At 38.9% G+C, this 225204-nt stretch overlaps 5 protein-coding genes, 1 long non-coding RNA gene, 3 other non-coding genes and 1 pseudogene across 17 annotated transcripts; 5 read left to right on the forward strand and 5 right to left on the reverse strand.

Annotated features, from left to right (window-relative positions):
• Nucleotides 1-5808: 5808 nt before the first annotated feature.
• On the reverse strand, nucleotides 5809-10640 carry LOC134474425 (uncharacterized). The gene is made up of 2 exons (XR_010045297.1): nucleotides 10346-10640; nucleotides 5809-6120 (listed from the first exon to the last, which is right to left on the reverse strand). It is a non-coding gene; the product is annotated as an uncharacterized LOC134474425 (long non-coding RNA).
• A 458-nt stretch (nucleotides 10641-11098) lies between these two features.
• Nucleotides 11099-131428, forward strand: Smurf2 (SMAD specific E3 ubiquitin protein ligase 2). 2 transcript variants are annotated; one of them, XM_063242427.1, is made up of 19 exons: nucleotides 11099-11233; nucleotides 59015-59053; nucleotides 72424-72532; nucleotides 76751-76884; nucleotides 79275-79340; nucleotides 83499-83583; nucleotides 86055-86138; nucleotides 88379-88581; nucleotides 91542-91626; nucleotides 96615-96773; nucleotides 110730-110925; nucleotides 112724-112827; nucleotides 116466-116580; nucleotides 119181-119359; nucleotides 121242-121379; nucleotides 124039-124159; nucleotides 126278-126479; nucleotides 127766-127841; nucleotides 128140-131428. In XM_063242427.1, exons 1-19 carry the CDS (start codon nucleotides 11182-11184, stop codon nucleotides 128237-128239), a joined length of 2247 nt encoding a protein of 748 aa, XP_063098497.1. In that variant the 5' UTR covers nucleotides 11099-11181; the 3' UTR covers nucleotides 128240-131428. The 2 variants fall into 2 exon arrangements, with proteins under 2 accessions (XP_063098497.1, XP_063098498.1); XM_063242428.1 differs by lacking the exon at nucleotides 59015-59053 and having other exon boundaries at nucleotides 11103-11233.
• LOC111755656 (U6 spliceosomal RNA) lies at nucleotides 82666-82769 on the forward strand. Its single transcript, XR_002790210.1, has one exon. It is a non-coding gene; the product is annotated as a U6 spliceosomal RNA (small nuclear RNA).
• Nucleotides 96780-110702, forward strand: LOC134474424 (transcription factor BTF3-like; annotated as a pseudogene).
• On the reverse strand, nucleotides 113404-113540 carry LOC111755660 (small nucleolar RNA SNORA2/SNORA34 family). Its single transcript, XR_002790214.1, has one exon. It is a non-coding gene; the product is annotated as a small nucleolar RNA SNORA2/SNORA34 family (small nucleolar RNA).
• Nucleotides 131429-133221: 1793 nt separating the features above from the next.
• Nucleotides 133222-159439, reverse strand: Cep95 (centrosomal protein 95). 2 transcript variants are annotated; one of them, XM_003465933.5, is made up of 20 exons: nucleotides 159227-159439; nucleotides 157525-157653; nucleotides 155702-155809; nucleotides 152519-152629; nucleotides 149793-149898; nucleotides 149123-149238; nucleotides 146732-146863; nucleotides 145486-145679; nucleotides 142644-142756; nucleotides 142340-142472; nucleotides 141524-141674; nucleotides 140524-140663; nucleotides 139443-139535; nucleotides 138238-138367; nucleotides 137290-137459; nucleotides 137119-137193; nucleotides 136049-136201; nucleotides 134172-134318; nucleotides 133817-133888; nucleotides 133222-133543 (listed from the first exon to the last, which is right to left on the reverse strand). In XM_003465933.5, exons 1-20 carry the CDS (start codon nucleotides 159243-159245, stop codon nucleotides 133367-133369), a joined length of 2469 nt encoding a protein of 822 aa, XP_003465981.1. In that variant the 5' UTR covers nucleotides 159246-159439; the 3' UTR covers nucleotides 133222-133366. The 2 variants fall into 2 exon arrangements, with proteins under 2 accessions (XP_003465981.1, XP_013003846.1); XM_013148392.3 differs by lacking the exon at nucleotides 146732-146863.
• A 73-nt stretch (nucleotides 159440-159512) lies between these two features.
• Nucleotides 159513-166676, forward strand: Ddx5 (DEAD-box helicase 5). 2 transcript variants are annotated; one of them, XM_063242429.1, is made up of 14 exons: nucleotides 159513-159531; nucleotides 160119-160305; nucleotides 161460-161625; nucleotides 161910-162006; nucleotides 162089-162222; nucleotides 162348-162413; nucleotides 162712-162853; nucleotides 162939-163099; nucleotides 163172-163344; nucleotides 163764-163874; nucleotides 164073-164134; nucleotides 164213-164272; nucleotides 165527-165751; nucleotides 165971-166676. In XM_063242429.1, exons 2-14 carry the CDS (start codon nucleotides 160262-160264, stop codon nucleotides 166372-166374), a joined length of 1845 nt encoding a protein of 614 aa, XP_063098499.1. In that variant the 5' UTR covers nucleotides 159513-159531; nucleotides 160119-160261; the 3' UTR covers nucleotides 166375-166676. The 2 variants fall into 2 exon arrangements, with proteins under 2 accessions (XP_063098499.1, XP_003465980.1); XM_003465932.5 differs by lacking the exon at nucleotides 159513-159531 and having other exon boundaries at nucleotides 160078-160305.
• A 3029-nt stretch (nucleotides 166677-169705) lies between these two features.
• On the forward strand, nucleotides 169706-191526 carry Polg2 (DNA polymerase gamma 2, accessory subunit). 3 transcript variants are annotated; one of them, XR_010045296.1, is made up of 9 exons: nucleotides 169706-170362; nucleotides 180221-180347; nucleotides 180462-180567; nucleotides 181761-181934; nucleotides 185486-185626; nucleotides 185732-185812; nucleotides 188743-188843; nucleotides 188985-189406; nucleotides 190795-191000. XR_010045296.1 is itself a non-coding variant. In XM_063242430.1 (8 exons), exons 1-8 carry the CDS (start codon nucleotides 169804-169806, stop codon nucleotides 190958-190960), a joined length of 1455 nt encoding a protein of 484 aa, XP_063098500.1. In that variant the 5' UTR covers nucleotides 169708-169803; the 3' UTR covers nucleotides 190961-191526. The 3 variants fall into 3 exon arrangements, 2 of the variants coding, with proteins under 2 accessions (XP_063098501.1, XP_063098500.1); XM_063242430.1 differs by lacking the exon at nucleotides 188985-189406 and having other exon boundaries at nucleotides 169708-170362; nucleotides 190795-191526; XM_063242431.1 differs by lacking the exons at nucleotides 185486-185626; nucleotides 185732-185812; nucleotides 188985-189406 and having other exon boundaries at nucleotides 190795-191526.
• On the reverse strand, nucleotides 173316-173445 carry LOC111755668 (small Cajal body-specific RNA 14). The gene has a single exon (XR_002790221.1). It is a non-coding gene; the product is annotated as a small Cajal body-specific RNA 14 (non-coding RNA).
• A 137-nt stretch (nucleotides 191527-191663) lies between the features above and the next one.
• Milr1 (mast cell immunoglobulin like receptor 1) lies at nucleotides 191664-222440 on the reverse strand. 4 transcript variants are annotated; one of them, XM_063242432.1, is made up of 8 exons: nucleotides 222277-222440; nucleotides 222124-222168; nucleotides 215990-216259; nucleotides 207642-207752; nucleotides 206491-206580; nucleotides 204634-204696; nucleotides 193627-193727; nucleotides 191664-192406 (listed from the first exon to the last, which is right to left on the reverse strand). In XM_063242432.1, exons 1-7 carry the CDS (start codon nucleotides 222425-222427, stop codon nucleotides 193633-193635), a joined length of 825 nt encoding a protein of 274 aa, XP_063098502.1. In that variant the 5' UTR covers nucleotides 222428-222440; the 3' UTR covers nucleotides 191664-192406; nucleotides 193627-193632. The 4 variants fall into 4 exon arrangements, with proteins under 4 accessions (XP_063098502.1, XP_063098503.1, XP_013003842.2 ...); XM_063242433.1 differs by lacking the exon at nucleotides 204634-204696; XM_013148388.2 differs by lacking the exons at nucleotides 191664-192406; nucleotides 193627-193727 and adding an exon at nucleotides 203941-204249.
• Nucleotides 222441-225204: the final 2764 nt, after the last annotated feature.

The following is a 225204-nucleotide window of genomic DNA, read 5'->3' on the forward strand; positions in this document are numbered from 1 at the left end:
AAGGGCAAGAAGCAAACAAGTTATATGATCTAAGCATGTGCAATATGACTTTCTTTGTTCTTTATTTCAATAAAAGCTGCATGCCTATGTTGGCTGGGTGACAGCCATTTTGCTGACCCTTGATGTGTGCGACCCTTTATTTTTGCTTACAGAACCCCTACACCTACCAGAGCCCTCAGAGTAGGGTTTGAGGTCTTTCTTGGACACTGTAGCCACATGACTAGGCCTGAATCCAGTCTCTTTCCAGCTTTGTGACCTTGGTAAGTCACTTTCCCCCGTCTGAATTTTTATTCTCATCTGTAAATCATGGAAGTTTGTGATCATTTGTATGATCGCCGTTCCTGACCCCGATAGACCCCTGATTCAGTCAGGCAACCTCTGCATAACCAAGATGAGGAGGTGGCTCCTGACTATCTCAACTAATCTCAGAAATTCCAATCCCTGTTTAATGCGTATTTTAAGAGGGAGCCTATGGAGAGCTTCTGCTGAAGGAAACATGAGTTGTTTCTACTGAAAATGTCTTCACTTCTAGGAAAAATCGCTGTGTCTATTTTGAAGATTAATTTGGAAGACGGGGATTTAGCTCAGCAGCATAAACGCTGCCTGGCAAACACAAGGTCATGAGTTCTATCCCCAATACAAAAAAAAAAAAAAAAATTAATTTGGATATGAGACTTAGAACAGTAGCTGCCATCTTGTGGCTGAGGAGAAAGCCCTAAGGAAGGCAGAGTCCTGGGACTGAAGGAACCTAGGTCCTTAATAAATCACTGAACCACTGAAACTCCAATCATCGAATCAACTCTGTCTCAAAACCGCTTGTTAACCTGGATGAGACGCAGCACATGCTTACACGCTCAGCACTCTAGGAGGCTGAGGCAGGAGGCTGCAAGTTCAAGCCCTGTCTGGAAAATGTATCAATTTAGTCAGACTCTGTCTCAAAAAAAAAAAAAAGCAAAAAAGCTTGGAACATAGCTCATAGTAAAGGCCTTGAGTTCAATTCAAGGACTACAAACAATCAAAAATAAACAAAAAACTGCTTTTTATATGAAATGACACTGTTTAAGCCTGAGCTATGTTTTCTGTTCTTGTTAAATCAAGCATCTTAAATGATATCTCCCTCAGTACCACATTTAGTATAGAGTACGTCTTCAATAAACATTATAACTATATTTGAGTCTTCGTTTCAACTATTAAATGGTTTAGGATTTCACAGATGTTGGAAAAAATGGTTTACAGAATCCTTCCTGGATTTGACACTGCTCTTTTTTATTTATGATTCTGGTTCTGGAGCAGGTCTTTTTTTTTTTTTTTTTTTTTTTTTTTATCTTTTTCCTTTTTATCGGTACTGGGGACTGAACTCACGACTGTCTGCTTGCAAGGCAGGCGCTTATGCTACTGAGCTAAATCGCCCTGGAGCAGGTCTTGACACTATGCTCAGTGAGCCAAATTGAGCCCCCTGCCTTTTTTGTAAATAAAGCTTTATTAGAACACAGCTACGCTTATCCATTCATAGCTGCTTTTGCACTAAAACACGGAAGGTGAGTAGTTGCAGTGGAAGTCTTATGACCTCAAGTCTAAAATATTTACTATCTGGCCCTTTGCAGAAGAAGTTGCCAACCTTGCTTGTTTGGGAGCCAGTGCTTCACCTCCTCAGGGAAGATGCGCGTGAGACCACTTCACAGTGCAGACCGCACTTTCACCAGGTAGATTTTGCTTCATTTGGTGAATTAGTTAGGTCTCTCTTATGGACAAATGGCTGATCCAGACCAGGTGGTAGTTTTAGGAATGGCTGGTTACAGCGCCTTGTACAGCTTAATAAAAATAGGATTTCACTCTCTCTACCTCATGATTCTTTTTTCTCTGTGTTGACTCCCATCTCATTGTTGGCCAGTGAGGGCTGCAATGTGTCTCAGCATGTCTGTCCTTCCCAGTCGTGTCCAGAATGAAGGAGACTTTTTTTTTGTTGAGACAGGGTTTTATTTATTTATTTATTCATTGTGGGTTTTTTGAGACACTGTAGTTTAGGGTGGCCTGAACTCACTGGGTAGCCCAGGCTGGTCTCAAACTCACAATGATCCTCCTGCCTCAGCCTCCTAAGTACTGGGGTTACAGGCATGTAGCATCATGCCTGGCACAAGGAGATAAAAATCTTTGTTTCAACATTTTCCATAAAACTGGAGCATCTCTGTGAGCGATAACATCAATCCTGAAAGTCACCGTAGGAAGCAGTGGATAATTCTCTTACCCTTTGTAGAGTACCTAAAAAAGGTTCAGAAAATGGACATTAATACTGTGTCCTTTTTGGCTGTCTTCCACTAGGTTACAATCTCCAGGGAACAGTGCTCAGTACCTATTATATTCTTAGTAATTATAATTTTGGATGATGAATGTAGAAGTCTATTTAATGATTCAGACTGCGATTATTCCTTATGCATATTTTTTTGCTTTTTAAAAATTGACATACTTATAAACATTTTTCTTTGTCACTAAAGAAATGAAATATGAAGATTGTACAGAAAGGATGCATGCCAAGTTCATGATGTTTTTTCCCTTTGGGGGTAGGGGAGGGAGGGTACTTTGCATGTTTTTTAAATATAAAAATATCTGGTGAAAAAAATAAAGTCTTTGGGAACACAATTTTCCATGGTTGCATAATAGTTTATCATATGACTATATCAATTATATTTGAACCAATCTCCTTTTGTACATTTAAATTGCTTTCAATTTGTTGTTCTTATAAATAGTATTAGGATGAATAACTGCATATGTCTTTCTGCACACCTCTGAATATTTCCTTAGGACAGTTTCCTAGGAATGGAATTATAAGGTATAATTTGTGTTTTGATATTTATTTGTAAATTCCTTCCCAGTAAGGTTAAAATAATTTCAGTAGGTAAGATTTTAAGTCCACAATAACAAGTTACAAAAAAGGAACTGAGCTATAAAAACGGCCACTGATGGTTTAATACCAAAAACAACTATTGAAAAATTCTATTCTAGTCCTCCAACCCCATCACGAGCTGGGGTCTCACGATGTTGCTCAGGTGTCAAACTCCTAGGTTCAAGTGTTTTTCCTTTGTGAGCCACTGAACAGCTGGGACCGAAGCATGAGCCATTATGCCTGGCAGCTTCTGTTTCCTGCATGTGTTTCTGTAACTAAAAGACGGTTCTTGTTGCATAAATACCTCCATGGTTATAGTATCAACTTACCCAGGAAATAGGTACATTTAATCATCTTTCTCTGTCATCATCATTTGGCAAATACCAAATGATGTTGCTTGCTTATGATCTTGAAATTCAGAGTCAGTTCTTAATAAACAGCAGGGAAACTTAGCTTGTGACTCAGCTCTTGACGTTTTCTTACATGTGGAGGGGTGTAAGTGAACGTGACACCCCTTAGAGCTTAGTTTCCTTGGAGTCCAGCTGCTCACCTGGTATTTACTTTCTCTTTTGTTCCTCCATACCCTCGGTCTAATTGGACAAGGGTATGGAGGAAACTCCCTGGCTGGAGGCACTGCCACCGTTCCAGCCTTGCTGAAGAGGAGGTCTGAAGCTTTGGTCGGACACTTTGGAGGTGCCATCTTAAGACCTTAATAACAAAGAGGCTGCATTTCAATAACAAAGAAGCTGTATTTCAATATGCACACTATGGGCAACAGATGCCTGTTTTTTAAAATGTCAGAAAATAGCATATCTTTCTTAAGCCAGAGAAGGTGAACCTGGTAGATGATCTCTAGTGAGTCTCCCATCCAGTGATCTATCATTAACCAAAATGACATGTCTCAAGTAATATATTAACAGACACATTCACTCTAAAATATAATTTGTTAATCAACCACATAGTCCATTGCATTAGGTAAAAGACTCATGTTAGATGCTTTCCTGTTCAGGCAGGGCAGACAGACTGGAAAGAAAATGCCTTCTTTGGAGATGAGAGATGAAACCGTGTGGTGGGAACCTGAAAAATGAGAGCCTTGGATCCTTGGCACAGGCAGAGCAGGGGAGAAGGAGGAAATGAGGCTGAAGAGACAGGCAGGGGCCTGGTAATGCCAGGAATGCCACCCAAAGCGGTTTGGACTGGATCATAAAGGCCATGAGCAGCCATTGAGGATTTTAAGCAATGGTTTGACATTGACCCTTGGGCTCAGGAGTCATGTTGATCTCATTCTGGCCCAAATTCTCTGCATTACCCATAAAGACAGCATCATACAAATATTTCCACATCTCCTCCCATCCCGCCCTTAGAGAATCATGTTGTAGCTACTACAGTTTGTATTTTGAAGATGATTGGAGATGACTTTTTTTGAGCCTGCTCATGTAGTCCAGTTGTCCGAAGTGGTTGCAGTGGAGCGATACCCGCTCCCTTCCCCCGGGGGCCGGGACTGCTACCTCATCCTGAAAAGATGTGTTGCTTCATGATATCAGCTTACGGCAAAACATGCACAGATAACTTTTCAAACATTTAATTGTAATACTTTCATGCTTAAATCACCAAATTGGCTTTGGAAAATATGCAATCTCTTCAAATTACATTCTTTTTAAACTCAGAATTCACAGTATAACTGGCCAGTTTGTATACTTAAGGAATTTGAAAATGGGTGCATAAAAAAATGGCCTGGAGTTACTTGACTTTCCATTTTGTTGAAAGGCAACATATTGTAAATGCAACAAAAAAAATGAGGCAGTTGTGTAATGTACCTTATCACCTGTTTTGTATATGATAAGGCATAGAGGGGACTTAGAGTTCGGATTCATTTCCCAGGGCTCCCCAGACTAATTACTCCAATGCTGTCTATATGGCATTTTCTTTCTTTCTTTCTTTCTTTCTTTCTTTCTTTCTTTCTTTCTTTCTTTCTTTCTTTCTTCTTCTCTCTCTCTCTCTCTCTCTCTCTCTCTCTCTCTCTCTCTCTCTTTCTTTCTTTGACAGGATCTTTCCACGTAGTTCAGTCTGGCCTTGAATGCACTATGTAGCCTATCTGGCCTTGAACTCACAGCAATCCTCTTGCCTCAGCTTCCTAAGTTCTGGGATTACAAGCATGTGCCACCATGTTCTGCCTTCTTTTTAAAAATTTATCACTCAGTTGGGTGTTGTGATGCGTGATTGCAATTTGACATTCTAGCAGGCTGAGGTGAGAGGATTTCAAGTTCAAATCATGCCCAGGGAATTTTGGGAGACCTTGTCTCAAAATTAAAATTAAGACCCATCCTAGTGGCCTCATCTTGATCCTATCTAAAAATTTCCTATTTCCAAATAAGGTTACCTTTAGGTACCCAATGGTTAGGTCTTGAACACATCTTTTGAGGAAGCAGCATAGCATGAGTCTACCTATAACAGAGGTCATTGTAGCCCACCTCTCTATTGGATTCGTGAATTTGTGGTACAAGATTTATCCAGTTTTAATACCTAAGTACAGAACATGATGGTTCACTTAAGCAAAACCAGGTAGGTCTAAGATGATACAGGCACAGCTCGATGCTGGACAGAGTGCGGAGACCACTGCTGGGGAATCTAGCGATGCACATTTATGGGGTCTGAGTGACTGGCCACCACCTCTAGATCACTGCTTCCTAGCAGATATAAAACGCAACTCACATTTGTTACTTTGATGTTTTAGTAGCTATGTTAAAAAAATGAAAATAGTAAAATTAACCCAAGTATTTTATTCAACCCAATATATCAAAAATATTGTATCAACATGTCATAAAAATAAAAATATTAATAAGCTATTTTGCTTTGTTTACTATGCTAAGTCTTCAAAATTCCTTTTTTTCTGGCATAACTGGGGATTGAATGAAGAGAGTGCTAAATTACATTCTCAGCTCTTTATTTTTTAAATTTCAAGACAGGATCTCAATAAATTGCTCAGATTGGCTTTGAACTTGATTTCCTCCTGCCATAGCCTCCTGAGTAGCTGGGATTACAGCTAGCTGTTACCATGCTGGGATTCGATGTGTTTTACACTCATAGCATTGCATCAACTGCACAGGATTTTCAGTTTACAATAGCCACGTGTATTAGATTGCTGGAGATTCTAGAAGTGCTGTCCATGAGCAATAGGATGCAGTTCCAGGGAGGAAGATTGGCAGGAGCAACACGGACATTCAAAGGGCAGGGGAGGCCTGAAGGAGAAAGAGGTTGTGAGTCAAGTATATATAGATATAAGAACGGAGCTCACCAGGGCTTCCTTCACGGGTTCCCTCAGAGCTGACTACCAGAGTGCACTGGGCCAGCGCAGGGCAGGGGACCATCAGTCACCCTGCGTGCCTGAGGGTGAGAAAACCTGTCCTCTCAGTTTTTCCTCCATATGCTTTGTCAATCTCTTTCCACAGACTTACGTCTTCTATTTACGTAATTGAAAGGCCTTATTATGACTTTAAAACAGCTTCCTCAGCTGCTAACTCTCTGGCCTCTCTACTTGGCTCCCCATGGCAAGCTCAGCACTGGGCATCCTCATCTTATGCTCCAAGGGGAGGAAGGCCGCGTCTTGCTTAGCTACCCACCTTCAGTTGGTCTGGTTCAAAAATGGGTCTTTGACTGGTCCCAGGCAAGGCAATGGTTCTCAAAATGAGCTCTGCACCAGCAGCACTAGAGATAGAATGCAGATTCATGGGCCCCATCCCATCTAAAGGAATCAGAACATCCAGGGATAGAATCCAGGACATTGTCAGAGCATGGGCCAGGACAGCTTTCCTCAGAGAGGATGTGTGTAGGGCGAGAGGCGAGTGGCATCGCGGGGGGCAGGTGTGGACAGACACAGGAAGGAGATGCGATCTCGGCTTTGATCCCTGGAAACCAGGTGTGCTAGGAGGTAGGGTGGGTGGTGAGGAGGGTATGAAGTTAGAAAAGTGGCACAAAGAACAGCTCGGAATGTGACTTAACCCTAAACCCTGCCAGAACAAGGCTGCTCTGATGAGTTTCTGAATCTGCCTATCCCAGCTCCTAAAACTCTCAGGAGCTGGCACAGGCAAAAGCAGGGAAGAAAATGAGTGGGTTCAGGAGGAAGAGAGTGAGGTTGACAGCAGTCACTCCTCAGTGGCTTCTTTATCAGTTATGAGCTCATTTGGAGGAAACCAGACCTAACGTTATTTAAATGATGACATTTTAAAAGATGAAGAAACATAAGCGTTTTAAGCAGTGGTATAAACTGGTGAGTGCCTTATTTTTCCACGGTATACATACAGTATTAAATTATAAATTTGTACTACAAAAGTAGCTTCGCAGGAGTGCCATTATTAACATACCCTTAACTCAGACAGATTTTTTATTAATGGACACAATTACTTTCTATGTAAAAAAAATTAATGTCTGGAGCAGAAGAAGTACTAACTACAGATGGTAGGCATTTTCTTGCAAAGTCATATCAAATTTAACATTAGCCTGGAAAACAGAAATATGTTTTAAACAAAAGATTTTAAACATTCTCAAAACCATGTGTAGATTTTCACCTATGGTCTAGGATAGCATCATAAAGAATGCCACTTCAAGTAATTATTAAAGTATATTAATGAAAAAATAAAAATTTTGCTCAAAATACTATTTAATGTGTTACTGTTAACACTGGAAGGTCCTATTACATGACATTTATAGGAAAAGAATGATTTTATTGGTATGAAATAAGTGGTAAATAAGAAGTTTAAGAAAATGATTCGGTAAAAGGCGTACCATTCAACTGAGGACAAATTAGGAGTCATAAGGGAATAAAAAGACTTTCTGCAGTTCTCATAACCATGTGTAACCAAGGTACACACAGACAAATTTACTTTGAGTGGATTTCTATTTTAGGAAGAAAGCAGAGAATGAACTCCCTAAGAACTGTCATTTGTCTTTTTTTCTCAAAAATATATTTCAGAGGGAGGCCATGATACAGAAATGTTGTAAATCCAATGCTGAACATTAATGAAAATCCAGCTTTCCTCAACAGTATAATTCTGAAGAGGATAGCAGGCTCAAAATGGCATCCTGATGAACAGCAGCTTGGGAACTTTCTAGAAGCTAGGAACTTGCAGCCCCTGTGTCATGAGACACAGTGAGTTGCATTTAACAGGCTCTCCAGGTGATTTTGATGCATACTGAAGTTCCAGAGCCACTGGGATAGTAGTTGCCAACTTGGTGTAGGCCAGAGTCCCCTCTGAGGCTTTTATAAATACTCCTCAGCCCGACTGCAGGAAATTCTGATTCAATAGGCCTGGGAAGCAGTTAGAAACTGTATTGTCAATGCAAGATGATCTTGGGAGCCATTGATTAAAAAACACCAATAATTAAATTCAGTCTAAGTTAATAAGTCCTTCTCTCTCTTTTTCTTGTCTTTCCTTCTCTTCTACTATGTTGACCTCTAATTATTATTATATTTCATCTCAATATCTTTAAAGTATAGTATATGGAATGTATATGGAATGAGCTAAAAAAGTTGGATGAATCAACAACAAATCTTATAGTAATATTTTGCTGCGAAGAGAAAGGCCATTATTTTCAACTTCAGTGCTATTTTCCTTTTTTGGAAGATTTTTATACTTGCATGCATATACCTGATTTATATGATTCTTGAGCCAGGCCTACTAGTGGCAGCCTATAATCTCAGCGCTCAGGAAGCTGAGGCAGGAAGATCATTGTGAGTTCAAGGCCTGTCTGAACCAGCCTGTCTCAAAAAGCTAACCGCCCCCCAAAACAACAGCAAAACCTCCACAAACTTTTAGTTTTGTAATTTTTAAAAATTCAGATTGATTTAATATTTAATAAAAATAAAATTACAATATTAAATAAAGTACATATTAAATAATGCTTGAGGGTAAGAGAAGCAATAATAAAACAAAAATCTTTGTACCCAGATTTTAAAAAAATTATTACCAATACAGTGAGCGGTTTTAAAGCACAGCATTATTCTTATCTGAATCTTTGTTTTAAACAATAGGATTTCCACTTACACAGAGGCAAGCCTAAACAGAGTCCTCCTCTGCACATTATTATGCCCGTATCCGTTTTCCTGCACCATCACTTCATATTTCAATGCAGTGTTTTCAACTGCACAACAGGCAGTGCTCTTCCGCAAGTTGCCATCACCACCTGAAACTCTAACTCCTATTACTTAATTGAAGCTACAATTATGCCAGTGGGTGGCTGGGAACAATGTGTGCGCGGTAGAATAAGGCAAGTGGGTACGTCTACATCAGTTTGCTAAGCTTATTGTCATTATTCTGCCTCTTAGCAGCTACTGTGCAAATTGTTTAGTGCATCTTCAGGTCTACTGTAATGGAAGCGTTTCTAAAGCACCCCGTTCGGGCTTTGCACACAGCAGGCAGTCAGTGTATGTTGAGTGAATTTCTAGCACGCTTCCTTCAATTTTTGTCTGACTTCTAGGATTTACATACTTTAAGAATCTCTTTAATTTTAGTATATGTGCTGCCTAAGCGAGCACGGGAATCATTTTAATTGTAGGGCTTTATTGAGACTGCCGAAATGTTCTTTTAGGTAACTTCATCGAGAGAAGGAAGAGATTTTACCGATAAATTAAAAGCAATGACCTATAGTGCGTAAGGTCAAAACACTTTAGACTTTACTAAACATTTATAATTGCATTAATGTCACAGTGGCCATAAACAAAATTCATAAAGTGCACGTTTGCTGTATACACACAACTCTTATCGTACTTTTAAATTCTGCATTATCTATAAACCTCCATAAATGGTAGCCACAATTGCCATTTAAATGGCTGCACAAAAATCTATGCAATTAAAAAAGTGCACGCACATGTGTGCATGTGTGTTGGAAACACCTGCAATCCCAGCACTTAGGAAGCTGAAGCAGAAGGATGTCTGAGAATCTGAGGCCAAACTGGGCTATATTGTCACCGAACTACATAGCGAGACCTTATCTCAAAAAAATAGAACAAAACACCATGCGGTTGGTATGAATAACTCATTATAATTAATCAATAGCTTGTTCCCGTCTTTGATATTAACTTAACTTTGCAAAGCACATATTCTGTATTATTGACAGAACACAACCCTAGCAGGGCAATTACAGGGTCGAAAAGTAAGTTACAACTTATTTTTATGTTATCTTTTCCTTCTGACATAATGAAGTAAAGTACGTTATGAAAACCTTTCCACACGGTGCTCTCCAAGGTTTTATTAACAATTATATGGTATTAGTATCATCTCTCTACCCTTGCTCTACAGCTGGAAAAAGAGCCCGAGCAGGCAGGTAACCTGATCTCATCCACCAGGTGAGTCCTGGAAGGAAGAGACAAGGAGCTAACAGCTTTAAGGATTTGCTGGAACTCTCGGTGTGGGACCAGCGTCCCTTCCCTCCCCAAGACGCTAAATTCGAGGAGGGCAGCGGACTCACGTTAGCGCCTCCACGCGCCTCCTAGCGCTCGCTCTCGCCTCTTGGAGCGCCCCGCACAAAGTACGCGTCTAACAAAGGCAATCGGCCCAGCACGGACACTGCCTCTCCCGGAGGCGGCCGGACACTACGCCCTCCTGTGCCAGTCGAGCCTCCTCGTCGCCGCCTGCCCCCTCCCCAAGCTCTGCTCGCCGCCCTGGGCAGCAGTCCGCGGAGTCCCCGCGCACCGCGCAGGCCTCCCTCCGGCTCCCCTCCGGCCTCCCTCCCGCGCCTCGCGCACCCGGCGCGCGCCCGCCGGCCCCGCCCCCGTCCCCTCCCCTCCCGTCTCCTCCCTCCTCCCCCCGGAGCCGACGAGTGGCGGCTGCGGCCCCAGGACCCGGTTCCCTCAGAGAAGAGGGCGGGTGGAGGAGGAAGCGGCCGAGCCCTGAGTCCTGCTCCGGCGCGAGCACCGCCCGCCTCAGCCGACCGGCGCCGTCGGCTCCGGGGGCCTCGCCGAGCCGAGAGGAGGAGAAGGCCGCGGCGGCCGCGAGGAGGAGGCGGCGAGGCGCGGGCGGAGGCGGCGCGGCCGGCCGCGGCTGCCGCTTTGTTGTGCGGCTGGGGCTGAGGAAGGAGAAGAGGGAGGAGGGGGGAGCTCGGCGTCCCGCTCCCTCCGCGGCTCATGGCGACGACGCTCGGCACATCCGGGACCCTCCGGCCGTGGCGGCCGCGACGCCGGCTGCTCGGGCCGCAGCCCCGGCCACTGTGGTGACTCCGCCGCGCCTCGCCGTCGCCGCCGCCCCGCCCGCCGGCTCGGAGCCCCGCCGCTGCCGCCGCCGCCGCCGCCTCCCGCCGCCGGGGACATGTCTAACCCCGGAGGCCGGCGGAACGGGCCCGTCAAGCTGCGCCTGACAGGTGAGGGGTCGCCGGGGGAGGGCGGCCGGCGGTGGGTGCCGGTGGCCTTGGGAGGGGCCAGGGTCGCGATCAATGGTGCGGTGCGGGGCGGGCGTGGGAAGGCCTAGTTTTGGGAGAGTCGCTGGGAAACCGGTCGGCGGGTTTGGAAATTCTTAAAAAAGCCAGTGGTGGCGGGGGTGGGGTGGGGGTGGGGGAGTGGAAGGCTGCACCCGCCTGAGTCGCCGGCGGACTTGAGGTCGCCAGGTCTCGGCCGGCCAGGGAGTCCGACGCTTTTTCCAGAGGCCACGGGGTGCCCAGGTGGGGTCGTGAAGGGGATTATTGAATCCGGTTTCTGACTGCGCGCAGTAAACACTCATTAAAGATGGAGTGCTTAACGGGAGGCTGTGTGTGTATGTGTGTGTGCTTTCCCAGGTTGTTAACTTGGACTCCCAGTTATGCTCGCGTGCAAAACCTTCACTCTGTGTTGCCAGCCACTGTGGTCGGTGCCATACACCTTAGGCACCCGTCTAAGGAGGAAAGGAAGGAGACTGAGGTTGACTTTTCCGGTGTGTCTGCCTGATCTCACGACTCGGGCTCGTGGTACACTCTGTGTTTTGGAAGTGTTTGATTGCAGGGTAGCATGTTTTGGGTTCCTCGTAGGCAGCAGGACTTGTGGCTCAAGTCTCTAAACTAGCTGTAGCGCTCCACCCACCCTCCCCCGTCTGCCTCTGGATACATTTCTAGGTCTGTGTTCATACAAACTTTCTAGCAAAGTTTCATTCTCTCTTCTCACCTCTCCCCTTTTCTAAAAGGAAAAGAATGTCCAAAGGGATTTACTAGATAGACAGGACTCTTACAAAGTGTTTGATTCCAGGTGCATGAAATCTTCAATGCCACAGGTACGTTTTGCCTGCCATTTTTGGTAATTTATAGGCATGTCCCTGCGATTTTAAAAAATACTTGCTTTGAAAAGTGTAATTGAAATCAGTGCGGTTATACTAGTTTCATCATTTACCATTAAGAAATTGGCCATTCGGGTGTGTGGTAAGATGTTTTTCCTTAGAAGATTTGTGTGTGTGTGTGTGTGTGTGTGTGTGTATGTATGTATGCAAGAGTGTAAGAATAAATGGTAATTATGTTTGCCCACACTAGACTGAGATTTATATGGACTAATTTTGTAGTTGAATACTTGTGTGTCACATCCGAGGCTACTAGCAGAATGTTCTACATAAAAACTTTCAATGAATTTAGTATTTGAGAATTTAGTGTGAATGCGTGTTGGCTGCAATAAAAAAAAATTACTTTTAAGACAGTTTTACACTCCTTGGGGAAAATTGCAAATAATCATTAACTATGTTGTTCTTAATGGAAAATCTGGATTGAGGATGCTTGTTTTATCTCTTTCATTTTCCTTATTTTGAGCAAATTAGTGAAAACCATTTTAAGGGGTCTTTGTTGCTTTCGTTTATCTATTGCTGTTCTTATCTAGAATCAGTTTTGTATCAGTAGTCACAGAAAGAACTTGTGATCTTCGGTGTGCAGAAACCATCAGAAAAAGGCGGTTGCCATTTATTTCCTTCTAGATTACATACGGAAAAGATGAAGGGGGAAACAGGGATTTTAATTTTCTGCAGATAAAATGAATTTTGAGGTTTTTAGTGTGATTCAGTAGATCTTAAAGTATTTATCTGTGGTTTCTATACTACATATGATTCATTATTAAGATTAATGAGTGAAGTTTGTTGAGAGGAAAGAGTATACTTGTTGGGGGAGGGAACACAGGAATAACAATATAATTTTGTATATTTAGATTTGCCTGGAGAATTTTAAATACCCTGTGTTCCCCTTAATTGTAAAAACAGTTTGAAGTATTCTCGATTTCTAAAATCCATTGGGAATTTTGCCTCTGAATAGTTTTAAAGTTTGGCAGATACTAAAAACATTGCCCTCCCTTTTGAGTTACATATGGGTGGAATCTTCACTGTTTTGCCAGGAAAGTTAACTTGTATTTTTTCATTTTTGTTCATCATTTACAAATTAGATGGTATAGATTTTAACAAATAGATCTCAAGAACTGGATTCAATTAGCAGCTTTTTAGGACATAAACATTAAAGGGTAAGATGGAAAAGATTGTTTTGACTGACTGGATAAATGACAGGGCTGTGTTTGATGTGAGTCCAGGAATTGGTCTGGAGCTGGTGCCCAACTTCTCAGTCCATCTCGAGAAGCCAAATAAAATATTTAACCTAGGCCTCATTTTGTTTTTTAAAAAAAGTCGATTCTTTGTTAAGACCTTAAGAAATGTTTGGCATACCTTAGACTAAGTGTTTAACAAGTTCATTTAAATCTGGGTTATCTAATAGAGGAAAAATCACTTTAAAAAAAGGCAGATACTACAGTGAATTTTATTTAGTTTACAATACACTTGAGCTTTACGATGTTTTAAAATTATTGTTCTTTGCTTAAATGCCATACTAGTATTTTAAATTTATAGTGTGATTTTGATTCTAAGGGGCTGTGTAAACTGCAGTTACTCAATTATATCCTTAATGTAAGATTGTCCATTTGCTCAAAGGTGTTAATTCTTGCATGGTGATATACACAGGAACTGAAAGATAGGAAGTTTTGAGCCCACAATAGAATTAGTTTTCCATATATTGTATCGAAACCCACAATCAATTAATGAACTATGTTATTTGTTAATGCTAAGAAGATAGGGCTAACTTAATAGCAAATTTGAGATTGTTTAGGCCATTCATGTTTAAAATCTGATTATTCCACCAGGCTATTATTTCTTGTTCTTTATGACACATTAACACTTGATCATTAAAATGGGCTATATGGTATTGTTATCTTCAACTAGTATTTTTAGAGCAAATTGGGTTATGCAGTGTGTGATTTGTATGGTATTTTTTATATGTTATTGACTTAATGCAGTAAGAAATGGTTTAAATAGAAAATACTCTTCATATTTGATTACATAAAAATAGGATAACTAGCTGGCTGTGATGGTGCTGTGCATACCTGTAATCCTGGCCTTTAGGGAGGCAGAGGCTAGCCAGACCCTGTTTCAAAAAACCAACCAACCAAGCAACAACATCAACAAATATGGGGTAATTTTTAATACTGTTGTTGTTTTTGAAAACCAAGGCTAGAAAAACCAGTTTAGCGTAATTTCCAATATATAAAATTCTTAGATACAGAGAATTAATAGCTTTCTTCACTAGAACACTTATTTCAGACCTTTTTGTAAATTCAGTGTTTTTGTTTGCTTCTCCTCATGTTATTTAATTTATAAAATCCTTGGCAGTAAAGGGGTCAGCTTGATATATAATTTAAGGAAAATTTTCCTTTTTTTTTAATTGGTACCAGGGATCGAACTCAGGACTGCCTGCTTGCAAGGCAGGCGCTTATGCCGCTGAGCTAAATCTCCAGCCCCCTAATTTAAGGAAAATTAATTTCAAAATCTCACCTTAAATATGCTGATAATCTTAATGTAGATTCATTGTATATTTTGTTGATACAAGGCTTTAAAAATTATAACTTGGTTGCATCTTGTAGTTCATGTATGATTCATTTATTATAATTACATTATTGTATAATCATAATAAAGTATATATGTACCTATATACCATAATGACTTCTTGTAGGGGTGTAAGTAATTGATTTGAACCTTCCCGAGTTCATTTTCTTTAATTCTGAAGAGAAGTCAGTATGGCTTAGTTTCTTTCTTTTCTCTCACATTCTTTCACTAGTCTAACCCTCTTCAGACAGGCAGTATAACATGCCTAAGTATAGCACAGTTTTCTTGGTAAGTAAGTGTGTATATTTCCCTGTGTGAATGTATATTTTAATCATAGCTTCTCATTTTTTCCTGTTGGTTGAGCGCTGTTGTAACATACTAGTATCTTATTTAGGATATACTTTAGTGTATTTAGTATGTAGGTAAATTTTCAAGGTAAAATGAAGGATTGTACTTAAGGCATGTAAGATTTTTATTTTAGCCTTTTTTTTTCTTTTTAAAGAGCAGAAAATATTTATTGGAGGAAAGAAAAAGTTCTAAGACAGAAGGATCCCAGTGAGTTGCCTTATTTTAGCCACTTTTGATGTGATTCTTCTAAAGATGTGATATGTCCTACTCTTTAATTTTTATTGTTTTATTTTTTGAGACAGGGTCTCCTTATGTAGATTAGGTTGGTCTTGATTTAACTATATAGTTTAGGCTGAGGTCAAGGTGATCCTCTTGCCTCAGCCTCCCCAGTGCTGGGATTACAGGCTTGTGCCACCACACCTGGCCTTTGACCTACCTTGAAGTAGAACATACTTAACAGAATGTAATGTTTTATGTATGATTCTATGATTATATTATTTCAATACTTGGTGTAAGGCTATCATTATGGTTTGTAGAAAAAATTAACAGACATTGCTAACTGATGTTTTGTTGGTTAACTTTGTTCTAATTTTTTTCTCTCTTGCTCTAATTTTTGTTTACTGTTATGTTTATATTTAAGAATGCTAGGCCCTATAATTAGCATTGTAGCATACTTTTTTGTTTTGGGGGGACTGTATCAGGTCTTTTCATCTTTTTATTTTGAGACAGAGTCTCCTGTCTCAGCCTTTGGAGTATCGGTGGAGGGCCACCATGTCCACCGTTATGTTTCTTTACAGCCAACATGCATTAAGGGCCAGACATTGTCAAGTTCACAGCACTTTTAGTTCTCACAGTAGCTGTATGAAACAGGAGGTTAAGTACATGTCAGAATCTAAGTTGTCTGTTTTGAAAACTTGTTACAAAATGAATTAGAAGTTGTGTGAAGACATATATTACATTCCTTTGAAATCACCCTCACCCCTTGCTATCCTTGCTCACTTTAACTCAAGGATTACTCTTACTCTTTTTTCTAAAAAAAAGTCTGAATTGATCGCTCCTTTGTGAGTTCGTTTTTTTGAAACAGGGTCTTGCTATGTAGCTCTTCTGGTAATCCCTAGCCTCCCTAGTGCTGGGATTATAGATATACACCACTGTGGCTCTCCTTTGTGACTTTTCTCTGGTATCAGACCTAACTCACTAACAGGAATTTATTGTAAATAAGTGTGTTGTGAACACCATGAAGGCAAGATCCTTGTGTCAATGTGGATTTTGGCATTTTATTGAATGAGTACTGCACAGCTGTTCTGTGTAGTTTTGTATGTGTTACAGCTAATGTGTTGAGTTTGAATGGTAAGAGGTGATTCTGTAGATAGGAATCAACCTACTTGGGACCTTGCTATGTAGATTGCTAAAAAGTTTTGAGTTTTAAAAAAGTTGATGGAAATCATTGAAGTAGTTAAAGCTTTGATATACTTACTTGCTAATTAAAAAATGTGTATGGGCAATGTGAAAGACTAGAATAGAATCTATGAGGATTAATTTTAGGACAAGCAGTTAAGAGGATTTAATAGTGACTGTCTAAATTTTGTTATTACAAATAATTGCTGTAAACATTTTGGTGTAGCTGACTTTGATTTTTTAAGAGATAGTTTTAAAAGATTTTCTTAGAAATGGTGCTGTTGAGTTTAAGCTTTTTTTTTTTTTAAGGCTTTTGATTTAGTTTTCCTTAGGCTACTTCCTGAAGAGTTAGGTTAGGACAACAATGAGTATGTGTTTTTTGTTTTGTTTTGTTTTTTACTATTCTATTATGAGCATGGGCTTGCTTGTGTTTTGAGACAGGCTCTTGATACATAGTTTGTGCTGGCCTTAAACTCAGTATGTAGCCCAGGTTGACATCGGGTTTGTGATGATTCTCCTGCCTCAGCCTCCCAAGTGCTAAGATTACAGGGGTGCACCATTTATGCCTGGTCCTGTTTAATTTTTTTTTGATCCTGCTTATACTTTGAAGTTTTTTGTATAATCCCATGTGATATTTAAGCTTGTATATCTAATTTATTTTACTTAACATTGTGGTCTCAAGATGAATCCATTTTCCCATAAAGGCCTCAAGTTTATTCTTTTTCATGGTGGATTAGCATTCCATTGTTTATAAGTAACACATTTTTCTTTATCTATTCTCTGTGGGCATATACACTACTTCTAAGATTTAACTGTTGAGTTGTGCTGCTGTAAACAAGTGTATGCATGTATCATTGTAGTATGACTTTACCTCTTCAGAAAATGTCTAGGTGGGTGGAATGGAATTTCTAGTTTTAGTTTTTTGAAGAATTTTCACACTGCTTTAGAAGGGAAATATCTGGGTCACCTGGAATTTGTAGTTTAGTGTTTTGCAGAATTTCTATCCTGATTTCCATAGTGGTTGTACTAGTTTACATTCCCACCAACAATGTAGAAGGCCCTCTTCTGCACCTCACAAGCATGTATTATTAGTTGGTTTCTGGATGATAGCCATTCTTTCTAGAGTAGGACAGAAACTCAGTGTTGTTTTAATTTGCATTTTGCTAATGGCCAGAGTTGTTGAATGTTTTTTCTGGTATTTATTGGCCATTTGTGCATTTTCTGAGAAAACTGTTCATTGCATTGCCCATTTTTAGCTTGGGTCTTTTATTTTCAGATATCTAATATTTCTGAGTCCTTTTTATATTTTAGGTATTAGTTCTTTGTCCAGTGAGTACATGGGAAAATGTTTTTGTCAACCCATAGGTTTTCTCTTCACTCCATTGTTTCCTTTGCTATGGAGAAGCTTTTTAATTTGATATAAACCCATTTGTTGGTTCTTGCTGTTTCTTGTACAATTGGAATTCTGTTCAGAAAGTCCTTGCCAGTGCCTGTGTCTTCAAGGATTTTACCTGTTTGATCTTCCAGAAGATTGTTTCTGTTCTAGTATTTAGATCTTTATTTCATTTTGATTTTAGTTTAATACATGCAAGACGTATGTCTAGATTCAATCTTCTCCTTGTGCATAGCCAGTTTTCTCAGTGCTATGTGTTAAAAGAGGCTATTTTTCCTTGAGCATATGCTTTTGGTCCCTTTGTCAAAGATCAGATAGATGGCTGAATGTGCCTGGTTGTTTTTACATCCTTTATTCTGTTCCATTGATCTACATACCTGTTTTTGTGCCAGTTCCATTCTGTTTTTATTGCTGTAGATTTGTAATATAACTTTGAATTCTGGGATTGTGGTGCCTGCTACTTTCCCCTTGCTGCCCAGGATTGCTTTTGCTATTCGGGGTCTCTTCTGGTTTTATGCGAATTTTAGGATTGTTTTCTCTTTCTGTGAGACATAGTCTTGGTATTTTGATTGGGATTCTATTAAATCTATATGTCAGTTTTGGAGAATGGTTATTTTGACATTATTGGTTTGTACCTATCCAGAACAGGGAATATCTTTCTATTTTCTGGTGTTCTCTTTGATTTTTTTTTTTTTAAAGACCACTATGGTTTTTGTTATAGAGGTCTTTCACTTCATTATTAGACTAATTCCTAACCATTTTAACTTTTCTTGAAGCTGTTGTAAATGATATTGTTTACCTAATTATTTTTTACTTCAAATTTTAATTTTTATTGAAAGTATATGTTTATAGTATGTAATGCTTACATTCATTGTGGGGAATTGGTACATGAACATAACGTATTCCACTACTTTTTACATTTCTTCTCCCCTTTCCCTCCCTCTGCCTCTTGGGTGGATGGGTTAATCATTGGAGTGTAGGAATGCTATTGATTTTTGGGTGTTGATTTTGTGTCCTGTAAACAAATTTTGATGGTTCCATGTAGGTAGGAATTAGTACATAGATGATTACACAGAGGGTATTTCTTTCTTCCCAGAGAATTTCCTTTTGCCCTATTCAGTCTACTTACTCTCATCCCCAGGCCTTGTCAACCACCAGTATGCTTTCTGTCACCATCATTTTGTGTAAATGAAATTGTAAAACTTCTGTTCTGAGTTAAGCTTCTTTTACTTAATGTAATGCTTGTGAGATTCATCTATGTGGCAAAACCATATATATATTTTTTAATTCCTGAGGACTATTTAATTGTACAGTTGTATCCCACGTTGTTTATCCATTCACAAATACCCACAGACATTTGCTGTTTCTAGTTTTTAGCTGATATGAATGAAATGCTACAAGTGTTTGAGTAGATACTTCACTTTGTACATGTTTTTCTTTTCCTTGGGTTGATTAGGGGGCTTGTTGGATCATATATAGCTATGTATATGTTTGTAGTTTGTAAGTAATATGCTTAAAAATTTCAAAGTTGTACCATTTTGCATTTCTAAGAGCAACATGAGTTTCAGTTGCTGCTTGTCATAGTCAGTGTATGATATATTAATTGGTGTGTATAGGCATTTTGTTATATTTTACTTTTTTACAGTGTTAAGCATCTTTTCTTGGGCTTATATATATAATTCTTTGTGCATAGCTGTTTAAATGTTTGGCTTACAGTTTTAATACTGGATTTTTTTTCTTACTAAGATTTTTTTTTTTTTTTTTGGTCTTTTTCTTTTTTATCACTACCGGGGATCGAACTCATGACCACACAGTTGCAAGGCAAGGCGCTTATGCCGCTGAGCTAAATCCCCAGCCCTCTTACTAAGATTTGAAAATTCTTTAATCTGGATACAATTCCATTTTCAGATAGGTATTTTACAGTATTTTCTCCTAGTTTGTTCCCTCGCCCTGTGATGTCTCAAAGAGAAGTTATGAATGTTGAAGTCTTGTTTATCAATTTTTTCTTTTGTGGTTCTTGCTTTTTGAATCCCAAGAAGTTCTTCCCTACCCTTTACGGTATTGAATATTAAACCCAGGACCTTGAGCATGCTAAATACTGAGCAAGTTCTCTACTATAGGGCTATATAGTATTGCCAGTCCTATTTGTTTTGAATTTTGAGACAGAGTGCAGCTAAATTGCCTAAGATGGCTTGAAATTTGGAATCATCCTGCCTCAACCTGCAAGTAGCTGGCGTTACAGGCTATAGTGCCTGGCTCAGAAATGTTTGCTACTTATGGTTCTAAAGGTTTTCTTCTGCATTATTTGTAATTTTAGCTTGTACATTTAAGTTTATGATTATTTTCAAGCTAGTTTTTTAATATGATGTGAAAAATAAAGGTTGAAGATTTTTAAAAGAATGGTAATTCTATTTTCCCAGCGCTGTTTGTTGAAAGTACTTTTGTTTCCTTCATTGAATTGTCTTAGCACTGTGGTTGGACAAATTTACAATATACATATACTTCTATTTTGGAACTCCATTCTTCTTCTTTCACCTATAATTCTATCTTTTATAAATTTATTTTTTATAATACTACGTTGTCTTGATTACTGTAGTTTTAAAATAAAAGCTGGCACACACTTGTCCCAGCATTCAGGAGGCTGAGGCAGGAGGATCCCTGCAAGTTCAAGGCCAGCCTGAACTACATAGGGAAAATCTGTCTTAAAAAAAAAAAAAAGGTCTTCTGATTTCAAAAATAAATTAAGGCTGAACATGGTGTTGCATCCTTATAATCTCAGCACTAGGAAGGCAGAGGCAGGAGCATTTCTGGGAGTTCAAGGTGAGCCCGGGCTAATAGTGACTTTGAGGCCAGCCTGGGTTACAGTGAGTTTGAGGACAGCCTGAACTGTAGTTTGAGATCTTGTCTCAAAAAAATAAAAAATAAATTAAAAGTGTTTCATAAACAATAAGCATACTTGAATCTGATTAAGTATCTTGTAAATACTTTAGAGCTATTCAGTTACTCAACCAACATCTATATGTTGTTTTTGATCTGTACCAGGTATTGATAATCTTTATTGTGTGATAGAATATAAATGGAAATACAAGAAAGCAGAGTAAGCCTAGGTTGGGCTCTGTATTTTTCTTTTCATAATTTGTTATTGAACTTATAATTTTTATGATTTTTTTCATCTATTACTGAAGAAAATGGATTGCAACAAGGTCAATTTAATGAAGTTTGCTTATTTACTAGCTGTCAGCTCCTTCAAATCAGTTTTAGAAGAAGGGATGATGTAAAGAAAAACTATATCTGGACCATTATACATTGTATATACATATATCAAAATATGACAGTCTCCCATAAATATGTATCATTATTAAGTGTTCATTTTATGATGTTTGTCTTTTTTGGGGGGAGGGTACCCAGGATTGAATTCATGACCACATGCTTGCCAGGCAGGTGCTTATACCGCTGAGCTAAATCCCCGGCTATGTGTTAATTTTAAAAGAATAAATATTGAAAATGTGACCATAAAGAAGATATAATTATTGTGTTAAATGTGGTTTGGAGTATTTATTGGTTTTGTTTATTTTTTTTTCCACAAGAGAAAGAAAAAAATACATTAAAATTTAAGCAGATTATTTTGATCCCTGCATTCTTGAGAACTGTAGCAAAGCAGAAATAACATTAGATTATATGTTATAAAATATACTTGGTAATTTTATGGGAGGCAGTTGGGATGGTTTGGAAAGAGTATAGATTTTTGAGTCAGAAATTTGAGTTCAGATCCTAGTTATGCCACTTATAAACTTTGCCTTTGAGAAATCACTTATTTTCTCTGTGCCTCTGCCTTTAGTTATAAGTGTAATGTGAAACGACAGTGCTATTTATATTAGGAATCTACCAGACAAATGTACTAATGTGTGAAAATACTGCTTTAAGTGTAAGCTTATGTAAATATGCTTTGTCATTTGACAAAGGATTATATTTTAAATGTCAGGCAGTTGTATCTTTTATAGAAGCAGGTACAACTTTAATGATCAATATAGATATTGCCTTAAAGGATGTATGTGTTTTAAAATAGGCATACATTTTTTGTATATGTTGGAGTACCACTGTATCTTGCAATGTTCATATAGCTATGTTACATTTATCTTCAATGTACTGAATATTTAAACAATTAACTATATGTCTGTTCTCAAATTTGTGGTGAGAAGTAGAACTTTGGAGAATAGTTTGGATGGCTCAGGATTTGAGAGGTGGAGGCTGAGAATGGGATAATTATTTGGATAAAGTCTTTATGATTTGATGTCTTTGTAGCATTCTATTACTTTAAAAAATAATTTGTAGTTTTGTCTATTTCCAGTAGATGGGGGTGTTTCCACACAGGTAGTTAAGTGCCAAGCACCAGTAAAGCCTGTAAAATTGAAACCCAAAGTCTGTGTACTTTTTTTTTTTTTGTCTTTTTCATTTTTATCGGTACCAGGGATCGAACTCACAACCGCCTGCTTGCAAGGCAGGTGCTTATGCTGCTAAGCTAAATCTCCAGCCCCTAAAGTCTGTGTACTTTGAAACGAATGAACTTGAAGAATTAGACACTGGGAAAGATGACTCCAGCTTCTGATGAAAATCCATACCTTAATATGAGCTTTCGTATATACATTTTAAATGCTATGTGTACAAAAAATCCTTTTCTTAGAATTGCAGACATCAGTCATTGTTAAAAATTTTTCCTTTCCTTTTCTTTCTTTTTTTTTTTTTTCTGTTCTGTTCTGTACTATTCTTTTCTTTTTTGAGACAAGGTCTTGCTGTGTAGCCCAGGCTGACCTGAAACATGAGGTAATCCTCTTGCTTCAGCTTCTTAAGTGCTAGGATTACAGGCGTGTACCATCATGCCCAGCAAGTTCTTTTATTTTTGTATGATTTTTTCAGTTTTTATTCCTTTGTAAGTACTGTACATATTTATAGTACATACTGATTACATTTCTCGTGGGAAGTTGGTACATATACATAACATGTTTTCATTCCCTTCTATCCTCTCTCCCTACTTGCTCTTTGTCCCCCTCAATTAGAAAATACCTACCTTCCTATTAAATTTTATTTTATTTTACTTTATTTTATTTTTTGGTACCAAGGATCAAACTCACAACCTTGCGCTTGCCAGGCAGGTGCTTGTGCCATTGAGCTATATCCCTGGCCCACCTGTCTTTTATTTTGATTTATATTTATATTTTTGGTTTTCATATAAGAAAAACCATGTGTTATTTAATCTTGTGTGTCTGATTTATTTCACTTAACATTATGGCCTCAAGATGCATCCATTCCCTACAAAAGACTCAAGTCTATCCCCCTTTATTGTGGAGTAATGCTGCATTGTGTGTAAATATGATATTTTCTTTGTAATGGGTATTTAGTCTGCTTCCATGATTTAGCTGTTAAGAGTCATGCTGCTGTAAACAAGGGTGTGCATATATCTGGTGTCTTTAAGTCTTTAGGGAAGGTATCTCCAAGAGGAATAGCGGAGTGGAATGGAATTTTTAGTTTTAGTTTTTTGAGAAATCACTACACTAGTGGTTGTACTAGTTTACATTCCTGTCAATGATGTCAAACACCCCTTACCCCAGCATTTGTTATTATTCAGTTTCTTGATGATGGTCATTCTTTCTGGAGTAAGATAGAATCTCAGTGTTTTGTTTTATATTTATGTATTTATTTATTTTTGGTCTTTTTTTTGAGACAGGGTCTCGCTGTGCAGTTAAGGCTGGCTTTGAGCTCACTGTGTAGCCCAGGCTGGCCTCGAACTTGCAAAGATCCTCCTGCCTCAGCCTTCTGCATGCTGGGATTACAGGCGTGAGCCACCACACCCAGCTAGAATCTCAGTGTTTTAATTTGCATTTTTTAATAGCTAGTATTGTTGAACATTTGTTTAGGTATTTATTGGCCATTTCTATTTTTTCTGAGAAGTTTCAGTTGACCATTTTTTGATTGGGTCTTTTATTTTTGAGTTCTTTATATACTGTACATATTAGTTCTCTATCTGAGGAATAACTGGCAAAATATTCTTATATGATCTTATATCATCAGTCTTTTTTATTTTAAATGAATAAAACAACAACAGAACAAAACAAAACAATGGGAAGGATATTGGCAAAAACAAGATAGTAGAAAATCCACAATAATTACTGTATTGCATATTGTTATCCTTCAAATAGATGTTTAAACTACTGGCTTTAGGTCTGCAAATTCAGTCAAAGGATAGCAGCATTAAGTTCTTTCTTACTTCAATTGCTGTTGTCTCAGCTGGTTGCCTGGGGTGAGGTGGGGGGGGATGGGATGTCTTTTCTCTCTGCCCTCAAATAGGCTGGCCCAGGTGCATGGGACAATGCTTTCTGGGTACCTCCTCCTGACCACCTGATCTCTGTGTTGCACAGGAAGGTTATGCTGCTCCCTTGTTGACTCCTGGTCCTCATCAGTCTTTTAAGGATCTTTCTTTTTCCGTGGAAAACAACATTAGTTGGTCGGATTGGGAACTTTGTAAAGGGGAACAAAAAGTCTTCTAAATTTTAAAATGACTAGGTATGGTGGCACATACCTGCAATATCAGTATTCCACCAGCTGAGGCATGAGGATTGCCTAAGTTCGAGCCCAGTTTGGGCTACATATTAAGTTCAAAATCAGCCTGAACAACATAGTGAGAATCCATCTCTAAACAAAGAATAACTACAAAAAATTTCAAAAAAGTTTAGTGGTGTTTGATATATACAGAATATCATATCTGACATAGTTCCTGGTATATAGCACATCCTTGATATATATTATGAGTTAAAGAATGATAAAGTGAAAAAGGCTTTCTTGGTCCTCAGGACCTCATTTGGAATAATCATATCAGGGGCTGGATATTTAGCTCAGCGGCATAAGCACCTCACTGGCAAATGCAAGGTCATGAGTTCGATCCCTGGTACAAAAAAAAAAAAAAATTAAAAAAAAGAAAGAATAATATCTATCTTTGTCATGTCATTATTGAATTAACCAACATGTAATTTTAGTAATTTTGACAAGATTAAAGTATAAAAATATAGAACTAGCCAGGTATGATAGTGCATGCCTGTAATCCTAACACCCTGGAGGCTGAGGCAGGAGGATCTTTGCAAGTTTGAGGCCAGCCTGTACTACATAGCGAGACTCCATCTCAAAAGAAAGAAAGATGATTGAAGAGTTCTTTTGTTAGTATTTGAATTGATGAGTAGAGCTGTATTGTATGCTCTGTATATTGTGTTTCTTAATAATACAGAGATCAAGCTGATACTGGAAGCAAACTTTAGAGTATCACTTAAGAAAAATTCATATATAGAAATAGTTCACCAATACTAAGAAGACTGTTTAATTTAAAAATATTTTATTAGTATGTATTTATTACACATAGTGCTTCCACTTACCGTTTGTTCTTAATATGTAGTATATCTTAATTCTTTATTCCCTATTCCTCTCCCTTCCCTCAAACTCTGTTTCCTCTTCCCATTTATAGAAGCTTTGTTTCCATTTTTCCTTCCATTCTTTGTTTTTGTTTTTTTTTTTTTAAAAAGGACTGGAGAGCACCCGCGGGTTTCGAACCACGGGACCAATCGGCCCAGGGCCCGGGCGGTTGGGAAGCCAGACTCGAAGGAACCGCTGGGCTAAAGCCAGCCCCCATTCTTTGTTTTTTATAATCCCTTTTGCCTTTCTCCTTCCCCTCCTTTTTTTACCATCTTATCTATTATTATTCCCCTGCCCATTTGAACATGTTGCTACTATTTAGGAAGACAATTTAATATATGTTTTAGAGCTCTGAGATTTTAATGTTCCATTTGGATTTAATTCCATTTGGACCTTGTTTTTATAGGTATTCTGAACCAGTAAAAGTGAAATGAGTACCTTTTAGTTGATGAAAAAAATTTTTTAAATCTCAAAGAAATAGATTTTTGAGAGAAGTTGGTCTTGTCATCTTTTTAAAAATGAGAATAGATGTGTCAAAAATTGTAATAAATTTAAATTCTTATATATTTTAGTTATGTATTTCCTAGTTTTACTTTTGTTTCTGTTTTATTTTAACTCACTTAGGTAGGAAAACAGTCTTTGTTACTTTAAAGTGGGGGTAAGCTTGCAAGCATAAAGTCCTGAGTTCAATTTCTGGTCAGAAAAAAAAAAAGAAATGAGATTAAGAGTACTAACGAAGATGGCAGTGCTACAATCAGTTGAGCAGTTGGGGCAGACTTGGGTCTGTGTGAGATTTGCATCCACTTAATGCCAGCACTTGCCTGGCAGTCAGGTTGTCAAGGACTTCAACAAGAAATTCTGTGTGGAGCTGCAGAAGAATGTGAGCCTTGACTTCCCATTCCAACATGCAAGTGTTCTCATGTTCAGCCCAAGCTTTGAGCCTGCTACAGTTTTGGCTGAAAGAAAAATGTCTCTTTGAACAGTTTCAATGATCAGGTTACAAGAACCCTGGAAAATGTCTTCAGTGGCAAAACCTGAAGTTTCCCCCGAGGATTAAGGCCAAATCCCCGAACTTGGACTCAGGTGGACAGTACAATGTGGGAAGGTATATTCTCCTATTCCTTAGAAAGTTTTTGCTGTAAAATGCTGCCTCAGGATGTTCTTATCCTTGTTTACCCTCTATCCCTTATTGTGCAATTCACTGAAGCAAAGGAGTTTAATATAAAAATAAAACATTATTCTTTCTCATAAAAAATGGTATTAATAGCTGGGTGTGGTAGTATGTATCTATAATTTGAGCTACTTGAGATTGAGGCAAGAAGATCACAAATTCAAAACCAGCCTCGGCAGTTTAGCAAGACCCTGTCTTTTTGAATAGAATATTGGACTGTATAAAGGGGCCTGGGAATGGTAGTTCAGTGGTAGAGTGCTTGTCTAATATGCACTAGGCCACCCCAGCACTGTACGTGAAGGGACACTGAGGTGTAGACTCTGGGATATTTTGAAGAGCTTAGAACACTAATCTTGCTTTCAGAGAGAGAGCCTGTATTGTAAACAGACAGATATGCAATGACTTGACTGATAAAATAACTAAATAGTGCTAGATTTAGTGGAATGTGCAGTGAAGGCGAAATGAATGAAAGGCCTTGTATATTTTCAAGAGGGTTCAGGTTCCAACCTCTAAAATTGACAAGTCTTTCATATTTTCCACCTTCCCCTTTATAAAAGAAAGATATGTGGCTTAGCTATCCTAAATAGCGCAGCCTGTGGTGAGAGGCTTTCTAGGCCCCAAAGAGACAAATTAGAATGAATACAGGTGAGGTCGTTGAGAAGCCAGTGGTTCCAGTAATGGGGATAGCTTTTCACAGGCCAGCCAGCTTCTGGTCCTAAATTTTCAACAAAATTGAAGGAGTTAGTCAAACTGTTAGCTGATCCTTAAAAGTAATTTTCATAACAAATAAAGACTTCAGCCAAGTGTGGTGGTGTACGGTTAATCACAGCAGCCCAGGAGGCTGTGGTAGAAGGACCGTGAATTTCAGTCCTGCGTGGGTTACTTGGTGATTTAGCAAGACTGTCTCAAAATAAAAATATTTTTAAAAGGACTGGAAATATAGCTTAATAAAGAGACTCTGGCCAGAGTTCAACCCCCAGTACCTCCTCCCCAATATCAAATAAATGTGAGTATTTTCAAAAAGTTAAAAATGTTTTTTAGATTTTTGTAATTTTTTTGCATGTATAACCAAAGAAGTAAAATAATTTAATGGTATTATAGTTAACAAAACTTTCATTTCCATCTGCTTATTTATGTAGCTAAATTTAGTACTACATAAAAATGAAAATTAGGAATAGAATTTATGCTATATGCTGACACATTCCAGTGATAAGTAATAATTCACAGATATATAAAGTAATTAAAAATAAGAAATTTTACATGTCTCATTAAAGAGATGGATTTCCAATTCTTCTTTTCTCCCATTCCCTTTTGAATAATTGGTTCCAATCAAGATTCAGTAGGGGCTCTGGGATTTAGCTCAATGACATAAGTGCCTGCCTGGCAAGCACAAGGTCCAGAGTTTGATGCCCTCCATACACCTTCCCCCCAAAAGAAAGATCTAGTAGAAGCCTATACACTGTATCTGGTTTTGAGGATTTTAAATCCCTCCTCCTCTTTCAGCTCCTAAGTTGCCCCCAACTTCTGTTTTACTTGTGCTTGAGCCCAGGTCTTCACCTTGACCTACATTCACTATTGACCTCTTTTTATTATTTTATTTTGACATAGGGTCTTGCTGATGCTAAGGTCTGGGTTCAAACTCAAGATCCTCTTACCTAGCCTCTCAGAATGCTGAGATTACAATTGTGGGTCATCATACCTAGCTGTCTTGAATCTCTTTTAATTACAGGAATCATCTTTGATTTTTCTTCATTATTTTTTTCAAATTTATTTCTCACAGATACTACATCTGTTTATATGTATTAAAACTATGATTCTATTCTAGTACTCTAGCCTTGCTATCATATTGTTATGTTTCATCACTTTTTTTGATTTTGAAAGTAGTAAAATTAAAAAAAAGAGTGATGAAACATAACAATATGATATACAGTGCTCAGTAGATTTTTGTTAAATGAATAAACATTTTTAAAAGGGTCAGTAAGAAGTAAAATTTAAAAGATTCTTAGTGGTGATTCTTAGGTCCAAAGAGTAAATACAATAATTTTTGCTTTGTTTGACAGTTTTGATGCTTCTGCAGTAAAGGCCTCTCTACTCATTTTGGTTCAAGAGCAGCCAGGGATTAATTTAGGCCATAATAAATAGGTACTATATTTAAAAGGATTATAATGCACAGGTTTGAATTGGCTGCTCAGTGTCCCTGGAAAGTGTGTTTATCTCCTTTGTTTTGCTATAGGAGAATCTTGGTGTTGAAAAATAATTTGTAGAAGTTATAAGGTCAATTATATTGTCTCTAGGAAGAATGTATCTTCTTTATTATAAGTTATTACATATCGGTTTTCAAGTCTCCTAAATATTCAAACTTGGAAAACTCATCCTTATTGCTAACCAAATTCTTCCCCCTAATTTGAACAATTATCATATATTTACTTGATAAATGCTTTTAGTATTGTTGCATTAAAAAATAAGAATAAAATTTGAACTCCCTGTTCCCGTAAATTTTATCTTGTGGTTTCTGTGGATCAAGAGTTTGGGAGGGGTCTTGGACACTTTTGACTCAGGGCATGTCATCTGTTTATTTAGATGGTGGATGGAGCTGGAATAACTGGGGGCTGGCATGTGGTCACCGCATGGACTAGGTTATTGTACTTCATTGTGGTTGTGTTGTTAGGACGGCTAAAGCAGGAGTTGGTGCCAGTGCGGCACCAACAGAATGCTTCTGACTTAGTCTACATTTTGTTGATTATAAGCAACTAAGTTATAAACTTTTGTAGATTCAGGACAAGGGGAGGATATAGATCACATTTTTGATGGAAGAAGTGTCAAAGAATCTCCAGCCATTTCAACAGTTGTCACTGGTGACAGTGGCAGTTGTTGCTGCTGTTAGTTTTTCATTTTTATTTGATTTATTGTTTTATTTTTTCTATATAGTTCACATTAGCCTCAAACTGAGTATATGGCCCAGGCAGGCCTCAAACTTGAGGCAATCTTTCTGCCTTAGCCTCGTGAGTGCTGGGATTATAGCTGTGTACTATCACACTCAACTACTTTTTGATTTTTAGCTTGGATAGTATATATTCTTTGGTGTGCTAATCCAATATATAACATTTTCTAGCTTTTGTTTATTTAATGTTCTGCCTTTGAAGTTTCTAGGAGTTTTACAACAGATTACTTTAAAAAATCACAGAAATTTTCAACAACCTCTAGGAGAAATTAAAATCCAAAATCACTTTAGTAAAGGATTAAAAAGATATTCAGTGGAAGCTGGGAAGGTGGTGTACTCCAGTAATCCCAGCACTTGGGAAGCTGAGGCAGGAGGATTGTCGTAAGTTCAAGATCAGCCTGAACTACATAGTGAAGTCAAGACCAGCCTAAACTACATAGCAAGACCTTATCTCTAAAAGACAAAAAAAAAAAAAACAAAAAAAAAAAACCCAAAAAAACGAAAAACAAAGCTCAATTGGAAACGAATTAACTGGCAAAAAGAAGACAGACACTGTCTGAATAAAATAACATGTAAATATGTGAATTGAATGCTTTGATTCTCTTGGATGATTTTTATATTGGAAAAAATAGATGATTCAGGGTTAAGAACTAAAAACATGGACTTCCGGGAGAACATGGTGGACAGATAACAGCAGCTATGGAGGCTCTCTGAGATAGCCAGCTTAGAATCCAGGAATGATGTGGTGTGAGGAGTCCTAAGCAAGGGGAGATATACCCTGCCAACCCAAAACGAACTAAGCTGAGAGAAACCAAATGCAATCTTGATGCTATAACAGGAACAGATAAAATCTCAGCGTAGAAGCTGGAACCTGCACCTCTGGAAGCTGCAATTTAAATTTCCTGCTGCAGCTGTTGCATCCCAATCAGCATAGCAGGGAGAGAGACGCGTGAAATCTCTGAGAGTGGGAATTGGCGAACCAAATGGAGTTGAGAGTGGGACTGGCAGGGAGCCCTGCATCGACCTGCAGTGAGTGAGAGGAACAGGAACCCTTTCATAGACTAGGAGGCTCCAACAGAGGACATTCTGGGACCGAACAGATTAGCTGGAACAGGATGCTGCAGTGACTTTAGTTGCATATTCCCCTCTCAAGCAGGATTGGTGGGGAGCGCTTGGCCTGGTGACGCTGCAGACTAAGATCCAGTAGGCTAGCCCAAACCAGGTCCCGGCGCCTGGCAGTGCACCCTAACAGTGGAGCCTTCACTAGGTTGATCTGGAGGGATGGGCCCAGCAGAGGCTGCCCAGGTCTGTGTCTCCCTAGTACACTGCAGTGGGTGGGAACACCTAGCCGGCAGATTCAAACAAACTGTAACAGACAAAGAGAAAAAAAAACTGGGCCTCCTATATACGCTTGTATGGAAGGAACAAAAAGTATGGGAAGAGGGAGCAATAAGAAAAGGTCCTCAGTCCTCAATCCTGAGAACACTCATCCAGGAAAGGAAATGCAAAAGAGAATGAAGACAGAAAACATGCAATATCAGACATGGCACCTATAGACATAAAGTGGTATCTCCGGAGCCTCATAGACAAGTTCACAGATGAAGTATTTAATGAAATAAAGCAAGAAATAAGTAGACTAGTTAGAGAAATGCTAAGCACTGCCCAAGAAAAAACAGATGGTGGAATGGAAAAACTGAAAAAAAGGGGAGAATTGTTTGATAAAATAGAGAAAACATAGAATACGTGAAGCAGGTTCAAAGAGATTACCAGGAAACAAAACCTCTATTGAAAGCTGACATAACAGCTTGAAAGAAACTAAGGATAGGTTATCTGAACTGGAGGACAGATTTGTAAGGCGGGAGCATGAAATGAAAAACTTTTTAAAAATAACAAGAAAAAAACCAGCAATAATACAAAAACTAGATGATGATAAGAGGATCCATAACTTAAGAACATAAAAGAAGTAGGGACACAAATGAACTACAAAAGCTATTTAGAGAAATAATCCAGGAGAATTTCCCTAATTTAGCAAAAGGTAAAGATACTCAGATGTATGAGGCATACAGGACCCCAGCCACCTACAACCCAAACAGAGCTACACCCAGGCATATAATAATCAAAATTCCAGAAATCCAATATAAGAACAGAATATTACAAGCCGTCAGAGACAAGAAACAGATCACTTACAAGGGAACACCCATCAAAATTACAGCAGACTTCTTGGCACAACCATCAAATCATGAAGAGCATGGGGGGAAATAATTCAAGCTTTGAAAGATAATAACCTCCAGCCAAGATTGATATATCCTGCACAACTGTCCCTAGAAGTTGATAGAAAAACAAGGTGCTTCCAGGATAAAGAGGAACTAGGGCAATTTGCAACCACCAATTCAACTCTACAGAGATTACTGCAGGATATTCTAAAAAAGAAAAATACCAAGATTCCAGGAACAGTGGCAGAGAGGCCACAATGAATGGAGCAGAAAGTGAAATGAAGAAGAAAAACTGACAACTAATGACAAAAAAAGAGCTCAACAGAAATGAGGCAGAGAAGGTTGGATGGTAGGAACAGCTATTTTAGAGAAAACAAGACATCATAATAGCTAGTGCTGATTTAATATCATCTTGTTTTGAAGTCCCATCAAGCTTTTGTTCTTCTGTCTCCATCGGTCTTAACATGTTGTATCTCTTTTTTTTTGTCTTTTTCATTTTTATTGGTACCAGGTATCGAACTCACAACCGCCTGCTTGCAAGGCAGGTGCTTATGCTGCTGAGCTAAATCCCCAGCCCCCACATGTTGTATCTTATTGGATTTTATTATATGTGATAATATAAACAAAAACTTTTATAGACAAGGAGATTATACAGAAACCATTGTTCATTTTCTGTTAGTTGATTCTAAATACCCTGTAATACTGTCATTCTCTTGAACGGTTTTACATTGTCTTGATATGTTTGATGCTACAGTATACGAAGTTATACTCCAAAGATTTCAAGGAAAGAGACACTATGGTAACTACTTTTATGTCAGGATTATCTTGTGGTAAAACACTATTTTGCTTAAATGGTTATGTTTTGACCTGCGCTGTTTTGTTGTTATGCCCTCTTTTATCTCAATCTCCTTTTTTTATTATTTACTTTTTCATTTTTATACTTTTAATTAAGGGAAAAATATAAAAATAGCAGGATATATTATAGTAACCCACTTTGATTTCCTGTTAACTGGATTTGAAGCCCTGTATTGCTCTCACCATCTTGTTTTGACTGATTTTCCTCTATTCTGTTTTGCTTGATAGTACCAAGTTCGAAAGTATAGGCAACTATGAAGACAGTAAGATTCATTATGATGCCCATTCTGGTTGACTATTATCTTCTTTTGAAGTCCTCTAATGTCTCCAATGTTTTGGTTTTATTGGTTTTGTTCTTTACTGTTTTGTTCAATTTTATTATAACTGATGATATAGGCAGTTCTTTTTAAGATAGCAAGAGGCATTATTGTAACCATTGTTGATCACCTTGTATTTTGTTTTTACATTATGTATTATATGTCCATCCTTTTTGATTTGATTGACTCTGTACTGTTATGTCACATTTGGTTTTACTCTCTTCAAAAAAAAGTAGTAAGAACAGTAGAAAGTGCTCTAAAGGATATAACTGCATGTATATTTAAGTGTATAAGATAGGTAACCATATTACTGAGTTTTATTGGATCATTGAACAGAACTGTTTGCAGTCTCACAGTTTGAATGTCCACTCTATCTGCTTTAATTTTGTAACTTGAACAACTATTTCTAAGATGACAATATGTAATCTATTAACTAGTGATTTCCTATTGTTTATTTTTTCTGAAATTCTGTATAAGTTGTACCCTTTCTCTGCTTTTTTTTTTCTTCTTAAATAAAATTAAAAACAAAAAACAAAAAACAAAAAAACGTGGCCAGATATAGTAGTGTGTGCCAGTAATTCCAGCATTCAAGAGTTTGAGGCAGGAGGATGGCTGAGAGTTCAAGGCCAGTTTGGATTACATAGCTAAGACCTTGCCTCAAAACAAAACAAACAAAAGAAAATAAACTTCAAAAAATGGTAATGCTGCCCTATAAAGTTTGCATTGTATTGTAACTATCAACAGCATCATACATTTTTTAAAAAAAATTTAAAAACTACGCAGATTTTTTACTCTGTGATGTAACCCTCTAGTGACTTCTATTATATTTTGAATGAGTAGATACCAATAGGAGCCCATGTAATCTTGTGCCAGTTGACTGGTTGTTCATACTGATTTCCTTGTAATTTCTTATGAAGGTCAATTTCTCTTCTTACAACTTTTCTTTCTCAGGGAGCTTCTTTTTCTCTTGTTGCTGCTTTGTGTTCCACAATTTAATAGTCTACTCAAAGTACCCAGTTGCTCTATTTAAAGTAGTCTCTAGAGTCATTATCTCCACCTAGATGTCCTGTTAACTTCAGAGGACATATTAACAGTTTACTTTCATATTCTTTTGTTTACCTGCTTATTGTCTTCTTAAAAAATAAACTTTAAATTTAAGATTTACAAATTGTGCAGAGTGTTTCTGTATTTCCAGTATTGTTTCTCTATTGTTAACTAACCTTAAGTTAGTATGATATGGGGTTGGGGATTTAGCTCAGTGTCTGGCAAGTGTGATGTTGTGAGTTTGATCCCCAGAACCACCAAAAAAAACCACACAAAAATTAGTATGATATATTTGTAACAATCAGTGAGCCAGTGTTGGTGTATTATTAACTGAAGTGTATATTTAGGTTTGTAATTATTTTTTTCATTTTTTGCTGCTTGTCTTTTATCCCTCCTAGATTGAGTCCCTACAAGGCAGAGAGTACCTGTTTCTCATTCACCTGGCATATTAATACAAACAAAGTATTAAGGACATGGTGTAACTTCTTCCTCATTTTAGGTGAAACAGTTGCTTACGGAGATCTATGTGTCTTCCCCAAATCCTTTGCCTGGTTCATGATAGAGTTGGTACTGGAAACCACATCTTACGATGTCCAGTTTGCTATATACAGAGGTGGTTTACTGTGAAAATAATGAGGCTTAATTTTTAGGACCCAGTCTGAACACCTGGGAAGCACCGTAGTAACATGTTTATGTGAGCATTTTTATAATGTTTTAGTGGTATGAGTACATGTACAAAAAGAGTAAAATTTGTGGGTATGTAATTTAAGACTTTTCATCAAATTGAACATTCCTACATAACCAGCATGTAGATCAAGAAACAAAACATTGCCAAATGTGATCACATGTTATTGAAGAGTTTGCAAATGTAAGTTATCTAAAACTATAGTCAGCTAGAATTGCTGTCTTTTTTTGCAACTTTTGTAATACTTTACTGTTATACTTCTTGTTCTGGGTGGCAAGAGGGATTTCTAGGATCTAGGTATGGAGAAATTGGCTTGGGGAATACACTTAGTTGGGTTTTAGCAGATTGTTTCTGTAGTTCTTAGGTTCTCATCCTACTGCATCTATCACCTGAAGTTTTTGATAAGTACAGGAAAAACAATGTTTGATACCAAAAACCAGTTTGAGGAGAGTTATTCCAGCTCTTAAAGCTTTCTGTAGGAGACTTGTTAAGTGTTTTCCTAAGTTTGACCACAGTCCTGTAAGTTTATATAACATGACAGATAATGGCCCTTTGTGCAAAGAAAGTTCTAAGCTGTCATTAACAACAAAAATATGTTAAACTATACTAGAATAAGGACTAATTATTTTTTTTTGTTATCTCTATAGAAAATGACATTATAAAGCTCAAGAGAAAATGATACTGGTATAAAGATAGATATATAGATCAATAGACTAGAATTGAGAGTCTAAAAGGAAACCTGTACATTAGTGGTCAGTTGATTTTTGACAAGTTCAATAGGGCAAGATTAGTCTTTTCAACAAGTGATGTTGAAATAACTGACTATTGTCATGCAAAAAAAAAAAGAAATTGGACTCATACCTTGTACCATGTACAAAATTAACTCAAAGGAAACAAAAGACCCTGAAAGGCAGTCATTTCTAAAATACATTACCAATCGATTCCCAGTATCAAAAAAATTAATAAATAAAATAAAATACATTACCAAAAGCAAAAGCAACAAAGAGGACTTCATCAAAATTAAAAACTTTTGGGTCCCAGAGGATACCATAAAAAAAGTGAAAAAAGTTTTCAGAATGGAGGAAAATGTTTACAAATCATGTGTCTGATAAATATCTAGTATATGGAAGACTAAAGCAGTTATAGCTCAACAATAGAAGGACAAATCTAATTTTAAAATGGGCATAGCTGGATGTGGTGCTGAGGCAGGAAGATTGCTGCCAGTTAAGGGCCAGTCTGGGCTATGTAATGAGTTCAAGGACAGCCTGAACTACATAAGTAAGACCTGTATCTTAAAAAAAAAGAGGATTTGAATAGCCATTTCCCTAAAGAAGATGTTAGTGGCCAGTTAACACATGAAAAGATGCCAACTATCATCAATCTCTAAGGTAGTGCAAATCAAAATCACAAAATTACCTCACACCCACTAGAAAATCTATAATAAAAAATGAATGTGGGTGTGATGGGTGCATTGCCTGTAATTCCAACACTCTGAAAGGCCTAGGCAACTATCGACCTAGTGGAGACCCTGCTTCAAGGAGGAAAAAAGATGTTGGGAAGGCTGGGAATGTTGGTTTAATCCCCAGTACTGAAAAGGGAGAATATGAGCATTCTTATGAACGTTAGAGAGCCCTTCTACATTGTTGGTGGGAATGTAAAATGATTGAGTCACAGTAATAAACAGTTGGGTAGTTCCTCAAAAAGTTAAATGTAGAGCTAATTATATAACTGAGAATTCTGTTCCCAGGTATTAAAGATATGTTTACACTTGCATGATGTAGCTTTATTAACAGCTGAAATAATGTAATGAAAACAATTGATGAATGGATGAACAAAAATTGTGGCATATCTAAATAATGGAATATTATTCAGTTATAACAAGGTTAAAGTACTGGTAAACTCTACAGCATGGTGAGCGTCAGAAACATGTTGATTTAAAGATTTGGCACATTCAGGATTGGGGATTTAGCTTAGTGATTCAAGTGCTTGAGTGGTAAGCGTGAAGTTGAGGTTGAGGTTGAGTTCGAGCCCTGGTACCAGGAAAAAAACCCCCAGATTTGGAACATTCATTGAGACAGAAAGATTTGTAGTTACCAAGGAACAGGAGGAGGGAGAGTGATTATTAATATGTATAGAATTTCTTTTTGGGGTGATGGAAGTGTTCTGGAGTTAGTGGTGATGATTCTACAGCCTTGTGAATATAATAAAAACCACTGAATTTTGGTTTCAAATAGTAGATTTTATGTTGTATAACTTATTTCAGTAAAACAAATGACAAACGGCATAATAAACATACTGTTATTTTTCTGGACTTTATAATATTTGTGGTATTTGTCAACTTGTTAAGATTTATTTTCTCATTCTGAAAGTAAATATAGAGTCTGTTACCATGTTCTGTGTTCTTATTGAAGTAGATCCTCTAAAATCCTGTAAACCCATCTTTACAAAACCTGCTTGTACCCAAAATATATTAGCACCAGATAAAAATCATTCAAGAATTTTGTCTTCTTTGTAAATGTGTGATATTAAGAAAATGTGTTTATTTCTGCTTTTTCCCAGAACCCCATTCAGTCAGTTAAAATTAGCACAAATTTATAAGAGCAGAGCAAGGTGGCCCATCTTTTAGTCCCAATTATTTGGGAGGCTTGGAAATAAGGATCACTTGAGTTCAGGTGTTTAATACTAACTCGGACAACATAGATTACTTTTTCCTCCACCCTTGCAGTAAGTTAAAATCTTAATCATCTGGAGAAACTGTCTCCAGATAGGCAGGGTTACCTAGCACTGTGGAAATGGGAGAGAAATGTCTGCCTGAAAATGAGAGAACTGGGTACATCATCTTGTGCTGCTCTCAGCTCCAGGAACACTGGCAGCCATTTATATCTTTGATGTTGTACGAACAAGTCTGTTATGCAAAATATTGGACAACTGCAGAAAAGACACTGAATTTTGAAGTGTGTCAGTGAAACAGCCAGGTCACTTTGCCAGACATTCTGTAATGAAGATCATCAGTTGCCAAGTGGAAAAGGAAGGGTCTTAACCATTCAGATATCGAACTTTTCACTTTCACATTAAGAGCTAGAAATAGCACCAGCTTCTCAGAATTGCCAAGAGTGAGAAAATGGTAGAATAGTGCTTTCATAATCCTGAGGGACAGTGCTGTTTAGCTTAGAATGCAATCATATCTTGAATAAGTGTAAAAGCATTTTTGGAGCATGCCATATCTCCAAAAATTATTTCTACACATGTCTTCTAGGAAGCTATAGAAGGGATATTTTCGGAAAAATGAAGGCACATGTTATGAATGAGGAGTACAAAAATATTTGTATCCTTTTCTGTAAAGGGAAGGAAGAGGGAAGTCCTGGAATAATAAACCTAAAGAGCAGATTGCCCAGGTTGGAAGCTAGAATTCTATGAAAAGTCCTGTGTATTTTTTTCTTCTGAGAGGGTCTGTATTAGGATTCTTGTTTGCAAATGACCGAACCCAAAATGTGAAAATGTATTGTGAGTAATAAACATTTTATTTCATTTAATCAACATTTTTAGTGTTTGACATTTCTGTTTATTTGTTTTGTGATGCTGGGAACTTGACCTGAGGGCCTCACAAATGCCAAGCAAACTTTCTACCAATGAGATACAACCTCAGCCTTTTTTATTTGAGATGAAGTCTCAATAATTTGCCCAGGCTGGTGTTGAACTTGAGATCTTCCTGCTTTGGCTTCCAAAGTGGTGGGATTATAGGCATGGGCAACTGGCCTTGGCTTGCGACTTGTTCCAGAGGTGTGACTGATGTGAAATAATAATCAAGTTGTAACCCACTTTTATGTCATTTGTGTATGATTTTAAATGTTTTTAAAAAATGAGTAAGAGGGGCTGGGGATTTAGCTCAGTGGCATAAGCGCCTTGCCTTGCAAGTGTGTGTGGTCGTGAGTTTGATCCCCGGTACTGATAAAAAGACAAAAAAAAAATGAATAAGATAATATATAGGCATATATAGTATGTACATATTACATATGTTTATATATGGCTAATTTAGCTTGTTCAAAAGACTTTACAGTAATAAGATTAATTTGTCTGTGGCCCCAGATGAATTCAGTTACCACTTTCTTCTCTTACACTGTAAATGGCTAGCTGCTTAAGTAGAAGATGCTCTGTTTTTTGCCTACCTTATTCATTTGGTCTCCTGGTAAACTTTATCCTACTTTTACTTTTGGGAACCTCTTCTGTCCTACCCTCAACCCACGTAATCCTAGTGGTCTAAGTCCACCTGTTCTAATCTCCAAGTGCAGAGGGCAAGTACGGGGAAGAAAAGGAACACCTGAGGTTATTTTGTACACTGATTTAAGTGATAGTCTAAGAGAGTAGTGGAGAACCTGTGGCACGTGTGCTCCATCATCTGTATCACTGAAAGTTCTAAATTTAGTTTCACCATCACTGGTCTGAGGAGTCTGAATTTTATCTAATATTTAGTCAGGAGTTATTATAACATTTCCAAGCAAGAGAGGAACCTGGGATTTATAATTGAAAATTCTCTTGACCTATCACTTCCTTTCTAGTCTTACTGGTTCCACAAAAACTCAGTCCTTTTGACATCAGGCTCAGATTGTCACTATATTTAACAAACAAATGGTTTCTCTACTTGAAATCCTTTCTCTTGCAGCTCGTTCTGGACATCATTACTAGATTTTTTTTTTTTACCTCTACTTTGGTGATGTCTTCTCCCTGACTGGAAACTTGTAGTAGCTCCCTATTGTTCATAGCATCAGATTCATGCTCTGTATCTGTTTAAGCCTTACCTTTTTAAACTTTCTTTAGCTTCAGTTCTATCACATATTAACTGTTTCTTTTCATCTCTCAGATCTTACCAGTTCTATCTTTTAATTTAACTTATCTTTTTTCTGGGTTGTCCTTTTCCTAATTTCTGCTGTTTTAATTTACTTTAGTTGTTTTGGGACAAAATATCTGACATCCACAAGCTAAAGTAGGAGAGGTTTATTTTAGCTCACAGTTTATTGAGATTTTAGTCTTTAATTGGCTGAATGCAAAGCAGAGGAGCATGGCAGAGGAAAAAGAGTCCATGGCAGGGCAGGCAAAAAGCAGCAGAGCAGTGAGCCTTCTTTCCCTTTATATTCCATCTAGACTATAAACCTATCGGTTGGTGCTGCTCACACCCAGGGCAGGACTTCCCTCTTCAGCACTCACAACTACACTAAACCAATTAGTGGGCTAATCCAGTTAATTACTCACCCATGATCCAGTATGACATACGCATGTTCCAGCCTTCTCCCAAAAGCTGCACCTGTCAGCTCATAAGGCTTTAGGGAGGACGTCTAGATATAAGCCATAGCATGCTGGTTCAATATTCCTGTCCTTAGAGTGCAAATTATACCTCCCTTGTTACAAGATAATTTGAGGTCTTTCCTCTGAAATCTCAGAAAAATTTCTTGTACTGGTCACATAATGCTGTCTGTTGTGCTTAACTGCTTTGCTGGAAAAATGTTAATCATGTTTTATTTTCCACACACAGTACCTTTATATAATTGTGTGCTTGATAAATATTTGTTCTGTTAATTTCAGTTTCTTATTTTGAACTACCTCTTGTGCTGACTGTGTTTTGGTAATTCAGTTTAGCACTGATTGTTTAACATTAATTAGTTTTAGCTTTTGGTTTTTAGTTACTGTTTTCTTAGTAAGCTACAAAATTTTCAAGGGCAAGAGATGTGTCAAATACATAGTTCTAGAATCCCTCTAGAATGTATACATAATAATTTTAGCTTTTAAAAATGGTGCTGAGATGCTCCTGTATAGTATTACATATTTGGATTATGTATTTTATTACCATGAAAAATTTTGAAACCTTTTTCAATTTGAAACCAATTCTTAATCCTAAAAACGTACACATTTGTATAAAAAAGGAATAAACACACATGGAATTCCTAGAGTATTAGATTGGGCTATAAATGAGGAAACAAGTCCAAATAGGTTACTATTTTTTTCGTATAAATACACAAAATGATGTCCCTTTCCTTTATGAGATGGGGTGTTTTTCTGTTTCCCAGGCTGGCCCTGAACACCTGAGCCCAAGCAGTTTTCCTGCTTCAGTCTCCCCAGAAGGTGGGACTACTGATGAGAGCCAGTATTTGGCTTAATGTGAGAGATTCCTAATGTAATCATGAAACTTTGCACTTTTTTTTTTTTTTGGCTGCTTATCTATATTCTTAAGTTACTGCTAAGTAAAATTTAGTATTGAGAGTTGTTTAGTGCTTGAAGCCTCAAAATTGTAGGGATAAGAATTTAACTGATAGTTGCTGGGTATTTAGCTTAGCGGCAAGAACTTAACTCATATATTCTTAAAACCTCTAATTAATTGAAGATATGAAAGCATGTTATATGCATAGTAAACCAATGGAATTAATGGAGTTCTAGAATTTAAACTTGGAACAAAGTGAATGTGATACACTTGATGATTATTCTTGTGATATATGGTAAATATATGCTAAGGGATTTATGTAAGTTGACATATTTTTACCCACCTAATAAAAACTTTTCACCAGGGATGGAATGGTACTAGAGTAGGTACAGTTAGTGAAAAGAAAGTTTGTTTTCTCTGCTTCTGTTTTTATATTTCACTTTTTTTTTTGAAGTTTTTAAGAGAGTTGAACCAACTCTTTTAAGTATCTAGAAATAGAGCAATTGGTCAAGATTCTTTTTTTACAGTAATAAATACATAGGTGTATTATTATGTATGTACTACATATTATATGTGTGTGGGTTTTAATTTTGGTAGAGCTGGAGATTGAACCCAGGACCTCTTGTGTGGTAAGCAAATGCTCTGCTACTCACACCATTAGCCTCACATGTGTGTTGTCAAATTTTAAGAAATTCTTTACTTAGATCTTAGATTAATCTTCAAAGAGGAACAGTGAAGTATGTGACTACAGATATCATCATTGGAAAACACTAATCTTAGAGGAGTTTAATAGTTTGTTGAAAGGCTCCTAGCTAGATAAGTGTTGGAGGAGTTGGAATTTGAACCTAGACATGTTTTACTTCCATCTCTTAAAGTGTGTCTTCCACTTAGGTCCCTTGTTTGGTCTCTTAGGTCCTAAATTGTTTAGGTCCCTCTTACTGTGTCTTCCTAAATTGTTTAGGTCCCTTGACAGAGGCCTTTGAATATTTGTTTTTTGGTTTTGTTTTTCTCTTAAATTGTTACTTTTTGTGTTATTTTCCCCTTCAGCTAAAACAATAGTTTCTAATTTCTTTTAGATTTAGGTTTTAGGTCAAGTACATGTTTTGAATTAAAAGAACCCCTGCCTTCCAAGTCTCTTTCTCATAGCTACCTGTGTAAGACAATTGGAAAGTCATTTGATTTAATCAGCAGGTTCCTTGGGAGAGCTGAAGTCTCCCAATCTTGGAGCATAATCAGTTTTGTTTTGTTTTTGAGACAATGTCTTTGTTTTGTTTTGAAACAGGGTCTTGCTATATAGGCTGGCCTGGACTCACTGGGTAGCCCAGGCTGGCCTCAAACTCACAGTGATCTTCCTGCATCAGCCTCTCCTGTGCTTGGATTACAGATGTGCACCATCATGTCTGATCATAGTTATTAACCACATGGTATGGATTACATAGGACACTTCATCAAATCTAGCTTTAGACATCTGCACTAATAGAGAAATTTGTGATTCATGTGCTAAGTTGAAACAATGATTAAAAACTTTGCCTTTTTCTCACATGTTAAGGGAAGCTTAGAGTAACTTTTGTTAATAGATGATAAGCAATAAAGTGCTGATCTTCTCTAATCTTTAATACCCTTTTTGTAAAGTGAGAATAATATTTAGAGAATTTATTGAGCTGATCTGTATGGTACTTTACACAGTGCCTGAGAAGTAGTAAACAATCAATAAACGTGTTATGTAGATACTTCTTATGTAATAAAATGTGAATGAATTTAAGGGCAGAAGTAGAATTTAGGATGTTTTCGGGTTTTTTTGTTTTGTTTCATGGTTATTTACTTATTTTTTGAGGAAGGTGGTTAATTGCACTTTGTGCTTTAAAAGTAGATCGTAGTAGCTAGGCTGGTTTTCAAAAACTGGTCAAGATATGTTCCTTATCTGTCAGTTAGGTTGTTTTTCTGGGCTCTGGAAATTTTTCTTATCAAGTACACTTTTTCCTCTCTTTCAGAAATTAAATATTTATGTCTCTCATCTTTAAGAATCCTAAATTAGTCCCATTTCCTTAACTGATGCATTCAGTTTTTCAATTCAGACTTTTTTTTTTTTTTTTGGTCTTTTTGAGACAAGGTCTCACTATGCAGTTCAGGCTGGCCTTGCACTCACTTTGTACCCCAGGCTAGCCTTGAACTCGCAATGATCCTCCTACCTCAGCCTCCCGAGTGCTGACATTACAGGCGTGAGCCACCACACCCAGCTTCAAATCAGATTTTTAGAAAAGAGTAGTCTACTCATTTGCATCTATATTTTCACCTTTCATTTATGCACCAACTTGGGCTTTCCACAGTACTCTCATGAAATTGCTCTTCCTGAAGGTGTGTGGGTACAGTAAGTGATAAAACTAACGAGAGACTTTTCTGGCTTACCTATCTTTGCCTCACTATTTCATTTGACTTCTAGTTACTTTTTAGGGACACCTATGAGCTGACTGAGTGTTGGTGAAAGCAGGGTCCTGAGGTATTTGTTGTTAAGCTCTCCCCAATCACACACAAAAAAGCCTTTAGCAAAGTCTTTTAAGGAGTTTGTTCTTATCATCATTAGTTTAGCTAATGAGACAAACTGGCCTGGATTTCTAGAACATTTATGAAACCTGTCTGCTAAGTTTTAAAACTGGATGTCTCATCATTTGTGTTTTCTCCTACCACAACTGTAGGTGTCCTAGAGCTTTTAAATATACAGTTGTTGGAGGCCAAGGCAGAAGGATTGCTGCAAGTTTGAGGCCAGCCTGGGCTACAACATGAATTCAAGACCAGCCTGAACATAATGAAACTCTGTCTCAAAAGAAAAAAGAAAAGGAATATATATATATATATATATATATATATATATATATATATATAGTTAGGTTTGACAGTATTAACAGAAGGTCTCTTTCTCTTACTTTACTACTGACACCTAACCTGTTGCACTAGTTTGGGTGTAGTGGCAGGAACTAGCTTCATGTGTTTGGCAGGTAAGCCCTGTGCACATGTGCAGAGTAACTGACTCCTTTTCTTTTGTGGCATTTGATTCAAGCAGGATTGTATATTTTTAGAAATTTCCAAATGGCTGATAATCTTTCAAATGAAATGATTTTCTACTTGGTAGCAAAAAAGACTTTGGAACCCTCTTATGAAAAATATAACAATCTCTTTTAGGATTTTCACTAACCATTTTATCTATATTAACTTTGTGCTTGACCTCCTAGGGCCAGAGAAAGGTGATTATTTCTCCAGTTATCTCAGATGACTAATTTTCCATTGTCCCCTTGGAATACCATTCTGTTCACTGAGGTGATATTGTTTACAGCTAATCGTTATATTGAGAGAGTATATCCGATTTAAACTGTATGTTATTAAAATGCAAGTAGTTTTATATCTTTTAGTTGACACTTGCCTAAAATGTTAAATAGCTCCTTTCAAATATTTTTTGTTACTAGTTTTTGTGATTCCCTTGGTTTTCTTTCAAACTCAAATAACACTTAGGGTTGTCTTTGTAAATTTTCTTGTATCTTGTTGTAGGCCAACAGGCTAGATCATAGATAAACATTTTTGTTTTAATCAGTTCACCAAATTAATTTTTTATAGACTTCAGGTCATAGTTTTTCCCTCAAGGGACACTTCCTTAGTGTGTGTTCTAGGTTATTCTGTATTTCTAGACTTTTTTCGGTTTTAGAAAGTTAATTTACCATTTTATTACCATGATTGAATTTTCCTGGCTTTTGTTTTCTCGATTCTGATTTTCGGTCTTCTTTGTTATGTTATTCTTAAAATTCTGTTAACATATTGTTCTTTTTTTGGCATTAATTTATCTGGCATTTTCTGTAGCCTTTCTGTTATAGTGTTACTGAAAAGTTATCTTCATGATTTTGTCCTTGGACATCAGTCTGTCTTTACAAGATTCTTTCCCAAGATGTCATTTGATTCTTTTAGAAATTTCATCTCTTCAGAAACTTGTGGCTTATGCTGCACTAGATGTCCCTAAATCTAGCATAGTGACAGTTGCTTTAACTTGGTTTCAGAGTTTATATATACTCTTTACAGTTTATAATCATATTTTGGGAAGAGGTGAAGTTATTATAACAGAACTAGGGAAGCTATATAGGGAAGCTATATAGCAGAATATAGGGAAGCTATTTTCTGTGGATTTTACTGTGAGTAAATTGTAAAATATAGAATGTAGTCAAAAGAGTTGTTATGGTGATATGTAGTGTCTCTCTCTCTTTGTCTCTCATAATATATAGAATATTTAAAATTGTAAGCCAGGCATCATGGCACATGCCTGCAATCCCAGCACTCAGGAGGCTGAGACTAGAGGATCATTGCAAGTTTGAGACCAGCCTGGGCTACGATATGAGCTTAAGGCCAGCCTGAACTGCATAGTGAGACTGTGTCTTAAAGACCAAAAATAAATAAATAAAAAATTACACATTTTAAACATACAAAATATACTGTAAATTATGTAAGTAAAATTGTTTTAAAATACAGTAGGAGACTAAAAATTTTTAAATTTTTGGTATTAGGAATTAAACTCAGGATCTTTTGCTTGCTAGACAGGCACTGTGCCACTGAACTATATCCCTGGCAAAATTTAGGTTTTGAAGCAAGAGATTTAAATTTGAATCTTTTTCCACTTCTTAGTTTTGAGTCTGTTTTCTTATGAATGAAACTATGTTCACATCATCAGATTGTTGTGAGACAGCATAGTTTGTATGAAAGATGATGCCTAGAACATAGTAAGCCTTTTGTCTGTATGGTAGCTAATTTTTTTGTTTCCTCCTTAAGAAATAGACCTCTTAGACCAGTGGTGGTGAACCTATGGCACACATGCTGCAGCAGGCTGTTTGTGTTATTGAAAACTCTAAAAGTTTGCCATCACTGTCTTAAACCATTAAAGTACTGATAATCTAACATACTGACATCATTATCCTTACCACAAAGGAATATTTATTGGGTATCTGATAGTGTCAGGCACTGCAGTAGAAAGGATGTTTAGACATTGATTGTGTTTTTGAGATGAGGTAGTTTAAATGTGGCATTTCACTACACTTTGGTAATTGCTATGGTAGATATAAAACAGGATCCTCAGAATATTAGGAAAGGAAAACAATATGATCAGGTCAATAGAGGTCTGAGTAGATGTTTAGGATCACTTACTTGGTTATTTTGTTGTTGTTTGTTTGTTTTTTGTTCTTATTTTTATTTTTTGAGGCAGGGTCTCACTGATATAGTTCAAACTGTCCTTGAACTCACTATGTTGACCAGCCTGTCCTTGAACTCAGCAGTCCTCCTGCCTCAACCTCCCAGGTGCTGAAATTTTAAGTGTACATCACCAAGTTGGGCTCATGTGTCTGTTTTCTAAACTCTGATGCCAGAGAAATGCATACATAAAATGCCAAGCCTACTGAGGACCTAAAGTTTTGTTAGCAGTATGTTTAGATACCTAGGCCTGCCAGAACTTCACAGACTTATAGAGTACAAGTTTACCTAAAAGGAGGTCCAAGATAGTTCTAAAACAGTAGGCTGGGATTCTAATACAGAACAAGTATCATTGGTAAAAGCTAAAGAAAAGACATGTTTCTTCAGGCAATCACAGAAGCCTTTCTTAAGAAAGCAGACAGGATCAAAATCCAAATTTGCAAGCAAAATCATTCATAATTAGATTTGAGAAACTCAACAAGATTTTGGTATAAACTGTGAGGCAGAGCACTCAAGGCTCAGCCCTCTTTTAACAAATTTAAGACTAGAATTGGTAGGTTAATGATAAGTACACCAGTGGATCAGCTAATAGGTTATTTAGATGAATTACAACACAGTATTGTCAAAAAACTCTAAAACAATAACCTTAAAAACCCTGTGTCCCTTCAAATTAAGCAATTTACTCATTCCTCCTATAGTAAATCGATAAAGAATTCAAGTCCTAGAAAAATGTCTCTTAAAAAGTGGGGACATCCCAGTACTGTAATATGGTTCATTTGATGGGATCTTGGAATAGATAAAGATATTAGGTAAAAACTCAAAATCTGTTTAAAACATGAACTTTAGTAATAATTATTAATATTGGTTTACTAATTGTGACATGTGTTATACAAATGTAGGATGTTAGTAATAGAATAACTAGGGTTGGAGAATATAAGAATACTATATATACTATGCCAGTTTTCTATAAGTGTAAAAGTACTTTAAAAGTGTTTATTAAATTTGGTAATTCCTTGCTAAACCAGGAAGTATTTAATTTAAATTATAGGGTTTTGTTTGTTTGTTTTGCTTTTTGAGATAGGGTCGCACTCTGTAATTCAGGCCGGTTTTAAACTCATTATGTAGCCAGGGATAGCTTTGAACTCACAGTGATTCTCTTGCCTCAGCCTCCCCTGGGCAGGCTGTGATTATAGGTGTGACTACTACACCCAGCAATTATAGTGCTTTTTATACTAGGTATATTTTTGTTTCATGTTCTAGTGAGCTGCATTTACAAATGGAAACCACTTGGCAAAACTAGGTATTTTGGGGACTTTGCTTCATTAGTAGATTATCAGGTACAATATTTGAAAGACTGTAGTTTTTGGAGTCTGGAAGTAGGCTGAACATTTGGAAACTTATCCTTATTTACAGTATTGTAGAAGCAAGCCTAATACAATTGGAGAATATTATGCAGTGACATACATTTCTGTTGTATGTAAGAGAGAAGGCTCAATGAGATCAATAATTAAGAAGAGACTCCCGGTGGGGTGTGGTGGCATGTACCTGAGCACTAGGGAAGCTGAGACAGGAGGATCATGTTGAATTGGAGACCAGCCTGGACTACAAAGCAAATTCAAGGCTAGCTGTACTGCATGCTTGAAAAAGACTGACCCTCCCCCAACCAAAAAAAAAAAATAATAATTTTATTTGTTTATTTGCTTTTTTTTTTTTTTGTCTTTTTCATTTTTATCGGTACCAAGGATCGAACTCATGACCGCCTGCTTGCAAGGCAGGTGCTTATGCCGCTGAGCTAAATCCCCAGCCCCACAAAAATAATTTTTTAAAAAAGGACTCTCGCAAGGTATTTGGGCCCCTAAGGTAGAGTACTTACAAATAGTTGAGGAAGCTGTTCTTCTATGAACATAATAGGACAGGGGACTAGGAAAGTGAGCTTCATTTATTATTTTCCTTTTAGTTTGCTCATCCTTATGCCTTGTCAGTGATTTTCCTAGGTTTTTCATTGATTCAACAAATATTTGAGTGCATGTTATGCTTAATAGTATATAATAAACTGTAGGAGCTACAAAAAGGTCACAACCTTTTTGTAGAAATTTACAGCTTCATGTGCCAAAGGAAAAGACAAGCCGTCACGTGTATGAGAAATACAAGCAAAATAAGAAGAGGAATACAAAACAAATTGAATTAAATGACTTTGGAGGTTCATGGGATGGGGAAAATCAAAATCAGACTGTGAAAAAAAAGTCAGAAAAGGTGTCACAAGGAGTTGATGTGGGTAAGATTTTGAAGGTCAGTAGTAATGGCATTTGAGGGGAGGAATGTTGTAGGTAAAGATAAAGATAGAAATATCCTGGACTTATTTTGGGGGAATCAAGATGAGATTGTCCAGTCCAAAGGCCACTGAAAGAGCTGAAAGTTTTAACACATTTTGAGTGAGAGATCTAAAGGAAAAAGAATTTGCTTTTTTACTTGACTCATTTACTAGGTGACAGGTTGAGGTGGGCCAAAACTCTTTACTTGTAGCTTCTTTTTCCATAATTTTTAAAACAACCCACAAGCTTGTAGGGATCAAGGCAAGATGTGTGGAGGATTTTGGCACATTATTATAAATGTGTCATTATATATATATATGTTATATAACTTGACATATTATAAAATGTTTTAGGGAAATGAAAATAGGCAGAGATATGTGATACTTAATACATTATGGCCACTGCTTTAGAATCAGGATGTTTAAGTAGAGGAAAAGAGACATTTGTTTTTTGGATGGCTAGAAACATGCCGTTGACAGACCTAGAGAGTCATAAGGAAAAAGAGCTGGTTTACTAGGGAAACAGATGAATTCCATTTAGAATAAATAGAATTTGAAGTGCTAGTGAAAAAAAGAGTCAGAAAAAGAAGAGTATTGTTGTAAGCAGTTGAAATGTGACTTAGAGATTGAGAAAGAAGTGAGGCTAGATGTGCCAAATGAGATTCACTTGTCAACATTTACTGAAAACTTATTCAGCACATAAGCTTTGCTATGCAGGGAATGTGGCCCCCTAAAATTCATATTTTGAAGTTTAATTCTATGTCTCATAAAGTATTTGGAGATGGAGCCTTTGGGAAGTATGTAATTAGATCTTGTGAGTGGAACACTCATAAATAGGATTGGTGCCCCTATAAGAACAAAATGAGAGGTGATTTCCTTCTCTACCATGCAAGGATATTGTAAGAAGGTATCTGTGTGCAATCAAGGAAGAAAGTTCTCATTAGACATTAAATCTGTTGACACCTGATCTGGACTTTTCAGCCTTTAAAATGTGAGAAATGTTTGTTCTTTAAGTTATCCATTTTGTAGTATTTGTTTTGACAGCAGGTTCTAAGACAAATTTTGTCAGATTATGAGAAGACTAATTTTTTGCTCTTGTTTAAGGTATTTATAAGCTGGTAAATGAATTTCATTAGAAATATCAGAGGGAGAATAATAATAATAGCCGATACTTATTAAGTACTTGCTGTGTACTAGCTATGCTTCTAATTGTTTTAATGTTTCAGCTTGTTTAATCTTTAAAACAACACGATGAGGTGGCTCTTACTAGCCTTACTTTACCTTCATTTTCAGGTAAGATCTCTGAGGCAAAGTGATACTACGTAGTTTGCAGGATCCTAAGTTAATAAATGGTAGCATCAGATTCAAACACAGGCTTTCTTTTTTTTTTTTTTTTTGTCTTTTTCGGTTTTATCGGTACCAGGGATCGAACTCAGGACTGCCTGCTTCAAGGCAGGCGCTTATGCCGCTGAGCTAAATCCCCAGCCCCAACATAGGCTTTCTGATTTTTTTTTTTTTTTTTTTGTCTTTTTCTTTTTCTTTTTTATTGGTACCGGGGATCGAACTCACGACCTCCTGCTTGCAAGGCAGGTGCTTATGCCGCTGAGCTAAATCCTCAGCCCCGGCTTTCTGATTCTTCAGTGTTTCAGCCTTACATGATGCTTGTAGCTTTTACTAGCCAGGTGTAGTAGCATGTATCTGTGATTACAGCTACTTGGGAGGCTGGGGATGATTAAAATAATTGTGACCTTGTTTCAAAAAACAAAACCCCAGTATATACCACTAAAAATAACAACAACGAAACAAAACTGGGCAGGGTGACACCCACCTGTAATTCTAGCTTTCTGGTAGGCTGAGGCAAGTTTAAGCCTAGGCTGGATAACTTAGTGAATTAGCAAGACCCTGTCACAAAAATAATAAGGAATTGGGGATGCCCATCAACATAAAGGGCATGAGTTCAATCCCTAGTACCTCTGCAAAATCAGTCAACCAACCATAACCAATCAATCAAGCTGCAGATAAAACTCAGTGGTAGTAGATGTTCAATCCCCAGTACTATCAGAACAGAAAGAGAAACTTGGTTAGATGTGCCTAGAAAGTGATATAGATCCTTACCTACATGTAGAATAGTGCTTAGGTTTCATTGCAAGTATGATAAAGTCTCCTTCTACTTACATTCTGATGAAGAAAGTGAATTATCATGTGGTTTTTTGGTATACTCTGTCAATTTATTGGTTAGCCATAAACTATGAGTGGACCTCTTAGAATCAAGGTATTCAGTAATTTTTTTCTGTAAATCTGTATAAGTTGTACCCTTTCTCTGCTTTTTTTTCCTCCTTAAATAAAATTTAAAAAAAAAATGGGCCTGAGAATGTAGCTTGTGTAGAGTACCTCAACGTCTGAACATTTTGTATCTTTAACATGGGAACTTATACTGGAACTTGATTATGATGCCTGTTAAAAGAAGCATTAGTTTAAAATTATAGTATGCCTAACACAATAAGGCAAAAGTTACAATCATAACTAGAATAAACAATATCTGTATTATATTAAAGTAAATCATTGTTTTTGTATTGAAAAAGTTAAACTTGATTTTAAAAAAATTGTTTTGATATACACCTATAATTCCAATACTCTGGGAGGCTGAGACAGGATGATCACAAATTCAACCCCAGCCTGAGAAACTTGACAACTTAGTGAGGCTGCATCTCAAAATAAAACAAGAGTTGGGGATGTAACTCAGTTTGAAGGCCATGCTTCTGTCCCTAGTGAGGGCAAGGGGTTGTTTGATATGTGTAGTCATTTTTAATTTAAATGAGAAGCAAATTTGCCTTTGGTGAAATGCTTATGTGCTAATGTTGTTATTATTTTAGTAAGAATATTTATCTCACCCTGGAAAAACTGTATCGTTTAGTACACCACCTTGTGTACTAACTAAATTAACTACCTGCCAGGTACTAAGTTGCCTTAACCTAAGTAGGATCCTGTAACAAGGATAATCTAGTATGAGAGTGTATGTTTAGTTCTGGAATTAGGATACTTAAGTTGAAGTCTTTATCACTTACAGTTTATTTTTTAGTAACTCTTTATACCTGAACCTCAGTTTCTTATCTCTAAAATTTAGATAATTATACTATTTACTTGACTATGTTGATGTTCCCTTGAACGTAGTCTTTTATATTATACAGCATCTTTATGTTCTCTAGTAAAATTACATTTTATTAAATGTACATTTTAAATGGAGCTTTTACTTTGGCAGCATAAGAAATACTTCCTCGTCAATAAATATTTTTACATGATTTTTGATGTCTGTAATATTGCTATGTGCTGTTTGTCAGGAGCAGTTTCATTATTCACAAATGATTGTAGCTGATATTTTTACTCATTACAGTCATGTGAAACAACTCTTAAATGTGAATCTTTGTGTAGTACTATTTTAAGCAACAATAAATAAAACAAAATTATACTATATACAAGTTTTCTATAGAAATTAGATTTTCATTTTGGGAATTGAGGTAGAGGTGGTTTCTTAGAGCAGAAATATCTAATCTGCTATTTATGTCAGCAATCAAAATGGTACACATTAGTAGCTATTTTTACATCACTGGGCCATCTACTTGAAATTTGTATAGAAATGATACCCTGGACTTCAGTTTTACTTAAGTTCAAAGAAATGCAGAGAAGTTTACTCTGTTCAGAAATAGTCTACACAGCTAGGAATTTAGCTCAGTGGCACAGTGTCTGCCTGGCAAGCACGAAGTCATGAGTTTGATTCCCGGTACCAAAAAAAGAAAAAAAAAAAAAAAAAAAAGAAGAAGAAGAAGAAGAAAGAAAAATAGTTTGCACAATTTTTGAGTTGTAGGAAAACTTTATAGTGTGTGTGTGTGTGTGTGTGTGTGTGTGTGTGTGTGAGTGTAGGGCAAAGGAAGTCCCCCACCCCATTTTCTCTCAAGCAGTCTCATTCTATTCAGCAGTATATAGTTGGAATGCAGCTTCAGTCTTGAGGAGGAAGGGAAATTTTTGGCAAAAACATACTGAGCAGTTGAGATCTTTATTCACATGAAACGTAGGCAGCCATTCACTGTGATTACAACTCAGTAAGAAAACAGCATTCTGTTGTTAAAGCTGAGATTTACTCTATTATTACATGCCATGTTACATGTAGATTGTATTTTCCAACTAAAATTACGGATTTAACTGAAAATGGTAATATTTATTGCCAGTTGTACTTCTGCAAATAGTTTTGTTCATTTGCTTCATTAATTGAAATATACTCAAAGATATTTTTGTAAAATTTAAAACATTTTTTGAGAGAAACAAAAGGCTTTTGGGCACAATATTTGAATTATACTTGACCTGAGAGCTCAGAGGAAAAAGGGCCATGTGTTATTTATTAATTGACTGATTGCAAAGAAAGTCTTTCAGTGTAGCCTAGGTTGGCCTGGAATTTACAAATCCTCATTCTTCAGCATCCTAAGTGCTGGGATTGCAGATGCATACCAGCATGCCCAGTATATCAGTTAGGGTTAACTAGAGGAACACAATATGTATATTAAAAAGGATTTATAAGGTAGGTGTACAGTGGCCACCTGCAGGTGTGGAAGAATACAAAAGGGTGTCTGCGTGCTGGAGATCTGAAGGATCCAGTCACGGTAGCCTGGACCTTACTGTAGAATTCTGTGAGTTGGTATCAGGAAGCCAAAGGATTTATCTTGGAAGGCTGAGGAGTTTGCACTGGAAGCCTGGAGACAGACTTCAGAAGGTGATGATGAGGAGTGGACCTCCTCTGAAGAAGTAGAGGCGAGACTTTCTTCTTCTTTCCCTTTTGGTTCTACCCAGGCTACAAGCCAGTTGGTTGGTGCTACCCCTACCCAGGGTGAGTCTTCCTCTTCAGTAAGTCAGTCATCCGATATACCTAGAACTGTACTAAACCAGTCTGCTGGGTGTTTCTCATTCAGTTTGACACTACAATTAACTATCACACCCTGTTCTATTTATCTTTGTACCTGCAGAATGTACACCTGACATGAAATGAGGGCTCAGAAACTGTTAAATGAAAGAATGAATAATGCGGGAGGTGGTCCTTTCACCTTAGTTTATTTTAATGATCTCTAATCATGTCAGACCATTTTTCTCCAGAAGAGACAAATAGAAGAACTAGAACAAGCTAGTTTTGGGAGTATAAACATAATGAGAAATGCTTCGAAGGAATTTGGGAAGGATTGTAATATGATAAAGGTACAGTACTAAATTTAACCATGTTTGAAACACCATATCTGAGACATATTTTAAATAAAGAGAAATGGCAGAATTTATTGATTATATGAGAATTGATAATTTATCTATTGTATAAGAAGCCTCTTTTAAGTGAAATTAGATTATTTTGGAGTCTGTTTCATTCATTCATCAAATACTGATTGAGAGCCCACCAGATGCCGGGTACAATGTGTGGTTGTTACTGGGGATACAGAGAGATGAGAGAGACATGTTTGACTGTCTGGAGCTACCTCCATAGTTATAAGCAACATTGCAGACTTAAGCAATTATGATAATACGTGATAAGGACTTTTTGATAAATACAGGCTTCTGTGAAAATACAAGTGGGGAGTGGTTGAGGGAAACACTCAAATGCTTCCTTCCCTTTAAAAAAAAATCTTATTGGTATGCTTTAATACACATAATGATCATATTCATCATAGGGAATTTGAACCTATATGTAATATATCTTGATTCTTTTTTTCCCCATTCCTCTTTTCTTTCAATATTTCATCTCCTCTTTATTTATAAAAGCTTTGTTTCCATTTTTTCCTTCTATTTTGTTTCCTTTCTCCTTCCTTTCCTTCCTTACCCCGTTGTTCCACTTCCCATTTGAACATTTATTTCCTAATTCCCAATATCTGTCATCCATTTTCAGTTTCTTATACAAGAGAAACAATGTGATATTTAACATTTGTGTCCAATTTATTTCATTTAAAAATAATGGTCTCAAAGTGTGTCCATTGACCTAGAATGATTCAGATTTATGCTTCTTTATGGCAGAGTAGTACTGCATTATATATGAAAACTACATCTTATGCATTCACCTTTTGATGGGCATTTGGGTTCTTTCTAAGATTTAGCTATTACAAATTGTGCTGCTATAGACACAGATGTGCATATATCACTGTAGTGTAACCCTTTTAACTCTTTTGAGAAGATTCCAAGAAAGCGAATAGCTGAGTCAAATGGAACCTCTAGTTTTAGTTTTTTGAGGAATCTCCACACTGATTTCCACAGTAGTTGTATAGTCTACATTCCCACCAGCAGTTGAAAAGAGTTCTTTTTTTCTCATGGACCCACCAGCATTTGTTGCTGATTTCTTTTTTTTTTTTTTCGTCAGTCAGATTTTATTGGTACATTTTTGATATGCATAATGACCATATTTATCAGAGAGACTTTGTACCTGTACAGGATGTAACTTGATTCTTTTTTTTCCCATTCTTCTACTTGTCCTTCAGTCCCTCCCCATTTACAAAACCTTTATTTCCATTTTTTCCTTCTTTTCATACTTTTTTAAACTTGTCTTTTTAATGATAGCTATCCTTCCCAAATTCCTTCAAAGCATTTCTCATTATGTTTATACTCCCAAAACTAGCTTGTTCTAGTTCTTCTATTTGTCTCTTCTGGAGAAAAATGATCTGACATGATTAGAGATCATTAAAATAAACTAAGGTGAAAGGACCACCTCCCGCATTATTGAGTGAGGTTGAACCTCAATGTTCTGATTTGCATTTCTTGAATGACCAGTGATGTTGAACATTTTTCATGTATTTATTTGCCACTTGCTCTCTCTCTTTCTCTCATTTGAGACAGTCTGACTGTGTAGTTCGGGCTGGCCTTGAACTTACTATGGAGCTCAGACTGGCCTTGAATTTGTGGAAATCCCCCTGCTTCAGCCTCTTTTTTTTTTTTTTTGGTCTTTTTCCTTTTTATCGGTACCAGGGATCGAACTCACAACTGCCTGCTTGCAAGGCAGGCGCTTATGCCGCTGAGCTAAATCCCCAGCCCCTGCTTCAGCCTCTTGAGTGCTGGGATTATAGGCGTGTATCATCATGGCCTGCTGCCATTTGTAATTCATTTCAGATGCCCATTTTTAGATTTGAAGCATCTGGTTTTTTTGAGTTCTTTGTATATTCTCAATATTAGTCCTTTGCTTGAGAAGTAGCTGGTAAAGATTTTTTTTTCCAATCTTGTGGGTTGTTTCTTCACTTTGCTGGTAGTGTTTTTTTTTTTTTTTTTTTTTTTTTTGCTGTGCAGCTTCTTTCCCTTTTGAGACTTAACAGATAAATGGATGAAGAAGCCTGGAGAAGAATGTTTGAGTTTGTGGTCATGTGAGAGAAAGAGAGTGAGTATCTTTGAGAAAGTTTAGTATGGCTGGATCTTAGACTTAGGGGCTTGGAGTAGAGTTGTAGTGGTGAAAAATGAGGTTGGAGAGGTAAGCAGGGCTTGCAGGGCATTAAAACCAATATTCATTTGAGCCAGATGGGAGAAATCTGGGTATTGTAGTAGGCACTTGTAAATCCAGCACTTGGAAGGCTGTGGCAGAAGACCTGGAATTTGAGGTCAGTCGGGCTACATAGAGAGAACTCATCTCAAAAAACCTAAACAACTAAACAAAAAAGAATGAGGACAAAAGAATGGATGGGACATACCCACCCCCAATGCTTTTTTTTTTTTTTTTTTTTGAGAGGCTGGAAACCAAGGCCTTTGCACTGAGCTACATCGGCAATTTTTTATTGCTAAATCACTTAAATTCCCAGAAAAAACTCCAGCCTGTGGTCTTTTAGCCTAAGCCTCCAGGAGCACTGAGATTACAGACTATAACAAAATAATAGATTGCAGGTATATGAAACCATACCCTCCCATTTTTGTTTTTTGTTTTTGCACTGGGATTTGAACTCGGGACTTTATGCTTGTTTGGCACCTTTCTTGAATATAAGGATATAATCAGATTTTTAGAAAGCTCACTCTGGTGGGGCTGGGGATTTGGCTCAGCGGCATAAGTGCCTGCCTTGCAAGCAGGCAGTCGTGAGTTCGATCCCTGGTACCGATAAAAACGAAAAAGATAAAAAAAAAAAAAAAAGAAAGCTCACTCTGGGTCCATTGTGGCAAGCTGGGGTTGTATGTGTGGGGGTGAGGTTTGAAGCTGGGAACTAATAAGGAAACTGTTGTAATAATCTTGACAGTAATTTATAGTGCCCTGACCTAATGGGTGGTGGCACTAGTAGTGGAGAGAAGGGGACTGAAGTACGTTTTCACAGATAGACTTGGTAGTTTAAAGATCGAAGTAGGGCAGGGTTAGTGAAGGTTGCTATGAAGTTTCTGGTTTGGACAGTAGAGTGGAAAGCAGGCCCTTTAATTAAAATAAACTGGAAAAAACAAGTTGGGGGGCAAAGAGAATATGGTGATTACATTTTGGAAGTATACTTAATTTTGTGGGCATGGATTTTAGCAGGGAATTAAGAGTTAGATTTTATAGACTTACGTATCAGAACAATGCAGAGAGCACTTACGAGAAAGTACTCCTTAAAATTTATATTTTGAGAGCAAGAGTTTCGTGAATACATTACACTATAGACTCTCAGGAAAGATGTATTTTCTTTCCAGAAAAATATACATGCTGATAGCAATTTACAAACAATTCCAGAGTTTACAAAAATGTGTAAACCTTAAGTTATAGACTGAAACAAGAGAACCTAGGGCGAAAAATCCTCAAGAGCCTCAGCTTTTATAGATGTAGGATAAGAAGATTTGGCAAAGAAGACATGGAATGAGCTTTACACCCTATGAATGTGCCGTTAAACAGATCCATTGGGTATCTTTATAATGATGTCACTAGGGCTTTGGCAAAGCAGAATAGGGGCTGTGGTGGATTGAGAAACTAATAGGAAGTAAAGAAGTGGAGTTGGAAAGTACTGTTGACAGTTCTTTAAGGAGTTTAATTATGTAAAAGAAGAGTTAATGGGGGGGGAGTTGGCTTAGGATTTGAGTAGGTTTAAATATAAGGTGTTAAAAGACAAGGTAAAGGAATATATATGGTGGCTTTTAAGGTCCCTCACCATGCAGTTGGTGAGATTCGAAATCCAGAACACAGATAGAAGAATCTTAGACAGGAGAGCAGATACTGTAAGTAGGAAAAAAAAAAATTCTATCTCTTTGAAGTTGGATGTGAAATCATTTTACATCATGAATGATAGAATGGATAGTGATTTAAAGATTGTTACTTCATTATTACTGAAAATTATTACTTGGATCTAGGTGTGTTATATGTAGTTTTTTTGTTTGTTTGTTTTATTTTTTTGCCTTAAGACAGGGTCTCGTTATGCAGGTTAGGCTGAACTCACTATGTAGCCAAGGCTGGCCTTTAACTCACAGTGATCCTCCTGCCTCAGCTTCCTGAGTGCTAGGATTACAGGTGTGCGCCACCATGGCCAGTTGTATTGATCTTGAATAGTCAGTTTATATGATGATAAAAGTGAGAGGAGGAGTTTTTGTAAATCCAGTTTATGATTTGGTATTATTTATTGTGGTCCTAGTTTACATGTTGAATTTTTTTGTGTTTAAAAACAAAACTGTATCTTAATACTTGGACCAAGAGGACTCAGACTAGTATAATAAGTCAGCATTCCTTTGTGATATCTGTCTTCTGAAGAATTTTTTATTTGAACTTCTAAAGTGATTAATTATATCTAGATATATTCCCAATTTTATGTTAAATGAGTTTTTATTACACTGTATTTCCAATCATTGTAAATAAATCATTAAAACCGAGAAATAGGTAGAAGTTGGGCAGATGTTACATTTATTACTTTATAGATCTTATTATATATAAAAATGTATCTTTACCTTCACTTACCAGTTTATGATTCTATGTAAATCATAATTTTATTTATTTATTTATTTATTTATTTATTTATTTTTGTGTCAGGAATCAAACTCAGGACCATACGCTTGCCAGGCAGGCTATTATATTTCTGGCCCACATAAGTTGTAATTTTAGAAATGAAATGTGTTTACTTCAAAATGTATCTTACTTTTTTGTTGGTCCTGGGGATTGAACTCATCATGTAGCGCTTGCCAGGCAGGCACTTATGCCACTGAGCTAAATCCCAGCCACTAAAATGTATCTTTTTAAAATGGGAAATTTAGTGGATTTGTTTAGTATATTCACAGATTGTGCATACATCCATGTAAGTAATAACGTAGTGCAACATAACTCAAATTTGGGTTTTAAAGGACAAAGTGATAGATCTTTTTTACCAGTGAGCTAATGATTTAAGGGAAGGTATTGTATCTATAGTTTCTGTGGCATTTAGAAAACAGAATACTTTTTAAAAAAAATCTCATGTATATCAGGAAAACTTTACCTTATTTTTTTCTTTCTTTTCAGTATAATATTATCTTGACCCTAAAACAGAAACCTGAATTTACATATCCTCTCCTCAGAATCATTAGAATTTATATAGATTTATATATTTTTGCTGTCAGCCTTTACTGGTAATCATTGCTAAATTTGCCATCACTGATGTTCAGCTGTCTTTTGTTTGCTGGTTTGTCTTTAGTTAAAGCTTATGATCATATTTCATACCTTGCTGTATAGTTAGGACTTAATTATCCATGCTGTTTTCAGTGGTTTAAAATGAAGCAATGATATCTTACCATTTTATTTTAATTTTTCCCATGTATTTTTTTGTTTTACAGTACTCTGTGCAAAAAACTTGGTGAAAAAGGATTTTTTCCGTAAGTAAATTAACTTTAAATATAAACCTTGTCTTTCCTGTGTAGATTGTTTTTGGACAACATTTGTAGAATTGTCAGGTTTAGGGATTTCTAAATTCAGAAATATATTGTTATTTTTGTGAATACTTTGGTTCAGGTCCTTTGGCTATTACATTTTTCCGAGGGATTTTTTGGCCTTAGCCTCTTTCCCTTTATTTGTCAGTCCTATCTATTTACATCAATGTGTGTGTGTATGCAGCTAAATAAATGCAGACACATATAATGCATATGGAAGTTGTACATACTGTTAGATTTCTAGAAAAGATTTAAGAAAATATTTCACAGATATCATTTTTAAAGCATTTTATATGACATTTTATTATTATATTCAGGATTCATTGAAAGGTAGAAAAGCCACTGAAGTCATTTAAACTTTGTGCACTTGTAGGAAAGAAATCTCTGCCACATTTGATTGTAAGTGCACTTGTGTCTCAAATTCCAGAGCAGATGCTTGATAATAGTATCTGTCTTATCAGTTGATTGTGAAATTTTTTTGTGGCTTTATTTAGGCTTAAATTTTGTGAAACACAGTTGGAAAGTACCAGGTGTGTTGAAAATCTTGACCTTAATACTTAGCTTTAAATTATTAAAAATTGCATAATTTTTATTAAAAACTTTTCAGCCAGCAAATTTTATATGTAAAATAGTTAAACTTAGAAATGGAGCTTATTTTAAAATTCAGATCCTACCATGCAGCAAAAGGCCTGTTGCTTTGTGATTTAGTTTGACAATTTTCAAGCATTTGATTAAAAGAAATAATAAGCTCTTGATGTTTTAAAATCATACTTAATTTGTTGCTTTGAAATTTTATTACTTCTCCTCTTCCTAGAATAGAACCTGAATTAAAGTTTAAAAAATAATCTTATAAAATTATAAATTATTAGATTATTTCTGTGCTTATGCGCGAAGACTGTTAAAGAGGATAATTTGAAACATAGGAAGAAAATTGCAAGTATTCTTCAGTGTATGTACTGTGTGTCCTCTACCCCCACAAATAATGTTATCACAATAGGAGAGAACCCAGTGGCCATAGAGCTGCCCATCTCTCTCTGCTGCCACCAATTTATATTATCTTTCATGGTGCTGCATAAATACCCTGTCACTAATAACCAAGGGGTACTTTTCCTTCATCTTTTATAAGGTTCATCTGCAGTCAGATTTATCCTAGTGGAACTGTAAATTGGTTGGTAGATAAGAGTAGATTGGCTAATGACAAGGATAAAGGTAGAGAAATAGAAGTCTAACAGTGACTTTGGTATCTTCCAAGGTACCTGCTTGTGGTTTTGAAGATAAGATCTTCAGCTTTGTTTCTCAATCTTTGACTAATTCTTTTCCTTTCTCTAGAATTTTAAGACACAGCTTGTCCAATAAAATATTCAGATATCTTGTCTTAGTTTTCCTAGAGGAATCTTACATTAATTCTTTGTAAGTCTCTGAATTTTTCTGTCCTTAAATTGTAGGTGAAAGAAGGAAATCGTTTCACTTTTTCATTGATGTAGACAGTGAAAATTGCTAAAAAAAAATGTTAGGAGTATAAGTTGGCATTAGGGATAAGAAGATTGGGGGAAATTGCAATTATCTTTAAAACTCAAAAGTGGCAGATACCTGCTGGCCTGGAAGGAAGCAGCAAAGCCAATCCTCAGGCATTCGGAAGGAAGTAGTGAGCCAGGGATAGAAGTATGTCACAGGTTCACGCTGGCCACTGATCCCTGTTGTAGTGGATTCATATCTATATTTCCAGATGTTTTGGACTTAATCATACGTTGAGATTTGACACATTAATTTTAGAGAAATATAATAGTTTCTACGCTTTGAGTATGTGTTTATTGATTAGAGTATAGTATACTAATAGTAAGTTGTTAACTTTTGACTTGTGATTTAGTTTAAATTATATGAGAAAAGTAAATTTTAATGTGGAACATTACTATAGGATGATGAAATAAATATGTATTTATTTCATTACAGAAAAAAATTCTGCCATGTGTTGTCTTTTGGTAATTCATATGTGAGATAATAACTGTTCCAGGATATTATCCTTGCTGAGGAAAGTTTCATTGACTTATATTTTGAAACTATTTTCAAGCCTGGTAGCTTTAAAAAAACAAGTCACTCCTCCTTATCCCCCAAATTTCAGCAGGGAAATGGTCAATCATGAAACAGTAGGTTAAAAATTTTATAATGAGCATCCAATGTGTAGATTCTCTGTTAATTTTTGTCACATACTATAAATTTATTTAATCATTATCATTGTTTTCTGTAAAGATTGTTTGCAGTAGTATCAAAATTTTTCTCTCTTTATTAGCAACATTAAAAAGAAAAGATTTATGCGTAGGTGTAGCTGTACATACCTGTAATCCCAGCAGGCTGAGAAGTCTGAGGCAGTAGGTTCTGTGCAATTTTTTGAGCTTACTGTGCAATTAGTGATTTAGTGAAACTGTGTTAAAGTAAAAAAAAAAAAAATTAAGGTCAGTGTATATAGCTCAGTGTGATGGCCTTGGGTTCAATCTCCAACCCCCCTTGCTCTCCCCACACAAAGATTTATTTTATTTTATTTTAGTACTGGGGATTGAACTCATGACCTCACGCTTGCCAGGCAGATGCTTATACTGCTGAGCTAAATCCCCAGCCCACAAAGATTTATTTAAGACAATGTATTAAAAGTATTTTATAGGGGCTGGGGATTTAGCTCAGCGGCATAAGCGCCTGCCTTAAAAGCAGGCGGTTGTGAGTTTGATTCCCGGTACCGATAAAAATGAAAAAGACCAAAAAAAAAAAAATATTTTATAGAGGTGAGATCAGTTAGTCAATCAATATAAGTCAGTTGAATTTTTTCACCGTCCAATCCCAAATAAAGCTTTATTCTCTTTGGAAAGTAATTCAATTTTAAGTTCAAATTTTTATTTCAATATTACTTGCAGCTAAGTACATTTGTATAATAAGGAAGTTTTGTGTTTTTTTTTTTTTTTTTTTAAACTGGGAATTGAACTCAGGACTCATGCTTGCCAGACAGGTGCTGTACTGCTGAGCTGTACCGCTGGCAGATGAGGTATTTGAGCTAAGATACTCATCTGACTTTTAAGTGATAGGAAGAATTGAGAAATTTTTAAAATACAAAAAGCAGACACTTTGTATTTACCACTAGAGGTCTCACTCACTTTAGAAAACGCCATAATTTTTCACATTAGAGTAATTTGGATTTTAAATTTTTTGTGGACTAGCATAAGCAGTTTAAGTTGCACCCCAGGTTTTTTTTTTTTTTTTTTTTTTTTTTTTTTTTTTTTGTTGTTGTTAAGATACAGAGATTGGGGCTGGAAATTTAGCTCAGCAGCATAAGTACCTGCCTTGCAAGCAGGCAGTCATGAGTTTGATGCCCTGTACCGATTAAAAAAAAAAAAAAAAAGATACAGAGATGATATGTTGGTTTGTTGTTATTTAACAGAAGAAAAATAGGAAATGGGTACTTAAACTTAGAAAAGTTTAAGTTTCCAGTAGAAACTGGATGAAGGATTTGGAAGACACTCCTGGAGGTTTGTATGAAAAGTTTTCTTTTTTTTGGTCTTTTTCCTTTTTATCGGTACCGGGGATCGAACTCACGACTGCCTGCTTGCAAAGCAGGTGTTTATGCCGCTGAGCTAAACCTCCAGCCCCATGAAAAGTTTTCTTAAGCCTTAATTTTTTTCTTTCTTGTAATACTGGGGATTGACCTCAGGGCCTTTGCATCAGACCATGTCCCCAGCATGGCTTTTTATTTTTCTTTCTTTCTTTCTTTTTTTTTTTTTTTTTTTTTGAGAAAGGGACTAAGTTGCCCTGGGTGGCTCAAACTTGTGATCCTCTTTTCTCAAGTCTCCCACACTACTGGGGCTGCAGGTTTGCCTCAGAATGCCTGGGTAATCCATAACTTTTTTTTTTTTGGTACCAGGAATCGAACTCATAACCTCACGCTTGCCAGACAGGTGCAGTAATCCATAGTTATTTACCTAGTTGAATAATATTCAAAGGGGAAACTAGAAATGTGGTTTTTGTTTTTGCTTAATTCATACATTTATGTATTTCTTTAGATGTAAAGTCAAGAGAACAATACAGAATAGATTCTTTTCAGGAGAAAATACTTTCAATGTTATTAAAGGAAGAATTAAAAAAAAAAAAAACCAGTAACTCTTCCATTAAGCATATTTACAGATTCTTAGGAGTTATTGAAATAATATGAATAGCACTAAACTTCAAGAACAGTACAGTTAAGTAGATTTGATATGCTAACATTAATTTTCTTTAAAGTTTATTAACTAAAATGTCTTATTTAGTTGAAGAAAGAATCATGGACTTGAGGAATTGTATAAGCAGTGTCTGGCTGTTCTTGAATCTTGGTAAATTAACATCTTGACTTCTAGCACCTAAGTTGCCATTTTTGTTTCCTTAGTGTTTTTTGACTCACTTTCTGGAGTTTCGTATGTTTTGTCAGAAGGACCACTATAGCCACACACGTCTGTAATCCTAGCACTTGGGAGGCTGAGACAGAAGGATTGTTGCAAATTCAAGGCAAGCCTGAACTACATAGAGAAGCAATGTCTCAAAATAAAATGTCTCAAAATAAAACTAAACAAACAAGAAAGATCACTATTGCTTTAGGCAGGAAAAAAACTATTGTGTCACCTTTGGCACTTTTTTTTTTTTATTAAACTTTTCAGAGTGGCATTTCCTTTTTCATGTGGGTTCCCTAATTCTCATCCTACTCTTGGATTGTGTTTTTGTTGCTTTTCTCTTTGGTGAGACAAATAACTGATACCCAAACTTAAAGGAGGAAAGTTTTTTTTTTTTTTCCCAGTTCACAGGTTGTAGAGGTTTAAGTTCATGATTGGCTGGCTCCAAGACAAGGTGGCATGGCAGAGGAGAAGCAGTTCATGGCAGGCAGGAGGTGGCAAACTATGAGCAACAAGTGACAATTACTACACTAACCCTCTTTCTGTCCTTTATATTTTATCAAGGTTAGCTACCCCTAGTATGGGTAGCATTCACACTGAGAGTGGGGCATCTTTAATCCTAGCCAAAACTACACCAAACCAGTTAACAGACTGATTTAGTAATCACTCACCCTTAACCCCAGCATCACATATTCTAGATTCAGCTACCTCTAAAAAAGCCTCATCTATGATCACATGAGACTTTGTGGAGGACATCCAGACTCAAGATGTAACAGTGACAGTTTTAATAGTGTTTTTCCATGCTGCTAGCCTTTTCTTTTCCTAGTCTACCTTAAATACCACTAATAGAAAAACATGGCTATAAATATAGCTCAAGAACCTGTAATGGCTCCCTGAGATTTACATAATCATTCCAAACCTATTTTCTGAACTTCTAAGCCCCTTTTTTTTTATTTTAAAGAGATTAAGACAAAGCAGGACATAACAAAGCAGATCAGAACAGAACAATGTAAGCAGCACAGAATTTCACTAGAAGACAACCCGTAATTAACAGTAACTACCACAATGTCTCTTTCTTTGAAATAGTTGAGTATAACTTCATATACAATAGTATCAAACATAACAAAATAGTATAAAAACATTCAAGAGAATGAGAGTATTACAGGGCATTCAGAACCAAATAACAGAAAACAAACAATGGCTACTATATTATCTCATTTTCCTTAGAAAATTTGTTTATACTTTTGCATGTAATACAGTCCAATAAGGTACAACATGATAGAGCCAATGGAAACAGAAGAGCAAAAGCATGGTAGGACTTCAGAGTAAGATGATATATCAGTACTGGCTATTATAATGACTTGTTTCCCTCAAATTAGCTGTTCATACCATCACAGTTAATAAAATCAAACAAACAAGGACAAACCCATTACAACTAATTAATGTGATTATTATAAGGTTTCAAACAATGTAATGGGGAATCGTGATTACCATAAACTCTTATGTATTCTTACTATTTCTTACACTATGGAGACTGTATGGTATTTACACATGTGAGTTTGATTTATTTCACTTATGATTATGGTCTCAAGTTGCACCCATTTATTAGTAAATATCTCAATGTGATCATTCTTTATAGCTGAGTAGTACTCCATTGTATAAAAATACTACAACTTTTTTTATCCATTCCTCAGTTGATGGACACTTATGTTGTTTCCAAGATCTGGCGATTACAAATTGTGCTGCTATAAACATGGGTGCAGATATATCACTGTGGTATGATATTTTCAGTTCTTCTGGGAATATGCCCAGAAGTAGAAAGCTGGGTCGAATGAGACCTCCAATCTGAGCTTTTTGAGGAATCTCCAGACTGACCTCCACAGTTGTTGCACCAGTCTACACTCCCACCAACAGTGCAGAAGAGTTCCTTTTTCCTCACAACCTCTCCAGCATTTGTTGTCGGTAGTTTTCTTGATGCTGGCCATTCTTTCTGGAGTGAGATGGAATCTCATTGTTGTTTTAATTTGCATTTCTCTAATGACTAACGATGATAACATTTTTTCATGTATTTATTTGCCATTTGTATTTCTTCATCTGAGAACTGTGTATTCATCTCAGATGCCTGTTTTTGGATTGGGTCTTTGAATTTTGGGGCTCTGATTTTTTTTTTTAATTCTTTATATGTTTTAGACAGAAGACCTTTGTCTGAGGAACAGCTCACTAAGATTTTTTCCCAGTTTGTGGGTTTTCTTTTCACTATGCTGAGATTTATTTCGACATGCAGAAACTTTTTAATAAGATGTGATCCCAGCTATTGATTCTGGGAAGTAGTTCCCATGCTGTTTGATTCTTCTGTTCATGAATTCTCTACCTACCCCAAAGTCTTCAAGATGTTTACCTACTTTGTCTTCCAACAGATTTAGTGTTTCTGTTTTAATATTCAGATCTTTGATCCATTTAGATTTTAGTTTAGTATATAGTGATAGGCATGGGTCTAGTTTTAGTTTTCGACATATGGAGAGCCAGTTTTTCCAGCACCATTTATTAAAGAGACTGTCATTTTTCCAGTGAACATGTTTGGCCCCTTTATCAAAGATAAGGTGGTTAAAAAAAAGATAAAGTGGTTGAGTGTGTTGGTAGTTGCTTGTATCTTTCTAGTCTATTCAATTGACCTTCAGATCTGTTTTTATTCCAGTACCATGTTGATTTTATTACAGTAGCTTTGTAGTATAATTTCAAGTTAGGGATTGTGATGTCTTGCCTTTGCTGCCTAGAATTGTCTTTGCTATTCTAGGTCTCTTCTGGTTCCAGATGAATTTTAGGAGTGATTTCTCTAGGTCCATGAGGTATATTGATGATATTTTCATTGGGATTGCATTGAATCTGTTTAACAGTTTTGGGAGAATGGCCATTTTCACAATATTTATTCTCCCTATCCATGAACGAGGGATGTCTTTCTATTTTCTGAGATTATCTTCGATTTCTTTTTTCAAAGTATTATAGTTTTCCCTGTATAGATCTTTCACTTCTTTCGTGAGATTAATTCCTAAGTATTTCATTTTTTTGGATGCTAGTATGACGAGTGTGGCTTCTCTTATGTCTCTGTAATTTTGTTGTTAGTGTATAGAAATGCTATTGATTTTTGAGCATTGATTTTGTATCCAGCTACATTGCTGAATTTATTTATTATATCAATGGAATTTTGGGGGTCTTCTATGTAGAGTAACATGTCATCTGCAAATAATGGTAATTTAACTTCCTTTTTTTCCCTATCTTTAACCCTTTCATTTCTCTCTTGTCTAATTGCTCTGGCTAGTACTTCCAGTACTATATTGAATAAGAGTGGTGCCTGATTTTAAGGTAAAGGCCTTCAGTTTTTTGGCCATTTAATATGATGCTGGCTGTTGGTTTGTCATAGATGGCCTTTATCATATTGAGGAAAAAGACCATCTATTCCAATTTTTTGTAAGGTTCTTATGAATGAGTGTTGGACCTTATCAAAAGCTTTTTCTGTATCTATAGAAATGATCATGTGATTCTTACTTTTGGCTTTATTGATAACGGTGGATTACATATTGATTTACGTATGTTGAACCATCCTTGCATGCCTGGGATGAATCCCACTTGGTTGTGGTATATAATCTTGTCAATGATTTGCTGCATCCTGTTTGCCAATATTTTATTGAGGATTTTTGCATCTGTGTTCATTAGGGAGACTGGCCTGTAGTTTTCTTTTTTAGTTGGGTCTTTCTCAGGTTTTGGTACTAGAGTTATATTTGCTTCCAGGAATGACTTAGGAAGGATTGCTTCCCTTTCGATTTGATTGAAGAGTTTGAGGAGTGTCAGCATTAAGTCTTCTTTGTATTTCTTGTAAAATTCTGCAGTGAATCCGTCTGGGCCTGGGCTCTTCTTTGTAGGTAAGGACTTAATTACATTTTCAATTTCATTAATAGAAATTGGGTTATTCAGCAGTATTACATCTTCTTGACCCAGCTTTGGTACTTCATATGTTTCTAGGAATCTGTCCATTTCTTCTGTGTTATTGAACCTATGGGAGTAGAGGTTTTTGAAATAGGCATTGATGATCTTCTGTATTTCCATAGAATCTGTAGTGATTTTGCCTTTTTTGTTCCTTATTGCATGAATTTGAGCTTTTTCTTTCCTTTTTTTAAAATTAGGTTGGCTAGGGGCTTATCAATTTTATTTATTCTTTCAAAGAACCAACTCTTTGATTCATTGATTCTTTGGACTGTTTTCTTAGTCTCTATTGCATTAATTTCTGCTCTGACTTTTATAACTTCCTGTCTTCTTTTGGCTTTGGACTTGACTTGCTCTTCTTTTTCTAGATGTTTGAGGTGTAGCATCAGGTTATTTATATTTGTTCTGTTTTCCTGATGTGGGAACTCAGTGCAATGAATTTTCCTCTGAGGACTGCTTTCATTGCATCCCACAAATTCTGGTAAGTTATATTTGTATTTTCATTTGCTTGTAGGTATTGTTTAATTTCTTCTTTAATTTCCTCTGTGACCCACTGATTGCTCAAGAGTGTATTATTCAATTTCCATGTGTTTGTGGGGTTTTTCTAGTTATTTTTATCATTAATTTCTAGTTTCATGGTGCTATGATCTGATAACATGCATGGGATAATTTCAGCTCTTTTGCATTTATTTAAATATGTTCTGTGGGTTAGTATGTGGTCTGTTTTAGAGAATGTCCCATGTACTGCTGAGAAGAATGTGTATTCTGTTGTTGTTGGATGGAACACTGTATATGTCTATCAAGTCCATTTGTTCACAAGTGTGATTCAGTTCTGTTATTTCCTTGCTGATTTTCTGTCTGGTTGATCTGTCCCTTGGTGTCAATGGTGTGTTAAGGTCTCCTTGGTGTGTTAAGGTCTCCTTTTATAATTGTGGTATTGTTTATTGGATTTTTCATTTCTATTAATACTTGTTTTGTATAACTGGGTGCTCTGGAATTTGGTGCATATATATTTAAGATTGTTATCTCTTCCTCTTGAAGTGTTCCTCCAGTATGTAATGACCTTCTTTATCTCTTCTGATCATTCTTGGTTTGAAGTTCACACTGTCTGCAAACAGAATAGCTACCCCCGCTTTTTTGGGGGTTCCTGTTACATGTAGTATTGCTTTTCATCCTTTGACTTTCAGTCTGTGAGTTTCCTTTTGGGTTAGATGGGTTTCTTGTAGACAGCATATGGTTGGATGTTGTTTCTCGATCCATTCTGCCAATCTATTTCTTTTAATTGGTGAATTGAAACCATTTACATTAATGGTTGTAACTGTTATATATTGGTGTATTGTTGACATGTTATCTTTTTGCTGTTGCATCTTTGTCTTTCCATTCTGACTTGTTTAGTGGTTTTTTCCTGTGTGTATCTAAACTGTCTTTCAGTATTCTTTCCAGGGTTGGCTTGGTGATCGTGAAGTTCTTTAGCTGTTCTTTGTCATGGAAGTATCTTATTTCTCCATCCATTTTGAAGGACAGTTTTTCAGGGTACATCAGTCTAGGTTGGAAATCATTTTCCTTTAGGATCTGAAATACTTCATTCCATGCTCTTCTTGACTTCATTGTTTGTGCTGAGAAGTCTGCTGTGATTCTGATAGGCTTTCCTTTATAGGTGATCTGTCTCTTCTCTCTAACAGCTTTTAATATTCTATTTTTATATTGGCTTTCTGAGATGGCAATTATTATATGTCTGGGTGTGGTTTTGTTTTGGTTATGGCTATTTGGAGTTCTATATGCTTCAGTAATCCTAATGTCAGTTTCCATTCTCATGTTTGGGAAATTTTCAGCTATTATTTCTGTGAATAGCCTCTTGATATCATTTATGTTGTCCCCTTCTTTTTCATTTATCTCTATCGATCTTATGTTGTTTTTCTTTGAGTCATCTTGCAGCTGTTGGATTGTTATTTCCTGATTCCTTGTTATTTTTAAGAGATCTTTCCTTTCCTGTTCACTAGCTGCAATCTTGTCTTTGAGATCTGAAATTCTACGTTCAGTTTCGTTGAGGCGGTTTTGACAACTTTCAGTGGAATTTTTGATTTCTTGTATATCTCTTTGAATCTGCTTTATGTATCCTGTTTGTTTCTTATATTGCTCATTCAGGGATTCTATCTTTTTGTTTTGTTCCTTTAATTTTTAAACTGTGTCTCCTTTTGATGTGTTCAGCATCTCTAATTATTTTTATCATTTCTTCTTTTACCTGGAAGATTATTTCTAGTTTGAATTCCTTTAAAGCTTCTCAAAGTTGCTTCTTTATTTCAGTTACTGTTATTTCAGGTATTTCAGGCATATGGTATGTATTTTCTTCTATGTACATGGCTGCTAGGTTTTCTTGGGATGGGCTGGATGTTTGAGATTGCATTTTTGTTGTTTGTTTTGTCATTTTCCTACATTTCTGTGTTTTAAGTGTTGTTCCCACGCTTGCCCTGGGCGTGTTGGAAATTGTCTCCTATGTCCTGGACTCCTGGGACTCCTCTGGTAGCGCAACTCCCTCCTTGGGCAGCGAGGCTGCCAGATTAAAAGAAGGTTACCAGGGGAGGTTCAGGCAGGCCTAACGCCTCCTCAAGCTGCGCAGCTCCCGGTTCCTGCAGCAAAGCTTCCTGGACCGAAAGAAGGCCACCAGGAGCGGTCCAGGCAGGCCCAAATCCTGCTCAGCCCAATCTAGTGTGGCAGCAAGCGGAGCGGGTCCGCAACCACCCAGAGCAAGGATATCAAACTCTCGCGGGGATCGGATATTGTGTAGGCATCCACCTCCTCTGTGGTAAAGCTCCCCAGGCTGAAAGATGGTCACCTGCGCAGCCTAGATAGGCCCAAAAAGTGCAGTTCCCTCCCCAGATGGCAGCAGTGGTGGTGGCGCTCCCCAAACTGAGAGATGGTCGCCGGCAAGGCCTGAGCAGGCCTCTGCAGAAGCCTTTTTTTTTTTTTAAACTGCTTTTTTTAGGTATCAGGAATCAAACTCAGGACCCTGAGCTTGCCAGAGAGAGGCACTTATACTGCTAAGCTATATCCATAGCCCTTCTAAGCCTCTTTTACTAGGTCAGTCCTATCTGTCTAGCAATATTTAATTTTATACCTTATCACAAACAGTTTGGTTAGTTTCTTTAGTGCCCTCCAAATATCCTTGTTTCCGTGGTCGTCTTCTTATTGTTAGGAAAGTCTTCTTTACCTGTTTGTCTTGTAAAGTCCAAATGAGTCCCATCATACTTAAACCCTTACAGTTCAAAATGTTCTTGTAGTTTTCATAGCTCATCTATTTACTGCTGAAGTACACAGTGTGTAAATGGGATATGTACAGCATAGTTGTTGAGAACATGAAGTCTAGAAGTAGCCAGTGTATGCTTGATTTTAAAATCTAAACTTTAGAATCTTGCTGTAACACTTGATAGTGTATAATCTTAGGCTAATTAATCCTTTTGTATATAAGTTTTCTTATTAGTAAATTAGGGCTGACACCTATTTTGATGCTACCCTATAAGGTTATTGTGAGGATTAAACATGTATGTAAAGCATGTGGAGTAGCACTCTACATAGTGTTTTAAGTGTTTAACTGTTTCAGTATAGCCAAGCATTGTATAGTCTGTCCCTCCCTGCGTATAATCTCCACAATTAGACAGTGTCTTAGTTACTTCCCTTGCCACTGGGATAAAATACCTAAAATCTGCAATTTAGAGGAGAATTTACTTTTGCTCATAGTTACAGTCCCTAGTTTGCTGGCTGTAAAGCAGAAATGGTACAGTGGGAAGTTCTGGTAAAGAAAAGCTTCTCATGTCATGGTGACGAAGAAGGAGAGAGAGAAAAGGGAAGAACCAAAATAGGAGATAAACTCTTGCAGGTCACCCTCCCCAGTGACTGCTAGGTTCCACCTCCTAACAGCAAGTCAGCTGTGAACGTATCAGTGGACTGATCAATTCATGAGTATAGAGCCTCCATGATCCAGTCATTTTCCAAACACATGAGGCTTTTGGGGGGCAATCCAGACCTAGACCAAAACAAATAGTCTTTTATAGCAGAATATTACATTTTTGGTTGAATCTCTCATCACTCATGCAGGTTACTCCAAAAAACTTGTTGGCTGGTTTGATTTCTCTGTAGTCTATGCTTGTTGCTGTTATCTATTTTTAAATTTTTATTTTTAGTGTATGTTTGTAGTACATAGTGGTTGTATTCATCATTGGGAGTTGGTACATCTGCATAATACATAGTCCATATGTCTGTGTGAAAACATATTTAGGAAGCCAAATGTGATGGTGCACACCTGTAATTCCAGTATTTGGGAGTCTGAGGCAGGATAATTGTCAAGAATTTGAGGTTAGCCTGGAGTACACAGTGACTCTTAAGGCCAGCCTCAGCTACATAGTGAGAACCTGTCCCAGAAAAACAAAACCAAGCAAACAAACCACTTTAAATGAGAATCAAGGGAGCCATTTGGCAAGAGAGAGTCATGAATGCTGTGTTTATCTTTCTGAGGTGTTAGGTATGGTAACAATCCTTAGAAATTTCTGCAGTGTGATATTACCTTTAAACTGAGAATATTTTGAGGCAGGAAAAACAGGAACAATATTTTTCTGGTATTTAATGTGGAAGTAAGTTGAAGTTTTGTTATTGTTGTTTTTTGTTTTTGTTTTTGCAAGGGTCTTGCTGTGTAGTTCAGGCTGGCCTGGGCTCACTGTGATCTTCCTGCCTCAGCCTCCTAAGGGATAGGATTACAGGTGTGCATGTGGAAGTAACTGATAATCTGGTTTAAAACAGACTACTTTTCATTTAAGTTTAGCTTTTTAAAAAGTAAAAAGTGGAATAATTCTTTTAGTAGATGGTAATCTTTATGTAACAGATCTACGTTATATGTCAAAATATTCATTAACTAAAAAAAGAAAATCTCCTTTTCTTTTGCAGGACTTCCTGATCCATTTGCTAAGGTGGTGGTTGATGGATCTGGACAGTGCCATTCTACAGATACTGTGAAGAATACACTTGATCCAAAATGGAATCAGCATTATGACTTGTAGGTTTAAGTGATTAATTTGAGATCAAACACAGAATTAATATCATTTGATATAATCTCTAAAAAGAATCTCAGAAAATTATCTGAATTTTATCTGTGGTATAATTTTGCCTTTATAGGAGGGGTATAAAACCTAGTGGAAAGGTATTTGGCATGTTGATCCCTGGTTTTAGAAGACTCACATTATAGAGCAGTCCTCCCTTTCCAGTGAAAGAAAAGTTAATTCACTTTAGGTTAGTTACTAGCATAAAAGTACCAATCAATTGCTACTATGTAGATGACTTCTTTCTTTATATTTTAATTGGTAGTATATGACTTCTTTATAAGTTTGACTTTATTCAGGTGTTTCTTCTGTTTATAGATATCTTGCTTATTTTTATCACCTCAGTCATTTCTTGTTTTTAGTTTTAGATGTTTTAAAGTTTCCTACTTGAGAAGATGATTCAGCTTTTAAAATTAGTACCCCTACCTGCTCCTGCCCCTACTTGCTCCCAGCCCTTTAATATAAATGAACTTTTTAGTTAAATCATTGTTCCATGTTTATCTGATTATGAAAGTAGTCAGAGATATTGATTACATGGTCCACAGGAACTACTTTTTCCTTGACAACTGTTGTTTCTCAAGTTACACCTGCCATTTGTTTGGTTTTCTATTTATCTCATTAATTCCCAGCTCTTACGGAACCGTATGTTGTTTTGTTAGGAATTCCATAGGCTTTTTCTTCATGGAAACACCCCTCCTGAAGACTGTTTTCTTGCTTCAGTTTGGCTTGATGGTTCTCTTACAACCTACTTTGTAGTCTTCCTGGGAATTTATCATTAGGTTAGGAACTTTCTTTGTCTATCAATGATAGCTACTATTGCTTCTCCTGTTGCTGTTGCATTTTCCTATAAAGTTTATCTTCCATTGTCATTTGAGAAAAAGTAAAAAGATGGAAAACACTTTTTGAGATCTTATCTAAATATATGCTTTGTATTCTTGCTTAACAGATAGTTTAAATAAAGACCTTAAGATGAAACATCACTTTCTCCCCAAATTTTTAATATGTTACTTTATTATCTTCTACGTCTACATAAGCATCAGTAGAAATACACACTGAGAGTGTTGGCACATGCCTGTAATTGCTGTACTTTGAGAGGCCTACGGAGGGAGGGAGATCTAAAGTTTGAGCCCAGCAGCTTAGTAACTTAATGAAATGGTATTTCAAAATAAAAAATATAGAAGAGGCTAGAATGTAGTTCGGTATGGAGGCCCTGGATTCACCCCCCACCTCACCCCGTACTGGAAAAAAAAAGTCTGAGCCACAAGTTGGAGTGTATCTTTAATTTAAAACTTTTCACTTGCCATATTTTAAAAACATAAAAAAGAAACAGGTGAAATTAAGCATAATCTAAACTAGTATCGCTAAAATAATGTCAGTTCAGCATGTAACCTAAATAAAATACTTATTCTTTCATTGTATACTAAGTCTTTGAAATCAGGGTTATTTTATACTTAGAGCTCACCATCATGTAGACTAATACTTAATACTTAATGGTTTTGTGTGGCTGATGGCTGCCATAGGTTTACAATGTTGCTGATGGCAGTTATGGTCTTTCATGATTGTTTTTCAGATGGACTATTTTAGGGTACTCTGTGCCTTGCTAAATCTTTTCTTTTCAAAATTATAGCCATCCTACTAGTTATGAATTGGTACCTTATCATGGTTTTGATTTATATTTTTCTAAAGCCTAATGATGTTGAACATTTTTGTGTACTTGTTGTGTACATGTTTGTGTACTTTATTTTATAGTTGATATTATTTGGACTTTTTCTCTTGCGTATTTCCTAGATGGTAGAGAAAAGATCAGGGAAATACTCTGGAAATACACATTTTGTAAAATCTTCACTTTAAATTAACGAAAGCTACAAGATTTAATAATTATATTTTAGCTAAAAGTTTTGAGTGTGTGTCTGTGTGTGTGTGTCTATGTCTCTGTCTGTCTTTCTGTCTGTCTTCCTTCCTTCCTTTCTTTTTTTGAGGAAAGATTTCACCATGTAGTTAGGCTGGCCTTGAACTCACTGTATAGTCTGACCTTGTTCTCACAGCAGTCCTGCTGGGATTATAGGCATTTGGCCCTTCACCTGGCTATATATATATTTTTTTTCCTATGTAATAATACTGTATTCTCCTGTAGAGGTAGCCTTACGATGCAATATCCTGAAGTTTGTTTATAAATCATGTTTGTCGATGAAGTTGAAATTTTTAATAAAGCCTAACTAGGACCCTCTTAAAAAGATTATACCTTTTTCTTTTATGGTGGTATGTGTATTATGTTACATGAAGTTTTCTTAAAATGAGAGGAGATACTTTTCTAGGTGTAAGAAATGATATTTCTGATTAATTCCTGACCCAAGAGTGTTTGTAGGGAATGTTTGAACATTCACACTTAAGTAATACAACACAATAATTTCTAGTAATTCACAAATTATTTTTCAGAAGGTCTGTAATCAGCAAGTGTTTATAGTGCAGTTTAAGATACAGCTTCCCACATTAAGATAGAGCTTTTCACATTATCAAAAATCTGATGGTACTCTGCAGTAAACAGATGGAGTTGTTTGAGCCAGTGATGGGCTGCCATGAGGACTTGAGAATCAATATTTCAGTGTATCTATGAACTAGGCATGTTAGTTGGGAAACTGATTTAATGTGATTTACAGATCCTACTTGTTTAACAACTGTTCAGGTTTACAACCATGGTATGCTGTTCAGATTACAACCTACCACTTGGACTTACGACCCTTCTTTTTTTTCTGTACAGTTTTGTACATCATGTATATAGAGCCTCAAGGTCTTGTTTTGACAGTACACTTTGTTTATACACTACCGTGATTTTTGGGTATTGCACTATACAGTCCTGTAGTTTTCTGTCATGTTCCACATGACAGTAGTACATGTAAGAGTTACGCAGATGAAAGCTCATCATGTTGGGAGTTTCCTTTGACTATTTCTTTGTTCTCAATATTGTAATGTACATATTATATACGATTCCTCATTTAGTGACCAATGCATTTAATGACCTAGCTGTAGAACTGCAGCTCAGTTGTTAAACAAGAAGTGTCTGTATTTATTTTTTCTCATGTTTGTTTGAAGTGATTTGCCTGTTTAATACTTGATCCTAGTTCAGGAATTAATAGCATGTGGTAGTCACATACCAAGGTACATCTGGTAGGTGTAATTGAAAATTGGTATATATATTCTGAATGCTATTTTTAATTCAGTTCTTTTTTGTTAGTAAGCAATAAGAACCCAATTCAAATTGGCTTAATTTAACAAAAAGAATGTTCCAATTTATATAATTATAAAAACTTAGAGATAACCATTCTTCAAGTACAGGTGTCAGGGACTCTTGAGCCCCTTCCATGATCCTTATTTAAAAGTTTTAATCTTCACTTAAGTGGCTTAGGCTTTTATATATATTAGGTGTATTTTTGTGATATTTCTCTTTTGTTGAACGACACTTTTAGGATCAAGGTTGCTGGACCAAAAATTTGACCTCTTAGAGTCATTAAATAGAGTTAGGGTCCATTGATACAATTATGTTACTTATGCTTATCCATGGGTTGATGCCATGTTAACAATTGGCAGGCGTGTGCACAGACAAATACAGTAACGCTTTCCCCTGCTCTGCTTGTCTGCAGGCAGTGAAGTGAAATCTGCAAGAGTCCTTCTCGCTCAAGGCCTGCATGCAGGAAAGAAGCAGGGGAAAAGCGTTACAAACAGCTTTTGTTCTACAGCATTAAAAAATATAACAGGTAGGTCAGATTTTTGGTCTGTCAGCCTTGACAATGCCCCTTGCAAGTGAACTAAGTCTTCTCTGAAGTAGAGGTCATGTTATTGAAATGTACTTAAAAATATGACCATAATAAAAGTTCTTTTAGGATTTTTTTTCTTAAAAAGAAGTAATCATTATAAACTCCCTTAGCGCTACTAAATACTAGCTACAGAAAGAGCTTTTTTTTAACTAACAAGAACTTTTGTTCAGCATGTGATATTAAAAATCATTTTTAGGTATTTTAAAACTTCTAAAAATTTAAGTTCAGTCATGTGGATTGATTGAACTAAAGATATATTTTGTATATTCTAGCTGTACTCTGAAAAATATTCATGACTTTAAAATATATAAAAAGAAAAACTTTAGACTATTAAGTTATTTATGCAGTTATTTTGGTTTGTAGGTATATTGGAAAGTCTGATTCAGTTACAATCAGTGTATGGAATCACAAGAAGATCCACAAAAAACAAGGTGCTGGATTTCTTGGTTGTGTTCGTCTTCTTTCCAATGCCATCAACCGCCTCAAAGACACTGGTTGTGAGTAGATACTAGAGCTTTTGAAATTTAAAAAAAAAAAAAAATTCTCTTTTTTTATGTTGTTATTTTAATTGTTCTTATGATTTTTATTATATTTATATGGTAGGGATCCAGAAACTTCGTATATATCTCTGAAATATTGGTAAAATTCCTGGTCTGTCCGTATTTTGTATAGATTTTGTTTTCAGATAGTCTCACTATGCAGTGCAGGCTGACTTTGAACTCACTATGTAACCTAAGCTGGCCTCAAACTCATGGCTGTCCTCCTGTCGTAGCCTCCTGAGTGCTGGGATTAAAGGCATACGCCACCATCCTGGCAATTTTATGCACTTTTGAAAAGGGTATTACATTTTAAGTATGTGGAACCTAGAGCTGATCAAAGTTTATACTTAGCTTTTAATAAATTAATAAATATTAAGAAGTGATTGACAGAAGGTTGAGAAGAAAGGTGTTCAAGTAAACACGCCTTTTAAAATTTCTTAGTACCGTTTTCTGGTTGTGATGGATCTGTGAAATGGCGGTGAATTTTTATTTAGGTGATTGGAATATTGAAGGTGTCAGTTAAAGGAGAATTGTTAGTAGATAATAATGGTAGAAAACTGCTGTGACAAAATTTTAAAGTTGATTATAAGATAGTTATCAGCTACTAAATATACCTGAATTTATCACTGACCTGTTCCTTTAGAAGATAGAACAGGATCAAAACAATCAAAGAAATTTCCACAATGAATTGGCAAACTGACTTAACATTTGTGTAATTTGTATAACTAAGTGGCAAAGAGACCTTTTGGGTGTCTTTCTACTGAATCGTACATAGATACATAGATGGAAAAATTTTTTTCTTTGGCAACAGATTTTTTGTTGTTTATATAGAATTTTTATTACAAGAAACATTGTCATTGTCATGGAATTGTAGTCCAGATGCCTTTGCTAATAATCAGACTTTAAGTATAATAAATTTAGCATTGAATGCTAGATGTATCGAGATGGTCCCTTTTAATGTAGTATAATACCACATCCCCGATATATAAGTATTGACCTGTTATGTAGAAGGTAGAGAACCAAACTAGAAATTCTCATTCAGACAAACTTAAAGCCATCTGAAAAATTCTTGTATTTGTAGGTTAACAGGGTGATGACCAATAGGAGAGGGATGTTGGGATTGGAAAAGGTTTGCATATAAACCATACTGTTGTGTTACCTAATCTAGCAGGCAAACTTAAAATTTATAGATCAAATTTCTGACATTACAGACGAAGATGGTCTCCTTGTTTTATGGATTTATAATTAAGACAGGTGTGATACACCTGTAAAAGAATTTAGCTAAGCAGAATTAACATACTGTGGGTAACATTATTCCTTACTATAACTTTGAGGGCCAACCCAGTGTTATATTTACAGGTGAGGCATCTGAGAGGATAATTGAATTGTGCTGGGTGTGGTGGTGTGTGGTTCTAATCCCAGCTACTTGGGAGGCTAAAACTGGGGAATCGAAAGTTTGAGGCCAGCCAATACAACTTAGTGGCAGTTTGTCTTAAATACATAAAAGGGGCTGGGGATGTAGTTCAGAGGGTGAGTAGTTGCCTAGCATCCACAAGGTCTTGTTTCAGTTTCCAATACCACCACCAAAAAAGTTTTTCTTAAATAACTAATGGATGATTATTTAGTTTGTTTCTTAAGATTTATTTTATGTGTGTTTGGGGGGGGAGTTGGAATGATTAGATAAAAGTAGTAAGAATGACAGCAACTAATATTTATTGAACACTTACGTGTCAGGCACTATGATGAGAGTTTTATGTTACAGTATTATCTGATTTAATCTTTAAAAAAATGCAAAGTGTAGGGTCGGGGATTTAACTCGGCCACATAAACGCCTGCCTGACAAGTGCAAGGTCGTGAGTTCAATCCCAACTACCAAAAAAACCAAACCAAAACAAAACAAAAACAAGGTAGGTTCTATGGTTACATATAACGGAACTAAGGTTGAGGTATAAATTGCTTCAGACCAACAATCATTGGGACGACAGTGGTCTGAAATCCTCAAAGAGACAATAACTGCCTTTTGGCAGTATAACACACCAGTGGTATATATGGTATATAAAATTTGGGGCCAGGGATTTAGCTCAGTGGTATAAGCACTTGCCTGGCAAGTGTGAGGATATGAATTTGATCCCCAGTACCAAAAAATAAAGTAAAATTTGAATTTATCAGAACTTGTTAAGACAATTAAGTGCAAATTTATATAGAGTAAGAGAATTTTAAACTTTCATTTTATGATTAGTTCTTTATCAGTTTGATGTATAACAGGAATTTACTTGTACTAATAGATGTTAGAATTTCTGATACCAGCTACTTTTTTAATTTTTTGTTTTATTGTTGATTTGAAATAGATCAGCGGTTGGATCTATGCAAACTTGGGCCAAATGACAATGATACAGTTAGAGGACAGATAGTAGGTAAGTGTGAAATTTAAAATTAGTAAATTTTGGCCTCACTCAGACTGATCTATAATTTAAGTACCCTTTAAATCAAAATATAACAACTACAGCTACATTGGCATAAATTAAATGTGAGTCAAGATGCTATAAACAATGGATCTAGGATACAGGTTAATGTAATTGAAAAACCATACACACACACACACACACACACACACACACACACACACACACACACGACAGCTCCAAGTAAAGGACTGTTGATCTTTCAGGAAGAAATCTTTTCAAAGTATTTAAATATAATACAGCACTAAGATTTTGTAAATCGTATTAAAGTTTCCTGAAGATAATCCTCAAACTAGTTTTTGAGTAAACATAATTCTGTTGAACTTTCTGTGTAACGTTTAGTGCCTGATAGTTTTACAATTCTATGCCAGTTAAAAAAAGAATAAGCGATGGTAGTGTAAGACCTTACTGTAAAAGTGAGAAATTGTTAGCTTCTTTGTATGGCATTCAGGGGACTAATAGAATATCTGAAATTGACAGATCAAAATGTTTAGTACAAAATTTCTTGAGATTTGTCTTAAAAACTGATTAAGATTTGATTATAATGCATTATGATGCATAGTGTGGTAGGACACAAAGGAAGATACTTTGGAGGCTTTTTTTTTTGTTACTGGAGATCGAACTCAAGACCTCACGCTTGCCAGGCAGGTGCTATGCTGCTGAGCTATGCCCCAGCCTCAGGGCTTCTTAAAGAAGAAAAATTTATTTGGAATCTTACCTTGTGGTAGAGCAGAATTTATTTTTTTAGTGTGTTAGTTTTTGGTCTTTTTGAGGCAGGGTTTCATTATATTATTCAGGTGGTCTTGAACTCACTTTGTAGCCCAGGCTGACCTCAAACTCACAATGATCTTCCTGCCTCAGCCTCCCATGTGCTTGGATTACAGGTGTGTGCCACCATGCCCAACTGATAGAGTGGAATTTAGACTAAAATGATTTCATTTTGAGTCTTTCAAGTTTTAGTTCCTTGAAGAACTGCATTTCTTACAAGGCGAAGAATTGGGTTCATAGTTGAGTAACTGGCAGAATAGCCACTAGCAAAGCCCTATTTTCATCGAGCCAGGAAAGCATCTGCAATATAGAATTACTGATAATTTCTGTCATTCTTTGAGAAGAGGGCATAAAACATTGTAAAAATAAATCATGGCATGTAAGCTTTTTACATGTAGTTGTTTTTGTTGTGTTTGATTTGGTATGTTATATAATGCTTGCCAATTAATGTCTAGGATTAACAAAATAGTTCTCTTAGGTAGAAATTTTTATTTATAAAATAACAAATCTTATTGGACATTAAAAGTATATTTACTAGAGTACATAATATACAGATGTATTATTTTTAAATATATGTGTGTATATTTAATTTAACATGAATATGGAACTTGTGAGAATATGGGTCTTATAATAGGATCATTAATATGGGAGAAGGAGGCTAAACTCAAAACCTGTCATGTGTTTTGTCATTCCAAGATGAAATGAGTTCAGTTCTTGGAGAATTGAACCTCTGTAAATAACTGTAACTTCATGTACAAAATATCTTTTTGGAAACTGGAAGAAAACATTAAAACAAAAAATACCACTTTTTTTTTTAACCCATATTTCTCACTATGCAAAAAATACCACTTTTTAATATTTCTATATACACGTATATTTCTATTTTAATTACAGTGAACATAAAATTTTAATTTTGCTTTTTTCACATAATGATGAATTATAGCTTAGTTATTGAATTTTTATTTTGTTATAACATTGAAACTTACAAGCTTGTTATAACATTGAAACTTACAAGCTATATTTTATCTTTTTTAAAGAATCCTTCCTTTAAAAATATTTTTTCCAAATTGAGATGTTTGATTCAAGGAATACAAACCCTTCTCTTATATTTAAAACCATTGAATTCTTCTTGCTCTTGTAAAGTTTTTTAAAAATATCGTTTGCTTTTATAGTCTAATTGTAGACAGAAAACCTAAAAAGTACTCACAACATATCATTGTAATCATCTTCATGTATATATTTGCTGTGTATTTTTAAAAAAACATACTATGGGGGCTGGGGATTTAGCTTAGCAGCATAAGCACCTGCCTTGCAAGCAGGCGGTCCTGGGTTCGATCCCTGGTACCGATAAAAAAAAAAAAAAAAATACCATGCAAAATTTTAGTAGCCTATTTTAATCTGCCGTTATGTCTTTTTTGTACATGGATATATATTTATAGCATTTTTGATATTGTATAGCAGTATATAATAATGTCATCAGTCTTATTGGATATTTAGTTTCTCATGTTTAAATATTATAAGCAGTGGCTCTAGTAATGTTTCTAAAGTTCATTTTATATACGAGAATTAGATCATTTAGGAACACATAAAAATTGCCTAGATGTTTTATAATACAGCAAACCCATGAAATTCTTTAGCTTTGAACTTTAATACTATTTCATACATAGCTAATAAGAAAATAGTGTTTCACTGTGATTCTATTTCAGTAAACATTTCTCTTTTTTGTCTATATGAAAACTTTAAGTAGTTGTTCCTAAAACATATTGTTTACATTCACCAAGGTGTGTTAGTGTTGTCTAAATGAAACTTAATACATAAGAGATCTGTGAACTTGTGATTTTTTTTTTAGATTTTTACAGAGCAGTTATGAGACCATTCTTTGAGTGAAAAAGTCCAACATACTTTTTTATGTGCTAATTTAGTAATTCTTTAAGAAGTTAGGGTAATAGTGGCAGTTGTAATCCTAGCACTCTTAATTTCAATTTTGAGTCTAGCCTTGGCAATTTAGTGAGACCCTATCTCAAAATTTAAAAAAATATATAATGCTGGGAATGTAGCCCAGTGCTCGGACCTTGGATTCAGTCCTTAGTGCTAGGTGTGTGTGTGTGAGGGGAATAATCCTAGAGCCGTAAGGAAGGACTTAAGGGATATAATTTAACCTGACTTCCTCATTATTCAGTTGTGATTGTCAGCCTTAAGAGCATTAAGTGTTTTATTCAATATTATAATGCTAACTAATGTAGTTGGCAGAGTCAACTCTATAGTTTGTATCTCCTGTCTCCAGTTTATAATAGTAATTTTATACTACTTTTAAAAATCATGGAATCCAAGGCTGGGGATTTAGCTTAGTGGTGTAAGTGCCTGCCTAGCAAGCATGAGGTCGTGAGTTCCATCCCCAGCACCAAAAAATAAATAAATAAATAAATCATGGAATCCAAGGATTACCCTATTATCAGAATCCAAATGTATTTTTTTTAGAGATACTGAGTTTACCAAGAATTGAAATTCTGCTCACTTCAACTGCACGTATGCTGAAATTGGAATGATACAGAAAAGCTTAGCATGGTCCTTGTGCAAGCTAACATGCAAATTTGTGAAGCATTCCATATGTTTTTGAGTTGTTTGTAGGAAAATGGGTAAACCTTAAGACCATAATGTTAAGTGAAATAAATCAGACACACAAGTTTAAATACACATGATTTCTATTGTGTGAGAAACCCAAAAGCAAAATAAAAGGTAGATAATAGAAATAGGCAAATAGATCTTATGCAAATGAGAAATGGTAAAGAGATAAGGGAAAGGAAAAGATAAGAAAAAAGAATTAGTATGTGTTATATAGATGAGGAATGTAGTCAGTATGTACTGCAAACAGGTACTGATAAAAATAAAAACTAAAAGAAAAAAGAAATCAATGTAAATTTTAAAAACTCATCAGTGCATGAATATACCCTTAATGTGCCACTTTTGGGGTGGGGGGTTACGGGGAATCGAACTCATGACCTCGCGCTTGCCAGGCAGACGCTTATGCTGCTGAGCTAAATACCCGGCCCATGCCACTTCTTGAATGCAATAGCAGCCTTGCATTGCCCCATTATGAGAGTTAAAGAGAAAGTAGACTTTGTTCTGTGAATATGGCAGATGGTAGAAAACTTAAGGTTCTGGTAATCACTCCTAAAGAAAAAAAAAAAAAATCTATGGGAAAAGAACGTATAGATTTTATTAGAAACCAAAGATTTATTCTAAACTATTAAAATAAGTCAGATATCTTCTAAAATTAGATACTTTAGATTATAGTAGTTCTTTTTAACTCTGAATTTTAGTAATATTTCTGTTGTTTGATAGTAAGTCTTCAGTCCAGAGACCGAATAGGCACAGGAGGACAAGTTGTGGACTGCAGTCGTTTGTTTGATAATGATTTACCAGACGGGTAAGCTAACATGATTAAAATGGTTAAAGAAATAAATAGATAATAGTCTTTATATAGTAAGAAATAAACTGAAACTTATTATATACATTAGAAATTTGGTATGATCAGTTCTAGAATGTAGGTTTTCTTTCTACTTGTAAAGTTAGAAGAAATATATTACTATACATTTACAAAATAAATATGAATTATATGTATTAAATTTGAATTTTTAAGAGTTTTGACCACAAAAAAGTTTTGACAAGGAAGCACGTGAAATTTCTTGCCAAATACAACTTTTCTCCGAATACTGTCTATTTAAAAGAAAAACTTTTTGGCTTGGTTAATTACTCAAAACAGGGCACGCACATACATACACACACACACACACACACACATACACACACACGGAATTTGAAACATTCTATTTAGAGGGGTAGGAAAGAGAATTTGAGTAATACTAATTATAATAACATTTATTGAGTACATATGTGTCAGATGCTACTGTAAGTACTTTATATTATTTAATTCTTATAGCATCTTAGAAGGTAGTATATAACACATGACTCTGGAATTTGGCCACCTGAGTTCCAACCCTTACTTTTTTGTTTACTGGCTTTATGGCATTAATTTACTTAACTTTTGAAGTTTTATAACAAAGTTTATATTACAAAGAGTGATTAGTGAAAATCCATACTCTCATAAATTGTTGAGAGGATTTAGTTAAATCATTTACATAAAAGCACTTCAGTGTCTTGCACATGGTGTTTAATAATTACTATCATTTTTGTTGTTATTATTATGGTTACTGTCACTTTATAAATTAAAAACTGGGACTTAGTAAAGTAACCTTCCTAAGAGTATGTAGCAAATGGTATAACTTGAATACAAGCCTAATTGATGATTCCCAAGCTCTTTATCATTAATCTTTATCTTTGATACTAATTCTGATACCTTTTTTTTAACCTTCTAAATATTTTTAGTTCAATAAGGTATAGTTTACATGTGGTAAATCCATTTAAATTGTTTGATTTTTAACTCAAATTATTTTTGATACCAAATTTTATATCCAAGCTATGATATTTGCTCCTTTTGTTTCAGCTTTTAAAAATTGTTATGAATAACTGTGTTTATAGATGACTTTAGATTTTTGAGGTCTGTCAACTCTTGTGAATGTGAGGTAGATTATGATAGTTTTGAAGGGGGTTAGGATGAAATATTGAGAGAGTATAGTAATATAAGAACTGTTATTCTGGGGCTGGGGATTTAGCTCAGCGGCATAAGCACCTGCCTTGCAAGCAGGCAGTCGTGAGTTCGATCCCCGGTACCGATAAAAAAGAAAAAGACAAAAAAAACAAACAAACAAAAAAAAAAAACCCAGAGTTAAAGAACTATTATTCTATATTTGTCCATCATTACTTTTACTTTATTGTAACAACAGGCACAAGGGGAGCTCACATCTCTTTATTTTTTGTGTTTTAATGTCCCCAAAACTCTTTACCAGTATGTTGGTAGAAATATTAATTTTGCCATATGTCCAGTTATTTGCTTATTTCAGTATATAAATTATAATAAAGAGTTGAGGGGAAAGTGGCATTCTTGATTTTTAAAAAATTAATTTGGGTAGTTTATTGGTTGGCTTTCCCTCTGTTGGAACATATTGCCTCACACTCATAACTTAAGAAAGGAGAAGTTTATTGTGGCTTCCAGTTTCAGAGGTTTCTGTCCATCATCAGTTGTCTCCAAGGCAGATATATCATGGTGGGAAAGTATGATGAAGGAGAGCTGTGCAATTCATGGTGGCTGGGAAGCAGAGTGAGTTGGAAAGAGCTGGAGAGAAAGGAGCCTGGGATCAGATCTATTTCCCAAAGGCCTTGCCTTTTCCAAGTGGGCTCTGCCTTCTAATAGCCCAGCCAACTAAGAACTCATCTGTGGGTAATCTATTGGTAAATTTCATACCCTGATGATTCAGTCACCTCTCTGGGAGTATCTTGATGCAGTCAAATAGACAATTATGATTAACTAGCATAGGTAGGCTAAATGTTTTTAAAAGTTTTCCTAGTGAAATGTAATTTTCAAAAAGTCATGGATGTGAAAAAAAGTCATGGATGTTTTTTAGACAACCTGTATTTCAGTTCTTAGTCTTCTGCATACTGATTCTAAAACCTAATTAATTTCGAGTAAATATATTTTTTAGAAAGACATTTTCATAAAATTATAAAAAAAATTAGTATAATTTCAGTGATATTTATATTACCAGAAACTTCTTGGAGTCTTGACTGATGGAAAATATTTGTCGCACCTTAGTGTGGATAGTTCAGAAACTCCAGACTTACATAAAATGTGCAGTTCTAAAATAAGTTGGAAAAAACTCTATTTAGTTTTCTTGATTTGAGTAGCAGATATCTTCCTGGCTTAGTGATAGCACTGAAAATATTTTATGTCCCATCTTCCTGTTAATACCCACTAAAACCTTTTAAATATTTTTATTTAAGCTGGGAAGAACGGAGAACTGCCTCTGGAAGAATTCAGTATCTAAATCACATAACAAGAACTACACAATGGGAACGCCCAACAAGGTAAGAATATACAGTATTTTCCATGGTCTGTGCTAGTCACCTGTTTGAAGTTCCCATTTATCTCTCAGCTTTTTCAAAGTTTTTCCCCTTGGTTTATATTATTATAGATTACTAGATGCTATTTTTATTTTTGTTATGTTTTAAAAATTTTATTTATTTTTTTGAGACAGTGTTGTGCTATGCAGGGTGGACTTAAACTCAACTGTTTAGCACAGGCTGGCTTCAAACTTACAGTGATCCTCCTGCCTCAGCTTCCCAAGCACTGAGATTACAGGTGTGCACCACCATGTCTGGTTAGGTGCTATTACTATTATTTTTTAAAGTTACTATATGAACAAAGATTGTCGGATAGATCACCTTATTGGATGTTTAGTGCAAACTGCCAAAGGTTTTATAAAAGATTTACTGAACAATTTATTGGATCTGAACCTAAGTGAATGTACACTTTGTCAGTATTTAAATGGGGCCCAAATTCTTCTGTCTCAATTTCCACATGTATTAAATGTTGATTGTTATGGATGTTTAAAAGTGAATTCTTGGGCTGGGAATTTAGCTCAGTGACTTAAGCACCTGTGTGGCAAGTGCAGGGTAGTGAATTCGATCCCTGGGACCAAAAAAACAACAAAACAAAACAAAACAAAACAAAATCAAGACGTAGGCTTTACCTTTTCTTTCAGAAGACCTACAGTAGACCAAAAATTTTCTTCATTAGACAAACTAGGATCTCTCTGTTATTTATTTAGTAAATTTTAATTGAGCTATTTGTACATTTGTGTTATGTGATATGAATATTTATAGTAGTGAATAAACTAGGCAGGTTCTATTCTTTGAGTACATAATCAAGGGTAGGGAGAAGATGGAGAAAAATAAAGAAACAGGAAAAATGTCAGCAATAAATTCTGTGCTGGGAAACTGAGTCAATGAACAGATGCACTTTGATTTAATGATTGGGAATATGTCTAGTAAACCATTATCAACTTAAAGTGCTATAAGCCAAGAATTCTTTTAATATGCTTGTAACCAAACATAGCTTAGCAACATGTTAGCATTCTGTGCTGTGGTGAACACATGGCTTACTGGAAGTTGCAACTTGCTGCCATTGCCCAGCATTTTGATAGTATCAATGTGTATGTATCACTTGCTAGTCTGGGAAACAGTATAAATTTGAATGCTGATGGCTTTTGCATTACTGTTAAGTCCAAGAAACTATTTCTATTTAGGTATTTATTTATTTGTGGTGCTGAGAATTGAACCCCAGACCTTCACCCCTAGCTGTTCTCTGTAGTTAATCTCAGTCTTCTTTATTTTTTATTTTGACACAGGGTTTTGCTGTGTTCCAAATTGTTCAGGCTAGGTTTGAATTTAAGTTCTGCCTGCCTCAGTCTCCAACAGTGCTAGGTTTCCAGACATATGCCCCCATCATTGGCAAAGTAAAAAAAATTTAAACCTTTATGAATAGGGGAATCTTTGCACTATCAAATGACTGGATTGGAAAGGCCTTTTAGAAGGCCTTGTTTATGTAAACTGTCATTTGAATAACAAAAGAGAGCTAGGACTAGGGAGAATAAGAGAAAAGAGTATTCTGTGGAATGGAGAGGTACTGTCCTTAGGAACTAAAGATAGCTGACTTTGGGAAGTGTAAGAAACAAGAAGAAATCAGTGTGACAGAAGCCAAATCATAGGAAATCAGGTACAAGACGTAGGCTATACCAAGGTTCAGTAATGATTTGTAAGCCAGTACTCAAATTACAAATGTACTCAGATTTTATATAAAATATAATCAAAGTCATCAGATTCAGTGACTCACAACTGGTCTCTCAGCTACTTTTGAGGTTGAGGCAGAAGAATTTTAAAGTTCAGGTTCATCCAGGGCAACTTTAGTGAGACCTTGTTTCATAATAAACTAAGAAGAGCTTAGTTGTATAGAGCTTAGGGGTAGCATATTCACCTAGCAAGCATGAAGCTTTGGATTCAATTCTCAGTACCACCAAAAACACAACAAAATACAGACATCTCTGTGTGTATCTAAAATCAGTTAAATACATCAGTGAGGTGCTTACCTTGAGTTTCTTTGGTGCCTAGAAACTTTAGGCTTGCTTTTAATAGAGTTCTTGAAATCATTATATTTGTATGAGTCAATCCATTTTCTTGTAACTGATTATTACTGTAGTATGTATTATCTAGTGAACTCCTTTTGATATCTAAATTGATAACATTTTTTTCTTATTGCTTTTCAATAGACCAGCATCTGAATATTCTAGTCCTGGCAGACCTCTTAGCTGCTTTGTTGATGAGAACACTCCAATTAGTGGAACAAATGGTGCAACATGTGGACAGTCTTCAGATCCCAGACTGGCAGAAAGGAGAGTCAGGTCACAGCGACATAGAAATTACATGAGCAGGACACACTTACATACTCCTCCAGATCTACCAGAGGGCTATGGTATGATAACTAGCTAAAATAGAGCATGGCTTACTAATTTCAGCTTGTTAAAAAACAATCAGAACATCAATTTGAAAAAAGTTTTTAATCTGAGTTTAAGGATTCTATCTTGGGCCAGGAATATAGCTCAGTGGCACAGCACCTTCCTGGCAAGCATGAGGTCCTGAGTTTGATTCCTGGTACCAAAAAAAAAAAAAAGATTCTATCTGAAAATAAGAGTAAATATTAAAAAACCATGTGTTAAGAGTTTGTAGTTAGATGTTCCCCCAAAGCCTTGTGTGCTCATAGGTGGGGCTTTTTGGAGCTGGCTGGATCCAGGGTGCGTAGCATAAATTAGTCTACTGACTAATATAGCATAGTTCTGTGTGTAGATAATAAGAAGGCCTACTTTGGGAATAGGTAGCACTACCCCCAAGGTTTGTAGCCTAGATGATAAAAGGGAAAGGAAGGCTTGCTGCTGCTTGCTGCTACCTCCTGCCTGCTGTGCCATGAACAGTTTCTCCTCTGGGATGGCCCTCTCCCTTGCCACTCTGCCTGGGAACTAGCTGACGACTGAAACCTCTACAAACTGTGAGCTGAAATAAACCTTTTCTCCTTTTAACTTGTGGATGTAGAATATTTTGTCCCAACAATGAAAAACTAAGACACTTCCCAACTTTGAAAAGTCTTTGAGGTGGTAGAAGACTATGTAACCAACAATTCCTCATTGGGTTAGTCGTTAACCTCAGATTTCTTTCTCTTTTAACATGAAATATGATGAATTTGTAATCACAGCACTTGGTGTAGGGTAAGGCAGGAGGATTCCTATGAGCATGGTTTGTGTGTGCTTGTAATCCCAGCACTTGGGAAGCTAAGATAGGCAGATTGTTGTGAGTTCAAGACCAGTGAGGGCTACAAAGTAAGCTCAGGGCCAGCCTGAATTGCATAGTAAGACTCTTATCTCAAAAAGACAAAAAAAAGAGAGAGAGAGAGAAAAGAAAAAAAATATGAATACCTTATTACAAAGGTATGTAAGAAGTATATGAAATGAAGTGAGTCTACTGTACAAATAGGCTTTACATAAAAGTAAGGTGATATAGATAAGGGTAACTTGAAGTCAGATCTGCAGTGTAGCAATTGATGGTATTCATTTTATTTGTATTGTCTGTAATTTTGAATTGTCTGAGTGACTAGATTGTAAATTTAGTAGCTTCTGTATTTGTATAAAATGATTGTAGTCTTAATTTTCTAGAAATGTAGAGTTCCATGTGGCATATGGTATAAATCCTCTATCTGAATACAGAACTTTCTAAATTAATCTCCACTTGGGAGCACTCATATATTATACATTTGATTGTCTGCTAAAGTTGACCAAGTTGTTTATAGTCCTTGCCCTCTTACACTGACTGCAGATGAAACTGTTTTGGGCTAATAGTGACACCTAATGGCCAACATTGGGAAACACGATTTAAATTTTATCATATTTTACTCTAGAATATTTTAAAAATCTAATCATGTAAACAAATGATTCTAATTTTATATGTAAACATTTTAGCTCTTTAATTTGCACATGGTTTGCCCAGTGATTAGAGTGAGTCATACAAACTTTGAGTCTCATTCTGATTGTGCTATATTATACTGAGCTGATTATTTAGCTTCATTTTTAAATTTTTTGTTCGTTTGTTTATTTGAAGGGTGCACCCAGGGCCGTGCACATGCTAGGCAAGTGAAATACTTGAGGTACATCCCCAATCCTTATCTTCCGTAAAATGAGAGAAATAGAAGTGCCATCTGTGTAGGTTGGTTTGCAATTAGAAGTGATAGAAATTTCTTAAGAAGTACCTGATACTGTGGCATAGACAACAGTCAGTAAAATTCAGCCCTTTCATTGCCCATTTTCAGACCTTAAAATAAAGTGTCTTCTGCTATTTCTCTTTGATACTATAAGCAAACTATTTCTGAGTAGAAATGGTTATACTTTTATTGTGTTTGTACAATTGAAATTTTAAAAAAATTTGTACAATTAACACAGAAATGAAGTAGATAGATAAGGCTGAAATTTTTGCAACTCTCATCTATAATGGATTTTAGACATTTTATGTTTATAATTTTTGTTTGAAGTTTAATTTTATTGATTTTTGTTATGGGGTCTATTAATGAATATTAACAGTTGTTTTATTTTCTTATATATTAAAATTTTTATTAGAGTCTGTTTGGAAACTGATTCTGTTTCTTAAGACAAAGACCAAAAGAAAAAAAAAAAACATTGAAGGAACTCTTTCTCTTCACTCTGGCTTCCCTACTCTTCCCAAGGACTTGGCACTCGCTTCACTTTTGACTTTTTCCCCCTAAGTGTATACTTTTTTTTTTCTTTTTTTTCAACGTGCACTCTTTAATATTTATCCAGCTTCTTTACAGTTTGGTTATTTTCCCATCTATACCGGTTTATGACTACGTGATATATTCCTTATATGTCATCTTTTTTTGTAGTTAATCTGAGCTCAAAAGTAGCTTTAAAGGAATATCTGTCAAAAAGAGAGAAAACAATCATTATCAGCTTCCAAACCCTTTGAAGCTCCTGAAAGCCTCTTCTGAGTCCCCCCAAAGTTGGCCAGCTACTTCTTCTGAGCCTTCCATTGGTCCCTTCAGGCTCTGTGTTGAAGAAGAATAAAAGATCATTTCTTTTGTTTTTGTGATAATTGATACTGTGAAAATTTTTTCTGTTTTTCCATTGCAACATGTTTACTTTTTGGGCACATCATTAGTTTAGCTTTTAGATAGCTGACCTGTAATCCTCTTCACTATTTTTGAAATTGATGTCAGGGGACAAAACAAATGATTTTTATAGTCATTTTTCATAATGAAAACAGATTGGTAATTTGGAGATTTTCTCAGTTAGTGTATCATCCTAGTGTATATAACTTTCCTTGAATGTAGACATTCTGAATTTAATTTTAATATTAGTTTTCATTATTTTACAGAACAGAGAACAACACAACAAGGTCAGGTATATTTCTTACATACTCAGACTGGTGTGAGCACGTGGCATGATCCAAGAGTGCCTAGGTAAGAATATATTTTTAAGTATTCTTCATACCATTGTCCATTTTACCTGAAATTTATTTTTTATATAACTGTTGTCTGCTTTAATATGGTCTACAATTTTAGAAATGTAAAAAATGTTACTTAACCAACTTTAAAAAATTGCACAGTATATACCAGTGATGGCAAACCTTTTAGAGCTTTTAATTCTACAAACAGCCTGCTGTACCCACATGTGCCATATGTTTACTACCATTCAGGTACTACAAGTATACCTCAGACTAGTTGAGCTTGTAAGAATAGGCTTATAAAATACTGAAGCACACATCTAACTTACAAGGTTTATGTTCTTCGGCTATATCATTTAACTACTCATATAAGGAAAAAAGATTGGATTATGATAAGCCATCTCAGGAACATTTTCCAATTTGAATTAGAAGAACTGCAGTTTCCAACTCTCTTTTCAAAAGCTAATATTAATGCAATGCAAAGCAGAATGTCTAAGGTTGGGTATGGTGGCTCATGCCTATAATCCAGCACTCTGGAGAATGAGGCAGGGTTGGGGATCACCATGAGTTTGAGGCCAATCTAGGCTACAAAATGAGTTCAAGGCCAGCCTATACTGCATGGTGAGATCCTTTCTCAAAACCAAAAAATAAAACAAAAAACCCACAATAAAACACTCAGAAAACAAAATGTCTAAGCAACAAACTAAGGCAATTTGTTACAAAAATTAACCCACTTATTATAGGCTACAAATGTCTCAAATAGTAGAGTTTGTACTTCTTCATTTCTTCAGCCTTCTATTAGCAAACCTGACTGATGGCAAAAGTAATTGCGTAGCTACCACTGGTTTGCAGGAACCACAGTGCCAGATCCCCACAGCCCATCTCTTTTATCTTGGTCTTGCCACAGAAGGAGCAGGTGTACTGATTTCAAGTTTGTTGACCATTTTGCAGAGGAAGACAAAGCATCTACTTTATTTTCTCTGATTTTGATCTTATTGATATATTTAGTTATATGACTGAAACCTAGACCATGCCCAGAAAAATGTTGTAATTTTTTAAACCTATATAATTTCTAAACTTAGAGTATATTGTTACAGTTTTTCCATTTAATTATTATTGGTAGTTTTATTCATTTTAATGTAATACATATAGATATTAACAAATATTAAAAAGTGCTTTTTACTTCTGTGAAAAATACAAAACAAAACTTCCTAACAAAATAATTAGAGAATAATAATAGTAATACACTGGGTGCCATAATCCTAAAAGAATGACTCAGATGGGCTGGGGATTTAGCTCAGTGGCATAAGCACCTGCCTTGCAAGCAGGCGGTCGTGAGTTCCATCCCTAGTACTGATAAAAATAAAAAGAAAAAAAACCAAAAAGAATGACTCAGATGTTGCTCAGGGTACAAGTCATAGACCAAAAAAGAAACAAACCACTTTTCTCATTGCTTAGACAAAATACTTGGCACCTGAAGTTAAAAGAGGAGTAATAGTCCATGGCAAAGCAGGGTAGATAGCAAGCAGGTGAGCTTCAAGTGACCAGCAATAAGCAACAACTAACCGGGCATAGTGGTGCACAGCTGTAATCCCAGTATTTAGGAGGCTGAGGCAGGTGGATCGCTGCAAGTTCAAAGCCAGCCTGAGCTACAAAGTTAGTTCAAGGCCAGTTTGAACTGCATAGTAAGACCCTGTCTCAAAAAGACAAAAAAAAGCAACAACCTTTTCTTTCCTTTTTATTTTATCCAGGCTAAGGCATGTAGCACTTATACCCTTAATCCTAGTATCTCACTGTGAGTCAGTTTTAGCCTCTCATCCTGGATCTCAGCAGCACACACCCTAGATCCAGTCACTTTCAAAAATCCCCACCTATGACACCATGAGACTTTGGGGGGACATCTAGATACAAACCATAATATTGACATCTATTTTGAATTACTTTATGAAGTAATGCTGTGTATTCTTTTCTTAGTCTTTCTAAGCCCCAAATTACCTTAAAAATTTGTATATTTATCTTTATGTTGGAGCATCATGTAGCAAATATTCTTTTTGTATGGAGGATCTTTTATCAAAGGATAATATATTTAGATTCTAATAAGATATGACTAAAGACATTTATAAAATAGTATAAATTAAACATTTTACAATAATTTCAGTTTACTTGCTTTGTTTTCTTTCTTTTTTTAAATTTTATTTATTTTTTTAAACAGGGTTTCACTATGCAGTTCAGGCTGGCCTTGAACTCATGGTGATCCTCCTACCTCAGATTCAGAAGTGCTGGCATTACAGACCTGCACCACCACACTCAGCACAATAATTTTAAAGACATCCAACGGGTTTAGATTTCTCTGAGAAATCCTGCCACCTTGTTATTCATTCTATTGCATACTGACTACAGTTTTGAAATGTAGGTTTGTGTAACATTTTATGGCTTCATAATGTTCAATTTTTCTTTTTTGGTACTGGGGATCGTGGAACTCACCACCTCGCGCTTGCCAGGCAGGCATTTATGCCTCTGAGCTAAATCCCTGGCCCATTTTTCTTTAATCAGTTCCCTCTTGGACATGAAAGTATTTCCAGTGTTTTGCTCTTTTAAGTGCTTTAGAGCTCTCTTATGTATGCTGATTTATAAAATCTGAAAACAATATAAAATTCTGCATTCTAGCAATATAATTTTTTTAAAAAAACAAGGTCTCAGCCAGGCGTGGTGGCTTATGCCTGTAATCTCAGTACTCTGGAGGCTGAGGCCAGAGGATTGTTGTGAGTTTGAGACCTGCCTGGGCTACAGAGTGAGCTCAAGGCCAGCCTGAACTGTAGAGACCCTGTCTCAAAAAAAAGAAAGATAAAGTCTCACTATGTAGGTCTGGCTGGCCTGGAACTCACATTGACCCTCCTGTGTTAGCCCCTCAAATGTTAAAATTTCAAGTGTGCAGCACCACGCATGGGAAATTATTCATTGTTTTATTTCAGTCCTTATTTTTTACTTATGAAAGTTTCATTTAAACTGGGCATACTGGCACACACCTGTAATCCCAGCACTTGAGAGGCTGAATCTAGAGGATCATTACGAGTTTGAGGCCAGCCTAGGCTACATAATGAGTTCATGATCACCCTGAACTACACAGTGAGACCCTGTTTCAAGAAAGAAATAAATAAAATAAAAGTTCCATTTAAGAAAATCTACCTGTTTAATTTTTTTATTGATAGTTTTTTTTTTGTAATTGTACCTTTTTATCTTTTTAAATACTATATATCATTGGTATTCTCTCTTTTTTCTAGCAGTAGTTGGGGATCTGATTCTATGGCTTATTGTTACCCTGACTGTCACAATGGTCTTCCTTTCTGAAATGTTTGGTGATGTTAGGTTGTGAGTTATTATTTGATCTTCATTAGTTGGGGTTCTTTGGACCTAAAGTGAGGATTTAGGAAGTTTTTCTAGAATCACTTTATCTATCCCATTAAGTTCTTAGCTTAGTGAGGACATTCTGGGTTTCCTTTCCAAAGAAAGTTCAAGGTTCCCAGTTTGCTGTTGACCCTCTCCCCACTTGCTGCTCAAGCTGTTTTTTGTTGTTGCTCTTCCTCCTCATCTTCTCCCTCTTCATTGTGACTTGTAAGAAGAGGTTATGTTAAGGAAAATGTCTGGTATAGTTTTTAAAATGTTATTTTGAAAAATTAGATATATAGCTTTTCTCTCCTTTTCTCCCTCTCTTTTGGATAAAAAGAGGACCACAAAAGGTAATATTTTACTGTCTAGATGCTTGGTTTGCTTGGTCAATTTCATAGTGTCATTTTTTTCAGTTTACAAATGGTCTCAGAAGTATGAAGTGTTCATTTAGGACTGGAAACAACCCGAATGTATTTTATCATTGTATGAGGCCTCCGTGGGGTCTCTGAAGGCAGTGATTTAACTTAGTGGATGATGGCAGCAATTGGAACACTTTGAAATCTTCATTCTGGTATATTTTGTTCTAACAGTGTTGAGAATAAAAATTTGCAGTCCTACTGCTGGTTAAAGAACAAAAGGAAGCAGTATTTAGGTCAGGGCATGGGGCAAGGGTAAGGGCAAGTTTCCATACCTTCTTTATACCCTCTTCCCAGTATATCAGTGTGCTCAACAGTTTATAAGCTTCTTAGGTCGTTCCTTAAGCCCTTGTAAGTCCTTGTGTGTATAATAGTACTTCATTTATAATATGATAACAAGTTTTCAGTTCATTAAAAAAATTTGTTTCAAATTTCAGCAAGTAAATCATAGAGCATTCTTTCTTTCTTAGGTTTTTGTTTTTGCTTTTTGTTTTCCTTTTGAGAGAAGATCTTATAAGCTGTCCAGGCTGGGCTTGAAGTTGGGATCTTCCTGCCTTACCTCCATAGTGCTTGAATTACAAGTGTGCACTACCAAGCCTACCCTTCCTAGATGCCTTAAACAGATTCTTCATTTACTAACTATGTGTTTGAAAATTCAAAATGAAGAAGTTATTCTTTAAAAAATATGTTGTAATTATTTCTAGGATCATAATTTCAGTAACATTTCCAATTTGCTTTGTTGAAAGGCTTAAAATTACCCATGAAATAGACGTTTGTTTACACAGGTTTTTATGATACAGTAAAGAAAGAAATAATTGAAGAGTAATTTTAGAAAACATTTAATTCCTTATATCACTAACGTTTGTAACACAATATTTTCTGTCAGATATTGAAGTATAGTTTATGTTGGCAAATGTTACTGCTTTTGTATTAATTTAAAATCTGTATTACATTAAAACCTAGGAATTTACTTACTAAAAATGTGGGCTATGTGATAATTTCTTCTGAGCCATTTATGGGTTGGGTTTTGAATATTTGAGTTTGTTAAACCATTGGGAATTAAAGATTCCAGCGAAACATCTCAAGTTTCTGAAACAATACATTTTCTCAGACTTCATGGAATTGTTCTGTGTCATTTACACTTGCTTGGCTCAGCAGGCCCAGCAATGAGGTATTTTTTATTTTATATTTGTTTTTGCAGGGATCTTAGCAACATCAATTGTGAAGAGCTTGGTCCTTTGCCTCCTGGATGGGAGATCCGTAATACAGCAACAGGCAGAGTTTATTTCGTTGACCATAACAACAGAACAACACAGTTTACAGATCCTCGGCTCTCTGCTAACTTGCATTTAGTTTTAAAGTAAGTTTTTAAACAGTACATGTTAAAATGCTAATCTAACAACAGAAAATTTGATAGGTGCTTTTTGTTGTAAATGTGAAAGAATATCTGCTCTTATAATTCAACTTACAATTTACTTTCAGTGATCAAATTTTATGTAAGAACTATGGCACATTTTACTCTGACCTGAATATTTTAATTCTGTACTTGAGTAGGAACCTGTCCTAAATGGTATTAGAATGCAAATGATATGTATTAAGAATGCTCAAATATTGTCTGGTAAGTGCAAGGTCATGAGTTTGATCCCTGGTACCAAAAAAACAAAACAAAAAGAAAACATGCTCAAATATGAGGGGCTTTTTTAGGGCAATAAATTCATTGGAGTTAAGGCTAATTTGGTGTTGCCATTCCTCTTGGTGGCTAACATTTCAGTAGCACTGTTTGAAGGTATTCTCTGTATGTTACATATATTAACAATCTTCAGAAATACTGTTTCATCCTCAGTGATATAGTTACTGCAATTTTACAAAGAAGGAAACTATAGAAATTGACTTTCTGTAAGTCAGGAAGTGGCTGCATCTTGATTCAAATCCGGACTGCTTGGCTTTAATCTGCTGTTGGCCACTGTACTGAGCATTGTGTGTACATTTTTTGCATCCTTTGCTTTTCTTTTCTCTCTAAATGCCTACTTTTTTCCTGACTTCATTAGTTACTGGCATTGCCTTCTAGGAAGGGAACAAGAGAGAAAGGAAATTTCATTACCAAGAAAATGGCAGAGTGTCTTTTTCAACAGTTTTGGCAAAAACACATAACACTGAGGTAACAACAAGGTCATAGGCTTGGGAATCTGGTAAACAAGGGCTGGTGGTGCAGCTCAGTGGCAGAGGACTTGTTTAAAATGTTCAAGGTTCTGGGTTTGATACTTGTACCATACCAAAAAAAAAAAAAAAAAAAAAAAAAAAAAGCAAAGCAAGGTTTTACATGACTCCAGAATAACTTACTCTAGCATTTCTCAGTAAGTGGCATTACCTGCTCTGCTAGCCTCAGCCATTAATAGTCAAAAGCAAAGTACCTCTATAATGTCCATTAAAATACTAAAACAAAACTAATTTTTATAATGCATTTTAAGATGGCTTTGGAAAATATCCCTGTTTCACTAACCTTTTTGGAAATAGATTAAATAGAGGAAAACAGTTAAGAGATAGCTAATAGTTTCAAATAACAGAAGAAAACATTTAGAATACCTATTTTTGGTTTCTTCTTTGAATGTATATTATCCTGGCTGTCCCATTGTGTTACTAGACTTGCTTTATTGTGAGAGATTCTAAAACCTTGGTTTACAAATGAGATTTACAAGCATTTGAAGTCTTCCAAAAAGTAAGTGTTTGAAGAAGCAGAGTATGATCTCTTTTTGTGCAGCAGGATGCATTGTTAAGGTAGCAATGTAAGTGTACTCCACAATTTACCTTTTGGGTAATATTGCTCTGGGGCACTTTCTAGTGGCAGGATTGCAACATCATAAAAATCTTTTTATCTTCAACCTTAAAACACAAGGGCAGCTTTTCTAAAGTAACTCTATGCTAGCAGTATGTGAATTCCTCGTTTCAGAACCTTGCCAATACTTGGTATTATTGGACTTTAAAAATTATTTTGCAGTCTGATCTATTTTTAGTGATATCTTGTTGTAACTTTAATTTGACATTATTAATATATTTGGATATCTTTTCATAGGTTTGTTGACCATTCAAACTTTTTTGTGAAGGTACTCTGTGCTTTTTGATTTTCTCATTATCTTGATTGAGATTAAAGAGATTTTCATTGGTGTGTTGCCCAGTTGTCCATTCTTATGAATTGTTTATATCTTTTGCTCACTTTTATGATATATTCTTTAAATTTTAAATTTCGACCAGTAATGAACTTTCTGTATCTTATTTATTTATTTATTTATTTATTTATTTATTTATGGTAACAGGGTCTTTCTATGTAGTCTAGAATGGCCTTGAATTCACTATTTGTCCTAGGCTGGCCTTGACTTTATGGTGATTCTCCTGCTTCAGCCTCCTGAGTGCTGAGATTACAGGTGTGAGGCACCATGCCTGGCTAAATTTTATTTTAAAGAGAATAAAACCAAGCAAAGTAAAATAGAGTAAAACCAATTGAAACAAACCAGTGTAAATGATACAGGACTTCAAAACAATAGGTGAACACCACTATACTGGAGTGTAATGAATTTTAAATATGTTTACAGTTTTGTCCTTTATAGTAAAATCTAATCTATCCCGGCTAAGAATGCCTATAATCCCAGCATTTGGAAGTCTAAGGCAAGAAGATTGTTGAGGTCAGCCTGAACTATATATGTCAGAAACAAATAGACAAACCCAAAACAATATCAACAACAAAAAACCAAATCTAATCCATCTGAGCTTCACTATTTTTAAAAAAATTATTTATTTGTTTTGAGTCAGGGTCTTGCTATGCAGTTCAGGCTGGCTTTGAGCTTACTTTGTAGTCTAGGCTGGTCTCGAACTCCCAAAGATCCTCCTGCCTCAGCCTCCTGAGTGTTGGGATTACAGGTGTGAGGCACCATGCCTGGCTAAATTTTATTTTAAAGAGAATAAAACCAAGCAAAGTAAAATAGAGTAAAGCCAATTGAAACAAACCAGTGTAAGTGATACAGGACTTCAGAACAATAGGAAATCAATAATGGTTACCGTAATGCCTCTTGTTGTCTTCAAAACAGCTGCAGATACCTCCAGACATAGTCAAAATCAAAACAGAACAGAATAGAACCAACAAAAACAAAACAATGAATGCAATAAAGGACTTCAAAATAAGACAAGAGTAAATCCAAAGTGGCTACCGTAATATATCTTGCTATCTTTGAAATAGCCAATCATGCCATCGGATATAACAAAAGAAAACAGAATAAAACCCAATCCAATAAAACAGTAAAAACAATACAGGACTTCAAAACAAGATAACAGGGAATTAACAATGACTATCACCTTCAGAAGGAGATCCCCTACAGATGCCACACTGCATACCATTATTCTCTGACTAGATGATCAGACCACCAGCCCTAAACCTACAAAGTCAGTGGAACAGCAAAACATCTCAAGCATCAAGTTGCATTTCACCTCAATAGCTATCATAATAGCCTTTGCTTCCCCATATTAGCTGGTTGCTTACAGGGTGGGGGATGGCTTGGCTCTTGTTTCCCAGCCCATGGCCACAAGGGGCTGGTGTCTGGCTCTTATCCCAGTGGTGGTTGCCCACACATGGCCCTGGTTTACAGGGAGGGCTTGCTTCTTGGTGACTTCATCTCCCACAGTCCACAAATAGTGCTGACTCACAGGGAAAGGCTAGGGTCTGGCTGTCCGCCTGGTGGTGGAAACAGCCCATGCATGGCACTGGTTTGCAGGGAGGGCTTGCTTCTTGGTGAATTCTTGTTCTCTTCCCCTGCAATCTGCTCATGGCGCTGACTCACAGGTATAGGCTGGGATCTGGCTGTCCCCCTGGCGGCAGCAGCCTGCTCATGGCGCTGGTTCACAGGGAGGGCTTGCTTCTTGGTGAATTTTGTCGTCGTCCTGTCTTGTCCCCCGTTGTGTATAGTCTCTCCCGCCCGTGAATGGTGCTGACTCATGGGAAAAGGTGGGGTTCTGGCTGTGTTTTCACCCCCACCCCTTGCAGCAGTCTGGGCTTTACTTCTGTTTAAGAATTTGAGTGGTACATGGGGCAACTAACTGGAGTTTGGGAAAATGTTAAGATGTTGAGGCTCTCTACAGAAGGGTTTTTATTTTTCTATCATAATTGTTACTTTCCTCCTTCCCACACTAGAATGAATTACTTAAGAGGACCCATATCCTGTATTTTTCCTTCTTTAATATATAAACCTTTTAACACTTTCAATGATACCAACAGGATGCTGGAACACATGTGCCAGAGTTCCCCACCACTGGTCTAGAACATATCTAAGGACTTGGCAAATGAGTCATAGTAATAAAGAGCCAGAATGACTCTTTCAGAGGTCAGGTAAAGGTCTGAGAGGTGGTTGTCCTTTATTTATCTCCTGCCTTCAGGATCATTTCTTTGGGTAATAGAAATTTGGCATGGTGGTATTAGTGGAACACTTTAGTAGCACAGTATCTTGGTTTCTTTTTCTCATTGTTGAAACAAAATACCTGACACCCAAGATTTAGCTTATAGCTTGTGAAGGTTTCATTTCATAATCAGCTGGCTCAAAGGCAGAGTGGCACATGACAGAGGGCAATAGTTCATGGTGGCAGAAAACAGCACAAGCAGCAAAAGTAAAAGGGGAGGAGTATAGAGACAAGAGTCTGTAAGTCATTCACAAACTCTAGAAGCCTGCTCTCCATTGACTACATGAGGCTTTAGAAGGACAGCCAGACTCAAATCATAACATTCCGCCCCTGGCCTCCCAAAGACTCGTGCACATCCTTTATATAAAAGATGTTTAGTCCATCTCCAAGAGTTGCCAAAATCCTGCCAGTTTCAGCATTGCTGTAAGGCCTAAGTCCAAAGTCTCCTATGAGATTTAAAGCAAACTCTTAGCTGTGAGTCCCTGTACAAACAAAAAGATAATTAAACATTCAATGGCACAATGTATAAATAATCCAGCATTCAATGACACAATATATAAATTTCCATTTCAAAAGGTACAAACAGATACAAAGGATTGGGACCAAAGTCCAGCAGGGCAAACACTAAATCCTGTAGTTCCATGTGGAACATCCAACGCAATCTGTGGCAAATTTTGAGCTCCAGAAAGGCTTTTGTGGCTCTGCCCCATGACACTTTTGGTGGTTGTAGTTCCCATGGCTTTCGTCTTAGGCTGGCTTTGCTCCCTCCTTGCAGGTTTCCTTAAGTTCCTTAAGTGATCCATGCTTCTGGCTTTTTTAGACTTCTGGGTTCTCTATTGTGCCTTTGGCTTCACACTTACAGCTGCACATATTGCCCTCACAGGGACACACTGCCTGAGCTTTCAGACAGTCTGAAATTGGAGTGGAAGGCTTTTTAACCTCAGAACTCTTGTTATTCTGTACATACCTAAAACTAGCACCATGTGAATGATGCTGAGGTCTTCTGCCAGTTGGAGTAGTAGCCAGGCTTTCCTCTCACTTGACCGTAGGGGTCGAGTGTGGCTGCCACTACATGAAGCTCTGCGACTTTCTTTGCAAAGCAAAGTTTTTCACTTTTGCAGATTGGAGGCTGTAAAGCATCAGCACTCATGCTGCTTGTGATGCCATAAGGCCATCTTTTGTATTCTCCGATTCCTGCTCAACAGTAGAGATCTCAGCTCTATCTTTGCAGTCCACAGCTTTATTGGAGCTTTTTTCCAGTCGAGACTCACTGTGTTTCAAATCATCCTGCTGTGTAGGCTCTTTGCTGTTTTTTTTTGAACTGAGGATCAAATTCACAACCTTGCACTTGCCAGGCAGGCTAAATCCCCAGCCTTCTGGGCTCTTTGCTCTTGACTCACAACATAAATCTGGCTAAAAGTCCCAACAATAGCCATGCCACTGCCTTAACATTAGATTGCCTTGAAATTTCTTCTGCCAGACTTTACTTCACTGCCCTTAGTCTCCGGCAAAGCCTCTGGACACAAGCAAAATGCAGACAAACTTTCTGCCAAGCCATAACACACATCATCTGGAGTCCTTTTGGAAACTAATATAGTACTTCTTCCTGCAGAAACCTCTTGAGCTTGGTCTTTATCAGCAGGATTTCTATTAGCCTTCTGGTCTCCTGAGCTCTGACCAGAATCTCCAATATAGAACAACCTAAGATGTTTCAGTGCCAGTCTTTTCAGGCAACATTTCTGAGCCTTTCCAAACTCTTCCCACAAGCCATTCCCAAAGGCTCTTGAACTACATGGTCAGGTACAGTCATAGCAACAACTCCACGGGTACCAAATTCTGTATTGGTTACTTTGCTCTTGTTACTGAGGCAAAATACGTGATGCCCAAAATGAAGGAAAGAAAGGTTTATTTAGTTTACAATGTTTTGGAGGTTTTAGTTCATACTCAACTGACTCCCAAGCAAGGTGATATGGCTGAGGGTTAATCATTCATGGCAGCCACAAACAACAAGAGTGAAAAGGGCAAGAGGGGAAGACACTCCTTTCCTTCCCTTTCTTATATCCTATGCCAGCTACCCACCCGTGGGCGGGTGCAGCACTCACAGCGCCAATCCCAGTGCTACACAGCAAACCAGTCACAAATGCTACACTTAGCTGCTTTTGAAAGGTCCCCCACCCCGTGAGTGCATGAGGCTTTGGGGGTACATTTAAACACAACCATTAAATAACTGAATGAAAGTTAGTGTTCAAAGGAGGAACTACAGATGGGATAATTAGAAATGTTTTTTTACCTTCTTCATTTGTTGGAGTAAATGACAAGTAATTTAAAGAACACTAGACTGCTCCTCTTACAATTATTTTTCAATTGTTTGTTACATTAATATATACAGTACATCCTATATGTATTATTTGTTAGCTTACGTTAATACAGACAGTACATCTTTTCCCTACTAGACAATTTTCATTTGAAAATATATTTTCATATTGTTTTACACCTCTTTTCAGTATCTGAATTGTAAATTATGTGCTATGAAAAGCTTAATTATTTGTGTTTTTGTTTGTTTCTTTCTTTTAGGCAGAATTTCAGAAATTCTGTCAACATCTTTACATCTTTAGTAAAGTTTGTAGCCTGATAAATATTCACTCAGGTTTAATATTCATCTGTTATTAGGCAAAATATGTAAAAATTATTCACAACAGGATTTCCATCAAAAATTAGAAGTGATAAAGGAGTAATTTTCATTCAGATACTTAAAATGAAAGTGAATTCATTACAGTGAGACACAAAAAATAATTTTAACCTCTAATTGCAATTTTAAAAAAGACATTCATGCTGGGCATGGCAATGCATGCCTGTAATCCCAGCACTTGGGAGGCTAACACAGGAGGATTGCTGTGAGTTTGAGCCCAGCCTGGGCTACAAAGTGAGTTCAAGACCCAACCTGAAGTACATAGTGAAACTCTGTTTAAAAAAAAAAAAAAAATCAAAACTCCAAAAACAAACCAAAAAAAAGGAAAAAATGAAAAAATTAAAGATATTCATAAGGCACTAATTTTAAAATTTCACTGTTGGTATATTAATCTTTATCTCAGGATATGTTAGCTAGAAATTTTGTTTCTCAATGTTTTATTTCTATTACTTTAAAACTTGGAGTGTGTTTTAATTGGGTATCCAAGCAGTTTGGAATCTGTCTGTGAATGATAAAATACATTGTTACCTTATCTAATATAGTTTATATATCTGTACATGTTTTTATTTTATTATTTATTTATTTTTTGCTCTATGGATACTTTTTTCAAAAAAAGTGGAACACAGTTGATAGTATTAATGGCCAGTTTGAATTGATGAAATTAGTTTAACCCATACTCCAAATTTTAGAGAGCCATGATATGTGGATTATATTATTAGAACCTTCACAAATTAGATATTTAGAAAAGGAGAAAATATGATTTATAATCTCATATAGCTGTTACCCATTAGAATCAGAAAAAGTCTGGTGGGGCAAGTTACATTTTAGAGAGGAATCTTATATTTAAGAACTAATAAATTTTTTGTTACTGCTTTACTACTGGGAATTGGACCCACAACTGTAGACATACTCCACTATCACTCTACCTATGAGCTACATCCCCAAACCAAGAATTATTATTTGAGAGGAAGTAATAAGAGAATTTACTCTTCTCAGAGAAATGTATACTAGGCCTGTTATATCTAAAACATAAATGAGGACATCCAATTTGATTTAAATATTTTCTTATATAGATACTTTAATCTTCCTTAGCCTTTAGCTTCCAAATCCCTCCTGCAGTATTATTGGTATTCTTTTCAGAGGAATAATTTTTAATGACCTGAAGATCGTGCTGTTCCTTTGAGACCTGAACCTACAGTCTGTCAGTGATAAGGCACAGTGTTTTGAAATATTGCAAAACCTCATTAGGATTCAATAAATAATATGGCCATGGAAACATTCTCATAAATAATTTGTAGTTTGATTTTTGTTTTGGTCGCTTGAAAAACATACTTTATAGATTTTTTTAATACTATTAGTAGAAGTTAAAGTAATTATTTATTCTGCTTGTCATACTGCTGTCTCATGTCACCTGTATTTTAGTCCTAGGCTATCTGTCTCTCACCAGTGAGAAAAGTGGAACATCAGACAGTTACAGAGGTACTTATAAAGTGTAGGAACTGAGATTTGAACCCAGGCACTTTAATTAGAAAGTTTTTTCTCTCTTCTCTTGTTTTATTCTTTTAACCTTAAGATTTTCCTTCTTTTTACTGGCAGTGCCTAAAGGTATTCTGCCTTATACCCTTAAAGGAAGATTAAAAAAAAAAAAAAAAAAGAAAGAAAAAGAAAAAAAGATGGCATTAGGCCAAGGGCTTTGCAATTCAAATCTTTTTCTACTTGTCAGGATCACTTATTTCAAGAAAATCATTTGATTGCTTTATAAGATCTGGACATTGTCAAAGGCCTAAGTGGAGAACAGGTTGGCACCCTCACTGTTTCCTGGCCAGAGCTGACATTAAGCTCTTACATAACTACTCCTGTGTTCTAGCATAGATGAAGAGATAGGTTGATTTATTGGGATAGTTGGATTTGTTTTTATGTGTATCAGAAATAATAGTATCAGAATGGCTGAATTCCAGAGTTTTTACTGTTTTGGTTTTATCTTTCAGTTTTTTGTTTTTTTGGTTTTTTTCTTTAATGGAAGCAAAGTTTTATTAAAGGTAGGGCAAGAAACAAGCTCTGCAGAGCAAGTTTGGACCAAGTAAAGATAGGAAAAGAAGTGTACCCTACTGTTGAGGTTGATCACCATGAAAGAGTGAACACAGCATATAGTGGCCTATCCTTTAACTATAAACCTTCTTTTCCATTTGCAGGTTTTTGTTTTTTGTTTTTTTGTTTGGTTTAGTTTCCTTTGTTTTTGAGACAGGGTCTCACTGTGTAGCCCAGGCTGGCCTTGAACTCATAATGATCCTCCAGCCTTAGCCTCCCAAGTGCTGGGATTACAGGTGTGTGCCCTCATATCAGGTATCCATTTGCAGGTCCTACACAGTATTACATTCAAGGCTTTGTGAGTGAGCTAGATGTTCCCTGGATTTTTAAAGAATCAGTGTTACTGAAAATAATTAACCTCCAATAAATTATAAATATTTTAAGTATGCAGTTTAATTTTGACATATACCCAAAAAACCATCACCATAGTGATAAAAACTAGCATTCCTACCACCCTAGAAGATCTTGTGCTCTTTTTATAATTTCTCTGCTATCCTTTGCTGTGTAGTCACTTTCCTGTTGCTGAAACAGAATACCTACCATTTGCAACTTAAGAAACAGAACTTAATTTGGCTCACACTTTCCAGTGAATTCAGTCCATCAGCTGGCTCCAAGGCAGAAATGGCATAACAGAAAGGCCTGGGAGAGCACCACTGCTCATCTGATGGCAGAGGAAGCAGAGAAGGGAAAAAAACGGAAATAAGAATACCTGCCACCCTACCAGGTCATGCCATCCCTGGATCACCTCTTCCCACTGTGACCCATCTCCGCACAGCATAGTGAGCTCTGAACTGATCAGTTGACTTATCTCCTTCATTATCCAGTCATCTTTCAAAAGCCCCACTTCTGAACATGAGACTTGGTTGGGGAACATTTAGTTTTCCAGTACTGCTGTAATAAAATAGCACAAATGGAAATGGCAAGAGAAATTCATTCTCTCCAGGTCTGTAGGCTACGAATCCAGACTGACACAATTAGCTGGATTGGTTCCTTCTGGAATTGCTAAGGGAGAAGGGAGAATTTGTTCATGCCCTTCTTTGACCTTGTGGTTTCTCCTAACCTATTCTGGTGATGGTCCTTGGCTTATTGACTGTCACTCCTGTTTTTATCTTCTGTCATCTCATAACCATCCTGTTCTGTTCTGGGTTGGGGTGTGTGTGTGTGTGTGTGTGTGTGTGTGTGTGTGTGTGTGTTGGTGGTACTATACTGAAATTAAATCCAGGGTCTTTGCACTGAGCCACATCCCAGCCTTTTTTTATTTTGAAAAAAGTTCCTTTTAACTTGCCGAGGCGTGGCTCAACCTTGTGTTTCTCTTGCCTCAGCCTGTTAGCATGCTGGGATTACAGTGACTTGTGCCACTATGACCAGTTCCTATATCTTTCCTGTGTGTTTGTATCTAAATTCCCCTTCTTTTATAAGGACACCAGTTACTGGATTTGTCGCAGCATCCCAGTGCAGTATGGCTTGATTAAATCTACAATTAAGCTCCCACCCAGTTTCTAAGGATTAGGACTTTACTATATCTTTTTGGTGGATGCAAGTATCCTCTAAACACACTGTTCTCAGTCAGTCACTAAGCTACTTTCCGGCACCGTGTATTATTTTGAATTTTAGATAAATGAGATCATGTAGTATATGTTCTTTTTTATTTGGTCTCTGTTTCCCATATAACTTTGAGATTTGTCTTTGTTACTGCACGTATAATTTGATTTTGTTGCTGGTGGTATTACATTGTATAGATACATTCTACAGTATTCTACAGTTTATCCATTTACCTATTGATAGCTATTTGGGGTTTTCCCCCCAATGGCTATGACAGATAACTCTTAAAAACATTTATGTGTAAATCTTCATATGGACATATGCTGTATCAGTTGAGTAAATAACTACGTAAGAACAGAGTGGCTGAATCTGTAGGTAGATTTATGTACAACTTTTAAATAATATGTCAAGTTGCCTTTCAAAGTATATCATGGTATAGTCCCAGAAATAGTTGCTTGATAGTCTCGCTAACACTTGATATGATTAAATTGATTCATTTTGGACATCCTTTTAAGGTATACAGTGGTATCTCATTCTGGTTTTAATGTGTTTTTCTATAATGATGAATAATGCTGGGCATTTTTCATGTTTTTATTTTCCTTCTGTGTATATCATCTTTGGTGAAATCATTGTGCTGCCTATCCCATAGCTATTCAGTTGTTTATTGTTGAGCTTGGTCACGATATATCAGATACATACTTGCCAGAGGTTTTTTTTCATAACTTCTCTCAATTTTCTTGTATCTTTTGAAAAGTAGAATTAAAAAAAAAATTGACAAGAGTTTAATTCATCCGTTTTCATGGATTGTACTTTCTTATTTTAAAGAGAATAAAACAAAACAAAATAGTAAAGCAAATTAGAACAAACAATGCAGGCAGTACAGGACTTCAAAACAAGACAACAGGAAATCAACAAGGGCTATCACAGTGTCTGTCATTTTCTCTAAAATAGCTGTCCATACCATCACTCACAATAAAATCAAACACATAACAAAACAAATCAAAACAAAAGAATGGAAGCATTATAGGACCTCAAAACAAAATAATAGGAAATGAACAACATAATATATCCCAGTTATCTTCAAAATAGCTGCCTATACTATCAGACACTGTAAAAATCTAACAAAACAAGACAGAATAGCTCTAGCTGCTATCTTGTGTCCCCTTGTGTGTGTACCTAATCTCAGCTGGTCTTCCAGAGACCCCCTGAGCATCAAACTAGTCCCCTGTGCTGCCCCATATTCATTCTGACAAGCTGAAAGAAACGATCATAAATCAAGAAAAACTTGCCAAACTGTAGGCACAAGTGTACATTTGTGGGAAAGGAACTGCTTGCAGAAAGAAGGTAGTTCATAGAACAGCCACAGCAAATGATAAAAAAACTTCAGTTTTCATTAAACAAGTTGAGGGGAAACAGTATCTCTGGTATTGAAGAGATGAATATGTTTACAAACCAAGGAACAGTTAACCACTTCAACAACCCAGAAGTTCAGGCATCTCTGGCAGCAAACACTTTCACTATTAAGACCATGGTGAGACAAAACAGCTGACAGAAATGCTACCTAGCATTTTGGACCAGCTTGGTACAAGCAGTCTGACTAGTTTAAGAAGACTAGATGAAGTTCTGCCCAAACAACCTGTGGATGGAAAAGCACCACTTGCTACTGGAAAGGATGATAATGATGAAGTTCCAGATCTTTTGGAGAATTTCGATGAGGCTTCTAAGAACAAGGCAAACTGAACTGAGCTTCTGAAAATGGTAAAACTTGGAAGAAGTTACTAGGAGCTGCTATATTATATTGTGACTTTTTAAAAATTGTTTTTGTTTATGGGTCTGATAAAATCTAGTTCTCTAATATTTTTTAAGCCCAGCCCCCTTGGACACTGCAGCTCTCTTACAGTTTTTGCTTATATAAAATTTTTTTGTGGCAGCCAGTTTAGCTGAAGAAGCCTGGAAATAAAATTTGAAACAGAGATTTATAAAAAAAAGAGAATAAAACCAAACCTAACAAAATTATAAAAAAGATATAAGAATTCAAAACAAGATAATAAGAAATTAACAGTGGGTTACCACCTTCCCTTTTAAGGCATTTCCTCCCCTATCACTTTCATAATATCTATTGTATTTCTCTTCGTTTTTTGGCGGGGGGGGGGGCAGTATTAGGGATTCAGCTCAGGGCTTCATACCTCTAGCTCCCTAAATTTATTTTAAGGAAGACTGTATAATTATTTATGGAGTACTTTTATTTATATAATATCCTATTTCATAATATTTGGAAGAGTAGTTAATATTAATTGGCGTTGACAAAAATGCTGTATTTTCTCTGTATAGTTATATTTTAAATATAAAATTTGGCTTGTACTTAAGCTTCGCTATGTGTAATGCAGACTTGGGTGATCTATTTAGAGAAATGAAAGTTATTTTCAGTATTTAATCATTGTTCTTTTACCTTTAGGTTCAGTTGTCTTGTCTATTCTTTGTAAAATGAATTTTAAATTTTAACTTTGAGGGGCTGGGGATTTAACTCAGTGGCATAATCACCTGCTTTGGAAGCAGGTGATCGTGAGTTCAATCCCCAGTACCAATAAAAAGTTAAAAAACATTTTTTTAACTTTGACACAGTGACTATATATATAGACCAGATATCAGTAACAAATCATCTAAAATTTTATTTCCCGATACCTTATTATAACTGACTACACCATGCTTCAAAAATCTTAGATGCAATTTATGACATTTTATGCCAGGAAAATAAAAATATATCTTTGCCAAGTGCCCTTTAAAAATTATTATATTTATGATATCTTTGAGGGATTATTTTCATTTTGTGGTAAACTATATATGTATGCATTTAAAAGTCACATTACCACAACAGTGAATGAACTTAATGCCACTGAAGCATACACTTAGAAATGGTTTCAGTCTTAAATTTTACTTTTATGCACACAGAATAGTCATTTTATGAAGCACTTAGACATGCTTATAAAGTACTTATTTCTCTATGCCAGTAACTTAACATATGAGCTTCTCTGTTCTTTATGACCTTGATTATAGTAGGTAGAGAAGGAGGGGCTCTGCAAAGCTTCTAGTTTGAGCTCCTGTTTGGTTCTTCCAGCAAGACAAACTAGAAAGCAAGCAATGTTTGGCATATGCCTCAATTTTTAAATGGATGATGGAACAATATAGGGGAAAATGGAAACGGTATTTGAAAAATTTGTTCTCAGCAATTGTATGAAGCTTTACCCAATACTGGGAATGTAATGCAGTGAGAGAGTGATTGCTTACCATGTACAAAGTACTGGGTTCAATCCCCAGTACCACAGAAAGAAAGGGGAAAAACCCTCCATTATCCAGTTCCATCAGTTCATATAGATTCTGGAAAAAGCAGACTTTAGAGTTAGCTTGTTATTGCCAGAATGTCAGGCTGACTTTATGTCCTAATTAGACATGGAAAATGATACAGCTAGATTTACTTTACAGTCTGATGCTATTTTAATGTGTGATTGCAGTCTTCTGTGTTTAAAATACTTTCCTAATAACTGTTTTGTGTACTTCTAGTCGGCAGAATCAGTTGAAAGACCAACAGCAACAACAGGTGGTGTCATTATGCCCAGATGATACGGAGTGCCTGACAGTACCAAGATACAAGCGAGACCTGGTTCAAAAACTAAAAATCCTGCGGCAAGAACTTTCCCAACAACAGCCTCAGGCTGGTCACTGCCGTATTGAAGTTTCTAGGGAAGAGATTTTTGAGGTAAACTTCCAAGTCTTGTTTTAAAGTAGAGGAAAGTTAAATTTAATGTTTTAGTCTCTTTTTCCAAGAATACTTTTTTGAGACTCATATTTCTTTAGAGTGGCGGCTTTTCATTAATTTCTATTTTGATTGTGGGGAATAAGGCAATAATACTAGAAAGATTTTATATGTACAGTAAGCACTTAAATGGACTGATGAGTGCCAGATGTTCTGATGCAGTTTGACTTCTGCACTGCAAAAACTTGTTAGCCACGACCTTACTTTTTAATTCTTTTGAATTTTAGCTCATCAGATAGAAAGGGACTTTTAAATAGAAGTTATTTTGTCTGATTGCTATTGAACTGCTTTCCTTAATTTGTTGAAAATCTTTATTGCTGGTGTATAATTTTTATTTTTGAATGAAGCCTAATACCAGCTTCAAAGTTCTTGTGTAATAAGTGATAGAGATCAAAGGTAGGATTTTCCTACTCATTAAAGGATTCCTCAACATGAGATGTTGGGGATCTGATAATCGTTTTCCTAAAGGATAAACTTTTTTTCCTTTCAGAGTTTTTTTTTTTTATTTACCAGTATGAGGGATTGAACTCATAACTGTGCACTTGCAAGGCAGGTGCTTATGCCACTGAGCTAAATCCCCAGCTCCATCTCTCAGAGTATTTCTGACCTTCTTGATAGTTAATCATTTGGCAAAGGCAGCAGTGGCCTTGGGGATTTTTAGGGGGCCAGTGCTGGGAGCTGATTAGAGGCAGTAGTGGGGGTCATGGGATAGTGGTTTGGGCAAGAGCTTGAAGAAAGCAGGTAGTGAGGTGAAGCTATCTTGGGTTTCAGTAGGAGCATCTGCTGCAGTGTGGCCAAGGCAGCCTGAGGAGCTTTTTACCAGCCAGGGCCCAGCCAAATGTGCGGCACACAAGCTGGTGCCAGTGTGCCTCAGGCACTTACACTGTCACTTGTTGGATCCCTTGAGGGTGATATATCCTTCTGTACTAGTGCTGCCACCCAGGATGTCTCTGCTTAGCCCACAGCCCCTCAAGGAAACAGTATCAGGAATTTTCAGTGTATCCCCTGACCATGAAATGGGCTGAAAGTAGAGCCCAGAGGGCTAGCACTTGCCTGACGTGTGTAGAATGGTAGGTTTCTTCGGTGGTCTACTAACATATAAATAAATCAGTACATACATACATAAATAAAATATGAATGAATGGATGAGGGTTGGTAGATGGGGCTAGTGGGCCGTGGAAATCTGTGTGTCGCTATGATCAGCCCATTGCAAGGAGCTGGGTCAGCAGGCCACTGAAGCAGAGTATGAAAAAAAGGGTCAATCATTTATGCTTTAAAATATAAAAAAATTCTCCGTGTAATGAAGATTATGTTAATGATTACTTACATTTTGTGGAACTTTGTTTTTCTTGTATTTATTTTTACTGATGCCTATAACCTAAAATTAGGTCAGCCAACTTTTAGGAATTAGCTACTTCTACCAAATTCTGTTATTATTGGTAGAACCATTGCTGTGGTTCATAGAACTAAAACACAGTTTTTTTTTTCTTTATTCTTTTTTTTTTAACCTAGTATGCTTTTAATATATTTATCAAGTCAATTGCTTGAAGTAGGATTAAGCTATGTTCTTTTAGGTTTTTAAAGTTCTACAAGCTTTAAAGTATTGGAAATTTACTGATTTGTTGAATACATTTTACTTTATTTAAACTATATTTCAGGGGCAGGATGAGAAGGGTAGCTTAAATAAAAGGTTAAAAACAACCTAATGATGATGGTACTCAATATTTACATTTTTTTTTAGGAGTCATACCGACAAGTCATGAAAATGAGACCAAAAGATCTCTGGAAGCGATTAATGATAAAATTTCGTGGAGAAGAAGGCCTTGACTATGGAGGGGTTGCTAGGTAAAATCCTATCACTTAATGACATAGATCTTTGTCCTTATAAATGTAAGATACTTTCTGTGGTACAACTTTGTCATTGATACTTACTTTCTAATATAATAATCCCTAATATTTGTGGTACAGGGAAAATTTTAATAGATATATTAATGATGAGATTAGGATAGTACTATTACCAGAAGAGTTATTTAGTGCTCCCTAGTAGTTTATATAACCCAGTGAGACTCTGAAATCTAGTTGCAACCAACTCTTCACCTGCTGTTAGTAGGACTTTTAGGCCCTTCCTTCATTGCCCTCCTTCAACACGTTATTTTCTCTGCTTTGCATTGTCAGGAACAATCTTGAGACTTTCTGTAATACTGTTTTCCCTTTGCTTCCAGTGTCCTATATTTTTTTTGCTAACAATGTATTATTAACCTATTTAATCCATAATATCAAAACATCATTAAAAAAATTTTCCTTGAGAAATATCCAGAATTGAGATTAGAACTATATCTCGTAAGTTCTAGACCAGTGTATTTTATTTTGTTTTCACAAAAGTGATTAGATTATCTTTTTTTTTTTTTTTTTTTTGCTTCAAGCTTTTTCTTTCTAATGAATTGACCATTTCACCGCGCAAGTTCTGAAATGGCCAACAGACCATAGAAAGACATCTCTTTAGGCTCCTGCTTGAAACCAACAGTGTCAGGAAGCTGCCGGCCTTGATTCAGGGCCAGAGATTATCTTTTATATTTTAAAAATTATAATGAATTTAGCAAGTTGGTGATGGCAACACTAATTATTGTGAGGTTTACAAAGCATGGATGTACATTGGAAATCAAGAAGTAATTTGAAACATACCAGACAATGCAAGCTGACCTAAGTGTCCAAATCCCATGGAAACTGTGACGTAATATGGTATGTTTTAGGATTTATTTAGTGAAGATGATGAAATAGGTAATGAAATTTTCTTTTCTTTCTTTCTTTCTTTCTTTCTTTCTTTCTTTCTTTCTTTCTTTCTTTCTCTTTCTTTTCTTTTCTTTTCTTTTCTTTTCTTTTCTTTTCTTTTCTTTTCTTTTCTTTTCTTTTCTTTCTTTTCTTTCTTTTTTTGTTACCCCGGATCGAACTCGCAACCTCATGGTTGGCAGGCGAGTGCTTATGCTGCTGAGTTAAATCCCCAACCCCGAAATTTTCTTATTAAAACAATACCAGTAAATTACTCCTGTGTCCAAAATAAATTAAAGCTATATTATATATCTGTATAAAGTAGTGTAGACTAGGATAGTCAGTTGAAATGATGTGGATCTTTTGAAATAAAACCATAGTCTTTGAGACATTCTTTTCCTGTGTAGTCCAGGCTGGCTTGAACTCACTATGTAGCCTAGACTGATGCAGCGATCTATCTGCCTCAGCCTCCAGAGTGCTGGGACTAGAGGGATGCACCACTGTGCCTGGCTTTCCTTCACTTTGTGCATTACAAATTCATTTAGCATTTAAAGTAATAAATTGCTGGGTTACAGCATCTCCTTGAGTAGCTGAACTTCCATGGGGTATGATCAAAATATACAGTGGATGTTTGTATTTTTAAAAAATTTATTACAATAAAATGTGTATTATTGTTAATCCCTCTCAGAATACTCCTGCTGCTTTTTGAGGGGGTGTAGTATATCAGGAATCAAACTCAGGACCTTGCACTTGGCAGGCAGGTACTATTCCACTCAGCTATATTCTCGGCCCAGTCCTGTTGCTTTGAACATGCTTATTCCATGGGGTTTGTTGTTGCTGTTGTTGTTTGTTTTTGTACTGGGACTCGAATGCAGTAGGTTGTACTCACCAGGCAAGTGCTGTGCCACTGAGCTAAACCCCTGGCTTGAAGCAGTTCTGAAACGCCCCTTTCCTGAATGTGATAAAAAATACAATGACTGCTGCTGCCCGAGCGCCACCCAGTGGGCAGCTCATAAACACATTACATGGTGTCGTTGGCCACTTCACTCACAATGTGACCTCTGGCTCTTCCTCAAAGTCAAAATGACCATGAAAAGACTGTGAATTGATTGAAAGCATCAGGACAGCCATAGTAAAACAATGAAAAACATTCAGGGAAGAGGGCTTCTAGAGCTGCTTCTGAAAGTGCTGAGGATGATGGAATAAATATGGTTGAAACGGGGAGTATTTTGAGGGGGGTTAGTAGCAGTGTGTCTTCACTGTAATACATATTAATTGATTGAGACAGAATCTTGCTAGGTAGCTCAGGCTCACCTTGAACTTGTAGTGATCCTCTTGCCTCATCTTCCTGAACACTGGATTACAGGCATTTGGTACAATGTCTTGTCTTCTAATACTTTTTTTTATTAGTGCATGTTTAGAGTATATAATGTTTACATTCCTTGTGGAAAGATGGTGCATGTGCATAATATGCTCTAATTTCTTTTTAAAATCCCCTTTCCCTTCCCTCCTCCATCTACTTTTGATCCCTTTTTTTTGCATTTAGAATATATAATAATTACATTTCCTGTGTTGAGTTGATGCATGTATGTACCACATCTTAATTCCTTTTTCGTCTCCTTCCCCCTCCATCTCTTGATCCTTCTGCTTTGAGAAAAATTTGTCTCTAGTATCTCTTACTTTGCTCTTTTTTTAAAAAGTTTGAATTTCTCATATAAGAGAAATGATGCAATATTTAATCTGTGTGTCTGCTTTATTTCACTTAATATTATGGTCTCAAAGTACACATGTTTTCCTGCAAATGACTCAAGTTTATGTTTTTTTATGGCAGCATAGTACTCTTTAATTTTACCCTGATTCTAAACCTAGACAAAGATCCAATCAAGAAAAAGAACTGCAGAACAGTACCTTTAATGAGCATAAATGCAGAAATCCTCTAAAAGATACTGGCAAACAGAATGCAGTGAATCATGAAAAAGATCTTATAACCAAATAGGCTTCATCCTAGGTATGTAAGAATGGTTCAACATACACAAATCAATAAATGTAATACATTCATAAACTGAAGCAAGGACAAAAATCACATGTTCATCTCAATAGATGCAGCAAAAGCCTTTGACAAAATCCAGCATCCTTTCATGATAGAAACACTGAAGAAAATAGATACAGTATGTTATCTCAATATGATAAAAGCCACTTATGACAAATTACTATAACATATTTTAAAAATTTAAACATTTACTGCATTTTTCAGTCACACTTCATAGATACTTATGTATTGTCTGAGACTAACATGTAATGTAGTGCTTGCCCAAAGTTGAGTGAGCAGTGACTTCAGTATAATAAATCCAGTTTTCATTTACTGTTTAGGCATGGTCAGTTTTTTTCAGTATGATCTTATGTAACTATAGTTAGTGCTTTATTTTGCTTACTAATTTTTAAAAATTATTTGTGAAAGTGAATTAATGGCATATCTTAATAAAAATGTATTGATGACCAGGCCTGGTGATACAGGCCTATAATTCCAGCACTCTGGAGGGCTGAGGTAAGAGGATGGCAAGTTCAAGCCCAGAGTGGGCAACTTAGTGAGACCTGGTGTCTAAATAAAAAAATGCACTGGGGATGTAGTTCAGTGCAAAGGTCCTAGGTTCAATGCACAGTACAATCAAAAAAAGAAAAAATTAACAGAAGATTCTTTTTCACATTTTGTTTTCTAGGGAATGGTTGTATCTCCTGTCACATGAAATGCTGAATCCTTACTATGGCCTATTCCAGTACTCCAGAGATGATATCTACACATTACAGATCAATCCTGATTCTGCTGTTAATCCAGTATGATTTTTAATTATTATGATGTGGTTACATTGGGATTGCAGTGCTTTTCATCTTTAAATGCAATGTAGTTCAATACATAAGAATTACTTACCCCATCATAGTTATATCCTTTGACTCAGCAATTCTTCTAGAAAAATTGCTCAAATAAATGATTATAGATTTGTTCAATAATTTGGGTGCAGGAATATCTGTTATTGATAGCAACCTCAATTGAAAACAACACAGTTGTTCACAAGTTTGAGGATTGATTAAATTATAAGACAGAATAATGTAATTAATTAAAAACAGATTCTGGAATTATTATTATTATTATTTTTATTTTTTTGGTGCTGGGGATCAAACTCATGACCTCGAGCTTGCCAGGCAGGCGCTTGCACCGCTGAGCTAAATCCCTGGCCCTGATTCTGGAATTAATTAAAAAGACATTGAATCATTTCATAGTCTCATTATTTATTAACTTTGTGTGCATGGGCAGGTTCATTGATTTAAGCTTCAATTTTTTCTTTGCTTTTTTTGAGACAGAGTCTCACTATATAACTCAGAATGGCTTTGAACTCACTGGGTATCTCAGGCTGGCCTTGAACTCACAGTGATCTTCCTATCTCAGTCTCTTTGAGTGCTGGGGTTATAGGCGTGCACCACCACACCTAGCTAAGGCTCAGGTTTTTTTTATTGCTAATAATATTAAATACAGTTCTTGTCTCAGAGAGGCGTTGTGAGAGTTTAGTGGTACCGTGAGTACCTTGAATATTTAGCAGAGTGCTATGTTTTATTGATCCTTTTATACATTAGTAAGCACTTATAAAAAATCAACAGTAAAAAGTCAATAGTAAATTGTTAACTTGTTTGTATTGAATCTGTTATGTTTTCATACAAGGGCCTATGACACAGCCACTGCAATAATAATGTAGGTTAAAGATGGTGTTCATGATATGTTAAATGTAAATAAGGCAATACAATAATATGACATGGCTATGTGTGGTAACGCACACTTGTAATCCTAGCACTTGGGAGGCTGAGGCAGCAGGATTGCTGTGAATTCAAGGCCAGTCTGGATCACATAGTGAGACTCTGTCTGATAAATACATATAAATGTGAACATTTTTATTTTTTGGTTTTTAAGACAGGGACCCATTATATAGTTCAGGCTGGCCTTGAACTCACTCTATAGCCCACATTGGCCTCAAACTTACAGTGATCCTTCTGCCTCAGCCTCCTGAGTGTTCAAATTACACATGTGTATCACCACACCTGTCCATAAGTGTGAACATTGAAAGGCTGTACTGTATGATACAATGGTTATCTCTAGATATTAGACAATGAGTGATTCTAAAGTTTTTTTGTTTGTCCATATACTATCTAAATATTTTGTAGTGAACATGTTGCTTTAAACAAAACTTTTTTTTAAGATCAAAAGGAATTAAAGATGAGTTTAAAAGTTACTTTTTAAAAAAAATTAGGTCATTTTTTTGAGCTTACTTTTTTGGGGGGTGGGTTTTTTTTTTAAGAGTAGGAAAGTTGGGGCTGGTTATTTAGCTCAGCAGCATACACGCCTGCCTGGCAACTGCAAGATCATGAGTTTGATTCCCAGTACCAAAAAAAAAAAAAAAAAAAAAAAAGAGTAGGAAAGTTTATTGGGGAATAGGAATAGAGACAGGAGGGGTCCCAAACAGGTTGCCCAAAAGTTACTTATTAAATATAGAAGTGAAATTTTAGAATACAAACCTTCAGCTAGCAAAAAAAAAAAAAAAACAAAGTATATACAAACATGATAGAAGGGTTAGATTCATTGCAGAAATTCTTGATTAAATGATAATTTGTAGATGAAGTTCTTGGTGAGCCCACTATTGCTACTGTAGGCATCACCAGCTTATGTGTATTCTCATCTGCCAGGCCATGTAGAGGGTTTTACCACCTGCTTCTCACAGACTCTTGAGGATTGTTATCTTCATTTTATCACATGTGAATAAATAGCAGAGGCTAATTAATTTGACCATATATGCAAAGCCAGTGATGACAGTCACAACTAATCCAAATCTGACATCAAATATGTGCTCTTAAATCATTAGTGGTTTGAGATTCAGTTTCTAGTTATATCAAGGAAGCAGGGATGTTTAGGATTGAAAGCGGTTTTTCCCTGGCAAAGACCTCAAATGGGAGACAGAAAAGCAGTGGGGTTTGAGGTGATTTTATCAACCTGCAGTTTGACTGTTAATTGGGTGTGCTTTCCTAAAAGATGCATTTTATGGAGTACCTTTAACCTTTGAAGGGCATTAACATGTTATTTTATAGTGATATAGAAAATCTTTTTTTTTTTTTTTTTTTTTGTACCAGGAATTGAACTCAGGGCCAGGCAGGGGCTTTTGCTGTTGAGCTACACCTCTGGCCCCTATATAGAGAATCTTGAACATACTACATAGAAACACTCCCTAAGGATTATTGTGCTTTGATATATAACCTCTTCCATTTAAATAGTTGTAGAGTAAAAATCTGATGCTTATTAAAAAATCTTGGTGTTGCTTGAATATTTGTTTTTTATTAAAAACTTTCAGATAGTCTCTAACTTGAGTATTTATATAAACTTTTTTCAATTTCAGGAACATTTATCATATTTCCACTTTGTTGGACGAATAATGGGAATGGCTGTGTTTCATGGACATTACATTGATGGCGGTTTTACATTGCCTTTTTATAAACAATTGCTTGGAAAGTCAATTACTTTGGATGACATGGAATTAGTTGATCCAGACCTTCATAATAGTTTGGTGTGGATACTGTATGTACTGTGTTGAGTCTTTTGTCTGTTTATTATTCTGTAGTTAGAATGTGAGTTTTATAAAAAAATGTTTCAGAAGGGATGCATTTTACCTTAAAAATTTTTAAATATGCACAGAACATAGTAAGTTTGATTATGTGTGATAGGACCACATAAGATTTTGTTTCCCCTTTTTACTGCTCTTCTGTACATTTTGAAATTCTAAAATTCCTTAAAGTTACTATTATCAGTTTTTCATTTTTGCTTGTTTTTCAGACAGGATCTCACTGTGTAGTTTAAGATGACCTTAAATTCACTTTGTGTGGCCTAGTCTGACCTTGAACTCACAGGGACCCCCCTACATCAGCCTTCCAAGTGCTAGGATTATAGGTGTGCTCCCTGGCTTTGAGTATTATTAATTTAAAAAGGGAAAAAAATTCTAGTACACATAGAGCATCTCTTATGTGAAATTCTTTGGACTACAAGTATTTCAGATTTTATATTCTTTCAGATTTTGTAATATTTATGTTGAGATCTTGAGACATGGACCCGAAACTAAACAAAATTCATTTATTTCATATATCTTATGCATGTATATAGTTTATGGATAATTCTATAAAATAGTTTTAGTACCCCTGTGTTTTGATTTCAGCTTGTCACATGTGGTCAGTTTTGGAATTTTCTACTTGTAGTATCATGTTGCCCTTAAAATAGTTTTGGATTTTCAGGTTAGGGATGCTCAACCTGTGTATGTTTTTTTTTTTTTTTTTTTAACCTGCGTGTGTTTTATAAAGTGCTGTGTCACAGCAGACGTGGTATGTTCAAGGCCAGCCTGAGCTACATAGCAAGACCCTGTCTCCAAAAACAAACAAACAAAAAAGCACTGTGTATAACATTTGTGTGATACAAGTTTCCATCTAACCCATTCTGTATTACAATACCAGATTCCTGGTGCCATTGATTTTTATTTTTATTTTTATTTTTTTGGTGGGGAAGGGGTGCAGTACTACTGAGCTACTTCCCAGACCTTTTTTATTTATTTTTTGAGACAAGATCTTGCTAAATTGCCTGGTAGGATTTGGATTTGGACTTGACCTTGAACTCGAGTACCTGTCTCAGCCTTCTTTAGTGCTGGGATTACAGATATGAGTCACTACATCTGGCTGTCACTGATTTTTAGTGAAACAGTAACTCTATTTAAAGTTATTACTGGGACAGGGATATAGCTTAGTGACACAGATGCCTAGCAAGTGCAAGGTCATGAGTTCAATTCCCAGTGGCAAAAAAAAAAGGAGTAATGCTGAGCATGGTGGCACACACCTGTAATCCTAGCACTAAGGAAGCTGAGGCAGGAGGATCACTGTGAGTTCAAAATCAGCCTGGGTTACAAAGTGAACTCGAGGCCAGCCTAACATGCGTAGCAAGACCCTGTCTCTAAAAGACCAATACATGAATAAAAAATAAAATTATTACTAATTTTGCTTGGGAAGCTATATTGACAATACTGTACTTATTCTTACAAAATACTTTCTCACTGGGGGTACTCAAGTATATGCTTAATTGAGGGTGCTTGGGTTCAGAAGGGCCTGGTAACTGAATGCCTGTCACAGATGAAACCTTTCTAGATTATGGCTAACAAAAGTCTAGCCTTTGAGTAAGGCTCTGTCTTGTTACTTGGAAAATAAAATATTAACCTGTGTTTATGTTCAAGCCCTTTGACTTTTCTGTCCAAGAAAAGATGGGCTGGTAGGATAAAAACTAGGAAGAGGAATCTGACCTGATATTTGTCATTATTAACTACCTTAGCTTTGTTTGTCTCCCCAGTTAATATGCTTACAGGATCTGTGTTGTAGGTTTCCCAGTTATGTGTCTTTTTCTGTTTTTTTTTTTTTTTTTTGTCTAGTGAAAATGATATTACAGGTGTTTTGGACCATACCTTCTGTGTTGAACATAATGCATATGGTGAAATTATTCAGCATGAACTTAAACCTAATGGCAAAAGTATCCCTGTTACTGAGGAAAATAAAAAAGAATATGTCAGGTAAACATTTCTGTGTTCTCAAGGTTGAGAATATTTTTAATGTTCTAGGATATCAGTGTGGAAAAAAATTTAAGTAGTAGTTTTAGTGATTGCTACAAAATATGCCTCCACAGAATTTAGTGACTTAAAAATAACTACTGTTTTATTAATTTTCACAATTTTAGAGGTCAGTAATTTGGCTTAAAACACAGGGACACTGCTGTTGCATGTGATGTTAGCTAGGCCTGAGTGAAAATGACTCAGAACTCTGAAGGCAGAGGCTCACATCACACATTGGGTCACTCTGGGAACTCATTCTCACTGGGCCCCTCGGTTTTCCCTGTGTGCTGTCCTCCTCCCCACAGCCTCACTCCCAGCAAGGTAGGCTTATGGGGTGACCGGCTTCCCAGAACACAGAAGCAGAAGCTGCCAGAACTTTTGAAGGTCTAATTCTGATACTGGCTAACATGACTTCTGATACTGGCTGTATTGTTTTGGTTGAAATGAGTCCCACGCTGGCTCAGGTTGATGAGAAAAGGAGAGGCTATGCGAAGGTAGAAGATATAGGTAGAGCACTGCTGGGTGGAAGGGGCAGTACATGAGGACTCCGTGCTGTATCACTAGCGCTTTGCCTGTTTATAAATGATGCATTGTGATTTTAAGGGTTAAAGTTAAAAAATGTTCTTCAGGTTTTATAAAACACAAATTGAGGAATTTTGATATGTGAATTGTAAGTATAAATTATGGTAGTTACATTTACAAGTTTGAACTTTACTATGTGTATACGGAAACATGTGTACTGTGCTATCATTTTGTATCAATTATGTATCTAAATCTTACTAGCTAAATCTTCCTAGTTTCAAAATGGTCAGTTTCACACTGATGATGGAAGTGAACATTGTTGTAGGTTTTTGAGAAGCAGTTCAGTAACAACTACCAAAATAAACATGCACGTGACCTTCAACTGGCAGCCCTGTTTTTTAGGACTTTACATATAAGTAAAGAAATACGAATATGGATGTTCAACTGAATGTTACTTGTAAAAAATTACCTACCAAAATGTTTTAGAGTAACATGATTTAATACATGCATTCAGTAGAATATGTGGTGTTTAAAAGAAAGACTGCATAAGCTGTCAAATATAAAAAGCAAGTCCTAGACAAATTATGTAGGAACATAGTTCTATGGAAGATGTTCTGGAAGGCTGAGTACAAATTCAGTGTTTGCCTAGGATAGTGGTGGTGAACCTATGGCACGCGTGCCTCAGCAGGCTGTTAGTATCACTGGAAAACTCCCAAGAGGTTTGCCATCACTGGCCTAAGAAGAGGAAGCAGAGGTGGTGACTTGGGAAAAGAGTCATGGGGAGCAAGAGAATGGACGTTCTGGTTTCATTTTGTCTTCGCAGTTAAGTTTGATTTTTCTTCACATATACAACAAGGGTGTATTGCATTTCTAGTTAGAAATATGAGTGACTGGGGAAGGGCTGGGGGGAGCAGTACCTGCCTGGCAAGCCTGTGGTCTTGAGTTTGATTCCTGATACCTCCTCCAAAAAGTGACTGGGAAGCTCCCCAGTCTCAGCAGTGTGTCACTCAGTCCCTGAGTGTGTCACTCAGGCAGTTTGTGACTGCCTGAATTCCTGCATCTACTTTCTCCAAGTCTCATGCAGGTGTAAGACACAGTGCTAATCCTTGGCCAGCTGCACAATGCCAACTTCAGTGTATGTGCTGCCGAAGTGAGTACCGCACAAGGACAACAGTTACGCAGTTTTGTTGTCTCTTAAAACTGACATTGAAAAAAAAAAAAAAACTGACAATGCAGAGGTCCTCCATAGAGTGTAAAGTTAAGCAATTTATTTATTAAATTAGAGGACTTTTTCCAAGTTTGGAAAAGGAAATGTTGATAACAAATTTGACAAATAAGTAGTTCTGGGATGCATGAATTGAAAGTTTCCTGGGAAGATAGGTAAACAAAAGCAAATGGTAAGTTCCAGTCAAAGCACAAGTTATATAATACATACAGGTTAGTGTGTACTTATTGTTGGTAAAACAACGTCTTTCAGAGTTTATATGGTCTCAAGGGAATCGTATTTATTCGAAGAATGCTCTTTTTCTTCTCATGTTGGATATGAGTATTCTCTACCTCCTCTTCTCAGTAGTCATCCCTCAAATATATCTAAAACATGCAACACATTTCCATGATACTTTCTTCAAGGAAATCCAGAGAAATGACCTTTTTTTTTTTTGGTGGCACTGGGGATCAAACTCACGATGTCACACTTGCCAGGCAGAAAATGACCATTTTTGATTGAATAGGTTCTTCTGGTTATTTAGAAGACAATTTTTGTCAAGATTTTTAGTGAGCTACATTTTGAGGCCACAGGGATTTTAACCTCTGAACCATCAAAGCTCTAGATTTCCACTTGACTAGGAGTTTCTCTAATTTGAAGTTATTTTGATAGTGCTTTTATTGGTAGAGGGTACTACTTTTTATGTCCATTGAACTTCTTCACAGCTTAGGATCTATTTATCCTCATTAGTTTGAGGGTTTAAAAAAATTTTTTTTAAGAATATAGACTAAACTCTTGATGCTTGTATAATGTGATGTTCCTACAGTAGAAATTTTAATATTTGCCAAACCTGCATGTATATAATCATATGCAAATCCTGTTCAATATTTACAGACTGTATGTGAACTGGAGATTTTTACGAGGCATTGAGGCTCAATTCCTGGCCTTGCAGAAAGGATTTAATGAAGTAATTCCACAGCATCTGTTGAAGACATTTGATGAGAAGGAGTTAGAGGTCAGTGCATTAGTGTTGTGACATCATGTAGTGCAACAGGAAAGACTGAAAATTACTTTGCTTAGTTTTAGAGGAAAGTTGTATTTCTAATGCTTTCAAAACTTTATGGTACAGTTCCATGGGAATTCATACTCAAAAGAAAAGTGTTTAGCATTTCATTCTTTGGCATTTCTGTAAGCAATTTCTCTATTGTGAATTTTTAAATTTTTTTTTTTCTTTTTTGTGACAGGGTCTCACTGTGTAATCTAGGCTAGCCTTTAACTTGCTATGTAGCCTGGGCTGGCCTTTGATTCACAATCCTACTGCCTTAACTTCCCAAGTGCTGGGTTTACAAGCATGTGCTACCACACTGGCCTTAGAGTGAAAACTCTTATAGCTCCTTATTGTCTTCATTTAAACAGATTTTATGTCTTACATGTAAATTTTTTGTGTTTTTTCTTTCTCTCTCTCTTTTTTTTTTTTTGTACCAGGGATCGAACTCATAACCTTTTGTTTACCAGGCAGGCACTTTGCCGCTGAGCTGTATCCCCAGCCTCTCCAATGTTTTTTTTATTTCTTGATTTAGTGGTTGTTAATTTATTTAAATCAAAACTTCAGTTGATCTTCACTGTATTGAAATTTGTTTGATAAAGGCTTCGGCTCAATTGGGTTTGTTTGCACTAAGCTTTGTTAGAAAACATTTGGTAGACAAGATCATGGAATAAGTAAAACACTGAAGGTAAACTGAATAATACCTTAGTTACCCCTTTGGAAATATTCATGTACTAGCAGGTGTACTCAACAATTCACAAGTATTTGCTTCCGTTAAAACTAATTAAAACATGATTCTATTTCTGTTAAAATTACTTAAAACATGATTTTAACGCATTTCATTGTCTTTTCTAACTAAATGTGTTAACAGACATGATAGCAAATAAATACAGAAGATTGGTTTGACCGGGTAGTATCCCTCCTTCTGTTTATGTTGAACTGTTGCTAGGACGTGATCAGGAGGAGGAGGCTGGTATGCACCAGTGACATGCTGAGGTATAGGACCTTCCCACTGAAGGCGGGGTTTGTCTTATAATTGCCACTCTGATGAAAAAAAGAATTGAGGAGGAAATCTTAAAGCATCTGTAAACCTTTTAGGCCATCCTGTTACCGGTTCAGAGTGACTTAAATTTAGTGATCTGTTAGACGTCTATATAGTAACTTCGTTGGAGATTTCATCCAGTAGGAATAGGGTTTATTGTTTGGTTTTTACTGTTAATGAAATCATTAAATTGTTCAGAAAAGTGTATAGCCCTTAATGTTATACTACATTAATAGGATTCTATAAAAGTAGGATCTGTGAGTTATTGTTTTATACTATACACTATCATAATTCACTGTAAAAACATGATAGATTAGCATTATGTTAGTCTTTGACCCTAAGAGATGTTGATATTAACAGTATCAAAATGACTTTGCTATAGCTCATCTATACTGACCTTGCATCTGTATTAATGTGTCATGTATTACATATATATTTTAAGATTAGTAAACATTGTATTAATCACATATTCAGCATACATATTTCTTAAGGTGCTGTGCACTGTGAGTCCCTTTAATGGGATGTATGCAGTAAAGTAGATCTGTCTGCCAAGCTACAGCTGAGGATTCTTGGCAAAGCAGAACTCAATCGCTCCAACTCACAAAGCTGATAGTGTTGAAGCCAAAAAAATATACCCCTCTGAGGAGGTATATATAAATCACATTTACTTTTGGGGTCTCAGTTTCTATTTTTTTAAATTTTAGAATTTTTTTTTTTTGAAATTAGGAATTTTCTCAATGCTTTAATCCTATTGAGTCCACCACAGTGGTGGTTCTCAGACCCTGGGAGGGGAATCTGCAGTGAGCAGGTACCTTTGGAGGTCTTTAGAAAAAAGGCTTGTCACCAAGATTCTCACAGAACTAAGAGTCTCTGGGCAGAGGACTTGGTGTGCATATTTTGAAAAGCTTTCCAGATGATTCCCATGTGCACCTTTGATTAAGAATACCAAATGAGGATTAACATGACAAATCTAAAATTCCATTTTGAGGAATGTTTGGCATGGCTTTGGTTTCTGCTGGCTCATCACTTGTACAATATGTTACTAGCTCATTATTTGTGGACTTGGAAAGATAGACGTCAATGACTGGAAAGTAAACACCCGGTTAAAACACTGTACACCAGACAGCAACGTCGTCAAGTGGTTCTGGAAAGCTGTGGAGTTTTTTGATGAAGAGCGGCGAGCACGATTGCTACAGTTTGTGACAGGATCATCTAGGGTGCCTCTGCAGGGCTTCAAAGCACTACAAGGTACAAACCCGGAGAGACAGACAAGCACAGTGGTATTGGATATTCTGGGGGAGGGGTAGGTGGCACTGTTTGGTTTACATGGTATTTTACAAACCGTTTGCTTATAAATAGATTCTCTTTTAACTCTGTTTCTTGTCTGTAACTCTCATGTCATGATACTTTCTTCTCCTTCCCTCTCTTATTACCCCCAAGAGCCTTTTCTGCAGGGTTCTCTGTAATTGTAGCAAGTGCTGCATGTTAGACTGACTGTATGATTCTCTGCCTTTCATTCTGGCCACGGTGCTTTTAATTGTGTTGCACATTTCCATAGGAGAGATCGTCTGCTTCCATGTTCACATCCCAGCCTGTCAAAACATTTACCCACCTGATTGCCTTTTACAAGAAAGAGGCAGCATGATTTATGGAGGCCATCTATTTAGCCAGAGCACTTTAATTATTGCATGGCATCAGACCATTGATTTACAATCATGTTTCATTTTTAACAGTTGTTTTCAGTGGAATAAGCTGCTTAATTTTTGGATGAGTCATTGTTATGGCTGATGGTTGTCATGCTTCCCTGGGTGGCAGCTGCTTCCTTTACCTCTCAAGTGCTCCATTTTTAAAGTTACTGCTGTTGGTACTGAGGGAGGAAACACAAATCAAGACTGGTACATAATTCATCAGTGCCACAGCTGTGCATATGCTCAGAGTGCACTGGCAAAGCCTACTTTGTGCTTGCCTTCCTTATTTGGGGAGCTAGAAGTTGTAGTTATCCTCTATGTCCAGTACTAATCTTTCTTTTGGCTCCGTTTGAGTCATGACATCTAAGTATGCATTAAGTTGTTATCTTTCTGAGTGTGTGCATATTCAATATGGTTGATTGTTTTTCTTCTGTCTTTTGGGATATTGATCTTCTATAAAACAGAAGTTGGCAAAAGCATCTCAACCCTGAACTTTTTCTTAAACTAAAATGCTAACATAATTAAGTCAGCTAGCCTTATCCAAGGTCAGTTCCAGCTTTTAAAACCCAGATTCTGGGGCTGGGGGTTTAGCTCAGCGGCATAAGCACCTGCTTTGAAAGCAGGCAGTCGTGATCCCTGGTACCGATAAAAAGGAAAAAGACCAAAAAAAATAAATAAATAAAAAACCCCAGATTCTTTTTGTGCTGTCCTGAGGAAAAGCACGTATGGATTTACCACATTTCCCCACCCCGAGACCTTGTGGCTTATGTACCAGTTCTACTCTGAAATTGTGGAGATGAAGCCGTGTGCGTGCAGTGATCTGACCCACATGTCCCTCCTACGCAGGTGCTGCAGGCCCACGGCTCTTCACCATACACCAGATTGACGCCTCCACTAACAACCTGCCCAAAGCCCACACGTGGTAAGTGATTTCTGTAGCTATTCCCACCATCCCATGTAGGTGTTAGTTCCAAACGAATATGACTTCTCATTTATTTCCTTACTAGTAGAAGCATCTTTAGGAGGAATAAGCAACTCAAAAAAAGTGATATAAAATTATTCAGAAATTAGTAGGAAAACACCAGAGGTAATTAATTTTAAAGCAATACAATATTTTAACTTTCTGTGTGACACAAAGAATATGGCTGTGTTACTATACACTTGGTAGGCCAATTTATTTTTTTGAATGGTCTATATAAAGTCTATTTGCTTATTCACAGCTTCAATCGAATAGACATTCCGCCCTATGAAAGCTATGAAAAGCTCTATGAAAAGCTGCTAACAGCCATTGAAGAAACATGTGGATTTGCTGTGGAATGAGGAATTTCAAGGACTTACCCAGGACTCTTATTTATACCCCGACCGACAGCCTCCCTTCAGCAGTTTCAAAGAGTGCTGAAATACAGGAAAACACCCTCTCTCCCTCCTTTTTTAAAGTTTTAGGACACTGTGAGGGGAAAGGACGATTTTGAAATTCCTTTTCAAGGAAAAAAAGGTCTTTATGCTTTGCCATGAGGACACATTCAGCTGCTATTTAAAATTAGTATCTTGAACCTAAAGAATGCTGACTTTTCCTGCATCTCCAGAGTTAGGCAGTATTCTACACTTAAAGACTACTACTATTTTTATAAAAAGTAATCTATTCAAATTGCTTCACAGATTTCAAGTCTTTCACACATCAAGACAACTTCAGCAGTCGGTACAAGTTACATTTCATTTTGATTGAGTACATGATTTTGAATAGCTCCTGTACTTGCTCTTTGTAAAAAAGAATAAAGTTATTTTGAATTATTCTAACTTTATAAACAGTTGGCTAAAAGAATCATTATCTTTACAAGATTAAGCCATTTACATGTTTGTTTTTTCTATAGCAGAACATTGTATTTTGCAGTATGCCTAAGTGGGTTGTTTTTATATTTTTCAAGCACAATTTCCCTGGAAATACAGCTATTATTATTTTGGTTATTAACTTCCTAATACACCATTTAGTCTAAACTTAGTAGTTTGCTACCATAAGATGTGTTCAGAGGTTCCCTGTTTTTAAGATGACTTTTTAAAAAACAATGTTTTTATCTTAAATCAGTATGATCAGGTATTTTGGATTTACTTTTTATCTTAAATGGAAATACTGCATTTTTATAGCTTCTGAGAGCATGTGGATGGGGTGGGGTTTTCATTCTTTTGCTGGGTCAGCTGGTCTTTACTATATATACTATTCCTAAACCAAAGTCTCTAATACGTGCACCTAATTTATATTTTAATTACATTAAGTTTCTATCAAGTAAACCATGCTGAAGCTTTGTTTAGTTGCTCATAATTTTAATCAGCTAAAATTGTGAAAACGAAAATTTTTGCTCTGAAGATTATTTTGCAAGCTTAGAAAACCCTGTTGTTATCTCACAAGATGAACTGGAACTAGTACTGGGGGTGGTGGGCAGGGAATGTGATTACTAAAGAAAGTGATTCTACTCCCATGACACAAGTCACTTTAAAGTGGAAGAATTAACTTTGGAAGGGAGGGAATCGCAGTTCCCTCAGTGCAGAAGATCTACATCTGATTTCCTAATGTTCAGATTGAGTTTTCAAGGTGAGTGGCAACCAAAACTCTGCCTGAGAGATTGGAAGAAATTACCATGGATTTTAAAGTTCAACCATCAAAAGAGAATGCACTGTTCTTTTTTTTTTAACATATTCATGTGAAATAAGAATAGCAAATTTTAAAGATAAACCTTGAAATTTTGTAGCTTAATTACCAAGTGAATAGTCTGTTGTGTTCTGTTTCAATGATGGAGTGGGTTTTAGTCTGTGTTCTTGAAGCCAAAGCGTTCCTCGTAAGTACCTGAGGAGTGAGTACTGGTTTAAGAGAAGAGGTACAAAGAAAAGATCTAGTTGCCATTTGAGCAGGAGCCTTTAACTGTTGTCCCCATTCACTTGACCAAGAGCAGCTCCAATTTTTTTCTCTTTTTTTGGAATTTTAAGTAACCTTTCATGGGCTGGGGTCAGGTGGGCAGGGGTACAGCCAGAATAAATGGAGATTGTGCTGCTTTAAAAAAACATTGAGAACAACTTGTGTAGTTTGCAGGTATTTGAATGTAGTTCATTTGGCCAAATTTGACTCCTATAAGCAAGCTAGTCCTAATCTTTACTGTGCAGTGGTAATGTCCTTATGCCAACCTTTTCTTCTCATTTTGTTTTTCCTACTGCATTCTTAGAAATATTAAAGAACATTTTAAAGTATACAGAAATGGATTCTATGCTATTTAATTATTAGTAATTTTCAGCTTTTTGATAGTACCTTATTTGTTGCAGATCCATCTCTTTATATTAAAGCACTAGTGCAATTTGTAATTGTGCCTACTCTTAAAAACCTTTCAGTAAAAAGTGCAAGATGAACACTTTAGAGAAATCATAACTGACAGGGATGCAGTAGTTAAATGCTACTATTAGTTTTTATGTACAGTATAAAGCTGGCAGATATCATCACTTTTTTGAGTGCCTTTTACCTTTGAAATAATAACTTAATGGAGCTTTAAAAGCAAGAAATCATCCTGTATAACTGTATGCTATTACCAACATGATACATCAAAACATGGTTTAGATTTCAGTTTCACAATTACATTATCTGATTACTTCCAAATAGGTGCTAAGCAAAACAAACCCCCCAGTGTCATTGAACCGTGGATTTGCACCTCGTGTTTAATGTGAATATTTATTTCCACATGTCCCTCTCAACTGCGTTTTTTCTTATCCTTCCTGTTTTAGGTATGTGATATCTTCCCATGCTGTTGCCTTTCCATAATGAATGGTTATGAGCGTGATTTCTTTGTAGGGCTCATATGCAGTACAGAAATGAGTTTTGATTCAGAGGGCCTTATTTTTTGGTGTAAAGTTTTTAAATAGTACTGTGTATAGTGTACATTTTTTTTGCACATAGTTTGTTGCCCTAAATGGGTTTATTTTTTTATGTCTTTTTCCCCTTGTATTTACAGTTCGGAGCACAAGTTTCTTTTAAATGCAATGTAATTTGCTTTGTTTTACAACACTAAACTTGCTTTCAACTTCTGGTGCATTGGACTGACTGCACTAGTGAGTTAGATGGTTCTGGCCACTGTCAGTTTGGTAGAGCAGCTTTTTTGTTTCTGTCTTTAAGCTGCGGCTTGTAGTCAACGGGTGCCATTTGTGGTATTTAACATTCTTATGTTAGGATGGTGATTGTACCAAATGCTGAGTTGTTTTATTTCTAGATGTAATTAGTTCACTTTATGTAATATTCTTCCTTCTCTCAAACTGACTTTAAAAACAAAGTTTTATCATTTTCATTGTATTTGTATTTATTACAGAGTGTTTTAGCTTTGATGTTCTTTGTATTTTCACTAAGTTGTTACATGAGCTTTATCAATAACATCTGTATAAATGGTTTTTAAGAATTAACTATGTATGTGCCCATGCAGAAGTTGAGCAATAAAAGAATGCTGTTTGCACTGTCACAGCATCAAAGTTTTTACAGAACACTGAGTTTGTAATGGGTTATTTTTGGGGGGGAAAAAAAAGTATTAACTAGGGGCTGGGGATTTAGCTCAGCGGCATAAGCGCCTGCCTTGCAAGCAGGCAGTCGTGAGTTCGATCCCTGGTACCGATAAAAACGAAAAAGACCAAAAAAAAAAAAAAAAAAAAAAAGTATTAACTGGTCCTGTAGTGAAAATTTCAAGAATACATCACCTCTTTAATTGATGACTTTTGTCCCATTAGAGATTCAGAGAGCTTAGGAACCTTTCTGTTTCTAGCTTGAGCAGGAAGGTGCCTATCTCCTGCAACTTGTTAAGTTGCCAGTGCCTGTTGCAAGCTGTGTAAAAGAAGATGGCATTTCGGAAGTGTCTGGGTTTAGTAGGAAAGAGTGATGTGTTCCAAAAGCAGTCTATAACCAGCTGTGTTAGGGATCTGAGAGTAGAGTTATAGTAGGGGGTCTCACATTTGCCATGCCTGCCTTGACGCTTAGCAGCTAAATCCTCAACATGAAAAGGAGAAATCAGTTATAATTTCCCTAGAAGCTACAGACTTTAAGTTTTATTCATAACTCTGCAACTAGGAAACAGGATAGAAGAGACAATTATATAGGTTAACACTCTTAGCAAACTAGACAGGCCAGATTTTAAATTTAAATTTACCTAACTCAAAAGACATTTGCCCTAAACATGACCAACAAACACGTATTTCTCCTGTGTCCCAGGCTCTGTACTGGCTGCTAGGTATAGAACTTTGATGGCCGTTAGAAAACTGAAGCTATCAAACTAATGCTTCTAGCATGTATCTTGGCAAATGCCAAGCCCAAACTTGGGTACTCAAAACTCAGGGTGCGTGTGGCCATCAGGAAGGGATCACCCCACTTCAGCAAGTCTCAGAATCGCAAACCCAACAGCTGGTTTTACTTGGGAGGCTCATGCAGAAAGATCAGAAATTCCAGGCAACTTAGCTTCTATGTTAAAAAAAGAGTGCTGGAGGTATGTAACTCAGGGTTAGAGCAGTTGCCTAGCATGTGCAACATCATGGATTCCATCTCCAGTTGCACACGTGCACGTACACAGAGTTTTGCTTCAGGAGTAAGGAGTAGGGGACCTTTGCCAGCCAGGTACCCAGTCTTCTGTCAGCTGTCAACGTAAGAGGGCATCACTTGGACCGTAACAGTCAATCCAGTTGCCTACTCCTCTGCAGGACAGTATGACCTCTCACGTCGAGGCCTCTTTAGGCCTCTCATCATCTGTAACCTCCTTCCTGTGCTCCTCTCTGCATGCTGTTCTGTGAGTCCCCACCAGCTGGCCTGCTGTGGTACTGTCTGTCCCTGCCCTTGATCGGCAAGGTCCCCATATCCTTAGCAGCTCTGAAGCTCACTTGATTCCTGGCCTTCACCTGAGTGGGTTTTCTGCTCTCATCCCCCTGCTACCATGGAAGGGGCTGGTGTACTCTTGCCCACTTTCCAATCCCAATTGCTATTTTGACATGCAAACCTTTAGCCTCTCCTTGGTGCTGTCTTCTGTTACATTGCAGAAGCCAAAGTACATAAATGTTTCCCATCTTTCAATCATGTGAGGAACCTGCACATATAATGCATAGTCAAAGTCCAACCCTAAGGTCACCTCTAATAACTAGCCCAGGTTTCTAGCTTTTCTTCAATTAATGAGGTCTTTCTGGGGTCTGGGGCTTGCGCTGGCTGCTCAAGCAAGACTTGTTAATTGCTTTATCACAAATATGACTAAGGATGTGTGCTTTTATTTCCTTTTTCCAGGTTTTAAGTTATAAATTCAAAACACCTTAAGAAAAGTTTTTATTTTAAAAATTGTTAAGTATCCAAATGAATACACAGATAATGCATTTCAAAATTACTCTTCTGGTTTAGAATGTTTACTGGCTCAATTCTACTCTGTCCAGAAAATTCACCTGTCAAGTCAGGCCTCATGGGAAGGGACTGTTACTGTACTGAAAGGAAGCCAGCTGTAGCCGAGCTCTGAAGCGCTCGACTTCCAACTCCCGGAAGAAAGCATCATCGTCATTCTGCGTTATCATGCACTGTAGCTGTTGAATCTCCTTCTCCATCTTAGATCTCAGTTCTCTCTTCACCTTATGCAATGTCTGAAAGAGAACTCATGTCATCCTGCTATTCACAACATTTATCTTAGGCCCTCATCTATTTTTATTTCCTCTCTACTTTTCAGCTTATTAAGCTCCTGCAGTCATTTATATAATTTAAAAGTAGCTCTTACAGAGACCAGAATAGATAGTTAAACCTGGATAAATGTCTTATAGATGGATTTTCTTACTAGTTGTTTCTCCATCCCCTTAAAAGTTATAATACAGCTGTTTTCAAGTTCCTAAAAATGCAAACAATTTCTATCGTCTTATTACCTGGGCCTGGGCTTTCTCTCTGGCTTTGAGTTCCTGACGTTCCTGTGATATGGCTTCTGCCAGCAATGAAAACTGTTTATAGGGAAGAAGAAAATACATTTAATGCTTACAGTGAAAATATAAAAATGTTCATATTTACTGTTCTTAGGCTTAAAATCTTTATCTTACTGGACACAGAGCAATATGGATGTATTCCGTGGCTAAGTACTCACTTGAAAATGGGATCACGCTAGCCTGTATGAGGTGCAAAGCCCCAAGTTAACATGGGGAGGTTTAGTATCAGTGAACTAAGCAGACTCTGAACACAGGTGGTCAGGACCAAGCACACTGTAAACAATAGAGAGTAATAGCCCACCTGGTCCTTATAGTAGTTCTCCATTGAGTCCAGTTCATTCTGGTGCTGTCGTTTTTCTTCATCTCGCTTTTCTTTGGCATAGTTTCTTAGGTCCCGTAATCTTTGCTTCTGAATTTGTAAGCCTTCTTCAAACAGTTGCTTAAATATCTGTCAGTTATATAATCACAAAGATGAATATATGCTGAACTACTACTACAGAATATAATTTTGTTAACTAGAGGTATACACTGATATTTCACAAAGATTTTTAAAAGTGAGTTTATCCAAATAGTCATATATGATATAATTACGCATTTTAGAATATATATCTCAGGCAGTGCATGGTGGCATATGCCTAATCCCAGTACTTGGGAGGCTCATGTGGGAGGACTGCAGGTGCAAACCCAGCCTGAGCAACTTGGTGAAACCTTGTCTCAAAACACCTGAGATGTACCTCTGCAACCTATTAAGATCAATCTTTAGTACTCCCCACCCGCAAAAAATCTTCAGCAGGTGTTAGTGTATTCACAGTTGTGCTGCTGTCACTATTTTCAGAACATATTCCTCACCCCACAAAGCAACTCCAGTAGCAGTCATTCTCTGTTCTCCGCCCCCCCTTCATTCCTAGTACCACTCATCTATTTTCTGCTTCTGTGGAGTTGCCTGTTCTGCACACTTCTTTCACATAACGCATTTTCAAGGTGGACCTACATTTTATTACCAAATAATATTTTACTGTATGAACATACATTTTTGTTCATCAGCTGAGTTATGGGGATTGTGTCCCCTTTTTAGTAGTTACAAATAATGTTGGTATGAACATTTGTATACAGATTTTTGTGTATGATACATACACAGTATCTAAAGAGTAAAATCACCGGCTTTTTGATAACCTTTTAGGAATTGCCAGATCATTTTCCAAAGCACTCATGCCACTTTACAACTCTACCAGCCCCACAGGAAGATTCCAAATTCTCCCCATACTCAAACTTACCTTTATTTTAGACATCTTGGTGCGTGCGAATAATATTCTTTCTGTAACAACTAGTGGTGTTTAGCGTCTTCTCATGTATTGCAAAGATTCTTTACTACCTCCAGAAAAGAATTCTTAAGTAATGATGTGTATGAGGCAAGTATCCCGAGCAGAAACAAATGCATAAACAAGAGCATAACCAAAGATGTGGTGGTGAGCATGTGGGTAGCCACAGTACTGCAAAGTGCTCAGAGACCTTGGCTATGTCCACTTGTCCTTTCTTTACTAATTTTTTTTGGTACCAGAGATCAAACTCGCAACCCTGTGCTTGCAAGGCAGGCACTTATGCCACTGAGCTAACTCCCTGACCCTCTTCCATAATTCTTGACAGAAGATGGTTCTCATAGCCATGCTTACGCTTAGGCAACACTTTGCCTTTCAAGAGCCTTAGTAGTGTCTTCCTCTAGAAATACTGTATTTTAGAGTACTTAGTAAAATTAACTATATGATTATTTTACCACAAAAGTTTATTCATAGTTTAGGATCCCTGCAGAATAGCTCATAGTATAGCTACCCTAATGTTATTCCTGATCTTAGGTGTAATCCTATCTCATATAATCATGCCTTAATTTGCTGTTTTTATTGTGCACTCCCAAATCCTGAAACAGTTGTCCTGAAGAAAGAACTGTGAGTGAGGGGTCAGAGGGAATTAAGGTTTCACATGAAGGCAAGGTCTGTGGAGACTAAAATGGTGAGGACACACAGTAGGATAATGAAGTATAACGAGTACAGACAGACTCTCATGGCCAGCATTTTAGGATCTATGTTTGGATTCTGGATGCAAACTGAGATCAGTCAGAGTGGTTCCTGAAAGGTAATGGACAAAATTCATTGTAACTGGGCTAGGTAGAAAGGCCGTACTTACCATTTCTTCCCGAGTCCTCATTCTCATCATTTTTGCACGCAACTGAACTCTATAATCATCATAATATTTTCGGGCCCGAACGATTTGCTGACGATTTTCTTTTATCTTTGATTGGGTCAACCTTTGTCTATGAATGCGGTCCTTGAAGTCTTGCTAGGCAAAGGAAGGGGAAACGGGACATAAGGAGAAGAGGAAAACATAGCCCCATGTTTATCCTTATCTCCCTCCTACTCCCTATTAAAGTATCTTCAAGTAGCGAGCCAGCCACACACAATCAGGGGCCTCCTGCCTGACTGAGTGTAAGAACATCAGCCTCTAGAATCCTTTCAGTTTCAGCTCCATCACCTCTGTCTAAAGAGCAGCATGACAAACTCCTGACACTATAAAAGCGGTCCACACCCTGAGCACTCCTGCTCTGAGGGCCTCTGTTCCCCACTCTAGCAGGGGTCATGAGCTCCACCCAGTACCAGGAGTTCAAGGTCAGCCTGAATTACACAGTGAGACCCTGTCTTAAAAAAAGAACTTATCTCTACTTGCTTACTAATGAAAGGTTTAAGTTTTTTACTTTGGCACATTCTCCAACCTCTGTCCTCTCCCTTCACTATTATTTATAAGGAAAAATGTTGTGCTAAGTACAATGTCCAACCTAAATAATAATGGTAAACTATCTCAGTTCTACACTTGGAACCTGGGAAGACAGGAGGTGGCAAAAAATACTAAGCTACAACCACCCCACACCTAAAAAAGAGGTTGTGAAGATACAGATGGAACTGGATCCCAATATCAATTGCAGCCTTTCCTTATCATGGTAAGACCCAAGGCAAGTTACTCAACATTCTGAAGCCTTCCATTTTTCATTTTATAGAGACCATGTTCTGTAATTTCTCACTACAGAAATTAAATGAAACTGGATATAAAGTACTATCACTTCCATCCCATCAATTTTCAGTAAAGCCCCAGATGCTTCCTTTGGTGAGGGTCGGAAGTCTGTTACCCAGCTGTGTAAGATCAAGGAAATGAATGTAACTTGTAAGTTCAAAATTACAGTTTTCAACTTGCTCCGAACTTACCAGTCTCTTGTTATGTTCATATTCTTTCTTGACAAGGGCAGTAAGGAGGTCATGCCTTCTCAGCGCTTCATCTATCTTCAAGAGCAACACAAGGCAAGTAGGTGAATGTTATTCAAGGAAGCCTCCTCTTTCTGGTTTATAATCTTACACTTCAAACTAACAGTAACTTACTTCATCCCGGAGTTTCTTCTTGGATCGATTTTCTCTAAATGCATCTTTTTTGAGCTGTTCAATGTGTGCAATTTGCTGTTTCCACATTTTGCTTAGTGTTGGACCAGAGACATAGAGAAATGGAAACTGCTCCAGCATCAGGGGCAGGAGACTGTGTTCATTTACTTTCACTGCAAGGAAAAACAAGACACTTTTGATGTGACATACATGCCGACAAACACTCTGCCCCACCTTCCTGATATACCAAAGCTTATCCAAGTTATGCAGCGCTGATGCTGAAAAAGCATTCTAAGTGCTTATTAGAGCACTTAGAACGTTTCTTCTTCTTTGATGGGGGCATGCCAAGCACCAGTACGAATGAAGATAATTCAACAGCTTGGATCACATTTGGTCCTGAGAATTGCACCGTAACTGCTCAGCCACCACAGGGCTTGTGACAGATGCTTCATGTAGATTAATGAAGGCTTCTCAGTCCTTCCAGTAGGCATGTGCTTAGCTCTAATGGGATGTAGTTGGGAAGCCAGAGGTCTGTGGGGATAGCTGGAAGCCTAGCATTTCATATGACCTTTCTTCTGTGTAACAAGACCTTAATACTCACTGGCATCAACTCTCAATGTTACAAGCCAAACAGAACATCTACTTGCCTTGGAGCACTCTCTGCATTCTCCCAATTCCTTACGAGGAGGAGGGCAACCCGCGTGAACAAAGGCTCAAGCTGGAGCAGCAAACAGTAACCCTGGCATTCTGATGCCAACATTCAAGCCTCTCTAAGGTGTCTCCTTATTTAACAGTTTTAACTCTCTACGGAAAACCACCATATGACTTTTAAATAAGGAACTTTCTGCTACTAACTGGTAGATGTTAGATTTTAGTGCTGTGTCCTTGGAATGTAGCATATACTTTCAAAGGATGCCAGTTTTCCACAAAGTACAACTTTGTGGTTCTTACTTGGAGCTGCTTTATTTGGCTTCACAAGGCCACCACTTGGACTCTGAGTTGCAGCTTTTCTGGAGGAACTCTTCCAGGGCTGAATGTGTTTTGGAGTTCCTTTATGAACAGCTTCTCTGTGTAATTTTTCCTTAGAAGCACATATAAAACAATACAAATAAGAGAGATGTCTAACAATTCTTTTTCTCATCTTAAATATCACATACTGATAAAAATAGCTAATCCTTATGAAAATCACTGTACTTCAAATTTCTAAAATCTGGCTAACATTCATCTATTCATTTTTGGCCCCTAGCATTCCCTGGAATTTGAAAAACCTCTGGATCTTTGTCCAGTTTCAGTCACCACAGTCCCACACACTTAAGTACAACCACTGTTAATGTTCTGATGTGCTTGTTTCCTTGACAGCTTTTCTCACATAGAATCACAAAATTCTCAAGCAACTACATAGTATGCTTAGATATTACTAAACCAGTTTTGCTTATTAACATTTTAAAATAAGCCTTTCCCTGGGCTTTCACTTGGTTTCTGTAAGCCATTATTTTGAAAACAATGAAAACTTATACTTTGGTTTTGTTGTAACCAGGTATAGAACACTTGGGATTCTGTCTTCTCCTATTCCCTTTTGATTTTGCTTTTTTTTTTTGTTTTGTTTTTTTGATCTGGGCTTTGAACCCAGAGTCTTACACTAATCCTCAACCTTTTTTTTTCAAGATAGGGTCTCGTGACATAGTTCAGACTCCCACTGAACTTACTATGTAATCCAGGATGGCCTTGAACGCACTATGCAGCCCAAATTGGTCTTGGACTTGCTGCAATCCTCCTGCCTCAGCCTTCTAAGTGTGCCTGGCTTTCTCTACTCCTTTTGAACTTTGTCAGCACAGACATTTTTTTATTTTCTTATTAAAAACAAAAACAAAAACACTGGTTTACTGCTAGCCAGCAGAAACCCCGAAAAACCAACGGACGTTTTAGAAAAAAGCAGAAACACTAGTTTTCTTTGGTACCATGTTTGTCTGGTATTTTGGCATCTTGAATACTCTATGAATGAAAGAAAATTCTACATGAGAAAATGAATTTCTGACTTTTCCTAAACAGCTAGTGTTTAAAACCCTGTGGTCCTTTTTTTCTCCCACAAAGATCATCTTGGTATCTTCCACTGGATTGAGCTAATGGTATCTATTACAGTGGCGACTTTTACCCACTGTTTCCTCCTCCTCCTCATTTATCCCATGAGGTCGAATATTCTCTTGGACTTTATTTCTTCTTAGTTCCCTTTCAAATGCTTCAGTTAATGCCTAGAGAGAAAAGGTCATAAATGTTTTAGTTATTAAAAACATGTACAAGTGAACATGAAGGAAAAATCATCACCTAGGATCCTGTCACCTCTAAGGTATTAAAACTCACTCTTTTATTAAAAAAAAAGAATTCTTTTTAGCTCTGAATGAAATACACAAATTTAACTGTAAAATTGGGATGTAAAATGAAACTTTACATTATGTAGTTTTTGTTCTCACAGGTTTTGTAATTATTTTCATACTCCCAAGTGGAAATCACATGCCTAGTTACATACTGAATACAACTATTCTAAGACATCTATCTGAAGTAACTTCTGTTTTCACCATTACAAATACTACTACATTACAAAACCATTATAAAGCATCTGGCTTGGTGGTGCACACCTGTAATCCCAGAGCTTGGGAGGCTGAGGCAGGACTGCTGCAAGTTCGAGGCCAGCCTGGACTTCAAAATGAGTTCCAAGGCCAGCCTGAACTACATAGTAAAACCTTGTCTCAAAAAAGACTTTTTAAAAAATTTATAAAATCTGCAGCAAACAATGAAGTATTGTGAATTCACACAATATTTCAAAAGCCCTGTCCCATAGCAGAAACTTTTCTTTGGTAATCATACCAGTCTTCTTGCAGGAATGCAGACCTCTCTGTTGTAATGAACCCTTTCTTATCTCCTATTTCCAGTGGCCCTCACATTTATTCCATCTTAAAATCTCTGAAAGTCTCTCTAAAATACCAACCCACAGTAATCTCATTTTTTCTTAATCCACTGAAACAGTAAACAATCTGACCAGGTTATTCTCTTGAGAATTTCATGAGTATAATTTTATGCTCCCTGAGAGGAGGATAAACCATAAGACACAATTGTCATCCACTCAACTCAAGCATATTAAATGCATTTTACGCTTTTAATCAGCAGCATGCCAAATGGCATTTGGTTGAGAGGAAATGGAACTGGCTACTGCCCAGTGGTAGTCAAGAGATAGAGAAATACCTTTGCTTGGAACTGGCGGATGTCTCTTTCTTTTTGCTTGTGCTGTCTTTTTCTCTCTCTCTGGAACTGTTTGTGTTTGTTAACTGGAGATGGAGACAGCGAATGTGACCTGAAATGTGGCTTTCTGTGCACAGAATGTCCTACAAACAGAAAAAACATTTATCACTAGTTCCCAACAGCCAGGAACATCAAGTTGGAAATCAAACAATTGATTTCCAAAGAGAAATGATGAATGAATGTGCAAAGTATAATCTCCTATAACTCATTTGTATTTCAATCATACAAAAAAGAGATATGCACATAAGTGTGCACTTTCTTAAGTAAGTACTTAGCATGTATATTCAACTTTGGATTGAACTGAACTTGTAGAAGGCTTCCATGCATAAAGTCCTATGGAAAGTACTCTTGGAGTGGGGATAGTAAGCAAGAAAAAGTAAATTCTAGGTCCTAAGGAGATGTAAGTACATATACATGCCTTATAAATACAAGGCAACATACTTACAAGTAACTACATTTGCTGTGGTTATGTTCTGTCTATGCAGTCTAGATTCTTCCCTAATGGGTAAATATACCAATCAGGGTGGCCGGGGATATAGCTCAATGGCACAAGCACCTGCCTGGCAAGTGCAAGGTTGTGCGTTCAATTAAAAAAAAAAATCATATACACACACACAACAGTGAGGTACAGTGAATTAACTGGATCTTTATGTATCAACCTAAACAGATTTTCAAAATAGTGTTAACAGAAAAAAAACAAGTTGCAGAAAAGTATATGCAACATTTCTGTAACTTCAAGTCATAAAACATTATAGTACTATCTTTGGATAAGTAATGTATACTATAAGTTATTAGAATATAAAAACAATGATAAGAGGAAACAATACCAACTTTGGTATTTTTGCTTCCCTTTATGTACTTCCGAAATGTTTAAAATGACCATTAAAAGCACATGGGATTGCAGTTTCTGCAGACACCCCACTCCAGACCTCTTAAGTAGTACCTGGCCTTAGCTTCTTTGGCCCACGCTCCATGATGCTGTCACTGTGCTGAGAAAGTATCTCCTCCTCATCACCGCTGTTCTTTTTCTTTCCAGTGTCTTCTTTATGGTCTATCTTTCCTTTAATTTGATGACCCAGGGCACTTTTTAACATCTATTGAGAAAATTCTTTTCAACATCTTTCATTAATTACAGCAAATGTAAGTTGGGAGAAGAGAGCAGATCTTTAAAATGTTCCCTCTTATAGTCACTAGTTTTTTAGATGTTTATGATATTTAGCTTTTTAAAGGGTGAAAATTAGTGCTGGAAACTGAGTCCTCTTATATGATCTTCCATGAATCAGAAGGGTTTAATATATTCATTCAATGTTACTCCATTATATTTTGTGAGAATCAATGATCAGGGTCTTTTTGGTTTTGTTTCTTGGTACTGGGGATTGAACTTACAACTTCGCCCTTGCCAAGCAGGAGCTTATGCCACTGAGCTAAACTCCTGGCCCCTCAATGATCAGTTTTATACCAGATTCATCTTTAATGACAAAGAGAAACTATACAGATTTGACTAATTTTACATAATCATCCATATTAAATGATCTAGTTTTCATCACAACTGATAAATGGATATATCTGTGCTATAGTTCATTGTATCATAAAGGCTGAGAGATCATGATTCATGTCCTACCTGCTTGACTTCTGGAACATTTTCATAGTAACTAATATATAACTCATTTTTCACTACCTATGCTTATCTTCTACTTAGAGCTCTGAAATTGGCTGTTGATCACAGCAATCTCAATATATATTAAAAAACAAGACTTGCCCAGTCTAGTTCAGACAGCCGTTGAGATAGTTTCTCTGACACCACATGTAGTTCTTGTTCTGTTAAACTCTTTCTTGGTCTCTGGGAGAAAAGTGGTGAGTCCCATGATGAGGCTGCAGCTCTGTTTTCATTTCTACAAAAGTGATCATGTGGCATTTAAATAGCCAGATATATATTACAGTAATAACCGTAATACATACTTTAATAAGTATTTCATACTAGTTTCTACAGGTAAATTTCCATAGTCTACCCTTTACTTTTTAAATTCCTTTGTAAACAGACTATAAGTCTGCAGTAATGTTACCTTTTTCCTTTTGGAAGCTTCCTTGTCCTAGGGCTGAGAACTTGAGCTGGACATATTTTTTGGTCACTTTCTTTAGGCACCATCGAACTTAAAATAATTGTATCATCCGAGTCCTGTTAACAACAGAAAGTCCATTTAGAAGCCTACAAAAAAAGACACATAAGTCCTTTCTGAGGGTAGAGAAGAAAGGATCTGTGACAAAAAGCTAGGTCCTTCAATTTCCATGTGACAGCTTATTTGTCGAAATATATTGACATTCAAATGACTAGAACAGTGTCTATCAGATTCTGCTAAAAAAAAAAAGGCTCAGAATGCCATTTTAATAGAAAGGCAGGTGAGGGGCCCTCAAACATGAAATTTCAGGGATTATGTCCCATAGAAGTACTAAACAGACCTGACCCTGCTTAGCTTCTGAGATCAGACAAGAGTCAGCATGATCAGGGTAGTGTGGCCACAGACTTCCAGGGCTATCCCAAGTGGAAAGTATTCAAGTTACCTCTTGTACCAACAAAGCAAAAGCAATTATTCAAACCTAAAACACTTTGAACATGAAACCTCTCAAAATATGATTATAAATGCTTGACATTTTCAGGGTTTTGCTTTGTTTTGTTTGAGACAGGGTCTCACTGTGTACTGCAGGCTAGCCTTTAACTTGCTTATGTAGCCCAGGTTGGCCTCAAACTCACAGCAATCCTCCTGCCTCAGCCTCCTAAATGCTGGAATTACAAGTGTGTGCAGTTTACAGTTTATTTCATATATTAAATTACAGTTTATTTCATTTACTTTTCTTTTCTTTTCTTTTTTTTTTTTTTTTTTTTTTTTTTGAGACAGTGTAGTTTAGGCTGTTCATGTGTTCACTATATAGTCCAGGCTGGCCCTGAACTCATGATCCTCCTGCTTCTGCCTTCAAGTGCTGAGATTACAGGCATGCATCACCAGGCCTGGCAGTAATTTACTTCTTAACCTTACAGGGAATCTTTTTTTTCATTTTGGTGCTGAAGATTGTACCAAGGTCCCTAGCATGCTCAGCACATTCTTGCTCACTGAGCTATACGCCCAAACCCAAGAAGAAATCTTTTAGAAAATATTTCTTGTGTGTAAAAGAAAACAAAAAGAAAAATTTTTTTGTGGCAAAGAAATATTTACTGTTTAATGACATTTTCAATTTCACTTCGATTTCTTCTACTGAAAACTTCACAGTAAACAGCATTATAATTGCATTATTAATATCTTTTTAAATGAAGTATGTGTCCAGCTTGATTACTTCAAGACTGATATTCTCATTCACTTCCACTTAGGTGAATAAACAGAATTATTACCAACAACTCAGAAACCCTCCTGTCCCTCCCATGCTTCCTGAAAAGGCAGTAATTATCCTATAGCCATTTTTCCTTTTTATTGATTTAGCCTCCTATCTGAATACATGCACAGATTGTTTAAAATGGTCATCTAATATTAATGATGCCTGCTTCATTTCTTGCTTTTTCTGCATTGTTTGAACTTTTCCTGTTTCATGTGTATTCCAGACTGACCTCGAAATTCTAGCAACCCCACTGCTGTAACTTATCCCCTCTCCCCTTCTTCTCCCCCTCACTTTTCACCCTCCTTCCCTTCCTCCCTTTCTCCCCCCACCCAACCGTGTTTTCTTTCTTTTTGCAGTATTATGGATTGAATGCAGGGCCTTCACAATTATCTACACTGCCAGTTGAGTGAGGCCTTTGCTGCCCACTAGGTTTGTGATCCTCTTGCCTCAGCCTCCCAGAGTGCTGGGATTATAGGTGTGTGTTACCATACCTGGTAAATTCTCTTATTTTTTTCTGGCAAATTCTTTAATGATGAAAATCATTATTTATCAATTTACCCTGGCATACAACTGCCTATTCTTTCTAGAAAGATACCGATAGGATAACTATATAGAATGGAATTTTTTTCCCCCAAAGAAAAAGTCAAAATTGTTCAAGATATTAACAGTGATTCATGCTGGATAATGGAGTATCAATATATGGTATTTTCTTTTTTATGCATTCTGGTATTTTTAAATTACTTAACTAGAGACACACAAAATGATTCTGATGTCAGAATGCCTGAATTCAAATCCTTTCTCTTCAATTACTGTATAATCTTGGGTAAGCTACTAATTTCTCTCATCAGCTTTCCCATGGAAAATATAGTACCTATTCCAGAAATGTTTTGAGAAATAAATTATTCAATGCAGTTGTCTTGTGCTCTGAGTGAATGATTTAGAGATGACAATGTGCAATACATGTACCACTATTGCCCCGACTGACGTGTTTTGAAATTTTGTTTTTTCTTCTCTTTGAATTAAAATGGCTTTTGAAAAAAAGAATGTATTCAATACCCATGAAGTACCTAAATCTGTGCCTGACAAAAAAGGAACATTCCATATGTGCTGTGTCACATTTCCTTTTTATTATTAATTTTTTTTACTTTTCAGTTTTTATTTTTTAATCAGTGCATGTCTGCAGTGCATAATGACTGCATTCTTTGTGGGGAGCTGGTACATAACACATCTTAAGTTTTTTTTTATCCTCTTCCTATCCTTTCTGCCCTCTCCATATGCCGGTCTCCCTAGTCCCGACATTCATCTTGTCCCTCTCTTCCCAGATAAACAGAGTAAGAATATGCAGGTATAAACAACATGCAGTGGTAAGTTTGAAGTACAATGTTATTCCATTTCCTGATAGTGAAGTATGCTTGACTATTTTAACCCTAGCAGAGATCTCTTTAATAATACAGGCTTCTGTGGATGTAACTCAGTGTGGTATAGCACATGCTAAGTATGTGAGCTTCTACCCAATTGCAAGCAAGCTAGTCCACTTACCACGGGAAATGCTGTGTGCTCTTCAGCTGAGTTCACCGCAGGGGAGAAGTGACTGGAACGCAGGTACTCTCTTCCTATGGGGCAGGGTGCTCGAGGCTCCGAAGGGTGGTAGGGTGGATGTAAAGGAATAGCTGCGCGGATAGGTTCCCCGAGCCTTCTAGCACTTGGAACCACACTCACAGGCGGGATTTCCACTGGTAAGACAAATTACAGTGAACCTTATGAAAGGGTAAGAAATAAATCATTTTGCATGTAATATACCTAGACAAACATATTCACACACTAACTACAGCCTACAAAAGATAATTAAAGTGAGCCAAAAAAGTAGAAATCTAATTAAATCAGGATGAATGTAATTTTTTTCTTTTTAAGACAGGTTCTCACTATGTAGCTCAGGCTGGGCTCCAATTAACAATGCAGTGATTCTCCTGCCTCAGTCTCCCAAGCACAGCATAATGCCTGGCAGGATATAACCTTAATATTATTATAAAACTATTCTTTGAATGTTTAAAAATAATGAAAACTTGGAAGTAGGCTCACAGCTTGAAGACTGTCTATGTAAATTATAGTTCATTCACATGTTAGAAAACTAGTCAGTAACAATGATTGTCTGTGACAATCCTATATGGGAGTCACGGAGAAGAACCAAGCAATGTGACCTGAGCATAGTGGCACACACCTGCAATCCCAGCTACTTATGAGGTTAAGTTAGGAGGATCCCAAGTTCAAGGCCAGCCTGGGAAATTTAACAAGACTTTTCCTTAAAATAAAAGGGTTGGGGATGAACCTTGCATGATGTAACCCCAGCACTCTGGGGGGCTAAGGCAAAAGAATCGCAAGTTTGAGTCTAGCCAATCAACTTAGCGAAAGAGACTCTGTCTCAAAAAGTAACATGAAATAAATAAAATTTTAAAAACTTTTTTAAAAAAGGAATAGTATTTTGTCAGTTAATGGGCAGCAACTGATGTAAAAATGTATCATGCATTGTCTTTAAAAGAAAAAATAAAGTCTCTGAGAGAAGACTTCAGACAATAAAATAGTGGATGCAAAAATATGTGATCAAAAACCATCTGAAACGAAAATCCGAGCTCATAATTAAAGGCAGAACCTTTACAAATAAAATCATACAAAAATAAAAAAGAATGACAAAGTACAGGGCAACAGAAGTAAAAATACAATACCAAAGCATAAACTATTGTTCCCAGTCCAGCAGCACTCTAAAGAACCAATAACCCCTACAACTCACTGTCTTCAACCAAGGATGCTGCATTCTTGGACAGGAAAAGAGATGAGGGGGACGCCAGCATGTCCTCACATGGTTTACAACTTGCTGAAGCTAAAGTTTTTTTAGACTGTGGATCAACAGGACTTTGGGCACCTATGAAAGAAGGTATTAAAGGTAAATTCTTAAACTGTCAAAATAGTTCACTACTGTACTAAAAGCCAAGAGGAATAACAATGTTGAAAGGAGAATGTTAATTCAACTGCTTTAATGTCAATTATTTTTGATGATTAGTATCATGTGGCCACCTTTGTGTATAAAGAGACAGTTAAGCTGGATATAGTGGCATACAGTTGTAATCCCAGCATTCAGGAAGCTCAGGCAAGAGATTGCTGCAAGTTTGAGGCCAGCCTGGGCTACACACCAAGTTTAAGACCAGTTTGAACTATATAGCATCACCCTGTCTCAAACAAACAAATACCACCCCCAAAAACCTGAAGAGATACCTGAGTTAGGTGGTACAGACAGTACCATAATCAAGGAGTTATAATCCAGAAACTGAAGCCTAAACTAGATGCCTGTGAATGTATATGTCAATTATCTGCTATCTCACTCTAAATATAAAAGGAAATTTCTAGAAGCCCTTTTACCACATCAAACCCAAACACCATCTCAAGGTATCTGTCAGACTTTTCTCCTTTGCCCTAACTGCAGTAGAGACAATTCCTCTCACCCTTTGTATCTGAAACAAGTATAGGCTGAGTACCTCCTAGCCAAAATGCTTGCAACCAGAAGTGTTTTTGGAATGTGGAATATTTGCATACACATGCGCTATCACAGGGATGGAAGCCATGATGGAAGCCAACTCGTTTATAGTTCATGTACACTTACACGAGCCTGAAAGTAATTTTCCACAGGACTTTTAGTGTGCCTGCATTTTGACTGTGACCTGTCATATTTGGTCAGTATGTGACTTTCCATTTGTGATGTCAAAAAGTTTTGGATTTTGGAGTATTTCAGATTTTTAGAGTAGAAATGCTCAACTCAGTTTATTTTTCTTCTACTTTTTGAAAAATTTATCTTTATCTTGGTATCACAGAACTCATTTCTGCAATCACTGTCCCTCCCATCCTAACAACCTATTCAACTACCTTCAAAAAGCTTTTTGTTCATCTATAACCAAGGTGATAAGCTTGCTAGGCAGGCACTAACGTCTGCCTCTATCCCTTTTTATTGTGAGGCAGAGTCTCACTAAATTGATCAGGTTGGTCTCAAACCTGAGATCCTCCTGCCTCAGCCTCCCAAGTAGCTGGGATTGTAGATAACATGCTACTATATCTGGCCATCAAATATTCTTATACTAACTACACCTGACTGATCATTCTGTTACATTGCCTATGCCAATGGGAAGCACATACATTGACCTAGTGTCTGACCTTCAGACTTAGACTCTTAGAACATAATTCCTTGGAATGTGTCATTTACTCCTTGGAATCAGATTATCAATGCTGACAGGCACTTCAGATATGGCTAAGTTCAAGTCTCACACTGGGGCTCTGAAAAGGTTAAGACCCTATTCAAAGTCACAGGTTCAGTAGCAGAGCCTGGAAAGAGACAAAAGGCCATTTCTCATTCCCAGTTTAGGGTACTTAAGACCACACTAACATTCTTGTCCTTTTAGTCCAAAATAATTATTTTGGTGTGGATTTTTGCTGTTTGGAAAGGTAATTTTAATTACCGTATTTATCAGCAGCCCTCACAAGTAGACTGTAAACTCCACAAAGTCAGGGATTTCTCTGTTTTGTTTCCCGCCCTTATCACCACTACACAGCAGACAGAAGGCCCTGAATACTGAGCAACATCCATACTTTGCCAGGAACTCTTAAGTTTCCGTAACAAACTATAAGTTATCTTCTAATGTGTAGATGGAGAAAGCCACACAGCATAAACACAGCATCACAGCCTGAAGCACATGGGAGAAGCTGAAAACTAAGAGTGGGTTTTCCAGGAACAGGAAGGAAAGGTACCCACTGTGATACCAGAGAAGAACACGGCAGCCCAAGCGGGCAGGACAGCGAGGGTCACAGCTGGAGAAGGGGGAATGGGGGAAAGATGCTCAGACCTATCGTGTGGAAGGAGCAGATTGCTTGAAATGCGGCTGGCTACTGCCACTGAAATGATGAAGAAAGTGAGCCAACTAGTTTGGGAAAATACAATTAAGGAGTACTCTGGCTGAGCACGGTAGTGCACGCCAGTAACGCTAGCACTCTGGGAGGCTGAGATGAGGATCACAAGTTCAAGCCGAGCCTGGTTACATTAGCAAGACCCTGTCTCAAACTAACTCTATGAATTATAGTTGTATGCTAAATTATAACTGATTTTTTGATAACTGTTATTTAAAGTTTAAGTACTTACTGTTACTTCTTAGAGAAAAGGTGTGTGCTGTGTCTCCAAGTCGAATCAGTTCACCAGTGGATTCTGTTTCATCTTCATCCCAAGAGGGGCCCAAAGCCTCAGATGAGAAAGAGCACCTGAAAGAGGTCTCTCACTTAGGGACCAGCCTGACCACAGAAGGTCCTTCCATCGAGGGCCCAGCAAGCTGCTCCAAACATCTGCTCTGCAAATCACACTGCTCATTGGTAGGTGCAGAAAATCTGAATGACTGGGTCTGGGGATGTAGCTCAGTGCTGGAGAGCTTGCCTAGCATGCTCGAGACCCTGAGTTCCATCCCTTGCACCACAAAAAATAAAAAAGAAAAAGAAGAGTCTCCCTTTTGTTTATCACTTCCTTTGCTTCTCTGACTCATTTTGACTGGTACTGGAAAGGCACAAACAATTGTGTGTATTGTGTGTATGAAGTGTCAACGGTCAAAAAAGACAGACTACATAGAGCACAGCAAACACTGATATATCAAGGGTATTGCAATCTCAGTAGGGTGTTAATTCTATATTAAATATCCTTGAATTGTTCACTTCTGTTCTTTATTTTTTTAAAACATTTTGTTACTTTTTTTTCTTTTTTATATTACATTTTTTAAAACTTCTTAAAGTGTAGTTTGATGAAATTCAGAAATATTGCCAACTACCTCTCAAAAGAAACTCTCTTCCATGATGATTTGGATTCCTTAGGACTTTCTGCCTCTTCCAAAGGTCCTCCTCCATGGGATTCTTTAAAATACTGTTCGGTCTCACCTATTTAGAAACAGATGAAGAACAACACCGAAACGCTTTAGTTAATGCAGTACCACTCTTTTGGTATACGAGTAGGCTGAAAAGGTGAGGCAATGAAGTCCCCACCCATCACAGTATATGAGGCTCTCCTAACAGTGAACTTAGAAGGTAATGAGTTACTCAAGTCCACAAAGAAACCACATGCATGCTGCTCACGATCAGTGTCTACCGTTGTACACAACATTTCATTTTTATAGGAGGTGTTCAGTTCATTAAGATGGCAGAAAAACATGATCGCACCAACTTTAAGATCCAGGACAGTCGTGTCTTAGGTGAAGAGTCAGGCCATATCAAGACTTAGATGAAGTTTTCCTAAGACCAGCAACTTTCTGTGCAGCCCAATAGTTAAGGAACACACACACTTGCCAGTGGCAGAATTCGCTAGGGCAGTGACTTTAGGAGATATGTGGGTGAAACCTCCAAAGATTCAAATTTACCTCTCTGGTAATTCCTATGCTCATTTCTACATATTCCCTGTCCAAATACACAGCCTCATTTTTTCCTATTTCTGTATTCACCATGAAATATTTTATTATATTTTTTGTGTTTCGGAAACAGGGTCTCACTAGCGTCCAGGCTGACCTCAGTGATCCTCCTGCCTTAGTCCCCCAAGTGCTGGGATTATAGGCATGCCCCACCATGCCTGTGTTTCCCACTGGCATTTTGAATAATCATGTCAGCTTTTGGGGTGCAGCCAAGTAAGTGTATCTTGGACCTGCACAAGTGAGAACCAGACCTTAGAAAATACGGTCCAGCTCGTGTGTTATCACAGAAAGAGGCCCATCTAAACAACTCTCGCCTTGCACAGATCAGGCCATCACCTACCCCGACTTCCTCCAGCCTTCGCTCCCACCAGACATGTGAAAGTGTCCCTCAGTCCAGTCCTCTCTCTACCCACTTCCCAGTTACAGGCAGGGCATTATTATTCAGCCCCTCCCTGCAGACTGCACCTATACAGTAAAATCCACTATTATCTTTACACCTCAATTTAATCTCCATCTCTATTTTGAGGTAATTTTCTACCTCTCACCTTGTTGCTAAAAAGACAAAGGGACAGGGGCAAAAAAGGCCCAAGGTACCCAAATGCCTCCTGGTGCCCTGGACTGGGTAGGTGCCACATGCCACTCCCCCTCTGTTTTCTGCTCTAATCCCTCTGTTTTGTTTTATTGGATGTGTTTATATCTGTCTCCCTAGCTTGAGGACAAGCTTTTCTGTGAACACTAACATGTCACACAGCTTTGAATCCTCCTAAAGTACCCAGACTGGCACTGCACTAAAAATTTTCTGAAATAAAAATATGAAATTTCCAGTGTGGTACATTTCTCAATGTTCCCTTTCAGTTTTTAAATCTTTTTAGCAGCAACTGAATAAAGGTAGGGAATTATCTAACTAAAGACTAAGATTAACTTCAAATGTTATAATTATGGTATAAATCTATCACTAAAGGGAAAAGTACGAAGGTGGAGCTTCCCCAAAATTTTTTCGTAACTTGTATTAGAATTTATGTTAATTACCGTTACTGCTGGAAACAATTTTTTTTTTTATAATTCTGCATCATAAAAACAAATAGAACTGGGTGTGGTGGCTCACTCCTGTAATCCCAATACTTGGGAGGCTGAAGCAGGAGGATCACTGAGAGTTCAAAATCAGCCTGGGCTACATAGCGAGTTGAAGGCCAGCCTAAACTACACAGTAAGACCCTGTCTCAAAATACTCCCCCAGTTATATATTATTCAATCATTATTCATTATTTACATAATCTGTTTAAATATAGGTTCTTTTTGGGCAAGGATAAAATAACAATGCAACAAATACTTTTAAGGACCTTTATTTGGCAATATTTCCCTGATAAATTCCTAAATAAAGGATTTATGTATCAAAGTTAATAAATAGTGCTTAAGCACTGCTGATTTATACAGTGATTTAGTGATTTATGATTCAGTTTAATTTAGTTTATTTATATAGTGATTTATGATTTAGTTTAAATAACCATAATCATTTTGGATAAAAATAAGATAATAGTGATCTAAAGAAAACAAATATTTCTCAGTACAAACTTTTACCGTTTGGGGAACTGGATTACTCGGAGGAAAATTAAAAATATTCACAAAATACCAGGACAAACAAAGGACAAAGATGTTCCTTCTGTGGATGCCTCAATATTACTCAAGTTTAAAATGTAAAATGGTATTTCTAACAGTTTTGGAATAATAAATTTCATGCAATAGTTGGATAATAAATGATTCAGGCAAAAATTTAGCTTTCTACAAAAAATTACTTTTAAAGTAACTTGTACGCAACATTCTAAATAACAAAGGACTTGATCACAGTCTAGGGTATAGTTTGCAACCATCTGAAACAGAAACCGGATATCGTCCTAGCCCATGGACTATTCAAGTTGCTGGGACAAAACAATTGGAAATTTGTAATGAAGTTTATGAGGTATATTGTATCAGTGATACAATACAAGAAACAAACAAATTTCCCCTTTTTGTGTGGTATTGGAGATAACAGCCCAGAGCCTTAAGCTAAACAAGCACTCCACCACTGAGCTATACCCCAGCCCCGCCATTACACTTACTTTTCTCATAAGATGCTTCACTAATGTGTTCTGTAAGATATTCCAGCAACCCATCAAATATTTCTAGGAGATTCTTGATAGATTCTTTATCTCCTTTCACTATATTTTCTCCTGAATATAGAACACACAATGTTAAAAAAATTTAATCTACACACCTGAAAGCCTCATGATCTTGAACTAGATGTAACATTTTCAATAATACAGGTAATACAAAGGCCAAATAATATTATAAATACCTGCTTAATTATATCTGAAAAACAACAAAGATAGCATATTTCATTTTTTTTTATTTTTGTCTTTTTCATTTTTATCGGTACCAGGGATCGAATTCACGACTGCCTGCTTGCAAGCAGGCGCTTATGCCGCTGAGCTAAATCCCCAGCCCCAGCATATTTCATTCTTTAAGAAGCAAAATAACTGGATTGACTGGACTTAAGAAAACATCCTCTAATGAGAATCATACCAAAATATAAAATGGTAGAGTTTGCTAAACTGGTAAAAAACGGCAGAAGGCAGCCAGGCAGGTGGCACACACCTACAATCCCAGCATTCAAGGGACTGAGGCAGGAAGGTGACTGTGAGTTAGAGGCCAGCCTGGGCTATACAGTAAGACCCTATCTCAAAAAACAAATGAACAAAAGCAGAAGAAAGCACTTTCAGATCCTAATACCTACTTCTAGAATGTTTGTTCAAAAGATGGTAACAGAAAATTGGAATTACAAAACAAAAACTTCCTGGGATAATTTCACCAGTAATTCTTGGTTCTTTTTCCTGTATTTGTTAACCTCTGTTCACCTGTGTGAATCAAAACCATCTGTCTGATCAAAACATCATCTGTGAAAATTGAGTCCTAGCATTGCAAAACAAAACTCTCATCAAAGGCCCCTACTTTAAAATTTCTATAGATAAAACGTCTTTTATTCTTCCTCCATTCTCAGTCTCTACAGCATTATCTACTAATACTTCCACTTAGTACTCAGAAGTTAACCTTTAAATCTAGGCATGGTGGCACACACCTGCATTACCAGCACTCAGGAGGCTTGCCCCACATTCAAACCCAGCCTGGACTACAAGGTGAGACTCTTTTGTTTCAAAAATAGCTAACTCAATTTTAAAAATAAAATAAGTGACAGTAAGAAGTTAATCTTTAAATAGTCCCTTATCCCAGTACCTACCCCACAATACATTGAAATGAGTAAAAATGGGCTTTTAAATAAGGGATTTTAGGGCTGAGGGTTTAGCTCAGTGATAAAGTGCCTGCCTGGCAAACACAAGGTCATGAGTTTGATCCCTGGTACCCTCCAAAAAGCAGGGTGGGGGTGGGGGTGGGAGTGGGGGTATGGTGTAGGAGACCACTACAAAGCGGCTCTGAGCAGGATTTAAATTCTACTAATTGGCTTTCTATGTTTATCTATGTCCTAGGCCTCAGCCCCTTGCCTGGTGGCGGGAGTTGATTCATAGTAAGTGAAACTCTATGAATCACTGGTCTTGGCTGAGGCTTGTTTGTGGCCTGTGAGACCAGAGATACCTCAAAGGGCATGATAAGGCCACAGCTGTGGACACTCGGCTCAAATATCAGTTAAGTGGATAGACTGCACTGCAGGAATTGCTCCTGCTGTCTCACTTCTACCATAGCTTCATCATAAGAAGGTTCTACTGAGTTGACTTGATTCATTATTTGGAGACTTCCTTGAAGTGACTTCCAAGGTCCTGCTCATTGCCTGCACTTTTCTCAGTTTCTCTGCCCTTTGTGTTAGACCTAATAAAAGTGGGCAGTCCAGAGAAGTCTTTGTCTTAGCCCTCAGCTAAAGGGTTTTGACTCTCCTGGAGCCCTAAAATCATATCACTTGTCTCATTTTATTTAAGCCTCGTCATACACTCATTTGGCAGATTGGGGATCTAGGTCAGGATCCTATGGGGGGGACTTCAACATCAGCTATGGATGGAATTCAACTCTTGCAGTGTGTTGGTTCTCCTTTGGGATGTCATGGATGGCATAAGTATGAGTTTAAACCAGTATGGAGGAGGCAGAGTAGGAATTCCATTTTTTGAATGAGTAGGAAATTTTGAGCCAGGCACAGTGGCACACACCTCTATTCCCAGCATTCTGGAGGCTGAGGCAAGAGGATCAAGGCCTACCTAGACTACACAGTGAGTCCACACCAGCCTGAATTACATAGCATAACCTTGTGTAAAACGAAACAGTAAAAAATGTTATTGAGGGAGAGACGGCCTCTGAAAGAGACTGGAGGGATCCCAGAAAATGGGTTGCCACTGGAATTGGGTATGTGAGAATATCTAGCCGTGATACAAACAAACCTAAACCAGAAATTCGATGTTTTACATTACTACAAGAAACAGCAGTTTAACGGGTTTATTTCCTGCTTAACATAATGAACCAGAAATCTTGTTTTCAAGCCATGTGTTTTCCTGGCTTTGTAAGTATATCCCAAGGGCAAACTCAACACCTTTGAGTCTCCAAGCTGGGAAACACAATTTGCCACCCCAGCAACTACAACTGCCAGCCAGAATGCAGTACTTCACATATAGGAGAAGCTGCTTTAAACCCAATACAACAGGTGAAAAGCTGCTTTGCAGTCTACTAGAGATAAGCAGTTTTGTAACTTTTCATTCAATAGTGTGATTTTTCAGGAGCAGATATGTATGCTTACAAAGTTTGCTACAATTATTTAAAAAACACGAATACCAGAAAGTGCCCTATTCAAGTGATTAAGCAATCTCAAATTGGTAAAACAAATAAAATACATGGAAACTCAGATTTTTCCTCAAAATAAACTATTTCCACTTTGAAGTGAAGTCAAAATACAACAAAGTATTCTTGCTAAATTGTGTTCTTATCAATACCAAATTAAGAGATGTAAATAGTCTATCCTAATTAACACTCATCTTCTTTTAACTACTGTCAAAAACAAATCAACAGGGGCCTAGGATTTAGCTCAGCAGCAAAAGATAAATAAAATGAAATAATTCTTTCATTAACTTGAAATAATTTAAAGGAACAATTCTTACCTTTTACTAGCTGGAAATACAAGGATTTATAGAAATACTTAGTTTTTCTATTCCATGAGCTCACACATTTGGTTAATTAAACACTGTCTAAAATTCTACCCGACAATATTTTACTAAAGTGCATAATTATCTAGCGCTTATACATATACTAACCTGTTATGTGAGATAAGCTGACCTGCAGGTAATCCAAGGCCAATGAATCAATCACTGCTTGTACATTGTGGGCATCATCTTCTTGACTCTTGGGAACAGCTATGAGATCTTGGGAGAAAAGCTGCATTAGTCTGCATCAACAAGGTTCCAAGTTTTCATCTATCTGTCTCTGACCAAGCTTTGAGTAATCTCATCTCCCATAAAAGTAAGCTCTGCACAAACACAATAGGCTACAGCACAGGTAAGTTAATAAAGCCTTCATTCTATACAGTAGAATCTTTACTGGTTGAATATCTGACTGAACTTTTTTTTTTTTGATACCAGGGAACTCATGACCTAGCACTTGCTTGGCAGGCACTTATGCTGCTGAGCTACACCAAGGCCCTTAAACTGACTTTTCAATACTGAGCATCTGTTGTTAACTATTTGTTACACCTACACTATGAACGTGCTGTACATAAGTACCCTGTAAAGATAGAGGTTCAAAATTCAAATAAATGCTAATAGTCTAAAAGGAAAAACAAGACATGAATTGAGACTTTAATCCATAACTGTATGCTGCTTTCCTTGAAAGAAAAAAATTTATAAGCAGGTGTTCAAAGTGGGTGTTTTGTTGTTGTTTTAAAGACAGGGTCTCATTATGTAGCTCAAGCCACCCTGGAACTTGCTATGTAGCCCTGGCTGGTCTCAAACTCACAATCACTTTCCATGAAGGCCAACACAAGATGGGCTCTTATATATCTGACTACAAGCATCTACTGGGGAAAAAAACCTATTGGAAATAATTAGTATTAAAAGTTTTAAAAGTCAGTATGCACCAGAATGTGACAGGACCAAGTCAAATTTGGTACTGAGTAAGATGAACCTTTGAAAGAGTTAAGATTAGATCACAGATACCAGGTAGCGCCCATCCCTTATTTTATGAACTAATAATGGAAATATTACAATACGCTAATAGTGGAAAAAGTATACAGGTCCTATATTACTATATTTAGTGTATAGTGTATAGGTTATAAAAAAAACCTATACAGAGACGGAAGCAGCAAAGGAATCTATGGATAAGGATGCTGAGATATTTAACCAAGAACACAGCAAAAGGATGAGATATCTCTGAAAGAAATTCACAAATCACAAATTCACAAGATAGTAAGACCTTGGTGTGGTGCTGCACAACATCATCCCAAATACTTGGAGGATGAGGCATGAGGATTGCTTCAAGTCCAGGCCAGCCCATGCTACATAGTGAGTTCATGACCAGCTTTGAACCAGATTATACAATGAGACCCTCTCTCACCACCTCTCCAAAGATATGACAAGTTTAACTGTTTTCTTAATAATAATTAATAATTATAGAAAAACATCAGTTCTTACCTGTAATAATAATATAACCCAACAAATTCCAAGTTCCACTCAACTGCAGAACCTTTAAATATGTATTTACAGGAATGAGGTACCTTTCCCAAGACATTGGACAAAATTAAATTAAATGACTGCTAGGCATGGTGGCACATGCCTGTAATCCCAGCACTCGGGATGAGGCGGGAAGATCCTTTCGAGTTTGAGGCCAGCCTGTGCTATAAAGTTAGTTAAAGGTCAACCTGAACTGCATAGTGCATATTGTCTCAAACAGACCATAAATAAATAAATAAACAACTAAACTGATTTGATCAAGGTTAGTATTATGTGTGGGTCCCATAAAGTATCGTAAGATAATGAATGCTGTATTTGAACAGAAATAAAATGCAGGTATTAAAAATAAAACGTTATAAATACTAAAGGAATTAACTGGCCTAGGATAGAAACAGTTACTTCAGTATCCTTACCTGGTACCTTTTCTCCCAAAATGGATTGATAAAGTGCAATAAAAACATTAGCATCACAATCTTCAAGTTCATGTATCCTCAGATGTATGTGACATTTACAAAGCAGGTTACTGGCAACAGTTACCCAATCTGTTGGGGGAAAAAAATCAGTCTTCAGAAGCACTAGAAAAGTCATGCACACATTTTAAAAACCAACAACCACATACAAGGATAGACACTAAACTTGATGCAAGATAAAGGAACTTGTTACAGAATTTTAAATACCCTTCTAGGCAACATTTTTTAAAAATGTATTTAATTTCTTGGGATGATCTTCAAAGTGCTATAGTTTCATTGTATAAAATCCAATTTTACTGTTACAAACTAAAGCCTTATTTATCAGTAATTTTTATTTTATAAGCCTTTAGCATTTTTAATTAAAATGTACTTGAAAGTAAATGGAAATATTTTATCATAAACTAGACAGTTTGTAAATATTCTTAGGTTATTAGAAACTAACAGAGTCGGCTTCAAATTCCCAATAGTATTACTCATGTTTTTACTCAATTATTTTGTATAAGCCAAGATCTCTCTAGCGACCAAATAGGTGACTTTAGGTGGTGAAGATCTGGAATAACACCAGAACTTACGCATTTATTAGTTATTTTATTTTTAAAAAATTACATTTGGGGGCTGGGGATTTAGCTCAGCGGCATAAGCGCCTGCCTTGAAAGCACGCAGTCGTGAGTTCGATCCCCGGTACCGATAAAAAAGAAAAAGACCAAAAAAAAAAAATTACACGACGTATACGAAAGGAAATAAACATAAAGACAACCTTAAGCTCAGAACTAGCGCATCAACAGTGCTGAAATTTCCTGTGTAATGCACCGCCTTCTGCCTTTCCCCATATATAGTGCTAGAATTACCAAGGTTGCTAGTTTGTTGACTAAAGATAAATGACAAAGTTTGTAACATTTATCTCCTAAAATGACTAGTTATAAAAAGGGAAAGCAGTTTAGCATTAGATCCATCTCCAGTATGTTAAGGGCATCCAAAAAAATAGTATGCTAGGGACATGTCTTGGAAACAAATGAGTCTGTGTTTCTTACACGCACACCATCCCCTCTCCTCAAGCCCATTGCTCAAAGCTGACCAATCCAAAACAAGTTTTTGGACGCCTACCAGGAAAAACGGATGAAAGCGTCCCAGACAACCAAATCAGTTCGCTTTTCACAAATCGTTTTAGACAAAGACTGTAACCCCAGTGGGCATTAAGGCCAAAAAGTACCACTATGTTACTCTGATAGGGACATCAACATTATTTTAAAAGCACTGTCTTTAAAGATCAATACAAATGTAGCTTCGGCTTCAGTTCCCAAAGTAAGAGCAGAGAGCACCAATGATGGTGGTTAAACAAAGCACGCAAATCCAGGTTCTGGGAAGAGCCTTCTGACTGATCTTCAACAGCCAGGGTGTGGGTGCCCTACAAGCCTCGCTGTAGGACCCCTCATACCCCCTGTCGCCGTCTTACAGCCTCAAAAGCGGGGGGGGGGGGGGACATTGAGGCTAAGCCTAAGATCCTACAGAACCTGCGACTTGCGATAGCGTGTCTGACAGTCAGGAGCCTCGGCAGTAGCAGACCCAAATGAAAGTGGGCCCGAGGCATCCGGAAGGTGGAGTATTACGAGTCCGACACACACCAGGATTCTGAGCCGAGACTCACCAGTCTCCGAGCTGGCCATATCTCGGAGGCAAGTTGCCGCCAGCCTCCGCAAACAGCGCGCGAGCTACGGAGTCCCGGAAAGGCCCTTCCGCAAACCCTGCGCGGGCGGGAGAAGGCACAAACCAGTAGGAGGAGTAAAGGGGGGGGGAAGGACGTTAAAACGGCTTCTCGCCGCTGATTGGTCATCAGAGAAGCACTTCCTTTCGCAGCACGTGCTTAGGTGGCAGTTTGCGGGCCCTGAACACCATTCCTCGAGGGCAAGATCTCGCTAGAGGTTTCTCCAGTCAACGAGTTGGACCGTCTAGGTAACCCCGTAGCGCCGATGGTCTCCCTGGGGCATTAGTTCGGCCACTTCCGGTGAACTGTGTCGTGATGTATTCCTCCGCCGACGCCAAATGAGGAAATAGTGCGGTCCTCTCACCTGGTGAGGACGGTCACGTGACAATGCCAGGCTCCGCCTTAAAGACTTATTTGGTTATGGGCGTGGGGGCTCCGTAGACGTAAACATCTCCGAAGTGGGGAGAGAGGGTTGGCTTGTATTGGTCATTTAATCGCCTGACTTTGGCCTGGAAAAGGGCTAAGTCCCTCACTTGAGATGTGGGAGGACTAGGAAAAGGTGAAGTCAAGAGAGTGGAATGAGGCGTCACAGTGGTAGATGAACCCAAGCGGGAAGGGATGGGGAAACGGACGTCTGAGGAAACAAGCACGGAGGGAGGGACGAGAAGATGGCGGATCCGTAACGCCGGCGGGCGTTGCGGCCTCTGCGCAGGGGGCGGGGCGATTAGGGCGTAGAGCGGCTCCCAGCATTCTTAGCGGCGGAGGAGGCGGCCCAGGCTATAAAACCGGCTGCCGGCAGCTAGTCGGCACCTCATTCATTTCTGCCGGTCTCTAGGTTTGTAGCTCCGGCTCTTGTCATCGAGGTCCCTCCGCCGCTACCGCCCCCACAAGGCTTCGCCGACGCCGAAGCCGCTTCCAGCGACTCGTCGCACCCATTTCTCTTAACTTCGTTCCCCGCCAACCGCAACCATTGACGCCATGTCGAGTTACTCGAGCGACCGGGACCGCGGCCGGGATCGAGGGTGAGTGGGAGCCCTCCTGTCAGGCCTGACGAGGTGGGGGGATGGGATGGCGGGTGGGGAGTCGCCTTGGGAAGTCGGTCTTTTCTGCCTCTTCTACAGCCTCTCTATAGGCGGAAGTTTTTGCGCCATTTTGATAGGTTAAAAAGCCGCCAGGGAGATGTGCCGTTTGAATCTCGCTTTGTGTTCGGGAGTGGGGGCCCGGGAGCCATCGGGCCTCGGCCGCTCGGCAGCTGTTGTGGGAACCCGAGTGTCTGTCGGGGGGAGGGCGGCGCGGCGCCGTGAGGCGGGCGGAGGAGCCGCCGTTGGGTGCCGTGCGGGGGGAGGTGTGTGGAGGACCCGGGAAAGGTACGGAGGAGTCGCCTCCGAGGCCTTCGGTGCGGCCGCGGGGTGGCCGGCGCCAGCGGGATCGGCCGTGGGCTGAGCCGCGGATACAAAATGCCGGCCTCGGACATGGCGGCGGCGCCTTTGTTACCCCGCCCGGCGGAGGAGCTCAAAATGGCAGCGTCGAGAAAATGTGGCGCAGAGAGAAATGCGAGACAAAGGGGGAAGCGCCGCCCCAGCGGGAACGCCGCCCGGCCGGCTCCGCCCGGGTCGGGACTCCTCCCCCGGTAGTCGCCTGCTCCTCCTTCTCTTTTTTCCTGTCGTTATATAATTTCGCTACCTTGATCGCGAGCGCTAACGCGTGGATTCCCCTAACGCGATTCGCCCGCGCGAGCGCGCTGCTGAATGCCCCCCTGCTCCTGGTGCTCTCCGTGCCTGTGCTGTCCCGTTATCCGTGAGCTCCTTTTGCTTGAAAACAGTCGTAAAAATAACACCGCTGTTAAGCTCCTCCCTTCTTGTTCTTGTGGGCACGTAATTCCTAAGCTCCTGGAGAAGACTAGATAGAATAGTAAGGTGTTAATCTTTCCTATTCCTAAGATTTAAAGAGGAGGCAGTTTTCCAGCCTGATAAATGCCAGGTTTGTTGTTTGGCCCAAATGGTGTGTACTTGGGATGCAAGGAACAGTATATATGTTGCCAGCTGACAGAATGATTGTCATTAAAGACACAGGTTGTATACCTCCAGAAATCTATTTTAACTGGTGCTGAGAGATGGTAAGTGTGAGTACAAACACAAGTAGAGATGTTTGGAAAATGTAATTTTTTTAATTTCAGCTTTGGGGCACCTCGATTTGGAGGAAGTAGAGCAGGTCCACTGTCTGGAAAGAAGTTTGGAAATCCTGGGGAGAAACTAGTAAAAAAGAAGTGGAATCTTGATGAGCTTCCCAAATTTGAGAAGAACTTTTACCAAGAACACCCAGATTTGGCTAGGCGCACAGCAGTGAGTAATTTCATGCGGCTTCATCGGGCAATAACTTAGTGATGGCTTTTAATAGGATATGTCAGTGACTGTATTGGCACAGTTAAATTTTTCTAACTTGGAAGAATGGCTGTAAATTTTCTGCTTGAGCGTAGTAGAATTTTGTGGATTTTAAGATACATGATTTTTGTATATGGATATAGTTAAAAGTAACTTGCTTTAAAGGAGTAAGCTATGGGCTTGTTAGCTGCATAGTTAGGAAAGATTGTCATACTTACAAAAATTACTGTTAATTTGTTTTGCAGCAAGAGGTGGAGACCTATAGAAGAAGCAAAGAAATTACAGTTCGAGGTCACAATTGTCCAAAACCAGTTCTAAATTTCTATGAAGCAAACTTCCCTGGTGAGTGCTTGTTTATTATTCTGGTCCCTTCTTCAATTTTTATCTTTGCATTACTAAGGTGGTATGGTATTCCTGATTGCAGCAAACGTCATGGATGTGATTGCAAGGCAGAACTTCACTGAACCAACTGCTATTCAAGCTCAGGGATGGCCAGTTGCTCTAAGTGGATTGGATATGGTTGGAGTAGCCCAGACTGGATCTGGGAAGACATTGTCTGTAAGTTTCAGTGGAATTACATTGCTAATTGTTTTTAGTTGCCAGGTGATAAATGTTAACATGAAATGGAAATAAAAACAAACTGATTTGTTTAGGATGATTTGTCCCTCTTTTCCACTCAATAGTATTTGCTGCCTGCCATCGTCCACATCAATCATCAGCCATTCCTAGAGAGAGGTGATGGACCTATTGTAAGTATATTGTTTCAAGTTTTATGGTTAGGATACTGCAGGGTCTTGTAGAACACATAGCAAAACTTATAGTAATTTGTAATTTTTGTTTCTGTGATGCTTATATAGAGAGGTTATTCTTACCTTGTGTAGCTGGAGCTACTTTAGTATTGGATGGCGTAGGAAGGATGTACCAGTTCAGACTAGTAATTTAAAGTTAGTCCACCTGGGTTCAATCTACACCCCCACCACCAATGTTCATACAAGAAGCAAAACCAGTATCTAATTCTGTGCTAAAAGCTGCTTCTCTTTACTTTAGTGTTTGGTGCTGGCACCAACTCGAGAATTGGCCCAGCAAGTGCAGCAGGTAGCTGCTGAATACTGTAGAGCTTGTCGCTTGAAGTCTACTTGCATCTATGGTGGTGCTCCCAAGGGACCACAGATACGTGATTTGGAGAGAGGTATGTGTGTAAGACTACAAGGCCTGTCACTGATAGCGATACATGTTCTAGGCACTGTAGTTAACATATTTACATTTATTTGAAGGTGTGGAGATCTGTATTGCAACACCTGGGAGACTGATTGACTTTTTAGAATGTGGAAAAACCAATCTGAGAAGAACAACCTATCTTGTCCTTGATGAAGCAGATAGAATGCTTGATATGGGCTTTGAACCTCAAATAAGGAAGATTGTGGATCAGATAAGAGTAAGTGCCTTTATATTCTTTTCAAGTTCATTTTTATTTCTGGCTATAGTCTAACCCCTCTCTATCTTTTAGCCTGATAGGCAAACCCTAATGTGGAGTGCAACTTGGCCAAAAGAAGTGCGACAGCTTGCTGAAGATTTCCTAAAAGACTATATTCATATTAACATTGGTGCACTGGAACTAAGCGCAAACCACAACATTCTTCAGATTGTGGATGTATGTCATGACGTAGAAAAGGATGAAAAGTAAGTATAGGTCTAGCAGCTTTTTAAGAATATTATTTGTATTAAGTGGAAGTTACTTGTTTCATAGGTTGTATTTACTGTAAGTTGCTTGGAATAATAAGAATACATACATTTTAAATTATCTTAGTTGGGTGAGGTGGCACAGGCCTGCAATCCCAGCATGCTAGGAGACTGAGGCTGGAAGATCACAAGTCACACAGGTTAGCAAGACTGTCTCAGATGGACTGGAGATGTACCTTCAGTTAGCCTAAGTTCAGTGCCTAGAACTATGAATGAAGTGAATGCATTTCAATCCATGAAAGAAGAATTTCCTGCCATGTTTTGAATGGTGGGAAGCAAGATAAAAGCGTGAATCAGACTATAATGTGCAACCAAAACTGCACTTCTCTTAAAATTTACAATTTTTCTTAAATCTTCAGGCTTATTCGTCTAATGGAAGAGATCATGAGTGAGAAGGAGAACAAAACCATTGTGTTTGTTGAAACAAAAAGAAGATGTGATGAGCTTACCAGAAAGATGAGGAGAGATGGGTATGTAGACTTAGTCTATTCAAACAGTTTGGAAAAGGGCAAACAAACTTGAGATCAGAAGCAGTAGTTACGGGTTTCACTGATGGGGATTGTGATAGTATAAGTAAAACTTCCTGGATGAAATTGAGATCTGTGATTAAAATAAAGAGATCTGATAGTCTGTCTCAGGTTTAAAATATTAATCTTAAAATCTTTTAGGTGGCCTGCCATGGGTATCCATGGTGACAAGAGTCAACAGGAGCGTGACTGGGTTCTAAATGGTAAGTATCACAAAATAAAAACGTCGTTATTCATTCGGATTTTTACTCAGGTTAATGGTCATGTATCTTTGTTTGTAGAATTCAAACACGGAAAAGCTCCTATTCTGATTGCTACAGATGTGGCCTCCAGAGGGCTAGGTTAGTACAAACTCGCATTCATGGCTTGGTTTCCCAGAAGATCTCCATATAGTTTTTTAAAGAAAGTTTATTGCTTTCTTTAACCTCTGCATTTTTTCTAAGTTTTTTTCGCATAAAGGTGCAGTCTTTGTGGCAAGGCCTAGGCATGACAATCGGAGGACTCGAGGGGGATGGAGGACTAGTGATCGGCTGGCTGCTTCCAGTCGATTAGAGAGGTGAAAAGCTGAACGTGTGCCAGTAATCTTCAAAGGGCAGAACATACCACCTCTGCCCCATAAACTGTTCTCTCCGGGGGAGGGGAAATGGAAGTTACCCTCACAGTTCACTGCCGTGGTATTTCTTCTGTCCCATGCTTTGCATGATTGCCATGGTACAGCATTGTTTCAAACTGTTCACTGTGATCTGTGGGTCTTTGAGTTTCAGTGAGTTTGCTGAAATGTCGAAGAAATATTTCCAAACTTCAATGTTCAATGAAATTTTTGTTCAAGTTTGAAATGGAGAGAGCAGCTTTAAAAGGTACTAAGCCTTTTACAAATTGGTGAGTACTGGCACATGAGACCTAGAGCAGGAGCAACTTCTCACACTTAAGTCAGTGGGAAAAGCAGTGCTTTGAAAGTTCCTCCCTCAGCCTACACAGTAGTCGTCATGTCGAGACCTGCCAGAGAGAGACACATTCTCAAGTGAATCCTGGCTTCTTGGAAGCGCTTGCCTAGACGAGACACTGCATAAAAACAACTTTTGGGGGACAGGTATGTTTTTCTTGCAGCTGCGGTTTTAAGGTCTTGGCAAGACAAGCAGTGTGGCCAGAATTTTGAACTACTGATGAGTATGTGATACAAAGGACCTTGTACATTAAACGGTCCTCAAAATGAGCACGTGAAGAGGTTGCTGTGAAACTTTTAAGTGGCCCTACTGCGCAGAAGCATTCAGATGTCACTTGATGATCTGTAAAAGGGACTTGTTCATTTGGGAATCTTCTAGGGATAAAATACACATTCCTTTCGGCAAGCTTCCATTACTGGGTGGGTAATGACAACACAGATAACGTGCTTTTTCTCCCCACCCCCTTTTTATTTTTTTCTTTTTTCAACTTAAATGGTATTCCTACAGGGAATGGATAACCATTTTAACTGTATTTTTTGCAGCCCGTACCTTCTTGGGAATACAATTGTCTAACTTTTTATTTTTGGTCTGGCTGTTGTGGTGTGCAAAACTCTGTACATTGCTATTTTGCCACACTGCAACACCTTACAGATGTGGAAGATGTGAAATTTGTCATCAATTATGACTACCCTAACTCCTCAGAGGATTATATTCATCGAATTGGAAGAACTGCTCGCAGTACCAAAACAGGCACAGCATACACTTTCTTTACACCTAATAACATAAAGCAAGTGAGCGACCTTATCTCTGTGCTTCGTGAAGCTAATCAAGCAATTAATCCCAAGTTGCTTCAGTTGGTCGAAGACAGAGGTTCAGGTAAGATTAGGCTTTGATAAGAAAAGTGATGGTTTTGCAGTTGCAGCATTGCCTGCAAATCATTTTAAATAGCATTGGAGAGTGAGTAGAATCTTCAGAAGTGTGAATTTGAGAATAAAAATGGTTCAGACCAAGTATGAGTATAACTGTTTTTTTGTTAGTAATGATTTAATCACTAGCCATAGGTTTAATCAGTTTGCAATATTTCTCTTTTAACAGGTCGTTCCAGGGGTAGAGGAGGCATGAAGGATGACCGGCGGGACAGATACTCTGCAGGCAAAAGGGGTGGATTTAATACCTTTAGAGACAGGGAAAATTATGACAGAGGTTACTCTAGTCTACTTAAGAGAGATTTTGGGGCAAAAACTCAGAATGGTGTTTACAGTGCTGCAAATTACACCAATGGGAGCTTTGGGAGTAATTTTGTGTCTGCTGGTATACAGACCAGTTTTAGGACCGGTAATCCAACAGGGACTTACCAGAATGGTTATGATAGCACTCAGCAATATGGAAGTAATGTTGCAAATATGCACAATGGTATGAATCAACAGGCATATGCATATCCTGCTACTGCAGCTGCACCTATGATTGGCTATCCAATGCCTACAGGATATTCTCAATAAGACTTTAGAAGTATATGTAAATGTCTGTTTTTCATAATTGCTCTTTATATTGTGTGTTATCAGACAAGATAGTTATTTAAGAAACATGGGAAATGCAGAAATGACTGCAGTGCAGCAGTAATTATGGTGCACTTTTTCGCTATTTAAGTTGGATATTTCTCTACATTCCTGAAACAATTTTTAGGTTTTTTTTGTACTAGACAATGCAGACAGTGTTTTCACAAAAGTAACTGTACAGTGATTTGAAATACAATAAATGAAGGCAATGCATGGCCTTCCAATAAAAGATATTTGAAGACTGACTTAGTGGAAATTGTACTTTATTTTACATATATGATGTCTGTAAAACTTTGCTTAGATGGTACGGTTTTTTGTTTTATTTCACTTTTTTTTTAATCATAAAGTGACTGCCATTCTTGGGGATGGGATATTAAGGCCCTTTCAAAAAATTTCCATTTTGCAAGAATTGAAAGTGATCTGAGTAAATTTCTCTTCAGGCCAAATTGCATAAAAGCTTTATCGGTTGCTTTCAACAGGGAAGTTCATTTAATAGCCAGCCTATTTTCTTATAACTACTAAGATAATAGGGAATAATTGTGTAGAGTGAGAACAATGTAGGTGACTGTTCCTTTTCAAAAATCTTTTGGAGTACAAAAGAGCTTCAAACAGCTTTTTCAGAAGATTATACTTAGAGCCGTACTGTGGATTACCAGATGAACAAAGCTGAAACACTTTTGATTTAATCCACAAGCTAAGTTTGAGTCTATGAACTGAATTTGCACAATGTCTATAGTGCAGGTTAGAGAGTCTAGTCTTCACAGACTTCTGAGGTTCTTGGCTAGTCACACTGGGAGTTATGAATGTCTTTATAATAATTGAGGGAATTCTAGAGGTCTAAAAACTGGAAGGTCTATCATACTCTTACCAAGGGAGAAAAACCTTATCAAAATGGTTGATCAGGAAGTAGTAACCAAAAGCACAGTAAGTACAGTACAGGTCTTCATGTTAGGTTCATTACTAGAAAGATGGGAATTGTTTTAAGTTTAACTTCTTTGGCTCACCAGCCTCTGTAATTTATTTCAGCTGTGGCTAAAAAGTAGGCCTGAATGTCTTCCCAAGGAGGCTGGTGTGTGTTACCAGGAAAGTGGGTCTAATGAGGCTCCATTTAAATGGGTAACCTTAAGGCTTTGATTGGTGTTAATGCTTTACCTCTGAAATGTGAAACTGCAGGGGTGGGGAGTGGAGTTTCTAATACTATTAACATTGAAAACTGATTCAGACCATCCTGAACTGTTCTCAATGGCATATGGTTAGTCATTTCATGATTTTTAACGTAGAAAATGCTTTTAGGGTAGGTTGAAGCTTTTATTACATATTTTACTGTTTAATGTCAACATGGGCCTTCTAATTTGTAAACATGGAAATGATTGTGGGCTGTGGGGTGAACAAACCACTTACCTATTTAACTGAAGTTTTAAAATACAGTCCACTTTTTAGCATGTGTGTTTTGTCCAGCCTGTGGTTGTCTTTAATAAATGTGATTTTTCTCCCACTCTCTCTTTTATTTATTTGTGTAGAGACCTCTTCCTGTTAACAGTATTAAACACTTGGTATACTAGCTTTGCACTAGATTACAGCAGTGCCCCTTTCTGCTCCTGCCCGTGTTGCATGTCATTTGATATTTACTGAGCGTATCTTACACCTTATTTTAACTACATTAACGCAAACTGCACAGTTACAAACTGTCCCGCCTTTGAAGTCTAGGGAAGCTTGTATGTTGTGCCGGGCCTTTTAAAGTTCCCATAACCCCATTAAGGGCAGATGTAATGTGGGGATCAGCATGAAGCATCTTGCTCACTTCACTTTTCCATTCAAGTACTTGTGTTTACATAGAGAGTATAAAATTGTGGAGCCTGCCAGGAAAAGTCTTACCATAAGTTTCACTGTATGATCTGATAAGCCTAGGAAAGTGTCCTCTGGTACAAGTTGCGGGAGACAACTCCAGTGACTTCCCCTTGAATGTAAAACAGTTACTGTACCTCTGATCACTTGGAGACATTTCATTACACTGATTCATAGCTGGCTATGGTATTTCCTCGCTCCAATTGGCTCTTAAGTACTGTCAATAAGGACGTCCCACCGAATGTTAGAGCCAATAGCTTATAGCTCTGGGAATGTCAGCTGGGTAGGAGCCTCAAAGTGAAGAGGCTGTGATTCCCCAGGGTACAAGAGTGTATATAAAACTGAAGCAACAGCCTCGCAGAACAATTTAGTTACCTTATTTAGATGATGTGAATTGATGCTTCTGCATACCTTTATCCCTTGCAATTCACAGAGATGCTTTCTCCCACCTGGATGGCCAGCTTAAGTTACAGAATTCCCACCATCCTGTCACTCATCCCTGAGCCACCCTCCTTCACAAGATAAATTCTGGGTGAGGCCTAGGATCAAAGCCTTTATCCTCATGTCCATGGGGATTGGAGTTAGGACTCCTTGGATGTCCTTAATTTAGAACATGTCTTGGTGTCTTTACTCTCGCCATGGGTTGCATTGGTGGTATTAGATTGGAATTAACTTGCTGGGATTCCAATAACGTCTCAAGAGAGATTACAAATAAAACTTTTTTAGGTTGTGAGGAAAACTAGGAAAATTACACTTGGATGACTGAACTCAGTATATGGGGTCACAACAGAAGTTGCATAAACATAGGTTCCTTTCCACTACTGAGGGGTTTTAAACATCCCCAAGGTCTGTGTTGGCAGAGGACGGTCCTGGAATCACAGTAGGTGTAAAGGGCTGCATTAGGGTCGCTTGCCCAGTTGCACCCAAGGGATTGAGAAGAACTCATCTGGGAATAGGCCTTTGGCAGCAAGCATCTATCTGAAAAATTAGAACCAAATTTCGTTTTCGTTAGATCCCTAAAACTAGAAAGTTGCGTTTAAATGGTGGTTTGGATCCCTGCGTGAGTAACCTAGCAAGATTCAAAAGCCTGGAGATGTAGCTCACTGCATGGTCCTGAACAGAATGAGTGGTTATTTGGAGAACAGTATTTTCAGTTTGGAAGTAAGAACAGCAGCTACAGTGCTTTTGCAAAGTTCTGTAGTATACAGCCCGATAAGAATCGGCAGCTGGAGGGCGGTGGGTAGGAGGATGGCGCAAGGTTTGGTCGGCCAACTGTGAATCTTAAAAACAAGCAAACAAAAAAATGCCATCGATAACGGCGTGGGCCCACCATGATCTACCACGATCCACCGTAGCTGCCGCTATAAATCAGCGGTGGAAGCTGCCAGGACGCAGTCACCCGCTTCCGGGGCGGAGCCAGCTGAGCGCGCACTCTCTTCCGTCGCGCCTGCGCCGTGAACTCTTGTCGGCGCTAAGGTTGTGGTGGTTTTTTGGACTAGGTATGATGCGTTTTTGCTGCTGAAAGAGATGCGCTCTGGTGCAGCAGTCAGGGCTTGTCACAAAGTCTGCAGGCGTCTGTTGTCTGGGTTTGAGGGTCGAGTAGATGGAGGACAGCCTGAGCGGTTGACGGAAAGGAGTAAGTCCCTCGGAGGACACCTGACGCCCCACACGGAGCATCCCCCGGAGAGCGAGCAGATAGAAATCCCGGAGTCCGCAGAGGGCGGCGAGGCGTTGTTAGAGGTCTGTCAGAGAAGGCATTTTCTTAACGGAACGAAACACGTTAGCCGAGATTCTCTTCTGCGGGGGTGCCACCACGGCTTTGGACCTCTAGGCGTAGAGTTGCGGAAGAACCTGGCCGCAGAATGGTGGTCCTCCGTGGTCGTGTGCAGAGAGCAGGTCTTCCCGGTGGACGCCCTGCACCACGACCCACGACCCTCGCTTCTGGGGGACGGGGCCTTCAGGTTAGTTTCTGCAGAAGCCCTACGCGAGATCTTGCAAGACAAAGAGCTGAGTAAAGAGCGGCTAGTAGCATTTCTTGAGAACTTACTAAAAACTTCTGGGAAACTACGGGAGACTCTTCTTCATGGTATGATTCTTCGCAGTTTCATGCTTCAAAACAGGTTTGGGGTGGAAAGCAGATTCGCCAAGTTTGGGGATTGCAACTGGCCCTCCTTAAATCCCAAGCAAAGGAAGTTGCGCGTTTCTCTTTTGTTTGTTTGTTTGTTCTGGTACCAGGGATCAAACTCACAACCTCACACTTGCCAGGGAGGCGCTTATACCACTGACCTAAAAATCCCCTGCCCGTTTCGCATTTGAAGTCGTGTTTTTTTTTAACGAAAAAAGGATAAAAACAATGATACAGAGTCTCAAAAAAAATTAGTTAATATATTGCGTATTATCTTCAAAGTAGTTGTTCAGATTACAAGACATAGGCGTGAAAAAAATGATCAGTCGAACAATGAAAATACAAACTTTTTGATGAACAGATTAGTTATCTATCTTGCATATATATAGATAATCTTTTCTTCTTTTTTTCCTTTCTTCTATCCCAGTTCTTTTTGAGCAGTTTGTTTGCCTTTCATTTTTACAATATCTATTGTACTTTTTTTTTTGTACCACGAATCAGACTCACAACCTCATGCTTGTTAGGTAGGCACTGTGCCACTGAGCGGATCTTGTTTACTCTTTCAGTTTTTTATGCTATGGAGACAATATGTTATTTACACATGCAAGACTGATTCACTTGACTTATGAATATGGTTGCAAGTTGCATCCATTTCCCTATAAAAGCCTCAAGTTTATCTTTCCTTATAACTGAGTAATAAAGTTGTTTCTTAATTATACCTGTCTGCCATGTCTGTGTAGCAGCCAGGGATGCTTGGTCTCATACATGTTTAAAAATACATATATATATATCTTTTTTATCCATTTTGTGGTTGATGGGCATTTGGGCTGTTTCCAAGATCTAAGTATTACAAATTGTGCCGCTGTACACACGTATGCACATGTATCACTGTGGTATGATGTTTTTGATTCTTCTGGGAAAATACCCAGAAGGGGAATAGCTGGAACCTCCAATTATAGTTTTTTAAGGAATCTTCACACTGATTTCCACAGTGGTTGCACCAGTCAACACTCCAACAGTGGAGAAATGTTCCCGTTTCCCCACAGCCTTACCAGCATTTGTTATTGGTTGATTTCTTGATAGCCATTCTTTGTAAAGTGAAAAGGAATCTCAGTGTTGTTTTAATTTGCATTTCTCCAATGACCAGTGAAACTGAACTTTTTTTATATGTTCACTTGCCATTTGTATTTCATCTGAGAAGTGCATATTCATCTCAGATGCCCATTTTTGGATTAAGTTTCTGAATTCTTTATATGTTCTAGATATAAGTCCTTTGTCTGAGGGACAGTTGGCTAACATTTTTTCCTACTGTACAGGTTTTCTTTTCACATCATAGGTGATTTCTTTGGATGTACAAAAACCTTTTAATAGATGAAATCTCAGTTGTTGACTCTTTGAAGTATTCCTTATGCAGTTTGCATTTTGCCTACCCCTGTGTCTTGAAGATTTCTACCTACCTTGTCTTCCAGGGTATTTAGTGTTTCTGTTTTAATATTTAGATCTTTGATCCATTTTGACTTTAGTTTAGTGCATGGTGTTAGATGTGGGTCTAGTTTTAGTTTTCAGCATGTGGAAAGCCAGTTTTTCCAGCACCATTTATTAAAAAGATTATCTTTCTTCCCCTGAGCATGTTTGTGCCCTTCATCAAAGATAAGGCAGCTGAGTGTCTTTGTCGATGTGTCTGCATTTTGTAATCTATTCCATTGATCCTCAGGTCTGTTTTTATGCCCCTACCATGCTGATTTCATCACAGTATCTTTGTAGTATAATTTCAAGTCAGGAGTTGTAATGCCTCCTGCCTTGCCTTTGTAGCCCAGCATTGCCTTTACTATTCTATTCTCTTCTGTTTCCAAATAAATTTTAGGGATGTTTTCTCTACATCTGTGAGGTATGCTGATGATATTTTGATTAGAATTGCATTAAATCTGTATAACAGTTTTGGGAGTATGGCCATTTTCACAGTGTTGGTTCTTCCTATCCAAGAGCAAGGGATATCTTTCCATTTTCTGATATCATACCCTCTTCAATCTTCTTTTTCAGACTACTATAGTTTTCAGTATATAGATCTTTTACATCCTTTGTTAGATTGATTCCTAAGTATCTCTTTTTTTGGATGGTATTTTGAAAGATGTTATTTCCGTAATTTCTCTCTCAGTGAGTTTGTTGTTTGTGTACAGGAATGCTGTCGATTTTTTTTAATGCTGATTTATTTTTTTGTCTTTTTCCTTTTTGTTGGTACCAGGGATCGAACTCACGACTGCCTGCTTGCAAGGCAGGCGCTTATGCCGCTGAGCTAAATCCCCAGCCCCTATGCTGTTGATTTTTGATTGTTGACTTTGTATCCAACTATGCTACTGAATTTGTGAAGTGGGTTTTTGTGTGTGTGTGTGTGTGTGTGTGTGTGTGTGTGTGGTCAGTTTTTTAACAGCACTCATCTTTTTTTTAATTTTAATTTTTTATTAGTGCATATTTGTTCTACAAGTTAATGGGTTTCATTTTTGCAATTCATACATTACATAATATTCTTTAATCATTTTCATAGCCTTCTTGCCCTGCCCTCCTTCCTAGTTTCACTTATTTGATTGTTTTGTCTTGTTTCCTGACAGGATCCTGCTCTGTTGTTTAGCAGGCCTTGAAATCAGGAAATAGCTGAAGCCGGCTTCAAACTTGCTGTAATCCTCCTGACTCAGCCTCCCACGTGCACCACCACACACCCAGCTTAGTTCACATTTTTGACAGGTTTAATGCATATAGCATAATTTGATCACATCCATCTCCTCATCAACCCACCCTTACACCACCCCCTTCTTCCTGTCCTCTTATCTAATAATGATCCCCATTCTACTTTCTTGTTGTCTTTTAGACTTGCACATAGGAAGAATATGAGACATTTGTTTTTTTTGTTTTTTTTTAAAGTGTATGGAGCCATCGCACAAAAAATCTGATAACTCTATAGACTCTGTCAGCAGGAACCATGTTTTGATGTGACTATCTGTGGTTACACTGTACAACTGACAAATGTAATCATTACCAGGAACAGTCACAGAAGACATTTGTTTTTCTGAGTTTGGCTTATTTTGCTGTATGTGATGATCTTAACAGCTATCTTTTTCTCTGAAAATGGCAGTTTCATTATCTATGGCTGAATAATATCCATTGTGTGTAGGTATATACATTTTCTTTTTGAATTCATCTCTCTATGGGCACCTGGGGTAGTGCATATTCAGTTATTATGAATGGTGCCACGTAAACATGGGTATGCAGGTGTCCCTGTGGTGTGCTGACTTTAATTCCTTTGAGTATATACCAAGATGTGCTATAACTGGATCACGTGGTAGCTTGGTTTTTAGTTGTGTTTTTTGTTTGTTTGTTTGGTTCAGTTTGGCTTTTTGAGAAAGGGCCTCAGTGTTCAGGCTGACCTGGAACTCACTGTGTGTCCTTGACCGGTCTCACCACAGTAGTCCTCCCAAGTCCTAGAATTACAGGCATACACCAGCACATCCAGCTGTGTTTTTAGTTTTATAAGGAACCTCCATAATGATTGCCATTATGTAGCTGTGCAGATTTACATTCCCCCACCAGTGTAGAAGAGCTCCCTCATTCCTTGCCAACATTAATTGTTTTTTGTATTCTTGATGATAGCCACTCTGACTGGGGTGAGATAGACTCTCAGTATAGTTTTGATTTGCATATCCCTAATGGCTAAAGATGCTGACCATTTTTGTGTATACAGGTATTGACTGTTTATACTTCTCTTAAGTTCTGTTCAATGCATTGATTGGGCTATCTGAGTTTCTGGTGTTGTGTTTCTTAAGTTCGTTATATACTCTAGATATTAATCCTATATCAAAAGAGTAGCTTCAGTAGAAGATTTTCTCCTATGTTTTGGGCTCTTTGTTCACTGTTTACCTTGCTGTGCAGAAACTTTTTAATTTGATGTAGTCCCATTTGCTGATTCTTGCTAGTATTTCCTGTACTGGTGGAGTCCTACTGAGGAACTGTGCCTATGCCTGTGACTGTGTTTCCCCGATATATTCTTCAGGCAGCTTCAAAGTCTTAGGTTGTTTATACCTAGGCTTTTGATCCATTTTGAATTTATTTTGTACAGGAAGAGAGATAAGGCTATAGTTTCAGTCTTCTGCAAATGGATATCCATGTCAAGTTTTTCAGCGCCATTTGCTTGGTTTGGTTTGATTTGGTTTGGTTTTTAGTTCCAGCTGTCCTTGAACTCACTGTGTGACCTTGGCTGGCCTCAAACTCAGTGATCCTCCTGCCTCAACTTCCTGAGTGGTAGGATTACAGGCATGAGCCACCACACCAGACTGTATAGTTCAGAAGGGCCTGGAATTCACTCCTGCCTCAGCCTCCTAAGTGCTTGGATTACAGATATGCACCCGACGCCCAACACCATTTGTTATTTTTGGCTTCCTTGTCCAGAATGAGATGGCTGTAATTTGCATGGATTTGTATAGGATCATATCATCTGTAAACAAAGATAATTTGTCTTCCTTTCCTATTTGTGTCCCTTTTATTCCTTTCTGATTCCTATTTGCTCTAGCTAGAAGTTTCAAGGACTACATTGAATATAGTGAGACTGGACAGCCTTTTCTTTTGGTGGGGTGGGGAGGTAGGTACCAGGATTTGAACTCAGGAACTCGATATTTGCTAGGCAGATATTATGCTGCCAAGCTAAATCTGTGGCTCTGGACATCTTTTTTTTGTTCCTGAAACACTGCTCATCTTGGAAAACTTCCGTCCTTACCAGTTTCATACTATGGAATAGTTTTAAATACTCTAAATATCCATGATTGTGAAAATTGGTAACTATAGTATTCTTCTAAACATTTCCTTAATAAAATAAAACAAACTAAAACAAGCTGGTGGTAAGTGTAATAATTTTGTAGTACTTTATTTCATTATGGCTTTACTGTGGAGGTACTGAATTACTGCTCATTTATCATGTCCTCACGCAAATCAGTCCTCTCCAGTCTCCGTTAGATGAAATCTAACATTATGTGATTTGCAGACTTAGGAAATTAGACTTAGTTTTCTTAGACATCCACTCATTGAAGCATCTGTTTTATGTGCCAGATGTTTTCTTGCCTTTAGGAAAGTTACATCCACTTACTTGCCAAGTCCTTTGACTTTGGTATGTTTAACTTAGAGTTACCCAATTTGCTTCTTTTTTCTTTTCCTAGTGCCTATCCGGTATCTGAACATTTTGACAGCTTCTGTTTCTGAATAGCTTTAAAAACATTTTAAAAAAATTTTTTTAGCCATTCTGTTTCCAGATGTAGCTCCTGCCGTATTCTCTTTCTTTCTTCTGTCTGTGACTAATTACACTTTAGGTCTTTTCTTTGTTTTGTCATCAACTTACTTGACTACATTAATCATGTTTTAAAGGCCATGCCTAATAACTCATGTATATCTGTTTCTAGTAGCTATCTTCCTCTGGACTTTTGGTCATTTGGGCTTTTCTTCTGACATGCTAGATAATTTATGTATAAAATATGAAGCTTTTGCTTCAATTTGTATGTCCAACTTGTAGACCACACGTTGGATATACCTACTGTCTTAGTTACTTTTTACTCGTTGCTGAGACGAAATACCCAAGTTGGGAAAGGAAAGGTTTATTTCTTACAGTTTTGGAGGTTTCAGTCCACACTCAGTTGGCTCCAAGGCAGGCGGGCATGGCTGGGCCACAGTTCATGGCAGCTGCAAACAGCAAGCAGGAACCAGCAAAGAGCAAGACACACCTTCTTCCTGCCATTACATCACATCCTGGCTCCACCCCTTTGTGGGTGGAGCACTGACACCATGAATCCAAGCACTAGACAATGAGCCAATCACAAATGCACAATGTAAACTCATGAGGCCTGGGGGACGCAGACATAAACCATGACACCTACTTTTTAATTTTTTTTTGAAATGGGAATCGAACTCGGGAACTTGTACTTGCCAGGCAGGTGTTGTGCTGCTGAGCTTTATGTCCAGTCCACTACACCTCATTTTTAAAGTAGTGATTTCTTCTTTCTAGGACTTTTCTTCATGCAGGCAGCTATATTGGGGGCATATTTCCTTCACAGTGAGGGCTACGTTGGTTAGAGGCTTCATTCTTTCCACTTCCCCTCTGTCTTCCTTAAGAATCACCTTCTAAGTGTCCCAGTGAAAACCTAGGGTACTTACCAGGGCCACTTCTCTGGGTGGGCCAGGTAGTACACTCTTTGTAAATCTTAGTCTCGGGGTACAACAGGAGGCTGTGCTCAGTTCTCAGCGTCTCAGCTCTTCCACTTGAGAATTTGGAAATTGTCACTGATGTTGAGTTCACCTTTCTTCTTTCCCTATGCTCTAGATAGTGGACCCTCAAGTTTCTTGCTGCCTGAGAACCTCTTCTTTCTTACGCAGATATTTAGATTTTTCTTATTATTGACAGCCTAGTATACTAAATCAGAGAGCACAATGCCACCATCTGTTGGGATGTAGTCTAACTGCGTGAAAGACAACAGACACTTAGCAGGGAACAGCAGGGAATTGAGACAGGGTCTTACTATGTAGTTTAGCCTGGCCTTTTAACTCAGTTGTGTAGTCAGGATCTCATGGTGATCCTCCTGCTTCAGCCTACCATGTGGTAGGATGACAGACATGTGCCACCATCTTCGGCTCAACAGAGACATTTTGAACTTTTCTTTGTTCTCAGTAGGAATGTTGGAATTATAATTGAAAGAGTTTTGGCCCAGACAGAACACTAGCCGGTGAAGCCTTAGAGGCGGAACCAAGAAGTTCCTATCTCCCCCACCCCTAGGAATTTACCTATGGCGCCAAAGACCAATGGGCTACCCGTGCATCCCTGATGCCTCCCCTTAGGTTCCACCCCAAACCGAGGTTACTTATATATCCCCTCCATGCCATGTATCCGCCAGAGAGAAAGCCGTACTTCAGTGGTTCGGGGTGGTTTGGTTTTCTCTCTCCAAGTTCTTAGAATAAAGGCCTCTTTTGTTTTATACTTCTCATCTTTTGGATGTAATCTTATCAATAATTTTGAACCTGTTTTATGTATATTGTAGGAACAATAGGCTAACCTTATTAGAACCAGGGTTTTCACTGTAAAAGAGATTTTAAAAATATAAAAGGAAAGGATAAGTTAATGCCAAATGTGACTAGTAATACCAGTATGAATTGATTTTTTTTTTTTTTTTGGGTCTTTTTTTGAGACAGGGTCTCACTATGCAGTTCAGACTGGCCTTAAGCTCACTTTGTAGCCCAAACTGGTTTTGAACTCGCAAAGATCCTCCTCGCTTGACCTCCTGTGCTGGGATTACAGGCATACACCACCACGCTCAGCTGAGTTTTTGTTTTTGTTTTTTTTACAGGGGGATCAAACTCATGACCTCTCACTTAGATGCTGAGCTAAACCTCCAGTCCTTGGATTTATGATTTTAAAAAATACATATTTCCTACCTATCTCCAGTGAAAGGGCATAGAGGTATTGACATTCAATAACAGTGAGCATACCTATGTCCCAGAACTTGCTTCTTAAAATGAACCATTGCTTGGATGTCTTAGTTACTTTTCTCATTATTGAGAGGAGGAGGAGGAGTTTATTGTAGCTCACAGTTTGTAGCTGGATGGCTCTAAGGCAGAGTGCCTTGGCAGAACAGCACAGCGGAGGAGAAACTGTTCACTGGCAGGCAGGAAGTAGCAAACAGCAGCTGTCCTCTCTCTGTCCCTTATCAGGCTACACGCCCTTAAGGTAAGTAGCAGCCACACCCAGGGAGGGCCTTCCCATTACCCACACCCAGAACTAGGCCAAAGGAATCAACAGATTAATCTAGTAAAAGCAACACCCCCTGCTCCTAGCATTATACACTTAACCCCAGGGTCACACACACCTAGACCCAGCCACCTCTGAAAAGCCCCACCCATGACCACGTGAGGCCTTAGGGGGACATCTGGACATAAGCTATACATTAGAGAAGTGCTATTTCCAGGGCCATGATAAGGAAAGCATAAGGTGAGTCAAACAATGTTGCTAGGAAGCAACGAATTGCTTGAGGACTAGTGAGTCATGTCAAACAGATGCTGGTTTGAAGAGTGCTGCCACTGGCTAAATTTGGCACAAACTGAGTATTAAAGTAAATATTGGGCCAGGGATATAGCTTCTGAGGCAGGAGGATCACCATGAGTTTGAGGCCAGTTTGGGCTACGTAGCAAGACCCTGAGTAAGATAAAATATTTTAAAAAACAAGTAATTGGGGCCAGAGATACAGCTCAACAGCACAAGTGCCTGCCTGGCAAGTGTGAGGTTGTGAGTTCGATCCCTGGTACCAAAACATAAATAATAGAGTCTGGAATAGTAGAGAAGAAGAAGCAGAGAAAACTTATGTTTTTATAGAAGCTGTGCAGTAAATACAGAAGAAAACAGATTCAGAAATTCATTGTTTTAGTTTATAACCTCAATACAATTGATTCAAGCAAGGATCATCAAAAATGAATTCTAAATCATTGGGTGAAAGATTATGAAAAGCAATATACTGATGAGTAGAAATTTACAAGGTTTAATCGAAATATATGGTAAATGTTTAAATTTTTAAAAGATTACAGTAAAAGACACATTGCCATTAGTCCCTTCAAAATGTTTCTCCTTGTCACTTTTCAAAGCAATTCTGAAAGTCCTCTTTTATGAGTGTCTTTACAGGAGTGATTAAAAATAACAGTGGTACTACCAGGTAAAAACAGACTGGTAAACATTATGGTTGGTCATCCATTTTATTCACCAGAGCTGGTACCCTGTGACTTCTGGGTCTTTCAGAGTCAAAATGAAAGGCAAACATTTTTTTTTTTTACTCTATTTTTTTTTTGTCTTTTTCCTTTTTATCGGTACCGGGGATCGAACCCACGACTGCCTGCTTGCAAGGCAGGCGCTTATGCCGCTGAGCTAAATCCCCAGCCCCAAGGCAAACATTTTTAATTGATTGAGAACATAAGTGCAACAGCAAAAACAGCATAACTACTTTTACTGCCTTAACCAAATGATCCATTTGATTTTGTCTATAATATAATGGTTCCTCTTACTATGATTTAGTAAGATACAGATATTCACAGTGTATTCCTGCTGTGAGTAATTAGTTCACATTGTAAGGTAAGTCCCACGTGTGAGATGATTTATCACTAGCCTGGACTTAAATCAAAACTCATTGTCACTGGAAGCAACGTTGAGGGGAAAGAGTCAGGGGAAATAATCTCAGTTATTGAAGAGATCTAATCAAAATGGGTATAAATTTTAATCAGAAAGAGAAAGGCAAAAAGTGGTATTTTGATTGACAGTTGGAAGCATTAAGTATCCTGTTAGATGACACAGTGGGATGGGGCTAACTTTATGGTACAGTGAAGGTAGACAGAGAATATTTTTGTTTTTAGGAGATGCACACTGAAGTGTGTGGGAGCCAACAGGAAAACATGGCAAATGTTGATAATTGATGAATTGTGGTGAAGGATATACAAGAGTCTTTTGTACTACTCTCTTGGCTTTCATATAGGTTTGAAAATCTTCAAACGAAAAAGAGGGGCTTAGGGATACAGCTCAGCAGCACAGCGCCTGCCTGGCAAGCATGAGGTCCTGAGTTCAGTTTCTGAACAGATAAAAAAAAAAAAAAGTTGTGGAGAAGCTACCTTAAATTATATGTAATTAAGATAACGTTACTAGTCATGGTACTTTACTGCTATGTTAACATTGTTAGGCTGTTGGTTTGTCCATCGGCTGACACAGATGGTTTTAGTTTGTGGAAGGGGTTTGACTGTGCTTGATGTGCCTTTTCACAGGTGCCCTGGAACACTATGTTAGTGGCCTGGACCTGGTAAACAAGAAGCTGCCTTATGGCCTTGCTCAGATAGGAGTGTGTTTTCATCCTGTTCCTGGCACCAATGAGCTCCCCAGTGGTGTTAAAAGGTATAAAATGTGGCAAACACCCTGGCTTTGTATTTACAGAGGTAACAACCAGACCTTTTAGCGTAGATTTTATAGCTTCAGATATGCTAACTGAAATGTTTCTGCTGTCTAAAGAATTGGTGAGAAGACGGAAGCCTCGTTGGTGTGGTTTACTTCTTCGAGGACCTCAAGCCAGTGGCTTGATTTCTGGTTGCATCATCGGCTGCTGTGGTGGAGAAAGGTAGCCTAATGAATTTAGTAGTTAACACACAAGTTTTCTTAATGTGTCCAAGGTAATGCTCTTGTATTATAAATGAAATCTGACTTGATACAGCTATGTCATATTTGTAAAGATACAGCTGTAGTAAATCAACAAATACAAGTTAAAAACGTCATAATGATTTTCATTGTTCCAAGCAACAGGCCTACTTTAGTGAAGACATTTGTTGTACCCAGATGCTTTTGTTCATAAGCCTTTATGTTCAAGGTAGAGTTCTTTTTTTTTTTTTTTTGTCTTTTTCGGTTTTTTTAATCGGTACCAGGGATCGAACTCACGACTGCCTGCTTGCAAGGCAGGCGCTTATGCCGCTGAGCTAAATCCCCAGCCCCCAAGGTAGAGTTCTAACCCCTCACCAGGCATTTTGGCTCATGCAAAGTTTGACCATTGCCCACTCTAACAACTTCAGATGTTGGTTCCTCCCTCCGTGAGCTCTCCATTTTAGTCAAAATGGTTGATTTAAAATCAAGCTTTAGTAAGTATATACTTATAAGAGCTAAAGTAAGCATTTTTGTACTGGTGTCCTATCTTTTTCCAAGTCTTTTTTTTTTTTTTTTTTTTTGTAGTACTGGGAATTAAACCCAAGGCCTTTGCACTGGTGAGTATTTCCAGACCAGTTTAAAAAATTTTTGAGACCCACTCTTGCTAAGTTGCCCAGGCTGGTGCCAAATTTGTTGTCTTCCTGCCTCAGCCTCCCTGAGTGCTGGGATTGCAGCCTTGTGCCACCACACTGCTTTCCAACTCTTAAAAAATCCCCAAACTCACAGGCTGGGGATTTAGCTCAGCAGCATAAGCGCCTGCCTTGCAAGCAGGTGGTCGTCAGTTCAAGCCCCAATACTGATAAAAAAAAAAAAAAAGAAAGAAAGATACCATGTTTACCCTATTTAGTTCATGATTAACTTCCCCTCTTATCAATGGCCACAAAAAGATTAGATGGCATCAATAGTTTTTTTAATAGTTTCTTAAGACAAAAACCAATATGTTTAATAGAATACTCATACATAATTAAATTTCACAGCTTTTATTTGACACTTGACTAGTTGCAATCAGTTGCTGGCTAAACAGTCTTAACAGCTTCAATTCTTAGAAATGATTACAAGATTTGAGGTAAGTTAGTGTTTATTTTAATGAGTTTTAAGACAAATTTTCTTTTCCAGTTTGCCATGAGTCCATCTAACTTCAGCAGTAGTGATTGTCAGGATGAAGAAGGACGAAAAGGGAACAGACTTTACTACAGTTTTCCCTGGGGAAAGGAGCCAATAGAAGTGATTTGGAATCTGGGTGACAAAGAACTCTTACACATGCATCCTGGAGATGTGTCTAAACTACACGTATGTTTTACTTTGAGCTTCTCTGTGTTGTTTATGTGTTCATGTCTGAACTAGTTCACAATAATTACAGGCATGGAGTCCTGTGACCCCGTAATACCTTGATATGTCTCTTTCAGGTGACACAGTACAGTCATCAAAGCCAGGAGATTAACAGTAATCCTCTTTTACTATTCGGTCCACAGTGCCCTTCAGATTTAACTGATTACCCAGTAATGCCCTTTGTAAGTCTGATACCCAATCAGTATCACATATTTCGTGCATCGTGATTTCATTACTCTCCGTCACGTGAACAGTTCCTACTCCTCCACGATCTTGATACCTGTGACAAGTGCAGGCTTGTTACTTTGTAGGACGTCTCTTGTCAAGGATTGGTTCTTCCTCCTTGTGCTTCTGTATTTTTCTAGGAACAATAGAGAAGCAGTTCCACCCTCATCCCAGTGCATCATTAGAAATTACAGGTATCAGTGCCTTCTTGAAAATGTTGACACTGATGTCTGTGCTTTGCTTTTCAAGTTTTGTTTTTGTACCAGAGATCAAACTCACAACCTTACATTTGCCAAGCAGGCGCTGATGCCACTGAGCTAAATCCCCTGCCCCAATACTGACTATTTGGTAACACAGTGTCTATTAGGCTTCTCTGATATAAAGCTGATTAAGACATCTTTTGTGGGCAGATACTTTAAAAGACTATGCACATAACCTCTTTGTCACCAGATTTTAATTTCCAGCTGGGGACTCCAGTGATGATTCTTGCCCAAATGAATTATTGCATTTGTGCTTTGTTTTGGTTTTTCAGTAATACTATCATTCCTTCTAGATTTATTGGTTAGCACTATGCTACCAGGTAGGGATTTCCCTTCTTCCCCATTTATTTTTTATGTTGCTATGGACTCTCAGATTTCTATTTTTTTCATAGGATTATAATCTGTTACTGTAATTATCTATTTTGATATTCAAATTGTCCTAAACTTGGCCAGTATCCTTTTCAATACGTTCTTTATTCTCTGTACTAGTAATTCAGTAATTTGTTTTACACACACATACATGTGCACAGAGGTAAATCGCCTAGCCCTTACCCTGACCTGCATCCCCAGCCTTCTTTTTTGAGGCAGGATCTTACTAATCACCCAGGCAGGTCTTGAACTTGCAGTCTACCTGCTTCAGCTCCTAGAGTGCAGGAATTACAGACCTACATCACCACCACTTCTTACTTTTTATAAGAATAAACGGTTAAAAGATCATTTAATATTTTCTTGACCTAGGCGTAGAGCCATCCATTTCTGCAAGGACCCTTGGTTCCTACTAAAGGAAACTTTATTCATACACTGCAGTTGGCTGTGAAGTGTACTCTTTTAACCAGCTAGTGCTGTTTCTAGGCCCTCTCACGGACACAACTATGAAATGCTATACATGTCTACAAATAGTTACACAGACTTTTATTTTGGTTGTGTTGATACTAGGCATTGAACCTACATGTGATAGGGTGTTACTTTGTAGTTCTAACTGGCCTTAAACTCACTATGTAGCCCAAAATGGCCTTTATCTTGCACTGATCCTCCTGCCTCAGCCTCTGAGCACTGAGATTACTGGTGTGTAACTGGCTTTTTTTTTTTTTTTTTTTTTTTTTGAGACAAGGTCTTGCTAAATTGCCCAGGCTGGGCTTGAATTTGTAGTCCCTCTGCCTCAGTTTCCCTGAGTACTGGCATTGCAAGTGTCAGCCACCATGCCTAGCTGCTTTTCATTTCTTGTATACAGCCAATGTCCCTGTCATGCTTTGGCAAAGATAGCCCCGATACACCAGTCGTCCTAGCCTCACACTGTGGATGGAGGCTTTTGGCCCAGGGGAAAGAAAGAAGAGAGGCCAGTTTGGAAACTTCCTCCTGGACATGGTGGTCCCTACAGCCTCCTTTTCCTAACTGTTCTCACTAGCCCACAGGAAAGGGGAAAGGCAGTTAGAACTCAGCCTTTCTCTCCCAGTCGCACCCGCCAAAAGTCTAGCCCTGGACTTCCCAGGCTGGAAGTACCTGCCCCCTGCTCAGAAGCTCAGAGCCGGCAAGGGGAACAACCAGAAGCACAACCAAGTTTTCAAAAATGTGAGCAAACGATATAATTCCTTGGAAGAAGGAACCTTGCCTAAAACTACATATTTGGAGAAGAGGATTAGTGCTCTGCGGCCCAAGTGGTTCCAGATTTGACTGTATTTGATTTTCATAGATGGAGGGTTTTTTTTTTAATAGATAAGTTTTAGTGTACTTTTTTGGGGGGTTTAGGAGGTGTTTGTTTGTTTTGGTTATTTGACATAGAGTCTCACTATGTAGTTCAGGCTGGCCTTGAGCTCACTTCGTAGCCTGGGCTGGTCTCAAACTCACAATGATCCTCCTGCCTCAGCCTCCTGAGCGCTGGGATTACAGGCATGAGCCACCACACTTTGAAAAATTTTTTTTGTTTTTGTTTTGGTACTGGGGCTCAAACTCAAGACTTGTACTTGGCAGGTAGGCTGTGAGCTAAATCTCCAGCCTTTAATGTACTGTTTTATGGCTAATGGTCTTCCACAAGCACTTGAAACTTGAAAATACTATAATAAGGAAAACAATAAATTGAATATTTCTTTTTTTTTTTGGTCTTTTTTCATTTTTATCGGTACCAGGGATCGAACTCACGACTGCCTGCTTACAAGGCAGGTGCTTATGCCGCTGAGCTAAACCCCCAGTCCCAATTGAATATTTCTTATCTTCAATGTTCGAGAGTAGAAATGTTTTGATTTTGGAATATTTGCATGCAAATAATGAGATGTCTTAGAGGGATAGGACCTGAGTAGAAACACAAATGTTTATTGGTGTTCAGTGTTCCTGTGTTTTGACTTCCACCCACCACATGAAGTCAGGGGTGGAATTTTCCACTTGGGTGTCATGTACATCTTTAAATCTTCAGATTTAGAAGATTTAGGTTTTTTTTTTTTAATTTTATTTAAGGAGAAAAAAAAAAAAACAGAAAAAGGGTAAAAGTTATACAAAATTTCAGAAAAAATAAACAGTAGGAATTCACTAGTTACTTACATATTGTCATTTTAGAAATAGTTGTTCAAGTTACAAAATTAAAACATATAGAGGGGACTTTCAAACAGTGAGACTACAAACAGTTTTGTTCAGTGATCCAACAAAACTCAGCAATATGATTATCTATCTTATACTCTTAAATATATATGCAGTTATGTCTTTTATAGAACTTTCAGATTTGGGGTTTTCAATTAGGAATGCTCAATTTATAGTTCATACACAGTGAATACAATGATTAACTTAAATATGAGCAAAAAAACCAAACGAATTTGTAATTTTATATCTGTTTGGCCAGACCTAAATGTGTAAACTTATTATTATTATTATTATTATTTTGTCTTTTTCATTTTTATCAGTACCGGGGATCGAACTCACAACTGCCTGCTTGCAAAGCAGGTACTTACGCCGCTGAGCTAAATCCCCAGCCCCTTAAATGTGTAAACTTAAGGAAGCTGTGTCAGTTAAGTGATGCTGTGTTGTGCTCTCTTTGTGAAGGGCCGCGATGGGCGGAGACCGGTGGTCCCTTCTGTCATCTCTGTAAGCGGGGACCTAGACCGAGGCATGCTGGCTTACCTCTACGATTCTTTCCAGCTCACAGAGAATTCTTTTACCAGAAAGAAAAATCTTCATAGAAAGGTGCTTTTGATATTTCGGAGATAAACTGGTGAATTAAACATCTGGCTGGGGTTTTTCCCATTTTTTATGTTAATTGTGCTTCCCTTCTTTCCATAATTGCCCTAGGTACTTAAACTTCACCCTTGTTTAGCCCCTATTAAAGTTGCTTTGGATGTGGGAAGAGGTCCAACTGTGGAGCTGAGACAGGTGGGTTAAAGGAGTTTAAACGTCATGATTTTAAGTGCATACTTAGAGTCTCAACACTTTTGGAGGCTGAGGCAAGAGGATCACAAGTTCAAGTACTGCCTGTGCAATTCCACAAGACCTTGTTCAAAATGAAAAATAAAAGCAACGGGAGCTGGCGTGGTGGTGCAGGCCTCGTCCCAGCACTCGGGAGGCTGAGGCAGGGGGATCACTGTGGGTCTGAGACCAGCCGGGACTACAAAGTGGCTCAAGGCCAGCCTGAATTGCTTAGTGAGACAGTCTCAAAAAGACAGGAAAAAAAAAAAAGGCAGCTGGGATGTAGCTCAGTCGTAGAGCACCTCTGGGTTTGATCCTCCATACCACCAAATAATAATAATTTTATATGTAATCATCACTAAGTAAACTTGGTAATTCTGATTAATCAGATTTTTAAAATAAATAATGGAACTATGGATAAGGGTTGTGTAATTAGAGACAAGTTAAAGTATAACATGTTAAGAAGCTGAATACAAGCCGGGCATGATGACTCACACCTGTAATCCCAGCACTAGGGAGGCTGAGGCAGGAGGATCATTGCAAGTTTGAGACCGGCCTGGGCTACAAAGTGAGCTCAAAGCCAGCCTCAACTGCATAGCGAGACCCTGTCTCAGAAAAGACAAAAAAAAAAAAAAAAAAAAAAAGCTGAATACAGTTCAGTGGATTTTGGTGTTAACAGTTATCTCCACTCCATTTCTTTTTTTTTTTTTTTTTGGTACCGGAGATCAAATTCACAACCTCACACTTACAGGTAGGTGCTGTGTCACTGAGCTATATCCCTGGCCCTCAGTTTCATTTGAATGTATTTACATAGTTTTACCATGAAAATGTTTGTTCAGATGCCTGGTGACTTTCCCCTTTCCCTTTTAACCTAAACTTTGATGTTTGTTTCAGCACTGGAGGTCAAACCCAGGGACTCCCCACCACTCGGCTACATCCTCACCCCACACACACCCTCCTTTTTGAAATAGTCTCATTACATTGCCGAGGTGAAGCAATTTTTACTTTTTTTTTTTTGAGACAGTCTCCTTGTGTGTTTAGGCTGGCCGGAACCTCACAGCAATCCTTTTACAATCCTTTTGCCTCGGCCTCCTACATGCTAGGTTCCAGGTGTGCACCTGAGAATTTTGTTGTCTAGTCAATCTGGTCTAATCATTATAAATTCTTGAGAAAAACCAGGGAGCTGGTTTCTGTAGCAGTTGTTGGGCCTGAGTAAGAACCCTGAAGGCTTGGAGTGCCCCAGCTCTCCCTGGCTCCTGGGAAGGCGGTGACAGCAGATTGAGCAGAGAGAAAACCGTGGCCCCGTGCCCCTGCACCCGGGGCTGCAGCTGGCTCCACCACACATTTGATCTAGCAGGTTTCAGAGTTGGAGAAGCAGTGCTGTAACTCAGTCACCGCCACCAAAGAAGGGACTTTGGGTAATATCCAGAGTCACTTCTGGTCATCACAAGGTGCAGAGGTGGGGTTGCCACAGGCATCTGATGGTGGCCAGGAGGGCTGCTGACTGACCTTCCAGGGTCCAGGGTCCACTCCGCTGAGCTGGAGTGGCTGCAGCGCAGGGCCCTCGTCTATTTGCTGTCTGGGACTGCAGAGGGAGCCGGGGCTACCTGTGCCAGGCAGGTGTTCTGACCGCCCCACAGCGGGGACACTGAATTCTGCTGTGATGTTGCTTTTTATTATTTATTTATTTATTTTTTATCGGTACCGGGGATTGAACTCACGACCGCCTGCTTGCAAGGCAGGTGCGTATGCCACTGAGCTAAACCTCCAGCCCCCTGATGTTGCTTTTTAAAAACTAAGTTTTCCTGTATCGTTTATGTATTACTATTTTTGTGTTTCCAGTCAGGCTTCTGTGTCCAGCAGTGCACTGAAACTAATGAGTTTTTCTCTGGAAAGACTGATTCTGTAGTTGGTTTCTCCAGAAAGATTTGCATAGTTGGTTTCTGGGATACTAAACAACAGTTGGAATTTTTCGTTTTGTTTTGTTTTGTTTTGTTTTTGAGGCAGAATCTTGCTGTGTATTCTAGGCTGGTCCTGAACTCACTATGTTGCCCAGACTGGCCTCAAATTCATAATGATCCCCCTGCCTCAGCCTCCAGAGTGCTGAGCTTATGGTGCTGTGGCCAACCCTGGCCTCTTACGTGTTTCTTTTCTGGCTCTTCCTCCCATTCCAGACATGGATGTGATAACCTGAGAGCTCACTTTTCATCTCTCACTTGAGTTTGGAGTTTCATATATATCTTTGAAGGCAGCTTTTTTTTTTTTTTTTTCTTTTTATCGGTACCGGGGATCGAACTCAGGACCACCTCCTTGCAAGGCAGGTGCTTATGCTGCTGAGCTAAATCCCCAGCCCCAGCTTTTTTTTTTTTTTTAACAATCTGTTTTGGATATTTTGTGTTTTGAACAATGATTATGACAGAATTTCTTATTTAGTATAAAAATATCTAGAAGATACTGAGTTTTCAGTGGTTAAGTTTAATTTATAAAGCATACAAGTATAAACTATAAACATTGGGCTGGGGATTTAGCTCAGTGGCATAAGCACCTGCCTTGCAAGGAGGCGGTCATGAGTTTGATCCCTGGTACCAATAAAAATAAAATAAAATAAACTATAAACATTAGTATTGCATAGCTAAAGGGATTTATGCTCATTTTAGAGACTGAAAAGGATGACTTGTAAACCAGGCCCGTGACACACACCTGTAATTCTAGCCACTTGGAAGCTTGAGGCAGGAGGATTGTGACTGGAGGCGGTGGGTCCCTGTCTCCATTTAAGGAAGCAAAATGGGCTGCTGGGGGGTCTGCCCCAGCTGGCCGGCCGGTACAAACAAGGGACTTGTGTTTTCACAGAAATAGGAAGCGGGGTACTATTGGGAGGTTTTTGTGTTTTTCTCCAGGTTTGTCAAGGGCTATTTAATGAATTACTAGAAAATGGAATCTCTGTGTGGCCTGGTTATTTGGAAACTGTGCAGTCCTCACTGGAGCAGCTTTATTCAAAGTAAGATAATTTATCTTTCTAGTCATTAAAAATTATTGTATTCACTGTTTGATTGTATATATCTCTTTAGTTTATGATAACAGAAATAAATCTCTTAAATATATATGAAATTCAAATTATTCTTCACTTTTCCTTTTACAGAGCCCTGTGCCCTTAATTAATTGTTATAGCACAAAATAATACCCAGCAGGTATATTTGAGTACATGCTATGTGCATTTCCAAGGCATAATGTCATGACGCAGCCCACGTTTATTCACCACTGAAGTTAGGTACAGAAGGTGCATTTGTTGAATCAGGACTGAAGGAACGTGACCCGAGTCCCGTTGAGCAGAGGTCTGCCGTGGAGGGCAGAGGACTTGCCTCAGTGAGTGGCATGGCCCTCTCCCTGACTGCTCTGGGCTGAAACTGGCTGCTTCCTACTGCTCATCCCTAACCTGGAAGTTCCATCTGAGATGCTCTAACATCTGAAACCCTCACGTGACAGGGTCTAGTCAACATACAGGTGCACAACAGTAGTAGATGAAACTCCCTTCGGGCAGTGTGTATAAGGTGTAGGTGAAAGGTAAGAGCCAGGTGTGGGGCGCACATCTATCCCAGCCCTGGGGAGCGGGGCGCAGAAGGACTGCTGCCAGTTCAAGGCCCGCCTGGCCTGTGTAGCGAGTTCAGGACAGTCTGGATTTTTTATTTGTTGAGACAGGGTCTGGCTCTGCAGTTCAGCGTATCTCTAAATTCATGCAAACCACTTTGCTTCTTGCAGACAGTAGCTAAGATAAGGTCACTAATATCTTTTGTCTGGATAATTGAAATAATCTTCTATTTGTCTCTGCCTGTAATCTTGCTTGTGTGCTGTCTCATCAATTTTTTTAAACAAAGTAATTGTTTATTTTTATTTTTCTAAAACCTTTTGTGTTGAACACATGCCTTCTGGGTAAAAGTCTGAAGCTTTTTATTTTGCTCTTCAGTTCTCTAGGAGCTTGTTAAAATATACTTTTCAGACAATGTCTACAGAAAAATAGTGTTTGTTTTGTTTGTTTTAGTACTGTGGATCAAACCCAGGGGCTCTCTCTACTGTTACATCCCCATTTTGTTTTGAGACAGTTTCTCTAAGTTCTCCTGCCTCAACCCCCTTAACTGCTGGGATTTGCAGGCATGAGCCACTACACTCAGCTAAAAAATATGTCTCTACATATAAAAATAAAGCATATATAAAATGAAGGGGTGGGACTTAAGCTTTCTAATCTTCACAGGGTCTAAAATCTTATCCTTTGATGTAATCAAGTTTTATTTGTTCTTTTTATTGTTTAGGTTTTGTTGTCTCAAGATATTTGTGTTGAAATATTTATTAAGCACCTACTATATCTTTTGTACTTTGACATGATAGTAGATGAACATGACAGGAAGCTTACAGTCTAGCAGGATTAAAAAGACAATAAAAACTAAACAGATAAAGCTGGGCATGGTGGCACACGTTTATAATCACAGCGCTCGGGTGGCTGAGGCAGGCCGACATTGAAGTTCAAGACCAGTCTGAGCTACAAAGTGCGCTCAAGGCCAGCCTGAACTGCATGATGAGACCCTATCTCAAAAAACAGACAAATAAAAAGCTAATCTAAAAAGAAGTGTTCTTACATTACAGTTTAGGTTCCAAAAGACTGACGCTGTTATGAGGTTCATAAGTAACAACACACTAAAGGGTAAAAGGCTTATTTATTTCTCAAGCTTAATTTCCGTTATGACTTTCTAGTTATGCACTGTTAGAAACTCCCCAGAAATTTCACTTTGAACGTAATTCAGAAGCAGAAGAGCTGAGTATCTCTGATCCAGTCCTGAAGCCCTGACATGGGGCTCATGGTGAAAGCGACAGACCCTGCGGCAGGGAAAGCTGGGAGTGCGGGTTCTGACACCTGCCGCTCGTGCTCACGTGCTTTTGTGAAACTCCTTTTCTCTTAGATATGATGAAATGAGCATCCTCTTCACCATTTTGATTACCGAAACTACTTTGGAGAACGGATTGATACAGCTGAGAAGTAGAGATACCACAATGAAGGAAATGATGCATATATCAAAGTTAAAAGACTTTTTAATCAAGTATATATCGTCAGCTAAGAATGTATAGGTTTTCATATTTATATAATAAACATTCTCCTTTGCTCATTTGTCACATGTTGATTTACTTTTGGGGGGGTTTTGGTTTTTTTTGCTTTGTCTTTTACCCTTAAGAAGTAGACATTTTTGGTACTTTCCTTGATTCATTTTTTTCATTATCCTTTTAATGTATTCCATTGTGTCAAGAGTATGTCAAACTACAAGAAACAAAAATCCTGCTTCACTGGATTAAGCGAGTTGGGGTTTGTTTTTCTTGTATAACACAAAATTCAAGGGAGAGACTGTCCCAAACGGTAGACTGTTTATTCTCCAGTTAGGGACCCAGGCACCTTATTTCTGTTGTACTATCTTTCTGTACATTCGATATCAAATCCAGAGATTTGGCTGGTTTATAATTCCCCTTTGAGGGAATGACAATGTTTCTTAAACAGTTGTATTCTGTATCAGGGGGCCTTAATGTTTGATTATTTCTTTTTTGGGGTTGCTGGCAACCATCAATACCTAGACTGATCAGTTTATTAAATTTGCAAAAATAGTGATATTCTAAAAAATAAAATAAAGTATAGTGATATTCTGTATCTGCTGTCTTCATTTGTTAGTGATAGTACTTCGACAAAGTAAAACTTCTTAGGGACCAGGGATTTAGCTCAGTGGTGTAAGCACCTGCCTGGCAAGCGCGAGGTCATGAGTTTGATCCCCAGTACCAAAATAAAAGATGCTGTCAAAGTCAAACTTCCCACCTCTTGTGTGCTTACCTAGAGGTACAAAAGGGATCCGTGCAGGGTCTGCTGCTTTGCTTTACAGCAGGGTTCCTGCTGATGCTCCTCGCATCCCATCTTTGGCTGATAGGAACCTCTCGGGCTCAGTCATTCTGACAACCTTCAGTGGTCTTTGATAGTACCCCTGCTGACTCCTGTCCCTGAAGAGATTGTATATTGCTGTGTTTCTCCATCGAAACCTGGTTCCTCTTGGAAGCCACACTGGATATGGGATGCTCACTGATCAAAAGTGGTCTCTGTAGGCTTTTTTAGGGTTCCAAGCTAGCAAATGCACAAGTGTGTGTGTGTTTCCCTTCTAAAAAAGTTAATCATAAGTTCACACTAATACTTTGAATTCAAATTCAGGATAACCTGGTTTTGGGTTTAATCGTTTTTGTTTCTGTTTTATAGTTAAAACCCAGTGCCTTATGCGTTGATGGACAAGCACTGTACCTCTGAGAATCACCTTCCACCATAATCACTTTTATTAAGATATAACTTATATGTAATAAATTTGCCTATTTTAAATGCACAAATTGATGTTTTTGTTTTGGGGTTTGGGGGGGGGGTTGTTTTGTTCTTGTTTTGTAATTCAGGTTGGCCTTGAACTCACTGTGTGTCCCGGCTGGCCTGGAACTCCTAGTGCTCCTCTTGCCTCAGCCTCCCAAGGGCTGGAACTATAGGCTGAGCCACCATGCCTGAAAAATTGATAAATTTTGACAGGTACATAACCGTTATGAAAATGACAGCATAGAAATTTTCCATCATCCCAAAATGTCCCTTCGTGCCTTTTCAGGACTGTTAGGTTTACCTGAGAGCTGCAAACCTAACTAGTTTTGACAGAATTTCTCTCCAACCCAACTGTTTGCATTTATGTGTGTACGTATGTGTTTGTATGTTTGTTTATTTTGGTTTTGTGAGACAGAATCTCTATGTAATTCAGACTGGTGTTGGACTCTCTGGGTAGCTTGGGTTGACCTTGAACTTACAGCAGTCCTCCTGCCTCAGCTTCCCAGTTACTGGGATTACCTATCCCAGCCTCCAACTGCTTTTAATACATTTGTTACCCTAAATTTTTTTTACAAAACAAAACTTTATTTATAAAGAAATTTTGTAAAATTTATTTTTATTTCTCTCACTGTTACACAATACAGATATACTTCAGAAGATGTTGTTATAAACAGTCCATGAATTGAGCTCACTGATTGAGCTGGAAGGATGTCCTTGAAGACATCTGTTTCCTATTAACCCTAACCCTAACCCTCATGAGGAAGCATAGAAATCTCTCAATTTTATGAATTGTATTTCTTCTGAATAACAGGTCTGTTAATACATGTAGCCAGCCCTCTGTATGCACAGGTTAAATCTCATAGGTTGGTTCAACCAACCACAGACTGAAAAAATTTGCTTCTGAGACTGGGGATTTCACTCAGTGTCCTAAGTGATATCTGGCAAGTGCGAGGTCATGAGTTCGATCCCCAGTACCAAAAAAGAGAAAATTTTGCATCTCTCCTAAATATAGACTTTTTGCATGTTATTTCCTAAATAATGTAACATTAAAAAATAATGTAACAATTTAGAAGCAATTACACTGTAAATATCTAGAAATAATCTGAGGTATGCAGGAGGAGCAGGTATGGTGGCTCACACCTGTAATCTTAGTATTCACGAGGCTGAGACAGGAGGATTGCTTTGGGTTTGAGGCCAGCCTAGGCTGCATAATGAGTTCAGGATCAGCCTAAATTACAAAGTAAGACCCTGTCTTTTTTAAAAAATGAAAAAAAAATATGCACAAGAGGATTACATAGTTCCTATGTAAATACCATCATTTATCTAAGCATCTGGATTTTGGCATCGGAGGGAAGTGCTGGAGCCCAGGCCCTGCGGGTACCAAGGGTCAGCCTTGTACTTTGCGTACCTAAGTTTAGGCGTCGGGAAACAAAAGAGACAAAGTGCTTCTCGTGGTGGTGGAACAGGCAGTGAGCAGGTAAGAGCGGTGCCAGCCAGCTGCAGATAGTGCTGTGGAGGAAGCAGATAGGATGGGCTCAGTAATGGCTAGGCTAAGGTGCTCTATCGAGGTGGCCATGCGAGACCTCTGAGGAGGCACTGGTGTGGCCTGGGGCAGCACTGGGCAGAGGGGCTGGTGTGTGCTAAGCCCCTGCCCCAGAAAGGTGTGGGGTGACCTGGAGCAGGAAGGCTGGGGTAGTGAGCAAAGTGGACACGGGTGATTTTGGCTTATAGTTTTCCAGCTTTCAGTCAGTTCACGGTCAGTGGCCCCAGTGCTTTGGCCCACGGCAAGGCCGAGTAAGTATCAAGGTAAAGAGTGTAGCCAGGCAGCGCAGCTTCCCTCCTCATAGAGAAGGGAGAAGGGGCTGTGTTCCCATGATGCCCTGCGAGGGTGGGCCCCCATCCTTGACCTGTTTCCTCCAGTAGGCCCCACCCCCAGTGCTCTGCCTCCCTAGAGCACCATGAGCTGAGGATGAAGCTATTAGCACAAGGTCTTTCAGGGCCATTGAAGACCCCCAAGCCATTAACAGCCTAGGTAACACTGGCCAAGACAGAGAGGATGATGCCTCTTCTTAAAATTTGAGATAGGGTCTCATTAAGTTGCCCAGATTGGGTTTGAACTTGCAGTTCCCCAGCCTCAGCCTCCCGGAGTGCTGGGATTACATGCATGCACCACCACCTTGCTGCAATCCCCTTCTTGAACGTGGTAAGAGGAACACCTGCCCAGAACCCCGTACTTGACAGGGTCATGCTCTGCCCTCTCCCCAACTGTGCCTTCACCACGGGCTGTCTGTGGGCCAGCAAGACATGTCCAGAGTTGTGAAACTCTCAGGTATGCAAGTCTATAAATTTAAGAACCTGTGGAGAGCTCAGCATCTGGTAGTGTGTACTGGCAACAGATCAGAGGTAAGAAACTAGGCCACTTTCCTCCAGGGCAGTGAAGGAGAAGAAGGCATTGCAAATCCACCATTGAGCTGTCCTCCACGCCTCTAGAGAAGGCTCTTGGAGAGAAGCAGCACGGAGAAGCAGCAGCCTCCCCAGGTTGTGATCCGGCAGCCCAGGGCACAGAGGAGGAGGCTGAGTGGGAGAGACAGCCCGCAACACACGCCAGCTGCAAGGGTTGCTTCCTGCAACCTGCAACCTGCAACCCAGTGTGGCCCTGCAGACCCTGCCCTGCGTCCCTTGGATTATTGGTCATTTCCCTAATGATTAAAAAGATCGTTATGAAGTTTGTACTGTATCTGAGACCCGAGTTCCACATATTTCTCATATTCATTCTTATGGTTTCCCTTATGATTTTCTGTTCTCTAATCAAATGTCCATCTGGATTATGAGTCATACGTAGGAAAGCCTCTTCAAAATTATTTTTAAATCCTATTTCTTCCAGTACTTCTGTAGCTTCATTTTCAGAGATTTTAATATTTGATCTGTCTGAATTACTTTTGTTATGAGGGATAATATAAGAATCTAACTTTCTTTTAAAATGTGGTTCTCAAATTTTTACACTATGTTGAATAACCCGTGGATTTAAAATACTGTGTTTATCCTGTGCTAAAGTACTAGGTGGATTTAGATCTGTGTTTGGACGTCCAGTCCTGGCCCTCTGATCTACTTGTCTGCTCACACACCAAAACTGCAGGTCACAGCATTGTTCCGAGTGCTATACAAGTCTCATTTGTTTCCTGGTATGCGTTTTGGATTCCATGTCCAGTAAAATTTTGGAATGCAAGTAACTTATTCTGCACGTGTTCTGAAAGGTGAGCAAACATTTCTAATAGATTTTAACTTCTTAGTTATTTCTCTCATTGCTAAGACAAAATACCTGACACACGGGAGGAAAGGTCTATTTAGCTGAGTCAGTAGGGGTTTTAGTCCGTAGTAAGTTGGCGTAAGGGAGGGAGGCACGGCCGAGGGCATCACAGAGGAGAAACAGCCCATGACATGGCAGGGCAGAAGGCAACACATACATAAAGCAGCAGCAGAAGCAGCCGTGAAGCTGTGAGGCCGCCGCAGGCTTCTGTCTGTCCCTCACATTCCATCCAGGCTACCCACCCTTCTGGGTGGTGCCACCCACACCCAGACTGGGGCACCCTTAATTCCAGCATCGCATCCCAGATTCAGCCAGCTCCAAAAAGGCCCATTTTTTAGTGCATGAGGCTTTGGGGGCACATCTAGATACAAGCCATAACAGGAGATGTGTAAAATGTGGGAAACAGTGCAAAATTTTGTCGAAAATAACCACTAAATGAGGCTACAGCTGCAGGAGTGGGAATCTGTTTAACAACAGCGCAATGTCACATGCACTTTCAGTGTTTTGATTTCTCTTTTCCTTGCACTTCTAGGGATTGAACCAGGAGCTCTATCACTGAGCTGTACCCTTGCTGAGTTTTTCAGACTGGACTTGAACTTGCAATGACCCTCCTGTCTCTGTGGGGCTCTCCTGTGGGTAGCGTCATGCCCAGCTCGTGCCTCATTCCTGATTGATATTTTAGTCAGCTCCTTTATTTTTAAATGGTTCTTACTACGTTGCCCAGGCTGGTTCAGACTCCTGGACTCACCATAATCCTTCCACTTCAGCCTTCCAAGTAGCCGTAACCATGCCACAGGCTCAAGGCACCTTGCCCAGCTGACTATTTCTCCTCCTTCCCTTCCTCCCTCCCTCCATTTCTCCCTCTCTCCCTTCATTCCTTCCTTGTACCAGGAATAAATAAAAAAATATACAAGATAAATAAAAATATGCATTAAAGCAGTTGAGAGAACTAAAAACCATAAATGCTGAAATGTGATATATTTATAGTTTGGAAGACTTGATACTTGATCTACAGATTTAATGCAACATCAGTCAAAATCCCTATTATGTTCAGGGAGATTTTGTTTGTTCATATACAAAAATTACAAGCTGATTCAAACGTGCATAGAAGCACGGCACGGTGGTGCACGCCTGTAATCCAGCACACAGGAGGCTGAGGCAGGATGATCGCCACGAGTTTGAGACCAGCCTGGACTACAAAGTGTTCAAAGTCAGCCTGCACTGCACAGAGAGACCTTGTTTCAAAAAAACAAAAATAAACAAATACAGTAAATAGAATGTATATGGAAATACTAAGGGTGACAAAGAGCTAAATCCTTCCTGAGAAGAACTAGATGGGGAAAATTTGCCCTTTCAGGTTCAAAGCTTATTGCAAATTGTTATTGGCATAGCAGAGGTAAACAGAATAATCAAACAGAATCTCAAACTCAGGACTCCCATGTGTGTGGACATTGGACGTGTCCACAAAGATGACACTGTGGTTTGGTAGCAAAGGAGAGTCATTTCCATAAATCCCCAGAGCAGCTGGGGATGCCCCAGGGGAGGGGAAGGACACGCTAACTTCACACCCCACCCAGTCAGGTCCAGGTGGGAGCAGGGTGAAGCATGGAAGTGGATACAAAAGGCTTTTATAAGAAAGTAACATAAGGTATTACTTTTGCAACCACAGTGAAGTATATAGTTCTTCATCTGGACAAACACATACATAAAGGAAAAAAGGTAGACAAATGCCAGGCATGGTGGCACACACCTGTGATCCCAGCACTCAGGAGGCTGAGGCAGGAGGGCTGCTGCAAATTCAAGGCCAGCTGAAAGAAACAACGTGTGTGTGTCTGTGTGTAGGTGTGTATATATATATATATATATATATATATATATATAAACTAGGTAAGATAGTTATACTACTGATTTCTCTGAGTTCGCTGAAGAGAAAGATCTGTGCTGGTATTGTTTGGACAACTGATTGCAGATGTCTTGTGTCCTGGGTGAATGATTTGGGGACAACAATGTGCAATGTATGTGCCATTGTTGCCCCCTGACTGATGTGTTTGGAAATTTTGTTTTCTTTTTTTTCTTTCTTTTCTTTTCTTTCTTTCTTTCTTTCTTTCTTTTTTTTTTTTTTTTTTTTTTTTGTCTTTGAAATAAAATGGATTTGAAAAAAATTCAATAAAGAAATTTTTAAAAATACACCCCAAGTCTTAATCATGGGTCATATCAGGTCACTGCAGTGACCAACTCGGCAGCACACTCTGCTGACCCCCACCCACCCACTGTCCCTCTGTCCACTGCCTGGGGCCGCCTCCTAGACGAGATGGTTATTTGCACAAAAGGTCTGGTCTCCGGCTCTGCTTTCTAGACTGGCCCTTGGAGACAGGGTCAGAGGTCTTCTCGAGGAGCCCTGGGGGATGAAATCACCCTGCAGATCAGAGGTGACCAGGACTCCACGGCCAGTGGTAAGAGGGGCCCGCTGTGGCTTTCCTGTCCTCACGACTTTCCCCTGCGGTGGAGAGGGAAGGGCGAGGAAAAGTGAGGCCGAGGGTTACACAGTCGCAGTCGCACCAGCACTTGAAAGGTGGGCACTGAGGGTAATTATATGGGTTGCACAGTTGATGGCTTCTGTTACCTGCATCAGAAGCTTTGCAAGGGGAAAATGAGAGGCTGTCAATTCGGGGCAGGCTGGAAGCCACAGGGCCTCCTTGGCCCTGGTTAAAGCCTCTCTGATCGCCCACAGCCGAAGGGCACGCTGTGCTGGAGGTCAAGCCCAGGGTTTGATTAGAGGGTGGTGCAGCCGTGGAGTCAGAAGGGGAGCGCCGGGCAGTGCCCTGCTGTCCTCAGGCCCGGGCAGGGAAGGCGGGGCTGTGGGACACGGACATTCGGGGATTGGAAACGCCTGAGTCTCTTGGGCCCTCTTGAAGGCAGAAGCAGGGTTCCCACACTTGCTAGCAGAGTCTCCCGTGTTAGACGGTCCCACATAAGACAGATGCTTCCTGGTATGCTTTTTTTTATTATGGCTCCAAAACACATGTAAATTTTGCCATCCTGAACAAGTCGGTGTCGTCAGATACATTCATATTGCTCACACCCATCCCTGCCATCCGTCTCTAGGATTCATCTTCCCAAACGGACACTCTGTTGCCACTTAATCTCTGCTCCCCCTTCCCTGGCAACCAATGTTCTATTTACTTCTGTTTATTATTTTGCTTTTCTTCTTTAAGATCCATCCCTGTCTCCCCCATAGATCAATTTTAGGGTCTGGTCTCAGTGGAGCCTGCACAATGAAGGACAGTCCCCGCCATGGGAAGCGACCCAACCTCCCCAAGACTCCAGGGTCTCCTGGGAACTGGGCGGCCATCAGGAAGAGGAGGGAGGAGAGTGCTGAGCTGGCGGGTCCAGAACGTAAAACTGGCTCAGAGAAGCAGTGTTGAGTGTCCTATCAAGGGCATCGTAAATTTGCTGCTGGTGGCTTCTAGAAGCTTGAGCCCAGTGGTGAACCATCCAGGATGGCAGACGTGGTGAGTCAGGGGCTGTGCTATACGTTGGTGAAACCGGGCTGGTGGCAAAAATGTTGAAATGATGCGATTTTACACATGGCAGGTGAAATAAGATGTGTGACTCCATTAATTTTACTTCTTTTCATTTTTTACTAGAGCAACTGGAAAAATGTAGACATGTCTATGTGGTTCAAAGCCTATTTCCGGTGGGCAGTGCCAGCCGATAGAAAATACAGCGGGGATGCCAGAGGAGTCTGAGCAAAACACTGAGCAGGCAGGCAGCGGGCTCGGAGAAGGAGGTACAAAAACCGAGTCCATCAGGGGACACAGCTGTCCAGTCCTTTAAATGACTTAGAGACGCTGGCGTGGGGGAAGCTGAAGTGGTGGCTTCCCTCTGTCAGTCAGAGGTATTGCTGGAAGATGCCATCCTGCTCCTGGCCCTGGGGCCAATGGCAGTGGCTGAATTCCTGAATAGCAGAGGTTAGGTGGTGGCACTTAAAAGTGGGAAGCAAAGCTCATGTGATGACTTCAGTGGGTGCCAAGGACCAGAGCAGCTGGAATGCATGATGAGAACTAGGCGATCCTAAGAGAGAGAAACTGGCAAGCAGTATGGAGCCCTTACAACTGAGACAGGGAGAGAAGAGAGAGAAGGAGGGAGGAAGGGGGGGAGAGAGAGAGAAGAAGGAGGAGGAGGAAGAAGAGAAGGAAGGAAGGAACGAGGAACAGAAAAGAAAATTCAAAGCGGCTGAATGGACTGGTGTCAGCACTGTAATGGAAAGTCATCAATCCCAGATCTGAATCACTTCTCAAACCCATCAAGTGATAGTGATACCGGGTCCTCAGTCCTCCATTAAATGTTCCTCTAGCTCATTAGCAGACAGTGTATGTGCTGAAGAGAGGAGGCGGCCAGTTCATTGAGGGGTTGTGAGGTCTGTTAGAAACAAGGTCTGTGCCGAGACTGATTCCAAGAGACTCGGATGCCTTTTAGGGTGGAGGGCATGGGGCTGGGCTAGGAGCAAAGCTCTGCTTTACGCGTTTTCTCGTTTCTCACGCTGGCTCCAGTACCCTGAAGATCCACCTTAATGGTCATTTTCCTGGTTCCTATTGACAATAGGTTGGGCACAGAGTTGGCAGAAACTCCCCTCAGTCCCCTGGCATGTGCCCTGTAGAACATTTCTGTAAGAGAACCAAACTCTAAAACTGCCCACCCATCCCCAGCCAACATGACACAGCAGAAGCAATCCTAGATTCTGGGGAGAACTCTGGAGACCAGGGTCACCGTCAGGGACTGCAGATCTCCATAGCTTCGGAGTTCACCAGTGTGGCCACTGCAGACACTGGAGGCACCGTGGCAGACGACAGGAGGTTCCATCAATCCGCACCCTGAGCTGCTATGCTGGATGATTCAATATGACCTGTACTCATGGTGCACAGCTCTCAATCCGGCAAATGCGTTCTCTTCAATTCTTATCAGAAAATTTAAAGCAGTTTGAAGTCACTTGAAAAGGACACACAGCTGTCCCCAGTATAGCTGTAACTCTCTCCAACTCATTACAATACTATCTAAAGGGACATTGATGGGGGGGTGCCTGCGTGCATGTGTGTGTGTGTGTGTGTGTGTGTGTGTGTGTGTGTGTGCGTGTGCGTGACTGAGGACTAAACCAGGACCTTTGCCTTGAGTTACATCTTCAAGCTCTTTAATTTTTAAATTTTGAGACAGAGTCTCACTAACTTGCTAAATTGCTCATGGTGGGATCAAATTCGTAGTCCTGCAAAGTGCTGGTGTTACAGGCATGTAACTGGTGTTACACCTGGTGGGGGCTGCAAGTTCTGAGTGTGAGTCACACCCAGGCTCTGTCTAGCTGCCCTGCTCCTCAGGCCATCCGACCTGGCAGAAGAATTTGTGATAAATCAGCATGGAAACAGCCAGCACTGACTCACCAGCTCTGCAGCAGTGCCATCTGCCCCTAGGAAAAATTTACCAATTGAAGCACAGCTCCTGGCGTGCCACTGGGGCCCTCCATGAGCCCACATACTCGAGCCCAGGACATTGAGTGACTATGTGACTAGAGATGCCCACTGGCAGTGGAAGATTCTTTGCTCTAAGGAAAAGATGGGGTGAAAAACCAATGATCCATTGTGTAAGGGCAGTGGGACATTTAGCACTGGGCCCTCACAGATCCCCTGGGCAGAAAGCAAGGTACAGGAACAGGTGGCACAGACTCCCTGTCACCTGCCTGTTTGTCTGCCTGTGACTCACCGAAGGAAACCTGGCTTGGTTTGGTTGACCTGATATTTTGCTGAGATTCAAAGATAGACACTGCTGGTCTCCATCAGGCCAGCCCAGCAGGTGGAAGGAGAGGAGGGATCTTTCCCTCAGGCAGGGCTAACGCAGCGCCCGGGAGAGTCCGCTCTCACGCCTGGATGTGGTGTGTGGCTCAGCGGGTGGATTCAGGGATGGCAGGAAGGAGCAGGATCAGGAGATGAGAGAGCAGGACAGGGAGCACAGACAGCGTGGACAACAGCCCAGGGGAGGAGAGGGAAGCGTGGGGACCCTCCTGTCCTGTGTTGTTGCTCACCCGAGAGGCACTTACCAACCAGGGGATAACACCATCTGGGGGTGGCTATGGGCCAGGCGGCTACCCTGGTGCCATGTGGACCCATGAGCAGCCACAGTGGCGGCGGGGAGGGGAACACGTCCAGGAATTCACTGGGGAGGGGACATCTTTTGACATTTCCATGTCCAGTGACAACGGGAAATGGCAAATGCAGCCACCATGGCCTGGCACGGGCAGGTAAACAGAGGCTCAGATCCTATGGGCCAGATGATTTGGGTGACCCCAGCCATGCAGATCAGCAGGACTGAGGGTGAAGAGAATCTAGAAATGGATGACGGAGCAGGAGAGTAGGATTATTTGATTTTTTTAAAATCTTTTTCGTTTTTTATCGGTACCAGGGATCGAACTCACGACTGCCTGCTTGCAAGGCAGGCGCTTATGCCGCTGAGCTAAATCACCAGCCCCGAGCAGGAGGGTAGGAAGAACACGTAGGGCCTAAGTCCTTCCATTAACCCACCGGGGTGAAGTTTTGGCGGGGAGATGAGGACTGGCACTTCCTGGGATACACAGGGCAGATTTAGTGTCACAGGGGCATGGGTCAGCTGAGAGAAGGCGGGTGGAGGCACGTGGGTGTCCCTTGAGTACTGCCTCTACCCCACCGCAGCCGTGGGGACATCCCCGCGTGGGCTGGGTTCACTCTGCAATCAGAGCACCCCGCTCGGAATGCAAATCTTCTGTGCTCTGCCGCACTCTGATGGGGCCAAAAGACCTGTCCTTGGCGCATGCACTTTCTTAGGGAACCCTGAAGTAGGAGGATGTTGGTTCCTAAATGTCTCCCCTGTCCATCCTCCAACAAATGTTCCTGAGAGGCATCCTGGACTGGAGACTCAGAAGGTCTTAATGGAATTCAAGTCAGCCCCCCATGGCCGTGAGGTCCAGCGCATCTTCATGTTGGCTCTTTCTCCTTCCCTGTCTCTGTCTCCCCGTCCCTCTCTCCTGCACCCTGGGATCGCTTCCTATTAGCTAGACTCCCGGTGCCCTGTCCTGGTCTCAGGCTGTGCTTGAGGAGGGAATCGGGTTAAGACAAAGGACGAAGCCAGTGGTGGTCAAGTTGCCAAGTTTGTGACATCAAGGCATGGTGGCCCATTAGTGCGTGACCGAGGAAGCAAGTGTCACCTCTGGAATAGCTGGTCTCTTCACAAGTTTCTCTTAAATACTCCTCTTCCTGGCCCTCTCCGTTCATTCCCCAAGTTCATTCTTACAACAGATCTCGATGTGGGTATCACCCATCCCACCGCCTTACTAATGAGGGCACTAAAGGCCAGAGAGGTTAGGACACTCAGCCAGAATCACCAGCCACATAGCACAGGCCTGAGCCTAGACTTAGCTCAGGTTACTTTCTCTCAGGAAGCTCCACCCTGTTACTCTGCATAATAGATTAATTTCCCCAAATAAAAATATCAATAGAAAAAGGGAGGAATGATGGTCATGCATGCTGCTCAATGACTGTGAGATCTTCAAATTGGCCCAGACCTGTGTGTCCCTGCCCACCCTGAAGGGACACTCTTAGGACTAGCACATTTGCTTTTATTTGCTAGGATTTAACTCCCAGTTCAGCCACTTAACTAGCTGTGGTGACCTTGTCAAGCGGCTTCACTCATCTATGTTTCCTTACTTGCAAAAGCAAACTAATAGCATTGACCTTGTAGGCAGTCGCTATGGAGTCAGTGTCTCGGTGACGATGGCTGTGGTTTGGCCAGCTGGAAGTTTATTGTCAGGAATGATTAGGACTGAGGTTCAAGCCACCTCCAAATAAAGAACAGAGTAGAAATATTTTGCTCATATTTTTTTGTTTCTCTGGATCCCTAGAAATGTCTCTTGACTTTTATTAAACTTTATTTCTAATGCCTAGATTGAGAGACTCTAACTAGGAATTACTTTGTTTCCTATAAAAAGTGAATGATGACACCCCAAAACAAGTGAACATCCTGACTCCTGGAAGTTGTAAAGGTAACTATTTGAGAAAGGGGTCCTGAGACCATCCTGGATTATCCGGGTGGCCCCTGAATCAATCTGGCTGTCTCTCTCCAGGGTCTCACTATGTTGTCTAGACCGGATTCAGCCTCCCAAGTCGTGAGATCACAAGTGCTCACCACCACACCTGCCCCAGGACCCTAAATTTCAGTAGCAAACGTGCTAAGGACAGAAGGAAGCCAGATGTGGTGGCAGATGCCTGTAATCCTCACACTGTGGTGTCCCACTCACCAAGATGTTGTCTGATGACAAGATTGGATGTACACAGAAGAGCCAGAGGAATAACATCTCAATGTGCAAAACAAAGATTCACCTCAAGTGACCACTGTAGATAGTTTTAATTATTTTTGTTTTTTATTTGCCTGTTTGAGAGAGTTTTAGTCCATGCTACCTTCAAACTTGCTACATAGCCCAGGCTGGCCTCAAACTGTCAAACTTCCTGCCTCAGTGTCCTGAGTGCTGGGATTACAGGTATGCTCCACCAGGCCTGGTTTAAACCAGACTTTTTAAAGTGCCAAATGAATTTTCTCTGTGTTCTTGTAAATCACCTTCAAAAACGTGTCTGACACTGACATGGTTGCTTTATGTGTCAAAGGTGAGCTCAGAATAGATATAACCAGTTTTACAATCAGCAGAGGCTTCTGAAATACAAAGAGGGGGGGAAAAATCTAGTAAACTTAGGATATGTGTCCAGAAAGTCTCCAAAAGGAAATTCTGTTTCTAGAATTTGGGTGGCCTGACAAAACCAAATACTAACTAGTTGTTTTGGGCTTTTTCCCCCCCTAGACTGAGGTAAATCATTCATTCTTGGCAATGATTTAGTGCAACAGTGACTGCGCCCTCCTCCTGGGGACCGTGCATCCCCACCCGTCCCTCTCTTCCCCAGAGAGTTTACTGAGAGCTGAGCTATTGGATGCTGCGGCTTTCGGGGGTGCCCTTGTGTCCCCACCCTTGGTCCAAAGCCCAGGGTCACGGTGATGTCATGGGGACCTCAGTGACCTCTGTCATGCAGAGCTGCAGCTCACCTTGCTCTCTGGGGACCGATTCTTGGAACACGGGTACAGCGTAATGTATTTCCTGCGAGCGTCCTGTGCGGGGCAGAAGACGCGGTTACCGGGCCAGTCCTGCGAGTCTCCGACCACACGGGGGCAGTGGCGTCAAGGCGGTGAGCTTGGCAGAGGCCCTTGGCCGTTGACCCCACCTCGGCCTGGGGTCTGCATGTGCAAAACTTGAAGGTCGAGCCTCGGAGGCTGGGGGACTGTGTCGGGGCGGGGAAGCTCTGAGGCTGCGCTCTGAACGTGGCAGGCGCGGTCAGCGTGGGTCAGGATGGAGCTCAAGGTCAGCGCGGCCCTGCGCCTGCCTCCCCAGAAAGCGCCCGCGATGCCCGCTGCAGAGGCGAGCTCGGGCTGCAGCACGGTGACCGAGGCACTGGCCGGTGACCGCGGCAATTTTGTCTCCAAAGTTTTTTTTAAAAACTTAAGAACTGGGCTGGGGATTTAGCTCAGTGGCATAAGCGCTTGCCTTGCAAGCACGTGGTCCTGAGTTCGATCCCCGGTACCAAAAAAAAAAAAAAAAGAAAAGAAACCCATTATTGTGTTTTCAATAACAACTGGGGTTTAAAACTAAAACTTAAAAATCGAAGTCGTAGCTCAGCGTGTAAAGGGCCTCAGCTCAATCCCTAATACTCAAACCAAACCAAATCAAAGGTACCACCAGATCTTGAAAATCACTAAGGCAGTGGCAGATTTTAAGTGCTCTCACTAACACTTGCCTACTACGTATGAGGTTCTGGATTGATTCCCAGCACTGCAAAAACAAAACAAAAAACTAACGTACATGTATTTCAAAATAACATATCATACATGACTTTTTCCCTCAGCTGGGGAATTGAACCCAGTGTCCTTGTGCATCTTAGGCAAGCACTGTGCCACTAAGCTACATTCCCTGCCTTTGTATTTACTTATTTATTTTTGAGACAGGGTCTTACTATGTAGTTCACTATCCTCGAATTCACTATGTAGCCCAGTCTGGCCTCACACTTGAGGTAATCCTCCTGCCTCAGTCTCCCAAGTGCTGGGCTTACAGGCGTGCACCACTGTACCCAGCTGTAATTTTACTTTTAATCAGGCTTGCTAAGTTACCCAACTGAACTACCTAAAATTTAAGATCCTCCTGCTTCAGCACCCCCAGTGGCTGGGATTATATGCATACATCATCTCATCTGACTTACTGCTTTTATTTGCAATTAAAATACATTTGAAAATATCTTTAAACAGGGCATAGTAGTGCACACCTGTAATCCCAGCTCTCGGGAGGCTGAAGCAGGAAGATTGTTGTGAGTTCAAGACCAGCCTGGGTTACAAAGTGAGCTCAAGGCCAGCCTGAACTGCATAGCAAGACACTGTCTCAAAAAAAATAATAAATAAATAAATACATGCAAATAATAAATAAATACAAATAAATAGTAAACAAATGAAATATTATACCTTTAAAAAGATATTATCATGAAAACTTTGGAACGCAATGTGTAATACTGAGTTGATACAAAAAAATCTCCAAGTTATGTGAAAAAAATGAGGATAAATGGCCTTGCATGAGGGTGAATGTCACTCAGAGCCAGCAGACAAAGAGAACGTCTATAGGAGGATTTAAACAACCATCCTGGCCGTGGAAAGCGAGACAGGACATCTGGATGGGGGAGACATCCTACTCTATTCCTTTGGCATTGCATGAACCTTAAAAAGACAAGAATCTGGGCTGGGGATAGAGCTCAGTGATGCAGCACTTGCCTGGCAAGCATGAGATCCTGGGTTCAATTCCCAGTACCAAAAAGAAAAAAAAAAAAAAAAAAGACAAAGACCCAATCAACAGTGTTCTCCTACCTGCTTGATGTTTATAGACATTTTCGTACATGTGGCCTTCCGTGGGGGTATCTCCAGGGTTCGTGGGCGCATTATCTCTTAAAGCTTTTCCTACATGAATTGGTATAAAATCATCACACTGAGCCAATTCAGACACATGTTCTCTGCCTCTTCTGTCAACCAGCAGAACCCCCCGAAAGGGTGACTGATGCACCCCAGCAACTAAACTGTTGCCTAGTAGGGACAGACCATAGATTTGTCTAAATGCCTGCACGCAGGGCCTCCCCCACCCAATTCACTCCTGGGACCTCTGGGGAACATGCTTTCCCCATTAGATTTCGTGGAAAAGTCAGACAGATAGAAGAATCTGTAAGACACTTTATGACATCTTCAGGAGATGTAGGAACCCAGCTGGGTTCAGTTTCAGCAATAATTAAGAATATTGATGCTGGGGCTGGGGATTTAGCTCAGCGGCATAAGTGCCTGCCTTGCAAGCACGTGGTCAAAGTTCAATCCCCGGTACCCATAAAAAAACAAAAACAAAAAATATTTAAGAATATTGATGCCAGGTATAGTGGAGCACATCTGTAATCCCAGCACTGAGAAGCTGAGGCAGGAGGATTGCTGAGAGTTCATGGCCAGCCTGGGGTATATAATGAACTCAGTGCCAGCCTGAAGTACAAACGAGACTGTTTTTTTTTTTTGGGAGGGGGGGGAGCAAATTTCATGTTCTATATACCATTGTCTACAATTGTTTCTTTTTTTTGTACTGGAAATTGAACTCAGGACCTTGCACTTGCCAGGTAGGCGCTTATGCCACTGAGCTATATGCCAAGTCCTACAAATAATTTTTAAAAGAATACAAAAAGTGCTAAGAATTTCAAGGCAGTGGCAGGTGAGCATTAAGCAAGTCTCAGCTCTGTCCTGGGCAGAGACTGGGTAGCCACGCTGGTTTTTTCCCATCCTGATGTGGCCCCACCTGTAGCCCACATCAGGAAAGGCTGTTGCTGGGACCTGACGACTGTCCTGCGTGCTGGCCACCCAGGAAGTCTGTCTCATGTCCCCCTTCATTTTCTTCTCCTCCTTATGTTTCTGACTTCCCTTCCCTTCCCTTCATCCTCTGCCCTCTGTCGTCTCCCAAGCCTGTGGGGAAACAGTGGTAAGGAACATACTTGCTTTGTATTTTGGTATCAAACAAACCAGGAGGAGGACTGCTGCCAACAACACCAAAATCAATACTGCAATCGGCATCAGCAGCAGGCACAAAGGACAGCTGTTTCTCTCTGGAAGAAGACAGACCAGTGGTCACCGCACGGCTCTCCAGTGACATGGACCTGGCAGCCAGCCTGCTGAGCACCAGACCCTGAGCCCCAACAGACACAGGCAATCCAGGAGCATTGGCTGGTCAGGCCCTGAGTTTCCAAAGCTCTTCCACAGGCACGAGGCAAGTAAGGCCTTGGGTGGTTCTGGGGCAAAGTCCTTGGCTGCACTGGCATGAGTTGGATCCCTCCACCTCTACTCAATATGAAGTGCTGGTTAAAGATCAGACCCTGTGTAAAGCATTTTATATGCATAGCTTTATTTATATCGTTGGCGTCCCTCCCATTTAGAGACAGGAGAGAAAAATTCAGCAAGCTGGGGTTTTGTTTTGTTTTTTTCTTTGTTGAGACAGGGCCTCACTCATGCAGTTTCAGGCTGGTCTTGAATTCACTGTGTACCCCAGGCTAGTCTCAAACTTGCAAGGATCCTCCTGCCTCAGCCTCCTGAGGGCTGGGATTACAGGCATGCTCCGCTAAGACTCAACAAATTTAAGCACTTTACTCTGGGTCACACAGCTAGTACCCAGAGAAGCCATGATTATAGCTAAATGCCTGGCTCCTGCAGGCTGCCTCCTTGCACAGAACATACTGAACGCCAGTGTCTGGGCTCTATTCTCTGAGGAGTGGTTAGTGCCCAGGTACGCATGTTTTTGGTCTCTTTTCTCTTGGCTTGATGAATGTACCTGGAAGGTCAGATTTCAATCCGGAATTCTCAGCTTCTTTAGATCTCTGTACCAGGGTACGGCAGTGTGGGGAGAGCCACCCTGTTATGGTTTGGACCAAAAATGTCCCCCAGAGGCTTCTGTGTTCAGAAGTGGGGCTCTTGGGAAGTGATCAGATAGCAGGGGTAGTAACCTCATCAGGGGATCACTGTGTGGACGGGCTCACTGCGGAATGAACGTGCTGTTGGAGGAAGAAGTCCACAACGGACAGCTGCTGGAAGGTGCATTCCTGTCCAAAGGACTTTCCTTCCTTTCTGGCTCTCTCGCCCATCCTGTTTCCCAGCTGCCACGCAGTAAGGGGTTTTCCTTCTGCTGTAATGTTTCTGCCTTGGAGTCTGCTAACCATGGACTGCAGCCATGAACTAAAAAGTCCGTTATTTTTCTTTTTGCTGACACCCACAGTTAAAGGGAAAATGGTTTACTTAGCTCGCAGTCTATAGAGGTTTCAGTCCATAGTAAGCCAGCTAGCTCCATGGCAGGGTGGGGTGGCAAGAACCGTTCATGGTGAGCAAAAGATAGCAAAGCAACAAGGGACCTTGATAGTGCCTTTCTGCCCATTTTATCTTATCCAGGCTACTTAGGGCGGGTAGCACTCACACTCTTAATCCTAGTGCCCTTGATTAGCATTGCACCATGAATCAGTCCCAGTGTCGCAGACCCGGATGCAGCCACCTCTGAAGAAGCCCACCTATGACCAAGTGAGGCTTTGGGGGGACATCCAGACACAAGCCATAACACCAAATAAATCTTTCTTCCTTTAAATTTCCCATGTCAGATATTTTGTCCCAGCAACAAAAAGCTAATGCACAGCTGAAGTTCCAGCCTGTCTTCCTTTCTACCTGTTTACACTTGCAACCTTAGGGCCTCCCATGCACGTGGACCCCCGGGCTATACAACCAAATGCCACCCACAAACAGCTCCCCGGAGCCTTCACCACCTCACCGTGCTCATCCCATGAGAGACCAAATGGGGAGGAGGGTTGGAAAACCATGGAGGTGGGCTCTGACCTGACTGAGTAAGGAACTATGGTACAGTGTCCAGACTGAGGAGTGCAAAAATGGGGTACATTTCCATGGCCCCTTAGACTCCTCAGCCTATATAGGAAAGCACAAAGCCCCCCAAACATAAGTATAGTAAAAGGTCCCTTTCACTCCAAGTCAAAGGAAATGCTAGAATAAGTCCATGTTCACCAGGAATGGTGGCACACTCCTGTGATCCCAGCACTTGGAGGCCAGGGATTTAGCTCAATGGTATAAAGCACCTGTCTGGCAAGTACACAGTCATGAGATCAATTCCTGGTACCAAAAAAAAAAAGATTACCTCCAAAAATAATAACAATAATAAAAATAAAATAAAATGTAAATATCCTAGAAATAATAAATAAGAATTTTGAGCCTGGCATGGTGGCGCCTGTCTGTAATCCCAGCACTTGGGAGGCTGAGGCAGGAGGGTTATTGCAAGTTTGAGACCAGCCTGAGCAACACAGCAAGTTCAAGGCCAGACTGAACTACATAGTGAGGCCCTGTCTCAAAAAGACAAAATATTAATAATAATAATAATAACGACCCCACCACTCAGGAGACTCAGGCAAATCCAAAGCCAGCCTGTGCTCCAAAGTGAGCCCAAGGCCAACCTGAACTGCTTACTGAGATCTTGTCTCAAAAAGGTTTTTTAAAAAGTCTATATTCACCAGACATTAGCAGTGGGCCAATAAACAGCAAAGAATACAGGATTAGCAGTCAATAAAAAAACTCTAGGGATGGTGGCCATATTCATAATTTTAGCTACTTAGGAAGCTGAATCAGGAGAGTTGTAAGGGTTTTGTTTTGTTTTTGTCTTTTTGAGACAGGGTCTTGCTATGCAGTTCAGGCTGGCCTTGAGCTCACTTTGTAGTTGAGGCTGGTCTTGAACTCACAACGATCCTCTTGCCTCAGCCTCCCAAGTGCTGGGATTACAAGCATGAGCCACCACACCAGTCCTGGGTTGTAAGTTTTGAAGCCAGCCTGGACAACATGGGGAGACCTGTCTCAAAAAAAAAAAGAAAGTAAAGAAAAAGAAAAAAGGTTAAAGATCTAGCTCAGTGGCAGAGCAACCTTGAGTTCAGTCTCCAGCAGCAGAAAAAAAGCCAACAAAAATTATAGAAAAGCAGAAAACAAACAAACATAGACCTAGCAGCCTTGAAAAAAATGCAAACAGAAAGCAGGGTTGAGTCAGCCGTTTTGCAGCTTCCTGTGGTTCTTTATGGCAGAAAGCAACTCCATCAGGGTTGTGCGGGCCTTATTGAGGGGACCCTGCGTTTGGAGCAGGGGGTGGAAGCAGGGGGTGCTGGGGCAGCTGTGGTTTCTGGAAGCCAGTCCAGAGCTCGGGGCAGAGGGGATAATAACCGAGAGGAGCGGGCCGAATGGACTGCAGGGTCTGGCTGCGTGTTGGTCTCTGTGTTTCACTGACCTCAGTGTTCAGCATTCAGCAGTGTCCAGGTCTAGAGGGATGTAAGTGTCCCTTGAAGGGCTAAGCAGAAGGGTTCCACCTTTGTCCCTTTCTGTACTGCTGTGACAAAAAAGCCATTGCTGGGAAGGGTATACAGGAAAGAGGCTCATTTGGCTCGATTCTGGCGGCTAGAAAGTCCAAACACTGTGGTTTCTGGGGAGGGCCCCTCTGGACGCACCAGGCAATGTGAGGGAGAAGCGAAAGGGAGAGAACAATGTGCACAAGGGGCACACGCGTGTGCAAGGAAGTGGGGGAGGGACCACGCTGGCTCTTTTTGTTCTTTATCTGTTCTCACAAGAAGTAACTCAGTTCTGCCTGAACTATGTTCATTGATTAGGCAGGTGTTGACCCATCGCCTTATCACCTTGCCTTAAATGCTTCCTCTTAAAGATTCACCACCTCAGCTAGGTGTGTGGTGCACATCTGTAATCTCAGCATTCTGGGAGGCTGAGGCAGGAGGATCACAAGTTCAAGCCTAGCCTGTGTAATTTAGTGTCTTTGTGAGACCTTGTTGCAAATAACTAATAATAATAATAATAGAACGGCTGGGGATGGACTCTGGGGTGGCTGTGGTTCAATCCCACCATGGGGTAAAAGAAAAAAGGAAAAAAAAAAAAAAGATCCGCATCTCAGCACCATTACACTGGGCACTTATCTTCTGGACCACAGAGGAAACTTGCAAACAATATCCAGATGGTAGCTCTCAGTCACAAAGACGGATCAGAACCCCTACTCTTTCCCAGCCTGTGGCCCCGAAGATGAACGGTCCTGTCCCAAGGAAGGACACAGCAGGGTGAGCAGGGCAAGTGGGGGACAGAGCTGATTCCCAGCAGTGTGGCCTGCCTAAGTGCTGAGAAAGCTGGTGGGTGGGGCCCACCTCCGTTCTTTGAGGAACTGAGGTGCTTTTGTTCTCAAACCAAAAATATCCTGTTCTCTTAACTGTATTTTCATTTATAGATTTCAGCTGTGCAGTTATCTTGCACTTCTCCTAAAAAAGCAGAAGTAACTGCTAAATAGGCTCAATGGAAACACTCAAGCGGAAGCACCAGAGACTAGCATGCTCTTTCAAGTGGCTGCATATCTCCATGTGCCAGGCACACATCTCGCATGCTCTATTTGACCGTCCCCACAGCACTGCAAAGTTTATACTCTCTGCCCACTCTGGAGATGGACCTACGGAGCTCCAAAAAGCTAAAGAAACCTGTCCCTGGCGAGGCTTAATGGTGCACGTCTGAAGTTCCAACACTTGGGGAATTGAGGCAGGAGGACTGTTGCATGTTCAAGGCCAGCCTGGGCTACACAGTGAGTTCAGGACCAGTCTGAACTACACAGCAAGACTCTCGCAAAAACAAAAGAAAAACCTGTCTTTGTGGAGCGTGGTGGTCTGTAACCCTGGGATTCGATTGAGGCAGGAGGATCTCAAATTTGAGTCCAGCCTGGACAACTTAATGACTTAAAGAGACTGTTTTTAAAAATAAAAGTAGGGGGTCAGGGGTTTAGCTCAGCAGATTAAGGCCTGCCTGGCAAACACGAGGTACCAAAAATAAAATAAAATACAAAAATAAATAAAAATAGGGCAGTTGGAACTGACTCCAGAATCCATGATTTTTTTTTGAAACAATATCAGTTTGGTACAGAAACAATAAAATAAGGGGACCAAAATAAAGTAAATTCAAAGAAAATAATTTATAATCTCCTTGCTTCCTAGTTCTCCTGAACAGGATTCTCCATGACCATATCCCTGATAAAATGGCACCTAGAGGCGGCAACCACAAATGGCAACTTTGTTTGAGACTAACACCAATAGAACATCTTGCAATGGAAGGGAATTCTACCATAGCACTTTTCAATCTTTTTTTTTTTTTTTGATAGTGGGAATCAAACTCACAATCTCCAGCTTGCCAGGCAGGCACTTATGTCACTGAGCTAAATCCCCAGCCCTGCCACAGCACTTTTCAGGAAAGAAAAATTGAAACATTCATGAGGAAGCAGAGTGTGGGCTTCTCTGAGCCTGGATGATTGAAACTGGACCAACGATTGATATCTAAAGTGACTGGAAAGTTCTGGGCTTCCCTGAGAGTTGGACAGACTGGTTAAGGGCCTTACAGAGTCAAGATAATCTGTGATAGGAAATTTCAGTGAGTGTCATAATGTCCAATAGACCAGTCCAGACAGATAGAGGAAAGGCCGACAGGTGTTTGATAGACAAGATATGCTTATAGATATCTAGCTAGCTACATATAAACTTTAAGGAGCCCTTTATTTTATTTACTTAACTTATTTTTGGTGCCAGGTATGGAACTCATGACTTTGCACTTACCAGGCAAGTGCTTGAGCCCCTGAGCTAAATCCTCAGCTTCTGGAGCTCTTTATTTTCCTTTGGCTGCTGCTTTCTCCTAAGACCTGCCCTAAATCCTCCATGCAAAGTGCCGCCTCCTCCTCTGCCCGCTCCAGCACTTGGTCGCATGCTGGTGCAGCTTGCACTACCTCAGGATACCATCATCTGCTGTACTTGTACCCTGTAACCCCTCCATCCTTGAATGAATTCACTTCAAGAATGAAAAATAGAATCTTTTTTTTTTTTTTTTTTTTTTTTTTTTTTGAGACAGGGTCTATGCAGTTCAGGCTGGCCTTAAGCTCACTTTGTAGCCCAGGCTGGTCTCGAACTCGAAATGATCCTCCTGCCTCAGCCTCCTGAGTGCTGGTATTACAGGCATGGGCCACCATGCGCAGCAAAAAATAGAATCTCAATACTTCCCTGTAGCTCCAAAGAATCTAAACTTGAGCCAGGGATGTAGCTCAATAGCACAACGCTTGCCTGGTAAGTGCAAAGCCCTGCGTTTGGTTCCCTTTACCAAAAACAAACAAACAAACAGAATCTAAACTCTTCTCATGGCTCTGAGGCCCTCAAAACTTGGTCCTTGTCCTCTCAGTCCCCTCCCCTCATGTGACCTTCAGTTTACTATCCTCCTTGCAGGTCCTTGGACCATCCAAGGTCCATCCCATACAGCTTCATGTATTCACTGCGTACCACTAGAGAGTATTATCAGTTAAGTTGGTGCCCTGGCATTATCCTCTATGTCCAGTACTGTGTTTGCAGAAGGTTTTCTCCCTCTGATGCTTATGCCTCTGAAAATTGTGATTTCTACTAGTTTATGGCAAAAGATTATTGGCTCTAATCTAGAACTCTTAACATTGACTAAAGCCTTCTGTAAGGGCCAAGGATATAGCTCAGTGGCACAGTACCTGCCTGACAAGTGTGAGGTTGTGAGTTTGATTTCTGGTACAAAAAAAAAAGTTGGTATAAAGTCTTCTGCAAAAATTTCTGTTTATACAAGTATGTATCTATGATCTTATAAGCATTTCTCTGGGGAAAGTATCAGCTACTATCATCAGGTTATTAACACAGTTATGACCTAAAGCTATGAATCATTGACCTCAGCATTGCTGTCTGATAGCATTTTCTATAGTGATGGAAATGTTCTGTGTGTGGTCCAATGGGAAAGCCACCAGCCACTTGTGACTTTTGAGCAATTGCAGTGTGGCTCATGAGACCATGGAATGGAGCTTTCTACACCACTAATTTTAATTAATTTATATTTAAATAGTGACATATGGCTAGTGGCTCCCATCCTGGATAGGTGAGACATAGAGAATCACTGAGTTGATCAGAAAGTGGTGATCTAGGTTGGGGATTTGGCTCAGCAGTATAAATGCCTGCCTGTCGAGCACAAGGTTGTAAGTTCGATCCCCACTACCAAACAAAAAAGAAAGTGGTGGTCTATACCTTTATAAGGCTCCAGTTATAATTACACATTTTTCTGTCTCTGTCTCACAGGGGTCCATTATCTAGGTCACTTTCCAAAGGTCAGACTATCACGGGGCATGGTGGTGCATTGCTGTAATCCCTGCACTTGGGAGACTGCGGCAGAAAGAGTTTCAGGCCAGTCTGGGCTACATAGTGAGTTCAAGTCCAGCGTGAACTACGCAGGGAGACCCTTCCTCAAAAACAAACAAAGACAGACAAAACAAAACAATGAGGTCATTGGTGTTGGGCTATCAGATACTTGGGGGGGAGATCGCAGAAAAAAATACAGAATTGATAAGATGTGTTTAGGAGGGAAAAACCCTGGCCAGGGAGGCACCTGACTGCAAGTTGAAGAGGGTGGGAAAGGGTAGGGGTTACAAAGCTCTCTCTGGGAGCTAAACACTGACCTCAGGATACGTCATTAAATCTTCAGGAGAAAAAAGGCCTTTTTGTTGTTGTTTTGTGGGACACAGGATGGGAATCATACAATAAAGCATCTAGAAAAGATGTAATAATTTTACGTAGAGATCTGAGTTCTACCTAAAAATCTAAGACCGTGATCTCGAATAGTCCAAAAGTCTGTGAAGGATAAAATGGAATAGAATTATTAAAATAAGAGCTCAGGAGGAAACCTGGCAGGTTTGCTGTGATTCAGATCTCGGAGGTCCCTCCGAGGTCTTGTGTGTTCTCCGGGTAGCGGATCAGATGTGACAGCTCTCCTTCCTCTGCAAGTCACCCTTGAGGCAACCTTAGTGGCACAGTGGGAGGTGCTGGGGACGGAAGCTGGGCTGAGTGGAGGGGGCAGATAACAGGGAGCATGAGGTGGAAGAGCAGACCTTGTCCCCAACCCCTTCTCCATCCCTCTGCCCCCCTCTCTGTGTTCCTGACCAGAAGAAGCTGCTTTCTCCTGCCATACTTTTCCTCTAAAAGGTTCCCGCCTCACCAAGGGCCTCAAAGCAGTGGGAACAGCTGAACACAGACCAAAATGCTTAAATGAAATTAACTAACTAACTAACTAAAATAAATCATTCTCTTCCTTCAAGGTGTCTTCTCAGGTATTCGGTCAGGGTGACAAAAGATGACACCAGGCTCCTGAGGATGTACAAGGAGTACCCACAGACCTTTGTGCAAAAGGAAAGAAGCCACAAATCACAGAGCCACGGGGCAGTGCGTGAGCTACTTACCCTCCAACAGGAAGTAGAAGGCGGGACTGTATTTTGAGCAGTTGAAAGCTTCAGCTTTGCATTTGTAAGGTCCTGAGTCATTGGCTTTCGAGATTGTGTGGTGGAAAATCACCGACTCTGCTATTCCCTTCTTGGTTTCCAAGTGTTTCTTGTGCAAAAACAGTGAGTAAGTGATATGCAGTGATGTGTTCTCATGGGAACAGTACAGGGACACATTCTGACCCACTGTGATCACAGGAGTACTTGAGTTCAAACTTGGAGAAGGGAATTCTGGAAAACAAAAGGATGCAGGAAACAGCCCTTGTGAAAAATCCTTAGAAATGACTTAGTGATGACTGGCCGCAGTTCATGGGCCAACTGTCAAGGACAATCCATCCCCTGACTACTGAGCCTCCTTGCAGTCACGGGGACGGATGCAGACAGGAAAACCCTTCTGAGGTGGTGACGGTCTCACCAGGGTGAATCTGCATCAGGCTCCATTAACATTGGCTAGGCCAGCCTAGCATGCTGATGAATGCCTGTGATCCCAGCACTCGGGAGGCTAAGGCAGGAGGATTTCCATAAGTTCCAAGGACAGCCTGGCTATATAGTTAGTTCAGAGTCAATCTGAATTATAACCCAAGACCCTGTCTCAAAAAAGAAAAGAAAAAGGAGACTAGGCAGACTTAGAAATACAAACATAGCTCCAGGGCGGGGGGTTTAGCTCAGTAGTGTAAGCACCTGCCTGGCAAGTGCAAGGTCATGAGTTCAATCACAAAAATAAACACAGCTCCAAGTTCTATGACCAAACCCTGTGTTGATGGATAATTATTTATTTTAATTAATTAATTTTATTTATTTATTTATTTTTGTCTTTTTGAGACGAGGTCTTGTTATGCAGTTCAAGCTGGCCTTAGGCTCACTTTGTAGCTTAGGCTGCTCTTGAGTTTGCCACAATCCACCTGCCTCAGCCTCCCAAGTGCTGGGATCATAGGAGTGCGCCACCACGCCTGGCTTCGTTTATTGTTTTGGTTTTTTTTTTGAGACACAGTCTCACTGGGTACTTCAGGCTGGCCTTGGGCTCATTATGTAGTCCAGGCTGGCCTCCAGCTCACTGCCAACTCCTGCCTTAGCCTCTTGAGTGCTGGGATTACAGGTGTGTATCACCATGGCTGGCTTTAATTTTTTTCTTTTGAACTGTTTCCAATATAACACACATAAGGCAATGTCAGGAACCCCTATGCTGCACCTATCACCCATCTTCTACAACGGTCAGCTCATGACCAATTCCATTTCATCTTATTCCTTCTGTCATGGCTATGGCTTGATCTCACCTTGCAGTTGAATCCTTACTGTGAGGCATAAATGGGGTGAACACAATCTCACTGTGATGTTTGGAGGCCTCTGGAGCTGACTAGGTTTCAGTACGGTCACCAGACTCAGACTGTTGGAGACTGAGCTATGTAAGGGTTAAACTGCTGACCGCCGTGCTCTAGAGACAAGGGTTAGCTGGAGGACACAGGCTCTCACTCCATTTCTTAAGTAACTTCTCTCTTTTTTTTTTTTTTTTTTTTTTTGTCTTTTTGAAACAGGGTCTTGCTATGCAGTTCAGACTGCCTTGAGCTCACTTTGTAGCCTAGGGTGGTCTCAAATTTACAATGATCCTCCTGCCTCAGCCTCCCAAGTGCTGGGATTACAGGTGTGAGCCACCACGTCCAGCTCAAAACACTTCTTTTCACTGGTGAAATATATTGCTTGGAGTAGTCTTTGCACTAAACCTCTCAAGGCCCTGCTCAGTTCCTGCCCCATCTCAGTATCCCACTGCTGTGTTTGGAATAGATATGCATGCTCCAGAGAGACCTGACCTTCCCAGACCTCCACACCATTTTACTGGTCCCTTTTATTTAAGCCTTCGCAGTAACTCATTTTAGGAGATTTGATGCTAGGCCAAGCCACCGATATGGGTCCCCGCAATCGAATCTGGTAGCTTCATGAGACGAGGGAGACCAGAGGACACACACAGGTGTGCTGCTTGTTCCCTGCCAGGTGACACCTGGTGTCCTCTGAGGATGCTACCAGCAAGATGCTCCTGGTCCCAGGCAGCACTTGAGAATGGTGAGCTGAAGCAAACCGATTTCTTTTTCTCAAATGACTGAGTCTGCAGAAACCCAGCTGAGACATTATTTTTAAAGCAAGTCCCAGCTCCACATTGTTTTGTCCATAAAGTTCAATACTGAAAAAGAGAAAAGCCGCCCCTGACAGCCTGGAACCGGCCTGTCCTGGCGAGGTTTGGTGCTTTGCTCTGGAACATGAGTGATTCCGTAGGCCACCAACACCACGCCTGGCCACGCCATGACAGTGAGGCGTGGACACAAAGTCAGGACCCCTGCACGGTCACACCAAACACAGGGAAAGACAGGAATGTCCAGCCACAGAACTGGCCTCGAGTTCCCCCAGTGTGGGGAACCACCCAGATGACTCTCTTTGAAAAGAAGAGCAATTATCTCCAAGTATCAATATGTACAGAGCTGACTGGGCTGTTTGTCTTGTCAACTGGCTTTAAGCAATGTACATTGGGCTGGCTGAGGAGCTGGTATGTCATCTCTGAAGCAAAGTGACAGTGACTCCCCAAATATGAGGTTGAGCCAGGCGGGATGGAGAGCCGTGCTCCACACCATCAGCTGGGACCAAACCTCGAGAAAGACGCTAAAGGATTGTACATCAGGACAAAAGGATCGTACATCAGGACTGAAGCTCTGACCCCAGATTATTAGAAACCACCTCAGCTGTGTTACGCAGATCTCTCTCTCTGCACTTCTTGCTCGCTGCTTACTGCAGAGTCAGTGACCTCAGACTCCTACCTAACCCAGCTGGCTGTAGTCACGCATTTCCTGCCACTCTCCCTGTCACTTCTCCCTGAGCCACTCCCTCATGGGGAATTAATAAACTCGGTTTGGGCTCTGGGCGAGGCCTTTGCTCTGATGAACCTCCATCTTGGCTGGAGCCCCCTTGGTTCCCCTTAACTACATATCTATGTCTCAGTGTCTTTATTCTCACCTTGGGTTGCACTGGAGGTGGTAGATTGGAATTAACTTGCTAGAATTCCAGTAACTTCTCCATGGGATTACAGATATAAACCTTCCTGAAGCACAGCAAGGATGGGAAAGGGTTCTCTACACCCCAGAATGGTGGACAGGAGCCACAGCCACTCCTTTACCAACCGCAGTGTGAAAATTATACAAAATGGAGTCATTCCTGTCATACCTCACTAACATGGAGTCCAGGGGCCAGGAGGCCAGGAGGAAAAGCACGCAGGTCACAGAACTGTCTCCTAAGACCAACCCCATGAAGCCACTGCCATAACTAACATGCTAATACTGATTTTTCTTAGCATCTACTTTGAAACAATCAGCCCTGAGTTTAAGAATAGTTTTATCAGGGGCTGGGGATTTAGCTCAGCGGCATAAGCGCCTGCCTTGCAAGCAGGCAGTCGTGAGTTTGATCCCCAGTACCGATAAAAAGGAAAAAGACAAAAAAAAAAAATAGTTTTACCTATCATGTAGCCACTCACCACAGCAGCCCACCAACTCCCCTTTCAGGCCACAAGTGCCAAGGTTGAGGCAGGAGGACCACTGCAAGTTCCAGGCCAGCCTGGGCTACAAAGTGAGTTCAAGGCCAGCCTGAACTGCATACTGAAACTCTATCTCAAAAGAAAGACAAAATAAAGAAAAAGACAAAAAACAAAAATAGCAACAACAACAATAAAAAATAATCACCTTAGTGTGTAGCACACACCCAGTAATCCCAGCACTGTGGTAGGCCCAGGCAGGAGTGACACAAATTTGGGCCCAGCCAAGGCAATTTGGTGATTTAGCCAGACCTTACCTGAAACTAAAAAATAGAAATGGGAATGTTGGGAATGTAGTTCCCTGAGAAGACCCTGAGCTTCATCCCCAGGAGCAGGAAAGAAAAGTAAACTAAAAGCAAAACTTCATGGAACTTTTCTTTTTCCCTGGTAGAACTCCAACCTTTTTTTTTTTTTTTTGTCTTTTTCATTTTTTTATCAGTACCAGGGATCAAACTCGTGACTGCCTGCTTGCAAGGAAGGTGCTTATGCCACTGAGCTAAACCCCCAGCCCTGCTCCAACCTTTCTTTTTTCCCTCTGACATCCCAGTCTACCCCGGCTTCTGCTAAATCCCTAGCCCCCAAGAACTTCTTTTTTACATCATGTTAAGATTAGATCTTCTAAGTAAGACACAAAAAATAGGAGCCATAATCAAAAGATTGAAAATACTGACTACTCTAGAACCTAAAAACTTTACTATGGCAAAATTAAAAGTCAAGTGACACTTAGAAAAAAACACTTAAACCATAAATAAGACCAAAGGATTTTAAATAATACATAAACCCAAGGAAATTCGATAAGAGACAGCTCTAGTAAATGGGCACATAGTACGAACAGGTAATTCTCGAAGACACGCAAGGGGCTGGTAAATGCAGTACCGCAGCCACCAGCAGATGGCGTGGGTGAGGCACATTTACATTGCTCCCAAATACCCTCGACTGCCCCCACTGTTTGATCTGCGTTATCAATACTTCCTGGTCTTTCATTGATTTCAGCTTCAAAGCAAGACCGCAGGTCCCTCTCCAACCAGACAGCTCCTCCTGAGTTTCCTCCGCCTAGGAATGCTGGACCTTTCGTGGCCAGTGAACATGAAAAAGACCCTCAGCTTTACAGGTGACAAGGCCACTGCAGATCGAATCACTGCAACAGCGGTCTTCACTCATCTTATTGGCATAAATGTCCTCGCTGATTGGACGTGGGGTGGGGCGGTCACTCGCCGTGACCACGTGTCAGGGCAGCCTGGCCTGGCCGCAGCGCAGCCCTCGTGACAACTGAAGCGTATAGGTCCTTCCACCTGGCAGCCTCACTTCTAGGATTTTACCCAACAGAGAGCGCTCGACCCTCCTATCCCCACCAAAGATGACTCTGCAGCAATGTCTGCTGCCCTCGGTTCATATCACAAGAAAAGTGGGGCAGTCAGTAAGGACACAGTCAAATAAAGCATGGCTGAGAATTATTCTTTTCCTTCCAAATCCATGTTATTTCAAGGAGAAAAGGAAAGAAAAACTAAAACATCTTTTCAAAACACCTCAATCAGGGAAGGCTGAGTATCAGTAAGTATAATACAGCTGTCAGAATGAAAAAAATCTGCATTTGCTACTTAAGAAGCTATCTACCATATGCTATTAAAAATGCCTGTAATCCCAGCACTCGGGAGGCTGAAGCAGGAGGATCACTGTGAGTTCAAGGCCAGGCCGGGCTACACAGTGAGTTCAGGGCCCGTCTGAATACATAGCAAGACCCTGTATCAAAAAACAAAGTAGAACAGCTGGGGATATAGCTCAGCTCAGCGGCATTAGCACCTGCCTGGCAAGCAGGAGGTTGTGAGTTCCATACCCAGCGCCAAAAACGAAAAACAAGAATGAAACAAATAACCCCACCAAGTGAAACAGGACTGTATGGTGTTGTCCTTCTGGAAACGGAGAGGGATGTGGGATTGGAGGAAGGGCAACAATGCTTTGATTTCATATAGGGCTAATGACAAGGGTCGCCTCCACTCTCCGTCACGTCACAGACGAAAGAAATTCTGTGTAAAGTAGCGACACTGTGTGTCCCGCCATCTGGCAGCTGGTAAATGGTGGGTCCAGGGTCTCTTGCTGATAGACTGTCTCCCAGTGTACACTGCTAATATTGCTTGAATCATTACTCTGAGATTAGAGGTTCATTGAAAAACAAAATGCCACAAATTAGAAAAATTTTATTCTAAAAGTCTCAGTGCTTTGTTATCAAATCTCAGAGGAAGAAAACTAAACGCTCAACCTCTGTCCCTAAAATCTTTAGTTGTTCATCTAAAGGCTTAGAAAAACTAGCTGGGCGTAACTAGCTCTGCAGGGGCTGAGGCAGGAGGATTGCAAATTCAAGGTCAGCCTGGGTAGTTTAGAGGAGTCCTTTCTCAGCATAAAATAAAAAGGACTGGTTGGATTCAGTCTCCAGCACCATAAAATAAAGAAAAGCCGAATACAAATTATCAATGGATACTCATATTTCATTAAAAATGGCTTTAAGGAGAAAGAAGTAAATGAAACTTACCTTTTGGATTTTTCATGGTTTTACAACCCAGTAGAGCTTTTGAAACTGAAAAAGAGAGAGAAAAAAATAGAAAAAAAAGAAAGAAATGTGAGAAAGCTTGCTTTCCAGCTTCTGGTTTGGACAGTCAAGGCTCCAGATGGTCAGTGGGCATACATGTGAGCGAAGAAAAGACACCCCAGAAGAGCAGTTTGTTCCAGCAGCCCCGCATTCTCCCGAGCGAGGTCGGGGCGCCGCGTGCAGTGGTGAGGTGCCCGACAAACTTCCTCTTCTTAAGCAAGTTAAAAGAATTTCGTCCTGTGCGCATGCTCTGACCACTTGGTGTGATGGCCCTGCGTGTTCCTCTGTGATTTCTTGTAAGAGAAAAATGTGTTAAGATGCACGCGACTCAGGCTTGCTGGGGATTCGGACGGGACAAGAGAAAAGAAAGGAAAACTTCGTCTGCTACCTTCATGCAACACTATCTATTTAGCTCTGCTCCTCTGCTCGGCCTGTGATCTGGTGAATGAGTGTGATCTGCTAATTACAAATTATAGCTACATCCCCAGATTTTTAAAAGCTTTTTTTTGGTTTTGGAGACAAAGATTCATTACAAGTTCAGGCTGGACTCGAACTCATGGCAATCCTCCCACCTCAGTCTTCCAAATGCTGTGATTACAGGCATTCTCTATGCCCACATCTTTGTTTTTATTTTACTTTTTTTTAAATTTTGAGACAGGGTCTTGCTAAGTCATTTTTTGGCCGAGGATAGGTTCAAACTTTTAGATCCTCCTGCCTCAGCCTCTCAGAGGGCTGGAATGACAGATGTGGGCCATCACCCCAAACTGCTCTTTTTGTGTCTGCAGCAGTCCTGCAGGACTTCATGAACATTTGGACGAGTGTACATCAGACACACGTGTGAAATCCCACTGGCTTCCTCTGTTCTTGTGCCTGCATGTTCTTCGTCAGCATCCATCGGGAAGGAACAGAATGGCCAGAGACTCACTTTGGGGACCCAGAAGGTTTCTGTGTAGACCTGTGCACACACAGTTTCTCTCAGATGCTTACAAATTGGAGCCAGGTCTTGGGGAGTAAAGAGAATATTGGTGAAGCCCACACGATGGCTGAAGTTTTCCAGTGACTTCATGGGAGCAGATGCAGGACGCACTTCTGTTTCAGGCCCAAGTGAGCATTCGGGAGACCTAAACTGCACGGGGAGAGTGGGCACCTCGAGGCACAACAGAACTGGGTCAAATAAACGTTCCTGTCAAATACTTAGCAAATAAAAAATGAGATTATGACTTCTGGGAGAACATGGCGGATAGATAACAGCAGCTTTGTAGGCTCTCTGAGATAGCCAGCTTAGAATCCAGGAATGGTGCGTTGTGAGGACTCCTAAGCAAGGGGAGATATACCCTGCCAACCCAGGAATGAACTGAGCTGAGAGAAACCAACTGGAAATACAATCCCAGATGCTATAACCAGAACAGATAAAATCTCAGCGCGGAAGCTGGAACCCGCACCACTGGAAATCACGATTTGAATTTCCTGCTGCCACCGCTACTGTGTCCCAATTGGCACAGCAGGGAGAGAGACGCGTGAAAGCTCTGACAGCAGGAATTGGCAAACGGAGTTGAGAGTGGGACTGGCGGGGAGCCCTACATCGGCCCGTGGTGAGTGAGAGGAACGGGGACCCTTCCATAGAGTAGGAGGCTCCAAAAGGGGACATTCCAGGACCGGGCAGGCTAGCCGAAACAGCACGCTGCAGTGACTTTAGTCACATATTCCCCTCTAAAGCAGGATTGGTGGGGAGTGCTTGACCTGGGTGACGTCGCTGACTAAGACCCAGTAGGCTAGCCCAAACCAGGTCCCAGAGCCTGGCAGTGCACCCTAGCAGTGAGGCTTTCTGTAGGTTGACCTAGAAGGGCAGGCCCAGCAGAGGCTGCCCAGGTCTGTGTCTCCCTAGTACACTGCAGTGGGCGGGAACACCTAGCCAGCATATTCAAAGAAACTGTAACCAACAAAGAAAGAAACTGGGCCTCCTATATACGCTTGTATGGAAGGAACAAAAAGTATGGGAAGAGGGAGTAACACGAAAGGGTCCTCAGTCCCCAATCCTGAGAACACTGATCCAGGAAAGGTAAATGCAAAGGAGAATGAGGACAGAAAATATGCAATATCAGACACGGCACCAATAGACAAAGCAATATCTCTGGAGCCTCATAGATGAGTTCAAAAGTGAAGTATTTAATGAAATAAAGCAAGAAATAAGTAGAATAGTTAGAGAAATGCTAAGCACCACCCAAGAAAAAACAGATGGTGGAATGGAAGAACAGAAAAAAAGGGGAGAATTGTTTGATGGAGAAAATAGAGAAAACATAGAATACGTGAGGCAGGTTCAAAGAGATTACCAGGAAACTAAAAACTCTATTGAAAGCTGGCATAACAGCTTGAAAGAAACTAAGGATAGATTATCTGAACTAGAGGGCAGATTTGTAAAGTGGGAGCATGAAATGAAAAACTTCTTAAAAATAACAAGAAAACAAACTGCAATAATACAAAGGCTAGAAGATGATAAGAGGATCTATAACTTAAGAATTAAGAACATACAAGAAGAAGTAGGGACACAAACAAATGAACTACAAAAGCTATTCACAGAAATAATCCAGGAGAATTTTCCTAATTTAGCAAAAGGTAAAGATACTCAGATGTATGAGACATACAGGACGCCAGCCACCTACAACCCAGAGCTACACCCAGGCATATAATAATCAAAATTCCAGAAATCCAATATAAGAACAGAATATTAAAAGCCATCAGAGACAAGAAACAGATCACTTACAAGGGAACACCCATCAGAATTACAGCAGACTTCTTGGCACAAACCATCAAATCACGAAGAGCGTGGGGGGAAATACTTCAAGCTTTGAAAGATAATAACCTCCAGCCAAGACTGATATATCCTGCACAACTATCCCTAGAAATTGATGGAAAAACAAGGTGCTTCCAGGATAAAGAGGAACTAGGGAAATTTGCAACCATCAATTCAACTCTACAGAGAATACTGAGGATATTCTAAAAAAAGAAAAATACCAAGATCCCAGA

Source organism: Cavia porcellus, unplaced genomic scaffold (assembly GCF_034190915.1).
Source record: "Cavia porcellus strain 051 isolate PalLab524CR breed Dunkin Hartley unplaced genomic scaffold, mCavPor4.1 scaffold_32, whole genome shotgun sequence".
Lineage (NCBI taxonomy): Eukaryota > Metazoa > Chordata > Mammalia > Rodentia > Caviidae > Cavia > Cavia porcellus.

Bases quoted from the DNA above. Each gene is read 5' to 3' on its own strand.
- Polg2 (XM_063242430.1), top strand. From the start codon at position 169,804: ATGCGCTCTGGTGCAGCAGTCAGGGCTTGTCACAAAGTCTGCAGGCGT. The intron at 170,363-180,220 runs GTATGATTCTTC...GCCTTTTCACAG, and splicing joins ACGGGAGACTCTTCTTCATG to GTGCCCTGGAACACTATGTT. The intron at 185,813-188,742 runs GTGGGTTAAAGG...GTTTTTCTCCAG, and splicing joins CAACTGTGGAGCTGAGACAG to GTTTGTCAAGGGCTATTTAA.
- Smurf2 (XM_063242427.1), top strand. From the start codon at position 11,182: ATGTCTAACCCCGGAGGCCGGCGGAACGGGCCCGTCAAGCTGCGCCTG. The intron at 96,774-110,729 runs GTAAGTTTTTAA...GTGTACTTCTAG, and splicing joins AACTTGCATTTAGTTTTAAA to TCGGCAGAATCAGTTGAAAG. The intron at 116,581-119,180 runs GTATGATTTTTA...TTTCAATTTCAG, and splicing joins CTGATTCTGCTGTTAATCCA to GAACATTTATCATATTTCCA.
- Cep95 (XM_003465933.5), bottom strand. The intron at 142,757-145,485 runs GTAAGTGGACTA...TGTTGTTAACAG, and splicing joins AGCACACAGCATTTCCCGTG to GACTCGGATGATACAATTAT. The intron at 133,544-133,816 runs GTAATAAGACGA...GTTCTCTTTCAG, and splicing joins GAGAGAAAGCCCAGGCCCAG to ACATTGCATAAGGTGAAGAG.
- Ddx5 (XM_063242429.1), top strand. From the start codon at position 160,262: ATGTCGAGTTACTCGAGCGACCGGGACCGCGGCCGGGATCGAGG. The intron at 160,306-161,459 runs GTGAGTGGGAGC...TTTTAATTTCAG, and splicing joins GACCGCGGCCGGGATCGAGG to CTTTGGGGCACCTCGATTTG. The intron at 163,100-163,171 runs GTAAGTGCCTTT...TCTATCTTTTAG, and splicing joins AGATTGTGGATCAGATAAGA to CCTGATAGGCAAACCCTAAT.
- Milr1 (XM_063242432.1), bottom strand. From the start codon at position 222,427: ATGCGCACAGGACGAAATTCTTTTAACTTGCTTAAGAAGAGGAAGTTT. The intron at 216,260-222,123 runs GTAAGTTTCATT...TTTGTTTTCCAG, and splicing joins AACCATGAAAAATCCAAAAG to AATTCCCTTCTCCAAGTTTG. The intron at 193,728-204,633 runs GTGAGCTGCAGC...CTTCCTCCACAG, and splicing joins ATCGGTCCCCAGAGAGCAAG to CACTATCTGCAGCTGGCTGG.